Source organism: Python bivittatus, unplaced genomic scaffold (genome assembly GCF_059951505.1).
Source record: "Python bivittatus isolate LINGU-HERP-01145 unplaced genomic scaffold, Pbiv_v1 ctg000850_np1212, whole genome shotgun sequence".
In the NCBI taxonomy this organism is placed as follows: domain Eukaryota; kingdom Metazoa; phylum Chordata; class Lepidosauria; order Squamata; family Pythonidae; genus Python; species Python bivittatus.
This window is the reverse complement of record NW_028277112.1, coordinates 58,112,677-58,383,670: the sequence shown is the minus strand read 5'-3', so window position 1 is coordinate 58,383,670 and position 270,994 is coordinate 58,112,677. Positions and strand designations below refer to the sequence as shown.

At 40.5% G+C, this 270,994-nt stretch overlaps 5 protein-coding genes and 1 long non-coding RNA gene across 14 annotated transcripts; 3 read left to right on the top strand and 3 right to left on the bottom strand.

The window, feature by feature from the left end:
- Nucleotides 1-4,930: 4,930 nt before the first annotated feature.
- On the bottom strand, nt 4,931-33,170 carry RNF20 (ring finger protein 20). Of its 3 annotated transcripts, none has more exons than XM_025173095.1 (20): nt 33,022-33,170; nt 31,634-31,797; nt 30,784-30,951; nt 30,548-30,695; nt 30,231-30,413; nt 28,084-28,202; nt 25,587-25,733; nt 24,560-24,637; nt 24,316-24,435; nt 20,256-20,435; nt 17,254-17,389; nt 16,478-16,599; nt 15,316-15,707; nt 14,474-14,591; nt 13,601-13,750; nt 12,014-12,226; nt 10,680-10,805; nt 7,124-7,264; nt 6,505-6,606; nt 4,931-6,219 (listed from the first exon to the last, which is right to left on the bottom strand). In XM_025173095.1, the coding sequence occupies exons 2-20, from the start codon at nt 31,760-31,762 to the stop codon at nt 6,043-6,045; spliced, it is 2,949 nt and encodes a 982-aa protein (XP_025028863.1). In that variant the 5' UTR covers nt 31,763-31,797; nt 33,022-33,170; the 3' UTR covers nt 4,931-6,042. The 3 variants fall into 3 exon arrangements, with proteins under 3 accessions (XP_025028863.1, XP_007438138.1, XP_007438139.1); XM_007438076.4 differs by lacking the exon at nt 33,022-33,170 and adding an exon at nt 32,791-32,978; XM_007438077.4 differs by lacking the exon at nt 33,022-33,170 and adding an exon at nt 32,626-32,977.
- A 1,312-nt stretch (nt 33,171-34,482) lies between these two features.
- Nucleotides 34,483-49,375, top strand: PGAP4 (post-GPI attachment to proteins GalNAc transferase 4). 4 transcript variants are annotated; one of them, XM_088129979.1, is made up of 4 exons: nt 34,510-34,573; nt 37,928-37,999; nt 38,658-39,828; nt 46,357-49,375. In XM_088129979.1, exon 4 carries the CDS (start codon nt 46,480-46,482, stop codon nt 47,659-47,661), a length of 1,182 nt encoding a protein of 393 aa, XP_087986105.1. In that variant the 5' UTR covers nt 34,510-34,573; nt 37,928-37,999; nt 38,658-39,828; nt 46,357-46,479; the 3' UTR covers nt 47,662-49,375. The 4 variants fall into 4 exon arrangements, with proteins under 4 accessions (XP_007438137.1, XP_087986104.1, XP_087986105.1 ...); XM_088129978.1 differs by lacking the exon at nt 38,658-39,828 and having other exon boundaries at nt 34,508-34,573; XM_007438075.3 differs by lacking the exons at nt 37,928-37,999; nt 38,658-39,828 and having other exon boundaries at nt 34,483-34,573.
- A 5,677-nt stretch (nt 49,376-55,052) lies between these two features.
- On the top strand, nt 55,053-77,636 carry ALDOB (aldolase, fructose-bisphosphate B). 2 transcript variants are annotated; one of them, XM_088130487.1, is made up of 9 exons: nt 55,053-55,073; nt 71,246-71,362; nt 72,065-72,276; nt 72,612-72,666; nt 73,245-73,405; nt 73,565-73,648; nt 74,476-74,650; nt 75,875-76,074; nt 77,211-77,636. In XM_088130487.1, exons 2-9 carry the CDS (start codon nt 71,251-71,253, stop codon nt 77,304-77,306), a joined length of 1,095 nt encoding a protein of 364 aa, XP_087986613.1. In that variant the 5' UTR covers nt 55,053-55,073; nt 71,246-71,250; the 3' UTR covers nt 77,307-77,636. The 2 variants fall into 2 exon arrangements, with proteins under 2 accessions (XP_087986613.1, XP_015742940.2); XM_015887454.3 differs by lacking the exon at nt 55,053-55,073 and adding an exon at nt 60,458-60,615.
- Nucleotides 55,937-69,577, bottom strand: LOC112540233 (uncharacterized). The gene is made up of 4 exons (XR_003084292.2): nt 69,451-69,577; nt 66,310-66,382; nt 64,121-64,275; nt 55,937-56,172 (listed from the first exon to the last, which is right to left on the bottom strand). It is a non-coding gene; the product is annotated as an uncharacterized LOC112540233 (long non-coding RNA).
- A 2,233-nt stretch (nt 77,637-79,869) lies between the features above and the next one.
- On the top strand, nt 79,870-84,651 carry MRPL50 (mitochondrial ribosomal protein L50). The gene is made up of 2 exons (XM_007424597.4): nt 79,870-80,015; nt 83,882-84,651. Exons 1-2 carry the CDS (start codon nt 79,927-79,929, stop codon nt 84,267-84,269), a joined length of 477 nt encoding a protein of 158 aa, XP_007424659.1. The 5' UTR covers nt 79,870-79,926; the 3' UTR covers nt 84,270-84,651.
- A 10,483-nt stretch (nt 84,652-95,134) lies between these two features.
- On the bottom strand, nt 95,135-254,902 carry PLPPR1 (phospholipid phosphatase related 1). 3 transcript variants are annotated; one of them, XM_025164326.2, is made up of 9 exons: nt 254,427-254,902; nt 195,454-195,542; nt 162,065-162,171; nt 121,716-121,904; nt 116,247-116,379; nt 110,258-110,508; nt 100,126-100,302; nt 99,315-99,446; nt 95,135-97,638 (listed from the first exon to the last, which is right to left on the bottom strand). In XM_025164326.2, the coding sequence occupies exons 3-9, from the start codon at nt 162,125-162,127 to the stop codon at nt 97,606-97,608; spliced, it is 978 nt and encodes a 325-aa protein (XP_025020094.1). In that variant the 5' UTR covers nt 162,128-162,171; nt 195,454-195,542; nt 254,427-254,902; the 3' UTR covers nt 95,135-97,605. The 3 variants fall into 3 exon arrangements, with proteins under 3 accessions (XP_025020094.1, XP_007424658.1, XP_025020096.1); XM_007424596.3 differs by lacking the exon at nt 195,454-195,542; XM_025164328.2 differs by lacking the exons at nt 195,454-195,542; nt 254,427-254,902 and adding an exon at nt 254,039-254,189.
- Nucleotides 254,903-270,994: the final 16,092 nt, after the last annotated feature.

Genomic DNA, 270,994 nt, shown 5'->3' with positions numbered 1-270,994 from the left:
ATTGAAAAATGATACCACTCTTGGAGACAAATCCTCAAGATGGTTTACAAAAATTAGGGATTAAGGCAGGAGCATTTGGGACTCTGCCACTTCTGAAGGCAAACAAGGGAGTACGTGTTCTGAATGTTCATCCACATTAAAAACAAAGGAAAACTGTTTTCGGTTAAATCTTTTGCTCCAAGGCATTATGTAACTACATCTCAAACATTTTTTTATATGGAGAAGCATTCAAAATATGGCTTCCTGTTTCTAAGTTAATTAGTGAAGTCCAGCACACCAATCATTCTAACTATTCTTGATAATATGTGTAGATTGCTTCTCAGTAACAGGTACGATCTTATATTTCCTGCTGTTTCCCTTCTAAGAATTGCCAAAATAAGGTCCACCCAAATTTCTCTACTACATAAAATAACCCTACAGCCATCCTCAGCAGGTATCGTAGACTCACACTCCAATTTTGTTCAAAGGAAGTATTCACAATTCTTTCATTTTAGGTTCCAAACAGAGTGGGGCTGTATTTTTTAGGTGGCTCACTTAAAACAAAACAACCCCCCTCCCCAAAAAAGCCTAGAATTGTAAAACATTTTGCTTCAATGTGTTAAGTGCTTATAGGAAAATTTGTACTTGGCAAAGCATTCAAAATGGTTTCCTCTCTCCATCTTAATTTGTACCAGTCAAAACTCTATTAATCTTATTTTGGTTATTAGGTGTACATCAACATCAGTAGCCCAATGGAGCATTATAGGTAGACCTCACTTACCGACTGCCTCATTTAGCACCAATTCAAAGTTACAATGGAGTAAAAAAAAAAAAAAACAGCTTTGAGACCAACCCTCACATTTACAACTATTGCAGCATCCCGTGGTCACATAATTGCCATTTCTGTGCTTTGCAACTGGCTTGCGACAAGCAGAGTGAATGGAAAATGTGGAAGTAAAATCACAAGTCAGAGTCATGTGATGCTTTGCTTAAGGACCAAAGTGGAAGTGAGGTCATACATCTGTCATGGTCATATGATTTTCCACTTAGCAACTGTGGGGCTTAGCAACAGAGTTGCCAGTTCCAATGTGGACGCTAAGCAAGGACTACCTGTATATTTTTGGACAGAGTTCTGCTGTTTTCCCACTTTTTTCAGGCCAGACCCTGCCATTTTCCAGGTCCTTGCTTCAGCAAAATAATCTCCTAGCTGCCCTTAACAGGATAATTAATAATAATAATAATAATAATAATAATAATAATAATAAATGGCCTGCACTCATTTTTAAAATGTAAAAGGAGCAGTTTTAAAGCTACATGTTAAAATGGGTTTTTTAAAGGTGTTTTTCTGTTATCAAAGTCTTATTTATATATATAAATATTCCATGTCATGTTCTGGGAACCTGTCATTTTAGGCTGGTGATGGGGAAACTCTGATCCCTCATTAGCCCAAAGCTAACCCTAGTGGCTAAATGTTTTTTGAAGCTCAGTGGTATCCTTCAGTGAAGTGTGTTGTGTAAGTTGCCAGTAATGATGGCTTGCTCTCCAGTTGTTAAATGTCTGTACTTAATGCAGGTGCTATACAAGCAGTGGGTGCAACAATATATGGCGTACAACCAATTGACATATTCTGTCTCCCATTCCCCTAAATCACCCTGCCCACAGCCACACACACATCATTGTCAGTATGATCTAATTGACATGCTATTCTAAATGACATAGTCCTGGTCTCTAAAGCTGATCTCATATTATTCCAAGCAATATACTTCTCTTCTCTTCTCTTCTCTTCTCTTCTCTTCTCTTCTCTTCTCTTCTCTTCTCTTCTCTTCTCTTCTCTTCTCTTCTCTTCTCCTCTCTTCCCATCCCATCCCCACCCCGCCCCCATTTTTCTTCTCTCTTCTCTCATACACTGAGGCCTCATGCATATTTATATATCAAGCTGATGATGCTCACCCTGTACGGAGGGGGGTGCTAACAAGGAATATAATTATGAAATCCAACCTAACCAGAGATCCAGAGTACATATTGCATTATTTTGATTGGCACAGGAGTAGTGACAGAAGAGGCAAATCAAAATTAACATGCACATTAGGGCCTAGTACAATTTGACAACCAGCTCGCTATCTAGTTCTCCTGCCAATCAGAAACTGAGAAAACTCAACCTATAGATATGTCACATAGATTTAGCTTTCCAAGAATGTTTCTACATCCAAGGCAATTCCTATGTGAGAATATGAACACAGACCCATAATGGAGATTTGCCCCTGCAACTTTGCCAACAGTTTTTGCCTAGCATAAATGCAGTAATCCACCAACAAAGAGTGCCGATTCATGTCGAGAGAACCTCTCTACTCACTGAGTCACTAGGTGATTCTATCCAATTAAAAAGCCCCTCTCTTTCCTCCTTTAGCATTACACTGGCATTTTCAAATATCTAACAGAAAGCCAGCACTACATACATCTTATATCTTTGTTGTAAATTAGTGAAGTCTTTCCTTGACTTCTACAATTTGCCCCTGGCCATCACCTTTTCTGGATGAAAACTCTGGTTGGGGGATATGGTGGTTTTTTGTTTTCAATAAATTTTAATACTAATTGTTCAGGCTGGTTGATTTGCATTACAGTTTGGGGCTATCTGACAAGCTGGTACAGATGACAAAATACAAGCTATCTCTGTGGAGATGAAAACGGGTTACACTTTGTTTGCCCAATATGAAGACTTTTGTTTCACCAAATAATTACCTGTAAATGTTGGGGAAGGAGAGAATCTTCTTGCATTCACAGAGATAGAAACCACTGAAAACAAATTGGTGGAGGGAGACAATCCTGCTGCAAAGCCTTGATGCTTTTAAAAACTAGCCATAACTGGGAAGCGCTGCTTGCCTAGTGAATGTTAACCTTCAGGTAACCCAACCCTAACCAGGGCTTTTCCCTCTTCAGTTATCCTCATCCACTGTTATTCTTCCCTTTAGGATACAACTGCCCCTTCCCCTTCTTCCTTATTTTTTTTTTTTCTCATTGTTTCTGCTGGAAAGGAAAATGGGAATGTTTGTGTGTATGTAGGGTATTTCTATATGTGACTATAAGTTCGTGTGTGAAAGAGCATTGTGTTATATGCAAGAAGGGATTAAGTAATGTTATTAATCGGGTATCTTATTTTACAGGGAATTACCTTTAATCAGCACATATTAATTCTATGAATACTTTTTTTTGCCCTGGCCCTGCCCTTTTTGGAGTGTAGCTTCCAGCAAAGAGAAAGAGAGATACACCCACACATACCCATACTGCATGTGCTCATACAACTGTGTCACATTCACATATTTATTAGGCATGAGGAAAACTGTTGTATTGGTTTCAGCTAGAGTTAACCACCTAATAGGGGTAGTATGTTAAATTATTTTTCTGTTGACTCTTCTTTTTGGCACAGAATAATCTAAAATGCAGGGTCAACTTCCTTTCATATACATAGGCTGATGCAAACATACTGAGAAAAAGGGTAATCACATCTCATGTAATCTAGAAATGTTAAGATTAAAGCCCCACAATAAATTCAATACATTTAAACATTCAATATAAACATAAAGCCTTAATAGCCCTTAACTTCTTCCTTCTACAGCTCTGGTCACTCCAATCCTCCCTTGCTTTTCCTGATTCCATTCCTAAGCCTTCTTTCCTCTCTTCCCCAACCTAGGACTCCTTGGCTATTTCAAAGCAGACCTCCAGCCACCTTCATTCCATTAAATACTCCAGGGCTCCATGCTGACCCAGAGACAGGAAAAAAAGATTTCAGCTTGCCAGAGACCAATCCTTTACTATAAAATGCTCTTGTCTACTCAAATTTGCTTTCATTCCAACAGATCAAAGAAATCAGCAAGGTGCTTTCAGGTGTGGAGGCAGGTGCTCATGTAATTATGGAAAATAAAAACCCTTCAAATTCATCAGAAGCAAAAACATTTACACAGAGATGATTCTCTGTGGAGTGGGCACCTCATAGCCCGCAGGTATACCCCAGCACCCTAAGACTGTGTTGCTGAAATTCAGTGGGAAAATACTCATGTTCCAATGGCTTTTTTATTGTTATGCATGCATTTATTTGCTTCTCTATCTCTACCATTAACCCTCCCTGTCCCCAACCTGAAATCACCATGCTTTGCCTAAATTTGGTGGGGAGAGTTACAAATAGGAATAAGCAAACCACTCCCATCCCCACCTTTAGCATTCCTGGGAAAAGGCCCCAAAGCGTCGCTCAGAGTCTAGGGACTTTTAGAGTTAGGAGGTTAAGGGAAGGAATATAGTTATTTATGCATTTTACAGAACTTATTAACCCATCCCAATCCCAAAGGACATACCGCATCAATAAGAAGAAAACCAGGGACATAACAATAAATGAGTCAATTGGAACAATGTCAACCCTCCCCCCAAATAATTGCAAAAAGCTAAGATAAGCCCCAAAGAAAACACAAGAAATGTGCCCACTCTGGAATCAGCTGGAATCAAAAGTATGTTGAAATGAAACTGTTTAAATCTGTTTCCAGGACTGCAGCAGGTGGGGGCTGAATGTACCTGAATGCAGTGAATGTACTACCTTGCTCCTGCCTTGTGGACCACACGAGGGGAGGGAATTTTCAGAAGGCTCCCTCTCAGTAATTAGACTAGTTGGACAGATTCTGACATATCCCAGTGTATTCCAGAATGCATATGGGAATGGGTTGCCTCCCAAAGTCAGACATTCCTATTCCCATTTGTAACCACCACCAACCCACCCAAAGTGCAAAAACATACTGGGCTCTGTTCCTTTTGTAGATCTTAGATAATAGCTCTTGAGCCCTAATATATACTTGGATATACAAACACCAAAACCCCAATCTGTCCGTACATAAGATCAACCCATAGACTCTTTCTGTTGGCAAGGACAGTGGGGGCAAAAAAAAAAAAAATCCCACAAAGCAAAAACAAGAGAGAACCATGGCGATTTATTGAAGACAATGCCCTTTGAATCTCATTTTCATAGCAAAATTGTTTCTGGAAGAGAGAACAGAAGCATCCACTAAAGCCTGTGCCACTGTTTGCCAATTCTCTGGCCAGCCAAAAGGAGGTGGCCTCCATGAAACAGCGGTCTCTAGAACCTAGTTCTGGTCCAGAATTGCCTCCTTCACTGCACAGAAAACTTTCAAAGCGAATCAGACCTAGTACATTTGAGTGTGATCCAGCTCCCAGTTGTGCAGTAGATTGGCTGCACGAAAGCAATGGCCACATACTGCCAACAGGTCCCACTTGTGCTTGAGCCTATAGTTTAAAAAATCTCCAGGCAATATGTCAAAAAGTGGCCTTTTCTCAAAACTGCATCATGCTGTAATCAGAGCCAAAGGTATGGATAAGACCAAGTATGTGTTCCTGCATTATCAGAACAGATTACATACAATGAACAGATGAAATACAGTGAAGGCCACCATTTTCTCAGTGCCTCAACTTCCAAGATGTAGTTTGTTGGCAATTCCCCCCCCATTCAGAAAACCTGAGTTACAGTTCAGTTTGAAATAGGGTTGATGCACTGCTGTCCTTCTTCAGAAACATGAATCCCTTCTGCAGACTACCACAGTCCACACGTGCAAGCAGAGACAGACATTAAATTGGGAAATGCAGTAACCAGAAAGGTTTCCTCTTTTATTCAAAACAGAGGAACAATTAGCTTAAAATTCACGAGAAAGCCCACTGAGCTATCCCAAGTCAATTTCCCAGTTTAAATGTTGCTGCCTGGTTTAGCTCCAAGCCAAGTGATATCAACCACTGATGAGTCAGGCATCAACTGATTGTCCTTGCCCCACAAGAAGTGTATTTAAGAAAACAACAAGTGAGAACTGGCTTGGGGATTGGCAGTACTTTAAAAAAAAGTCAGGAGAAAAACAAAAGAACACATACACAAAAAGAATAACCCAGGATGTTCCTTTACAAAGAAGTCAAAATATAGGAAAAGCTAGCTGGCAATGAGGAGCAGTATCCAGCCTGCTGAGGAATGGCAAGTATGGGGGTGGAGAGAAGAGGCCCTCTGGCCTTATACATCCGGACTCAACCAATGTAGATCCGATGGAAGTCATTGGCTCCAAATGCAGCATTGCATTTGGGACATTTGCGCTGCCGAGTGTCATAGCGAGTTTTCACACACTCGAAGCAGAAAACGTGGAAGCATTTGGTGAGCACGGCATCCTTCTTCCGCATGTTGCAGCAGGGGCAGGTCAGGCGAGCCTTTGAGAAAGACAGAGTAGAGTTTAGGAGCAGAGGCCAACAGACAAGTTCTCCCCTTTTAGTTTATGAGGGAAAAAACGCTTATTCTTCATCCCGGAAGGGCCAGAAGGCTCTTTCCTTCCATGAGAAAAGCTCTGCCTACCCAATATATTTCCCAAATGTGCCAGCCCCAACTCCAGCCAGACTCCCAGGCATCACTAGTAGCAATTCTTGTCTTTCTCCAAACCTACAAAGACATGCTCAAACCCATCACGCTCAAGGGTACTTCGGCATCAAATTATCTACCTTATAGTCTTTGATCTCCTCCATGAGGATCTCATCACAATTGGGAACCATGTCTGGTTTCTTGGTTGTCTCCAGTTTTCTTCGTAGCCGTGAAATGTCTTCCTGTAGGGAAATCATTAGCCCAGTAGACCTGTTATCCTCTTGCCTTTCAGATGGCAAAGAAGAATGTCAGGGTCCTGAGATTATGGAAGTAAGCCAGGCAAAACATTCATAAACACCTTTTTTGGCTTTTACCTCCCCTGCACAGTTTCACATAGATTAGAAAAATTCATAGAAGAGGGATCTATTCCAAGCTATTAACAACATAAGAAACCTGTTGTTCTTGCATTATTACTAGACTCTTGTAGGACTCTGCTGGAACTCAAATACTGAATTAAAACTAGTGTGTGAACTGTAGGAGTTCCAGTTTAGTTATTCAAAGCCAGCATTTACCACTAACAAAAGCAAAAGTGGAAATAACTGAAAGTGAGCCATATAACAGAGAGCAAGCTATCAAACTAGAGAAGCGAAAACACTGGCAGAAAACAAGAGGAAGCCATATAATCTGAATCAATGAAACTGAAAATAAAGGCAGATTGCTTGAGGTAGCTAGCCAAGCAAGGGACTGCATGCCTGTTACCTGGGCTCGTTTGAAGTTGAACATGTCCTTCTCCTTTGTTACACTATTTTCCACAATCTCATCTTGGAAGTCATGCAATTTCTTCTGAGCCAGCTCCAGCTGGGCCCGAAGGTCATCAGCTAGCTGAGCAGCATCCATAGCCTGAAAAAACAAAACAATGACAATATTTCCCCACTCCATTTTCTGATATTTACAAAATGGATGGCAGCATCCCGAAGGTTAAATCAGAAGCTCCACCTTACTGGTTGGGGAATATCTGCAGGCCTTTTTCTAGAGTGCTGTTTCTAGCTTTGCAACAACAGTGATAGACAGAGAGATAGACAGATAGGGAGGGGGTGGGCAGGCGGGCAGGCAGGCAGGCTGGCTGGCTGGCTGGCTGGCTGAACAAAGTATTTGTTTCACCCACTACAGTAGTCACTATCCCCAGTCACCACACAATGATGAACAGGGCTTTCTTGGCCTAGAACAAAACATTGATTTTAGAGCCCATTCTACTTGGAAGTTAGAGCTACATGTGCAGCAACATCAGAAGAAAATGAGGTGACTGTGCCAGCTCAGACTGCGAAAAAAAGTTGATCTGTTTCTCAAACTTATCTCTGCAGAGAATAGGGGTGAGCCTGTTCCTTTGGTTTGATGGTACTCAGCCCATTCTACCACTTCAGTCTGCAGATAAACATGAAAATATTGCTGAAACTCTGGGGGGGAAATGGAATGGGATTAAATGAAGTATGTTAGGAAAGCTAAGGGAGAAGGGAATTGGGGAGAATGATGGAGGAGAAGAGTCAGCCACAAAATATATACCAGTGCAAATACATTCTAGGTCCCATCTCCCCAGCCTCTACCAAAGGCCAGTCAGGCAACCTTTGTGCAAAGCTCTAGCCAAGGAGAAAACCTGGCACCTACCTTGTTTTCAGTCAGTGCAAATGCTTTTTTCCAATTTCCCATAGACCTTTTTAAAAATCTGCACAATGTTTTGTTCCTTCTTTAATTATTATGATTACTTCTGACTCTTCCTTCTGCAAAATTCTTTTTTATACTGTGGTGTTTTATTCTTTTTTAAATTTGATACTGACTTTTGGCTTTTTACAGGCTGCCTTGGCATCCTGATTAAGGGGGGTGGGGGAGAGTGAGGAAATAAATTCCCTTAAGATCTACCATACACAAATGAAACTCTGACAGACAAAATTCTCTCCCCAGTGATTTATAGACCCTACATCCTTCCTAAAGTAGGCTGTTCTCTGCAGGCCTCAGAGATTCCAGACTCCCTTGCTTTTGAAAATTCAGTGCTGGAAGATCTAGACTGAAGGCCAGGAGAAGAGAAGATTGGAAGAAAAAAAAAACTCGAAAAAAGGGTTCCTTCGCAAAAAACTGCACCGGTTAAACAAGACTGATCAATGCTTCTGCCTCAGCAATTGCTATCTTTGTCAGAGGTGTTAACATGTTGTCCAGAAATGGCCAGAGAGAAGAGATTAAGAATTCCTGGGCTGCGGTTCACCCAAATCCTCAGCTAGTTGCTGATCTACAGCTTAGATCAGCCAATGGGAGCTGCAGTCCATTATTATCTAAGGATTTGAGACACAAACTTTGGTTGACACAAGATTAAATTTGCATCCATATTTTTGTCTGCATATGTACTAACAACCAGTGCTACTACTGCCACAGTAACTAAAATAGCAAACTCTCTCAAGACATTATTATCAACCTCTCTTCTTCTCATGACCTTCAACCCCCTCAGCTCATTCTGCTTTCCAGTTATCCTCACAACCTCTTTCTGCTGGAAAACTTCAAACATTCTAATTACTTACATCAGGCCACCCTATTAATTTTTTTTTTTGAAGTTCAATTTTTTTCACACCCTTGCTTCTTTTTGTCCATGAAATCACCTTGTAGCATTGCTTTTTCTCCTAATTACAGAATCATCTGTGATTTCTCAGTATTTACTTAGGAGGGAGATTTATCTCATCTACCAGTCTCTCCTTATGGAGAGAAACATTCAAAAGGACTCATGCAATTGGAGTGGCTGTTTTCATTTTTGGGGCCAACCTATGTCTCTCAGGTTTTCAATAAAATTTCCTCTAACTTCTAGGAAATCTATTTGCTGCTAACATAGAGAAGTTTGCAGCTGTGAGTCTCTCCCACCCTCCCTTGGCATATATTTCAGAAATAGATATACAGATAGTCCTAGCTTAACAATCATTTATTCAACAATCATTCAAAGTTACAACACACTGAACAAATCGTAGTTACGACTGGTCCTCGAGGTTACAGCCACTGCAGTGCCCCCATGGTCCAAATTTGGGTGCTTGGAAGCCCACCCGCATTTACAACTGCAGCACATGCTTCAACTCCCATCTGCCTATCTCCGCCTTTTTGCCACCCTGCACTCTGCCACCCCTGCTGCCCCTGCCTCCATGCACTGTGCTGCCCCCTGCTGGAGTTCTGTGACAGCCAAACACACCTCGGCAGCAATGGGAGGAAGAAGATGGCAAAAGTCAGCAGGTGGTGGCAGGGATAGGCAGTGGTAGAGTACATGGTAGCCAAAAGAGCAGAGATGGGAGGAGATAGGCAGGTGGGGGGAGCTGAAGTGGAAGCAAGCATAGCAGGGTGGTGGAGTGCCAAAAGAGAACGTGCGGGGCCCAACTGGGGAGGAGGCAGCAGGACAGAGCCGGCAGTTCATGCAGGGCAAGAGAAGTATGAGGCCTAATGACAAAACCGGGATTACCAGAATAGCCATCACTAAGCAGTGCAGTCATGTGATGTTTTGCCTAATGACTGCTGCGCTTAATGATGGAAATTCCGGTCCCAATTAGGGTTGTTAAGTGAGGATTACCTGTAACTGCTTATCATTCATGGGATCAATTATAACAGCCTTCAGCCTGAATATGTGAGAATCCAAGTTCACAGCTTATAGCTGTGGAGAATGGAACTTTTTCCAGAGTTTCACTGCCTTGGAATTAATTGCATGGTCTCTACCCTACACCAGCCTTTTAAGGACAAAGCACCCTTCACCCAACTGAAGGGTTTCTAAGGGAATGGGAGTAACTTCTAGAAGGGAAATTCGAAGTGACTGCTCATTTCTATAAATGACCTGATTAAATATCTTCCAGGTGATTCTTGTTTAGCATAAGGCTGACTGACAGAAGCCAGTACAGGATGGAGCTTCATGCAGATTTTGGTCAGGTTACATCTAGGTATATCCTTGCTTAGAGAACTGTTTAAGCACAAGGAAGAGGAAGGCTGGAAAATATTTGTCACAATGCCCCTGCTCTTAATTTAATTTGCTGCATTTGTGGATCTATTCCTGTTTTTATTCTACAGCTTAGTTTGAATCCCATTACCTTGTGTTATTTTTTTAAGTCACCTGCACACGTGTAAAAAGGAAAGAAATCCTTTCCATGTAATTTTAATTTCATTTATTTTCTGACTTTCCTTCAAGTTAGTCTTCCTCCCCTAGCTCTCATCTTATATTCTTTTAAGCAACAACCCTGCAATGTTAAGTTAAACCTGAAAGCTACATGATCCAGAACGAATGCAACTCGCTTTTGTAACCACTTACTTTCCGCTTGTTCATCTCCAGGGCCTGTGTTCGTAGGCCCAGCTCTTTTTCTCCAGTGCCAATGTTGCTTTGTAGCAGATGCTCTTTCTCCTCCAGCTTACGTACAACCTGCAATTGGGCATCCACCTTCAAGAGGCAAAAACAAGGAAAAGAAAAACAGTCAGTTTAGAATTCTGCATTTGGTCTTAATGTTCTGTCTCTTAGCAAAACAGGATTGGCAACTTTAAGTAAACTGTACAGTTCTGCTTACTTGATAATGGGGGTTATGCTTTTACATATTATGAAATGAGAAATTATGTACAACCAATGGAAGTCTTCCCTCTAATGAATTCTCTTCTTCCCCCTATGTCAAGCAGACATAGCTCACATACTTCTAAGCGTCTCCTTACAGCAGGGCTACAAATTAAAAGATGCTCCAGAAATCAATTTCTACACTTAACACCATGTTCTGCATTCCAGTGATGTCAAAACGTGTGCTTAGACAATTTATTCCAGATTTAGTCCACCAAATACATTGTGACAAAACAGTCAGGCAACTACTGAAATGATGCCTCCAAAACACAAGAACTTTTTCAAATGGCTAATTTAGACTTTCATACCTATGACCCAAACCATATAACTCAATATTCTTACCTTAAGAAAGCCTTACCTAAAAATGCCCCTGATATGACTTGCATGTTTGCACTTATCAAATTGTTGCCCCCAAATCCATCCTATTTCATGTTTCCCTGTAAATGATCAAGTTTCTTTCTTATTCTTCCCAGCATTCCTCTGCAAACACTATGTCTGGGTCAAAAATCTATTACTGCTTCACAATAGGGGCATGTCTTTTTATGAACAGAACCCCCCTTTAAAAAAAATGGCTTCTGGGGGCACAAGGGGCAAGTCATTAATACAGTGATATCATTGGATGAGCAGAGTTGAAATCTGTAGCCCTTTTTTGAGTAGTTACTCAGAATAGTTGCATTAAGTGTACTGGAGGCTTAATACATCTATTTGGAGAGGTCTTTTGTTTTGTTTAAAGAGAAAAACTGTGCCACTAAAAATTTGCCACAGAATGTTGGCAGCTTGGTCTTGGGGGCCTTAAAATGGTATTGAAGGTCACTCATGGCTTACAGGTTGTCTACTCCCATGTTAAAAAGGAGATGCTGGATTACCACCAAAGTGTTCGAATAGAAAATTACAGTAAAGATGTACACAAAACATGGCCTTAAGCATTATACATCAAGATGCAGTCTCTCATTGATCACAACCGCACTTTCAAGATATGTCTTGGTCAAAGAAGTTACAATTTGGGTTCCTATCTCCCTCCTCTTCTCACTTTTCCCACTTGCCTGTGTCTTCAGGGTAAGAACCTGATCTGCCAGCTCCTCCTTTTCTTCTTTTAACAGCTTATGGATCTGGTTGGATTTGATGCGTTCTGACATGAGCTTGAAGTTGGCATCATCCTTTTCCCTCAGCTGTTGCATCAGGCGGATGTTCTGCTCTTGCATGTCTTCAAAGGCTTGGCCCGTCACATCCATTTCAGATAACAGGGCTTCTTCCTCCTGCAATTGAGTGGGAGATGATTTCCACCAGTCCTTGATACTATGACACAAGTAGGTGCATGTGTGGGCATCTGCTAGGTGGATGTCAGGCTTCCCAAGTAGACCAGATAGGAAACGCGACCAGATGAGCTAATTCTACTTTATTGTAAGGCTACATTAACAGAATCTTCCAAATCTGAAAGTATAAATCTCTTGCCATCTCTTTTACAGCCTGATACATTAGGGAGGTTCCTTTCTGAGTTTCTTTCTCTTCCCGTTATACAGCTGTGGGCTATGCCCCCTCTTATCTGATTGTTCCCTAGGCAGCATCCCTTCCCCCATCTCCCAAGGACATTCCCATATACCATTACAATGGGGATCTAAATGATGAAATTTGAGTGACATCATCATGCAAATACAGATAGTCCTCATTTAGCAACCACAAATGGGACCGGCAACTTGGTCATTAAGCAAAGTGATCGCTAACTGAAACCATGACTGTGCTTACAATCTTATTTCAGCTTTCCTTTGTTTTACAGACATGTAAACGTTGTAAATGTAAGAATTGGTTGCAAAGTTACTTTTTCATCACCGTTGTAACTGTGAACAATTGTTGTATAAGGCAGTCACTAAGCAAGGACTATCTGTACTGCAATCTATATATTTGCTCCAGACATCAGGACTCAAATACATAATAGTGGCATTTGCACGATGACATCACCATAAGCATGCCATCATTATGGCATCATCAGTTTGTGGCAGATGCCACTGGCTCTACATGGGACATTCTTTCTAGTTTTCAAATGATTCAGTCAAGATATCTGGAAAGCGATAGAAAAGATTCCACTTAGGTAAGGAATGCCAACTGACAGCCCATGCTGTAGTCATCTAATTTTAGATTATTTTAATTTTCAGGCACAGGAACTAGACTTACTCTCTGGTTCTCTTACAGCAGCTTTTCTCAACCTGGTGCCCTCCAGAACTCCTGGGGATGGGAAGTTGTAATCTCAAGACATTTGAAAGGTACCAGACTGGGAAAGCTGCCCTACAGTATTTAAAAAAACAACAACTATTGGGGGCATCTAGATTTTTTTGGTTTATTGGCATATAATTTAACTAAACCAATTAATTAATTAATTTAACTGTCTAATTTGGTATATCCTGGATTCTATTTTTTCTGATAATTATACATATAATTTACCACAAATATACATTTCCCTAGCTAAGTAGATGACATGGACATCTGATGGGGTGGTAGTAAGAAGAAAAATACTAACATTCTAAAGTCCCATTACCTCTCATCTATTCATTTAGAAGAAATCAGAGATTTAGTATCCTTGAGGAATAAGACTACCTGCTCTGCTTGCCTCTCATCATCTCATCACTACTTCTCACCTGTTTTGCCATGGCTAGTTTCTTCTGTAAGTATTCTATCTGTTCTTCCACAGCCCGGATTTTTCGAAGAGCATCTTCGTCAGCCATCTTTTTGCTCTCTTTTTTCTCCTTATCTTCCAATTCCTTCACTCTTTGCCTTAGCTCTTCCAACTGTACAAGCAGAATTGTCCAAGGATAAAAAAAAAAAAGAAATAGAAAATATATATGCAAACAGTAGAGGAGGATAGTTCAAATGATCCTAAGCTTTATTCATAATTTCTTGGAGGAAGTTCTACAAAACAGATGTTTTTCACAAAAAGATTGACAGATTTGCTAATGAGCACTAGGCAGAATGCCATCTTACAACATTTCACAGAAAAGAGGACTCTGCATCACTCCACTGAGCTGTAGTAATTGGAGCGATAGGAAGAGGAGCCACATTGCTGCTTTAATTGAAAGACCAAAAATTTGAACTGATTCCACTCCAGTCTGTGACACAAAAAGATGACGACTTGTGGCTTCTTTAGAACATTGCATCTACTTTATGTTCATTATAAGATCAGTATATTACTAAAATCCAATAACCAAATACTGTATTCTTGTTTTCCTGTTCTCTTCCCTTCTGTTTGTTCTGTGCCTTTTTAGACTGCAAGTGGAAGGCAAGTATTCTTTTTTATGGATCTGTAAGCCAAACTAGGAGCCTTTCCAACTGACAAGAAGAATATAAATGCTTGAAATACAGAATATCAAAGGATGGACTTTAAACATTCAATGGAGATTGCTTCTAAATTGACTCCAAGTTCCCCGATTGCTTTATGATGCTTTGAAAACCAGAGTCCAATGTGGGAGAGATTAGAACAGAAAAATACTTTAGACAATATCAAACATCATTACCTCAGCTTTAGCCTTCTTCTCAGCAGCCATCAGTTGAACTTTGTCTCTCTGCTCTTTGGGAGCAGAGCGGTACATATCTAACAACAACTTCATTTCTTTCTGGCTCTCTTGTGCCTTCCTGAGCACATTGGAAAATAAAACAGAATTTGGTAAGGGCAAAACTGTATAGCACTGTCTAGTTCAAAACAACAATTCAGCTCACTCTTCCCACCAGGTTAGGGCTCATTGTCCCCATGAGTGATGCTGGGGACAAAATAGAAAAAAAGTCTATTCATTTTGTTCTCTAATTGTGATGGAACAAATAAATAAATGATCTTGGCCCTAGATGGAGTCACAACTGGAAGCTGCAAGCCCATTTCTTGCTAAGTGAAAGTTCCAAGAAACTCAGTGTCTCAGAGGAGAAAAGTTGTATGGCCCACCCAAAAAAATGCTGGCTGTGAAATGGGATGGTATGGCTTACCACAACCCCTTTGCAAATGGCCTAGAAACTACAGCTTATAAAGCTGAAAGGTTATTAATTGATACTGAATGCTAGGAGCATCTCACAATGCTTCATTACTTCACTGGATTAATGTAGGCAGCCTAGAAGCAATCCCAGTTGACTTCCAGCAAATCCATCGATGCCCTCTGGCATGTAACTATCCCAACTAAATTGATATTGGCAAAGTTTAACCCACCATTAAAAATAAAACACTTTTCAAGATCTAAGAGCCAACTTTAATCCCTCTCTATTTCTTTCCTCTTTGTTTTGACACAGTAATGTGACATTGGGACCACAAAATAAAAACCACCTGCAGATTTCATAGTACAACTCCCCAAGAAAAGTATGCAGATCGACTTACTTAAGATCAGCTTTCAATTGCTTGACCAACTCAGCTTCTCTCTTCCTTCCATCATCATGTTTCCCTTTGTCCTTCTCTTTGGCAGATTCCCTCTCCTTCTCTGACTCCTTTTGTTTCTGCTTCTCCCTTTCCCTTTCTTTCTCCTTTTCCCTTTCCCTTTCTTTTTCTTTTTCCTTTTCTTTCTCCCGTTCCCGCTCCTTTTCTCGTCTTTCCCGCTCCCGTTCTTCTTCATCTCGTTTTGCTTTAGTTTCCAAGGCATCCTCAGAGGGTCCCTTGGAGGTTGCAGCATGAGAAGGATCCTCAGCTTCCTGTTTGATCTCTGGTGGTTCCTCTTTGGTGTCCTCAGTACTGGATTGGGAGTGCAGGACAGCACTGCCACTGCGGGAACGAGTCTGGAGTAGAAGAGCAATATATCAGGGATACTTCTGATATGGATCTTTAGAAAACACTTCTTGTTCTTTCCCTTCATTTTACAATGGTAGACAATACACACCAAAGCAGAGTTTTGAACATGGGGAAGGGTGGGACACTCTTTTATTCACCCAAATGTGAACATACAGAAATCACTGTATATTAGCTTTCATGCCCTGGGGAGTTGGTACACGCAAATGTTCTGTTCTGAAGATGGAATATTATGCGGAATTCTGAAATCTTATGATCCAGGCATTCTGGGGGTGGTCCAACAGTCTTCTGGAAACAACATTTTCTGAAACAGGAAGTGTTTTGTGGTGTTCTGAATATGGTCACTGTCTGACCATTCCTGGAACATTCAGAGTCACATGGTCTGAACAGTAGCAGAACCTCTCAAAGTTCCCCAGAATGTTCTTATCTCCAGAATGCAATGTTTTATGCATACCAGCTATCTAGAGCTAGTTGCTTTTCTTCCGCATTTCACTTCTATAAAAATAGCCAGAGTGGATCAATTAAATCCTTTTAAACAACTAAAACTATTTGGGCAGTAGTTTAAGAAACATTTCTAACAGGAATACAGGGATACTTATAAAATGATAAATATCAAGCACTGTCAAAAAAAAAAAAAAAACACCACAGATGCTCTCACTCATACAAACACCATCCCATATGCTCTTCAAACCTAAACTAATGCACACACATTTTTGCTTCTAGTTTTCTCTGACAATCTTTAGTTTTCTACCTCTCTTACCTTGCTCAAGTCAGACTGAGCCTCCCTCAGCTTCCGCTTATATCTCAACACCTCCCCTTTTAGCTGGTGATTGTGGTTTTGGAGACTGCTGATGAGGTGGCGCATCTCTCGATTGATGGGGCCTACACACACACACACACAAAATCATATGACAACAGATGTGTTATATTTTCTCCTCAATTTTTTCCTTAATAATCCTTCCTCACATAGACTAATTCCTAGACTATTTGTAACCAATGAAGATTTGTACTGGGGAGGAATAATACAAGCCTCCAAAACAAATGAAATGTCACCTCTCAACAACCAAAAGATCCTCTTGGACCTCTGATTTCCAGATATTGAAATGAAAGATAGTTTCAGAGTTTCATAATAATCACAAGAACGTTTCTTTAAAAGTACATTATCCAGTAGCAGGCATCCTTCAAAATGGTGCCTAGGCAGGGCTTTAGCTTCTGTGATTCTAGCAGTCCAATTACAAAAGGATCAATCCTGGAATAAAAAAAAAAACACTGCAAGAGCACACAGAAAGTGCCCCTAAAAAGCACCAGGCTAAAAGATCAGAAGTATTGTAATAAAAAAAGGGGAATCTGAATGACTCACATGCTTGGGGCTTACTTAAAAGGTCATCTAAGTTTTAAGACCAAAGGCCCTCTAATGTTAAACTACAGAGAGCTGTGTCATTGGTAAAGCTGCACAGTGCTAAAGAGATTATCTGTGCAGATCGTTTAGCAAAGTAAACAAAGCAGGATCTCTATGAAAGACCTGGTGTGAAGTACCTGCTTGTTCATTAGCTGCAAGAGTCTGTTCAAATTCAATCCGCAACATCTCGTATTCCTTGCGAACCTGAGCAAGAGTGTCTTCCAGCTGAATAACCTCTGTTCGTAATTTCTTGTGCAAGCTGACTTCATCCCGCTGGCAAGACAAAACAATGGTTACAGGTTTAATGCTGACATGATGAAGAAGGAAGTACTTTTTTTATAACCATAATGGGTATTCCCATAACAGGAATAATGCAGTTTAGTTAAAACGTAACTATAATGTGGTATTAGCTACTTTTCCATGCCCTTTTTTTTCCTAAATCCTTTCTGAGGGGTTTGGCCAGAATAGCTACTTGCTATTTATCTACTGATAGATTTTGTCTTTGCAACCTCTGTCTCATTATCCTGATGTTGACACATAGGCTTTACAGTCTGAGTTGCAAAACTTTTTTCACCATGAAGTGTCCCAGGCTAACAAGAGACACATATCACAGGAGTCTAATATTATGTTTGCTAAGCTAATAAAAGAGGTTATAGATGTGTTTCACTCAATAACAGAAGTAGAAGAGTCCAAGTATACATGACACTTTCTCTGGCAGAGAGAAAGAAGTCAATATATAAATGCTGCTCTCTACAGATGTGCTGGAACTTGGTAAGACTTACAAACCAGAAGGGGCTGCCTTGTCCATCACACCAAGTTGTGTTTATCTTTTTTTAAATAGTAATTTTATTAAAAATTAATACAAACTAAAAAAAAGAAAAGAATAAAAAGAAAAAATAGAGGGTTCAGAAAAGAAAAAAATAGAAGGAAAAAAATAAGAATATAGTAAAGAAAAAGAAAAGAAATATATAATGAAGTGACTTCCCCCTTCATCACAAGTATAAACAATTTCAGTAACTTATCGCCTTCTCTTAAAATACAAGAAATGATCTCTTCTTCCCATATCCCATCTCTTATCTATAAACAAATCCTTAAAGCCTTGTCATTTCAGTCCTGATCAGCAAAAGTCCACTAAGGGTTACTAGAGATAACAACCTTGAACAAATAAGCCAACTTTATATTCCTTCCTTTTACTTTTAACAATCTTGATCTTCAGTCCCTTCAGATAATGTCCTAGAACTTGATTTCATTTTTTCTTTGTCCCTTCTCACAAAATTCTTCAAAGCTTTAACAAGCCTCTTTTGTAAATCCAATATAGGAAAATTATCCAGATCACTCTCTTGGTTTGTTACTTGTATATCCCTTTTAATTAATAAGATATCAGCCAGTTTCTTTTGTATGTCCAATGTAGCATCTTTTTCCATATCATTCTTGTAGCCTGTCATTTTTAAATCCACTTTCAGATCAGTCTCAATCTCATCAGGTAAAACTTGTTCCTCTTCCATAACATTGTTTAAACACAGTCTACCTATAGAGGCAGACACTCTTAAAATTAACTTCTCAGTCCATTGTTCAGAAATATCCTTCAATACGTCCAGTGTTAACATACTTTTGTTTCATTCTGTGCTAGTAAGTCAAATTTAAGTGTTCTTCTCTTTTAATTGTAATTTTTAGTTCTTTCTAGTTCCCTCTAGTGTCCAATCTTCAAAGTCCCATCCTATCAAGTCTTTTTAAAAGAATTCAAAACAAAAGCATTTTCCCACAGGAAGGATTCTTAGAATTAATTCCAAAACCTTATTTCAAATCCATCTGGACCCTTAGTCAATTTGTAACTTTCCAAAATCAAAGTTCTAATTCCCTTTTTGCTGTTCATTTAAAAAAAAAATAGGTCCTTAAACTTGTATTAAAAATTTCTTTCACTAAGGATTGAAGGAAACTCACCTGGTGTTTTCAGACTTGTTGATCCAAAGGTTCTTAATAGCTGAAAAGCAGTTAACAAGTGATTTCCGAAAGTGATTAGAAAAGGAAGGATGTGAACCCAGTGTCCTTTTAAAGGCACCAACTGTGGTTTGAGCAAGATGGCTATTCCCTCATCTCCCAGAGCTGTAAACCTGTTGGAGACCGCTGTCTTGCAGTCTCCTGAGGAGCAACTGTCTGGAGCACTTGTGGGCGATCTCAAGTCCTCTCCTTGTTCGGAGAGGAATTACAAAGAGCCAGCCTACTCGCCAGCTCTTCACTCCACCGCAGTTGTCTTCAGTTCACCATTTCTTTCCTGGAAGTCCCAAGTTGATATATATTCTGACTGATCAAGACTGTTCACTGGAGATCCCAGGGACTGACACTGGAATCTTCTGATCAAATAATATGCTGCATTGCAGAGTTAAGATTCATCCCCTTAAAGTTTATGAATCATTTTAGTTCTCCGTGCTAGAACTGAAAAATTCACAATCAATTTGAACTGGCTGCTGCCAAAGACAGAATGCCTGCTGATCTATCCTCAGGCTTCAACAGCTTTTATCTTTAGCTAACTGCTTGATTAGCAATTGAGCTAATTGAGGTTGAAAACATTTCATACTCATATGTGTGATAATCACACTCATACTCAACATAGGAAATCTCAGTTAACCTGGGCCCATTTCAGGGACTACATCATCAATCACACTCACTTCTCTTACATCGGTTGCAAGCTTTCCACATGGGAAAAATGTGTCTTTTGCTCTTAGAAGAACACTCCAAAACACAGAAGACAATAAAATAAAATCTCCCTCTACTTCTGGTGATTCCATAGACATGCCCATTTTCTTGGCACAAGTAGTTCATCATCGCTTTCTTCAGGGATGTTTTTTCAGCTTCATAGTCTAGCCTACAGCCCTGGCATTTCCTGGTGCTCCCTCATCCAAGCACCATCCAGGTCTGACTATGCTTAGCTTTCTGAAATTGCTTTTAAACCAGCTTCCCCATAAACTGGGTCCCTAGATGTTCTGGGGTACAACTTTCATTATTCCTGATCAAGGATAGCCAGGACTAATGGGAGTTACTGTCCAAAACATCTGGAATAAGCGAAGTTGAGAAAAATATAACACTCACATTCTTATCTTTTCAGGTCAAAGTAAGAGACCCAAAGGGAGAAAGCCATTACCTCAATGAGTTCCACCTGGCGTTGATGAGTACTTCGGGTACCATGCAGCAGAGTGCGGGCTTCATCCAGCTGTGATTTTAACTGGAGGCTTTCATTATATAACACAGAAAATTGGGACTGCATGCAACGGTATTCTGGAGTTTCCTTCACTACCTCTTCCACTGCCCGCCTTAGATCCACCTGGTTGGGCCCATGAAAGAGAAGGGAAGTGATTCATTTATACTTGATAGAAGTAAAGACAACAAAAATTGCAGACAACACAAAGAAAGCAATTGTCCCCAGTCTGAAAGCTAGGCTTAGGTATTGCCATTTTATTCATAACAACAAAGACAATCTTTGGAACAAAACTTAGCTTTCCTAGGAATCCATTCCAATGCTGTTATTGAAATAAAATAGAGATCAAGCTTTTACATAAAATCCCAAATGAAGATACAAAAAAAGAGAACAATAAACCATGAAACTTGGCAATATAATCTGAAGCTACATAGAGTTGTTGGATTAAAGTATATGTTTGTAACTTTGGTTCACAGTAACTACTGTCTACAGTGCATTCAGAAAGTATTCAGACCCCCTTCACTTTTTTCAATTTTGTTATGTTGCAGCTTGATACTACAATCATTCAAATACATTTTTTTCTCATTAATCTACACTCAGTACCCCATAATGACAAAGTGAAAACAGAATTTTAGAAATGTCTGTAAATTTATTAAAAAGAAAAAACTGAAATATCACCTTGGCATAAGTATTCAGACCCTTTGCAACAACACTTGAAATTTAGCTCAGGTGCCTCCCATTTCTCTTGATTGTTGCTGAGCTGTTTCTACATCTTGTGTCCATGTGTGGTAAATTAAATTGATTGGACATGATTTGGAAAGGCACACAGCTCTCTATAGAAGGCCTCACAACTGATAATGCATACTGTATCAGAACAAAAGCCATGAGATCAAAAGAACTGCCTGCAGAGCTCAGAATTATTGCAAGGCACAGATCTGGGGAAGGCTACAAAAAAAATTCTGCTGCACTGAAGGTTCCCAAGAGCACAGTGGCCTCCATAATTCTCAAATGGAAGAAGTCTGGCACAACCAGGACTCTTCCAAGAGCTGGTAGCCTGGCCAAACTGAGCAATTGGGGGAGAAGAGCCTCAGTAAGAGAAGTGACCAAGAACCCGATGGTCACTCTGACTGAGCTCCAGAGATTCTGTGTGGAGATGGGACAAAGTTCCAGAAGGACAACCATCACTGCAGCCCTCCACCGATCTGGGCTTCATGGCACAGTGGCTAGACAGAAGCCTCTCCTCAGTGCAAAACACATGAAAGCCTGTTTGAAGTTTGCAAAAAAGCACCTGAAGGACTCTCAAACTGTGAGGAACAAGATTCTCTGGTCTGATGAAACCAAGATTGAACTGTTTGGCCTCAATTCTAAATGTTATGTCTGGAGGAAATCAGGCACCACTCATCACCTGCCCAATACCACCCCAACCACCAATTCCACCATGGTGATGGCAGCATCATGCTGTGGGGGTGTTTTTCAGCAGCAGAGACTGGTCAGGGTTGAGGGAAAGCTGAATGGAGCAAAGGACAGAGATATCCTCAATAAAAACCTGTTCCACAGCACTCAGGACCTCAGACTGGGCCGAAGGTTCACTTTCCAACATGACAATGATCCTAAGCACACAGCCAAGACAACACAGGAATGGCTTAGGGACAACCCTGTCAATGTCCTAGAGTGGCCCAGCCAGAGCCCTGACTTGAACCCTATTGAACATCTCTGGAGAGAGCTGAAAATGGCTGTCCACCAATGGTCCCCATCCAACCTGATTGAGCTTGAGAGGATTTGCAAGGAACAATGGCAGAAAATCCCCCAATCCAGGTGTGCAAAGCTTGTCACATCATACTGACAAAGACTCAAGGCTGTAATTGCTGCCAAAGGTGCTTCAACAAAGTACTGAGTAAAGGGTCTGAATACTTATGCCAATGTGATATTTCAGTTTTTTCTTTTTAATAAATTCATAGACATTTCTAAAATTCTGTTTTCACTTTGTCATTATGGGGTACTGAGTGTAGATTAATGAGAAAAAAAATGAATTTGAACGATTGTAGTATCAGGCTGCAACATAACAACATTGAAAAAAGTGAAGGGGGTCTGAATACTTTTCGAATGCACTGTATATCAGTGTTTCCCAACCGTGGCAACGTGAAAATGTGTGGACTTCAACTCCCCATGGTGGCTGAGGAATTCTGGGAGTTGAAGTCCATGCAACTTCAACTGCCAAGGTTGAGAAACACTGATCAATACGAAGAAAGCCAGCTGTAGGCTTGTTTCTTCAACTGATCATTGCCCATAGAACAAAATGTGCTGGGACCCACAGTTATTTGTCAGTTTGATGGCACTGCTGAAATTATGGCACCTCAAAGACACACCAATGTACTTACCCCAAGAACAACAAGTTTTCAACACTGCCATTCCCCCAAAGTTGCTCTGAATGCCTGATATTTACAGAGAGCTGACATTATTTTACATCATTTGAGTGATGTCACCTATTGAATGCTGCGGGTATAACACTGAAACAAGGCTAAAGTTTCAAGAAGCTTTCAACTGATCAACTGGATAATCAGTTTGTTGTTCCAACTGTATATTCCATGCAATAAAATATATATTAGGACATGTCCCCAACTTCAAGGGACATTTATTAAGCTGTTGTAGAAATCATCTAAAGCAGCTGAATGATGCTAATATCTTAGATTTTGTCTTTTTATTTTCCCAAGTAAAATCAAACATGCACCATCCCTAGGATATCCATATATACAACTCTGTTCATGTGTATTTTGGGCATCCTTTAAGAAGAACTATTCAGATGGACCCTATGAGAAGATACATGATTCAACAGCCACCTAGCTAAAGATAAGCAAATCTGGGGGATTTTCAGTGACTAGATGGAAGGGTACTTTGAAACCTTAACTATCCTGCTTTCAGCTAAGTGAAGAAAATATATATTAAATAATGCATGCATTAATCTTGTCATTAGGAATCTGTTTTTATTTTGGGATAATGTATCACAGTAATATTCAGAATAATAAAAGGCAAACTATGTTGCTAATATCTCCAGTTTGCTTTATTAGCCCAGAGGGGGGCAGCACCGCATCATACAAACCTGCTACATAACTACAATACTTACAATGAAGCTAATATACTAAAATTGACACAAAATGTGGAGAATGTAGAGATGGATACAACTGCAGCACTTAAAAAAAAAAAAAGGCTGGGATGTAATGATGAGTTAGGACAATAAATCAAAGCAAGTTATGTCTGCTGAATTCCATCCACACCCTAACCAGCTCAAAGGCTATACCAGGTTTTGTATGTCATGTTGAGGGCTGTGCTCCAAAAGAGAAGGGCTTCAGGATTAAATGGGTGCCTTAACCATCTGCTAGGCTTAAGGCTCTACAAAACCTACCAAAGTTTCCCAAAATGTGAAAAAAAGGTCCCACTTAGATGTGGGAGGGTTGCAGGGACCACAAAAGTGATGCTGGCAGGCTGCATGTGGCCCCTGGATACAAGTTTTGCATCTCTCCCCTGTATTTAGGGCATGTCCATTTTGACAAAAAACACTGAGCTCCAGCCTAGGCAGGAAACTGCTTGCTATAAGTTTATTCTGACCTTGGGTTCTTCTAGTAAAATACAAAGCTAATCTTTCTGATCCTTTTGTTATACTTGGAACAATTCATCATTCCCAGCCTTCCCCTTGAGATCCGGTAGGCCCCTACCCTACTCTTTCTGACAAAGGGCCAATGGTCTTCCTGACTTGAACCTCTGGTAGTCTCCAACAATGACTGCAGAGATTACACCTCTGCATGAATTCTTTCATCCATTCAGAAGACACACCTGGACCAGAAAACTGGTCCATTCAATAACACAGAGACAGGATCTACTCAGAGGCCTGCTAATTCTGACTCTTAGATGGACTCCAGAATTAAAGCCTTGAAGATGCGAGAGTGAACTGTACTTTCAAATTTAACCCGGTTACCAGACTTTTGGGAAACAAATGCCCATTAATACATACCTTTAGCTTATCATTCTGAGTTGTCACTTCCTCAAGATCCTGGCGCAATTTCTCCAGTTCACTCAAGCGGTTTTGGGCAAGCTCCTTGTTTTCCTCAAGTTCCGCATTCATCTCCTCAAACTGTAAAATGGAAGAATACCAGGACCACAGATTTATAACTTTCTTTGTTTTGCACTCTCATTCTCTAACCTCCACCCCCACTACCTCTATTTTTTATAATTTGCCATAGAACCTTAAAAGTTACCTTTCGAGAGTTGATTGTGATTGTACCTCCATAGAGACTACTGCCTGCTCCATATACCTTGTATCCTTTTGAGTTTACCTGCAAGGATTACAATTTTAAGAAACAAATATTAAGATGATCTGTTTTCAAACATTTTACAGCTGTTAATAGGGCACTGTTCACAAAACTGCACACTGCTCAAGAGGAAAAATTATCCAATTAGTGTTAAGAGCTGATCCTCACTGCCATCATTTAAATAGACAATCTATATGATAATGTCTTTGGTCTCCCCAACTCCTTTGAAAATGTTGTTTTTTCAAGATTTCCCTCTGCAACTCTGAAGATTAGAAAGCTTTTTGCTTGCTCCTCCGTGTGCGCATTTTAACTTTTTAAAAGAAATCAACAATAGCCAGTAATTTCTGCCCCTCACAGAGATGTGCATAAACAATGTTAAAAAAGATAGGATTAGAGAAACATGTAGCCATGCTTCATGAAAAAAGTTCACTGATTTAAAGAGTTTATTCTGACTCAGAAAAATTTCAGATGAGGCAAGCCAAGTTCCACCGTTCATTCAAAACTGAGCAACTGAACACATTGTTTTTAGAATAGCATATTTATTATTATAAAAATACAATTTTGCTTGTTTCAGGGAATGGTAGGAAGCTATTTCAAAGTACTACCACAAACCACTGGAAACCTTTTCATAATAACTCAACAATCCTCTTTAAATGTCCAAAAGGAGTTTCCGCTGAGTTTCAAGAACAATTTCCCAATAGGAAATTAAAAGGGAGGGAGCCTTTCTTTTCTGAAAGCCAGTATATTAACATTTTATATTTTACCTCCTGTAATCTCATCCATTTAGTTTCCAGTTCTCATTTTTAAAAATCTGCTGCACTTTACAACTACTGTGCAACTTCAGAAACCCTCACTGAAATACAAAATGCCTATCTAAATAGGAAAGAAAGTCCAAATTGGAGATCACATTTTCACATTCCCCCAGACAGATATGTTTCTGTTTTTGAAACTGGGACTGCTAGAGAGAACTTACTCTTTCTAGAACGTCTGCCAGGTGTCTGTTCAGCCGCTGTTCTCGCTTGCGGATTTTGTCTGTATCCCACTGCAAGTCATCAATTGTAGTCTCCAGCACGGATACACGAGACTCTGCAGTCTCTACTTTCCCTTGTAATTTGGAAAACTGAGGCAAAGAAATTGGAAGGGACAGAAGTTAAATAAGATTCCTGTGTTTATTTTCAGAGTAATTACTTAATTTTGACATTCTGCTCATTAAATAAAAATCTTGGTTAATTTTTTTTACTTACATACCTTCACCAAGGATGCCACATACTTGCAAACAAAGGAATTTTCAGGGGCTACTAATGAAACTTCCCTCCTTGCTCCTCCTTTCTACTGCACCCACAGCCTACCCCATTCAGGATTTTCAATGCAAATTCCACAACCCATATACGCATCCTATGAATGGCTTGATTGTTCCTGTGCCAGAGTGCTGAACACAACTCTAAAGACACCTTCACAACATGAGAGACAATCATTAGAGTTTTAAAATGCCACAGTTACAGAATGCCTTTTCTGTAACAAATTATCATGCTGACTAATAATTCTGGGAGTTGTCCTAATGCAACAGGAGAACACTGAATTATATTACAAGCAGATTTACAACAGAATAAGCAAGTTTTTCATTTATTAATCTCCTATTTAAGAAATGTATGTCATGCTTTTCCCTACAAAAGAAGGCATCGCTTTGACAGGCTTACAATTTTTTAAACTGAATATTAAAAAAAGAACCACCAATATTTAAAACACATTTATAGCAACCTGAAAGCAACACACAAAGAAAAAACTATAAGTGACTGAAGATAATTGTTAGTGAATAGGATTAAACAAAACCAGAATAAAATCTTCATTAAAAGAATGTGATAAATCCTGGTCCCAAGAATCGACACCTTGAACATTACTGAGAAACAAACAGGAAGCCAGTGTAATTCACAGAGGACAAATCCCATACAAGGGACACAGCACATCCCAGAGAGCAATATTACATTTTGACCTTGATGTCATTTCCAAATACTTTCCAGAAGCTGCCCCATATAGTCCATGCGGCAGTATTCAATGCAGGAAGAGAAAGGGCCGTAAATGTGACCAGAATCTCTTTCTCCAGAAAGATGAACAGGTGATACAGATGAAGGGAAACACATGAGTTCCTGGCCAGAGGAGCTGCAGCCCCTGTCCTCCAAGAGCAGTGCAAGGTATAGAACTACCCAAAGCTGCAATCTTTTAGAGGGAATGCAACTCCATCCACAATATGCTGTATCTCAGTCCAAACCTAGCTTGGTAGCCCACATTTAAATCACCTCTGTGTATTATTGCACCTGTATTCTCTGTCTAGGACACATGAAATGCAACAAAGCCTACAGCAGCCACAATGGACTGAAGTTGACAACAGTAATGGGAAGATTATATTAAGTAGTTTTTGCCTCAAGAAGAGCTAATTGTGGAGCAATACGTATGAAACCTTAGCACCTAAGAGGGTAGCTGGGATTGCCAAATATTTGAGAACAGGCTGAGGACATCAAGTGCCAAAGAGGATGGTGAAACTATAACTTAGTGGAGATGAGAAGAAGCCGGGATCTTATGGTTCATGCTCTTGGCAGAAAAAATATGAGGATCCTGATGCTGTTTTCCCAATAAAATCTGAATAAACAGAATGGAAGCACTCTCTGAGGGCAGCCATCTGCACCCACATCTAGTAACATCAAGAAGCCTGTTCCTACCTCTAATCAACATAAGCAGCTCCAAATAGCAGTGTATTTATTTATTTCATTTAACTTGCTATACTGGTGACTTCTAAAGTATCTCAGAGTTTTAGAATAAAAATAAATTTAAAATCAAGGACAAATATTTTCTTTGCTCTTCTTATGAGAGCTGATGAATGAGAAATTATTTATTAATTGAACATCGGTTTATTGTATTTCAATCAGTATTTTAACCAGTATTTATTTTTGTTTTTATTGTAAACCGCCCAGAGTCATGCAATGAGTAAGGTGGGCAGTGATTAAATTTGAAATATAAATAAATAAATAAATAAATAAATAAAAGACCAGTTGCGCCCACAGCATTGGTAGCAATGAACTGCACTTGGTATTGGTTCAGCTTTACCCACTGCTGTGATTTCAAACACAAACGTATACCATTCCACCTAATAATTGACCGGCACGATGAGAGCTCTGCTTCCTGTTTTTCCTGTTTCTTTCTTCACAGTCTGTTTTTAGGTTCAACAGCTTATAGTTGCTCCCTTCGCCTAGCATGTGAACATCACTAAGCTATTCTTCTCCTAAAGGCCTGAAACTTTGGACTGTGCATGTTACAAGACCAAAAAATAATATACATGCAGATCCAGCAGCATCTTAGTTCAATTAACATCCTTCTCCTTTATGTGTTTCCCCTGCCCCCCCCCCCCAAAAATCAGGCCACAATTTTCCTGGCCCCATCACTTTTGCCACACGGCTTCATGCATCTTTTTCTTGTACCTCCTGAGACATAGAGCGGTGTTTCTCCTGAAGCAGATCAGCCAATTCCTGTAGCCTCCTGTTCTCATTTGCTAGGTAGGAATTCAGCTCTTGGACAGCCTCTTCCATCAGAGATACATCTGAAGGAGAGAATAAAAAAGACAGAACATTATCATATTCAAGCTACCAGACCTCTAAATATTATGTAAAAAATAGAAATAAATAAGATGTGGTAATTGTTATATTTTTCATAGGAAATATTTTTATTTTTTAAAGCAAGTTTCTAGTCTTGCAGGCTTTAAGAACAGACTTCAGAAGGGCGGGAACAATTCTAAGTAATCTTGCATAATTTCAGAGTATTATTTCAAAAGACTAGGTAACTAAAAAAAAGTAAAACAAATAAAATGGCAGCATCCTGCATAGTTTTTATTATTGACATTTAGAAGTAATCTTTTGTTCAAAACTAGAACTAATGAAGGGATCTATATTTTGATTTTGAGTGTCCAATCTATATTAGATCAGAAGATTTTAGGATTTCTCTTTTCTATATCATTTTATTGCTTTACCTTTTGTTTTTGTTTGTTTCTTTTCACACTTTCAGGAATATTTCTAAATATATTTATAATGGTCTAAATAATATTATAGAGAATTCCCCACTGTTGCACAGAACTGAAGTACAATAAATAAATCAAACATAAAATAAGTATTTACAAATTATAAAATATATAAATAACCATTGTAGATTCAAACCTCAAGCAGCAAAAAGTTTACTATGAATAAGTTGAAATATTAATGGTGTCTGGTACTATCCATATAAAGCAAATACTTTATGGAGTTCAACTAAACCAGAAAATACAACATGTAATTCAGCAATAGGAAGATCGATCAAATTAAAAAAGCAACTGAACCAAATAGCACCACTTGCACGATAGGAAGGTTACAATAAAACAACAGTGCCTTTTGATGAACTACAGTACAGAATAGACTATACAGCAGACCATTCTGGAAGTAGTTTGGGACTAAACCATATGAGGATAGACAAATTACTTAGCTTGGAAGGCATCTGCCAATCAGAAATCTCATCATAAAGTAACATGGGATCCCAAGGAATCATCACATATTACTCATGCTCCTGCATTCTAGGTTAGCTAGTATTTCCAGACAATATTAAAGGACTTTTGCACAAAATGCACATTGCAACTGTTCAGCCTCAAGGTGACTGAAGCCATGCCTCTTTCCTCCAGATAGGGGTGTACCTTCTTTATCAGTCAAAGCTGATCAGACAAAGCAATTTCTACTGCACAGCATCCATGCTGGATCCAGGAAGACCCCAGATTGCAAAGTTGTTCCTTAAGGGACAGCGTAACTCTATTCAGAATAGGTGTAATTTCCAAACTCTGAAATCCATCTCTCAGAATCAGTTAACAAACTTGCCTGAATTCAGCTAGCCTCTTCTCCCATATTTATTCCTCTACAGCCTGGAGACCCATGGAAGCATTAGATATTCTATCTCAGAACTTTTCTGATGACACTTAGCTCCAAACTTGCTTATGATCCTTCCAAGGGACTTCATACAGATATTAAACAGTATGGAAGAAAATATGGAAATTTGCAGGTTCCCCAGGACAGTTCCTAAGAAGTTGAGCTGAAATCTCCCAATATCACTTTTTGACTGTGCCCAGAGAAAGAGAACTGGAATCACCAGAGCCTGGTGCTTTCAGTTCCCAATTCCAACAAGATACTATACTTAATGGTATCAAAATATGTTGCTGGACTTGAAATCCGATCAACTTCAGACAAAAGGGGCAATAGTCGGGGGTAAACAGGAATTGGAAATTCAGTAATATGAAAAGAGTCAAAAAGTGTCCTTAGTATCATTTATCAACTATGCCAAAATTCATTTTATCTGATAACTCCAGTTCACTATAAGGCACAGCCTGCCCTATTCTGGCAACTCTCCCGATGTGAAGTTGCAATTCCCAGCCAAATGTCTATTTTGGCATAATTTCAAAAGGAACAAGTATTATAAATCATTATTTATTTGCCAAATTGGCAACAAAGTCAATGGATTAGCAACAGATTAGCCTATATTTCCTGAAAGGTTCCGTAAGCATGAATGTTTTGAAAATGCAATGTAGTATATCCAAAAGTTCTGGAAAATGCCATACCTCCGCTGTTCAGCTTCTGGGACAGCACATCCACTCTCTCCTGCAGTTTATCATACATCGTCACAATCTGTGTGACTGCACGGCGGGAAGCCTCAAAACGTTCCTGCAGTTGGGATTCCATTTCTTCACTGGTGCTGCTAGCCAGAATAGCCAGAAAGGAGAATGCAGGCTCAAATATTTCTCCTAAATTATAGCAGTGCAAGAAAGCAGTTATAACTAGATGCAATTTGGATCCAAAAGATAAATCATTCCATACCACCATGAGCTCACAAGAATCTGTTTGTAAAACATCCACCAACCTGTATCTGATACCTTACCTCGCTCCCTCTCATCTTTCCGCTCTTGGTTGCTGTCCGAATCTGGTTCTGGTTCTGGTACTACCAGCGCTTTTCGCTCTGAGAGGAGATCCCCAAGGCCTTGATCCAAGTCATAGCGCTTCAAAATGATGCGAATGTTCTCATCAAACTGAAAGAAGGGAATGTTTTATTTTTAAGAACGTTTGGGCAAGCAAAATTAAAGGGATGGGAACCTTAGGAGAAAAAATGCAGCAGACCTGACTCCAGTAGCGGTTGATGATCAGCAGCGAAGCATCATCTGTGGCCTGACGCCTTTCCAGCTTCTCTATATGCTCTCGCAACTCATCTTCAATAGCTTGTCGTTGGTCCAACATCTCTGCCAGCTTTCGGTTCTTAGTCTGGAGTGTACGAATGTCCAGTTCTTCCTGAAAGAGAGCCAACATAGTACAGTGATTAGAATGTTGATCTAGGGCTGGGAAGAACCAGGTTCAACAAAGTCCATCATTTTGTGCCATCATTCTCTCTCCCAGGTGAATCTATCTCACACAGTTGTTTCAAGAATGAAAGTGGGGATGGGACTGGAAACATGTATGTACCTGCAGCACAAGAAGCAAATGCAAGATACAAATAAATCACATGAACATCAGTTATTAAAACAACCATTCATTTCAATGTATGTTTGAAGTAGTAAGCTAGCAGTAGGCAACCTGATGGCCTCCACATTTTTTTGGACCGAAGTACCTACAATCCTTTGCTACTGAAGTCCAAACTATCTGGAGAACACTAGGTACCTACCAACTAAAACCTGATTCATAACATTTCACATTATAGGAAAGAGGTTATCACAGAATGTTCCTCAAAATATCCCCCTCCCTATAAAAATCCATAAAAAAAATTAATATGAAAGGGAGAAGGAATGAACAATCACTTACATTAATCACCCACCTCCTATCCTAGGAACAAATTTGTCACTTCCATGAGAGCTAGACTCAAGTCCACCCAGCTTTGTGACAGAACTCACAGTGGCTGTGGGAGTCCAGGAGAGCATTAACAGCAAAATATTATTGCATTCCACAGAAAGAATAAAACCTAACATAAGATACAAACCGTTGAGGAAACGCCACCAAGCTTAATAGTCTCCACAGTGGTCTCTGAGTCCTCAACTCCTGCCTTTTTCTCCGGAGGAGCTGATGGACTAGTCTCTGCAGCCACTCGCTTGTTCCCAATCCCAGACATAGTTATAAACTGGGGGTTCCCACTTCAATTTTTTCCTGAAAGAGAAGGAATATTGTAAATGTCTGATTTTTAAACTTGCTCATTTATCTTGTTAAGAAGCATTTCCAATTATCAGGAAAAACTAAACAAAACAACAAATTATATTTGAAACAAAATTCTTGCAAATCCCCTCTCCTGTATTGTAATTTTTACATCTGAGACCAAGTTGGTTTTAAACCAACAAAGGGGGGGGGGGGGACCCAAACCATTCTCTTTCCATTTTGAAATCTACAAAACGATCCCACAGATGCTTGTTCTTTTAATTCACTAATTACTGCTGTTTTGCCCATTTGAGATCTGCTGACTACTCCCTGGGATCAGTGCTGAGAATGTTTACATTTGATTTAGTTATTTTAAAGCACGCAGGCATTTGAACTGTCGCCTAGTTGTGGAGTCCTTGATGCTCTCCGAGCTTGATTGTTTGCTTGCAGACATTTCATTACCCAATGAGAACCCCACCAAAAACTGGCAAGGCAAGCTATTGTATATAAACAGTCAGCAAACCCCACACTTGCTTGCACTAAAGGTGTTACCTAGTCGGGTAAGGAAAGGTCTGCAAGCAAACCACCAAGCTCAGAGAGCACCCGGAGCTGCACAGTTCCGCCCTGAGCTACAGAGGTTCTCTTTTGCTGTCATCTAGTTTTCAGTAAGCAGAGCAGCAGAAATACGAAGGCAGCAAGAGGCTGAAACAGAGTTAACGAACAAAACATATGGTAGACTAAGGAATTAAGTTTATCCCATCCCTGGATAAAAGGGATCCCCCGACAAGCAGGTGCGTGGCCCTGGGGAGCAAGAAACCGAAAACAAGAACCGATGAAACATACTGAGAAAATAGCAGGTGCTCCGCTCTCTTCTAAGTGCCTCTTGAGCAGCGGAGGACGGAGGCCGCTTGCTCAAAGAAGAGGCGGAAAAGCACTTTGCTCGTGCTCAGAGGCACTCTAACGAGGGACGCCTAGAGGGCCCAGAGCCGCCCAGGGCACACCGCTCACCGCCCGCTGGGTCTGCAGTCCGACGGCCTCGGGTCTCCCTGCCCCACACGCTCCTCCACGTCCCCCGGCACCCCAAGCCGGAAAGAGGCCACCCCATTCACGCCAGCCCTGAACCCCGCCTTGTCAGCCACCCCCGCGCGCCGCCCCGGGACAGGGCGAGGGCGACACCCCAAGAGCGAGGCCCCACCCCGCCGATACACACACTCTCTATCTTTCCCCCCACTTGCCCACCGGCCCCACAGAGCCTCCGGCCTACGACAGTTGACACCGGAAACAATACGCCGACGACCAACGCGAAGCAACCAATCCGGCCTCGCTTCTTTTCCTCCTTCGAACGGCCTATTTGCCCTGACTCAAAATGGCCGCCGCCTCCGCACCACAGCTTCATAATCCGCAGAGTGAGCGAAGGTGCTCAGCTTCCGGGGGAAGTTGGCACATCTGCCGCCTTGTCGACGACTGCGGCGTCCGAAGGGCGGCAGTAGGAACGTATTTAGCTCCCTGGCTTCCCGCTGTGGTCGGAGGTACGCTTTCTGAGCGGATTTCTCTCTTTTTTTTAAGTTAATTTTTGTTAAGTGAGTTTTTTGCAAAGTAAAAAATAACACAAATTTAAAGAAAAAGGAACGCAAAGAGAAGTAAAAGAAAAGTGATAAGTAAATAGAAAAGGGAAGGAAGGAAGTAGAAGTAGAAGTAGAAGTAGAAGTAGAAGTAGAAAGACGTGGCTTCTGATCTTCTTTATAGCAGTTATAAATGCATTTATATTTTATGCTCTCTTCTTAAGGTTACATCATGGCTCCCTTTTTTTCACGTTCTATTCTTTCTAATCCTCAAACCCATAAATCACAAGTTCATGTTTTTCCGTTTTCAGAAAAAAAAAGTCATTTTCTGTGCGGATTTCGAACAAATTGAGGGCTGAATAATTTCCAAGGAAGCATTTTGATGCGTTTTCGAACTTCACCGAGGGACAAACTTCAGAAACGTAGACCAAACTTTCGGAACATGGTCCCCTCCGAACCCAATTCCCATCCTCCCGGATTGCTGAGTGGGACTGATGGGATTTGTCGTCCCTGGGAAAGATAATTGTACGGTCCTGAACTTACTGGACTTGCGAACCCATCTCTCTCTCTCTCTCTCTCTCTCTCTCTCTCTCTCTCTCTCTCTCTTTTTAGATAGCCAAATGTGAGCGCTCTCCCGATGCGAAGAGCACAATTAATCTCCACCGCTTCAGCCCTGCGGATGAATTATTTCTATTTTTATTTTAAAATCAACCATTCCATGCTTTAAAGGCACTCCTACTTTCTGGATATGTTAGAGCTCTTCCCCTCTCTGTGTTTAGAAAAAGCGGGGCGTCGTGTGTGTGTGTGCATGCATGTAAAACATACACACACATACACATACAGTCATATGTGTGTGTATGTGTCTCCGTGGGTGTCTTTTTAAATTGAAAAAGAAGAAAGGCGAGGACCTGGCGAGCCCGGCTTGCCGATGCTGGCCAAGGTGCTGAAGCTGGTGGCCCATCCCCTCCGGCGCGCTTGAAACTACAGTTCCCAGCATTCCTTGATGCCTTGAATTCTATACGGAAGCCGCTTAGGCCACGGCGAATTTGGCTCCGCCGCCCAATCGGGCTCTTTCACGCCCTTTCGTTCACTGTGGCTGAACCGCGGCTCGTGAGCGGCCGATGAGCGACTTCCGTTTCCTGCCTCTTCGCCTTCTGCTTCCTGCTCGGCGGGTCGGTGGGGGAGGAGGAGGAGGAGGAGGAGGCGCGTGCCTCGCTCTTTACGCCGAGGTAAACGCCACAGGGATAGGCAGGAGGCGCCCTCGGGGACCTTGAAGACGAAGCTTGGGGTGGGGGTCCTCAGGGGGCCGCAGACCAAGTTCCTTTTCGACCGTGTCTGGATATTTATAATTGCTTAATGGGTGTGTGTATGGGATATACCCGTCCTCCCAAACGTAATGCTTCAGCTGTTCGGGTGGCTGGCGAGGGTTGCAGCCTTGAGGGAGGAGTGTGCAGTTCTCACCTTTTCCAAGTGTGTAAATCTGCAAGGAGGAGCATCCTTCCCTTCCCAGCTCATGGCTTCCTTCCCCTTTCCTCCCCTCTTTCACTTCTCTTTCCGTTTCCCTCTTCCCAAGAAATGCAAAATAGAGTTGAAGGACAGTTGTTTCCGGTTTCTCCCAGTGAAATAAATTTTATGGAGGGACACAGGTTGAAGGAGAATCCATTCCAGCCAAACATCTGTTTAATTCAAATTTGTGCAATGTATGTACGTTTTATATAATATATGTAATTTTTATGTACAGGTAGTCCTCGCTTGGCAATCACAATTGGGACCTACAACTTGGTTGCTAAGCAGCGTGGTCACTAAGCGGAAAATCATGTGACCATTGCTTACAGTTTTACTTCCGCCTTCTCTATTAACTCTGCTTGTCGCAAGCCAGTTGTGAAGTGCCCAAATGGGGACCACATGACCACGGGATGCTGTGACAGTTGTAAATGTGAGGATTGGTCGCAAAATTGTTTTTTCATTGTTGTAACTTCAAACGGTCACTGCACGAAGCAGTCGGTAAGCAAGGACAACTTGTAATGTATTAACATTAACTGGACTGATTTGCTGCTTGTTGCGTCTGGAATCATAAGCAGTATGTGAGGAGTTGCTAGGGAGACGCAATGAAAGAGTGCTTTCCATCTAGCTTGTGAGCTCCCTGAGTTCATCACTGTGGGACACATGGTGGGTTAGGTGGGACTTTGGCCTGATCCAACAAGGTGGTTCTTATGGCCCATGATGGAATAGTAATTTTCAAAAAGTTCCATATTAAAAGAATGATCATCAATGAATTTGGTATGAGTGATTAATTATGCTGTTGAGTTTGGACTTTTGTTACAGAGTGCTTCTTCCTAAACATATGTGATAGATTTACCCCCAGAACATTTACATGTGGCAGAAGGCATAGTGTCCCTGTGTTAGTGGAAAACATCTGCAGCTCAGGTTTGTCATATTGTGGTGTTAGAATTCTCCGAACTAGGTTTGGGGGTTGCAAATATTTCATTCTATTGCAATTAAGGGGCAGGTTGGGAGGTTTTAATATCCATTCTGGTTCAGTTTTTTCGGAGGGTTGACAATGATAATTTTGATACTTTCAGTTTTTTGCTTTCTTTTTGACTTGTAATATCAATAGCTGTTATCGCAGTTTTGTGCCTAGAATTAGTTCTAGTGTGGTATGCACTATTCATGATGTGTTGGTATTTGCGTAGTCTAAGGAATGCATCTGGTTTCATCCATGTATTTTCCATCCACTTCCACAATTTATAGGTGGTCTATAATTCACACTGGTTGGTAGGATATATTGTCATTGGTATTCATACAAGAAGAATTGTTCTTCTCTAGTGGAAATATGTCTACCTACAAAGCTTTCCCATTTCTGAGCAGGGTGAAGTGTTTCACCTTCATACATCAGTGCAACAGTTGAGCTCAAAGTTGTGTAGCTCAAAGTTAACATGTAGTTTTGTTAGAATGTTCTGCTAGATTTTTGGGTTGCACAGATTTCATTAACATACTAGGTAACATCATCAATGCAGGAGATGCAGGGAAATGACGTTTGTTAGTTGGCACCAGTTTTATGTATCTATTATGTCAGATATGTACATGCTTTGGTGGGAGAGTTTTGTGGAGTTTTGCATGAATGAAATCTTTGGGTTTTGTTTTTGTTTTTATTTTTTCTTTTGATATAGAAAGAAGTTGCACATCCAAGATAAAAATGACCTATCTCTTGCTTTCCCAAATACAAGGATGAAAATAGGGGCAAATTTATTCACAATGATGGCTTATGAGCATTATTACTCATATCAGCAGAGCATTTTTTAAAGGCTTAACAACTGGAACACTAGTTGGAAAGAGCATTTTTTTCTTTTCTTTGGGAGGCCAGATGTCCTGCTGCAAAGCAAAAGTAGATTTGTGCCTGCTGCTTTGGGCAGATTGGGATCAGGAAGAATTAATTTCCTATCCAGAAAACATTGGTTTGATATTCTTTATTTTTTCCTTTTTAAGTATATATTCTTTCCTCAAACAGCCTCACCTTTCTAGTCTACACATTTTCAATCCTTTTGGCCACCTAACTGATTAATTTTTATAGGCCTGAAGTTATCATGACAGTATATCTTCCAGTCCCACATTTGTCCTGAACAGTTTTGTGCTTATCAGCCGCACAGTTTGCCTACCTTGGAGAGAATAGAAAGGCAATGTACTTTTTTCCTTAAACTGAAGAGCTTAAAGAAAGAATGTAAAACATGAGATAAGTGTGCATGAGTAGGACTCCATTCTTTTTTGAACACAGTTTTTAAGTTTCAAAATAAATATTTAGAAAGTAAGTTCAGTATGCTATTAAATGAGAAACGTATGCTTTTCTCAACTCAATATTCTGCGTTCAGGCAGTACCCAGAAAAATAAGTTAAACAGGCGGGTTGGGTTCACACAGTATAGAAGGAGAAGATATAGTTGGTTAATTTGTGATTCAGTGTGCTGTGAGTTCTAATGCTATGTTGTTATGTCAGAGAAAAAACTAATCCCGTAAAGGAAACCATAATTTTATTACCATGAAGAGTCTAGATAGTGTTTGAACTATTGTTAGAATAAGAATATAGTATGATACTTTAACCATCATTATAGGGAGGTTAGAGGGAAATGAAATCAGAAAACTACAGTTACAACTGCATTGTTAACAGTGGCCATTCTCAAAAATAGTTGTGGGTGATCACACATGTACCTGAGGGACTGTCTCATCCCCATGACATCAACCTGTCCCACCCAGTCAGGCAGAGAAGGCATGTTGCAGACCCGTCACTGAGAGAATGTCAGCTGGCAGGGCCCAGGAGGAGAGCCTTCTCTGCAGTTGCCCCCGCCCTTTGGAATATTCTCCCCCCAGAACAGCGGGTCCCTACCCCCGGCTTTCTGGAAAGGATTAAAGACCTGGCTCTGCCAGCTTGCATGGGGCGATAAGAGCTCTAATCGTCCCCGGAGGTGGTTAGTGCCCTGATGACATTCCCTGAGCTATTTGCCAATTTCCATCATTCTTGGAATTTATTTATTATTAAGATTGCTTTTCTATTGTATTTTAATTGATTTTATCTTTTCTATAAACCACGCAGAGTTGCTTTTTAACAAAAGATGGGCGGTGACAACTTTGATAAACAAACAAAAACACAGACTGTCTGACATAGGTAAGCTAATTGTCTCAGAGTGATCAGAAACTTTTATCCTTAGTTTTCTCCAGTAGAGTTTGTATCAAATGTATTTGGATTGTTATTCCTGGATTTCCCAGCCAACATAAAATGATGAAAATACATTTAGTTGTTTTAGGATTCAGTAACTTGCTGCTGGTAAGATAATTGAGAAATATTGCTGTGGAATTTAACAGTCTTAGAACAAAATTTCAGCAGCTCAAGCTAAGCCCACACTATTCCTGTTCTAACAGAAGAGAATATGTGTCGCTCAGGGTTGGACTGTGGAGTCCTTGGGGTTCTCTGAGCTTGGTTGTTTTCTTGCAAATGTTTCATTACCCGGCTAGGTAACATCTTCAGTGCTAGAATGGAGTGGGGTTTGTTCTCTGTTTATACAGTGCCTTCAGAAAGTATTCAGACCCCCTTCACTTTTTTCAGTTTTGCTATGTTGCAGCCTGATACTACAATCGTTCAAATTCATTTTTTTCTCATTTATCTACACTCAGTATCCCATAATGACAAAGTGAAAACAGTATTTTAGAAATGTCTGTAAATTTATTAAAAAGGAAGAACTAAACTATCACATTGGCATAAGTATTCAGACCCTTTGCAACAACACTTGAAATTTAGCTCAGGTGCCTCCCATTTCTCTTGATAGTTGCTGAGCTGCTCCTACACCTTGATTGGAGTCCACCTGTGGTAAATTAAATGGATTGGACATGATTTGGAAAGGCTCACACCTCTCTACAGAAGGCCTCACAGCTGACAGTGCATACTGTATCAGAGCAAAAGCCATGAGGTCAAAGGAACTGCCTGCAGAGCTCAGAGTCAGGATTATTACAAGGCACAGATCTGGGGAAGGCTACAAAAAATTTTTTGCTGCACTGAAGGTTCCCAAGAGCACAGTGGCCTCCATAATTCTCAAATGGAAGAAGTCTGGCACAACCAGGACTCTTCCAAGAGCTGGTCGCCTGGCCAAACTGAGCAATCGGGGGAGAAGAGCCTCAGTAAGAGAGGTGACCAAGAACCCGATGGTCACTCTGACTGAGCTCCAGAGATCCTTTGGAGATGGGACAAAGTTCCAGAAGGACAACCATCACTGCAGCCCTCCACCAATTGGGGCTGTATGGCAGAGTGACTAGACAGAAACCTCTCCTCAGTACAAAACACATGAAAGCCTGCTTGGAGTTTGCAAAAAAGCACCTGAAGGACTCTCAGACTGTGAGAAACAAGATTCTCTGGTCTGATGAAACCAAAATTGAACTGTTTGGCCTCAATTCTAAATGTTATGTCTGGAGGAAATTAGGCACCGCTCATCACCTGCCCAATACCATCCCAACAGTGAAGCATGGTGGTGGCAGCTTCATGCTGTGGGGGTGTTTTTCAGCAGCAGGGACTGGGAGACTGGTCAGGGTTGAGGGAAAGCTGAATGGAGCAAAGGACAGAGATATCCTCAGTGAAAACCTGTTCCACAGCGCTCAGGACCTCAGACTGGGCCAAAGGTTCACCTTCCAACATGACAACAATCCTAAGCACACAGCCAAGACAACACAGGAATGGCTTAGGGACAACTCTGTGAATGTCCTAGAGTGGCCCAGCCAGAGCCCTGACTTGAACCCTATTGAACATCTCTGGAGAGACCTGGAAATGGCTGTCCGCCGATGGTCCCCATCCAACCTGATTGAGCTTGAGAGGATTTGCAAAGAAGAATGGCAGAAAATCCCCCAGTCCAGGTGTGCAAAGCTTGTCATGTCATACCGAAAAAGACTCGAGGTTGTAATTGCTGCCAAGGGTGCTTCAAGTACTGAGTAAAAGGTCTGAATGCTTAGGTACGTGTGATATTTCAGTTCTTTCTTTTTAATAAATTTACAGACATTTCTAAAATTCTGTTTTCACTCTGTCATTATGGGGTACTGAGTGTAGATTAATGAGGGGAAAAAAATGACTGATTGCAGTATCAGGCTGCAACATAACAAAATTGAAAAAAGTGAAGGGGGTCTGAATACTTTCCAAATGCACTATATACTGTGGTATACCCTGCCAGTGTTGGGGGGCGGGGGGGCTTTGTTTTATTTTTTCCTTCTGGTAGTTCCTTGATTGGGGTATTGTTTACTGCTTGATTGTATGCCTGGTGGTAATCTCTGCTTATCTGGGTGATGATTGCTGGTGAGGAGATGTTCTGGTCTTTTGTTTTCTTTTCTATTGTCTCTTGAATAGTGTGTAGATGTTGTTTATGTGCCTGTTGATGGCTGCCTTGTCTGAATACCAAACTTCCATAAATTCCCATGTATTTTGCTGACTGTTTCCCAGTTGAAACTATGGTTAAGTCTGCCCATGTGTTGTGAGATTAAGGAGTTTTCATTGAGCCTTCTAACTGCTAGCTGGTGTTCATAGATGCACTCTGCTAGCCTTCTGCCGGTCTGTCCTACATAGTAGTTGTTACAGTCCTTACACTATATGTTGTAGATGACTCCTGTTTTTTGTTCTTGGGATACTGGGTCTTTTGGTTTGCTTAAGATGTTTTGGAGGGCTTTAGTTGGTTTGTGTGCTGTGGAGATACCATGTGGTTATAGTAGTCTGTTGCTAGTTTCTGAGACATTTCTGATGTATGGCAGTGTTATCCTTTCCATAGCTTGTGTTGTAGTGGGTTGAGCGGTCAGGCACTTTTTGATAAAGTTGCGTGGTTATCCATTTTGTTGGAAGATGATGTATAGGTGGTCTGTTTCCTTTTTCTGCTGTTCTGGGTTGCTGCAGTGCGTGTGTGCTCATTTGAATAATGTTCTTACACAGTTCCTCTTGTGGGAGGTTGGGTTGTTACTTTGATAATGGAGTACTTGATTAGTGTGGGTTGTCTTCCAATAGACTTGGGTTTTTAATTTGCTGTTGTTTCCTCTGCTGATGAGGATATCCAGGAAGGGTAGCGTGTTGTTTTCTTCCTCTCTGGTGAATTTTATTCCTTTGAAGATGTTGTTGATTGTTTCATGTGTCTTCTCTAGTAGTTCCTTTTTTATTATAACAAACGTGTCATCTGCATACCGGACCCATACTTTAGATTGTATGTGTGGAAGTGCTATAATTTCTAGGCGTTGCATTACAGTCTCTGCTATGAGTCCTGAGAGTGGTGATCCCATGGGTGTGCCTCTGATTTGTGGGTATATTTGTCCATCACACTGAAAATAGGTAGTGAAGCAGAGGTTGATGAGGTCCATGATTCTGTGTATTTCGATCTGGGTGTATTTGTTTAGGTCAGGTGTGTTCCTGTTCTGTGATCCACTTGAAAAGCTATTAAAGCCATGTGTCTTGCCTGCCATTGGAATAATATAACTGAACCAAAATTTAAAATAAAATTGACTTTCTTTAACAAGATACATACAATGAAATCAAATTAAGAAATAAGTAATGGTTATAAATGCTTAGATTTAATATGGTGAAAACATAGACCCAAAATACAAACAAGAATCCTGTCAGGAAGATACTTTTCTGTTCTGGTTTATTAGCTTCTGCCAGCTTTTAATTCTCAGAAGCCAAAAGGCAACTTGTCTTTTCATCCTTCCTTGTACTTTGCAAACTGTAGTATTAGAGATTAGATGACATGTGTTTTTCATGGTAAGTCATTCTCTAATCATTCACATCTCCTTGAAAACATGTTTTTCCACAGACCTTTCCTCCTGTTCCTTTCCCTCCAGAGTTATTTTACACCCCATTAGTTTCCCTTTTTTTATATTGCTTTGTACAAATAGCTCATTTATGTAGACAGTGGGCTCTCTGCCCCAGGCTATTTGACTTATGCTAAGTTAGACAAACTTCTGAGATGGGCTTTTAACTGAGTCTAATAGCTTCTGACATTGGGTGAAATAGAGCTTGCAACTGTCAAAAACTCAAGAAGGGCTATAAAACAAAGGTAAAACAAAGTTAATGTTTAAGCAAGCTTGCATCCCTCTCCCTCCACCCATCCACCCCTTACTTCCCCATCCTGAGTGACCCGCCCCTCCTGCCTTGTTCCACATTCATTGTTAGTCCTAATGTTTTTCTGTTTTTTCTAATGCTTGCTTCCTGTTTAGAATTACTCTGTATATATTTACATATGTTCATATATTTGTAAGTACTTCCTTTGTTTTCCATAATTAACACTTGGATTGAGTATTATCTGAAGAAAATTAAAGCATGTATACTTTAAGAAATATAGCACATGGCACATATTTCTATACTACACTAGTCATCCTATATATCATGTAAAGTTCTTTACAACAGAATCTTGTACTTAAAAATAAGTCCCTTTCAATTCATTAGGGCTTAGACCCTGATGAGGGAGCATAAACAAACAGCTTAAAGTAGTACAAGAAATATGGCAAATAATTTTAAAAAATATATAGCTTCCAAGCAATTTTCAGCCCATTTTTACTGAACATTTCTAAGAAAGTTTCATCTTCATTACTGAATTCTGTTTAGAATTCACACTGAAAGGAAGTGAGGATTTTAATTTTAAAAAAAACTTGTTTGTAACTGTCTTTAGTGCTAGATGGCAGAAGTGATACTTCTGATGGAGCAAATTTAGAAATACAAATGACTTTTGGTTCACTATTTAACATGCATGGTTAATTATTAAAAATAATAAGATTTGTAATAGAAGAAACTGGATATGTCACTAGGCTAACAAGTAGGAACACCAGCATTGGTCAGCATTGACCCATTGGTCAATTTTAACACAAGTTTTCTTCTACTTTGGGAAATTAATGTCATTGCAAGATTTTTTTTAAAAAAGGGAAGTCCTATAATCAGCCTTTCCTACAAATAAAACATCATAGACAAACAATATGAATAGTATAATATAATCTCAAGGTAACAATATGATAATAAAAAGGGAAAAGCAAAAAGGAAAGGAAAGGGCTGATAGAAAAAATGTTAATTCAAATACTGACTAACAACACATTAGCAATCCCTTGTTGCAAATCAGGATTAGATATTTCTTTCCAATATTGTATGATAATTATTCCAGCCCCCACGCTTGAATCCACACTTCTTGATGTTTTGATAGATTCCAAATATTAGGGATATAGGCAAGAATAATATATGCATCTTTGCACACAGTGATTGGTCCAGCAATCCTCATAATTTCAGCCAAAATGTGGCTATAACAGGACACGTCTAAGTCATATGAGTTAATGTTCCACCTTGTAGGTTGCCTCCCCAACAGCAAGGTGGTGACCCAGGCTTGTTAACCATTCTTGGAGGTGGAAAATGTACACAAAGCATTTTTGTTGTCATATTAACCTTCTTTTAAGATCATAGGACATTTATATCATGTTATTTAAAGTAACCATCCTCTGGTTTACCAGAGCAGGACCTTCAAACTCATTTGCAGGAATAACTAATATCAATTTTATTAACTTAACTGTAAAAGGAAATGTATTATTGGCTTAGGAGCACAGCTAATTCTCCTTAACCTCCAACCACTGCTACAACTTCAGAAGCAGCAGTAGTATCTGGATCAAATACACCAAATAATAAAAGCTTAAGCTGAATCAAGAGTGAATGTCAAGAAGTACTTTGAGGTAAAGCAAACTTGTTTGTTTGTTTTTTTAATTCTGCAGAAGTTTTAAAAAGAGCTTCCTTATAATTGAATTGATCCAAAGTACTGTATTTTTCCGACAATAAGATGCCCCCATGTACAAGATGACCCCCACTTTTCCAACCCAAAATTAAGAAATCAATATTTTAAAGATAGTGCAGAACACATTTTTATTTAGTAATTAGTTAACATTGACCTGATACACTCGGTGGGAGGAGGTCCAAACCGTCTCTCTGCAGCTCTATTTCCAGGCTCTTTTGCATAACTGATTACATTCAAGCACGAGTGAAACTGCTGATCTCTGCAAACAGCCTTCCTCTAATTGGTTTGTTCAGCATCAGCTGACGTCAGTTACATCAGGCTCATGATTGGAGGAAGTCTGTTTGGGAGACAAGCTATTTCACTCGTGATTGGAGGCTAGCAATAGGAGGAAGCCTCTCTGCAGAAACAAAGTATGGGCAGTTTTGCAACCGCCCGATTCTCGGCTGACTTCCTTGAATAAGATGCCCTTCAGTTTTTAGGGTAAGGATTTTAGAAAAAAGTATCGTCTTATAGTCGGAAAAATACGGTAATAATGTTATGAGAGGCCCAGTTTCTCTATAAAATAGAATTACCCACTATTTTAAAACTGGGATTTCTCATAATTTGAGCTTTTTATGTGTAAAAGGATCAAGATTATATCTGTGACCCAATATTTTCAGTATGTACATTAAATACAAATATTGAACTCGATCCTGGTACAAACAGGGATCCTCATACTTGACAGGATTTCAATTGGGTCTAATAATAAATCTCACATTGAGCCAAAAAGGAGCATGATACTAAAGTTTCTGACTCTAAATGGTGACAGATCCAGGATAAATGCCTATTGATAAACCTGAAAGTGGGGAAATTAAATTCCCAGCAGGTAATTGTAATTTATACAATGAAAATCTCACAGGATGACCTTGTTATAGTAATTTATTCAAAGTCCTGTAAAAATAATATAGAAAAGAAGCTTTGAATGGCCTCTCAAACTATAAATCAGCCTCAGAATTATTTCATCTTAATCACATTTATCTTACTCCTAATATTCAAAGGAATTCTAGTCCATATGTCTGCAACTTCTTTGATTGCATGAAAACAATGGATTTAGTTCACATTTGCTAGCTGAGGTAAACAAAGGAGTCAAATACAATGTAAGAACTCCATTCTGTGTATGTACCAAAATTACTGTTATGACCTAGTGGCATCTATTATATTTTATCCAATTAATAGAGTAACCAGACAGGAAAACCAAACTCATGTAGTGAGTTTAGGAATAGAATGCCTGTTCTATGCATGAAATATGTCATCTACTTATAGCAGGGTCTTGTACACTGTGGTCTCCTACTGCAATTCTATTAAAGTTTTTAGTATTTCTACTTAACACAAGAGGTTCTAAAGCCAAATTAAAAGGGGAGGAAGGAACAATATGTACCTTGATATAAATTTAACTAAGAAGAGGACACAGCATTAATTATCATCCATGATTTAATGGTTCAGTAAGCTGTGTCAATTCAAAATATAACATTTGAGAAAATCAAAATAAGTCAAAACCGGCCTCAAAAGCTTCCGAGGAACCATATCAAAGGCTTTCTTAAGCATCTAACGAAATCAAAACTGCTAGATCTTGTTATTTTGAGTGAAGGCAAGAACATCAATTAAAAACCTGGTATTATTAGAAGCTGATTTTTTAAATTGTTAAAAAAGTGAACAGGCAAGCAAAAGGAGGAAAAGGAAAAAAGAAAAATAACTTACAAAGAAATATAGTATCTATAAGTGGACAAAGGAATTAGTAAGATTAGCTCAGTATATCATTGATGAGAAATTAACCATAAAAAAACAAAATGCAGTAAATTATTTTAACAGCGTAAGGATTTGAATTTCTGAGCTAAGTGCCAAAATCTCCACTAGCTGTTGTTTAAAAATACAAGAAGAAAAAGAAGAGGAGGAGGGGGAAGAGAAGGAAAAACTACTAAAAAAATTAGAGAAATATCAGTTTCTAAGTTCCCCTTTGTACTCTGGCTAATGCACAAAATTTATAGTCATTTTAAAACGTTGTGTGTTTCTCATTTCAGTTCTTCAGTCAGCTTTTTTTCCATCCTCTAAATACTTATATTTGCCTTGGTGCCTAATATGTAAATATAATGGAAGCCTTGCCTTTCCTCCCTACCCTGCCTCCTCTGAACACTGTGTACCCCACCAAGGAACTCCCTCAGACTTCACAGAAGGAAACTGTGCTTTAAAAGGGTGTGCTTTTTAGCAGGGATCCAGAACAGTCACACTTCATATTTCATGTTGCACTTGTTTATTAAGATTAACCAATTCCTCAGAACTGCTAAAGGCAGATTTGATTTCTCATTGATTCATTGATAGTATCAGCCAAAAAATAATAATTCAATAGAGTTTAAATATTGGTAAAATTAATGCATTGCCTAAATGTGCTTATATTTACACATATCATAAGAATTGCAAATCTGAAGTGGAAAGTTATCCATTTCAGTTTATTACATGATACATATTGCTGTATATCTGCCTTAAAAATTAAAATTGGCATGCGAATGTGCCTATTAAATCTGCAACAGGTCAACTGGATAAAAACCAGTCAGGTGGTACTCATTGCTTAAAGTGAACTTCTAAGAGGGAATAGCAGTCATGGAAAATGTTTGTTGTTCAAATGAAAGCTTTTAGTACAGCTACTTGTTCCATCAGGCATGAGATACCCTTAAAAATCTCCATAATAGTTTTTTTTCTTTTTTCTTTGCAGAATTGAATCTGATCATGAGTTCTCTGGAAGCCCCTCTGCACAGTCTGCTGCATGAAACAACAGGCTGACCAAATGGCATGCAGCAAATGACCAAAGGACTGTCGAACTGCAAATGCAGCAGTCATGTTCTCACGCGGACTGCTGCCGTGGGGCCGGCTGTGCCGCTGGTCCAGCCCATTCCTGCAGTTCCTTGCCTTGAGTGTGGTGACGTTTGGTGTGATAGCTCCATTGACTTGCCGGCAGCTCCTTCATTCTTATTTCTACCTGCGTGGTCGGTACCTGAACTCAATGAGCCAACGTTTTCTAAAGCAGAGCCAAGAGGAGGGTTTGAGTGCTCTCCGTTACTTTGAGCGACTGCAGAATGGGTCAGAGAAGTTGTCCAATGAGGCCTTGCAGCCATGGTTGCTGATTACCATCATTACAGTGCAGAGGCGCCCAGAGTTCCACTATGTCCTCCAAGTAGCAGCCCGCTTCCACCGCCTGCTCCAGGAATGTGGCCCTTCTTGCCAGCACCACCGGCTCTTACTCTGTAATGTGGAAACAGATCCCAGCAACCACTGGGATGCTAAGCTGCTTGCCACTTTCTTTGCTGTGGTGAACCGCTACAGCGGTCAGCAGAAGTTGGATCTCTTGCCAAACCGTTTTGAGAAGGAGAAGCAAGATTACACCTACTGCCTTGAGAAGTCACTCCAGCTATACAGACCAAAATATGTCCTGTTGGTGGAAGATGATACCATCCCAGAGGAGGGGTTCTTTCCAGTCCTGCATCACTTGTTGCAGATACGATTCTCAAAACCCCACCTCCGAGATGCCCTTTATATCAAACTGTACCATCCAGAGAGACTTCAACATTACATCAATCCAGAACCCATGAGGATCCTGGAATGGCTTGGATTAGGCATGTTTTCAGGATCCTTCTTGGGCATTGTCTATTCCTGGGCATCTAGCCGCTCCAGCCTTAGTTGGTCCATTGTGTTGTTTTTTGCCCTGTACACCATGCTGCTAGTAGAACTGGTTGGGCGCCACTATGTTTTGGAGCTTCGACGCCTGGCACCATCCTTCTACAATATTGTGCCCGTGACCGAATGCTGCACTCCTGCCATGCTGTTCTCTGCCCCTTCAGCACACCGTGTATTGGGTTACATGAAAGAAGTGCACTGTTACCCAGGCTTTGCCAAAGATACTGCCCTTTATTCACTGTTGCGTACCAAGGGCGAGCAAGCATTTGTGGTTGAGCCCAATCTGGTGAGACATGTGGGGATGTTTTCGACTCTCAGGTTGAATGAAAACCCAAAGCTGCTTTGACTTTTCAGTGCTTCCTCATCTTCCTAACAGATGAGCAAAAGCTCCAGCGTGAGATGTTCACTGCTGAGCTAAGTCATCTCCAGTTGCAAGCTGGGGATTGGATGAGATTAATTGATTACAATCGCTGATGAGAAATAAACTTGTGGTTCAGTTTTCCAACATTTAGTGTAAAAAACAATTGTCTAACTCAGTCTAAATCAGCCTTTCGCACATGGTGCCCTCTCATTGTGAGGTAGCAATTCCAAGAATCCCAGCCAGTGTGGCTGGTAGTAGTGCTGGCTAAGAATTCTAGGTTGTGAAAGTTGGCTCTGATTGATATCTTGCAGATAATGAACAAGAGTTCTTGGTAGAAATAACAGAGATGGTGCTTTAAATTTTCTGTTAAATAGCAATTATGAAACTATTTTAAATGGTTCTTTCCCGTAATTGTGAAGCATTAATTGTCTTTCTGAAAAGAGAAACTATGTTTTAATTGCCTTAATCTATCTTCCCTGAGCTGATGCCTTTGAGATGTGTTGGCTGCAACATCGTCAACATGGCCTCTGGGACTTCTGGAGGCTTGCAGACCTAACACATTGAAATAATGCCAGCTTGGGAAAGGCTGGCCTGTACTCAAAGACAGATAATCATTTTCAGTGAAGCTGTTAGGGCTGTGATTATCTTAATGTTTACTTTTTTCTTGTTCCAAATCTTTCATCTATGTCACTTTCACACTTCAGCATTAAGAGTACTTTTGCACATACCTCCTGAATGTATCTAAAAGAGCCCTTGCAAATGGCAAACTCTCTCTGCATGCAGAACCTTTAAAGTTAGCAGCAAGGTAGGTCACTCAATTTGATGTGACCAAAATGGCTAAAGACTAGCTAAGTTATGTGGCATCCTAATCTTAGTAATGTCAGGGTTGGCATGGCTAAGGGAGAGAATATTAGAAAGCCCATTAGATTAAATGAACAGTCTAAATATGCTAATATTGTGGACATAACTTTAACTTCAGAAGGTTTGATTGTGCTGAAGTGGGCTCTTCCCTTTCCCTTTTTCTTCTTGTCCCCTATTTTAGTTACCCTGCTGGTATATCTTAGCCAAATGCTCAGATCTCTCCATTAACAGATTTCTGAAATCAGCCTATAACCAGAAAAATCTAATCCTAAAACCCTCCATCTGTAAATTAGGATTGCCCTATCAATTAGCAGCTCTGGTTCTGAGAGGCCAGCTGGTTCCTGTCTGACCATTTTACCCATTTCTCTTCAATATTTTGTCATAAAGTGTTTGTTTTCCCCAAGACAGGAAGCCCTGGGAGCATTTTCTTTAGCTGCCCAACCCAATCTCTTGCTTGCTTTTGAAATGTACTGACAGTAATTTTTAAAAATCAAATGAGCGCCGTTCAAAACCATTCTACAAGGAAATGGAAGCTTTCTCATTTTTCTTCATTTCTTCTGCATTTGCTATCTCCTATGTCATATACTACTCATACTGTTCCTTGGTAATGGGCTTCTCAAGAAGTACAAGTGCCTTATCCAGATGATACATAGACACATTTATAGGGAAGCATTTTCTTCCTTTTCTTCTCTTCCTCCAACTCCAACTTTGGGAATCTGTGAGAAGGGCAAGGCTTTTTCCATCCTCCTTTCTCAGAGAAAAAAAAAAGTTGAACCTAGAAATGTATATTTCCTTCAGTGGGAATTCAGCTGTAATGAATTAAAATAAATACACTGTCCTCTGTATATGGGTCTAGGTTTTGTTCTGGTGCTCTTGCTATTACAGTGCCTTTGTTTTAGAAAATTAAGAGAAAATGATAGTAGATGGGTTTCTGGGGGCATCTATCTAAAACAAAAACAGCTCATGCTCCAGAACATCTTTGAGTGATCCAATCAGAAGTATTACCCAGTGATTCAGCGTTACCCATCATGGAGGAATGGTTGGTGAAATTGACAGAACTTGCTGAGGTGGACAAACTGACTTCTTTGATTAGAGAAAGGACAATACAGTGGAACCTCGGTTTACGAACTTAATTCATTCCGTGACTCTGGCCGCAACCCGAATTGGTCACACCCCAAAGCAAATTTCCCCATAAGTTTCAATGTAATTACCGTTAATCCGTTCTGGTGTGGAGGACAGGGAGGCGGCTATTGCTTGGAGGGAGAGTCCCCCTCCCTACGACCACGTGTCAGGGGCGGAAAAATGGCCGCAGACCACGTGTCGGGCGGAAAAATGGCCGCGGACCATGTGTCGGGGCGGAAAAATGGCTGCGGACCATGTGTCAGGCGGAAAATGGCCGCGGACTACATGTCGGGCAGAAAAATGGCCGCGGACCACATGTCGGGCGGAAAAATGGCCGCGGACCGTGTCACAGGAGGGAAAATGACTGCGTATCTTGGTCGTACCCCAAGGCGGAGTTCGCAAACCGAGGTAAATTTTTGCGGCTGGAGCTGGTTGTAACCCGAAAAGTTCGTAACCCGAGGTACCACTGTATCTACATTGATATGTGACTAGAAACCCCTTATGGACTTTTTGTGTAAAACTGGGGGGGGGGGAATGAACTTGTGATTTATGGTTTTGATGATCAGACAGGGTAGATTATAGAAAGAAGAGTAATATGATGTAACTTTAGAGAGGTTAAAATATAATTGTACTTATAATTGCTGTGAAGAATATTGGAAGCCACTTCTTTATACCTTTCTATCTTTCTATCTTTCTATCTTTCTCTTTTTTTCTACTTTCTACTTTTTTTCTTACTGCATTTTTAGCTTTTTCTGTTATTTCTTTCTTTTTCATTCTCTTTGTTCTATTTTAGTTTGTATTAGTTCTTATTATTGCTGTTAAAAGTTTCAATAAAAAGGATAGAAAGATAGACAGACAGACAGACAGAAAGTATTACCAAGTGTCCCTGGGCAGAATCATCATTTGATGACAGGGATGCTGCTGATTGCTTGGGCCCTAATGAGCTTTTGCCAGACCTCCTCATAAGCTTTGCTCCCGAGCACCCTGCCTGTCAATCACTATGCATGCAAAAGGTGAAGTTGACAGGCAAGGCACTGGGCCCTTTGGAGAGCAAAAGGGTACAACCTATCAAGTCAGTCCTACACACCCCATGACCCAGAAAGTGGGCAGGGATTGACCAGCAGGACATTTAGCATGTCAGCCTCTACCCATGCCATCTCCCTTGGCATAGGTAGAGCCTGACAGCATGTTTGGCAGGGCATCTTTGCTGCTGATAGTTTATGCCACTCCAGGCAGTGCAGACTGCCTATATCATCCTTGCAGTGTAATCTGCACAAAGCAGCCAATAGAAGCTGGGAAGATCCCAGCCTCTACTGTATTATCAGCTCAGTTAGCACCAAAGTACCACATCTTATGCAAATAGCAAGGGGTTAGTTGGGAGAAGATAAAATACACCACTTCAGTTTTGTGCTTTGGGTTGGGGATGAGTGGAGATTGTATCATGTGGTGGTGGTATTCTTCAGGAATGATGGGCAGTATCCTTGAGTCAAAATTAGAGGGATATGTAGATGCGCCCTTAGCCTAAAGGCAGGGCAGTTGCAAAGCTGACTAGATAACACATGAGCTGCTCTGATTACTTCACAGAATCAAGTCTTACAGTGGGGCAAAAAAGTATTTAGTCAGCCACCAATTGTGCAAGTTCTCCCACTCAGAAAGATGAGAGAGGCCTGTAATTTTCATCATAGGTATACCTCAACTATGAGAGACAAAATGGGGGAAAAAATCCAGAAAATCACATTGTCTGATTTTTAAAGAATTTATTTGCAAATCATGGTGGAAAATAAGTATTTGGTCACCTACAAACAAGCAAGATGTCTGGCTCTCACAGACCTGTAACTACTTCTTTAAGAGGCTCCTCTGTCCTCCACTTGTTACCTGTAGTAATGGCACCTGTTTGACCTTGTTATCAGTATACAAGACACCTGTCCACAACCTCAAACAGTCACACTCCAAACTCCACTATGGCCAAGACCAAAGAGCTGTCAAAGGACACCAGAAACAAAATTGTAGACCTGCATCAGGCTGGGAAGACTGAATCTGCAATAGGCAAGCAGCCTGGTGTGAAGAAATCAACTGTAGGAGCAATCATTAGAAAATGGAAGACATACAAGACCACTGATAATCTCCCTCGATCTGAGGCTCCATGCAAGATCTCACCCCGTGGGGTCAAAATGATCACAAGAATGGTGAGCAAAAATCCCAGAACCACATGGGGGGACCTAGTGAATGACCTGCAGAGAGCTGGGACCAAAGTAACAAAGTGTATCAGTAACACACTACGCCGCCAGGGACTCAAATCCTGCAGTGCCAGACGTGTCCCCCTGCTTAAGTCAGTACATGTCCGGGCCCATCTGAAGTTTGCTAGAGAGCATTTGGATGATCCAGAAGAGGATTGGGAGAATGTCATATGGTCAGATGAAACCAAAGTAGAACGTTTTGGTCTAAACTCAACTCGTCGTGTTTGGAGGAGAGAGAATGCTGAGTTGCATCCAAAGAACACCATACCTACTGTGAAGCATGGGGGTGGAAACATCATGCTTTGGGGCTGTTTTTCTGCAAAGGGACCAGGAAGACTGATCCGTATAAAGGAAAGAATGAATGGGGCCATGTATCGTGAGATTTTGAGTGAACACCTCCTTCCATCAGCAAGGGTATTGAAGATGAAACGTGGCTGGGTCTTTCAGCATGACAATGATCCCAAACACACCGCCCGGGCAACGAAGGAGAGGCTTTGTAAGAAGCATTTCAAGGTCCTGGAGTGGCCTAGCCAGTCTCCAGATCTCAACCCCATGGAAAACCTTTGGAGGGAGTTGAAAGTCCGTGTTGCCCAGCGACAGCCCCAAAACATCCCTGCTCTAGAGGAGATCTGCATGGAGGAATGGGCCAAAATACCAGCAACAGTGTGTGAAAACCTCGTGAAGACTTACAGAAAACCTTTGACCTCTGTCATTGCCAACAAAGGATATATAACAAAGTATTGAGATGAACTTTTGATATTGACCAAATACTTATTTTCCACCATGATTTGCAAATAAATTCTTTAAAAATCAGACAATGTGATTTTCTGGATTTTTTCCCCCATTTTTTCCCTCATAGTTGAGGTATACCTATGATGAAAATTACAGGCCTCTCTCATCTTTTTAAGTGGGAGAACTTGCAGAATTGGTGGGTAACTAAATACTTTTTTGCCCCACTGTACCTGTGCTAGGAGGCTTCTGCAACATGCATTCCTCTCCCACACAAGCACTGCCGTTGTAGTGTGGATTTGCGCAACATACCTGCAGGACCTGTAACTATGCCAGGCTGTAACCAACAGAATTCATTTTTATCTAGGACACCAATAAGCATTAAGGGGGGATGCGCAAAGTACTTGTCATCTGAACAGCCATCAAAATGAAATAGGCATATCAACTGCAGTCTTCTTTTTTCTGTCCTATAAAAATGTAGAGAAACTCTCAAGTCAATCTCAGCTCCTGGTGACTATGTCTGCTGTAGTATTACTGAAGCTGTTTGTCACTGGATTCTTCTGGAAAGGGTCTCTTTGTATTCTTTTCTTTTTAGTCTGGCTATCAGATGGTATTCCCATGGCTGACCTTGTTTAGCTTCCAGGGTTGAACAAGTTTTGGCCAGGCACTACCATCCACTGTGGCTTTCCTTTGTCTTCTGCTAACCCATTCTCATCTGAGAAGGACACTACTGGCCACACAGGGTTGCTTTAGTTCATGTTCAGATGTTAAACTCTAAATTTATTTCAAATGATGTTGATTGTCAAGAGAAGTCAGAGCACACTTGTTTGGAATTTCAGAGAATCTCAAAAGATAATGTTTCAGGATAATACCAGAGCTTGATCATCTCAAATGTCCCATAGGGCATTTAGTTCAGTATGGGAATTACTGCTTGCATGGCCCACTGGCCCACAAACAGACTGTATTTTAGTCTATTGTGAAAGCAGCCCATGTGGGTTCTTTTGGCGGGGGGGGGGGGTTAGTGTGCTATGCATACCAAGAAACTGAGTTAATTGAGCAAACTATCATTACATTAATCATTGGTACAAAATAGACTGAGATTGCTGGCCAACTGCAAGTGCCCCACAGACAATGGGGCAAAGAAGCTCAATTTCTGCATTATTCTTCAAGGGAATGTATTTTTTATTATTATATTCCATTCTTCCTTCTGATAGTTTTGTCTCTGTCACATCTCTGAGCTAGAGTAAGGACAGAAGACCATAACTGCTACTTAACTGGGCTGGAGGCTAATGAGCTTTGATGAAACTTTGCAAGAGCAGCAGAATTCAGCAAGGTGGCAGGAAATGACAACATACAGCACATCAAGGAGAAAACAAAAATGAAAGGTCCATGTCAGTAGTAAACTAGAACAAGGTATCATTTAACTCAAGATACCACCTTCATTTGGTTCTCGAGTTAGCACTCTACTTTCTCACAGCAAAAGAAAAGGGGGGTATACAATTCTCATCACTTTTTCTACCCTGATAGTGAGCATCCTCTGAAGCAGATACCATGTGGGTGTGATAAATTCAAGCAGTCCTAGTTCTTCCTTCTCAAAATAAGCCTGTATCTAAAATCAAGACCAAACTGACTTCAGGCCACAGATCATCTGGGTTTGTTAAAGGCTGTGGCAGGAGGAGCTAAGCAGAAGAGAATCAAGCAGGCTACATCAGCATGTTAGATGAGGACTAGATTCAGGTTTATGCTATGTGAACACAGCCAGTTAGAAGCAGCTTCTCATGAAGCTTAATCTCTCCTATGCCCTCTGGGGTTTGTGGTGGGAGAGAAAGCAGGAATAGTACTATATATCTAATAATGTGCTGGCTACCCCAGCATGGGATCAAAAAGCATTACATTAGTTTTCCTTGGATATTTCTGGTAGAATACTTGCCTTGGAAAGATTGTTGGGCAGCAAATTTATCTCTCGATCCAGTGCAACTTCCTTATGCTGACATTGAAGTCAGATCAAGAAGGGGTGTGTGTATTCATTCTTAAATGAACAGTAAGGACAGATCCTATTACTGCTCTGAAAGGAAAACAATTTTTCCTTTTGTAGATAATGAAATCGTAGAAGAAAAATTCCATATACCGATTAGATTCAGACATCACAAAAAGCCAAGTTTTACTTATTAGTTGGATTTACATAAGACTTAGCCATGAATTATAGTTTACTGATCACCATGCACTGTTCATACATCATCCTAGGCCAAACCAATCCATACTTATGATGGATGAACCAGACACTGATTCAGAGAGTTTCTTCAGGCTCTGCTTGTAGATACTAGGGACTTATTCTGCGGTTATTTATATCCTCAGTATGTTCCCTGCCGTTGAACTACAGCCATGCCCACAAGCAGCTCTGGATCCCTGAAGTACAAGATCCAATGCAACAGCTCAAAAAACACAGCTGTAAGTCATTTTTTTAACGAGTGTATCTGTTCTTTACAACTATTTGATTCAAACTCATTTTTAGACATAGGTATTGGGGGGTGCAAATGATGAAAAGTGCCTTGCAACACAAGTACAAAAGAATGGGGCTTGTATGGTGCTGTCACTACAAAAATGTTAGCATCATCATGGTTGGAAACAGATGATAATGTTTTCAAAATTATTGTGATTGCAAAAATGGTGCAAAACTCTAAGGGAGAAGGATACTTTACTAAACTAAATACACCAAATTAAGAATATTTTGGGTATGCCATGTTCTACCACTTAGAGTAGCATATCACCCTCCCCACACATAGAGCCTTACCTATTGTTACCTGAGTTGTGCTACATAATGGACCCTTTGTCCTAGCAGACTGCTCTCCCTTATGATCATAAGTTTTCATAAGCATTTATACTGAACAGATGAGGGCACTTTATTTATTTAGTAAATTTATAGGCTCCCCATCTCATATACATGATTCTGGGCAGCTTACAGTTAAAACAGAAAAAAGTAATAAAAGCAACCAGAACTAAAAAAAAAAAAAAAAAAAAACTAACAGAAATGACATAAAAATGACAAAAAACTTCCATGCACTACTCTTTTTACTCAATTCCCCCAAAGTTGTTTGAAACTTTGAGCCATTTAGTCTGTCTGTTTATCTATCCCAGAATCCCCGGTCAACAGCCAAACCTCTAGTGATAGAGTATTGGCTGTGCTTGGATGATTTTCCCCCCTTAGTCTCTCATAGAACCCCATCAAGTTCTCACAAAACCTAGGATTCCACAGAACACAGTTTGGAGGGAAAAAACTGTTTTAATAATAAACTGTGAATAAAAAATGTGAATAAAAACTGAATAGTAGCATATTGGCCAGACAGTCTTGGGCTGAATCTGTATGGATAGGAGGGAAGAGGATGAGTTGAGTCCAGGAGCTGAGAGGTGATCTTATGTAAAAGTTTCCATCAATGAGAAATTGTCTGTCTCACCAGCAATCCAGAATATCGATGTTCCAAAGAGCAATACGGTAGCTCAAACCACTGCTTGAGATGCACGCAGCTGAGAGAGCCTGCGTGAGAGAGACCTGAAAGAAAACGTTTTTTTCTTTTCTCTGTACAAATTCTCACTATGATTTCTCATCTTTCCTGGATTGTAGTAGATCAGTTCTCAAGAATGAAAAAAGTCCCATTTCCTAGTGCACCAACTCTGGAAAACTTAGAATGCTAAGAGACCCTTTATGAAATACATATGCCATCTGCCCTAGATTCTCAATAAAGAAAAAATATTTCCATTTTTTCCAGATCCTTTTTGACCTTAAATCAAACTAAGGACAAGAATGGGAATAGCACTTTCTAGATTCCTGGTCCTAGGAAATCATAATCGTGCATAGGCAGGACAGACAGTCTAGACCAGTGGTTCTCAGCATGGGCCATATGTTCCCCCAGGGGGCCATGCTACATTTCTATGTGGCCACTGTCTCTATATGATGCAGTTTAAATTAATAAACAGTGCAGAAGATCCAGCCATCAGCAACTAAGGGGTCATAGAGGTAAATGAGGCTCAGAAGGGGGCCGTGAGCAAAAAAAAAGTTGAGAATCCCTGGTCTAGTCTATAGAAGACACAACAGCAGGCCTTTGGACACATAAAACAGACAAATGCCAAATTGAACTAAAACTGGAATCTTAACATATAAAATAGAGGGGGTGTGGATCAAATCAAGAGGGGAATGTTCTATATTGTGCACCTTGTAGTAGAGAGAGGGAAATCTTGTGGCAACAGCTAGGTTTAATGAAGGCATCTTACTGACAAAAACTGCAGATTCTCTTAATGTGTCTGGTGGCTAAAGTTCCTGCTTGTTTGCCTTTTGAACTGTGTGGAGAGAGAATGTCAGTGGCTTAGCAAACATTGCGTCTCTCAGAAAAAGATCAGTCTAATGATCAAGGCCACCAAGAGATTGCAGTATAACTGAGATGAGACAATGCTGGTTTAACAAAATTCTTGGGCTTTCAACTTTCAGGGTAACTAATCAGGTGGACCCCAGGGAAGGTTTGCAGAACCAACCGCCAGCTATCCTTCCTGCAGTGAATGTAGTGGATTCATTCAAAAAAACTTCTCTGTACTGCATGGGAATTGCATTTTCCCCAGGACACAGTGTAGCCTCCCTTTGTTAGTCTGCGATCAGATATGCACATGGGATCATCCAAAGCCACAACAGGGTTGGCAATATTTTAAATGACTCTTAGCATGAGCAGAGTGTCATTGAGATAAGCCGATCTGAAGGAAAAACGGGCAATCATTATGGAGACTATGTGGAATGAACAATGTTATGTCTTAAGGCTGTATATCTGAAGTCTGCTCTAGGAATAACACTCTTTAACACAGCCTTAACTGCATAAACAAACATACTTTCCTGAATGAGGGAAACCCTCCAAATTCTTCCACTCAAACTACACAAATTAGCAAAACATAGCTTATAAAACCACATCTGAATTTCCTACTGACTTCCTAGAATGCTCATTTTTCTCACAAATGAGGCCAGATAGCAAACACTAAGCGGGTTCACACTCAACCACTGCTTATCAAATAAACTACCATTGGCTAGCAGCACTCTGCTCATAGCATGGTAAACCATGGCTTGCAACCAGAATGGGTGAGAGCACTTTCTTATAGTCAAAGTGCTATCACTGAGTTCCTAACTAACAGAAAAGCATGCTGGCATAAACTCTGTTGTCCCCATTGTCAATTCCAGCTCTACCACAGTAATGAAAATGCCAACTGGTGTTTACGTACTTATTATGGGCCCAATTAAGGAAAGGGAGTGGTGGATTTCCCTGGCTTGGTTCCCCCTCCTACCCAGCTCTCCTCCAAGGGGATTAACAACCACCAATCCTTAGCATAGGGTGGGGTGAGTTCAGATGGATTATTAGAATGGCAGGTTTAGTCACCTATCAAATTGCCTAACTAATGGGAAGAAGCGGGGAGGTGCTCTCCACGTGTTCCGTACAAGCAGTCACCATACCTGTTACTTGTCAGTCAGGCTCACCTGACAGATAACAGATATGAAGGAGGGTTACAGAGTAAAATGAGAGTGAGGTCTACCAATATTCCTACTCCATGCAGCCACTCCTCTTCTGTAACCTGTCAGTTGGGCTATTCCTGAACATGGGCCTAACACTTTTACAAAATAGTGACAAACTCACATTAGAACCCAGCAGACAGGTGAAAGACACAGAGGGGTGTGTCTGGCAAGTGAGCTCCATCTGTGCTGATAGCAAGTGACTTAGGAGCCCTGCTGGGACTTCATTACCTGCACTACCTAGAAGTAGCCGGTAGGCCACCATGGAAAACATGCACGTTAGAGCAAACTTGTAGAATCACGCTACTGTGATTGGCCTGCCCATAACAACAACCGTCATCCCCATGGGGCCTATTGCTGCCAAAGCTGGAAAGGAAGAGGTGAAATGGTGTTCCCCCTCACCTAAGGCAACATGTTAGCATGGTGCATTGCACAAACAGCTACACCAACTTCACCTACAGGCCAGGAGAGTGGACTAGTCGGGGAGACAGTTATAGTGCTGCTCATCACTCCTCAGAAATGGTAAAGTAGTAAAAACAGCAAAAAAGATGGTTCTGCAAACTGTAATGCACCTTCTGTGCAAGCACAGTGCTCGTGCTCTTTCAAAGGGGCACTAAACCCACGATTATCTGGGACCTGCGTGAGATCTGACAAACATTATGGAAAGTGCCAGCCAAGCATTATCCAGGCAGAGCCCCTGCACAAACTAGCTGTCCGTCCGCTTTCTCCTACAGCCCAAGCCAAAATGGTCGTGGAGCAGAGAGGGCAGGCCTGCAGTGGCCTAAAGTGACCAAGAGGAGCTAGAGAGATCACTTGAAGCTCCTGGGGCATGGGCTGGGAGTGAGGGGAAGGCAATGTTAGGAAGTCATGGCAGAAAAACAAATGGTGGTTGAGGCCTGTTTGTGCTGCAGTTTCTGCAAGGGAAGAAGAGCTCTGATTTCTCACATCTCCCCAACCATTGTAGAGCAGGATATGAATTCAGGTATTGTGAAGAAGCTTGGGGTTATTGGGATTATCTTACACACTAGTTTATTGAACAACATTATGATTCAGGTGATGTGTGAACCCAGCCATTAACAATAAACCAGTGTGTAAAATAATCCCAAAGAACCCCAAGTTTTTTCACAGTACCTGAATTCATGTCCTGCTCTACAATGGAAGGTGCATGGCATCTGAGCCCAGTAAAAGAATTTTGTTGCAAGTGTTGCTGCCTTTATTTCTAAAGGCTTTTCATCATTAAATGAATCCTCAAGCCTCTATATCCTCTGATACTGATTCCCAACCTGGTGAGTTAAACTGAGTTTGAGCTGTCGAAGTTGCAACTTCACAGGCCAGTCTACAGAGTCTACCTATGAATTCTTGTCACAGATTTTAAGGAGGTGATCCTCAGGGACTAGGAGAGCCAGTTTAGCATAGTGGTTAAGGCACCAGGAGAAACCAGGAGACTTTTAGTCCCGCCTTAGGCATGAAGCCAGCTGGGTGACCTTGGGCCAGTCCCTCCCTCAGCCCTGGGAAGAAGGCGGCAAGGGCAAGCCACTTCTGAAATCTTGCCAAGAAAAGTGCAGGGCCTTGTCCAGGCAGTTGCCAGGAGTCAACACTGACCCGAAGGCGCACACATACACACTCCGGGATTGCAATCCTCCCTGGGAGTAAACTCCTACTGAATTCAGTGGGGTCTCCTTTTGAGTGGTCACTTCCACTTGGTGCTGAGGGTGGCCACTTCTGCGTTGCCATTCGTGAGGAATTTTCCAAGCCCAAATGACCACAACCCTTGGCATTGCATTTGCATAACCTTTACACTTTTACAACATTTACACGCGCTGCTTTCTATGCATAGATGCGCATTGAGAACAAATGAATATCACTCAGATAAGCACCGAACGCAGCTTAGCACAGCGGCGGGGAAAATCGTGATCGGGTAACATCCGCGCCTGTTCGCCACTCTGGCCACGTACAGTAGTAGCTTTGGCGGGACCTTTCAAGCCCCTGCCTACCAGACAGTACGCTGAAGTTGGCAGGGGCAGCCTTTCATATGGAAGGCACGTTCACGGGGAGAACTTTCTGGCTATCCTCCTTTTGCAAAACCTTGATTCTTTCGTCACAGGCAGGCGTTGCAAAATGTATTACACTTGAGTACACAGGAAAGTTGTTTGCGCACCTAAATACTATTGGGAGAGAGGGGGAAGCAGACAGGCGAGCAAACACACACATCCCCTTCTTATTGGACAAACCCTCTCACCCTTCGCAGCCAATCAGAGCTGCTGAGGCGCTCCATCTGCCAATCAGCTTGAAGCGGAGGAAGAGGGAAAGGAAATAGGTGAAGTGTTAACTAGTAGCATTGCGTGAAAGATATAAGAGGTCTCCGCGTGGCAGAGGGCGACCCGGTTGGCTGTAGCCCCCTCATCCGTCCTTGGGAGCTTCTGGGAGAGGCGGAGACGACCCACTGAAACGGTACGTGCAAATGTGTATGGGAAGGTTCTTCGGAGGGTAGGGAAGAGAGGAAGGGCGTGAGAAAATAAACCCTCCTCGACTTGAAACAGAGCCTCTAGTCCTTCCTGAAGGACTGCTCCTTATAGCTTCGCCCATTGACCGGGAAAGCTGGGAGTCAGTTCAACGACCGCTCAGCCCCTTTCCAAATCGTGTATCGGTCCCTCAGAAAGCGGCGTCCGTGACAAGAGAGCAGGGCTTCAAATGCAAGCGTTTTCACTCGTTACACAAATGCAGAGGATTTTCTTCTCCCTACTCAAGTTACGGATTCGCCCTTTAGAATCCGTCTCATCTGCTTGCGGCTGACCTGTTTTTCTCTGAGCATCTTCGTCTCCGATGTAGAGGCACCTTTCTCAAAGAGGTTCACTGGTCTAAAGCAATTAATGAAATGTCTCCCTGCCCAAAATAAGGATGCAGCCCCGGATCCCCCAATATCATTAACGAGATTCGAGTGTCCACTTCAATTATGCAAGAAGTTAGTCCTACTAGAAGCAGCCTAGATCTTCGGGTCCCCGGGTAAAAATGAACAGGATGGGAGATGGGCGATCACATTTCCAAGCAGCTCCTTTGGAGTTGGGGGGGCAGAGTGCTAGGGTGTACTTAATAACTCACTATTATTAAATTGGAGGGACCAACCTGTGGCTCTCCAGATATTGCTGAATTACAATTCCCAGCATCTGTACTATTAGCTATAGAGCAACAGGAGTGGGAGTGACTGGTCCTGTATTGTAATGATAAGCAAGCTTCATGAGATGATGACACACTTGGAATTTTGAGAAATTATTTATTTATTTGATTTATAGCATGTTGTGAGCACTCTTCCAAAATGGATACCATGAGGGAGGTTGGATACAGTATTGGCAAAGTGGTTGCTATAAGTAATGATAGCCAGTCCCAAAAAAGCCATTTACCCAAAGGCAAACTGATGGAATTGTTCATATTCCCAGTAAGTATACATTTAATCCAAAAGTGAGTGCTATGTTGCCCTTCAGGTATTGTTGGACTACAATTCCCATTAATCTTTCCTACGACCATACTGTCTTCGACTTATGAGAATTGGAGTTTGACAATATTTGGAGGACCACATATTACCCATCTGTGCTCCAAGCAAGGTGGTGGTAGGATAGGTTTCAAGAACATGTAAGATATAGCCTAAAACGTTTGCAATGTTCACCAAGATTCCAGACAAACATTCACTGAGGCAACAAAACCTGCCCTGTTAAGTCAAGGACTGCAAAAATCTATTGGGAAATCTGATTTTGTTATCAGATAAGAAAATCCTATTATCTTCTTTTGTACATATATAAAGTTCTTAGGTCTTACTGTCTGCCAGACCCAGTGTTTTGAAATGCCAGGAAGGCAATAAAAAGGAGGTCAAATAGTCATCTTTAGCTGGATAAGGATCACATATAGGCCTCCCATGGCTGTATCAGGACCACTTTGCTCCCAAAGGTGTTCAACAGGGATGTGGTCTTTCAAAGGTTTTAGGAGATGAGGAGGAGAATGCTTCTTCATCTCAGCTTTTTTTCCCTCATTGCTCATATGATGCCATCTTTTTCTCCACTACTACTTATCCATTACACAAATACTGAGTAACTTTAATAGCTGGGAAGGAAATATTGATCCATTTGATATGTGCAAATACCAAAGCACACTTTGGAGGGGGCCTGGCAGTTATTCTTCCATGAAGAACCTGAGGAGACTTCTAAGATAAGCCACCTTTCCTATCTATTAAAACAGCCCTCTGTCTAAGCCATGATTGAACATGATTAAACTGCACAACTCATCAAATTTTAAAGCAGTTGACATCTTCTATTATTTCCTTTACGTTCATTATTCCAACTGAGATTGCTCTCACTGAGGAAGGATGACTGTTGACAGAAGGGCCATTCAGAAAGGGCATATTTTCTTATTATGACTCACACTTTTAAATGGCATGATGTTTCTGTATGTGAATTGACTTTTTAAAAAGTCTATGTACTAACTATGAATAGTGAATGCACAAATCTCTTTGCTTATTTTGTTAAAGTAGTCTTGATAACTTGATAATACAGCTGGTGTTACGGGTACCTTTGAAAAAGCTCATAGCAGGACAGGAGAGGCATCAACCTTAACTTCAGAGGGGATGCGGTTCAGAGTTAGATAACAATCTGTTTTTCTTAAGTATTCAAATTATGTTTGGTGAGGATGGCTTATTCTATTTCTAGGTGTCATCAATTTTAATTTTTTTTTTCACAGCTAGTGGGCCTCAACTGCAAGAAATGGCATGTTTCTCTGATTTTTTTTTTAAGAGGTCCTGACAACAAGGGATCTTAAAATAGATATCGTTTGGGATCCGCTGCTGTTGAATATCCCAAAATAAGACTCTAGAAGTTTCTGAGACTCTTTCTCCATTTTAAACATTCTGAAGTCATTCCCTTGCTGTTTCATTTTATACACATGTGGGTTTTTTCCCCCATGGAAAATATAATTCTAAACTTTTAGGAGCCCCCCTAAGTCAAAATTGTGATAGCATTAGAAGGACAAAACATCTGGGCCAGATTGTACCTTTCATAACAAAGGGCAGATCGTCATTTCTCCTGCTGCACAGATTCCTTATGAGTGCACATATGGAGTTTACAAAAAAATCTTTTTATAGTACTGTTCTGAATCTCCTGGTTGCTGCATTTATGCAAGTGGCTGAAGGAAAAAACTAAGGTCTATTTGTTGCTGAGCTGCATGGAAGTTGGGGTTCAAAGGATAAATAGTACAGATGAATGCAGAACTGGAATGTTGGGTTTCAATTGCATTGATTCTTTCATTCATTTATAGTCTGGGAAAGTCTTTTGGAAAGTGCTGGCGATACTTGTACCAAAGAGCCTCTGGAACCCTAGAATTGACTACTGTTAAGTGGAAAGAGCTCCTTAGGCACCTTATACTATAGGGCTTTTTTTTGTAAAAGATCCATAACCATGCAGACATATCATGGCTAGTTTTTTTTTTCTCCCTCAAAGCAGTGTTGGCCAGTTCTCCTACACAAACACACAGAGAGACAGAGACTTCTGTTCTGCATGTTCTTTTCCACTATGCAGTCAAACACTTATTATAATTCTTTTCTTTCAGATAAACTTTAGTATTTGGAATTCCCCCCCCCCCCCGATAAATAAATAAATAACATTTTGAGAGCTCCTAGTGCTACCGATCGGAAGACTGTGGAACTATTCAGTCATTTATTTCCAAATACTGTGTATATTACTGTTCCTGTATTATAAGAAAAAGATGCATAAATTGGTGGGATAACCCAAGAGAGTTATAGCTGTAGTGTGACATTTGGACACTCATACACACCCATCCCCCATTACATTCCATGATTCACTTTCTGGGGAGCTGTGAACTGATGGAGTCTCCTTTTAGCGGACTGAATCCAGATGTCTGCATGCTTGAAATAATGAACCCACTAAAATCAACAGAGCAAGTTATGATAACCAACCTTTTGAAGTTGCCTTACTTCTGAAGAAATGTATGTCTCTTGACCACAGCTTTCTGTTCTTTCCCTTTCCCCCCATCTCTTCTTGATGTTTTTGAGCTTTCTGCTTGCTTGAAGGCTGTGCAAGAGGCAACTTTCATCTTTTCACTCTTGCAGGTCTGCAAAAATACACAAATGCACCTATGACTATTTTAATGCTTGGCTGCACTTTGTGTGTGCGTGTACCTTGGAGTCAGTTTTGTACTCCTGGCGACTGCCTGGACTAGTCCCTGCCGTTTTCTTGGCAAGGGTTTTCAGAAGTGGTTTGCCATTGCCTCCTTCCTAGGGCTGAGAGAGAGGGACTGGCCCAAGGTCACCCAGCTGGCTTTGTGTCTAAGGCGGGACTAGAACTTATGGCCTCCTGGTTTCTAGACTGGTGCCTTAACCACTACACCAAACTGGCTCTCATTTAACTGCACTATAGACGATTGTTTTATTTATTAAATTTGTATTCTGCCTTTCATTCAGGACCTCAGTGAGCCATCATAAATAGCACTCCTTTTTCCTGTCTTTCACCATCACAATAATCCTGTAAGGTATAATTAAAGAAGTTTTATATAAAAGCACTATAGAAAAATTCTAATCCAAAATTCTTTTTAACCAGTGTAGCAAATCTTTACCGTTAGTCTGGGTAGCACTATATTATTAAACCTACTTAGACTGCTACTAAAGTCCATACCTTTGGTGTCTAGCAAGTGAAAAGGGCAATGATTCTAATCTATGTAATGGCTGTATGCATTAAATCAGTGGTTAATTATTCTTCTCCATGCAACCATGCTTTAGACTTAGCAAAACTAAACATTAATTGTCTTAGGAACAGAAATACTTTTATCAGTAGGACACATGCCCTAAAAGATTCATAGGAGGCTTTGCAAATTGCACATCTACCCCCCTTCCCCCAAAATACACACACTGCAGTCCAGGTCAGAAACCATGGCTGGAAAGCACAACGTGCCAACCCTCTTATGACCTCAGTTCTTGCCCTTTAGTCTACCCTCTGTTGTAACATTAACAGAAGGCAACCTTTGTGCTGTTACTACTGGGCATTTTCTTTTTTCCTCTCTCTTCTTCTGTAGCTCTAAGGAAAGATAGAAAAAAGGCTTATGTTCTAGCACTGTTGACAATTCCTGCCCAGGTCCTGTTGTCTCACTGCCAAGAACTTGATTAGGCAAACGGCCTTGTTTACTTTCAATGCCCCTGATGTATCTTAAATGCCACCATACTTTCTGTGGCACTGCAACACCCTTTTCCTATTTTGAAACTTTTAGGCTTAGGAAATACAATTTATTTTTTACAAAATGGGCTTAATTGGCACCTAGTTACTCCCTCCCTTATTGCTACCCTTAAAAGCTTGGGGGGATGGACAACTTTTCCTAGAAACCAAAGCCTCTTATTTTATTATGACCTGTACTTTTAGAAACGATAGAAACTTTTCTTTATTGTTGCTTTCTGCAATGTGGTATCACCCAGATGTGCTAGAGTAAGTCATGCAATATAACTCTGAACTCCCTTTTTTAATTGTTTCCAGTACTATCCAATTTCATGCTGCCAAAAACTACTGATGGGTGGTGAGAAACAAAGGGAGATAGGTAGGGTAAGTCTCCAATGGGCTTCACATACCTTTGCAAGTGGAAACACGTATTTTCTTTTTCACACTTATTTATTTATTCATTTAGTTATTCAATTTATATAGCTGCCAATCTCTCACATGTGAGTTATTGCAGCATTTATATCCTGCCAATTTCAAATGGCTCCAGGCGGTTACTTATTCTATTGCCAGCTATAAAGATCTCTCAGCAGTTTGCAATAAAACCCCAAACCAAAGCCAAGCCCACTAATATTAAAAACAATTAAGCTTAATGGTTAAAATAGTTTAAAGATTATTTTAAAAGATGCATTTTAGTGTATTTTTCATATCAAAGATGTTCAGAGATAAACCTTCCTTATTTAGGCAGGCATACATTTTTGTGAGATGGACAAACTTTGTACAATTTTGTTTACACACCTTTTTAGAATTGTATTTTGTGGTTTCCAGTGGTTTTGCATGCTCTGTCACTCCAGGAATTAACATTCAATAAAAAGTGCTAGTGTTTTACACACACACACACACACAGAGTAGAGCCATAATCCAAGAGAAAGAAAAAAATAATTACTACAGTCTTGAATATCATTCCCAGTGGCCAGTGCCAGATAATGTAACCATCTTAGCTCTTCTCTTAGCAGATTCTGGAACAGAAGGAAAATTCACAGCCTGCTTTAATGATTAGCTAACAGCATGCCTGCTTTCTTTACCACATGAGCCATAGAAATTATTCCTACATTTACATGCCTGAAAATCTCTGAGGTGCATATGAACACCAAGGAAAGAATTAAAAGCTATCTTCCAGAAAGGCAAAAATTCAGGAGGAGTCTGGTAGGACCTTTTCCAACCTACTGTACAGGTAGTCCTTGACTTACAACGACAATTGGAACCGGAATTTCTGTCACCAAGTGATCCGGTCATAAAGCACGATCACATCACTTAACGACACCAATCCCTGCAATCCTGATTGTCGTTGTTAACTGAATCCCATGGTCATTAGGTGAAGCAACTTCCTGCTGGCTTCCCATAACCAAAGTCAGTAGTAAGCCAGCAGGAAGTTGCAAATGCCAGGCCAGCAGGCAGGTAAGTACTGCTGCCAGGTGGGGGAGGGAGTGAGGGGGTGCGGGGAGGGTGCAAGGCGTGCATGAGAGGCATTGCTTGGTCGGGAAGAGTGCATGGGGGTGCAGCGTGGATCAGGAAGGGTGTGTAGGGATGCGCAAGAGGTGCTGAACAGGTCAGGGAAGGCGCATAGGGGTATGTGAGAGGTGCCGCACAGGTTGGGGAGGGCGCACGGGTGCACAAGAGGCACTTTGTGGGTTGGGAAGGGCATGCAGGGGTGCAGCATGGGTTGGGAAGTGTGCGCAGGGGTGTGCAAGTGGATGGTGGAGCATGAGCACAGAGGACTAGAGAGGGTGCGACAGGTGGGGGAGACTTACCCCAGCGACTTACAACCTTCTCTGCCGGCTTCCCCATTGACTTTCTGAGGAAGCCACAGAGAAGGTTACAAATGGCGATCACATAATAACGGGGTGCTTGGCAACCAGTTGTAAGTGCAAACAGGTTGCCAAGCACCCAGATCACAATCACATGACCACAGAGGGTGCTGCAATGGCTGTAACTTCAGAGACTGGTTGTAAGTCCCTTTGTTCAGCACTGTTGTAACTTTGAAGGGTTGCTGAACAAATGGTCATAAGTCAAGGGCTACCTGTATACATTTTATGAATCCAGACTCTTCCTGTTTTTTTTGAGTACCATAGACTAACATGGCTTTCCTTCTACAACAATCCCTGATATGCACGCTAGCAAACACTGAGGAAGCAGAGCAATGAGGTTGATTAGGCTAAGGGCTTGTTAACAATGAACACGGAGTGTGCTGATAGAAGATCGCATTGTTATTTGGAAACCAGCAATCTGATTCTCTGTGGTAGAAGAGAACCTTACTGGACATAGCTTGATAGAGTTTTGATGGCCAGTGTCTGAACAACAAAGTACATATTCCCTGCCGTTTTTCCTGTGTCTTGCATTTCTACAGAAAGCAGCTTCTACAACGGCAAACTTCAGTCAAGGAAAGTGGGAGAGCCACTCTGCTATCTGCTTCTGGCAATCTGCCTGCCTGCACCTATATTGCTTTTCTCGTCACAAGGATAATTCGTTTCCTTAATGAAATATTTTTAGGCTGCTTTTAAGACCTTCTCAAGGCAGCTTCCAGGGGTGTCCTCAACCCTCAAATAAGTCAAGATGGGGTCCATGACCATACAAGAAAGGGACAGGGCTTTGATCACACAGTAGTGGCCACCACCCTGACTTTTTTGACCCCCTGTGGATGTTCCCAGCAACTTCCAAGATAAAATGCACAAAGACATTAATTGAAAGCGGTGATGAAAATAATCAAATGTTCCTTCAAAAAGAATACATTTTACCCCTGAAGTGACAGGCAGAAGGAAATAGAGGAGAAAGGGTCAGCCTTCCTCTTCCTTACCACCATTCTTCTGCCTGCAAGTTCAGAAGCTGCTTTTAGGCTGGCTTGTTTGTTTTAAAGCCAACATTGCAATAGAAATAGCGAGAAAAACAGCATTATCCAGATTCCAATCCGACTTAAGTTTGGATTCCAATCCAAATTAAGTTTCTGATTCCAGGCAGGAGACCAAACGCATGTGCACATGCGCGCACAAGCACAGACATCTAACTTTAGAGGAAAAAGAAAGAATAGATTGAATACACCAATTGTTTTTTGATTATGAAAAGCACCTTTGCTAACATTAAAAGAAACAACATCCAATAAATTGCCTATGGAATTGCACATGATTTTATAACAGAAAGGCTCCAAAAGATTTTGTCTTGAGTGTGCCAATTAACCTGTTTCTTTGTTTTTGATAATATGCTTCTCTAACAATTACAATTAACACTGCAAAAAAGCAGTGTCTTGGAACCAAAGAAGTACGTATTAGCCTTGCAACAGTGGAACTTGGGTCTTGTGAGACATTTGGAAACTCCAGAAAGACATCATCAGATCTTGCCTGGCACCCTCCTATAATATGTTGTGCTACAGCTCTAATTACCCCAGGCCAGCTATTGGCAAGAGGGGAGCCTAATCCAACACTTGGGACATCTACACTGAGGATTTGCTTGCCTTTTTAAAAATTATACTGCTCCCAGAGGTAGAGGCATACAGGGAGTACTGCTGTTTACATGACTACTCAGTCTCTCTTACGTTGACCTTGGCTGGATTTACTTGTCTTGCCTGTAATTTTATTTGTCTTGCCTATAATTTTAGTTTTGCTTTGACTTTGGCATCCATTGACAAAAGTGCAATTATTGCTATATACACCATATTGGCAAGAACCAGATATGGTTGTTCATTAAAATATGGCATCTGCATGATACTTAGAGCATAGTATCATTTTTTTTTCAAGCCAGATGTTAATTTGATCTGAATTACAGAAATGGTCCTTGTCATTTGCTCTAAAAGCAAATGTCTTAATCACTAATCTTAGCAGACACAGAAAACAGTTGCCCCATTTGTTGTTCTTGTTGCCCAGGGTCTAAAAAAAGTTGAAAATGTGGGTTCTCTGATAAATACCTTTCTTTTTCTTTTTTCTTTTTTTTAAAAGGAATGTATTTATTTTATGTAGGCATTTTATTAGAAGAAAATAATCCTATAAGCTCCCCACCCCCCACTCTTAAAATTAACAGGGAGCCACATATTACTTACATTAGAGATGGTTGGAAGGAAGGCTATAGTGTTGGCCAATTTCTGCACACATCAATGCCTCTTGCCTCAAGAATGTAGGACTATGTAGATATTGATCCAGATTCCGAAGGTCTTGTGTGTGTTAAGCAATAATACACACTGAGGGCACGTCCACATGAGGATGCCAAGCCACTTGTTAAGCAGCTGTTTTTCCATGATGTCAGCAGTGTTGGAAAATTAAGCTGCTTTATCTCCAGCTCAGCTGTGGCTTAGTTGAGAGTGCTGCTGATTATTCTTCCCTTTTTGGGTTGAGATGTTGCAGTTCCCTTTCTCCTTTGGTGGGAACTCTTGCCTCATTCCTTCACCTGGTTTTTGGGCTGTAGGTGCCACTAAGGGAAAGGGCTGGAGTGCCACTGCCTCTCAGCCATAGGAAACAGGGATAAAACAGACAGTGTTTTTGTTAGTTTCCTCTTCTCTTCACAGCTCTCCAGCTCCAAGGGAAGTTTTTCTATCCTTTTTGGGTGGGGAGGTTTGGGAGTTTGCTTTTGCTACAGCAGTTTTATGTCAGGCAGTGATTTTCTGCTCCTGGTTCTCAGGGCTTTGACTAGACTGAAGACAGTCCCAGCTTGCTGTCAAGCTACTCCTGGGAGTTTAGGGCAGCAGCAGCATCCAGGGCGGAGGGTCAAAAAGGTGAAGTTGGTGGTCCCAACCACACCAAGACTCACCCTTTTTGTATGTGCTCAGTGTTGCATGTATATACTAAGGGGCAGGGCTTAAATTGCATAGTCGCAGATATCCTCTTGAGTTTTTTTTTACCACTTCTCCCCATGGGTCATTAACCACTTATTTGCCCTGAACCTCTATCCATAGCTACCCAGTTTGTTCTAAGTGTACATATTACCACATGTGTAGTGTTAAAATAAGATTGAATTGCTTGGCCTTCTTGGCCAAAACTGTCACCTGCCTCTTGAGCAGGAGCTGTGAGCCCAGGAAAACTCCCAAGTTCTGCGCCAGTCCTGAATAGGGGAATGAAACCGCATTCAGGACTAAAAATGGGAAGTCTCCAGTTTCAGTTGGTCCAACTACCTACAGCCACTTGGGCAGGGTGCTAGGGTTGAGTCTGAGTCTTTTCCTCACTATCCAGACCCCCACAGCCTCCAAACCCTGAGACAAGACCTTGACCACATCACGTGGTCAGCCTGGGCTTAGATATATCATCAGCTTAGCGGTGATTCCTGACCTCAGAATGACAGGTCACCTCACCCAGATATTAAACAGGAGAGGGAGAGTGTCAAGCCCTGTGGCACCCCACATATCAGGGGGCTCAGGTTCAAACTCTTCCCCCACCAACACTGACTGGGACCAGTTACAAAGAAGGAGAAAAATCACCACAATACAGTGCCCTCTACTCTTCATTCCCAAAAGTGGTCCAGAAGGACACCATGGCCAATAATATTGAAAACTGCTGCACCAGATGACCAATGACATCTTTGTACCAGGTTCCAGTCTGAATCCCAACTGAAACGGGTCCTGGGCCCTCTGACGCTGTAGTTCATTTTTTTAATCCACTATTTGTTGAGACATATATTTGTTTGCATGTGTGTGTGTGTGTGTGTGCGCGCGCTATTACTGATATAGAATGGTTGAAAACCACAGCGTGGGTTAGAATGTGTCCTCTTCCTGTTACATTTAAATCCACAAATGTCTTACGCCATTATAATGATGCTACTGTTGCTATAATACAAAATAAATCATAAGATGATTTAAACATCCAAATAAATTTATCTTAAAGTTTGAAATGGTCTTTTACTTCCAGCCACCATGACCCACCAGTTTCCAACGCTCTCTCCAGAGCAGAAAAAGGCACTCTCTGACACAGCTCAGCGGATTGTAGCTACCGGCAAAGGGATCCTAGCTGCAGATGAATCTGTAGGTAAGTTTTATCAAACAATCATTTTCGTCCTTTTCTCTGGAGACTTCCAGGTTGGAAAAGGTTTAACAGATTTATTTCAGCACTGAATGATTAAACAATAAGGTGCTCCGATGACAAGATAAATGAGGCTCATTTTCAGAGGTGCCTTGGAGCAGGGTTCTTCAACCTCAGCAACTTTAAGCATGGCTGGCTGGAGAATTCTGGGAGTTGAAGTCCACCCATCTTAAGGTTGCTGAGGTTGAGGAGCCTTGCCTTAGAGAAGCCAAGGGAAGACATTCAGAAATGAATTTTACATTCTGTTCCAGTCCCACGATACAGCTTTTCCTAGTCTGCACACCTTCAGACTGCAGACAAAGGACAGGAAATGTGAATTTTCCAATCAAAGACTGCTAGTATAAACCCAACTTTACCTAACCCTATACAAGAGAGAAGATTAGCCAATTTTTTATAAGCAGCAAGGATATTTTCACATGAGGTAGAATTTGAAGATTAAATTCTATACCTGTCATCTGAAGGAGTATAACCCACTACTTGGCATGCTTTAGGTGATGGAATTTTATGAATCGTTGAGTGTTATTCATGAATGCACACCCTACAATCTTCTTTTGTTGAGCTTTTAAAACTCAATATAAATAAAAGGACAGATTATAGGCAAACTTCACCAACAGAGTTCCTGACTTTGAGTGGTTCCTCTCTCCATAGGAACAATGGGTAACAGGCTGCAACGCATCAAAGTGGAGAATACGGAAGAAAATCGCCGTCAGTTCCGTGATATTCTCTTCTCTTCCGACCGCTCCATCAACCAACAGATTGGGGGGATTATTTTCTTCCATGAGACTCTCTATCAGAAGGACAACACTGGAAAACTCTTCCCAGCTGTCATTAAGGACAAGGGCATAGTGGTTGGAATCAAGGTAAATAGTTTCAACATCCTTCCCCAGAGCTAGTTGCTGCAGAAAAGTAGAAGTGCCCAGCTTTTATCTGTGCTTCTATTGTAGGACTGATTGCAGGACGCACAAACGCTCTGAAAGCAAGGATGGTGCAAAGTAAAGCCGGGGGTGGTGGTGGTGGTGCTGTTTGTGCCTTTTGGTTGAGTTACACAGAGAACATAGTTTATATATAGTAAATCTGCTGGGTGAAGGCAATTTCATAACTCCAACATATATTGATACTGCCCACATTCAAATGATCCAGGCTTTACTACATTTTGTGATATAACTGCATTTAATGCTGTGTTAATTATCCACAGCTGGATAAAGGTGTGGCTCCATTGGCAGGAACTAACAATGAAACCAGCATTCAAGGTAAGCTTTCTTTTACATCTTAGAATTTTCAGAAACATTCTAGCGCCTAAGATAAAAAGGTAGAAGAACAAGAAAAAAAGAATGCAACTCTTTTGAGTTGAAGGGAAACACTTCTACAAGGATTGAAAGCAAGAACAAATTAATATTGGGAGGAATGGAACCCTGGCTTTGGAAGGCAGGATTGCATTTTAGTCCTGAAAACTCAAGAAATGAGGAATCCAAAAAAAATAGAATTTATGTTCAAATAGGAACACAGTTACCTACTTACGGTAGCAAAAGCAATCATTGTCACATGCCCCAAAGGGCAGTACTTATAAAGATTTATGTAAAAAATCAAAATTCTTGTCTGAAGCTTCCTCAAGACTACAAAACAATTCAACTTTTCTACCTGGTATCCTAAGCTTCTAGAAGTTTGTTTACATGGCACTCTTATCCATGGTTGACTCAACCAAGAATTTTTCAATGAAACCAACATACTGGATTTTCATGACACGCTGAGCCATAAACTAACCTCACAGACTGAGTTTGCTGCATTGGGAAAATCCAGCTGCTAAGATAATTTCTGCATTTCCCTTCAGGTCTGGATGGGCTCGCTGAGCGCTGTGCCCAGTATAAGAAAGATGGAGCAGATTTTGGCAAGTGGCGTGCTGTGCTGAAAATTACAGACACAACTCCCTCTACTCTCGCCATCCAGGAGAACGCTAACACATTGGCACGCTATGCTAGTATCTGCCAACAGGTATAATAAAGTCTCCACAAGTATTTGCATGCTTGGGACAGCTTGTCTAGGGGCGCTAATGAGCATGCCCGTGAGTGTCTTTTACTAGTTTTAAGCTAGCTAAGCATAAGTGCAGCCTATCTAAATTTCAATTAAATTCTCTCTCTGTTTAAACACCAGCATGGCTTAGTTCCTATTGTGGAACCTGAGATCCTAACCGATGGGGACCATGACCTCCAGCAATGTCAGTATGTGACTGAAAAGGTAAGGGGGTGTTGTTATAATTACAAAGAGTCTGGCCCACTTTTCGGTCTAAAATTAAATCCCCAAGAGTACAATGGTCTTATCCCCTGGTGAGCAGCGCTCACTCTCTTCAAATATATGTCTAATCTTCAGGGTTTGGTTTTTTTAAGTCCAAACTGTTTTGTCTTTCTCATAATATTCACTCTACTCCTAAGTTATACCATCGTTAAAAAAAATTAGGAACGCCATCTCAGTTACATGGGATACCATTAGAGGTTTTTGCAGACTTGTAGTTTTATTAGAAATAATTAGGCAAGAATGCACATCACACATGACAATATATGCCGGTTTTGAAATGCTGGGCTAATGATTTTTGAAGTGAAATGAGTAAATATAAACAGGTTTTCTCCATTTGTTTAAAATATAAAACAAGTATGGGGAATATTACTGAACCACACCTCCCCATATTTCTTGCCCTGGGCCATAATGGCTGAGGCTAAAGGGAGTTACAGGTTAACATCTAGAGGACCTGATTATGTCAGTATATAAGCGAAGTATAATCAACAACAATGTGTTGCCCTACAACTCCTATCATTGCAGCCAGTGTGAGCATTAATGAATGATAGGAACTGTAGTCCAACACAGAAGGAAAGTACCAGACTGAGGAAGGACAGCCATATTGGGTAGCCGTGGAGACACTGAAGGAAGCTAAGCCTCTACGTGTTGCCAGACCATCTTGTTTGAGGGTGAAGCCTTAAGCACACTTATCTGGGAGCCGCCACACTAAAAGAAGTGGGGTTGTAAGCATGTTATAAAGATTTTCCCCACCCCTTTTCCTTGTATCCCAGGTGCTGGCTGCTGTTTATAAGGCCTTGAATGACCACCATGTCTATTTGGAGGGAACGCTGCTGAAGCCCAACATGGTGACCGCTGGACAGGCTTGTCCCAAGAAATACACCCCACAGGACGTGGCCATGGCAACAGTTACAGCTCTCCTTCGGACAGTCCCCGCAGCTGTTCCAGGTAATTCTTCAGACCCTGTTATTTCAGCACCTGAAGTCCCCTCAGTCATTATTTCATTTCTGGTTTTTCTATCTAAATTAAGGACATTTTAAAGCTGAATTTGGGCATTCTGATCCAACCTTTCTTGCTGCCAAGCAGCAGATTTGTGAAGGGAAAAATGTGATGCTTTCATGCGAATATTCTATCCGTGGTGAGAACTGATTTAGGCACACCTGGCCTTTTTGCACTCACACTTGCCAGTCGTGTGCTTATCTAGAAGGAAGAGGCTGTAGCAGCCTGCTAAGCCTGTAAGGTGGAAGGCTGCAGTCTCCAACTTGCTGTTCTAGAAGCCTTCTGCTTTTGGGGAGTGACTAGATTGTTTCTGCTGCCATCTCCTGTCTTCCATGGGGTAGCTCACCCGGAATTCACCCCCTACTCTTGGTGTATGAGAGAGACAGTCCAGATTCATTTTAAATTAATTTTTAAAGAGCTACATGGCTTGGGATCAGGTTATTTGAAGGACTGCCTGCAATTGTACAAAACTGGCCTACTGGGGCGACAAAGACCCTTCTTGGGTCACCTAGGTCGGTCTAGGTGCGGTCTTTCTTGTGGCAGCCACATCTTTATTAAATCTCTTTGGTAGAAGGTGTTCCTGTCTTCCTTCATAATTACTTTTGAGTAAACCTGAAAGTTTCAGTCCACTTTTAAATGACTGCAAGATGTAGGTCCAAAATTTACCATCCCTAGTTTTAAATCTTGCTGAGTTTTGTTTTGTTTAAATTTGGCCTCTACTGAAATGGAATGTTTACAGCATAGTTTGTAGTTTGAATTGGCTGTATTTTTATTTTTTTTATTTTTTTTGTACAAATTCTTATTTATAAGCTTCCTTGAGAAACTTCTATCTTGAAAGGGGAATAAACATATTTTTGATAAGAAATCACTTTTCCTTGCTACTCCTATGTGTCAGCGAGTCAGACAATTAAGCTCAGGGGCGGCTCCAGTTTCAGTGGTGCTTATGCTTTGAGGCACATTTAAAAAAAAAGGTGAAGATGCCCTTGAGTGAAGTCTAATTCCATGTATTTTTCATGGCAAGGATATGGAAGCAGCTGGCAGTCACCTTCTTCAGGATGTGTTTTGAATTCTTAGTTTAGCCAACATATACAGCATCATGATTAATCCAGCACGGTTACTTTAGCACTTAGGAATTTGAGCCATCAGTATCTTGCACTCTGATTCGAACTGCAGGAATCTGCTTCCTTTCTGGGGGCCAAAGTGAAGAGGAGGCATCCATTAACCTCAATGCTATCAATCAGTGCCCACTGCCTAAGCCCTGGAAGCTGACCTTCTCCTATGGACGAGCTCTGCAAGCATCGGCTCTAGCGGCCTGGTCTGGCAAACCGGAGAATAAGAAGGCTGCCCAAGAGGCCTTCATCAAACGGGCAAAGGTAAGCCCAGCGTCCTCCAGAATCTCAAAGGTACCAAAGCAAAAGGAAGAGCAAAAGAATCGGTATATGTTTCAAACTGAAATATCCTTACTGTCAACCAAGCCATTTCTAGCATTTTGTTTTCACACAGTGCATCTTCCCTCAGTTGTTTTTTTTTTTTTTTTAATGATCCAGCTTACCTGCTAATATCACCATACCACCTGATAAACCCTTTGGAGGGCCTAATGATAAAGCATGCCCATAATTATAATAGTTTGAAAAGTGTGCCCAAGGCTGAAAAAGGTCATCTGTCCTAGTTTATCATGCACATATTTAAATGAGCAGTTAAGTGAGTAAACCCCACTTAAATGAGGTAAACCTGAGTTAAACCTAGCTCAGGGTGATATCTAAGCCCACCATGTCAACTTTAGTGAACAAGTCATAGTAGCTGCATTATAAAAGAGCCAGTTTGATTAAGGTGCTGGCTTAGAAACCAGGAGACCATGAGTTCTAGTCCCACCTTAGGCATGAAAGCTGGCTGGATGACCTTGGGCCAGTCCCTCTCTGTCAGCCCAACCCACCTCACAGGGTTGTTGTTGTGGGGAAAATAGTATTAGGTATGTTTGCCACCTTGAGTTATGTATAAAAAAGGTGGGAGTAATAATAATACTTCTATGAAAGCAGCATTAGAGTGGGATTTACACAGATGTGAGGATTTGCTCCCATTCTCTTGTAGTATATCTCATTCACAATTCACCTTGACTGACTCTATAGCTAACACTTGCATTTCTGCTCTTACCCAGCAATGATTCACTACTGTATTGCAGCAACCTATTATATATAATATACAAATATTTCAAATTTAATATATATGTTACTTTTCATTTGTAATATATACATTATATAAAATTATATTGTATAAATATATAATTACATATTATAGCATAGTTGACAAATATAGCCTGTGTACAGGTGTATTTTTCAATCAGTCAAATTGGCAGCTTAATTTCTTGTAGAAATTATTCAGTATAATTAAATACTGTAACAAGTAAGACCATACTTGGAAACATAAAGTGTTGCTTGGATTCACTGATTTTTCTCTGTTCTTAATTTTTTTTTAACACTAACCAGCTGTACCTTTTCCTTTTCTTTTTCAGATTAATGGCTTAGCTTGCAAAGGCCAGTATGTCACATCCGAAAAGAGCAGCGGAGCAGCCACCCAGTCACTCTTTAGTCCCAGTTACACATACTAGTTCATAAAGCACTGCAGTCAAGTCACCCTTTGTTACAGTTGGCAGAAGGCTGAAAGAGAAAACATCATTTAACCACATGCATACATTCATAAAGAACTGGACAGGTTTTAAGAATTTCATCTGTTGCTCTTTTTACGACCACTGTCTTTTTATAGTTACCTGCAGCCCCTGTCCTGTTACTGTTATTATCAGGGGGGGAAAGGGTGAATAAAATGGCCGTGTTGCAGAAAACAACAGTCAGGAAAGAGGAAACGGAGTGCCTTTTTCAGTCTATAAACTCTGAACAAATGTTTTATCACTCTGAAAAGATTAAACACCTGTGAAACTTTGGCCAAGTGTATATCTGTTGTTCATTCCTGGTCTCATTGCATTTTTGCCTTTCTGCGTGGCAGTCCACTGACCATATATGATGGCTTAACATAATCAGTGCTTGATGAATGTGATTAAAAAAAACAGGAAAAAACGCTGATAAAATAAAGGGTTGATTAAAAAAAAACAGGGCTCTTCAAAATACAGGGCCCTTCAAAATACCAGTAAGCTCTTCACATCTCAGGGGGAACTTCACTCCAGACGACAGGCGCTGCCACAAAGGTGTGCTTCTGGGGTCCCAATAGGTGGCTTTGTTTAATCAATGGAACCCGGAGCACGCCAACCCTGCCAGACTGAACCAGCCGGGCAGATACTACTATGGCAGGCATAGTAGTGTTACGGCTGGTTTATGGAATCGGGGAGCCCGGTGCAATGCCAGGTTTGGAGGTCTCCCTCAGAACCCTAGATTAACATTTCATATGGGTTCCTGCAAAAAAAGATCTTACGTTTTTAAAACAGAATACGCCCAGAACCTGAACAATTTTTTAAAGTACTTAGAAGACACTCATTGCATAGAAAAGCATCACACAGGGAAATCCTGCTTAGATGAATGATCCATTGGCTCAAACTACCTGTTGACTAAACCAGATTGTATAAGTTTATAGGTGGACCTGCCTGCTCAAAAACCCTATTGGCCCAAGGCAACATGAGATCCTTTGGGGGAGGAGCCAGACATAGTCTTAATTTTCATGCCCTTGCTTAACCACAGCCTTCTTCAGCTTCTGCTCTTAGGGAGCTTCCATTTTTCTGTGATCCAATACAGCTGTATACACTCTCCCCTGCCTCCCCCTTAAACTGGACCTGCATGGCGTAAGCTAATAAAAGCCGAGTGAGCTATTCCTATTGAATCGATTCTATGGATGCACACAGGAGTTTCACCACTGCACGTTAATAGATTGTACATATGAACACTACATATCTAATTTTGCCCTGTATCTATTTTACAGATGGCTTGATAGCACAGCTTTCCAATTTCAGAAATGCTAAGCGTGGCAGGACCTGGTTAATACTTGGGAAGGAAATCCCAGGGCTGAAGGGTAGACTGGGAAGGGAAAAGGAGAAAGGGAAAAAAAATAATAAAACATCCTAGAAGAAAGTAATAGCACCCCACTATTGTACTCTTTTCAAGCAAACTGCATGGATGTGTCTAGGAAGCAATCTGGAGTCACACTCACTTGGAAAGAGATTTTGTTTCTGTACTAGAGCATAATAATTTATTTGGTTTGGAACAAATCTGTTTTTCTCTCCATGCGCAGCCAAGGGAGCAATGTTTCGGTGTCCAGTTCTTTGATGTTTAATATCAGCAGAAGTTAGCGGACAGTTCATTTCTGTTTTGGCATAAATCCACCCGTTTGTGGGAATAGCGTTTGAAGATCATTGCTAAAAATGCACACGTGTACCAACGTTTAAGAACGTGCTACCAACATAAAGCGGCAATGCTTAAATAGATGCTCTTACGGGTGGTTTTGCACATACGCTGGAGTAGAAATAAAACAGCCTGACTTAAAATCTTGGCGAGGAGCGAGCCTCGCGGTCAACCGCGCTAACGGGACGGGCTGGACGATCTTCGCGGCTTGGAAGAAAGCAAAGCGTGGCAACCACGTCTCAGTCAGCCACCAGCCGCCTCCCGTCTGCAGCGCTCGCCCCACCAGCGCTGCCCGTTCTCCCGTGCCGACCTTTCGAGGGGCAGGACAAAAAGCCGCCGGAATGAGCGCATTTCACGGCGAAGTCTGAATCTCCGCCGGAGAGAGTGGAAGTCCGCCTCGCCGCGGCCAGGCAGCGCGATCTTCGCTTCTCTGCGGTGGAGAGAGGCAAGAAAGTCGCGCTGCAATGGAAACCCGTTCGATTTCGACAGTTGGACGGGCTCGGATGGCACCTGATGCTGACCACTTGCCAATAAAGGCTGCGACAGATGGTTCCTTTCGCTCTCTATTTTTTCCCGCTAACTTTTCCAGGGTCGGGAGGAAAAGAAAAAGAAAAAAGAAAGAGCACGCTCCGATTGCTGCGGTCACAGGGCTAGACAGCCAGTCGTAGGAAAGCCCCGCCCTTTGCTTTCCGATCAACGGCGGCGTCGCATTAAGGCAGTCCCGATCGTGCCCTGCTACTTCTACAGCATCCTGTCGCTACGGAGAGGAGCAAACTACAAATCCCACAATGCCAAGGGCTGCGGGAGGGCCTTCGTGCGCCCTTTCCCCCCGCGGCGCGGTCTGCGTGCCCTGCGAGGGGCGGTGCTTTCTTTGCGTCGGCGAAGATGGCGGCTTCCGTCGGGCTGCTGAGGGTGTGGAGGCGCCGGCTGAGTTTGGGGGTGCCTGCGCGCGGGAGTTTCTGGGGAAGACAGAGGTAAGTCAGATGTCTGTAGCCATCATGGGAAGAAAGAGGCGCGTTGTATGGGGACGGGAGCGAAGCGGAGGGGCAAATTCGGAAATGGGGCACGGTTGGCAGAGCTGAGTTGCAACAATTCGGGTGCCGCTAGGTGGCAGCAGAGAAAACGCGGAGATTCCTCTTCTCTGCTGCCGCCTTGCGCTCGCCCGGATGTTTGCAGACCAGCTACAGCCAAAGCTTCGCGGGAGAGTCCTTGGAAGTAAAATCTTAGTTTTTTTATTTCGTAGCTTTTACCCGGAGAGCCTCCAGCTGTGTGTTGAATGCCAGGCACGTTTAAGCCTAGTCCTTCACACTGCATCGTCCTATCTCTGCAGTTCTGCTTCTGGTATTCTGCTCTCTCCGGGGGATTTGTGTATTTTAAAAATCTTTTTTTAGCTTTTTTTTTTTTAATTTGTGATCATGTTTTTATTCTGATAATAACTTTCTGTCTTTTTGTAATGCCCGTTTTTATTTGCTTGTTATTTTAATTGTACACTGCCCAGAGTCGCTTTGTGAGATGGGCAGCTATATAAATGTGATAAAGAAATAAAGTTGCAATGGTTACAGCATTCTTCCCGGGCTGTTATTTTTCAGAACCTTTGATGTACAGTTCCACATTTCCTGCCCAGATGGTTGGTTAAATTCTTTAGCACTGACAACCTTTAGCTGTTTGGAAATGAAGGGGGAAAATTCCCCATGACCCCATTTACAAGTGGAGACCACACAATCTGTTGAGCCAAGTTTATTTGAAGAGCCCGGGACAGACCACAAGGCTCTGCCCACTGAAGGAGGGTACAAACAACCCTTATATGGTTGTATAATAAATGCTGACTAATAATGATGTCAAATGCCAGTCATAACACGGGTTAGATTTTCTGCTTACAGTCACTCATGCCCCTAGTCACTTCTAGAATGGACTACTGCAATGTGTTGTACATGAGGCTGCCCTTGAAGAGTATCTGGAAACTTCAGCTGGTACAGAATGCAACAGCGTGGGCAGTTATGTGCTCTCTGAGAACAGTACATATTACACCTCTGCTTCACAAGCTGCCAGTTTGCTTCTGGGTCTAATTCAAGGTGCTGGTTTTAACCTTTAAAGCACTTCATGGCATGGGACCAGGCTATCTAAGGGACTGCCTCTTCCCGGTTACATCAGCCTGCCTCATCAGACCTTGCAGAACAGACATGTTGTGGATACCATTGGCCAGGGACCTGCATTTGGTGGGTCCCAGGAGAGATGCCTTCTCTCCTGTGGCACCCATCTTATGGAATTTCCCTGAGATTAGATTAGTGCCATCCCTTTTGCTGCTACAGCAAAGACCTGGTTATGTGATCAGGCCTGGGGCTCCCAGGGAACCAGAGACTTGCTTAGATGGCTCCATTGCTGAGGGGGCCATTTTTATTCTCCCTCCCCTATAGTTTGTATCTTGATTTTTATGATATTTATTAATGTGGTTTTTATATTTTTATGTTTGTTTTTATCTGATTGTTGTATGCTGCCCAGAGTCACATTTGGTAATATGAGTGGCTATATAAATTTGCGGAAAGAAGGAAGGAAGTTAGTTAGTTGGCTGGCACTAGTCAGTTTTTGTGGCTAGTTACTTCCTAGTTCCCATTTAAAAATAAATTGCTGATTTAAGATAACTCATGAGCTAGCATCTGCAAATGCCTGAGCAAGCTATTAAGGAGGCTTACATGAGTTCAGGGGCCTTGGTAGATTGGAGGTTTGGGTTCAAGTATCTGTTTTACTCATTCAGAAATCTATGAGCAAGGAAACAGTTGGGCAGACTGGTATTAATAAATATAAGGTTTGTCTCTGAAGTTTTTGAGGGAAAGGATTCTGGGTTTAGATTTCTATCTACGTATGCAGTGATTTTAGCAATAATCTTAATAAGATTAGGCTGTGTCAAGGCTTTTTTGACCAACTGGCCTGCAGGAAAGTCTCTGAACCAGGAAGACAGCCAACAAAATTCAGCGCAGCTTATTTTTTTATCTCTGTCCCCATAGGGCCATTACCACCAGTGACTTTATGAGAAGGATTTGAGATACAGTGGGGCAAAAAAGTATTTAGTCAGCCACCAACTGTGCAAGTTCTCCCACTTAAAAAGATGAGAGAGACCTGTAATTTTCATCATAGGTATACCTCAACTATGAGAGACAAAATGGGGGAAAAAATCCAGAAAATCACATTGTCTGATTTTTAAAGAATTTATTTGCAAATCATGGTGGAAAATAAGTATTTGGTCAATATCAAAAGTTCATCTCAATACTTTGTTATATATCCTTTGTTGGCAATGACAGAGGTCAAACGTTTTCTGTAAGTCTTCACAAGGTTTTCACACACTGTTGCTGGTATTTTGGCCCATTCCTCCATGCAGATCTCCTCTAGAGCAGTGATGTTTTGGGGCTGTCGCTGGGCAACACAGACTTTCAACTCCCTCCAAAGGTTTTCCATGGGGTTGAGATCTGGAGACTGGCTAGGCCACTCCAGGACCTTGAAATGCTTCTTACGAAGCCACTCCTTCGTTGCCCGGGTGGTGTGTTTAGATCATTGTCATGCTGAAAGACCCAGCCACGTTTCATCTTCAATACCCTTGCTGATGGGATGTGTTCACTCAAAATCTCACGATACATGGCCCCATTCATTCTTTCCTTTACACGGATCAGTCGTCCTGGTCCCTTCGCAGAAAAATAGCCCCAAAGTATGATGTTTCCACCCCCATGCTTCACAGTAGGTATGGTGTTCTTTGGATGCAACTCAGCATTCTCTCTCCTCCAAACACGACAAGTTGAGTTTAGACCAAAACATTCTACTTTGGTTTCATCTGACCATATGACATTCTCCCAATCCTCTTCTGGATCATCCAGATGCTCTCTAGCAAACTTCAGATGGGCCCAGACATGTACTGGCTTAAGCAGGGGGACACATCTGGCACTGCAGGATTTGAGTCCCTGGTGGCGTAGTGTGTTACTGATGGTAGCCTTTGTTACTTTGGTCCCAGCTCTCTGCAGGTCATTCACTAGGTCCCCCCTGTGTGGTTCTGGGATTTTTGCTCACCATTCTTGTGATCATTTTGACCCCACGGGGTGAGATCTTGCATGGAGCCCCAGATCAAGGGAGATTATCAGTGGTCTTGTATGTCTTCCATTTTCTAATTATTGCTCCCACAGTTGATTTCTTCACACCAAGCTGCTTGCCTATTGCAGATTCAGTCTTCCCAGCCTGGTGCAGGTCTACAATTTTGTTTCTGGTGTCCTTCAACAGCTCTTTGGTCTTGGCCATAGTGGACTTTGGAGTGTGACTGTTTGAGGTTGTGGACAGGTGTCTTTTATACTGATAACAAGGTCAAACAGGTGCCATTACTACAGGTAACGAGTGGAGGACAGAGGAGCCTCTTAAAGAAGTAGTTACAGGTCTGTGAGAGCCAGACATCTTGCTTGTTCGTAGGTGACCAAATACTTATTTTCTACCATGATTTGCAAATAAATTCTTTAAAAATCAGACAATGTGATTTTCTGGATTTTTTTCCCCATTTTGTCTCTCATAGTTGAGGTATACCTATGATGAAAATTACAGGCCTCTCTCATCTTTTTAAGTGGGAGAACTTGCACAATTGGTGGCTGACTAAATACTTTTTTGCCCCACTGTATGCCTTCATTAGTTTGGATTTAAGTAATATTTATTATGTTTTTATTTACAAATGTTTATATAGCTTGTAAACCATTTTGGGAGAATTGTTGTCTTGGAATGCGGGATATAAATTAGAATAAATAAATAATAAGCCTTTGAATATGAAGGAGATGACACCAAGTTGGCTTAAAAATCCTCTTATTAATTTCAACAGGAAAAAAGATCAGCCAGCAATAGTAGAACCAAGTATTCCTGTGAAAGATGTTTGCCCTCCACCACGAAGTAAGAAATACCTTCCTCCTGAAGATCTCCAGAGTCGTCTAGAGTCTCACGTCAGAGAGATTTGGGGCTCCTCAGTTTCCAGTGACTGGCAAAGGGCATCACTAGCAGATTTCAGTTTCAAGTATCGACTCTTGGCACAAATAGCAGCAGATCTGGGACACACGGTCCCTAATAACCAGCTCCATCAAATGAAGAGTGTCAAAGATGTCCTGGCTTTCTATAACACACCCGTAAAAGACATCTCAAAGTTAGATGAGTTGGGCATGAAGGAGCTGCCGTCGAATCTGAAGATCAGTTGGGAGTATGAAGTGAAACAATGAAAGTATTGATGTGAATTGTCATCAGAAAAATAGCATCAATATAAGTGCAGATAAAACTTGTATTTTCCAGATTTCCAAAGAGTGTTTATTACCTCCCTGCAAATAATAATGATACTGTTATCCACCCAGGGGAATAATTCATGCATGATTTTTTTGTTTTTGTTTTGCTTTGTTTGGATTTTTTTTCAGGCTGTTCTTCCTTGGAGGAAATTATGGATACCGAAATGAGTGACCAGAAAATATTTGAGACTTAATTTTCCCATTCTTCTTTCTACCTTTGTTTATCCTGCATTTGTTGATTAAGGGAAGTTCTTATATTGATCATAAATAAAGTGGTGTTGAGGCAGCAATTACTTTAAGTCTATTAAACATTGGACTCCTTTCAAGTAGCAAGCTTCTGTTAATGGAATGGGAGGGAGAGAAATATGCACCATCTTAACCATTTAAGGCAGCTGTGAATAAAGGGTTCTTTCATCATTTTATTTGCTGTATTCAGTATCAAAGTAACATGATAATAAAAAAGGGCAGATTTTCTTTTATGACATCAGAAAAATAGAATCTTATGTAGGAAAATAAAATTATCTAATAGAAGAGAATATATATATCTCAGGGTCCTTGATGCTGGGGTTTGGTCCCTGTTTATATACAGTAGCTTGCCGTTCCAGTTTTCGTGTGGGTGTGGTTTCTCCTTGGCAGTTTCTTCATTAGGGTATTGTTTTCTGCCTGATAGTTTGTCTGGTGTTAATCCCTATTTATCTGAGTGTTGGCAGCCGGAGAGGATGTGTTCTGATCTTTTGGTTTCCTTCTTACCTTTTGAATGGTGTGTAAATGTGATTTATCTTTATGCATCTGTTGATGGCTGATTTCTCTGAATGCTAAGCTTCCAGGCATTCCCTAGCATTTTTGGATTTGGCTTGGTCTAAGATGCTAACAGTTTCCCAGTTGAAACTATGGTTAGGTCTGTCTATGTGTTGTGAGATTAAGGGAGTTTTCATCATGACTTCTGACTGCTAGTTGGTGTTCCTGGATGTGCTCTGCTAGTCTTCTGCCTGCCTGTCCTACATAGGAGCTGTTACAGTCCTTACACAATATGTTGTAGATGACTCCTTTTTTCTTCTTCTTTTTGGGCTACTGAGTTTTTGCTTTGCTTAAGATGTTCTGGAGGACTTTAGTTGGTTTGTGTGATGCAGTGTGGTTATAATAGTCTGTTGGTTGTTTCTGAAATGTTTTTGATATATGGTAGTGTTTTCTTTTTCATAGCTTGTGCTGGTTGTGGTGTAGTTGGTTGTGTGGTCAGGCACTTTTTGATAAAGTTGCATGGGTGTCCATTTTGTTGGAAGATGTTGTATAGGCAGTCTGTTTCCTTTTTCTGGTGTTCTGGGTTGCTGCGGTGCATTTGGGTTTGTCTGAATAATATTCTTACCCAAGTCCTCTTGTGGGAGGTTGGGCAATTACTTTGGTAATAGACCACTGGTTAGCATGGGTTGTTTTTCAATAGACTTGTGTTTTTAATTTGCCATCGTTTCCTCTGCTGAGGAGGATATCCAGGAAAGGTAGTTTGTTGTTGTTTTCTTCTTTCCTTGTGAATGTTATTCCTTTGAAGATGTTGATTGTCTCGTGTGTCTTCTGTAGATCCTTTTTTATTATGACGAAGGTGTTGTCTATGTACTGAATCCATACTTTTGGTTGTATGTGTAGGATGCTATAGTTTCCAAACACTGCATTACAGTCATGTGGCACTCCCTGTTTGTGGCAGGGGATTTCAACATCAGGGCCACGGAGGCAGATTGTCTGCTGCTGATATTGACAGAAGAAGCCGTCCCAGGTCCCTCTTCCTCCTCATCTTTGCCACATTGAACAATGTGCCCCCATGTTGCTGAGAGTCAAAGAACATCATGTGGAACATGAGGATGTGGAACTGGTGGTTCGGAACATCCTCAAGCTTTTCCCAGGCCCTCCTTGGGACTTCCAATGACCAAGATCCCTGACAAAGAGGTAGATGACTGATTGCTTAGTAAGTTCACCTATTACCATCCCCGCTGTGCCAGCCAGGTGGATTGGATCAGGGTCCCTGAGGAGGATCACCGCACGTCATCACCTCTGGATTACACCATGATCTGACTACCTACTCATATGGGTGGCCATCCACATGAAGCTGTCCTTCATTTCTCCCCGGCCCCCCGGCTCTTATCTTTCCATACCCTTGGACGATGATGAGGCTTTATGTGCTCTTCTGGCTGAATACCTTCAAGAGTTTATCTGTCAGCAACCTCTATCTGGACAAGGAAGGTGAGTGGTGGGAACACTGCAAGATGATTCACTTCTCGTGCCAGCACCAGAGCCACCACCTTTGTGACCAGGAGCTTCCACATGGCAATCTGCACCTTCATCTTTTGTCGTCGCCTATTGAATGAAGGTCACCCCATATCTGTCCAAGACCATGATCAGTGTAAGATCATGGTGTTTCAGTCTTGGCAGCAAGAGCAACACCTCTGGTTGCACCACTACAGAATGAGTGGGGCCCCCATGGGTCCCAACTGCTGGGAGGATGTAGCAGAGGCCCAACAACAACACATTGGGATGGCTTCAGACCCTGTCTCCACAGGGCACCTGGTCTACCATGTGCACAAAGCTATGGCAGGATTCCAATGGACCCCAACCATCTTGCCACTAGCCTCAAGGGGATGCTAGCTATGGTGAGGGACTATTTCAAGGCTGCCTTCACCCAACATGATGACCTTTTGCCAAAAGATTGTGCAGCCTTTAATCTTGTTGTGCCTCTTGACCCCACCAGCAAGCCTACAACCAATGAGTTAGAAGGCCTCCTGTCTGTCATCATCACGCTGGAGGAAGTAGCCCAAGTCATCCATGATGGGATTCAGTCTGTTCTGGGTCCTGACAGGTTCAGCTTTCGATCAAGCTTATGCAGATCTTTTGGCTTCTCTGCTAGAAGCCCTCTTCAATGCATTGTTTGTTGAGGTAGATCACAACACCACACAGGCAGCTATGTTGCCAAAGATCATGAGACAAGGACTATGCTTGTTTCCCAAGAAGGCTGCCAGAGATACCATGTTGCCTCATGGTTAGAGACTGGTAATCCTGATCGTGGATTATCATCTCCTAGTGAAAATCCTGAACACGTGTCTGGCAAAGGTAATCAAAAGAGCTGTCGCTACCACCCAGAGACTCCTTGTGCCTGGTCAGGGAGCTGTTTTACGTTGTAAGCTGGGACCAGTTCTGAAGTTTCCTCCTACAATTGGACCAGCCCAAAGCCTTCAACTGGGTGGACCATCATATCTATTGGATGCACTGGCCTGGCACAGAGTGCCCAAGCGCTTCAGCAACTATGTGTTGTGAGATTAAGGGAGTTTTCATCATGACTTCTGACTGCTAGTTGGTGTTCCCACATGGCCCCACACATTGCCTTCTTTCATGACTCTCCCCTGTCATTACTGTATTCCTGTCAACCACTTCCCTGGGTTGTCCGGATGATGAGGAGAGTCTGGGGAAAGGGATGGGATTCTCATGTGCAACTTGAGGAAGGACATCTACAAGGAAGCACTCCATTTGGTCCTTCCTCAGCTCTGGCTAGAGTCCCTTAAGAGAAGGGCATGCTCTGGAGTCCTGCATTCAGGGGATCCATTCCCTGAATATCTTGCCAAATACCCTGAAGCTGCTTGGGTCACTTTCAGGAACAGGAGGGTGCTGTAGTCCCTGTGGGATGTGTGCTGGCAGCACTTCCATCAAGTACCTGATGTCACAGTGATCCACCCCTGTCTGGAATGGAGCACTCGAGTCTCCTTCCAGCCACTGTGCCCTTGATCACATTGCCTTTACTTAAAAGCAATTGCAAACTATCCAATTTGTGATGAATGGGTGCCTGATGGTGGGAGAGGAGAATCTCACAGGGAGATTCAGGTGGCCAGACCTCTTACACATATCCTGGCAGATCATTGCTTCAGGTCTGGAGCTAAGTGACCTTGATCCATCTTTCAGCAACCCCTTATGGGTCACAGAGGGTCAGCTGCTAACTGATACTTGATCCCTGCAGCCAGATCAGTGGGGACAACAGTGGAGGCAGGGTTTTCTTCTGCAGCAGCAACAAAGACAGCAGATCCATTAACTGACTGATCAAGGTCCCTACTGACTGCCACAGCACCAACACCACCGTAACATTTACTAGCCAAAATCAACAACAGGCAACTAGCAGCTGAGTGATCAACAGCATCCCAGAGAAGAGAGAGAGTGCAACGGCAGCAGCGACAGTAGCAGCACTGGTCCATTCCAGTGTCTCCTCCTACTCTCAGTGCTCCAAGCAGTGTTGGAGGTGCAGCATAACTATCACATCCTTCATCAGATTTCCCTCCCAATGAGAGAAGGCACTCAGGAAGAACAAGCTTTGTCTTCCACAACAGCTTCAAAGATAGGGCAATGTTACAGACTGCAGGGCAGACAAATAATGTCGTATTTGTGGTGTCACCATCTTTGGCCTTGGGGAGACTAAGGAGTGGACACTCCAATGATGTCATGGTTCTCCATATAGGAGCACCAAAAACTTTAAAGTTGGGGCTTTACAGATGTTTAGAAAAGCTCATTTTCATTTGGATCATTACTGGGGCTCAGACTCAGGAATAAGGAAGAGGAGGAATAAGGGGTGGCTTACGTTACATTTTATTTTTTGTGTGTTTCCATTAACTTGCTCATCAACAATTTTTAGGGACAAGTTGGTGCACATGTACAAGGCTTTTCCATTTCAATTAAAAAAAAAATATTCCTTAGGCAAAAATATTTCACTCCCTAATCCTAGATCCAATTTTCACTCAGAATAGGATTTTCCCATCCACTTTACCCACAACTCATATTAACTCAGAAAGGACACATGTCACCCTCAATTTCCTTAAAGAGCCTCTGTGAATCCAACTGTCACATTGGGTTAGGGCCCGGGCTTCAAGGAAGCCTAACTATAATGTTACATCAAACCCTAACCTTAGCTCCAGTTTTAACTCGAAAAATGATTTCCCCATGAATTTTGCCCAGCACCCAAATTAATTCAGAAAGAAAGGCATCACCGTCACTTTCCTTAAAGAGTCTTGGCAAATACAATTATGTTAGTTTTTGGCCCTGACTTCAAGGAACCCAAACCCTTAAACTAACCCTAGCTAAAAATTTCAATACGAATAGGATTTTCCATGAATTTTCCTCAGCACCCAAATTAAATCAAAAAGGACAATGATCAACGTCCCTTTGTTTAAGTAGCCACTGCAAACCTGACCATCATGTTAGTCTTGGGAACAGACTTCAAAAAAGCCTAAACCCTTAGCTATGATTTTAAATCCGAATAAAATATTCCCATGTATTTTGTCCAAGATCCAAATCTGATCAGAGAGGAATGGTATCATTCTCACTTTCATTAAAGAGTCTCTACAAATCTGACCGTCACATCATTACAGGGCACAGACTTTGAGGAAACCCATGCAAAACCTAACTGTAATACAAACTTTATATATTATATAACCATATATTTTGACCAGGACTCAAATGAGGGTTCGGGTTAGGGTTAGGCCCAAAACCACCATGATGCTCAGATTCGCATTGGTTCGTTAACCAAAGGGAGATTTACAGCTACACTTTCTGAATTAATTTGGGTGCTGGGCACAATGCATGGGAAAACCCTATTCGGAGGAAGATTTTTCCAAAATTAGGGTTAGGGTTACGGTTCGGCTTCCTTGAAGTCCGGGCCCAAATCCAACAGTATGCTTACAACTGCACGCGCTTTTTATGCAAAGGAACCGCAAAACCTGAACTTTCTGACTTAATTTGGAAACTGGGCACAATGCATGGGAAAACCCTGCTCTGAGGCAGATTTTTCCTAAATTAGGGTTAGGGTTAGGGTTCGGCTTCCTTGAAGTCCAGGCCCAAATCCAACCAGATGGTTATAATTGCACCCCCAGTTGATGCAAAGGAAGAGCAAAAGCTAAACTTTCTGACTTAATTTGGAAGCTGGGTACAATGCATGGGAAAACCCTATTCGGAGGCAGATTTTTCCTAAATTAGGGTTAGGGTTAGGGTTCGGCTTCCTTGAAGTACGGGCTCAAATCCAACTGGATGGTCATAATTGAACCCCCAGCTGATGCAAAGGAAGAGCAAAAGCTAAACTTTCTGACTTAATTTGGAAGCTGGGCACAATGCATGGGAAAACCCTATTCGGAGGCAGATTTTTCCTAAATTAGGGTTAGGGTTAGGGTTCGGCTTCCTTGAAGTACGGGCTCAAATCCAACTGGATGGTCATAATTGAACCCCCAGCTGATGCAAAGGAAGAGCAAAAGCTAAACTTTCTGACTTAATTTGGAAGCTGGGCACAATGCATGGGAAAACCCTATTCGGAGGCAGATTTTTCCTAAATTAGAGTTAGGGTTAGGGTTTGGTTTCTTTAAGTCCGGGCCCAAATCCAACTGGATGGTGATAATTGCACCCCTAGCTGTTGCAAAGGAACAGCAAAAGCTAAACTTTCTGACTTAATTTGGATGCTGGGCACAATGCATTGGAAAACCCTATTCGGAGGCAGATTTTCCTAAATTAGGGTTAGGGTTCGGCTTCCTTGAAGTCCAGGCCCAAATCAAACTGGATGGTTATAATTGCACCCCAGTTGATGCAAAGGAACAGCAAAAGCTAAACTTTCTGACTTAATTTGGAAGCTGGGCACAATGCATGGGAAAACCCTATTCAGAGGCAGATTTTTCCTAAATTAGGGTTAGGGTTAGGGTTTGGTTTCTTTAAGTCCGGGCCCAAATCCAACTGGATGGTGATAATTGCACCCCTAACTGTTGCAAAGGAACAGCAAAAGCTAAAGTTTCTGACTTAATTTGGAAGCTGGGCACAATGCATGGGAAAACCCTATTCTGAGGCAGATTTTTCCTAAATTAGGGTTAGGGTTAGTGTTTGGCTTCCTTGAAGTCCGGGCCCAAATGCAACCGTATGCTCATAATTGCACCCGCTTAATATGCAGAGGAACAGCAAAAGCTAAACTTTCTGACTTAATTTGGAAGCTGTGTATAATGCATGGGAAAACCCTATTTTGAGGCGATTTTTCCTAAATTAGGGATGGGCTTAGGGTTTGGGTTCCTTGAAGTGAGGGCCCAAAATCCACATGATGATTAGATTTTCAGAGCTTGTTTAATCAAAGGGAGTGTGACAGCCAAACTTTATGTCTTTATTTGAATTCTTGTCCAGGTATTTTCCCAGATATCCAAATTTAGTCAGTAAGGAAAGGAAGTCAGCGTGAAATGTTTTGAGAAATTATTTGCGATTTTAAAGAAGTCTTGCTCTCTCTTTATATTTTTTTCCTTTCCAAATAGAAGTTTCTTTTGCATTTTACACTAAGCTTGAACTAAAAGAAAGTGGAAATCAAAGAGGCACCTATATTTAACCAATGTTATATTGATATCAAAATGTTAATCAGAGGGAAATGTTTATTTTTGTTTAGAGTGAAGCTTCATTGAATTGTGGGGATGCCTCATGTCTGAGTTGATTTGGAGTAGCTTTTTTTTCATGTTTCTTCTCCCCACCCGCCCCCGCGAAGTTTCCTATTTGGGAAAGTAAATTTGAAAATGGAATTGAAATGGATTTTTGTTTTTTGCTATTTAAATCATGATTCTCTGGGAAGTGTTAAAGGATGAAACATCTACAAAGAATTGTCTGTGATTCCTGAGGTAATACCTCCCAATATTGAGAACCACATTATCAGCAGAACTTGCCTAATGTGTTCTAAATGCTTTGGCAAACAGCCAGAGTATTCGGATTGTTTGAAGAGGCTTAGGGCCACCTCGATCTCCAGAGGCAGTTTCTGCCGAGAAATCATGAATCCTGGGTCCAACATAACAAGTGTTTGATAGAGGGGAACTGATAGATCTGTGATGAATCCAGTGGGGTGACCCAAAACAATGGGAGAGAGGTGGAAGCACAAATAACCTGGCCCTATGTCTTGTAGGGCTTTACAGGTGATAACCACCACCTTGAATTGCACCTGGAAGCCTACTGGGAGCAGAGCAGTGCTCATGTGACCATATGAGAAATGCCAAAAAATGCCTGTGCTGCTGCATTCTGGACCAGCTGCATTTTCCAAATGCTCTTCAAGGGCAGCCCCATGTAGAGTGCATTACAGTAATCCAAAGGGAGGTGACTAAAACATGGTTCTGTGTTAGCAAGGCCTTCTGGTCCAGGAAAGGCTGCAATTGATGCACAAGATGAACCTTTGCAAAGGCGCCCCAGCCATGGCTGCCACTTGTCTGTTGAGCAGAAGCTGAGACCAGGAGGAACAGGGATCTAAGATAGGCACCCAAACAACATTGAGAACCCTGTCCACTTCATTAGGTCTGACAGGTTCCAACTCTTCCCAGATAACTGGGCCAGACTGTCCTTGAGGAACTCCAGTGGACCTGTACAACCTAATTCCAACTTTATGTCATGGATGCCTAGCAACAACAGTCTTGCAAGTATTATCATGGCCCCTCCTTAGACAGGAGTGACTGGGTTACCCTGAATAGGGCCATCAGTTAGCACTCTGAGGTCACAATAATGGTTGAGAAATAACAATGTTTTGCTACCCTTATTGCCAAGAGATAATCCTTAGAAAGACTCTTAACTGTGTTTGGTTGGGCTCACTCTTCATTTTCCTCCAGTGGCATTCTAGGTATCCCTCATGATGTTTCATCACCCAGGACTCCTCTGAAAACAAGGGGCCCCTCCAGGATCCATATGCATAGACAGTCTGCATAGGTGCAATCTGATTGAAGGCCAAAGTCACCCCCTCATTCCAAGTGGGAACCAAGGCCTCAGTTGAACCACATACCAGAGCCCAGGAACAATCCCAGGCTTACTCTGGAACCAAATAGGGTCTATCAGGTGTCTGGAGTAGATCCTGCCTCCCTGCAGGTGGTGTAGCACCAGAGAACCCCAAAGGCAACAGGGAGTGATTTGGCCATGGCAAGGGATTAATGGTAACATCCCCAACTCCAAATCATGTCATATTGCTCCAAAATAAAAGCCAGGACAAAGGTGTGGCCTCTGCAGGGAGCTGGGCCAGAGATAACTTGGGTCAGGTCCATGGTTGCCATGGCAGTCATGAACTCCCAAGGCATCTCCAAGTCCATGCCAGATTGAAGGGACGGCATACTGAAGTCCTCCAGGAGTGTAAGTCTGGGGAACCCCACTGCCAACCTAGCCATAGATTCAAGCAATTCTGATAGGAGGTTAGTATCCAATTGGGAGGGTAGTACACAAGCAACAGTCCCTTCTGATGCTACAATTCAACTTCACAAACAAGGCCTGACACTCAGCAAATGTCAATACTAAACATCAAGGCCTCTGTTCAATGGCGTTATTTGCACCATTTATATAATGACATTCCAGAGTAACAAACATACACTCACCTTGTATGGCCTGTTAAATTAAGGGTTCATTATACTAGACTCGGTTGGGTAGGTTTACACAACCCATTAGACTAGACTGAAATGGGATGGGGAGGTTTGTGGTGCCACACATAGAAATCCAGCTATTGTGTTACCATATTAGGTGAATCAGGCCATTACATAAAGCCATAACATGCTTTGTGTGGGAGCGCAGCATGGTACATGAACTTTGCTTTGTTAATCCAGGTCTAGAGTTTAGCATGTTACGTGCATCCAGCTAGTCAACTCCGTAGAAAAGAGTTTCTTTTTTCATGTTGAATCAGTGGATACTGTTAAAAAAAATATCCAGGTTTGGCTTCTGACCACTTGCTTCATTCATGCACCCTGTTGAGGCATGTGGATTCTGTGACACCCCCCCCCCCCCGCTTTTTCCCCACAAGCTAGGTGGCCCAGAGAGGTGTGGCTAGAATGTATGGAACGCATAGCCCTGGTTGGCAGGGGGGAAAGACAATGGGGAAAGACTTGGAAGCACAAATTGCTTTCAACCAAATGCTGAGACGCTGAAGTCCTGCCAAATTTAAAACTACAGCTTTACTGATTTTAAGTACTATATGTCATTGTTCTTACACTCATTCACTCTTCTACGCACCCCAAATCCTACTCATCTAGGTTGGCTGAGCACTGGCTAGAGGAACGGAAGCCGCCAAGTCCAAACCCAAAATGACTCAGACAGCTGGTGTGTTCAAGATCCCTTTTACCAGCCAAAGTCCTTGTGTCATTGATCTGTAAAATTCAGCAACTGTTGATGGGATCTGGGTTTCCTTGCACTCCATGCCCAGCCTCCTTTTTCTGTTTTCTGATGACATTTCTGTTACATATCCGTTGGCTCTTAATCCTTTGGCTCTTTCTTAGGGTTATGAAAGTGTCTTTTTGACAAGATTCTTGTTTTTGTCCCCTCTGCATACATGTTTAGTCCAATTTTAGGTTAGGGCCGCAATGGTCAATTTCAGCCTAGCCACATTCTCACAACACTCTGCTGGTATTTTAATGTCTTTCCCCAATCAGATGAGCAAATGAATGACTCCAGTTGACTCAGATGTGTTGGGGGTTCAACAGAGTAGCCTTGTAAGGAACTTTGGGACTAATGATGCTTTTGTATCACATGCAAAGTGAAAACAGAATCATCATAGCCACAAATAATCCCAGCCCTCTTCAACCTACACCTTCCAAGTTAGCTTACTTGACAGGATTCTGAATTATCTGAAGAATCTGTAGGGCATCAACAGGACGCCTATTTTAAGGGAAATCTAAGATTGGAGGTTTATTCCTGAAAAGCTGAGGCAACTAATTATGAAACAAGACAGCGCTTATATATCCCTTCCAATTCCTAGAAAAACGACAAAGCCCTGATGCAAATAGTTTTGTGATAATTTTTTTTTTTTATCTCTTTTGGAAAAAATTACATACAAAAACCCAGGAATCAACATGGTAGGCATTCCAGCAAAAATACAGAGAGAAGCTCCATTTCTCAAAGGAAACACTACTGATTATGATCATGCTAGAAAAACGGTATGCAGCAGAAAAGTTCTAGGACCGGGGGTGGGGGTGGGGGAGGGAGAGAATGAGACTAGTAAGCCGGTCCTTTCATTCCTTCGATTTGTTAACCATACCGTGCAAAATGAACATCAGTCTTGGATACAAATGCATTACATTTTGATTCACAAATTATAGAAACTGCCTACTCACGTGATAGTTAGGCAGGCGCTTACTAGGAGAAAGGAATACCATCTTTGGGGGGGATTCAAGAGCTGGTGAATTTCATTTTAACAGATGCTAAGTTCTCTCTCTTCAGAACAGTCCCTCCCTGAAAACAAGGAAAACTGCTGAAGCTCAAAGTCCTTGATGGCTGCCTTTTTTCTTGCTGGTATTTCCATTTAACTCCCTGACAGCTTGTCTTTCCAGGAAAAGCAGAGAGCAAAAGCTGCAAGAGGTACCAAGAGAAGGTCAAAGTTTGGCCAGTCTTCCTCCTTGAGCCTATGTTCTAAAGTCCTTTTGCATTTCCTTATTAATGGGGAGGGACATTTCTGAGGAGGCACAGCAAAGATGCTTTTCACATGGTTCCCATGTGACACACAGTCTGGATCTAATTTCCTATTTGTGTCAAAATGAAAGATATTACAATATATTCGCACCAGTGGAACTGAATCACAAATTTATTGCCCTATGGCTTCTTTCTGAATTGTGAAATGATGCTCAAATGTAGCAATGAAACATTTACACTCTTTCTATTACAAAACACTAGTTGGTACCACAGTGATGGTTTCAAATTTTCAAGATCAGTTTGGAGCCTTCTGTGAAGCACTGTATGACATAAGGATTTTGTGTGGATCTAAAGGGATAAATATATTTGTTCCAAGGTTAAGTGCTACTTCCAAAGCTATCCATGTCTTTAAAATGCATGCATATGCCACAAGAAAGCGATACATATATGTCTATTTTACAGCAAAAAATGTTCATTTGGTAGAATTCTGGTAAATGATTCAATGATCATGGCTACAAATTTTCCTACATGATTTTCATGCTTCTTAGGAAGAGGCAGGTCTTAAGAAATTTAAAAGCACCACTCTGGGGTGGCCTCCAGCTTACTATAGACCATTGTTCTTTAGCCCGGGACTGCAATAACACTTTATTCTCCTAAGTTTCCCAACTTGTTCTTCTGTTCCCCAGATCTACTAAAAGGCTCATGATGTTGTCTTTTGACCAACCCAATGACTCTCTTGATCCAGTCTGCTAAACTATTAGTGCTAAACTGGAGTTTGACATTAACAATAAGCTGCAGTCATTTGTTCTTGCAGTTCAAGGCAATCATCTTAAAGACAGTGCACAAGATGTGTGCATTCACACATAGGCTTTCTCTGTAATCTCCATCATGCCCACAACAAGGATGTCTTTTTGTGTGCATTTTAAAGAGCTTTGTTGGTGGCTTTATATGAAGAAGCTTTGCTTAAGGCAGACTCGACAAGACAACAAAAAGAAAGCTGCAAAGAAAGCTGTGTGGATTATGCACATTTTTCGAAGACCTTGGACCTAAGGAAGCTAGTCTTGAGTCAACAACCCAAAGATTAAACATCATGAGCACAACTCCTTTTGGGGCAATTTCCTGAGCAAGCTCTATAGAAGAGAGCTTTCTTCTAGGGGTCTATATAAGACCCCTAGAAGAAAGTTCAGGTATTTCCTGCCCTAGTCACAGTCCCAATTATGGGGCTTGTCTAAGAGGAATCAAAGTTTGCAACCAGAGTAGTTCTTAGTCTTGCTATGCTGAATCAGCACTCAAAATATACATTTCTCATTATCGATAACCTAAAGGGCCAGATAGCAGTCATGCTGAGACAATTCTACAGTAACTTCTAGAAAATGAATATGAATTCTGCAGAATTGCACTAGCAGTACTGGATCTGAACTCTCCACCTACTGGAAGCACCATCTCTGGTAATAAAAAGGTAAAAATGAATTAGTATTATAATTATCATTTAATTTATTGTATATAAAACAAAACAAAACAAAAAAAATTGTGTGTACAAATATCACAGAACATCAACAATTCCCAAAGGTGTAGTGCCTCAGAACACAATTCAATCAAAAAAGAGCTCTCATTTTTTTCTTGTTTCTTTTTGTTGTTGTTGTTGTTTTCATTTGTCTTAAATTCTGGCATAAATATATTAAAGCTGACGATAAGAAGAAAAAAAAGTGGGTAGGAATTCCAGGGCAAGCTACATCATTTCCTCATACAAAAATGTACAAAACATTAGTTTCTAACTAGACATAACATAATACTGGTCATCACAGTTTGACAATTAGTATAACTGTGTATTGTTGTGGGAGTATTGTAGCAGAGGGCAATAAAAAAGTTTCTCTTCAAGCTGTTCGGATCAGGTTACTTCAGTCATAGAGGCAGAATGATTCTGCAGAAAGAGAAGACACGAAGCACATAACATGTTTTAGCATGCAGTGATGTAGTCACCACTGTTGACCTTAGGGCAGATAAGAAACAAAGTAGGGAAAGCATGCAGAGCCTGGTGTCCGGAATTCTTTTCAACCCTTCCATAATACTTCTACCCTGGGCCACATGACCAGGAAGGAAGAGGGAGGAGGACTTAATGGAGGATCCATCAACATTTTGAGACACTGCCTAACTGCCTGTTCCATAATCATTCACTGGGGGATTTTTTTTGGGGGGGGGGAGAGTTTTTCTCTTTTTTCAAACTATTTCTTTTGCTGGCTTTTTCCCCAATACCAAACTTAATTCCATTTTGTTCAATTCTGGAAAATTATCCTGCTGATGGACAGATGAAGACATTGTTCTGATTCTCTTTACATAATTAATTTCCAACATTCTGTTAGGCTGGAAAGAATTAGGCTGAAAAAAATCCAAGGATATGGAATTAGACTATTAAGAATTGCAAACTTGCCTTCGGTGACATGTTGAATCCCTGTGACTCATCCAAAGTTGCTCTTTCTTGGAAGCAGAAGAATTTATAGTTTTTAATGGCCCTATTTCTATATCTGTGCTAGCAATTAATCTTTAGAGAGCAATAAACAAAACCTGCAGAAATTATGAACTTAGATTTGGATTTTTAAATGATCCAGTAGCAAAGTTCTCTGGGAATGCACAGACAAACTGACAAATGAGACTCTAAGGCCATCCTGATATTGCTATACTACAACTCCTGGCCATTGCTGATCCTGAATGTCCAATCCCTTAATAATACAGGCGGCTCTCGTTTAACAACCACTTGTTCAGCAACAGGTTGAATTATGACACTACTGAACAAGTGGTACTTATGATTGGTCCTCGAAGTTACAGTCATTGCAGCTGTCACATGATTGTGTTTCAGGTGCTTGGCAACTGGCCTGCACTTCTGACCGTTGCAGCATCCTATGGTCACATGATCCCGATTTCCAACCTTCTCTGCCAGCTTCTGACAAGCAAAGTCAATGAAAAAGTCACCAGGAAGTTGCAAGTTGTGGTCACATGAGGTCCTTGCTTAACAAAGGCAACTGGGACTGCCAGAGCTACCATTGCTAAGTGGTGCAGTCATGTGGTTTTTCAACTTATAATCATCATGGATGGATGATTTTAAGTTTCCGATGGAGTTTCTGGTCCCAATTAGCATTGTTAAATGAGGATTACCTGTAGTACTATCTTGTTAGTTGGAGTTGATGGGAACTAGATTACACCACAGTTCCCCATCCTGCTTTAAAGATACTTGCACAGGACATATCTGAAATAGTTCAGAGGCTCAAATATAATTGTCAAGGGAGGATACTTGGGACGATATTTGTTACTGAGCAGATTGTCCCAGATAAATGAATTACCTTTAATCAAATGGAAGAAACAGGTAATGATGGAATATAAAAATATAGGATGGAAGGACTGCTCTAATTAAATAATGGTGCTAGTAAACTGTTGTCCTCTTTTCATGCTGTTATTTATCATGCCAAAAATGCTAAAAACATAGCAGAAAACTGCCTGCCATGCTTATTTGGAATATACAGAACTAAACTACTAAAAACGAGTTAGTCAAAAATAGAAATTGGATAAAAGCTCAAAACAGAAGTTTAGACGGTTAGATGGTACCTGGGCACTCAATGTCTCCAAAGGACTTTCCACTCTTGGAAACGCCATCAGGGGGACACCTCGTTGTTCATCCAGTTTTGATTTTGAAGGTGTTCCATGTGCTCCCTTGAAATTATGAACCACACAGATGCCCTGGGCGATGGGAAAGAGAAAAGAAGATTCCTGGAGCAATCACCAACACCCAGAAGACATTTGCAGACATTCTGTGGAATTGACTTAGTTTCTATCACTGAATGAAATTCTTCTAGATTGACATAAGTTACCAGTTTTATCTTGCTTGTACTCAGCAACGAATTAAAAAAATGTCCTCTCATTTGTTCTCAAAACATTCCAAGTCTGCTGTATAATTCTGGCTCATGGTGAGCAACATCTAGCAAAGGCATTTATTGATCCTCAGGATCAGTAACACTCTGCTTAAACCTTTGAAAGTAGATTTATATTACAGCAATCCATGATCGTACCACACAGTTCCTAGTCAGTGCCTTAGATAACAGTGCACAAGCTTATAGAAAGCAACAGCTATCTCATGGGACAGATGCTGTGGTAAGAAGCAAACTGCAGAAACTGGAAGGCAGTTTGCCATAAGTACAGCTGAGGACAGACCACTGCTGTCATTAAAGTCTGATCAATTTCTGTAAAAGTAATGGAAGCAGGTGATATCATGTCCTTTGCTCTCCAGATATAAATTGAGTTTGAAAATGACTTTTCTGCTTCCTTCAGCCTTGCATGAACAGATGGCTGGTCCAGACTAGTTTGGACACTGGCAGGGGAATTTTCCACGTGAAAAGGAAAGTAAAAGTCATTCACCTACCAGAAAGAGTGCTACTGCGCTTCCCAAGATGAAGCCTGCAATGACATCTGAACAGTGGTTTCGATACTCAGAAACTCGATTGAGCCCTGTAAGGAAGGCAGCACAAAGTGTCCCCAGGCACAACACTGGCTTGGCAAGCCGACTGCTCTTTGTCTTGATTGTGCTAGTGATGTACATCTGAAATATTCAAATATATTAACTTTAGTCACTCAAGAGATAACCTAGTCTCCTACAATCCATCTCTCATCAGCACCAATCATCCTCTTATGGTATTCATCTAAATACAGAGTTTGAACTGGTGTTCCATTCAGCTTTATGGGAAACTGACCTTGGAAGCAATCTGAACACTTTCATTAAATCATTAAACAAGAGAGTTATTGAAAGACCTCCTTTGAAATACATTTCCTACTATATGACCTTGAAACAGGATGATACTTCCTTTGCCAAATACTTCCACTTTCATAGACAGAATTTACTGGAGGCGCTGAATTGATATATTCTATGGAATATAATTCCATATCATTTCACATATCATTTCTATAATAAAAATGGGCTTTACTCCAGCCATACTGCAAAGAACTCAAGATATGAATTGGTTTATTTGGAGAACTAATCAGATAGCCTGAAAACAATCTAAGTAGTAGGGTTCAAAGATTACAATAAGTGAAGATGTGCTCTGTTTGTTCCTGTTGTGCTGTTATTATTAAAAGTTAGAGGCTTCCTGACTGTAGAATGGCTCTGGGTGGCATATACTTAAAAACAGAAAACAATTAAAAGAAGAATCTATGTTTCAGAATAAGCCACATACTATATACAAGCAATGTGTTTTTAGCTTGCACAGCATGTTGAGTAAATTCAGTCACTATGGTTTGAGAACTACAAATTAAAGCAGATTGGACAATCTTTATGCGGCTGGAGAATGTAGTAAAAAAAGGGGGGGGGTTCTAAGGGCTGTCTGCTTGTCTTGGTGCTGTCACTGGAGGGTGTAAGCTTGGATTTTTTTTTTAAAGATAAAATAGATATGGCTCAAAAATGATTCAGAAAATGTGCTTTGAATCTTGCACAGTATGAGCACAACATCTCACTGCTATTCCTTAAAGCCTGTGTGTTATTTTTGCAGGTTTCTCTAAGAGTCTGAAAAAATATATCAATGCCTTGAAGAGTTGACTCATTAAAGTTAATATGACTCTTAAAGCAGCCACAACCTTTTTGCAGGCTTGTGTGGAAGCCGGAAATAAGGCATGGCTGCTTTTATTATTGGAACAAAAGGGACTACGCTCCTGCAAAATCCAAAGTGCTTCTTCTGAATCATGTTTGAAATATTCACAATCCCTAAAATTAGATCTAGCAGAGGTCTAACATTTCTATTTTGCTGATTGTTGAATATATATATATATATATATATAGGGTTAGCTATAGATTGCCAATCCATGGCTTATGGCTTAGTAAGATGTGTGAACCCTGTTACGACCTATTCATCAAACTGTGGCTTGTTATGAAATGTGAACAGAGTCAGCATCTAAAAGTCATCAATGTAACCATAGATATTGTTCCTGCATTTCTGAGGATGATGTAGCAAATGGTCTTAAACCTTGAAATGTGTCTTTTATCTGATCATCATTCTAAAATAAAATGTGGCACAGAAGGGCATAAACAAATAACAGCTCAGTTTTCCACCTAATGGATGGATACTCTCTCCTATTTTAGCCCATTTCCATCTTTTAAAAACTACCATTGTAATTTTTAGTGTAATTAATAAATGACAGAAAATGAATAATGTATGAAGTTTTTTTTAAAAAAAGGCAAACTACCATGAAAGACAATGGAAGTGTAATTATACGATGCAAGATTTCTTTGTGTACACAACTATTCCTTCAGTAAAACAGCAAAGCCACGATAAAAAAAAAAAAATCAGCAGCATTGAGGACAAAGTTACACTAATTTTTGAGACTATAATTACAAGGGTGACATGAGTAGGAAGATACTATAGCACTAAAATAAAAGTGATGGGCTAAATCAGCAAATACAATAGAAACTTCTCCAGTGATTTATGCTTCCAAAACACAGCCTGGCTTCATTAAGACCTCACTTCCCAAAATAGCATCATCTTTAACAGATGCTTTCCAAGTGTCATAGGAGGCATAATAAGACAAACTAAAGTTAGGCCAAGTTAGGTTAGATCAGTTTTATGGGGATACAAACTGAGAAAAATAAAACTGAAAAAATGGAGAGATATAATTAATTGCTCTATTGTAACTGTAGTTTGTTGAACAAATAACAGTGGCCTGGTTCCCGTAAAACACTAAGCTATAAACCATGGTTTCCAAGCGTCAATAGTTGAGATCACAGAAATCCCACTGAGAGTGTAATGTCTGAAAACTGAGTTGCACTGAATTCATCATAGTTGGATGCTATGGTATCATAGTTCTGTTCAAATATCTGGAGAACAATGAGCAAAAGAGTGTCTCAACTGAGCTATATAAACAAACAAACAAACCATTGATGAGGGGAAAAAAGGCTCTGTACAAATTCTGCATAGGAAAATTTGTTCTGCATCTTTACCACTGTGTAGAAATTAGAGTTTCTTCAAAATGGAATAGCAGAAACCTTTATACATGGAAATCATTACTTTGCTTTGCTTACTACAGCCAATCCATGAATACCCAAGGCACATTTAAACTAGGTATATATTTTAAAATAAAATTCATACTGATTTCAGAAAATGAACTAGTTTATAGTGCATACATTTAGCAGTTTAAAAATATAGACTTTCACCATCTGCTAGGTGACAACTCTGTGAGCAAAGTGATTTTATTGGGCGTGTACATTGCTCTGGAGGGGATACTAACAGTAATTACTTCTCAAATGCCCCCCCCCATTAATTATACATCTCCACATTTCAAGACTGAGTAAGCACAGCAGTCAGTCTCTCTCTCACATGCACGCACGCATTTTTTTAATATATATATATATAAAAATACAAAATATAATCATGGATGGCATGTAGCTCTTAGTAAAAGATAGTCAACAGCTTTGGTGAGCTATGTATCAATAGTTTCTTTACCATGAATGGTTTGAAATATTTAAAGATAATGGGCCTTTCCAAGTAATCTCTTTCCATTACTTTAAAAATGAGATTGGAAAGGGTTAGAAAGGCATACTTGTATTTATATTAGTTTTTCTCACTCCCCTCTCCTGTCCCCTAATATTCTTGTCTTTCCTCTGAGAAACAAACAACAGGGGAGTCAGAATGTAAAGTGAGATAAGAATGTTTTACTCTCCTACTCTGCTGGAGCAGTTTTATGTTCCCAACAGTCTCATGAAAACCACCAGTTTGCACACACAGCACTGTTGTTCCTGCTCTTTCTGCATCATGGGATTTGATTTTTTTCCTTGGGAAGATGATCAAGTACTGGGCTACTGGGTCTGGGCTGCAACAATCCAGACGACTACTAGATGACAGAAAAGAAATTCCAAAATACTATAACTTTATACTGCCCTCCAGTGGGTTTTGAGATTTTTGCAACATGGATCAAAAAGGAGGTAGGAAAAAGGAGAGAGGAAAAAACTGCTCCTTGGGAAGTCTATATATGAAAGTGAAGGAAAGACAGTGAGGTTTGTGAACTCAGAGGTCCTCTACTAAGAACTGAATTAAACTCAAGAAACACAGAAATGAATTCTTCACAATTGAGCAGCAAAATCAATTTAACTATTAGGTGGAATTGGCAATTTGTGGGAGGAACCAGCAATGCACACCGGGTACAAAAGTGTGAGTTAACAGCTTATAATCTACAGTTCAGTTCGCCATAGAATTGTCGCTAGTGTTATCACTAACAATGCCCAGTGGCAGACAAACTAAGCAATGCAGCTGAAATAATAGTTAAACAGCCAAATAAATTTATAGTACTACAAGACACATATGCAGCAACAACCAATAGCTCAGACATCTTTTGTTTGCCCAGAGAATCAAATTTATATAGCACAGATTTATCAATAGCATTTCGCAATGACAGCCAGATAACAATACCACAAGACAGTATGCCACTGAATCTCAGATGTTTCTACACCAATGCACAGAATATGGGAATCAAACAGAGGGAACTTGATACAGGGGGATAAGTATGATGTAATAGGCATTACTGACATATGGTGGGGTGACATGCATGACTGGAACATAGCCCTGGAAGACTGCACTTTATGCAAAAGGAACAGACTCAACAGGAAGGAAGTGGGTGTTGCATTTTATGTAAAGAAAGCACATGCCTGCACAGAAATTCACAAATAGGAGCACAGAAATCCTGCTGAAAGCAATTGGGTAAGAATAAAAGAGAAGAGAAACAAAAGAGATATCACTGTGGGACTTCAGTATAAAGTCTTGTGTATAGACAGGCAGAAGATATGGATGAGGTCTTCTGTGTCAGAAAAGACAACTTTCAAAGAGACAGAGGATAGTAACAATGGGAGATTCTGGCTACCCTGACATTTGGTGGAAATCTAACTCTGCATTTGTCAGAAGATGGATAAAAGGAAGGAATTTAGCAAGGAAGTATGCTATCCTGGACCTACAGTAATTCTTACTAACAGGGAGGGATTGTTTGAAGAATGTGAAAGTGATTGGAACTTTGGGAGAAAGTGACCATGTTATCCTTCCATCTGGGATGTTAAGGGGAAGAGGAATAGAAAAGCTTCAGACTTGTACAGTAGATTTCAGAAGAGCGGACTGATGAATTCAGGTAGGTCAGATCAAATGGCTTGGAATCCTGAAGAAGAGTGTCTGATAAGATTGGGAAATCCTGCAAAAAGAGATACTGTAGGCACAGTTGCAAACAATTCCTACTAGAAAAAAAAAGAGGAGACATTTAAAGAGACTAGTACAGATACACACAGAGTTTTCTAAAATGCTGAAAAGAAAATGAGACATGTATAAGAAATGGAAGAGGGGCTGTATAATTAAAGAAGGATACAAGGTAGTAACCAAAACTATAAGAAAAGGATAACACTCAGAATTACCTGGCTTTTGTAAAAAAAAAAGCCTAGAACAACTATTACTATTACTACTACTACTACTACTACTACTACTTTTCAGCTGTGTCAGAAAGAAACAAAGTGGCTGTAGGTCAGCTGTGAAGAGAAAGGGGTAAATTAGTAATGGCTGATGGTGAGAAGGCCGAATGTCTTCGCTCATATTTTACATTTACCCTCCCCCAGGTGGGAAATGAAGCCCTAGATGGCTATCATTGTGCCATTAGTGGAATAACAGGAGCTGCAGTTTAGGATAGACAAGAACCAGATAAAAGAAGACTTGGCTAATTTAAATGACTTCAAATCTCCAGGGCCAGATAAATTGTACCCATCCCAGGTACTGATGGAACTCGCAGAATGCAAAATCACTAATGGGAATGTTTGAGAATTCCTGGAGTTCTGGTGAGTCTCAGAAGACTAGAGGAAAACAAATGCTGTCCCTTTCTTGAAAAGAGAGAAATTACAGACCTATAAGCCTGAGAATTTTAAAAAGCAGTTTCTTTCTTTCTTTCTTTCTTTCTTTCTTTCTTTCTTTCTTTCTTTCTTTCTTTCTTTCTTTCTTTCTTTCTTTCTTTCTTTCTTTCTTTCCTTCTTTCTTTCTTTCTTTCCTTCTTTCTTTCTTTCTTTCTCTCTTTCTCTCTCTCTTTCTTTCTTTCTTTCTTTCTTCTGGGCTTACAACCTGCTCCAACTGCGAATAAGACTATGAACACTTGATTAACAATGCAACAATTAACAAGAGCCAGTATGCATTTGTCCCAAACAAGTGATGCAAAATTACCCTTATCTCCTTTTTTGAAATAGTTACTTGTTTAATAGACTGGGAAGTGCCATGGACAAGAGCGTACCTTGACCTCAGCAAAGCATTTGATAGAGTCATTTGTGTAATGAAACCCTAACTGGCTAAATGACTGCACCCAGAGAGTACTCATAAATGACTTCACATCAGTTTGGAGAACAGTATTGTATGAACTGCCATAGAGCTGTATCCTGGGCCCTGTGCTATTCAGCATTTTTATTAATGACCTAGATCAACAGGTTGAGGGGATAATTACTAAATTTTCAGATGACACATAACTAGAAGGAGTGACCAACACTTTATTATTTTTTAAATATAATTTTATTAAAAAATTAAAAAACAAGAGTAAACATTAATATAAACTAAAATAGAGTAAGAAGGTAAAAAATAAAAGGAAAAAATAAAAGAGAAAGCTAAAGTGCAAAAAAGAAAAGAAAAGAAAAAAGGTAGAAGAAAAATAAAAAAGGAAGAAAAATGATGTAAAGAAGAAGTGGCTTTTGATCGTCTTTACAGCAGTTATAAGTACAATTGTAGATTTACCTCTTTCTCTAAACTTACATCGTGACTCTCTTCTTTTTATAATCTATTCTATCTGATTGTCAAAACCATAGGTCATAAACTCATTTTTTTCTGTTTCACACAAAAAGTCCATAAGGGGTTTCCAATCAGCAGTGAGGAGCGGCTAACACTTTAGAAGGTAAAGAAAGGATTCAAAAAGATGGGCCTCTAGATAGATGTGAACAGCAAGCCAAAATGAATAGGATGAACTTGAGCAGGGGAAAATGTAAAGTTCTGTATCTGAGAGGAAAAAATTAAAGGCACAAATATAAGGTGGAGAAGACCTGGCTTGGCAGTAGTACATGTAGAAGGGATCTGTGTGATCACAAGCTGAAAATGAACAAATGGTGTTATGCAGCTGCTAACAAGGTAAATGCTATTTTAAGATGCATTAAGAGGAGCAAGGAGTACAGACCACAGGAAGTAATTGTCCCATTCTATTTTGTCTTGGGCTGACCCTTCTTGGAATACAGGTAGTCCTTGCTTAACAACCATTCGTTCAATGACTGTTTGAATTTACAACAGTGCTGAATGAAGGGACTTTTAACCCATGCCCAAAGTTACGGTTATTGCAGCACCCACGTGGTCACATGATCGTGATCTGGGCCATTGGCAATCGGTTTGCACTTATGACTGGTTGCCAAGTGCCCTGTGATCATGTGGCCCTGTGATCATGTGATTGCCATTTGCAATCTACCCCACTGGCTTCCCCAGAAAGTCAATGGGGAAGCTGGCATGGAAGGTGGCAAGCCACTGCCATCTGCCGAAGGGACTCCCTCTCGAATCTGGGGGCTGGCTGAAAAAGTTCCATGCTGAAATCTGCTTGGATTTCAGCACAGAGCTTTTTTAGCCAGCCCCCAGAGATGAAAGAGAGTCCTCTTGACTCTGGGCACTGGCTGCAAACACCCCGTGCCAAAATCCAAGCAGGATTTTCAGCCACAGAGGATTTTCAGCTCCAGAGTAGAGAGGCTTCAGAAGCCTCTCCACTCTGGGGCTGAAAATCCAAGCAGTTCTGAGGTCCTTGGGCACCCGATCTGCACCACATACCCCAACCCTCCCATGTACCCCCTCGCTCCCTCCCCCACTGGCAGTGCCTGGGGCTTGCAAGTTCCTGCCTGCTTCCCCACTTACTTGATTGTGGGAAGCCAACAGGAAGTTGCCTTTCCTAATGACCTGCAATTCTTGCTTAAAGATGGCAGCCGGGAGTGTCAGGACTGTGGTCGCCAAGTGAAGTGGTCACATGATGGCTCACTTAACAACCGCATGGCTTAGCGACCTAAATTCTGGTCCTAGTTGTGGTTGTTAAGTGAAGACTATCTATATTGTATCCAGTTCGGGGCTCCACAGTCTAGATAGGAGAGCAAGATCAGAGGAGGGGTGGCTACTAAGATGGTAAGGGGACTGGAAACCAAGTCCTGCGGAAAAAGGTTCAAGGGACAGAGTACATTTAGCTTGTAGAAGATAAGTTGTTTAGTCGTTAAGTCATGTCCGACTCTTCGTGACCCCATGAACCATATTGCACCAGGCCTTCCTGTCCTTCACTGCCTCCCTGAGTTTGCTCAGTTTCATGCTCATTGCTTCAGTGATGCCATCTAACCATCTCATCCTCTGCCGTCCTCTTCTCCTTTTGCCTTCAATCTTTCCCAGCATCAGGGTCTTCTCCAAAGAGATCTCTCTTCGCATTAGGTGACCAAAGTATCTGAGCTTGAGCTTCATTATCGATCCTTCCAATGAGCAATCAGGGTTGATTTCCTTTAAGATTGACTGGTTTGACCTCCTAGCAGTCCAGGGGACTCTCAAGAGTCTTCTCCAGCACCACAGTTCAAAGGCATCAATTCTTCGGCGCTCCGCCTTCTTTATGGTCCAGCTCTCACAGCCATACATTACTACTGGAAAAACCATAGCTTTGACTATTCGGATCTTTGTCGGCAAGGTGACATCTCTGCTTTTTAATATGCTATCTAGGCTTGCCATGGCTTTCCTCCCAAGGAGCAAGCGTCTTTTAATTTCATGGCTGCAGTCTCCGTCTGCGGTGATCTTGGAGCCCAAATAAATGAAGTCTGTTACTGCTTCCATTTCTACCCCTTCTATTTGCCAGGAATTGATGGGTCCAGATGCCATGATCTTAGTTTTTTTAATGTTGAGTTTCAAGCCAGCTTTTGCACTCTCCTCTTTCACCCTCATCAAGAGGCTCTTTAGTTCTTCTTCACTTTCTGCCATTAGGGTGGTATCGTCTGCATATCTGAGGTTGTTGATGATTCTCCCTGCAATCTTAATTCCGGCTTGTGATTCTTCCAGCCTGGCATTTCTCATGATGTACTCTGCATATAGGTTAAATAAGCAGGGTGACAGTATACAGCCTTGTCGTACACCTTTCCCTATTTTGAACCAATCGGTTGTTCCATGACCGGTTCTAACTGTTGCTTCTTGGCCCGCATACAGATTTCTCAGGAGACAGGTAAGGTGATCTGGTACTCCCATCTCTTTAAGAATTTGCCACAGTTTGTTGTGATCCACACAATCAAAGGCTTTTGCATAGTCAATGAAGCAGAAGTAGATATTTTTCTGGAACTCTCATGCTTTCTCCATGATCCAGCGAATGTTGGTGATTTGATCTCTAGTTCCTCTGCCTCTTCGAAACCCAGCTTGTACATCCGGTAGTTCTCGGTTCATGTATTGCTGAAGCCTAGCTTGTAGGATTTTGAGCATAACCTTGCTAGCATGTGAAATGAGTGCAATTGTGCGACAGTTTGAGCATTCTTTGGCATTGCCCTTCTTTGGAATTGGAACATAAACTGACCTTTTCCAATCCCGTGGCCACTGTTGCGTTTTCCAAACTTGCTGGCATATTGAGTGCAGCACTTGAACACCATCATCTTTTAGTATTTTAAATAACTCAGCTGGAATACTGTCATCTCCACTAGCTTTGTTGACTGAGGGGTATATGATAGCAGCTTTCAGATTTTTAAAAGGTTAACATATAGACAAGGGAGTGGATGCATTCTGTGACGCCTCAGAGGGCAGGACCAGAACTGCTGGGTTACTACTGGGAGTAGGTTTAGATTAGATATGAAGAGAAATTTCCAGATTTAACCACTGTCAACCAGTGGAATTGATTGCCTCATGAAATACCATTTCATGAGGCAATCTATTCCACTGGTTGACAGCTATTAAATACAATGGTATTGTCACCTTCACAGGAGATTTTCAAACAGAATCTGATCTATCCAATATGCTTTAACAAACCCTACATTAAGCATGGGGTTGGACTAGATGTCCTGTAAGGTTTTTTTTCCAAGTGTTTGATTTTTGTGAATACCAGAAGCTATGGGTCAGCAATAAAGGGGAGCTGCTGCTTTCCTGCTTGCTCTGGAGGTCCTGAAAATCTTTTTGAAAATAAGATGACGGAGCATATAAACCATTATAGTCTAGGAGTGACTTTGCCTATATTTTACAACCAGCAAAATCAGTTTTTTGTTTTGTTTTTTTGTTTTACCGGACTCTGTCACTTCTAGCCTCCATCTGTGGATTGCGTGTTAGAATATTCCCCAAGCACTCTCTAGAAATAAACATGAGCACAATGAGGAGAAGACAATGGTCATTTGATTGTGATATGGTACAGCTCGGCAAGAGTGTCATGGCAGACCTCTGTGATTCTGCATTTAAGTCCTAAGAGAAATGAGAGGGCCTTGAAGCAGTCAGAAGTGATAAATGAAGAACAGGACAGGTAAAAGTAGAACCTCTTTATGTACTTACTGTAGCATATAAGGCTGAATAAATGCTTAAAGCAGCTTGTTTGGATGGGAAAGATCTCCTTGCCTTCTCAATCACATCTTGGTCGCCAGTGCAGATATTTCCATTGTTAACAAACTGGTGGTGAGCTCGGCAGTCACTCCCAGTGTAGTTGGGTTTACAGACAGTCAAGAAATAGGGTGCCAAGTTTCCCGTCACTACCTGGCCAGCATTTACAAATATGTTGGTGGCAAAAAGACCAAATGCAAATACTCCTGGGAGAAAAAAAAGGTAAAAGAACAAGAAAAATGGAATTACTATTATGAACTGAAAAATGATAGACATAGAAGAAATAACAACAACAGCTTCTTTTCCCCCACCTGAAAAAAAGAGGAAAGGAACATTTGCAACAGGACTAGGAAGAAAGAGAAGAAGAAGAAGAAGAAGAAGAAGAAGAAGGAGGAGGAGGAGGAGGAGGAGGAGGAGGAGGAGGAGGAGAAGAAGCAGCAGCAGCAGCAGCAGCAGCAGCAGCAGCAGCAGCAGCAGCTCAAGTCCAAACTACATACGATGAAGATCTGCAATGAAATCTCTAAAAATAAGGATAAATGTAATTAAAACAGGTGTAGAGGCTGCAAATTTAGAAAGGCGTATAAGATATGGGGACATTCAAATGTACTTGAGCCCTTCAAAGTTGCCCATTGATATTTTATGCTAGCATTGGCCATGTTCATGCTATGGCTTTGGTGCAAGTTAAGTGTACCAACTGTCTAGCACATATGAAGAATGAGAACCCAGCTTTTATTAATGTTCTGAAACATAATATGGGAATGTATGTAGGGGGAAATGAACAGAGAGATCGAGCGAGTCTTCTGCAAGTAATCAATTCAGAATTGTACTAATGAGAGCAGGGGAGTGGTTAGGATCTAATGCAAATACAGAACATTAGGTTATCTGAATAAGCTATGATGAAATGAAGCATGGATAAGTGTGTTGGGATGGAAAGTTTATACAATCTCCATTTCTCTATTGGTAAATCAGAAAACACTTTCACTGTTTTCTCAGTGAAACCTTTTTGTCAGTATTAGCAACAATCCCAGTTTAATAGGTACTTTGCCACAATTGAGAGATTGCAGAAATATCCCATCTAGTCAAGGAATACTAAGAGAAAGAGGGAGGGAGGGAGGGAGGAAGGTAAACTAAGGTAAGGACTCCCTTGAATCCTGTTTGACCCTCTGATGTGGACATGTCCATCCAGTTCTATTGATGGCAGTATGGAAATAGTTCATCATGCCTTTTGTTCAGCAAGTTTTTCAACTTCCCAGTTTAGTCTACAGCCATGGTATTTCCTGATAGTTTTTCATTCATGTTCCCTGCTTAGACAAGCTGATCAGGTACTGCCACATGCTGTATCCATACTTACATGGAGATTTCCATCTACACTCCTCCAAGTATTAACTATGACCAATCTTGCTAAACTTTCCATATCAGATAAGTGCTGCTATCCAATAGGGCATATCCAGCATAAATGTACAGGTAGTTCTTGTTTAGCAACTGCCTCAGACAGGGACTGTTCGCAGTTATGATGGTGATGAAAAAGTAACTTTGGGATCAATGCCCACATTGCACAGTCTCTCAGTCATGTGTTCCTCGTTACAGTCAGTTAATACCTGTTGTCCTGTACCTGTCTTGTTTCTCCCCCCACCCCCCTGCAGAATGGAGAGATTGCCTAAACAAGCTATCTCCTCCTGAACTGCTTTTCTCTGCAGCACAGCACTTCCCTAAAATGTGCTAACTGCAAGTCAACAAGCTCAGCTCTGTGACCTTAATTAGTTGATTAGAACCCTCAGGGGCTGGCAACTGCTGCCTGAAATTGACAAGACTAATCAGTTTCACACTAAAGGCTTTTGTTTGCCTCCTAAGTGACTCACTTTACTAGGCAACAGCCAGTGCTAGTGCATTCCTTTCAATGTGTATTCCCCATTGTGTGCCTGTTTACTCTCTTGTAATCCCTTCGTCTCCAATGAATGTAGATACAAACATCAATTCTCTTCTTACTAATTATCCCAGCACCAGTGTGAGCATTCCAAAGGGCAGGGAGTTGGGAAAAAGGGCTATAAGATTCACCCTTTTATCTGGCTTTCTAGTGCATCGAGTTCTGGAAACCTTCCCTGCCATTTGGGGTTGTATTCTTTTGGTGCTGTAAAAGTGAAGTAAAATTGTAAGCACAGTCATGGTCAAGTGATTTTTCACTTAGTGACCACTTCACTTAATGACCAAGTTGCTGGTCCCAATTGTGGTTGTTAAATGAGGACTACCTGTATTTGAAATGCTAGGATTTCAATATTGCTATTAATGGTAGCTAATTATCTAAATCTTAGACCATATAAAGTTGCCAAAATGTGAACCAAGCTCGATATAGTCAAAACTTGTGGCTTTCCAGAATTTCAGACATCAATTTTTCAAATGTTAATGCACATCATTCCTAACTATAAGCCATACTAGCTGTTGCTGATGAGAACTATATCTGGAGGCCTAGAGGTTTCCAAGTCCATTGCTGATTTAAATTATAATATGAATTATATTGTACTAATTTCTAATAGTACAGTAATGACTCCATGGTGTCAAGCTGGGCTCCTGGGGACTGCCTGGATATAACCATGTAGTTTTCTTTGGCAACAATATGGAAGTGGTTTCTTTTGATTTCTTCTCCCAGCCTTCATGGTTTCTCATCCAACTTCTAAGCAGGTGCAAGATCACATTTCAAGATCACCCAGCTGAGCTTCTTCAAATTTTGTTTTGTATTCTTTTATTATCAGAGTAATAACGGATAGACCTCAACTGAGAAACAACCAATCTTGTTTAGTCACATCAGATGTTGTTATGCTTAAATCTGCATTACCAGGAAGTCCTGCCTATAAAAACTGATCCACATAAAGAAAGTGTTTTCCATCTAAGAATTACAGTATTTCAGAAGCTTATACAGGTAGTCCTTGATTTAGAATGGCAATTAGGACCAGAATTTCCATCACTAAGCAATGTGGTCATAAAGTGAGACATCATGTGACCAAATCGCTTAGGAACCACAATCTCAGCACTCCCGGTTGCTGTTGTTAACTGAGAATCATGGGTCATTAACCAGAGAGAGCCCCAGGTAAGGAACATGGGGGTGCCACAAGGGGGTGGGGGAGGACTTGGGAGGCCTGGTACAGGCTGCATGTGAGTTGGGGAAGTGCTGTAGTGCAGTGCAAAGTCACAGCTGCCCCTGGAAGCATTAGCCACCCCAGCCCAGCAGCACTTACCAACTGCAGGGGTGCTGCAACTTCCCCCACCCACCTATCTCCCTGCGATCTACGTCTTTTTGCCTTGCACAGTGGCACTTGGCAGTGGCAGCAATGGTGCTGGAGCTGAAATAGAGGTCCAGGGCCTTCAGCAGTCTCAGCCAGCTGCCACCACCCCGAGGCCTCTACTTCAGCCCCAGCACCATCGCTGCCATTGAGAAATGCCGCCTCAAGCCCCACACTGCAGCCGGCCAGCCCAGCACCACTGCACAAAGTCCCAGTTGCCCCTGACACTCTGCACTCCACAGGCTCTGCTGCACCCAGCTGACCTTCATTGTTTTTTTCCCGCTACTGGCGAGATGCACCCAGCCTGATCCTACTGTATGTGAGGGAGCTGCTGGCTGTGCCAGACCTTCTTCCTGAGGCTGCTCACACTGTTCTCCAAGCCGCATGCCCCATTCCTTCTCCAAATCTTGTGCCCCCTTCTCACAATCCTTTGGAAACCTGGTCTTCTCCAGGTCTTGTAAGAATGGGCATGCTATTTGGAGAAGGAACAGAGTGTGCGATTTGGACAATGAGGTCTTCTGAAGCTCTGTGAGAACGGGGCTCCTGCCATTCCTCAAATAGTGCACTTGTTCTCACAAGACCTAGGGAAGATCAGAAGGTTTCCAAAGGATTGCAAAAATGGGGTGCGTGATTTGGAGAAGGAATGGCACAAGTGGCTTGGACAATGTCACAAGCAGCCTTGAGAAGAAGGCCTGGCATGGCCAGCAACTGCCTTGCATACAGAAGGGTCAGGCTGGGTGCACCTCATCAGTAGTGGAGGAAAATGGCAAAGGTCAGCTGGGTGCGGCAGAGCCTGTGGAACACAGGGCAGTGGGGGCAACTGGGGCTTTGCACAATGGTGCTGGGGTGGATGGCTGCAGTGTGGGGCTTGAGACAGCATTTCTCAGTGGGAGCAGTGGTGCTAGGGCTGAAGTAGAGGCCTGGGAGCAGTGGCAGCTGGCTGAGACTGTGGCAGTGGCAGCTGACTGAGACTGGCTGAGACCCTGGGCCTCTACCTCAGCCCCAGCTCTAGCACTGCCGCCACCGATCACCACACTGCAGAGCAGCCAAAAGGGCATATAGATTGGGGGGAAATAGGCAGGTGGGGCTAGTTGCAATAGCTGTAACTTTGGACACTGGTTGTAAGTCCATTTTTTCAGCACTGTGATAATTTCAAACAGTCGCTGAATGAATGGTCGTTAAGTCGAGGACCACCTGTACACAGACATAAATCATTTAAACTGATGCAACTTTCACATTTAGCCCAGCCTATCTAATCTTCTAACTAGAAGAAAATAAAGAAGGCAGACAGAAAGAGAAAAACCTTGGAACCAACACTAAGTGAAGCAGAAGCTGCTGAAAAGCATGTCAGCCAATAATAAATATTTAGCCACACAGGCACTGCAGAAGTGCTTTTAGCAGAAGTCCTGCAGGTAAGATTATCTGATTAGTTTGGACTTCAGCAGCACAGTGAAAACATTTCCTGGTCTCTTTACCTCTCATCAATGCAACAGAGGTTGCTTAAAATACATATTTTTAAAGAATATCTGTTTTTTATTTCTCCTAAGCAGTGTCTTAGCTTTCCCTTTGATTACCTTATTCAGGAAAGAAGTAACAGCTACACTATGAGCCAGGAAGTCTCATGTTCTATTTTCGTTTAAAATGGATACACCCAAGAAAGCCTTACATAAGACACTAATTCTTCAACTCAGTTCCCTCCTGAAAGATGGGGATAACACTAGTAGGCTGCTGGTATAATTAAGATAAAGCCCGTGAAACACTGAATGGTTGAAATGTGCTAAGCCTGATTCCTTGGACATAGATCAGTTGGAGGGGAAAGTGCATAATTATTTTGTTTTGCTCATAAGAGCACAGGAATAATCACAATGGATCGATAGCAGTCAGAGTTCCATTGAAATATTAAAAGAACTTGATTGCTGCCTAGATCCAAATTTCTCCAAATTCTACCACAGAATTAGTGCTTCAGCTGGATCAGAATATATTTTCACTGGAAGAACATGGAAGCAGGACCCCCTGACTCCTCCACCTCTTCCTCCTCTCCTCCAGAGCCCTACCTCTGTTCCCTAGCAAGAGCAGAGCATGCAGCTGTGCCAACTGCTCTTACATTGGATCTGTTTATGCTATTGCTGGGATAAAACCACCATTTTATTTTTGTACCCCATTTTTAGAGGCTGCCTCTAGCTGGGATTTCTCCCTCAAAAGCCACTGAAAATCATGACTGCTACAGGATACTAATGGAAAATAAAAGTGATGGTTGTTGGCCAAAAGGAGGCATCAGAATGGCAGGTTAGTAGTTGGCCCTTCCACAATGAACTTTGTTTCTTCCTGCTGAAAGGGAAAAGAGGAAAGCAGTTTTGCCCTTCTTTTGTCACTGAAGTCTCCCCTTTGAGAGAATCTGTCTCTGCCTATCAGTCAAATTGTACAAAGCCTTCTGTATCACTAAGCTCTATGAAGTGTGATTTGTTAGATGTGAAACATCGTCCCAGAAAAATGCCCCAAAATCTTCCTCTCTAAAGAAAAAGACTTACAAGACATTGGAGCTAGTAAATTCTCCCTCTCACACACACCCTGCCCCCACCCCCCAGGATACTTATGTGGGAGATTTGTGCATACAAACATATGAGAACATTTTGCTTATTTTATTTTGCAATGTGTTAATTATAGCTTACCTATAAATCGAATAATTCTCCGAAGTAATGGATTCAGGTAACAGCATTCTCCTGTCAAAATGGTTTTTTCTTGGATAATTAAACTTTCTCTGGTGGACTTGATGAAATACATAGATATCTCTCCAATAAAAATCTGCAAAAGGGAAGGTGAAGGGGGAATGCTGAGAATCACAAAGACAAATGTATTGATCACTGCTGAATTCTTCTTGGTGACTGGAATCTGCTCTCTGGAAAGGGATGTTAATTCACTCTACTCCTCCATTTCTTGACCTAACTTGGCTATGGGAGCAGAGCACTGATAGGGGACAACTGGTGGCAGCAGTACGGAGGTCATTACAACTGAATTTTCACTCAATTCTAGATGATCATCTCTGGATGAAGAGATTAATCAACTACTGTATTTACTGGCGTATAACACGCACAGGCGTATAACACACACCTTAATTTTAAGAAGGAAGTTTGAGTAAAAAAAACTTTAAATTTAAAATAAATGACTTGGAAGCAAAATAGAGGGAGCTCTGAACTTTTTGTTTATTAATGTTTATACCACTTATAGGTTCATTCTACGTAATACGAAAGGAAAAGCACCTCTTTGAACGAAGAGAGCCGGCTCTCCCCATCGCTCACGTGAGCATCTGAGCGCCGCAGAGCAGGAGGTGAACAGTGGGCGAGTGAGCTCAGGTGCTCGCACTGCTCTGCAGAGCTGCTCCGGTTACAGCCCTGGCTCAGATGAAGGCTCCACTCTCCCAGCCCTGCCGCTTGAGTATCGGCGTATAACACACAGCTAGGATTTCAGCCCCAAATTTTAAGGAAAAAAGTGCATGTTATACACTGATAAATATGGTACCTAACAGTTACTACAATTCACTGGTTTACATTAGAAGTAACAGACTGAGTCTTTAATTCTCCAAAGGTTATTAAATGTCTAAAAGCAGAAATTTAAAAATAAGTAAGTAAAGAAATGCAACCAAAACAAATGTGAGTTCTCCAAACCCCACTTGCTGAAGTAAGGGGAGGTATATGCCTGATGATTCTCCACTCACAGCAACTAAATCTATCTTATATTTTACTAATCACCTCCAGTTGGGAGTAACACAACTTGATTCTTTAAAAGATTTTTTGTTGTTGTTGTTAATACAATCAGTATATCAACAGAGCCCAAGAACAAAGTGGTAGGGGGAAAATGAATGCTATAATTTTCAATTTTTTTCATAATTAATCCACTAGACTATTTCCTTTTTTAATTTGTGTGGTGCTGGATCTCAGTTGGATTCCAGGAAGAACTACAGAATAGGATTGGCAGGATAGGGAACACAGAGCATCTGTACGAGGAGTAAAAATGACAATAAATAAGCCTTGTGAAACTTATAGAGGCTATCAAATTTATTATGGAATAAACATACATTGTGGACAAGAAATTAAGGTACTTTCTTTTGAAGACTTTGTATTTCTGTTTTTATTGCTACTTGTCCCTCTTGGCTACATTTCTATCAGTAGGGCTTTTTGTATCAATGCCTCTCTTTGTCTTCCCAGGTTTCTCTCTCTCTCTCTCTCTTTTTAAAAAAGCTCTGTCCCCTCCTCCCCTAATGTTTCCCATTCTTTTCAGGATCTTTACCATTATTATTATCCATCTGAGTGCACATCAGTGGAGTAATGGTGCAGACACAGAGCAGGACTTGGTTTTTCATAATGATCACTGATTTTTTTCCATCTGGGAAGGGACATTCCACAACTAGAGTACCCTCAAGGCAGACACAGAAATACACTTTTCCCATTTGTGCTGCCTGCAGTTGGAGGCCTCAGAAAGATACCACCCAGCTGACTTTTGTGTGATTTCCAGACGTAGTGATGCTGCTGGGTGGTCTGTTGCTAAAGTTCCCAACAGATGCGCAAGAGGAAGTCTCAAAGAAACCGACCACCAAATAAACATATATAGGAATGATTACGTTTCACTAGATTCTGACTTTAATGAATTGTCCATTTCTCTACCTTGTCTGTGCCTTATCGTCTCTTCTAGTAACCTCTCCCCCTTCTAATCAGATGTACCATCAATTCCTAACTGTTGCTCTCTCAGAATCTATAGGCTACTATTTATTTAGACTGATACCTTGTCTTTCATTCATGAGATTCACGTGGTATACACATCTCTCTCTCTCTGCCAATTTTTCCCTACAACAACCTGCTAGAGAGAACTAGCAAAGTCACCCAGTGAGGTTCCATGGCCAAGGGTAGACTAGTCCCACTTCCTAGTCCAACATTTTAACCACTAAACCACATTAGCTTTCATAATGATATACAAAGTATTAGCTGGCAAGCAGGACATATCCCTCACCTGATCCTTTCTTCATCCCTTGAATCTCTGCAGCTCAACCAGTTTGGCCACATATTATTTTCAAGAAGCACAACTACTGCTGGTATTGATGGAAATATAATAATCTACCAGTTAGATCGTAGCAGTGGCATTAAGAATTTCTATTTATAAGTAAGGTTATCCAGGAGAGCTAGTGTGGTGTAACCATAAGGCGTAGTACTGGCATCAGGGAGACCCAGATTCTAATTCACCCCCAGCCTCAGAAACGCACTGGGTAACTCTAGGCCAGTCAGTCTCTCACAGCTCAACCTACCACAAAGTGGGGAACAGGAGGAAGGAGTGCTGTGTGCACTGCCTTGAGCTTCTGTGGGTGGGATATATATCTAACAAACCAACAAACAAACCTCCGTGATCTGCCCTTACTTTGGAACAGAAGAGAAACTGACATATCTCTTTCTGCTGCTAGTCTAGCAAAATGCCTGCCCAGGAAAAAAAAAATGGTATCTCCCTCTCTGCTATTAAAGTTTCTATCAACACTGGAGCCCTCCTTTTGTGATCTTGAGATCTGCAGACATGCATTCACAGACAAAGGCTTGGGTACACTCCAAGATACACATATCTACATGAATTGCCCCATGCATGTATATGGACAGAGCAGATCACTTTGTATAAGGAAACTTAAAAATGGTTCTAACTCCTCCAATGGAAGTTCAAGGAAGGTGTTGTGGGCATATGTAGTACAACAAATAACACACTGCCCTGAACTTTAAGGGATCAGGCACTGCTGTGTTAAAGTAAAGCAAATTCTGCCCTCTGTGGCTAGACAGAGGACTAACATGCCATTGGGTGGTGGCACCCTTGCCTTCCAGGTAGAACATCATGGCAAGGGAAGACTAACATGGCCCATCCCTCAGCCAGAGAAGTAAAAGGTGTGCATAACCTGCTTTGACTGTGCTTGCCATATTCAATAACAAGTTCCTACTATCAGTTGCCTGGACTACAGAGCAGTAGAGACACACACTTTGGCTTTCACCATCAACCGTGTGACTATCAGCTCCTGTTCTACCATTAACTTGGCTTCAACCACTGGACAGAAAATTAGCAGGTAAAGGAAGCATGTTTCTATTGGACCAAAGAACTACAAATAAATATTCCAAGTGAGGGGGTGAATGAATTAACATGCAATGCATTAATTACCTTCCATATGTGGTGATCTAAGCTACTCTGAAGAAATGTGGACTGCAAATAACAAATCCCTGAAATGGGGATTTTGATCATTTTGTATCTACTGTACAGTGATTCCATACTACTGTACATGGAAATTCCTTCATTGTTACACTTTAGGTGCATGAGGTGTAGCTTGGCAAAGGAGGATTCAGCTGAATAATTCCATGCACTGCATTTATGCACAAAAATGTTAAGAGAATTGAACCTCCCACTGTTATTTCCCCAAGCACAGACTAGTCATATCCCCTGGGGCTGTGTGTTTAGCATTAGTGTCAAGGGAACCTACATATATCTCAATACATTTACATAGGATGGGGAACCTTAATTAGCTAGGGTTTTACTGCATGTGGAAGAATTCTAGAGATGTACAATAATATGCATTTACTCTTTTTCTGTAGCTGTTAGGGCCTGCCCAACATGAACTGGCATAGAGGGAGTATGGCTGGTCATCCCTGTTAAACATACAATGGGTGAATGCGGATGGCAGATGAACACCGCTCAAATATCTTTCCATATTTTTTCCTTTAAAAAGGCCTCTCTTTCTAGCAGCATGTACACTTGTGTCTGTAAATGCATCTTTAAAAACTCACAATACCTTTTCCCCTCTAGCCTTCAATCCCTTTTGCAATACATTCAACAGATATACCCATCTGAGCCATTCCGTTTAACCTTTTAAAAAGTGCAGCCTGAATATTTGACCTGTAGATTAGTTCAGTACTTTTTAAAAATTTTATTTTGAATCATTTCTTTGAAAAAAAGAGACGCCATTAAAAAACTTTTCTGGAAACGTGGGTGGCATAAAGTATGTTTGTGACACTGCTACTATTAGCCATTCATACTGTGCACAGCTGTGTACATCCTGTAAGGATGCTGTTTTAAGACTTGTGAATTTGAGTAAGAAGCTAAAAAATATGCACCCTGACTCTACCCTATATGGGCATAGTTCATCCAGTTGGATGTGCTTAATATAGGTTGTTCATTATCCTTCAGTGGAATCTCATTTGCAATGAACTTAAGAAATTGAAAACAGGTGTAAACATATTCTGGTGGGAAGGAAAAACAAGCCAGGTTGCACAAAAGAAAACTAGACAAACAAGTCTCAGAAGCTCATTTGAAGCAGCATTTTAAATTAAACTGGTGGCTGAATCTATTTGCTTTGTAGCACAAAGAAGTCAATGTCTACCATGAAAAGAAAGCAATCAGGACATGTTTGGCGTTTATCTCCTAATCAATGGCTTTCTTGGACTTATGGCAGTCTTATGCATTATTTTGCATGGGAATTATGCAGGAAAGGGTAGGGAAAACTGACATTGGATTTGCGAAGGGAACGTTTTTCTATCCCTTCACAAGCACTGCTCAGCTGAGATAAATTCCTCTTAGAGCAGTCGGTTTTAGCTTCAGCATGTGAAATCTCATACACCCTGCAAGATTCTCAATTTGCTTTTATTGAAAGCATGGTTTATTTAGTCAACTCCCAGAGAAGTCGTGGTGATAAATTCTAGCACCAATCATTTATATCGAAGTATTGTGTTTGATCCAAATGTGTCAAACTGCTTGTCCAGGGAGAAACATTTAGCCGTTGCACTTCATTTGAGAAATACGTAACGCGGTGTTTTGTCTTCCTGTGAAATCACATGCATTAATTAATTAATTAATTGATTAGAGGGATAATTAATACCCAAAAGGATTTTGATAATGTGCCAATGTCTGGCGAAAGCCTGTCCGTTAAAAAAAACAAAAGATGCCTTGAAGTTTGCTGGACTCCTGGTGACTATATTGACATTTACAGAGTTAGAGTTAGATAAAAATGATGGGGGTGGAAAGGGAAATCAAATTTCTTCTCTGGCAAGTCAGCAATCAACAATCAAATAGTCAAAGAATTTTTAAAATATATATACATATACATATATATATATATTTAATCTACTTACAATTGCTGTTGGGGTTGCAGCCAGTACACAGTAGAGGACAAGAGGGGAAATGAAGCTTTCATCCTCTGTTCCTGGATACGGTTTCATCAAATTGCTGTCTTGGCAGAAGAAGCCTTGAATATGCACCTGGAAAGTGTCTGTGCACTCAAAGTAGTAGGCGAGCAAGACCGTCCCAGCCATAATGACAAGCTGAAAATACAGCATGGTGACACCGAGACATTAGCAGCTGCTCAGCACTTACGCCTCTGACAAATGCCACCCTCCATTATCGCTGCCACTATTCCAACAGCAATGCCCAGTGCGGGAATGTGCTCAGAGGAAGGTCTGCCCTCTGGAACAATTCTGACATAAATCTCAAGGTAACTCCCCCTTCTTCTCCCAGGGAAAGTTTTCAAACAAACTGGGACTACAGGGTGCCTCACAAAAGGACAGGAGGTACAGCCCTGACTTAGCCCAAAGGCATGTAGTTGTCACTGGCAGCGTGGATCAATGCTAATGGAATGGCGCAGACCTGAACAGGGCATACACCCTACCAGTGAAGAAAGCTGGTCTGAAATAAACACTCCCCACCCCCAAAGGCCAAGGAAAGCAACATATGATGGAAAAGAAGCCTTAGAAAAAATCAAGTGAGATTTACTCTGGAGGATGCATAGTAACGTAGCCAAGGAGTTTCACTAAGAAGGGATGCAAAACAGTGACATCGACAATCCGCTGCTGTTCTCTCTCCACCTACTTCCTATTTTTAGCTCTCTAGCTTCCATCAGAATACTCCACATTCCATATTTCAGTGTTTGTATTCTTTTTTGGGTGATGCATCCTACTGTTGTATTCAGTATTCCGTACCTTTATAATTCTGATTGAAACAGGCCTAAGAAGGACATTTGAGATATTCCAGCAAATTTGGTTTGGAAATAAGCCAAGCTATTCCCTCCCCCCCCCCCCCGCAAAAATGGAACGTATTATGCCTTATTTCTGGATAATTTTTTTTTTGTTTGATTGTTTAATGTATTTGATTTTTGTCCTCCCTTTCCATCCAGGTAGGATGATAAAATTAACAATATAGTAAATAAATTAAAAGTGGCACAAATCATTAACATGCATACATAATTAGTGAAATAATCCTTAAAAGAGTTCAAAGTATCAGGTTGAAAGTGGTGAATTTAATCCCACTTGGAATCCCAGAATTTCCTTTCTCCCTATCCAATCTCTAGAAAGCTGCTGGCAGGCAATATTAGTAATGCAAGGCTCACTCAAAGTCAATCTGATTCAGAAAAAAAATTCAGGAATTAGTTCCACTGACAAATACTCCTTGCCTATGCGTGCAGGGATAAACGATACTGCAAAGAACAACTGCATCATCACACTCTGAAAACGTAAAAAGGAAGCTCAAGATTTTGGGTGCTCCGATGGAATTTCCATCCGTTCTCCCAATCCGTGAAAGAAGACCAGAAAGGGAAAAGAATGCTGAAAGTCAACAACTGTTGACTTGAGAGTTTTGTTTCTAGGACAGCAGTCCGAGCTGCTAAATCAGGCCTGCACAAATTATAAAAGGGAAAGGGTCACATTGATAAATTAAAAGTAACTGTGGGCTGCAAAGGAATACCTGGTGTGCTGATCAGCTGTTCGATGACTGTGGCAGTGCTGGAGCTGACAGCATCGACAGCATTTGATGGCTCCAGTAGTGGCAGTGCTGGAGCTGACGGCATTGGTGAGCCCTGGAGGCAGTGGAGGTGCTCAGCAGCTTGTCTTTTGGGGTGGCAGTGGCAAATGTATTGAATTTTTAAAAGTGGTAGCGGGCCGCACAAGGCTGCTTGGCGGGCCGCACATGGCCTGCGGACCATATGTTGCGCAGGCTGATCTAGATGATGGACTGCTGGCATGACATGTGTTGCAACTCACAAGGACAGATAAAAATGTGGTTAGCCAAAGTACAGTGAAGTCAGGAAAGCTTTAAACCAAATTCTGCAGGGAATGGAAAATTAAACTTTGATGTAAAGATTTTTGCAATGTAGAAAATGGGTATATTGCTGAAACGGGACTTCCTGAACTACCAAAAAGAAACGAAAGAATTCTGGCTCATAAAGTTCATGGGCTTCAGTGCCTATACTAATGCTCAGAATGGGGTGGGGGGGGTGGACAATGTGGTGTAGTAAATAAGGCACTGGGCTGACACTGGGAAGACCCAGATTCAAGGCCATCTGACCGTCAGTTAGGGAAACCCACTTTGGCTTTGGGTTTCATACCCTCTTTCAGCCCAACCTACGTTACAGGATTGTTACTGGGTGGGAAATCAGGGAATGAGTATGTATGCTGCCTTGAGCTCTTAGAGAAAAGGTGAAACATACATTTAATAAATAATCAACATGAAGTTAACCTCTTAGTATAGAAAACAAGGTTTAACAGGTGTAATGGAGATCTGGTGCCTTGACTGGAATATAGCAGTCAATATAGCAATGGAAGAAGGGAAGCAACAGGAAGGGAGGAGTTGCTCAGAAATCCAAATGAATGAACTTGGCAGTGCCATGGAGAGGCTCAGGGTTAACGTAATGAAGACACAAATGACAGAGTATACTGCTGATGTCTATTATTGTCTTCCCAACCGAAGAGAAGATATGGATAGCCTTCCAAAAGCAAAATGCAGATTTCTCAGAGGTGTGAAGCCATACTGATGGGAAATGTTACATCTGACATCTGTTTGGAGACAACTCTGCCAAGCATAATCATTCCAGGAAATTCCTAACTTGTTGTTGTTGTTGTTCAGTCGTTAAGTCGTGTCCGACTCTTCGTGACCCCATGAACCATATCGCGCCAGGCCTTCCTGTCCTTCACTGCCTCCCTGACTTTGCTCACTTTCATGCTCATTGCTTCAGTGATGCTATCTAACCATCTCATCCTCTGCCATCCCCTTCTCCTCTTGCCTTCAATCTTTCCCAGCATTAGGGTCCCAAAGAGTCCTCTCTTTGCATTAGGTGACCAGAGTATCTGAGCTTGAGCTTCATTATCGATCCTTCCAATGAGCAATCAGGGTTGATTTCCTTTAAGATTTACTGGTTTGACCTCCTAGCAGTCCAGGGGACTCTTAAGAGTCTTCTCCAGCACCACAGCTCAAAGGCATCAATTCTTCGGCACTCGGCCTTCTTTATGGTCCAGCTCTCACAGCCATATTTGACTTACTGACAACTTTCTCCTTCAGACAGCAGAAGAAAGTACAAGAGGAGCAGCTTTCTTTGACTTGACATACTAACCAATGTGGAAGACTTAGTTGAGAAGTAGAAGACCGAACACTGGGGGGAAATGACCATGAAAAAGGACAGAATATTTTAGTGTTGCCAAACATGAACTAATAGTGGAACAAACCTTGGGCTCTCTAGACAAATACGATATACTGGACTTGCCTAATGAGAATTTTGTGAAATCTTCTACCTCCCACCATGAGGAACTTGTCAGCCCCTCTAGGTAGACCAGACCAGAAAATCAACTCCACAGTAAGGCTATAACTACTTTAATTGAGATTGGCTATAATAACAGAATCCTGCAAGTCTGATTTTGCTGTATTTCCTCCTTCTTCTTATGCTCCAGTAAATTAGGGAGGCATCTGCCTGAGATGTTTCAAAATGTTATCTGGACATTGTGGACTTAGGCAATGTTTTACCCCTTGTTGCCTTGGCAACTGAGCTTGCATATCTCTGTTAAGGTCACCTTCCTCACTCTGCACAGAACTAGAGTCCAAACCAGAGCCCTTCGCATTCTATTCTGTATTAATCAACTTCCACTTTGAGTGCTGGGTTCAGCTCTTGGCAGTACATTTTAAAATGGATTCAGAGAAGCTGGTGTAAGTTCAGGGAAGGGTAGTGAGGATGATCAGAAGACTAGAAAGTCCCATGAAGCTGGGTATGATTGAGAAAAGACAGATGAGGGGGAGAGGATAACAGCTTTAAACATCTGAAAGTGAAAGGATCTCACTTAGGTCAATGTGTATCTTCTCTCACCAGAGTGCAGGACATGAAGTAATGGATATATATTACAAGAAGGCAGATTCCAACTGAATTTTAGAAAAACCTTCCTAATAGTAAAATAAGTTTGACAGTGAAACGCAGTACGCAGAGTGGTGGTGGGCTCTCCTTCATTAGATGTGTTCAGGAAGAAGCTAGAAAGCCATCTGTCTAGGATGCTTCAACTGAATTTGTGCATTGAGCAGAGAGTTGGGACCCAACATCTAAATGACTTCTTCCAATATTCTAATTCTAAGAGGCTATAAACTAGGCCTCTTCGCTAGGGTTACTAGATTTGGTCTGCAAAAATCCAGATAACCACTTGATGGCAGCAAAAAGATGCAGAATTTTTCTTTTTCTTGCTGCCCTCCAGTGATCATTGAGACTTTTGTAACCCTGGCTCCAACTGTGTGAGATGGCCATACAACACACCAGGACTTTGTTCAGATAACACAATGATTGTCTATTGAGCGCTTGGGAATAAAGTCACCAGAATGTATTAGGCCCTAGTTCTGTCCCAAATGCCTTCATCGTCTAATACCTAAAATTCTGGCATGGCACTCCTATGCTAAATAGTTTATGCCCTAATCGTCGTTAGAGATTTGTCTCTTTTCATATCCCAAATAAGACTTAGTTCTGCTATCTAATTCTTTTTGTATTGCAATAATGTTATTGTTTTGAGAGTCAATAGACTGTTCCACACTATATTATTTTGGCTTACAGTAATTCTACTTCTAAAATTTACAATTACATAAATATATATATGATGGAAAAAGACCCATCTTCCATCCATATAACCACAGATCCTGAAGAACGCCCATGCTGTTCCAATACATTTGGAGTATCTCATCCTGATCCTAAATATTCTGCACTTTAAGCTAAGCATATTCATATTTGTTTATAATTTAAAGTACAATAAATATGGAATGCATATTTCAGAGATAAATAATAATCCATTTGCATAAAAAAGCTAGTTTCAATGCAATTATTTTCAACTGAGGAAGTTCACACCTTTGAAGCAATAAGAACTGTTTTACCTATGGATATCTTTCAGATTTAAAGCTAATACATGGAGCAGAAAAGGAGGCTGAAATTTCTGGCTTCCCACAATGTCAAGTTCTCTGAGACATCAACCACAGAGATCTGCAAAAGGACGTCTATGCATGAACATTCCTGAAGATGATCAACATGCTGACAAAGGTATAATAACAAGTCACAACATCTGTGTATGTGTCTGTAGGCAAAAGTGTGTATCCTGAGTTTCTAATTAAAATATGCCATAGACCAAAACAATCAAATAAAACAACTTTATAGCAATCTGTGCCCTTTCATCCTTCACATTACCCAAATTCCTTCAGATTCCCCAAAAGTTCATAACAGGAGGTAATGGATGGGAACCACAATCATCCATTCAATATGAAGTAATGAATGGTGGTCAACTGGGTGTTCATTTCAGTTCAAGAGGAGACAACCTAAAATCAGAGGTTTCCCACTCCTTTCATTATCTCAAAGCAATATTACTTTGCTATCACATTTTTATAACGTTATATGCCATGAAAAATACAAACAGACAAAATATATCTTTGCTCCCTCACAATGGGACCGTTATGCATTGAGAATGCCTACATTAAATGGAAATGATACAGATTCCCACCTCCTGCCACTATAAAGGCAGTGTCACGTAAAAACAAAAACACAACACGGTAGAGCAGCACTTCTCAGGAATACTGTAAAACAGAAATGATGAAAAGAGCCACACTGCCTCCTTGTGAAAAAAAAGCTTGAAGAACGTTTTTTCACTTGAATGCCTATTGTAACCTCACCTTCCTCTCCCTTCTTTGCTAGGCCAGATTGGGAGCAGTTCCAAACCAGACAGTTGGCTGTCTGATCTTACCATCTCCAGGAATATGCAGTTTAGCCAGAGAAGGCGGTGTTACAACTAGAAAGAGAGAGAGGTATGGTCCTGATCCTTAGGGAAGAAAAACTGAAGGCAACTGCATGAAGACAGAAAATCTGGGTTTATGCAGCCTTTGCTTAACCATGTTTTAATTGAACAACACACTAAGTCCAAATGTGGTGAAGCATATTGTGTGAGCTCAGCCATCAGAAAGAGTAGCAGTAGTTGCCCCTAAGTATTTAGATGCTGAGTGGGGAGAAGATTCCAGGTGGGTTGTCCAGGAAACCCATTCTAGACCACACACCAAGTGTCAGCCCAAGACCTGTCCAAAGGATTAAGAAAAGCCAAAGACAGCCCTGCCTTAAGGGAAAGGATGATCAGCTGTCATGTGAAAGTGGTAACCCAATGAAAGTGAGCTGAATTTTCAATAAGCATCAAGGGTCAGAGATGAATCCAAGAGCGTAGTCCCATCCAGCACAATGGAATCATTATTTCCTCATATGTTTATCAACTTATCAAAAGCAATTTGCTTGTGTGAACTAAGCTCCAATTTATTTGGCTTCCTTCAATCTAATATAGACATCAAGCTCCAATTTAGAACTTCCTTGGATTTTGATGAAAAGAGAAAAACTGAAATATAGCATTAGCACATTATTCTGAAGGTATATACCAAGCTCCTGTGAATTAGATGTTTGTCAAATGACACAATCACATGAGAACTCAATCTGCATTTGGCCAAACTTCACTTACATAATCCTTTTCAGGCTTTTGTGAAACTAGGAAGGGAGAAAGTCTGGATGAGGCAGGGCTTACCTACTTCATCTCCCCATTTTAACTGTCCATGCGCACAGACAAATGCTCACACAGAGCTTTAGCTGCAACCGTTTTAGACTTATTAGCGGTTTCACTACCCTGTGCAACTGATCTTGATTAAAAAAATATGCTTATTCTTATAGAAGCTGAACTGAACCAGCTGATCATATGTGCTGATCTGGTTATTTAACCTTCATAGGCCTGAACTGAAAAAGAAGCAGAATGACTTTGGCTATAGCTGAACCTGAGCCAAAAGGGATGGTATGCTTCTGTGGGACCGTCTATTTTGTCACCCACAGACAAACTTGTGTATAAACATCACCCTAAACTGAAATTGTTTAACCCTCTGCTGAATAGGTTGTCGCTGGCTAGTTCCATACATGACACTAAACCATAGCTATATAGTTTTATTAAGCTAATTCAAGGTTTACAAAACAATTTGCAAGAATGTTTCATCAGAGAAAAGTACTTGTGTATACATATTCAAATTGGGTCCAGTCCACTGCAGAGATGGGATTTAGTTCCAGCAAGGATTCTCCCAAAATTCGCTGAGGAGTAGAAACAAGCAATGATTGGTTCTTCAGAATTTAGCAAGCATAAAATCAAAATATCAAATTGATTTTTTTTTTCCTTAAGCAAGGCTCTGGATTTCCTGTAATAATTCCCTTAAAACGTATCCTTTAAATCTCACTGCAGAGTACTTTTCCCCTCAGTTTAATTAAAAGGAAAAAGAAAAGAAGCCCTAGAGTTTAAGAGCTGAATATTAGCTAGTCCTTGAGCTTCACTGATCCATGTTTCTATTTAAACCTGCATAAGCTTCTGCAGAACTTCAGAAGCTTATGCAGCAGGGGGCATTAATGCTTTGTCAGATTTTTTGCAGACAATGCTGTTTGAAGAATGTGGTGCATTTTTCCTCCATCAAAATAATTTAATATCCTAAAGAAGGGCTAGACTTTCATTTAATTTTCTCACGGTGGTTAATCTGACTCTTGTGCATGGCATCTGGGGGATTCCTAGTCCTTTGCTGATGAAAATGGAAGATTAAAAGTGACATTTGGAACTAGAAGCAAAGAGAGCCTAATTGCACAATCTTATGTACGTCAACTTAAAACTAAGTTTCATGGGGTTATTTCTTATTTCTAGGGAGTGTTTATAGGGTTATCATTCAAACCAGTGCATGCTATGAATAAAGTTCAGAGCTACTGAGGTTTACCAGACATGAGGAATACTTTGCCCCTACACCTGATATATACACCCTGTTGACTGAACACCTGTGACAACAAACCAGAGATGACTTGGAGGAGATATGGTGGTGGTGATGATTTCTTTCTCCTCCTCTTTCTGTAATCATAGCCCACTACTTTTGTAGGAACATGCACTCATGTTCCCACCCTCTGCTAATTTGGAAGCTGATTCCCCATCATGCCCCCCACCCTCCAACCCATAATTCAACCCATAGATTACAACCTCCTGAAAGTGAGAGTGACAAATAATAGATAATTTTTTGTAGCTTCTGGCAATAAACTGCCAAATAGCCATTTTGTAGAAAATGAATTTATAAAAGAAAAACCTGACAAGAACTGTCTCCCCCAGCTACTATCTCAAAGATGACGAGATATGTACTAGATTGGTGTGGCATCTGCCCTTTGCATGAAATGGCAGAACCTCAAATGAAAATAAAAATAAACTTGCAGTATTAAACAAATCTCCCACATAGGCTGATTTAAAGCATAATGTTACATAACAGGAACTGCTTATGGTTTCTCATGAAGCAACACTTGCTGATTATTTGAAACCAAAGCTTAGAGTGGTAAATAGACACAAAGTCAGGGACAAATTTCCTTTGCATCCTATAACCCAAACAAGACTTCTAAGAAGCAGAGCTCAGGAGCAAAACCCTTTTTTGCATGCTATACAGTATCTTTTATACTACATGTGATATTCTTTAAGACTAAGGCTTGATAAACCTTACCTTATTATTCATTACCTGACTATATCGCCATATTTCCAGGAAAACCACCAGTTAACCCTATATACAGATGTTCTTACCTAACTTTTAAACTTTAAAAACTCCTACTTTTAAGGCCTTTGTATTTGCTATGGAATAAAGATCAATTTGATTTATAATTTAAATATGAACCACGGTACACAGATTATCGGAAGGGTCTCCAAGTGTGTTTTGCATTACTGCTGCCAAGCGAGCCTTTTCCTAAATGTAAAAAGGTTTTAATGTAGCTTCATAAGAAAGGCAGTGCTCTGTGATAGGTTAGATTTGGTTAGTCATCTCTTCTTTACCTATATACAGTCAGGCAGGTAGGCAAGCAGATAGGCATAGGAAAACACTGACTTAAATTCAAGTGAATATTGAATTTAAAAATCTACAGTGTTTATAAGACTATCCAATAAGAGACAGCTCAAATTTATAGAAAGGCCTTCTGAAAGGCATGGTTAGAGAAATATCTGGTTCACATTTCTTTTATATACCAGTCTAGTTCCATTATCATAAAATAACTCAATGATACACTTTCCCAAATTTTGTGATGCAGCTCTACGACAATAAATTGCATACAATTTTTCAAAGTTTTAAAGGTATAAATTCCCATGTCTGGATTACTGCATGCATTTTTAGTGAGAAGCCTGCCCCAAAGTATGCATGCAGTTCTTCCATTGTGTGGATTTGTTTAAGCAGTAAACAATAGTTTGCCAACCATTATGGCTAGGCTCATACAACATGTTAAGCCAAACCAAAGAAGTACATTAAGACTTAGCATGATGTATGAAGAATTATTTATGGGAAAGGCTCTAATGCCTTTTCCATAAATAATAAGAGGTGGAAGGAAAGAGAAGAAGAGGACAACCAGAAGCAAGGTGGCTGGGGTGCACCATTGGAATATCTGAAGGACCAGGTTAGGGACAGATTGTCATGGAGAAAATCTATCTATGTCGTTGCTAAGAGTTGACACTGGCTTGATGGCACATAATCAGTCAATCATGAAGACCAGCATGCAAGAAGACCAGCCTGTGTGGTGTGCAGGATTCTCCCAGATTTTTCATTTGTCTGTTGGATAATGCACTTGAAATCCTGAAGATGGAGATAAATGTTTGTGGGAGGAGAAGAAACAAGAAAGAACATGCAGCTGCTTAATCTCCTAAGTAGCAGATTTAATAATGGCCATTAATCTTGATTGTGACCTAGCAACCACACTTGGAATGTCAATTAAGCAAGTTCTGTGTTCAGAAAAATGCATCAGCTGAGAGCCTTGTGACGGAATGGTTATGAAGACTCTACCTGACAGCTTGCTGTTATATTTGCTACCACAAAATTGCTCAGCCCTATTTTTCTTATCTTAGCAAAATAAATGGCAGGAAACCTATCAGCAGGGGGCATTCTACTCAAATCCAACAGTGACACAGAAATTGTCTACAACAAGCAGTAAAGCTGTTTTTTTTAAAAAAATATTTTTTTTGCCTTAATAAATTTGAATTGCTTTAAAATGAAAATAAGAGGTGAGGATATGTGTTATCTACTGTAGATTAAAATTAAACTAATAATGGGTTCATTCCTATTTATTGTTTTATGGTCAAGGTTGTATGTACAGAACAACATTCTCAGTTTTACTATCATGTTTCTCATTCTCTCCCATAAAAACTAGGCTCACACATTAAACTAAGCTGCAGATTGTTTTAAATATGGGTTTAAGCATGTTTTATTAGTTGACTGACTGATAAAGCAGTCAATCTTAATAGCAGATTTTCACAACATAATCCAATCCCAAATACATCAAATTATGGCTTAATGCAACTTGGAAATCAAAGTGTGGTAAGAATGATAAGAATTTTCTGTTAGCGATTCCCATCTCCTAATTTCAAAATGCAGTTCCCAAGAATTTCTAAAAAGAGTATTAAATCAGTTAAAGTCTGCCTATACATCAGCTGTTGAAATTTTTCAGGGATAATTTCCATTTTTTCAAAATGCCCCAATTTTATTCCTATGGTTTACCATGGGCATTAAGGAATGCCCACATGTGAACTATCTCTTGATAAACACTATAAGACTTTCCCCACCCCATCCCCACTTTTCCTTGTTTATGATCCTGCAGTGAGTTGTTCATGCAATTCAGTGCTGTTCTGTTTTATACTTCGAAAAAGCCCAAATATACTGATGGATGCATCAGAAAGTGACACTTTTGGACACATACTCTGTGTAATTCATTATTTCTATCCTTACCTCTTGTCTCTCCTTATTTATGCCACTCACTAGTTCTTGTGAACATCTGTACAGAACACCTGTGCATTTCTTTTAAAAAATACTATAGTTCTGGAATGACATACTAATGGAATTCCTCACTCACTCACCTCTTATTTTCCTTCTGAGTTTCCCATCCCTTGAGTTTTATTAGTTCCCCTCTCTCTTTCCTCCATTTTCCTACTGTCTCCAGTTTTGCCCCATTTGGTTCCCCATCCCCTTCTCTTCCTCTGCACCACCACTACTGCATTTCTCCTGATCCTCCCTTTTGCATTTCTCTCTTACTGGCAGTAATCACTGATAGAAATGCTGGTAATTTAACTTTCAGAAATTACCAATATACTCCTCCTCAATTATTTTAATTGGTTTTGTCTTCTGAGTTAGAGGGTACATAATCTCTGCTATGAACAAGTTTCTTTTCCCATTCTCAGGCCCAGCAAGCCATCTTTCCACCCAGCAATAAATAACATAAAGTAATTAAAGAAAATTTAAAGCGGTCATTTTTGAAAATTAATTGTGTGATAATGCCTATAACAACCATCAATAAGAAGCAAACTAGATGATACGGCGATTTCGTATTGCGCTTGTTTTATTCCCAAATTTATTTTAATTACAAACACATGGTTGCTTCTTCCAGGTTGGGACCGCACATGGGATGAGGGAAACCTAATCTTCCCCACCCTACCCCCAACTTTTAATTTTTAAAAATATAGCCCCGGTCCATCTCTTGGTGAGATTTAATGCTCTAGTAACACTTATGGAAGGTTTTGGGGGGCAAAGTCTATGCAAATGCGGAGAACTTTAAAAAATCCAATTAAAGGGACAAGAGGTGAGGGTTAAACTTTATCCCCTTCTGATCGGCATCAGTCAATCCTGCCCTTGCAATTATGTAAAGAAAAACTGTAAATAAGTATGGACGAAATATCGTGATATTCTGCACCATCTTTTTAAAAGGTGCCTCACTACACTTACTCAATAAAACCCAAAAAGAATGACACTCCGTATATTTTTTGCAAAATGGTGAGCTAAACAGAAACAGTGAATGCACAGCCGCAGTTTTAAACATTTAAAATTGAAATTCATGAATGGTGGCCTAAAGGCAGGGAAGAAGAAATAAAAACAGCATGTAGATATGTGAGGTAGCTGCATACATGCCCTTATCAACTAACTAACATCCACAAGAGAATTAATGTGGAAGAAGAAGAAGGGATGATAACAATATCCCCTTTCTAAAGAGAATCTCTGGAACTGAAACTCTGTAGAATATGCACAATGTCAAGACATAAGCTTTTTTTCCTAGATGGATTATTTCTATTACAAAACAAAAAGGGCAAAAGGAGTGTAAATCCTGGGATGATTATAATGATGAAAGTGTGATGATCCAATGGGGATACTTTCAAAATTGCTACAGTGGCCCAAGCACATTTAAAGGCCATATGACTACGGCCTTAGAAGTCACAATATTGATGCCTCTATAAGGATGTCATCGCATGAACTGATTATATAATCAGTGCAAGTCACACAAGTGATGCCAATTACATAATTCACAACATTTGTGTGATGAAAATATCCATGGCCCTAGATTCTACACAAACCAGTTGTGTTCTAGCAAAACTGATAGCATAGATTGAACATTGGCTCCCGTGCAGAGAACCATCTTGAATTCATAGAGTAGGTGGCAGGACCTTGACTGCGTATATGTATAGGTAATATTCTTTGGGCAACTTTACAAGATTTTCATATTATCTCTATCTAGAAACGAAAGAGTGCATTCCTTAATTTCTCAGTGTTTTCCCTGACTAGTTTTCTCCCTTGTTCACTCAAGAATATATCAGCTTCTTGTGCCCTAAATTGTTTTAAAGTTTCACTTTAACCCACAGTTAACTTTGATACATTATCACGCTTTCACATTTATTTTAAAATTTGCATAATAGAACAACTCTGTGAGAATGATTCTAAACGTTCTCTAAAATATATATAGCACTGGGCAGTGTTTGGCCTCAGGGTTTAGTGACCATTTGGCCTGAAAAATAATCAGTAGCTGAACATGCTCTGTGGCACAATGATCATAAAGTTCAATTCAAGGACAACAAGTGTTGTCAGTGTGATGGCATGTATCTACAAAGAGGAGGGTGATGGGAGAGATCAAGGCTATCAGGAACGAGGGAGTGCATTCCAGGAAGGGAAAAGAAACAAAAGAAAACACAGTCCACAGGAGAAGCATGGGAAATGAAAGAGGTTCAGGATAGCCACTCCCTAGAATTTCCCAGGATATATCCACTTGTTGTAGTAGTATAGATTTCATCTGGCAAGATTCTATCTATAAGGTGTAAGCAAATAAGGAACTTTAAATGGACTGTTTCACCATTGTTCTTGGGCTGGGCCTGACAGTGAACTACATCAAACTACTACGTACACCTGCACATTGAGGCTACTGAGATCCACACCCATCCCAGAAGCTTCCACAAGAAAAAAGAAAATCTGAATGTTAACAAAGCCTGGTTATCTGCACTACACCAAGATCCTGCCCAAAAGCAGGACCAACCAGGAATCAGCTCCCCAAAATGGGCAAATCAGAAACTTGCCCAGACAAGGACCCAATCAGGACTCAGCTGCTCAGGCTAACCAACCAGAACCCAGCACAAACCAAAAACCAATCAGGAGTCAGCACTCCCAAAATGACCAATCAGAACCTGGCATGAACAAAGGACCAAGCAGGAACCAACACTACCAAAACAACCAATCAGGAACCAATCACCAAACAACTGGCACCAATCAGAAACCAGCTCGGCTAAAGGCCAATCTGAAGTCAGGACACCTGGCTATAAAGACAGGCGCCCAGTCAGTCCCTGCTTAGTTGCCTATGGTCTGCATAGCAGACCACTTTGCCTCTGAAGATGCCAGCCACAGTTGCTGGTGAAATGTTAGGAAATCTGTTCTCTAGACCATGGTCACTAAACCCTGAAGCCCAACCCTGCCCAACAAATACCACTTGTGAAAGCTTATACCAGTATATACAGTATTACTACCCAAATAAGCCATTTGGACTACAACCCTCTTTATCTTATCAAATTGATTGGTTATATGCTATCAGCTTGGTGTTGATTCTTAGTGGCTTCATAGGTAGATTTTTATCAAATTAGATCTTAACAAATTAGCAGTCCCCAAATATCATTTGAATCCAAAATTATTGCACAAATTGTAAATATTATTTGCTAGAGATGCTTCCAGCAAGCGAACATACTTCATTTGGAAATCTTACTGCTACCATGGAGCTGCCTTACTTTTCTTTCTTTTGCTTGAAGGGGATTCTGAAATGAAGCAAGAGTTAGGGTCTTAGTTTCACCAACCTACACACAGTAATAATGATTCAGTTTAAAATCCCATGGCCTTACAGTATTTGAAAAAAAGCGAACTGCCTGTTATATTTATAATGTAACATTTAGTTTTGCCCTCAGCAACCTACCTCTTTCTAGAATGTTGTATCCTTCCCCACCCCCCCCCATAAGATATTAAGAACAGAATAATTCCCTTGTTCAGTAAGAAGAAAGTTACAAGCCCAAGGGCATTATATCTGAGCAAAAGTCTCAATCTGGCTGTCAACATTCAGCCAGTATAATATTACATTTTCATGTGATGGGGGACCTAGTTTTACAGCAATGATGTTGCACTTAGAATATTTAAATTGTCCACAGAAAATGGCATTAATGTGCTTTTGGTTTCTTATAATAGCTGATTTGCAGAAATTAATAGGAGTCACTTTTCATAGCATAGACATGTAAATATTGACTGAGTTCTGAAATCACACTAAGCCATATTGTGCTTATTCGTAGCTTAGAAAAAGATGTGATCTCAGCAACTGTGCTTCAATAACCACAGTTTACAGCTTAGTATAAAAGTGTGGGCTGATCAATTATGATTTATACAGCAAACCATGGCTTTGAAATTTGTCACCTGCTAAGGTCTGTGCCATTAAGCTATTCTCAAAGCGCACCTGCTCTGGCCAGCTGAGAAACTGGAAACAATTTCAAAGTACTCATATCAGAACTGTTTGGCAGGGAGGGAGGACACCATTATACATGGCTGATGAGAGCTTAAGCCTTGTCTTAATCACACACACGTGAGTTCTTTTTTAAAAAGCTACTACTAGATACACATGGGTGTAATTTTAAAAAGAAGCTGGACAGAAATGCTTGAGCAGAGGGCAGGGATTGGACTAAATGACTTCTGAGGTCCCTTCCAACTCTATGGGTTCCTTATTTGGCAATTGATTAATTCCCTGATTCCAGAAATATTATAAAAAGCAGCCAAAACCTATTTCAGTTACCAATAATTTGAAAACGGTGCCCTTCACGGGCTCTGATTCAGATTATGAAAAAGAACTGTCATTCATTCATTTGAACTGGCCACCTGTCATGTTCTATAGAATCTTGTGGCAGTTCGCAATCCACAAAACCAAAATAAAATGAAAATACCAACTAAATAAATCCCACATGCAAGAGTACAAAGCCAGATTTTCACCTGGCACCAAAAGACAAGTAATATCACAGCCTGCCTGACCTTCAGGGAAGGGGCATTCCAAAGCCGGGCAGCCCTAAGAGAGAAGACTCCCTCCTTACCTCCCTTGCAGATCTCAACATCTGGGGAAATACCTCGAGACTGCTAACAACTTTAGAAAAGATCGTTCAAATGTGAAGTCCAGCTGGTAATCTATATGCTGCCCATGCAGTTCTTTGAGAATCAATGACAAGTCATTTCTGAAAAGTGTCCCAGGTAGTAACCTCACTGCCCTACTCAGCACTGGCAGACTTCACTACAGTAGTCCAAATGGGAGCTGTCAATGCTAATAATTGAGGTGATGGGGGAAAATGAAAACTAACAGAAGCGAATACGTGTAGCTCAGGGTTGAACTGTGGAGTCCTTGGGGTTCTCTAAGCTTGGTTGTTTTCTTGCAAACGTTTCATTACCCGGCTAGGTAACATCTTCAGTGCTGGTAATCAGGTAATGAAACATTTGCAAGAAAACAACCAAGCTCAGAGAACCCCAAGGATTCCACAAAATGAAAATGAAACTTTCAACACAGTGCTGACCTTTCCGTTACCTGTTGGGTGGGAGGATAGCATCTTCAACCTGGTATGAATGGCAGAGACACTTTCTGGAGTGGGGCACATTCTGGACGTTTCCTAGAGACTTTTGTTTTTAGACTAGCTTTCAAGATCCTACTAACAGAAATCTATACTCGGGAGCATTCCCAGTGGCACTGTTCTCAGCTGCAGGGATTGCTGTCAAATATCAAAGGTATCCTTTTGACCCAGAAGACTTTTGACAGAAGGGAGGTGGAGGAAGTCTCCTTGCAACAAGGACAATGCAGCTTCTTGATGTTTCTCTTTTCCTACATCCAATGCCTTTGGGAACTGATTCTGCCAGAAAAGAGGAAGGGGAAAAAGAAGAAAAACCAACAAAATAAAAACTTTTGGGGGCAAAAGGAACAACGAAGGATTCCCTCCAAATTTTCCACAACAGGATTTTTCCCATGGTCCTTCATATTCTTCATAGAGACCCAGCTGGTGTAATGGTTAAGGTGCTGGCCTAGAAACCAGGAGCCTGTGAGTTCTAGTCCTGCCTTAGGCATGAAAGCCGGCTGGATGACTTTGGACCAGTCACTCTCTCTCAGCCTAACCCACCTCACAGGGTTGTTGTTATGGGGAAAATAGGAGGAGGAAGGAGTATTAGGGATGTTTGCTGCCTTGAGTTGATTAAATATATTTTTGAAAGGCAGGGTAATGTACTAATACTAATACTAACAATATCTCCAAGCTTGTTTCCAATATTTCACAACTTAGCAACAAGTTAGCCCCACCTCTATTCCATCCCCAGAAGCTAAATGAAATAGCAATCCAACCTGATATAACAAAGGCATCAGGATAAGGTTGTCCATCCCACATAAAAAGAGAAAACTGATTTATAGGGTACAACAGAGTAAGCTGGGTTAACTACACAGATTCACCATCACACTGCCCTTCCTTACTTCCACTCCTCAACATCTGCCACCTGAAGCAGCTGTCACACTGTAAAAAATTATAATGTTGTCCTTGATAGATTAAGCGATAGGCTGCATTAATTGATTTGTATAGTTTAGTTTTGCAAATTTTCATTTGCACAATTCAGCACAGCTCAGCTCCTTTTCCTGATATATATTTAGGAAAACACATTTCAAATTCTTAGAAGTGTTATTTATATAGCTTTCATTTAGTGTAGCAGAATAACCACTGGATCTTTGACACAATAGTAAAAATTAAAACTTCTTGAAAAAATAAAATAAAAAAGGATTATGCCCCTGAGAGTTATAGTGAGCTGACAGATGGCATTTTACTGTATAAATGGCTCACACGCACACACAAACCCATTAAATCTGTTTTCTGCTCTCAAGGCATCTTGTACAATGAAAATGGCTGTTTTCATTTTACATGGAACTGTTGGGGGATAATCTCTTTCTCACATGAAGTTGCTTGTCAGAAAGAAGTGCCTGTTTTCGTAAGATAATATATCTTAAGATATTTTGATAGCATTTCAAATGCCTGTTGCCAAGTTTGGCAAAACCGGCTTCATGCTATTTAGAGAATGCCATGTTTTTCCTGCGATTTTCTACTCTACTTTAAGAGCTGATTTTACATACTGCAGAAGTAAATATTCCCCTAAAAACAATGACAAATAGCAGGCCAGATTATTTAAAAATAATTGCAGGCCACAAAGAAATAGCTGGTGTGCTGATCAGCTGTTTGGAGACTAGCAGTGCGGCGGGAGCAATGTAGGTGGCAGCGTCTATGAGGCGCTGGAGGGGCTTGGAAGCATGTCTTTTGGGGCGGAAGTGGCTGTGAAAACCTAGGCAGTGGTGGATCCTTCCTGGTGGGCTGCAGTGTTTCGTGGCAGTGGACTGGTCATTTTTCAAAAAATGCCAGCGGGCCACACTGCATGTTGTACAGGTCTGAGAAATGGTCTACTTCCAAATTACAAACACAGCCTGATTAGAAATAGAGGGAGAGAGCCCTCCTTTCCTTCTCCCTCTCTTATAAAAGTTTTTAATGATATTACCAATTGCTATGAAAGCTGCTTTCATACTTCCATCATCACCACTGAGTTCTTCAGCAACTCTCATGTTCTCCCCCTTTTTAATAGCCTGCTGGGTGAAGAAATTGAAGGTAGAATATGAAAAAAAATATGTTCATATTCCAAGATGTTTAGTTTTCATCTGTTTTAGATATATATGTGAATATTTTGGTCATTTTTTAATGGCCAACCGTCAAGGCTTTCTATTTCACTACATGCTGAGGAAAATACTATATCAATAAGTAAGCTTTCAAGGCAGGCTATTTCATAAGTTTAATTAGTTCCTTAGCATAAACTGGTTTTTAACATTGCAAATAATTCTCCATTTTTCCGGACACAAATATTGAGGATGTCAGCCCTACCTCTAGGGCAGAAGTAGGTCATTTCTGGGTGGCTGGAGATTTTTTGTGAGGGTGGGTGGGAGTAATGCTTGCAGTATATACAGAGATGATACAAAATGGCTGAGGCCATGCCACATATCTTGGTGTTTTCTGTAGGAGCAGAAACTGGAGAAACCCATTTGAGTCTACTTTCATCCTGGGAAATTCACAGGGTGACTTTTGCCTACTTTGGAGGATAGTTTAGCAGGTAAACTGAACTTGACAGCTGCCCTAAGTGTACTTGTGCTGACAGGGTGAAATAAGAAAAACAAAACCCCAAAATAAAACTTTAAATAATAAAATAAATTCCTCTGAGCACACTCAAGGGATCAAGTTTACATAAAGTAGTGTTTTGGATCCTGGTCTACAAATTTGTTTAATCCCTTTGAGGTAGTAACATCCTTAAAACGTATGTGCTCTTCACCAAAAGTGCTTTTGCAAAGGAAGTGGTGCTGATTTCCAGGGTCAGCTGATTAACATCTGTAAAATGAAATTATTCCATTATCAGAATCTGCCTGTAGGTGCTCAGGGGATGCACTGTGTGAGACTCAGTATTACAGGCTTTTCCATAGATTTATATTCATGCTGATGGCCCGATCACCAGGATGCATTTCTTCTGACTTCCAGTGTTAACTGGCACTGAATCAAAGTGAGTTACATCGCTACAATAATAAAAACATAATCCTTTATCCAATCTATTTGAAAAACTATTCTACTCTGTTATAATTGAATTTATAAATTAGCTAGAGACTAGCAAAATCTACATTCCATTTCCAGAGTACCATTATATTATACTGTTGTTAATATGATTCTATTAAGAATGCAGCATCAGCAGAGGGTAATGTAAATCAAAAACAAATAAAAAGAAATAAGTGGCTCCTTTTGTGGTTAATTAGTCATATGTTGGAAGGCCCTGGTCCTTTATTCATTTTTTTCCCCTAGACTTAAATGACAGAAATGTTCACCTGTTTAAACAGGGAGCATTACGTGAATCCATTCCTGGGATGGCAAATCTAAAGTCAGAAGACTGTGGGTGTCATTAGCACTGTGAGAATGCCAGTCTCATATGGCAACTTCAAAAAAAATAAAAAATAAAAACACAGCGGAGAACAAAAACAGAAAGGAAAGAAAAACAAAAAATATAGAAAAGAGATTTACAAGAGTAAAAACTATAAGAGTAAATAAAATTTCAAAGTAACATTAGATTAGTGCTGCCATCAAAGTATCTTCTATCAAGCAAAGCCTTTGGAACATTATTAAAATCAAGTCAGTCAATAATAATTAACTCTAATAACCAGTATAATATTAATTATGAGTCAAAATGAAGAATTACAAATATTTCTGTTGGATCTAAGAATTCTACCATTATTTAAGCAAACTAAACAAAAGTTTAGATATTAAAACTTTATGTTAAGAGAGACCCAAACTTCAGATGTGGTAGAAGCCCATATGCAGAATTATAATTCATAGTTTCCAATCTGACTGAATTCAGTATCAGGAACAAAACAAAAACCTGTAACTTTTTTAACCATCATAAGAGCAAAATTCAAGCTGGGAACCTGCCAAAACAGTAAGAAAACTCTTCACTTTCATACAGGTTTTCCTGTGCTTATGTTATTTTAAGACTGACTGAGATTAGAATGCAATATATTTTTGAGGACAAGGCTACAACATCTACGGAGGCCTGGGGATGAGTTCAGCCTTTTCTCTACCCTCTTAGAATGGGGCTTGGCTATATTTTATTTCCCTGGATGCCACCTGATGATAGCCCAGTCACCTCTCCCCAAATTCACACCAAATCTCACAAAACGTAAATCTTATGAAATTTTAGCAATCCTACCCCAGAATCCAACATGAAAATGGCAGAAATCTCACAAGATTTCCATATCATCCCAGAATACAATTAAAATCCAGTAAGATGCACCAGTCTCAGGAGCCCTGGATTCCTGCATATTCAGGCAAAAGTTATTAATCATGCAACTGGTGGTGGCAATATTATTGAAATAATGGGCACCTTGAAGTCCAACCTATCATGGAAGATTGACAGGCAGTCTGGCACTAGCTTCAATACACATCAAGTTGAATCCCTATGATCTCCAGTTCATGCTTCTCACAATGACTGGAAATGATTTCTGACACAGAGCCACAGCAGCAATTGAAAAAAAAGTAATGTAAATTTGATTTGAATTCTATTTGAGAAGGTGGCCACTTTAAGAGCGTGTTGACATGGCTATGGACAGAACAAGAGAAAGAAACTATAGATTTTCCCTCTAAATGAGAATCCATTTATCACTTTTTCATAACAGAAACATAAGCGAAAGAGAAATATTTTTCTGCTTATGTTCTTAAAATTAAAGCTATATATTTTTGCAAGAATTTCCAAAGAAACCCACATGCATTCTTTTGCTTTGTATGTTTTAATTGCAATTGATGAACTAAAAGACCTTTAAAAAAAAACCCCATGAGAGCCAGGTTGCTACAATGGTTAAAGCACCAGGCTAGAAACTGGGAGACTGTGAGTTCCAGTCCCACCTTAGGCATGAACCCATCTGGGTGACTGGCCCAAGCAAGAAGGCCATGGCAAGCCACTTACGAAATCTTGCCCAGAAAACTGCAGGGACTAGTACAGGCAGTTGCCAGGAGTCAAGACTGACTCAAAGGCGCATGTGCACCCCCCCACACACACACACCATTAGCCCATAACCTAAATGGAAAAATATATACAGTTAAATATGAGAAGGAAATTCAAAACAAAACATATTTTGGTTTGTTTTGTTTTTAAAAAGGAATAATGTCTTTAGCATGTAACAATCCAAAAAAGAGAAATGATCAAGGAGTTGAACATGAAGAAAACTCTTTGACAACCAGTTGTCAACGAAAGTGTTTTGGAGATTTCAATTTACAAAAAAGATGACAAAGGGATGCCTTTAAGTCTCCAAATATTACATAACTGATGATGCCTTCCTTTTTTAATATCAGGACATACAGTACAGGTAGTCCTTGTTTAGTGACCACAATTGGGACCGGCAACTCAGTCAATAAGCAAAGCAGTCACTAAGTGAAACCATGATTGTGCTACATATTACACTGCAGTTTCATGTTCAGTCATAATCAACTATTATTCCAAGATCTTTTTTGCACATACTATTACCAAGCCACATATATCCCACCCTATACTTGTGATCTGAATATTTTTCCTACATGAAGAACTTTGTTGACTGTTAAATTTCAGTACTCCATGCAGCCCATTTCTCTAATCTATCAAGATTGTTTTGAGTTTTATATTTGTTTTCTATGTTATTAGCTCTTCCACCTAATTTTGTATCACATACAGATTTGACAAGCTTTCCCTCCATCTCTTCATTCACATCATTAAAATAAAAATACTATGAGTGGAGGACCAAGGGTTAATCCTTAAGGCACCCAAATATAGCTCTCTCCAATTTGATGAACAAATATTATCAAGCTGTCTTTAAGCAATCCATCCCATTCTTATCTAGTTTGCTAATCAACATGCCATGGAGCATTTTTGACAAATGCTTTGCTGAAATGAAGATATACTTCCCTCCATTTTCTTCCCACATTCTTTTGATGTAGACAAAGCTGAGAGACAGATTAATTGGCTCCAATGAACTTTATGACTTAATTGCAAAATTAATGCATGTATAGTTTTATCTCACAAATTCTCCCCTAAAATAGATTATCAGCACACTCCAATCTATATGCAGGCTTTCATGCAATTGAGCATAAAAAGGAAATAGACATGCAATTGCAATACTAAATTGGGATCTACTTCACTCATTTTTTTGCAAGACATATTAAACTACTTCAAATCCCACCAGGACTGTAATCTTAACAAGATTCCTCTTTGTATTCTATTTGCTACTAATTAGCATTGTCGAGAGCACTGCACTACAGCTCCTATCATTCCCCACTATGGATGTTCCAAAGGGGATGGTGGGAATTATTATCTTGAAGGGCATTGTTTTAGTACATGGTTTTGTACTATGTGTGTGTGTTTCACATAATGTATAACATCCATTTAATAGTGCATTCTACCTTACATTATGTTTAAAACTTTAACTTGCTTTTTGCCTTTTAAAGAGCACAGCATTCCCCCACCCCATTTTCCTTTAGAAACAGCCAGCCGTTAGATACCTGACTGTCTTTGAATAAACAAGCTGTAAATTAGCTTGGTACCAGGTAGAGAAGTTGCCAAGAGAGAGACCTTGAATTTCAAAGAGGAACAAAGGATAGGTACCTACATGGGGTGTTTCCTTGGTAACCAGAAGAAAAAAGTTAAACTTAGATTCACCTCTTTAGGACCCACCTTTACCCTTCCCCTAGACCATACCAAAAATCCCTTGTATGGGTATGAGAGGATGCACTATCTGATTTGAATTTTTTTACACCTGTACCTTTGTATAAAACCTCTGATGTTTGCTTTGCAAGGTGTGGTTTCTTTCAACATTTCTTGCCACGATGTTGATTGAGCCAACCAGATGCATATTGATCAATAAATATCTGTAACTTTTTATAGAAGTCTCGTCTCAAGTTTTTGTTTGGCTCTCTGAAACTTGGGTAACATAGAGTCCCTTACAATCTGATCATCCCAGAAAAGGCTGCTGTAAAGAAAGCCAAAAGTCTAAAAAATAACCACTGGTCTGAAAAAATTTAAAACAGAAAAATGAAGCATTTTTAATCTATCAGTGCCACTGCAGGAGGAAAAAAATCAGGTAATCTGTGATTCCACAGTCTGGAGAGAAACGTGGAATATTTCCTAAATATCCAGCATGTTTTTCCACCAACTGCGATGGAGAACATGTTCCTATTTACAGACCACAATGAGTAGATTCAGGAATCTCCTCAGACTGTCATAATGGCCTGGAAGCTCTGCAAAACAAGAGCCATGGGAAAACGTTGCTGTGGTCTCTGCTTGGTGTTCCAGCTAACTTTTCTGTGGGAAAAGATAAGCACTTTGTTGCTGACCTTTAAAGAAATTCTTCCCCACTCCTGTGAAATCTCACTATGCCTGTCGTGAGTCACCAGAAGACATCAGAGAATTTATTCCTCTCTTGTGGCAGCCATAAAATGCTGAAAGCGTTGAAACGCAATTCTAATTCTGCTTCCTCTCACTGCTGCTAATGCTGTGCAAAGTCTGGAGTGCTGGCAGCTCTAGAGACACAGAGAAGTGCCAAGAAACAAAAGGGAGAGATCAGTATGCTCAATAGGATCCCATGGTTGGCACACATACAAAGGAAAATCTTGGAAACTTATTTCCTACCAAATTCCCCAAAACAGCCAGTGAAGACTCTGCGTGCTCAAAAGCTGAGAGAGAAAATTAGATGTACAAAGGCTACATGTGGCCAACTCCCCCATCTCTCTGGGATGAGACTTGCCCATCTCATTAAGTCATAAATTAGTTGGTTTGATTTTGGCTTAGTATATTACGTGAGCCAGCCAATTGTGGTTTATTCAATAAACTCTGGTTACACCATGGCTTAGCATATGTAAACCAGCCCCTTCCCTTTCTCCATTAGCCTTTCTCCAGTCTTCCTCTCTAGCCTCCTTTGAAATTACGCAAAAGGGCAGAAGTGGTACAGACATAAAAAGGATAAAGGAAACCCTCACACTGCCTGGGTAGTTCATTTTCTACTTCACACCGAGATACTTTATATGTTCCCAGGGATGAAATGAGAGTATAGCCAACTAAAATCAGTGAAGAATGCCTACCCAACGCTCCACCCTGCAAAATACCAAAAGATAGCAAACAAAACAAAACAAAACCTAAAATGAAACTGTTGCTGGTCTTTTTTCCCCCCCAGTTTAATGCAAAACATTTTAAAGAAGAGCTGTGCTAATTACAAGTGCCCACAGGATCTGATGCCTTTGTCAAAATGATGAAACCAGTGTTATGCCATAAATGCCATTCCCTTTTGTTGATGTCTGCACGTTACATGTACAAAAAAGCAGAGCTTGCAGTCCAATGGTGTGAACCATCCTAACTCCCCTGCAGAGCCTCTGCTGCTAATGCAAATTCTATAGTAAATAGAATTAATTGTGTCGTAGCAGGGTGAAATATCTGTTGGACACAAATGTTGCAAACTAGTCTCACAGTCAAGATTTTCAGTGATTTGCTAATTCACCTTAAGGTTTCCTACCTAATTAAGATACTTGTGAGCAAGTAGGCCTGCCTTTTGATGAAGATATAAAAGAGGCAGATCTGTGAGGCAATGGAGAAAGATATTTGAGATTGTGTTTGAGCGTGGGTTGTATTTGTGCTGGGTGGACCTAAGGTCTGTGTGTATCAAGGAAGGAGCTTACATGGAGGTCAGCAATGCCAAACACATTTTAATGTTTGTGGCATGCATTGTGTCACCCAAAAAGGGACAAGGCTTGATTCACCCAGTCAAGCCTGCCATTTTGACATTGTTGACCTCAACTTAGTGGATCCATTGTATGTTTGTTGGAGAGACAATCCTTGGAGGAAGAAGGAATTTGCAACTGAGCACCCAGCCAGGACCTAGTAGGATCAGAAAAGGGAGATTTACAGAGTGGCTGGTGGCAAAGAACCAAGGCTGCACTTGGAAGAGACAGATTAGGAGTCAACATGAAAAGATTGACCAAGATGCTGGAATGCAGGCAAAAGTGACTCAAGGGCACCCAAAAAAGAAAAAAGAGTGAGCAGATCAAAGTGTGGTTAAAGAATACCTGTGTGACAGTTTTTTAAAAAAAGGTTAAAAGCTTTATATAAAATATATCTGGAAAGTTCCTGTCCCTTTTGTCACTCTCCAAGATGTGCTCATCTTGCTGACTGGAAAGAGCTGTGCATGAGAAGTCTTTATGGGAGGCCTTAGTACCGTTACCTTTGAATGGTTTATAATAATCCTGCAGGGTTATCCAGAGACAGGTGGTTCCCTAGTGGGGAGAAAGGAAAGACAGCCTCTAGGTACCTATTACTTAGTGCTATTATCTCCACATTTCTGTGCATAGCTGAGAAAGAAATAAGCCCCAGCTCTGTAGTGTAGGTCCACATTCTACTGTAGGTAAGGGTGGTGGTTCTCAGAAAAAGTGGTTTTGAGTAGCTTAGCAATGCCATCTCTTATTAACACAAAAGAGCAGAGGTGAGGGGGAAGACAAGACCTCCAAGGTTATCTACTCACTTTGCCCCCTCATGCCACCTCCTGAGATAGATTCCGGACTCACTTGCATGAAGCAGCTGGTCCACTGACTGGATCGAAAACCTTTCCCCCAAAATGGTAGATCCTCAAATTAGAACAGGCAGCCCTGAGACTCCCTCAATCTTCAGTCTCCTCAGGTTTAGGTAATACATGCATACTAGGGGTGAGTTCAGAAAAACTTTGTCCAACAAACCATTCTGTTTTCTCCAAGGCTGCAGTCAACACCTCCGTGTTTACAGCTGAAATGAAATTAAGGTGGAATATGCCCCCTTCTGGTTTGAGTGCACTATTAGATCAGCCAATTTAAGTCTTAATTCCTTTACTGAACTTGGTAATGAATCCTGTGGTCAGAGTTCTATGACAGCTGCCTTCTTGAAATCTTGTAAATAAAACAAATGGGGTATTAATTCGCTTTGTCGGCTTTAGACGCAGAAAATGAACTGAGGCTATAGGGGATCTGAGATGGGAAATCTCTAGTTCAAAATTTCAGCTCAACCCTCATTTTACAAAGCAGCCTTAGGGAAGCCACTACCAGAATGCCTTAGTTTTCAAAGGCTATTATAAGCAATATTTAAATAACCATACCGATTTCCAGAAGATTAATGCAAATGTTTTGAATACTTGGAATACTCATTAGTATTTTTTAGAACAGATTTTGTTATTACTGTTGTTGCTTTTAGCCATGGGAGGGAGGGGGAAGGAAGGAAGGAAGGAAGGTTGGTTTCCAGATTTTATCTCTTCAAATTACAGGGGAATTTCACAACTGTACCATTGCCCATAGGAAAATAACAAAAAGGAACTTCCACTGCTAACTTGCATATCAATGAGAAGGTTAGGCTGGAATCCATCTTTCAGAACAGTTTTCTTTACAAATTGACTTGTTCATTTCATACAGTCCTCTCAGCAAATATTCTACAAATTAACTGCCTAGGGAGGCCTTCTTGATTTAGAGGATGTAGAAAGCCATCATTTAGTCTGACCAGAAAAACCCATCCAAGCTGTTCAGACAGGTTTCTTTTGGTGAAATCCTCTGCTGGATTAATTCATAGACTATCCTGTGTGACCGCTTCAGACATTCTGCTCGACAACATCATAATACTTCAATGCACTTTCTGGTATGCCACTCTAGTTTTAATTATCCTTCCAAATTGCCTGGTTTTTCTCAAGTGTGCTATAAATCGAGCTGTCAAGAACTGTTTCTTTCCCGCTTGCAGAACACTTCTTCAGGAAATATATATGCATGTCAAAAGGAGCTAGCTAGCATGATGAGGTAAGGTCTTTTGAACTGCAGAGTTGCAACATGGGTGAGCTTTTAAGCTTTGACACTGCCCCCCCATTTCTCTCTTGCTTTTACGTCATCAATGACAACGCACATTATCTTGAATAATGTGTGGTCCCATTAGTGTATTTATGAGGAGGAGGAGGCAGGGATTTACAAGCAAGTGTAGGGAAAGCCTCTCTTTAAAAACTTCAGCAGTCCACACCTCTCAAGGGAGTCTGTTCCACTCTGTTAGGAAATGTCTGTGTCTAACTGAAATCTACTACTTTGTCATTTAAACCCCTTCTTTATTGCCCTGTCTGCTGGAACAACTCTAAACAATTCTCCCCCATCTGCTACATGTCAGCATTTTAGATACTTGAAGAATACCATGTCACCCTGCAGTTTTCTTTTCTCCAAGTTAAACATCCTTGAGAGCCACTTTGTTCTAGTGGTGAAGGCACCAGGCTAGAAACCAGGAGACCATGAGTTCTAATCCTGCCTTAGGCACAAAGCCAGCTGGGTGACCTTGGGCCAGTCTCTCTCTCTCAGCCCTAGGAAGGAGGCAATGGCAAAGTACTTGTGAAATCTTGCCAAGAAAACTGCAGGAAGTTGTCCAGGCAGTCACCAGGAGTCTACACGGACTTGAAGACACACATACATGCACACACAAAAATCCCCAGTGCCTTCTACCATTCCTCACACAGTTGTTCTTCAATCCTTTTATCATACTGGTTGCTCTCCTCTGAACATGCTCCGGTTTGTCCATGTCCTTCCTTAACATGAGGTGTCCAGAACTGGAAGGAACATCCTAGGTGTGGTCTAACCAATACAGAACATTGAGAGGAACAATGACTTCTCTTGTTTTCTGCTTAACATTTCGCCTGCCTGTTTCTCTAATCAGGCAAGGGTAAGAAATGCTGTACTTCAATGCATTCCATGACCAAAAAATTAAAAAAGATCAAGTTAATGATTATTCTAGCATTCTACATACATTAGAGCTTAGGTTGCTAAAAAATTAAAGGCTAGGCTGATTACTAGTAAACTACTGTGAAACAAAAAGGACATATTATGTGATATATAATTACTACATTGCCTCAAAATCTAATGAAATAGCCACCATTGGTGCTTTCTTTATTCAAATATCATCTATATCACCTATAGATATTAACCAGTTTACATTTGTGATAACTATAAGATTTACCAGTACCGTTGAACTACAAAATTTAAAATGCAATCTCTATGTTTAAATGCAGTGTATCACTGATTAATAGTTCCTGAGTATAGGAAATAGTGGTTACTCTCAGATTGTGTTTACAGGTAGTCCCCAGTTTAAGAACGAGTTCTGTTCCCAAGATCTGTCCATAAAATGAATTTGTATGTAAGCCGGAACAGTATTATTGTATAATACTGTATAAGTAGTATTGTGTAATGAATTCAAACCATTGTGTATTTAACTCAAATCATTGTGTACTGAACTCGAATTTTGCTACAATAGGCTCCATTCTTAACTAAGGGTTGTCTGTAACCCAGGCATTCTTAACCCAGGGACTACTTGTAATTTACTCTGGTTATGTAAGAAAGTGAATGTTTGAGTAGATAGACCTTTAGCCTGATTGCAGGAGGGAATTTGCAGTTAAATAATATTTTATCCCAGATTTCTGAAACAACTCCAGTTTCTGAGCTTTTCAGCAATCAGTTTGATCAATGCCTGGGTACTGTTTTAATTAGACCTCTGCTTCACCTCTTTGTTCCATGTTAATAGGAAGCACCTATTCTAATTAAGGATTAAAATGTTGAAATAACCTTTCTGCTGTTATAGATTAGATATCTCATGTTTCTTCTCTATTACTAGAAATCTAAAATTCCAACTAGTATGTTCCAAATTCTTACAGTGAATTGGCTAATATTCAGGTTGTGATAACAGGAAATCTTGAGCTGAAACTGACATACAAGTGATCATGTAAAATTTTACAGATTAAATATAGACTGAGACAGTTGACATGTTTCTTAATTTTAATTATAAAGTCATATTTAATCAGGCATGTGAACATACATATATGTTTGAATAAAATCATTTTCATTGTTGAAAGGGATGTCTTTTATAACCAAGTTCTAGATTACTAAAATTAATTGTGTGGCTCAGTTCACACACAGTCCCAAACCTCAATGTGGTTTGTTTCTTTTTGACTTAGCATAAAGAGTGATTGGGACTACTGTGGTTTTTTCCACACCACTAAATTTTACACCACTAAAATCGGTAGCAAATCATGCAAAATCCATGATTCATTTTCTCACTAGCTTTTCAAAGAAAGAAGACCAGTTTGATTTAGTGGTTAAGGCATCAGGCTAGAAATCAGGTGTTTGTGAGATCTAGTCCCACCTTAGCTGCAAAGCCTGCTGCATGATCTTGGGCCAGACTCTCTTTTTCAGACCTAGGAAGAAGGAAATGGCAAACCACTTTTGAAAATCTTGCCTAGAAAACTATGGGGACTTGTCCATGTAGTCATCAGTAATCAAGATTGACTTGAAGGCACAATTTTTCCTTAAAGAAACAACTATGGTATCTAAGTCCTTAGATAGCCTCAGCATCTTGTAACAAGACAATTTGCCAGAAACTAACTAAAAACAAAAAACAAAAACCCAAATTTGTTATAATTTATTTCTTCTTTATTTCTTAGATTCATTTACCATCAAAGAAATACACCTCTCCTCAATTTATCCCCATAACAATGCTCCGAGGTGAGTTCAGCTAAGAGTGCGTGACTGGCCCAAAATTCTCCAGTGAGTTTTGAAGGTGGAGAGTGAACTTGAACCCCAGTCCCTTATCCACTACATCACATAGCTTCTCCAATGTTACTGCCCTGGCTCTGTACAGCCTTAGCCAACAAAAATAACGTAGATAATTGTGTACTCTTGGGTGCAAAAGGATTTTCTACCCCTAACTTAAAGGGTGATATTAACCACAAAAGTTGTATTCATATATTGCCCTAAGGCAAAAAATACATTATATTATTGTTTAGTGCAATGTGTGGATTCAGCTAGTGAGTCACACCATCTCCTTTTGAGCTGGCATAAAGTAGATAGAGTGGAAAAGATAACTGTGTTGGGAAAAACTATTGTCTTTCACCTGGGGGGGAAACTATAAATGCTGTTTCTGTTTAGGTATATCCGTGAAGGAAAAGATTAATGTAATGCAACTTAAAGTATTATTTAACAGTTTCACTTGAGACACCACAGGCCAGACGGCAGAAGATTCATGGGTTGGATCAATCTGTGGGCCAAAAGTTCTTCATCAGGCCAACTAATCGCTTTTTTCCTCTCTTCCTCTCTGCAGATGCTAAATTGACCATAAACAAGATGGCAAAGGAAGCAAAATGCCCACAAATATGGAAAAAGTAATAAAATACAGAGAAGGGAAACTGCAGATGGTACTCAAAAACAATTTCCTCTTCAAGACTTTCTTACCATTTGGTGGGCAACCTTCCAGTGTGACATATTTTCTTAAATCAAGTCCCTGTTACTTTTAATAGTATCTCATAAATTAACATCCCAAACCTCATAAAAAAGGAAACATTGGCTCTCCATCTGCAGCTGTGAAATTGATAATTAATGTGGTCATTTATACAATTAGTAACTAGTAAGGGAGGCTGCATTCCCCCGATGGATTACAACCACCAAATGGGGCTGCCCTTAAAGAACACTTGGAAGCTGCAGATAGTGCAGAATGCAGCGGCATGGGCAGTTAGGGGCATGCCACAACATATGTAAACTGGATGGGTTACCAGTTGGATTCTGGATGAAATTCAAGGTGTTGGCTATCACCTATAACTCCCTTCATGGCATAGAGCTGGGCTATCTGAGAGAGTGTCTGTCTCCAATAAATAAATAACACACTTGAGTCTACTTTGCTTCTGTCTTCTAGTGCAATCACTAAAAAGAAAAGAAGATTTACACATTTAGCATGTAGACCAAACTAGGGAAGCTAGTTTCTTGTTTTACCCAGTACTAACAAACTAGGAGTTCTGCTTTGATTGATATGCTAAACAAATATAGCTTGTCCAGGATAAACCAGCATCCTGAAACAGCTAGCTCAGTACTTCCCAAACTTTTTCCTTCATTACCCAAAATGCATGGGGGGGGAGGAAGGCACCATGTGAGCAAGCAAAGGAGGGTGCAGTGCTTATGAGCGAGCAAGCAAAGGGAGAAAGGAGGCTGCTGTGCATGTGAGTTAGTGAAGAAAGGCTGGGGGGGGAGACTTGCGCCGAGCAACTTGCGACCTCCCCTGCCAGCTTCCCCATTGACTTTGCTTGTGGGAAGCTGGCAGGGAACATTTGAAATGGTGATCACATGACCGCAGGATGCTGCAACCGGTTGTAAGCGCCTGAATTTTGTTAACGTGACCACAGGGGTGCTGCAACGGCTGGAACTTTGAGGACAGGTCATAAGTCCCTTCTTTCAGCACCTTCAAATGGTCGCTGAACAAATGGAACATGAGGACTACCTGTACTATAAAAACAGTATCACTGAATGATCTTTATGTCATTTCAACAAATTACAGTTGGTAATTTCATCCATTTTCGTCTTAAAATGAATGCTTTGGGAGATTTTTGCATATATTTTAGTACACGTGGCAATCTTTAAGTCAATTTAAATGTCCCTGTTGTAAATGTGGTTGTGTGTCATTACCCAAAGAAAAAGCACTTTTACCCAATTTTGGGTAATTTACCCAGGTTTGGGAAGCACTGAACTAGCTTAATGCATCATGCAAATGCAGCCAAAGTCGAAAGGCTTCACCAAAACTCAAAGGTTTCAGATGCATCTCCAAAAGGCTGTGGTTGGTTGGGGCAGAGAGTTCAGTCGGTTTACTCAATGAGAAACAGGGCTTTGTAGAAAGCCCTGGCAACACAGCACAAAATCAGGGGACAGAACAACCAGAATCAATGAGCATTATGGTAGTCACTGGATACAATTTTCATAAATGTATATAAAACTGTTGTGGCACCCACCCTCTGAAATATTATCCCTCCAGAGATCTGATTAGTGGCGCCCCTGTTGGCCTTTCACAAGGCCCCCAAAACCCGGTTCTGTGCTTGAGCCTGGGGCCTTGGATGCACGAGGGAGCCCATCTCCTGGTTATGTGATTGTCATGTGTTGTCTGTATGTCTCAGCTGCTATGGTTTTGTGTTTTTATAAATTGTTATTATTTTAATGTTGTAAGCTGCCCAGACTCACATAATTGAGATGAATGATAAATCTATGAAATGAACGAATGAATAAAAAACAGATCTGTGTGATTTTCTCTGTATTTTTTTTTATGTTAAAAAATACTAGTTGACATCCCTGTTCTAGTTTTTACAACATGCACATTCATTCTGCTTTCTAAATCATCCCTGAATGCTGGCATTCATCAGGGCAGGCATCATGCAATAGAGATAGATAGACAGACAGGACAGCAAGCAATCTGGGCATGGTTCCTAAGAATATTGATTTATTTTTATGTCCACATCAGCCTTGACTACATAAAGGTCAAGTTATAGCTCTCACCTGCACTTTCAGGCAGTTTTATCATTCACACATTAGAGATTTCATTCACACATTTAAAAAAAAAAAAAGCACTCACAGATGGTTGTATCTGGTTATAAATGAAAATATATTTCTTCTGAAGATTTGTACTGTTTTTTTTAAAAAAAAAAAAATTCTACATTGACTTGCTTCCTGGACTTCCTTTAAAAAGCCAGGGGGTGAGAAAGTACAGGTAGTCCTCGGGTTTTGACCACTTGATCAGCAACTGTTCAAAGTTATGATGGTGCTGAACGAGGGGGACTTACAACCGGTCCTCAAAGTTGTGGCTGTCATAGTGTCCCTGCAGTCATGTGATCACAATTCCAGTGCTTGGCAACCAGCTCGCAATTACGATGGTTGCAAGCTCCTGAAGTCATGCAATTGCCATTTGCAACCTTCCCTGCTGGCTTCCCACAAACAAAATCAATGGGGAAGCTGGCAAGAGGTCACCAGTTGCTCCTGCTGATTTTTTGTTTGCCCACCTGTACTCCATAGTGCCCATCTGCGGCACCCACCCATGCTCCATAGCGCCCACCTGTGGTGCCTGCTCTGTAGTACCTGCTTGCCAGCCCGTAGCTCTCATCTGCCTGGGACTCCTGCTTCTTCCCACGTCTCGATCACATGAGGTCCTCACTTAACAACCCGCATGGTCCTGGGATTGCGAAAGCAACCAGGACTGCTGGGATTGCCATCGCTAAGCAATGCAACCGTATCATTTAAACGATGGAAATTCTGGTCCCAATTGCCACTGTAACCTGAGGGCTACCTGCATTGTTTCGATTGTCTTAGAGACTAAAGCACAACAGCAGACTGAAGATGACATGGTTAAATACTACTTTCTAAACAAAAGATCTGTGTTTGCAGAAAGCCTGTTTATGGCTGTGTTGAGATAACATTCTTAACCTACCAGTTAAAAATCTAGTGGTTGCATTCACATAGCAAGCTAAGCTGACTAGCTTTCTATGTGATGCTATTCTTGGGGAGGTGGGGATGGAGAATATAAGAACATTCAATCATATGAGTCCCCTATTAGCAGCCTGAAGTGGGAGAATCCAGTCATAGGATTGTTATCTCATCTGCTATCTGTATGAAGGGGCATGACTCATTCCAAAAATATCAGGGCCTAAAGATTCACATTTTATTCCTAGCACATCTAAAGTCAGTGAAACAGGTAAATCAGTAATTATTTGTGTTGGATTGTGCATTTCATCTCCTTACTATAAATGAGTTTCTTCTGAACTGGCAGTATTGAAGGAAAATTACTCAGAAGATATACATGGAAGTCCCTTCCTAAAGATACCTTCCACACCTTACAGGAATAGTGGATGAAGAAGCAGGATAATTGTTTTTGTTTCCCCATTTATTTGTACTGATTGTTTCACTTGAACACCCTTAAGATAAAGCAATTTTCCTCCCCACATCTGGTACCTTCCAGATGGGTTGGAACCACTGATCATACTTGCTGAGATTTTGTTATCCTCACACAACTAGAGTTCATATGTTGAAGAAGACTAATGTAAAGTTTGAACAAGGAACACAACTAGATATTTCTTCCAGTTCATAAAAGATCAAGACAAATGTGTTATCCCCTGACACATCTCCATGCACATTTGGACTTCCTGGGGTGCATCTTCTGAGCAGATTCATACAATTCATAGAAGAGTAAGTATATAAGAACATAAACAGTGCCCTACTAGATTGGACCCCTGGCCCATCTAGTCCACTGGTCTGTTTTTACAGTGGCCAACCAACTGCACTAGGAAGCCAACTAGTCTCCCAGCAGATGGCCTTCAGTCACACTGCCATCAAGACTAATAGCCACTGATTCCCATGACTACCCCATGAAGCTGCTCCAGACCCTTGATCGTTTTAGCTGCCCTCCTCTGAACCTCCTCTAGCTTCACTGTATCTTTTTTGAGGTGTGGCACTAAAAAATGCACACAATATTCTGGATATGGTCACACCATTGATGTACACTTTGTCAACACCTTCATTGAACTGTTTATTATTATCCCAAGATCTCTTTCCTCATCAGTCACTGCTAGCTGTGATCCCGTTTGTATGAGTAGTTAGGTTTTTAGGCACCAATGTGCATCTCTTTACACTTGCTCAAGTTGAAAGACATCTGTCATTTTGATGCCTACTCCTCTAATGTATAGAGATCCCTTTGGAGCTCTTCACAATCCCTTGTTGTTTTTATCACTCTGAACAATTTAGTGCCATCAACAAACTTGATTATTCTACTAGTCATGCCTGATTCCAGATCATTTATAAATATGTTAAGAAGCACTGGTCCTAGGACAGAACCCTGGGAGACCTCATTAGTTAGATTCCTCTAATGTGAGAAATATGCATTTTTTCTAACTCTTTGTTTTCTATTCTTTAGCCACTTGCTTATCCACAAGAGGGTTTGGCCTTTTATTCCACAGCTGTTAAGTTTATTGAGAAGTCTTTGATATGGGACTTTATCAAAGTTTTTTTTGAAAACCTAAATAGATTATGTCTACTGACTCACCCATATCCACATGTTTATTAACATCCTGAAAAAACTAGAGGATTAGTTAAACAGGATCTTCTCTTAGTGAAGCCATATAGGTATCCTTGATCAAGGCCTGTGTCTCCAGATGTTTGGTAATTTTATCTTTAACAGTAGTTTCCATTATCTTGCTGGAAATAGATGTTAATAATTTCCTAGATTTCCTATGAGCCCTTCTTAAACACTGGAATTATGTTAGTCACCTCTCAGCTACAGAGGCTGAGTACAGAGACATGTTGCATATTTTAATTTGATTTGATTATGTGCCATCAAATCGTTTTGACTCCTAGCAACTGCATAGATAGATTTTCTCCAAGACAATCTATCCCTAACCTGTTCTTTCACGTCTCCCAACGGTGCACGCATCACCTCTGTAACTGAGTCCATCCACCTTGCTGCTGGTCATTTTCTTCTTCTTTTTCCTTCTACCTTTCCCAGCATTAGAGCCTTTTCCAGAGAGCTGAGTGTTTGCATAATGTGTCCAAAGTACGACAATTTGAGCCTGGTCATTTGTGCCTCAAGTGAGAACTCTGAGTTGATTTGTTCAATGATCCATCGGCTTGTTTTCTTGGCTGTCCACAATATTCTCAGGAGTCTTCTCCTACACCGAAGTTCAAAAGCATCGATACTCTTCCTATCCTGCATCTTTAAAGTCCAACTGTCACTTCCATACAGTATTACAGGAAATATCATGTTTTGCACGATTCTGATCTTTGTAGGTATAGATGGATCATGGCATTTGAATATCTTTTCCAAGGCTTTCATGGCTGCTCTACTGAGTGCTAGTCTGCAGCATATTTCGTGACTGCTTGTTCCTTTACTGTTGATGATTGATCCTAAAAGACAGAAGCTATCCACTACTTTGATATCCTCACTGTCAATTCTAAGGCTGGTTGTTCTACCTGATGTCATTAATTTGGTCTTTATATTTAATTTTAGTCCCATTTTTTTCATTGTGCCGTTTGACTTTTAGTACTAGGGCTTGCAGATTCTTTGCATTTTTGGCTATCAGGTCAGTGTCATCAGCACAGAAACATCAGAGGATGTTTCTTCCTCCAGTTTTAAAACCATGCTCATCTTCTTCCAATCCAGCTTCCCTTAATATATATTTCACATATAGGTTGAATAAATAAGGGGAGAGTATGCAGCCCTGTCTCACTCCTTTGTCAACTTAGAGCCAGTCTGTTTCACCACATTCTGTCCAGACTGTGGCTTCCTGACCTGTATATAAATTTCTCATGAGGACAATGAGATGTTCTGAGATTCCCATTCCACAGCTTGACATGATCGACACAATCAAAGGCTTTTCTATAACTGATGAAGCACATACTGACTCCTTGGGTGGATGCCATCAGAGCCTGATGATTTGTTGATGCCCAATTTGTCAATAACACCAAGCACTTCTTCTCTTGTCACCAAGAGAACTCAGTTCATCTGATTCCCTTCCTGAAAACAGGAGCTGAGGCTCTGGGATCTCCCCAAATTCTTCTCCTGTGAAGACGGAAGCAAAGGATTTGTTCAGCTTTTCTGCAATTTCCCTTTCTCCTCTTAGCACAACTTTGACTCCTTTTTCATCCAAGGAACCAAATGATCTCCCTGGCTGGCTTCCTCCTCCTAATCTTTTATTACCTGTCTTCACAGTTTTAGCAACATGCTCCTCAAATTTTCTTTTCGCCTTCCTCACTGTCACTTTGTATTTCTTTTGCCAGAATTTATATTCTTTTTTCATGCAAAACCATGGAAAGCTTCCTATTCATGAAGGAGGAACAAAACTGTGAGATCACATTGGAACATTTCACACAGTCCTCATCCTTCTCAAAAGGGTAGAGAACAGATTGCCCAGGCCACACCATTGGACATAATGGGATCTGCTTGAAGTTTGTACATCAGCATTCTTTGATGTCAGGGTTAGGATTAGCCCTCAGATCACATTTTAGTGGCTCTCAGAACTTCTAGCCATGATGTCTAAAAACTGATGGAACAATTCCTTGCCATTTCAATATGGGGAACAAATTAAAACTATAGTGTAAATCCTAAAACGTTCATATTGCAATTAAAAAATAATTTCTCAATTCCCCCTACCATATTCATTCTTCCACAGTTAGCAGCCCTCAACTGTTGTGAAGTCCTTGGTTGCCAAAAGATTGCCCACTCCTGCTCTAAATGCAGAAGAAAGTGTTCCCCAAAGGAAAAAAGAAAAGGGTGAAATTGGGCCTTCTCCTCCTCTCACCATGGTTGTATCTAGCCATTCATGTGCCTCCTTCTGGACACAACACACACTCAACTTTAGAGAGGGTAAGAGGACAAACATGCAAAAATTACTGTTCTTCTCTCTGCTCTATCACTGCTTTTTCAGAAGGGGCAAATGAGCAGGCAGAAAAGGGAAGGAGGAAGAGAAAGTGATACACGATGACGAATATCCAAGATAGTCTGTCCAGATACATTGCCTTACTATGTGAAAGCCATGATATTTGCCTGGATCTGGCAGTGTCTTATTGACTCTTAGTATAAAATGTTGTGTATCTTGAGCTTTGGACCTGACTATGACTAGGACTTTGCCTATATTGTACTTTGAGTGCCTCTTTCAGCACTGACCTGAGACTGTGAGACTACTCTGAATTCTTTAGGGGGAACAAAGTCATGGAAGAAAGCAGCAGGCAAAATCCCATTTAGAACGGAAACAAATGATCAAGCTTGTCATATAATGCAAGTTATAAGCCATACAATTTTAGGCTCCTAGTTGGAGAAATGCAGTATTTAAATGCCCTTACACAGTGCAAAATCACGGAACATGCCTTTGGTATACAGATAGTCCTTGACTTATGACCGTTCATTAAGTGACTGTTCGAAGTTACAAAAAATGTGCTGAAAAAAGTGACTTACGACCGGTGCCTGAAGTTATGGCCGTTGCAGCACCCCCGCAGTCATGTGATCAAAATTCAGGTGGTTGGCAGCCCACCCACACTTACAACTGCAGAGGCGCTTCAACTCCCCCCACCCGCCTATCTCCCCCCATCTATGCCCTCTTAGCCCCCTGCCACCTGGTCTCTGCAACACCTAAGCAGCAGCATGCCAAAACGCCCCTTTGCAAAAAGCTCCTGGGTGGGGCTGGGATGAACTTTTGCTTTTTTTTTTTTTTTTTTGCAGCATGAAGCAAAAGCCCAGCCCCACCCAGGAGCTTTCTGCAAAGGGGCGTTTTGTTGCACTGCACTCCAGGAACTTTTTGCAAAGGGCTTTTTTGGAGCAAGAAGATGGAAAAGGTCAGCTGCGGTGGCAGAGCACAGGGCGGCAGGGGTCTTGGAGTGCCAGGTGGTAAAGGCCACTGTAGCTGGGACTGGCCTGAGGTGGTTGTGGCTTCCTGGGGCATGGCAAAGAGCTTCAAAGCTGCATGGTTCCGGGGCTGCTTGCCGCCCTGCAAGGCAGGGTCCAGGGTGGCCAAAAGGGCAGAGATGGGGGGGAGATAGGCAGGTGCGGGGAGTTAGAGGCAGTCCCTTACCTTACGTAGGCTTGCGGCTGCGCAGGTACTTGCTTAACGACCCATGATTCTCGATTAACAATGGCAACTGGGACTCCTGGGATTGTGGTCACTAAGTGATCTGGTCATGTGACATCTCGCTTTATAACTGCATTGCTTAGTGATAGAAATTCTGGTTCCAATTGTGGTCGTAAGTCGAAGACTACCTCTATGCTAGATTTATTTAATATGGTGGCAAAAACAGAGACATTAGGATCCCTGCTTGCAGTCTGAAAGGAAGAGCCCAACCACAGATTTTGATAACTGGTTATTTATTTTGTAATACTAGTTCTAGAATCAACAGAAGGTTAAAGGGAGGAAAAGAAACCTTAAGGGACAAAAGGAGATAACAGCTGTTTCACCAGAAATGAAACCAACCAGCAGCTGAGTAGGCTTCCTCTGGGAACAACAGTAGCAGGAGCCTTCTTCTGCCAGAAAGAGAACTGGGAACTGCTCTGACTTGAACAAACAACCTTAATTTCATATTCAAAGTTGCTGTTTACTTGGAGCATTATAGAAAACTTGGGTGAAGCTGAAATTATTAAATCTAACTGGGAGAGGCTTTGGGCCAGCAAGAACTGGATTCCTACTTATATACTTGCTTGAAGTGAAAAAGATAGATATACAGTAATATTTATAGGTGGCTTCACCACCTTCATATCAGAAAGCCACTGATTTACTAGTGCCTAACAGGTCACATATACCTCTAGAGTGTTTTTTATAATTTATTTAAATTGCTTACACTTATCACAGCCATGTAACATGAAGACAAATGAATGGATACTTTTAAATGTCAATTTAAGCATTTTTAAATACTTGCAGGACTTAAAAAGAAAAAAAAGACTTGCTTGATGAATGAGTGAAGGAGCAAAGCTATTGACTGAACCAACACTGTGTGGGTTGGGACAGATGTTCATAATACTGCAAAAGTGGGGATATGGTAAGGTGGGATCATATCAGAGGACAAAGAACTCAGCGTAACCCCTATCTTCTTACTTCGTCTTCACTCATAAGGTTTTGCAAGTTGAGCTTGTATCCCCCAGGAAGAATGTGTATGCTGCATAGACCTTTATGAGGATGAGTGAAAATGTGAAATCCCAGCTATGGCTGTTCAAAAGAAGCATGAGTGAAGGAACCATAATCTGCTTATGCAACAAAGGCTTCTCAGTATTTTTTAACACCAAGCATGAAATCAGAGGTATGCCCTCTTGCAGACATTTCTGCAGCCCCAACAGATTTCCCCTTCCAAAAAGAAAATGAAAAAAGAATCAGCCATCTTCTGGATGTCATGCAATCTTATCAATTTTAGTCATTTCAGACAAATACTGCAGAACTTTATATTGTGAATCTAATTTTCTGACAACCGCTACCTTACTGAGTGGCTCATATCAGAGTAGTTATATACTCAATAAATACATAAGTAAATAAATATTTTAAAAGTGTATGGGTTCCAATGCCAGGAAGACAAGACACACATAAAGAGAATGTTTGAGCCAATCACGTTGCTTTCCTTCTCTTTCTTTTTTTCCCCTTTTTAATAATGTTCACATAAGGCTATTTTGTGAAATTTATAGGCCACCTCAATCTGTTATGGCTCTAGGTGGCTTACAAAATTTAATAATAGCATATTACAAAGTGCAGAAATTTTCAAAATCCAGAAAAAACAATAATTGAAAACCAAAGCACCATACAAGTTCACATGTTTAGCATTGTAGCCCTGGTGAAATTTTCTCTTCAGAACCAAGCCATCATGATGAAATTTATCTCAGTTTCCCATATCAGTAGTAAATAAATAAATAAATCTGTACACCTGTTGACTACTGAGTTTTAGTTTCCTATACAAGTTGTCAAAAAGCTCACCTCAACAAAGATGAAACACGGGATGATAGAGTAACTTCGTTGTGTATTGTTTCCCAAAGCCATTTCTCATCACACCCCTCAAGGTTAATGTCCAAAGTTGTTCAAGGCTGATAAAAAGAAAGGGAAAAAAAACACTACTTCACTAAAGTGATAAGACATTGGAACCTAATATCAAAAAGGGGGAAAGCGAGAGAGAGAGAGAGAGAGAAAGTAAACTTCCTTGAAAAACGATAATCTTATATTACATTTTGGTTAAACTGTCTTAACATCAAATATACAATCATTTGTTTTCCCAGTGCTCTAGTTTTTGTTTTTCCCTGAGCAAACCATGGCTGAGCACAGTATGTAAAAGCTGGCCCACTTTTGTGTCCCACATCTAGACACCTGCACTGGTTTACTGTAGTCGGCCTTACAAAGATCATGGTATCTTTGCACTAAGAGACGAACAGCATGATTTTAGTGATGAGGTGCTTTGGGTCTTTAACTAAGCCAGTGTAGACAGAAAATTCATCATGAATTCATTAGCCAAGCTCCCATCTTGCCTAATTTACTCTGGGTGCACCTCCAGCAAGTTCATGAAGTACAGAGAAAATGGCGGAGGCTACGTTTAATACCCTCCTGGGGGGGAAAGACCAGCGGAATTCCTACAATGTGAATTGGAAATTAGGACAGTCAGGAAAGGCAGGAAGGCCAACTTCTCAGTCTGAAAAGATTTCATTTCCTCAGGGAGGGGGAGCAGGAGCACAAAAGGTTACAAGGAAGGAAGGAAGGAAGGAAGGAAGGAAGGAAGGAAGGAAGGAAGGAAGGAAGGAAGGAAGGAAGGAAGGAAGGAAGGAAGGAAGGAAGGAAGGAAGGAAGGAAGGAAGGAAGGAAGGAAGGAAGGAAGGAAGGAAGGAAGGAAGGAAGGAAGGAAGGAATGGAATGGAAGGAAGGAAGGAATGGAATGGAATGGAATGGAATGGAATGGAATGGAATGGAATGGAATGGAATGGAATGGAATGGAATGGAATGGAATGGAATGGAATGGAATGGAATGGAATGGAATGGAATGGAATGGAATGGAATGGAATGGAATGGAATGGAATGGAATGGAATGGAATGGAATGGAATGGAATGGAATGGAATGGAATGGAATGGAATGGAATGGAATGGAAGGAAGGAAGGAAGGAAGGAAGGAAGGAAGGAAGGAAGGAAGGAAGGAAGGAAGGAAGGAAGGAAGGAAGGAAGGAAGGAAGGAAGGAAGGAAGGAAGGAAGGAAGGAAGGAAGGAAGGAAGGAAGGAAGGAAGGAAGGAAGGAAGGAAGGAAGGAAGGAAGGAAGGAAAAATTCTAATAAGCTGAGAAAGGTGGAAGGTTAACATCCAGCAAATTTCTTTCTGCCATGGGTAGAATGAAGCATCAGGGAAATGCGGTCTGGTGGCTGTGGCAAAAACCAACACTTCATTCATATCACCTCCATCCAAAAGCACATAATAGTAAATGTGTGGCTCCAGTTTTTCCACCCTCTTTTCCCCTGCACTCACAAAACAGCAACCAGCAAAGAGGACAAGAAAGAAGGAAGAACATAAACATGCATATCTGATCCTGAAAAAAACAATGCTTCTTCCCCAAGACCAGTCTCAGCTACCCCTGGGATGTGTTGGGACTGCAAGTCCCAGAATTCCTTAACAGATACCTCTAGACAATGCCAAATTGGAAGAAATATTTCCAGATAGGGTTCTGATTTTACTAATAGAATAATGATTTATCTTTATCTAATTCTATCCTTAAATTTTTCTTGTTCTTTAAAGGGGGGGGGGAGAGATTCACACACATGCATCACATTCTAAGTTACAGGATTTTACAGGACTGATTTTTAAGAGACAATTACTGATTTATTATATATTCTTTCTATCACAGTGTATAAATTAATAGCTAAGTCATAATCCTTTATTGGGTGAAATCTTTACTGTATAAATTTAATTACTGCAACAAGTTCCTTTAAAGATCATGACAAATTATGTATATAAAAGAAATACTTTCCTATTCCTTAGCTTATGTAAATCACACATTTTGCATTTGTTGTGGGTTCTTTTCTTAGGGCTAAATCCCACTTATTTAATGAAGCTTATTCCAGATAACTGCCTATAGAATTACATCCTATTACAATCCTAAACTCACTGGGATCTATTCTTGAACAATTACTCTTAGGGCCACACCACAACAGGGCGGTATAGCAGATTTGCTCCAAATGGATTTGGCAATAACTCCTGTCATTCAGATGGCGGGAGATGACAAGTTTCATCAATCCAGTGCCCATCAAGGGTATTCATTTTGGGAAAGTTAATGTAATGCAGGGACGGATCCAAATGCTTTCAACACTCCTGATGGACAGGATGATATCAAGGGGTGGTCCCCAACACTGTCTTTCACAGGGCACAGAGAAGGCAGGCATTGTTTCCTGTCCCCCTTGAAAATGTAAAGGCAGTGCTCAGTAAAGGAATGCTCATTAATGTTTCACCACTTACTTCAAATAAGCAGCTGATTAGACATATACAGTCTTGTACTCAGAAAGCTTTTAATTTTAGCCTAGATGGGAGAAAATGCCTTCAATTTGAGGGGGTGTAGTGTGAAAAGACGAGCCAAGGGCTAATGCTACCTTCCTAACCTGGCTACCTTCCTAATGTGTAGTCCAATTCCCAGAATTCTTAGCAATGAGCATCATGGCTTGAAATCACATATCATGAAAGCCCCTAAGTTGGAAAAGGTAGGCTAATGGGTCTGACAGTCACTTTTCCAGATCCAATACCTAAAACTCTTCTAGATTTTAAGAGCGGAGCCCCCATGCTAAGGATCATTGTGGAACTTTTCAAATAATATATCTATTTAATAAATTTATTTTTAAAAACGATTTATTTATTGGTCTTACATACAACTGTATTCCAAAAATGACTCCTGGTGGTTAATACACAATACAAATACATGTTCATTATTATTCTTTAGTAGTAATCATATTTTACAGTTTTTATGAATTGCCCCCAATCAACCAATACTCTGGGAGACCTACAGTTAAAAAAAAAAAAAAACTAAAATGAAAATCAGTAGCATAATAACAATGATAATTATTCCTGAATTCAAGACTCACCCACTATAAATCAGGGCCAAAAGGCATATTGGTAGCCCTTCACAGTCTTGTGAACCAAAAAGATGCATGGGGCCACCATACTTCATAGTGTGCTGGCAACTGCTAAAAAGGATTGCTGCGCAAGCCAGATTCCATGTATTCTCATGGGAAAAAGCTAGAGAACAGGTCCTCTCTAGCTTTTAAAAGCAGGTGGGCAGATTAAATTTTGGCAATATAGTTCCTGATATATCCCAGGGCTACATTGTGTTTTGGCTTTAAACACAATAACCAGCTCTTTGAACTGGACAGGAAAGCCTAATGGTAGTCAGTGCAGCGACTTGAAATCAGTGTTATCCTGCAGAATCAGTTTTGACTATAAGCAGGCTGGCTACCACATTCTGCAACAGTTGCAGCTTCTGAGTCATCTCCAAAGATAGCCTTCCAAATCTTTTCCAAAAAGTGTGTTACAGTAGTCCAGCTACGTGGTGATCAAGATGTCTTTGCCCAGATAGGGCTGAGAGTGGCACAGCCCTTGGAAATGGGTAAAGGCTCCTCTGGCCACATCAACCATCTGTGGTTTAAGCAGGCGCTGTGAGTCCAGGAAAACCTCTAAGGCATGGAGCATCTCTTTTGGGGGAATGTAATTCGATCAAGAGTAACGATAAGAACCGGTGTCACTGAATTGCCTAGCCGTTTATTGATCAACAACAAGTAAATGTATGTCCTTTATTTCCCTGAATGGCTAACAGCATATTTAGAAAGTAAAACAAAGGGTTTATAATAATAAAATCAGCAGTCAGGAAAGAGGTATGACAAATGAGGAGAAAATCCATCAATTCAGCCTTTTTAAAAAGGCCCTTAAGGTAGTTCATAAAAAATTACAATAAATGGGTTGTTTATTGTACCATCAGCAAGACAAGCCAATTAACATTAAGAATGATTAAAACAACGATAGCACAATTAACAAAAGAGCTAACAGCAGCAAGCATGTTATTTAGTTGGTCTCAACAGAACAAAAGTTAAGAACGGAACCAGGAAAGGATCTGTGAATTTTCCCTAAACAAAGAATCCCATTTCATACGGAAGATGCCATTACTGGAAAAGTCCTGCTCCTTTACAGCCTTTACATTTCTAGAACCCCAGCACAAATATCAAGCCATGGCCTCTTTATTATTAAAGTGCTTTGGTTACCAATGGGACCTACCTCCAATTAGTCTTACATATAATTATGTAACCCTAATTATTTTAAGGTATTTCCTAATACAAGCACTTGCTCTTGTATGAAATAAACTGCCCTTGGCGTCTCTCCATACCTACAGTGAGAATATCACTGTTAATGATATTTTGTGTGTGTGTGATTTGATGTGTGTGTGTGTGTATTACAATATATTATTATATACATATTATAATATTCATACTCACTGTTAATACAAATTAGCAATGCCCACAAGTTTCCTTCAAACAAAAGCAAAATGAAAATTGGATTAGCCAAAGGGATATTCTGGCATCAAAAGCAATTTGTAATCCTGGAGTGACAGCACTGTGTATCAATAAATGATTAATTTATAAGGGGAACAGTTAAAAACAGTTAAAAACACCACAAATAGCAGGGTGGATCTGAAAATAAAAATACAGGGGAAAGAATGTATGTATATATGTATTACAGCATTTATAGCCTGCTAAATTCAAATAATTTCTCCACCAGTTCTTTCAGTTACACATATTAAAATTTCTCCAGGTTAGCCCACTGTTCAAAGGATCAAGGCTGAGCTGTTAAACTAGAGTGACAATTCTGGTTGCTATAAATTCCAGAAACATGTTAGGGAAACCCCAACAATTTTCCTGCGAGAATGAACCCCATAAAAGTTAAAAAAAAAAAAAAAGTCCCTGAACCCTTCTTTACAATGGTCTTTCCTACTTCAAACCAGTCTTTTCCAGCCACCAGATTGCATGTAGGATCTTCTGCATGCAAAATGTGTGCATCCTGTGTTGACCTGTGCCCCAAACTAGAGGTATCATAAACCAACTTAATCAAACACAATAAGCAAAGATGTTTTCTTCATGTATCTAACACATATCCTCTGGAGTTCAGATTTTTTAAAAATGGTGCTCAGCTTCATAATAGCCCAGCCCTTAAGATCTAGGCCCATAGTAAGGAAGCCAAATCCCTACAGCAAAGCTCTTTTCCATTGCTTCACCATTGAACAGCAAGAGGAGAGATTTCTACATATATGTACTTCCATGTCAGTAATGCAGACTACAAAATTATGGATGTTGTCAGCCCCACTAGGTAGACCAAACCAAGAATCAACTCCACAGGAAGGCAAAGACTACTTTTATTGAGAATGGCTGATTGCGCTGTGCCTTTTCCCCTTCTTATACCCATGTGAATTAGGGAGATGTCTGTCTGACCTGTTTACAGATACTTTCTGCTAGTTTTGGACTTAAACTATATTTTTCTCATCACTTTGGTAATATATCTGACCTATCTTTGTCTTCCTAATACTAACCAGGACTGACTCTGATCATTTCTGATACCAAGCAAGGTCAGGAAGACTTAAATAGGTAAAAAAAAAAGGCCAAGGCAGTACTACAATTAGCAAGGCAGAGCTGGTAAACATTACTGACTGAACCCTTCAGCACTTTTAGCTTTGGATAAGTTATTCTGACCCTAGTGTAATACTTTTAAGTTTGTGTCTGGAACAAATCTCACAGCTGAAAGACTTTCCTTTTCCATTTATGCATCAGATTAAACAAAGGTTATTGTGTCACACAAAGTTCAGCCTGCTATTCTATTTCCTAGTTGATTTTCCTTTGGAAGAGTTTGAATTGAAGCTGGAAAGTTAGTTGCAAGACCTGCTAGAAAGGAATGAGCAGGGTTTTGGCATGCTGGGCAACCAGAGGCCACACACCAATTCCTAATTTATTTATCTGTTAGATTTCTATCCTATATTTCCTCCAGGAGCATAAGGCACTGTACAGAGCACTTTCTCCTCCAATTTCCCCCCACAACAGCAACCCTGCAAGTACTCTGGCCTGAGAGACAGATTTACAGGTCCAAAGTCATCTAATGAACTTCCATGGCATTGGATGACTTGGATTCTCTGATCCAAACACCTTAGCCACTACAAGACATAGACAACAATTGTGCCACTGGAGCATCACAAGTAAGTTAGTAATTCCTTAGTTAAAGCAATATATAAGTACAATATATACAAGGTAGTAGATGTTCTTAATATGCCAAATCTCCTTGCTGGGAAATTGAAACTGAACTCCTTACAAAACTCTTTACATTAACTTCATTACTTCAAATTCAACTTGAGCCCCATCCAACAAGACCTGACCCTGCTTAACTTCCCAGCCCACAAAAGGCCAGCACTACCATCTCCTTATGAAAGCCATCCCCCAACAGTTTACTACATTTTGCTGCATCTTCTTTTTTTTTGTATATAGTTTTTATTAAGGATTTTGATTACAGTAGTAAAAACTAATAAAAATAAATACTAATAGTAAAAACAAATAAAAAATAGTAAGAAAGAATAAAAAGTGCAAGAAAAAAGAAAAAGAAAGAGAAAGAGAAAAGAATATGATAAAGAAAAAAAATATATCAAGAAGTGACTTCCAACATTCATTACAAGTATAGACAAATTTAGTAACTCTTCACCCCCTATAAGGTTGCAAACAGATATCTCTTCATCCCATATCCCATCCCTTAGCTATAAGTAAATCCATAAAACATCAACTTTTCAATCCTGGTGTCAGCAAAAAGTCCATAAAAGGTTGCCAGAAAGAAGTTTTTCTGACACCTGAATATTCCAAACAGGAGCACGTTAATTTATTTCAACTATAAAACTGGGCTCCTGATGTTCTTTCAATATGCTCCGCTGCAAATTGCAGCAGAATTCGGTTTTATATAATTCAACAAACTGTTGATCCAAATCACTTTTTATTATGATAAATTTGCTCTACTAGTTTTCCCAGATGAAAAGTCCTTGATGAGTAATAAGTTTTAACAAAACTGTAATTCATTGTTCCATGGAATCAAGACTCTGGCTCTTGCGCATCCAGAGTTACTTCATTCCATATACGAAAGCTGCTTTTTCACCCCAACACAGCATGCCTTCTTTCGGTTTGGAAAAGCCTGAGAGGAGAAAGTAAAACAAAGAGTTTTCCTCCCTGGTTAGCGGATGGTGAGCCTGACTGTAAAGAAGAAGAAGAAGAAGAACAAAAAAGACATATACGGAAAAGGTGTTCTCCCTTGTGTCAGACCCAGTACATTTTAGACTGAGTTTGTGGTTCCTGTTACTTTATAGAAGAGACCCTGGGCATCTCCTCTGCTTTGCCCTCTGCTATCCTTGCCTCTCCTCTAAACCACAAGATAGGGAAAGCAAGCAGCTCCCCAATCTTTCTCCCTTTGCTTTCAAGCCATGGAAACGAAGGCACTTTATTTCCTTCCATTGCTATGAGATGGGCCTCACTGATGCATAATTCCCAGGCCAAACTCTTAGCAACAGGTCTCTGGCTTTAAAGCTAAACTGATAAGACTGAACCATAGAACACAAAAACCTCTCCGCACACTCAGGAAAAAACCATCATCAAAGAGATACTTGCAGATTCATTATCCAAACCAAATATTCGGCAATGTTTTCTCTGGAACAGAAGGGGCTGCCTTGGGGAAAAGGTGATTCTCCAGGATGCCAAGAATAATCTTTCTTGTAACAGGTCAGTGGCATGGAGCACCAGCTAAATTGTTTTTTCGGTCTAGTAATTCAAAGGGAAGGGCCTAAGGGGGAAAAGAGCATAGACAACCTGACCTCTACCGCCACTGCGCAAAAGGTACCAACAGATGATAAGCTACAGGTTAATTGTTTTCCACTCAATCGGCTGTAATATCAACAAGCATTTCCACTTGTATGGGCAGGTTTTTTATATTTCTACAGCACAAAGAATGCACAGTCATTTGCAGAATTTCAGAAGATAATATACTCTAAAACAGCTGTTCCCCTGTCGGGCACTCTGGATCTGGGGCCTCACATCCCTAAGCAGCCTGGTGATGCTGCCAGAGCATTTTGGGAACTGAATCCAGTACTTTTGAAGACCACCAAGTTAGGGAAAGTCATGTTAGAGGTTCTACACTTCCATACTTTGAGGTCATCTTTGAAGGCCTTCCTCAGGATGCTCTTCCATGCTAAGAGGCAGCCAATAGTTAGCCAGGATTTAGTCTTCTGAGTGATAGTCGGTTCTCTGCAATACCTTTTCCAGTATGGTGTGCCTGAAGCCAACTTTATTTGAGTCAGGAAAATACATTTTTATTCTCACAGGCATTTATAGTAATTAGTAGATAGATTTTAACACATTACTATTTAGATTTTTTTTTCTTTCAATGGCTGCTTTTATTCTTTTCTGGTCTTTATAAAACACAAAACTATACTTTATTCTGTATGTTTAACTATTGTGTATTAGTTACTGTGTTTTATTCTATGTCTTAATCACTTTAGAGTATTGTGTGATTTTAATATGCTGGGAAACCCTGGTTTTGAAGGGCAGCATACAACTTTAAAAAATTAGATTACTATTATTCAAGATGGTGGCGAGAGTGGCAGATGTGTGTTGCGAGCTCTGTTTGTATTAGAGAGATTGGCATGTTTTCTGAGGGTGTTTTGTACGTAGCAGAAGGTTTGAGAGTGAGAGAGTGGACTATGTGACTAGTGTGTGAATTTCCACACTCACTTGTCCCTCTTTGACCTGTTTTTGACCCATTTTTCAATTGGTGAATCCAGACTGGCTCTCAGGCTGGATCAGCTGGAGTGCACATCTCATACTCTTTCTTGGGCTGTATACTGTGGAGGAGCAGAGGTGGACACGTATGCTCCTCCCACAGACTTATTTAGGCAATGGGGGATTTTTTGGAGCTATTCTAATGGATGAGGAGGCTTGCCAGACTGGGACAGGGAGGTTGCTATGCAGCAAGGAGGCTGGCATAGTAGCAACAATCCCAACTAATCCCTAGAGCCCAACTTCAGGAATAGGGATGATTTCTGGTGGGAGCAGGACATGGTTTGTGCATCTGTCCTTGCTCTTCTTGACCTCTCAGTGGCTTTTGATACCACTGACTATGGTATCCTTCTGGATCGGCTCCGCGGGTTGGGAGTGGGTGGCACAGTATTGTACTGGTTCGCTTCCTTTCTGCAGGGCCAGTACCAGTTGGTTTTGCTTGGGAGCGATAGATCCCACCCTTGGCCCTTACTTTGTGGGGTTCCACAGGGTTCAGTACTCTTTCCACTCCTATTTAACATCTACATGAAGCCGTAGGGTGAGATCATCCATTGCCATGGGGTGAGGTATCATCAGTATGCTGATGGTACCCAGTTATATATCTCCAACCCAGGTGAGTTAAGTGATGCTGCTGACATTCTGTCCTGATGCCTGGAGGCTGTAGGTGTCTGGATGAGAAAAACAGGCTTCAGCTGAACCCTGGCAGGACTGTGGGTTTGGGGCCTTCTGGAGCTGGGATTTTACCATCTTTGGTGCTGGATGAGGTGGCACTGCCTCAGACAGATCCAGTATGCAATCTGGGAGTCCTTCTAGACTTGTGACTCCTGCTTGAGGAGCAGGTGGCTACTGTGGCTACAAAAGCCTTTGCACAACTTCATGTTGTGTGCTAGTTGTGCCCTTTCCTGGACTGTGAGGCTCTACTCAGTTGCTCATGCCCTGGTCACCTCTAAATGAATTATTGTAATGTGCTCTACATGGGGATGCTCTTGAAGAGTATCCAGAAGCTTCAGCTGGTGCAGAATGCAGCTGTGTGGAGAGTTATGTGCACCCCCTAGGATGGCAAACATTACATCTCTGTTCCTCAAGCTGCACTGGTTGCCAGTTTGCTTCTGGGTATAATTCAAGGTGCTGTTTTTGACCTTTAAAGCCCTACATGGCATGGGACCAAGTTATTTGAGGGACTGCCTCTTCCTGCTTCTATCTATCAGTCCCATTAGGTCAAGCAGGAGGGGTATGCTGCGGGTCCAGTCTGCTAAGGTGTTACATCTAGCAGGACCCAGGTGGTGTGCCTCTTCTTCTGTGGCTCCCGCCCTATGGAACATCATTCCCCCTGAGGTGACATTGGTCCCTTCCCTCCTTGCCTTCCAGAAAGCCCTCAAGATGTGGTTTTTCCATCAACCTTGGGGATCCCATGGTGAGCTGGCAAGATGGTTGTTTGATGTTAAGTGATGGTTGTCTCTCCCTTGAGTTTTTGTCTTTGTTTTTCTGTTTTTACTTAGTGTTTTATGTTTATTTTTATGTATTGTAGGCTGACCAGAGTCACATTTAGTGAGACGGGCAGCTGTACAAATTTGTTAAATAAATAAATAAACAAATAAATAAACAAATAAATAAATAAATAAATAAATTCCTCCCTCTCATCTAAAACAATCCAGAGTCATGAAGAGAATGATTTTCACCATAAAGCATTTAGTTATCCATGAAAATTGCATTTCCAATATGAAGGATCCACTAGCATCAAAGGCAGCCACCAGGCTTACACAAATTTTAATGCTGGGGATCGGGGGGAGAAGAGCAGTAATCAAGTACTGAAAAGATAGAATCACTAGTTGCCCATCTTAACTGGAGCTGTGACAACACCCTCTTTGTTATTAAACAGTGCATTTCCACCAAGGAAAGTGGTTGGAAAAGTAGAGCTTTGGGAAAAGATCACAAGAAGACTTGCACAGGAGGCTGGTATTTCAGTAATTTGTGACAGAGAATATAGTTACTCATACTTTTGCTGCATAAAATGCTTTTAGCCTTATTTTTCAGGATTGGGAAAGTGCCCTGAAATGGTCAGGTAGGGTGGGTGAAGATAAATGCCTCAAACTCTGGAAAGCCCTGCCACTACAGGTAGTCCTCATTTAGCGACTGCCTCATTTAACAACTGTTTGCAATTACCACAGTGATGAAAAAGTAACTTTAGGACCAATCCTCACATTTACAACCTTGCAGGTCTGCAAAGCAAAGGAAAGCACAGTCACGGCTTCACTTAGGGACTGTTCTGCTTAATGACTGAGTTGTTGGTCTCAATTGTGGTCATTAAACAAGGACTACTTCTAAGTGTATGTGCTGGAGGTGGGTAGATGCACAGTGACTCCATAATGAAACCTGGAATCTTACATACAGGTGTTTAAAATTGGGATGCAAGTACAAGAGGCTGGAGTTTGCATCATGACATCACAGCGCATTTCATTTTTTTACCACTGCAGTTTGTAGTAGACATCTATGCAAATGTGAGGATTTCCATTGCCAGACTTCTCAGCAGTATGGATATCTCTTGAAATATAGCTGGAAGGTGCCAAAATTAGGAAAAGCTGGTATAAGCAATAAGAAGTCGATGGTTTGGTCTGTCATAAGGCAGCATTCTATGTTCCTAAATTCTTTTTCAGTATTATTCTGAAGAATATAAAAGAGGAAACATAATTGCTCTGTGAGTGAAATGTTTACTCCAAACACTTATTCATACTTACCTCCTGTTAGAACTTCAAAAGGTTCAGCAAAATGTATGCAGGGTGCCATCAGATGTATAAAAGTACACAAATTATCTCATATGAAATAGATTTATGTAATTCAATTGTCACATTTGACTGAAGAATAGGAATGGGTGAATTTGTTCTGTTTCAGACCCCTTTTCCTGATTGAGAAGCTCATTTCAGGTCCTTGAAATAATATGTACATTTTAAAAAATCTGCAACAAAATTCACATGTCTTTTTATGAACACTTCTCCTAAGTGTACACATTTTTACATATTCTTTCTTTAGTGCTTACATTTTATCAAGTAATTTTCCCTAAAACTTTATGCTTTGATCATGCTTTTCCCTAATATTAACATTTTGTACCGTTTTGGAGTACATTCTGCATCTCCAGAATCTGAAAAGTGTAGATTTCAGTATACAGATGCATTCTGGTTTGTACACAAATTTAGGAAGTGAAAAGGAAAGTTCATAACAAAAACTACAAATTAATGATCTAAATTATTATTATTTAATTAATTTTTCTTCCATCTTGTTAAAAATTGCAGAATGCAGACTTCCACGGAACAAGAATATGGGCATATACATACGTCCATGTCTTACTTGGCAACATACTATAATAAAGCTTTCCCAATATGTTTTTTCCAGATTTGTTCCGACCACAACTACCATAATCCACAGCCAACAGCTATGAGAAACTTGAGAAACTATAACCCCAGTACCTCTGGTGGGCACCAGGTTCAAAAAGGCTACTGTTGTATCTAAAATCTACTTTAATTACATTTATTAGGGATGGGGAAGAAATTCACATTTCAATGCAAACTTCATATTTCCCTAAACCAATACAGTTATATGTTAGTGTTCTGAATTTTGCAATGCATTCTTTAAAAAAAAAAAAAAAAGCATACAAATATTGAAAATCTTAATGGGAAAACACCCATAAAAATGTGTACTCTTGAAAACTACACAGACATGCATTATCATAGGGAAATCTGCTTGCAAAAAATAATGTGTATATTGAAAGAAATGCCAGATATGTATGCACATTTTTATGGAGATTTGTTTTAAAAAACCTTTCCACAAAAATCTACATCCTGTTGCTAGGATGAGCAACCTGTAGTCCTTGGCCTACTTTCAAAAGTCTTTTACAAATGTTCATATCTGAATATCATATTTTTTTCCCCCTTTTGGGAGAGTGTGGACGTAAAGAGATAGAAGGTATCAGAAAAAGGGAGAATAAAAGGTGTGTCAGGAAAAAAAAGGGGGGAGGTGAGAAAACACAGCTGCTCCTTCGCAGATTCTGCTTTCTCAACATTGGGATTGAGCCTGGAAGAGAACATTCCATGAGAAATAGAGGCTTCAACTGAAAAAAGTCTGTGCCCCCCTGATTTTAGGATTTCCCCGTAAATATGAAAGAGCACTTATCCAAATTTGTGACATCCCCTCCCACTCACCTCCACAATGAAACGTGCTTTTAAGTGCAGAAATCCACAACGGGGTGATAATATCACCCAGCGTAAGTGATTCTACATGTTAGGAGATGGGGGAAGCAGGGAGACTTTTCACTGGGGAGACTTTCCAGCAGCAGCCTTATGCACAGAATATAGCTGTACCATAAGGGATTGAGAACAATCAGGAACATTTGTGAATACAATCCTGGTTGCTGTCTTAGAAGTGCCTTGCTAAGCAACATTGTGCACACTGAAGCCAAATTATGCATTTTTTAACAAGCATGCTTTAGGGACATTCTTCATTTCTTCAAAGCCATCCAAGTTAGGAGAATATATAATAAATGATAAAAAGCTGCACTAGGATATGAAAAATAAGTAAGAGGGAACAAAGTAAAGTAAAAAAGCAAACAAACAAATGAAACCACGCAATCAGATAGCAGCCTGTCTGCAGTTTGGAACCAGTTTGTAGCATGAATTAAAAAAAAAAAAAAATCAGGTTAAAAAAGAGGGGGCAGTTGTGAATTAACTGAAGCTTTGATCAGATGTAGCACCTTCACCTGGGATCTGACACAGGTTTAGCAGATATTCCATCCACTGAAGCAATATTTGCCTCCACTAAGTGTTGTCAATTGGTACATAAAACAACTACCAATTAAAAAAAAGACTTCAAGTTGTTAATGCTCTCTCACATCTAGAAGAAGCTAAACCACCAAGATTCTCCTACACCTCTCATTACTCAGGAAAGTAGTTAAGTATTAGTAATCCTTTCTAGGTCTGCGTGAACCAGCCACAATCCAGTCTGAACTGGTGATCTGAACAGGCATGATTTGACTCACATCTGGAATTCAAGATCTGAGGGCAGATTTAACTTGAGAGTTAATTTTTAAAAAAGGTTCACCCATAAGCAGTAATGGGGAAATACCAAAATGCTTGAAGCTGCTGGATTTTCTGGCAGGTTGGAATAAAAATAGTGGAGCTGGAAGACCCTTTTGGAGACACTAATCATGCCATGTTTTAGCTGGATACCTTTCAAGGGTTTTACCACTATTTTTTAAAAAGTATTTTCCCTGCATGTAGTAGTTTTTAGTTTCTATTACTATGGTCAGTGATCAGAATTCCCTATGTGTCTTTTATGGTAGAGAAAGCAGGGCTGAGAGAAGAATAACAGCCTTTAAATTGTCTAATAAATCCCCTATAGAGAAGTTGGCTGAACTAATGCGGAAAATGTCCTTCTCCAACTTAAGAATACAAATGTTCAGAATCACTTTAAAAAGTAAGCTCTTACTTTTCCACTTATTTGGCCAACCTTTAAGGATGACCATTTATTTGCCCTTGCTTTGCTCCTCTGGGTACTAGATTTTGGGAGATGACAGAAAGATTAGTCCCTCCCTTTTCAACACTGATAGGAGGCAAGTTGTAGGTTCTATCAGTATCGTGTGTGCTCACAATCCTCCATGTTACTTAGACAGCAGATGGAGCAGAAACACAAACATAGTGAAAAACAATGCCACAGAGAGACAGATAAATATTTTAAGAATACCGGGGGTCGGTCGGTCGGTCGGTCTGTCTGTCTATCTATCCATCATCCCTTTGGAGGTAAGACTAGCCCCTACCTTGATACTCTTCTGAAAGGCCCTGAAGACATGGTTTTGTCAGCAATCCTGGGGATCCCAGGTTGATACAGAGCCTATCACGTGAATTGTTTGAATGTGTTGTTGTCACCAGGGGAATTGGGGTGTAGTGGGTTTTGCATTTGGGGCTTTATTTCTGTGAGCCACCTGGAGTCACCCTGAGTGAGTTGGATGGCCATATAAATTGCTTTAATATCTATCTATCTATCTATCTATCTATCTATCTATCTATCTATCTATCTATCTATCTATCTTTTAAATTAATTATTTAACCATTCTTTTAAAATTCTCTCTTAATTTTAATTATTTAATCATTCTTTTTAAAAATTAATTAATGTGAATTAATTATTTAATTCTTAAAAGCAGTAAATGTTTGGACCAACCCATCAGTGTAAATTTGGCGTCCATTCACTCATTGTGGAGAGACTGAACTGATCGGAATGTAAAATAAGGTTTGATCAAGATTGCATACTGGACGAGAGAACTAAATGGAGTTCCCAGGGGCACTGGCAGGAGCAGGAGAAGAAACATAATGTTCCATTCACAAAAGAGAGAGCAATTATGGCAGGCCACATGAAAGACGAGCGTTGAGAAAGTGGATGAAGCCTGAAGCCACGGTAGCCTTGCTGACTTGCAAATAGAGAGGGAACAAGACTGCTAATCAATAAAACAATTAACAAACAGCAGTGATCTCCTCTGGAAACAGCTATTTATTCACATACCTGATTCCTAGCCACACTATGTACTTTGGGAAAGCCTACCATTAGGAACGTGTTCCTGCACATCCAGTCAATACTGACTTGAGTTTTAAACCTGTCCTGGGCCAAAGTAACAAGACCTGGTACAAAATTATTTGTACGAGGAGACAAAAAGTTTAGCATGACTCCTTAGGAAGATACCCTCCTCAGGGCTTCTAAAACCAAGATTTTAAAGCTAATATAACACCACCTTTCATATTCTAACCACTTGCATTTTGTGTTGCCAGACTACACATGCCTTTTTTAAAGTTTGGCAGGCATAGCTTGACCCAGAAAGAAGTCCAATTATAAATCTCAGTATACTGTAAACACAGCGCAGCATAAAGGTTGTGATTTGCTGCCAATGTTCTTTGTTAGTGATTTCAAGAGGAGTTTGTCCCCTAGTAACCTTATGCCAGATCTATGACAGGTCTTCTCATAGGCTAGCAGACTTTGGCAAGGCGCCTGGCACAGAGAGTGAAGGTGTCAGTCTATCGGAGTTGGGAGTATGTGCCAAAACGGAACAGATTTTGGCAAGCAGAGGTGGACAAGTTGGCAGAAGCGAAGGCAGTGACAGATCCTCCCTGATCCCAGAAGCAATCAACCAAACCTTGAGGGGCTGACCTAATGTTAGCGTTAGTCCTCTATTCCTGAAACGGTCTTCTTAAAAGCTGTGCACACTTGCCAAGATCTGTTATGACATCCCTGCTCTAAAGTTAGCACGTTTAGAGACCCAAGCAACTCTGCCTTCTCTCTAATGAAAAAAGATGCAAAGTATTAACACTAGAAAGTAAGGCCATTCACACATTGTACTCTGACCTTCTAATCAGCAACAATACACATTTGGGATCAACCCATTTGATTAGTGTTGAGATTTAATTTTACCTGTCCCAGACAAACCAAAGAAAATTGTAATGTTGGTTACCAGCCTGTTATTTCCAGAAAGAGTAAAGCAAAATCGTGAAACCACAGTCCACCTTTAAAGCCCATCCACTGTCCCTTATACCCCTATTCCCTACAAGAACTTTGGAAAATGAAAAGAAACTACAAATCTCTTCTGAAGTCTAAAAGTATATCGCACAAAGGCTGTCTGGCAGGAAGTAACAGAATTGTTTAGGGAGAAGAGCTTGGCTTCCAGGTTTGACTGCTCTGTGGTGGGTCTGCTATATTCCTGCTGCAATGTGGGTGTGCCACTTTTAATCACCTTGTTTTATATATTTTATATTCTGTATTCTGGTATGGCCTAATGGCTAATCAATAATAATAAACTGGACTAATCACCTTGAAATACCATGGATAAGCCCACAATACTCAAGGAAACAGATGTCTGCTTCTGTTCATCTATACATTAAATGAAAATACAAGACAGAAGGATGTTATATGCAGTTGAGTATTGCCTTCCCCCACCACTTAATTATTAGTTTTCTAGTCCAGCATATACTGTATATGGTCTGAAAATATCAGAATAGCAGGGATGAGGGAAGGACATCTCCAAATGGTCCAGCAAAGGTGATGCTAACGTGACCCATCTTCCCCAATCTACGTTCCTGGAAAGAGAACGTTTTGGGTGTCAAGCCTAAGTGTATCCCTGAGCCCCCAAATTAATACATTTGAAATGTGGGAAAATGTTTGATGAAGCCTAAATTAAGCCTTATGGGCTGGAAATAATAATCGTAAGAGTTGTGAGAACGATGCCTGCTTCTAACTAATGCATATCCTGCACAGGTTTGCTGAGTTTTAAGACTCGTGCTGAACAGATGCAAAGCAAGACAAATAATCTCATGCCTGCTAACACACATGACATCTTCTACTATTGTAGCCACTTTCCAATCCTATCCTTCAGCCACCTTAACTGCCCAGATGAGGTCAGTGGATTCTCTGGTCCTGGAATGGTTGGTATAATGAAGCCTTTGGAGAGACTCTCAAGGGAACAGAACCAGTTGAGGACAGTAATGCCAGACTTGAGGTTGGAAATTTCAGGAAACAGTTTGAAGGCCATTATGACCTGAGAAATGTTCCTATCCCTGTTGGTTGAGTTACACCAACCTCCCTGGGTTGCAGACTACCTACTGTTGCTCAACTAGCCATTTGAACAGTGCTGCAACACGTGCAGCAGCGTGATGCCTTTCACGTTGTAGTGAAATGGTCTGTAATTTTACAGCACAACTTTACAAACAGCCTCTAGGGCTGGATAGGTTAGTTCTATTTCTTCCTCAGAGTCTCGTAGATAATCAGGAGGAATGTATAAACACAGCAGAGGAGCCTATGAAGAGGGCACCCCACACTTGCTTCACTGTGTTGATGCCAGTGTTAGTCACCATGAAACCGCAGATAAGGTGTCTGTTCTGTAAGCCACCCCTTATAGAGGGCAGAAGGGATGGCCTTGTGCAATAGGAGGAAGAGACACTACCAAGGCAACCTTCAAATAAATGGGGCCTGAGCCCAGGCCAAGAATGTAACATGAGTAAACGTCTCAGACAAGCTCCTTTCTAGTTCACGTGAAGATAAAGTGAGGGAGGGGGAAGCACATTCAGACTTGCAAGATTCTGTTACTAAAGCTTTACTATAAAAATAGTACTGACCTACATGGCATTGGCTTCCTAGTCTGGTCCATCTTGAAGTGCTAACACCCCTGCACTATGTGGTCCATGGCATGCCTTAGCTCATGTGATATGGTACCCGTCTATCACTTCCAAGTACAGAAATATCTGTTGATGGCCTGTCTTCTGGATCCCAATATTTTCTCCCCAAGGCACATGAAGGAAAGGTATGCAAGGCACTACAGAAGTTATAGTGGGTTTACATTGTGGAGATTTAAAAGCATGTATAAAAGGGAGGATGGCTTAGGCATAAATTAACCCACATTAGAAACAAAGACAGGTGGCCAGAACTACGACTCTGGGGAGGAGACAGATAATGAAAACCAGACTATTGCCTTTCCTAATGGTGTGAAAGGAGGCAGTATATGGGGACAATAAATGGCATTCTTTATAGTACATAATGATGGTATGTACAAACAAGAATAGTATCCTGTATAGAGAAATGCAGGGGGCACCATATTAAGGTTATCCCTGATAGTATTATCAGAGGCATTCCAGTTGTAGAGGTCATAACATGATTTACAGTATTTCTTAATCTTCTCTAGGAAACAAATCAAACATATATAACCTGTTATCTTGCTTTGTTCGGGGCTCTTCTGCTGTACTTTTGGCAAGGAGCCCAGTGATCACTGTAGTTGTGCATGCTAATAAAAATACTTTGTTTCATATATCCTCAATCACTTTAGTTCCTGATTTAAGTGGGCATTTTCCCCATAACTAACTTACTTAATTTATTTATTAAATTTATACACATGAATTACTCTGGACAGCTCACAGTTAAAATAGTATAAAAAAAACAATAAAAACAACCAGAGTTAAAAACAACAACAATAACATAAAAATAGCAGCCAAGAAAACTCACAACCACTTGAATGAACCATGATATGGGCTCAACCATACTATCAGGGCCCCAAGCTCAGTGGCAAAGCCAGGTTTTTAGTGCCTTGCAAAAGGCCAGAGGGTCGTAGCAAATCTAATTTCTGGGCGGGGGGTGGGCGGGGGGTGGGCGGGGGGTGATATCCAGAAGGCAAGTGCCATGGCAGAAATGGCTCTCTTCCTGGGTCCCAACAGATTACACTCTCTTGCAAACAGGACCCAGAGCATGCCTCTCCTGCCAGATCTAATAAGATGGGTAGACAACACTGGGGAGAGATGGTCCCATAGATAGCCCGTCCCCAAGCCACGAAGGGATTTAAAGGTAACCACCAGCACCTTGAATTGCACCCAGAAGCATAGTAGTAGCCAATGCTGCTCACAGAACAGAGGTATCCAAATGTGCCGAACAACTGGCACCCATAAATGTTCATGCCGCCTCATTTTGCACCAGCTGAAGTTTCATATACTGTCTTCTGGAAACAATTCTATGAAGCATTGACTGCCCACTTCTTAGATAAGGATACCGATCCTGATTCTATCTCTACAAACTCCAGTGTTCCTGCAAACTTCAGGGTAAGTGGGAGAAGGAATGTTGTTGCCCATCAAGGCAAAAGGAAGGGGGAATGGATGAAGATGATGGCCAAGACCTCCATCTCTGCGATAAGCCTCTCGCTAACAGAACTTTCTCTGCCTTCCTTTATGCCAGGGTTTTACAAAGGGTGTTCTGAAGAACCCTGGGGTTCTTTGAGAACTTGATGGGGTTTCATGAGACTACGGAGCCCCCCCCCCCAAAAAGCTCACTCAAATGCAGCCGATTTTCTATCACTAGAGTTCTTCTGGCTCTAGATTATGTGTCCTGGGATTTTTTTTTGTTTTAACTGTGGCCTGAAAAGTTTAGAAGCCTCTGCTCTATACCACAGGACTAGTGGCCCCTGCTGCCACTGGCATAGAAGAAACTGCCCTGTTGCTGCCTTTGCATCTCTTCTTTGTTACAGGTGGGACAGAACCTGCCTCTACACTGTCAGCAAATGCACGAGTAGAGAAGAGAAAGCAGACCATTGGGCTGGTGTCCAGTGCTCATCTCTGTTTCAACTCTCTTGCGTCAGTTTTCTCCCTGATCACTGCCACAGTTCATCTTTATTCATATATAGTTGACTTAGTAAAATAGTTTGCTAAACTAATGCAATTAAATTTATTCATACATGTAACTGCTACTTTGCACAGACTATCATATATGGATATCATGACATTAAATACAGGTTGCATTCAAGCACGCTAGCATGCCTTCAGATTTCAAACATGTTTTGAGATCCACTCATTCAAGACAAGTAGTAGACAACAGAGGAATTTTAAAATTGGGGGGTGGGAGTGGGGGAGTGTTAAGGGAGAGGGCAATGAAAAGAGGGACTGAAAAAAATGGAATTTGAAAGACAGAGACTTCCAGGGAATTAGGTCACACAAACCGAAGCATTTTAACAGAATGTGGATTTGGGAAAATGTAAGACTGTGTACCACAACAAACAAGCAACAAGTCAGAGCAAAAGCAGCCGAACAAAATGATCAGATTCCTCTCTTCTCCCTTATATGAAATAAGCTGCAAAGCAAACAAATCCTGCATAAAGAGAAAAACTGGAATGAGCAGAAACAGAACAGCATGCCTAAATACTTCCACCCTCGAAGAGCTCTGATAGTAGAGTTTAATAGGGTGATAAAACTCTTTTTACTTTTTACTCCCATCAGGTCTGGCAGAGGAGGCATGCTGCAGGTCCCATCTGCCGGGGAATTACGTTTGGCGGGCCCCAGGAGTGGTGCCCGCCTTGTGGAATCTTCTCCCCCAGAAGTGAAATTAGCCCCATCCCTCTTAACATTCTGCAAGTCCCTCAAGACCTGGCTATGGGGTCAGGCCTGGGGCTCCCAGGGGACCAGAGAGATTTTGTGATGGATAACATTAATATTATCCCCTCCTGTTTTGTGTGCTTTTTATAGTTTTTTACTTTAATTGTTTTTATGTATTTATTCTTTTTAATTGTCATGCACTGCCCAGAGTCACTTTATGCGAGATGGATGGCTGTATAAATGCGATAAATAAATAATAATAAATAAAATAAAGCTCATTGGCCAGCTACTCATATCACTGTCAGAGAGTCTACCGTAGCACTCACCCCACCACTGAGTTTTCCATATATGGAAGGGAAACGTCTGCTAGAATCCAGAAGCTGTTGAATTTGCAAAGCACTTCAAAAGGCTATAAAGCAACTCAAGGCCTCCTGATTCCACCTGGAGTTCTGAAGAGCATCCTTCAGCAATTCACAAATATGCTTTTGATGAGGTGGTTCAAGGGAAATTTCGCTGAATCAAGCAGCCCCCTAGCCCTTTCCAAGCATAAGCATTTCAGCAAAATCATTTTTATAATACACTGCTCAGAAGGTAATGAACAGGATGGTAGCTAAATAAAAACTGCTAGATGAAACCAGGTAATTTTCTCTGGTCATTTAGTTTTATCACTTGTACAAGGGAGAGCTGTTCAAAATTTAATCCAAAGAAACGTTAAGCCAATTCTAACCCAACTAACCTATAATTTAATGTCTTCTTCTGGGTGGTCTGACTGATGTTGAGGTCCCATTTGTGGTATTGGATATGTTTAGACAAGGTGGAGGAGTAGCCAACCTTTGTATACAGCAGGTCATCTCTGCCCTTTTGGCTATTCCAAACAGCCATGCATGCAACAGTCTGTGCTGTGTACTTTCCGTTACGAATCAAAACACACTTTTCCGTGAAAAAAATCTGGTATATTTATCATGGCAAATAAAATAAAAGCTTTATGGGCAACATTTCTTACCTTAACCTGCACTATTCTCTATGGTTTATGCTTATGTTTAAATTAGCCATCTCTATTTCTGTGCCTTCCAGAGGTTTGGATTACAACTTCTATTTTCCTCAGCCAGCAGAGCTCCTATGGCACTAGAGATCTGCCCATAGATTTAGATGTTCATGCATGTGATTATCTGATGAATCTGCTATACTGTACAGGTAGTTCTTGCTTAACAACCACAATAGGGACCAGAAAATTGGTCATTAAGTGTGGTGATTGTTAAGTGAGCCACCATGTGACCGGACCCAATTTTATGACAATTTTTACAACAGTTGTTAAGCGAATTACTGTGGTTGTTAAGCAAATCATGTGGTTGTTAAGTGAATCACATTGTTGTTAAGCAAATCCAGCTTCTCCAATAGACATTTTTTGCCAGAATTCACTTAACAACCACATGAATTGCTTAATGATCATGTGTTTTGCTTAATGACCATGGTGATTCATTTAACAACCATTGTAAAAAAAGGTCACAAATTGTAATCACATGATCGCAAGGGGTGGTGCAAAAGTTGTAAGTGTGAGTACAGGTTGTAAAGCACTTCTTCCAAGGCCATCATAACTTTGAACCATTGTTAAATGAATGGTTGTTAAGCAAGGACTACCTGTATTTTTTTGTTTTAGTTCATAAAAGTGAAAAAAAAAAACATAAAGAAAATAAATTAATATATCATTATAACAGTGAACAATTACAATTCTCTATATCCTTATCTAATGCAAATAGTATTCAAATACATATATATATTTCTAATAGAGTTATAGGACTATCCTGTTTTTTTTCCTTTTAACCCAGTGTATTTTATATAAACAAGTCCCATATTTCATTATACTTGTCCATACAAAGTCTACATCTATAGGCAGTCCACTCATAAATAGCAAGTGCAATGAGGTCTTCAATTCATTAAATAAATGGGGCCATACATTTATCTTTCCAATGCTGCAATATCAGCCTTTTAGCCATAGTAAGGGCACGGAGGATCCAATTACGTTGTCCAGTTGTCAAATTACATGTACTAGGCATGCAATTCAAAAGACGGTTATCCTCTGAAAATTTTAGCTTTTGTCGCATAATCATATTTATATAGTCCACTACTTTCTCCCAAAACTTAATTAATACAGGACATTGTAAAAACATATGCTTTAAAGAGGCATTGTCCTTATTACATTTCCAAAAAATGCTGTTTTTGACAATCCTTTTCTATACAGATGTAGTGGAGTCAGCAAAGATTACCTGTATAGCAAATGTAGTTCATCTGTTTATGCCATAAAGGACTATAATCCTTATTCCTGATCCTTGCCAGCTAGGGATAGCAGATATTTCAACACATCTGAAGAGAAGCAAACTGAGGAAGATTACAAAGTTTTCAAAGATTTCCAAGAATATTGAGCAGTTCACCTCTTCTCCTAAACTATTTCAGCAGCAATTGCTCTTCAGGAGAAGAATATTTAGAAACCAGATAGGAAGGAGTGGTGGTAGAACTTCCCTCCTGGGGAAAAAATAGCCCCTCCAACCAGTGATTACTGTAGTAAGAAAAAAGGCTTTCTTCCCCTCTGAGTGAAGGATCATGTAGTTATAGGCTCATTTCTGCTTCTACCTTTGCCCTGTTAGAAAAATGCACTAGGAAGAAAAAGGGAAGACCAAGGAGCTGGTATGTGCTTTTTGTCCAGGGAATAACCAGTCATGGGTAACAGCTTTTCTAATTTATTTTCAAAAGAGAATCTGATTAGCTTCTTCTGAGATACAACTACCTTAACTTGTCATACTGGCACAATGCCAGTGACAAACGAGAGCAAAAGGAAGGGAACCCAGTGATTAGTGGCTCCCTGGTTCTTTCTGTAAGAAATTCCTGTTGAGCGTAGGATATTTAGCTTACCTTCTAGTGGAACCAAACAGGTTGTAAGTAAGAGTCTTTAGGCCCAGGGTAAATTTCTCTGATGCCCGCCCCTCCCACCATGGTAAGAGAACTCAAGCACTGAGCCCTTCCAGTCTGCAGCAACTGAAGGCAGGCAGGAAGGACTGTCATATACTGTCAGCTCTTCAAGATAGGTAAGGTCAGAAAATAGGAGTTGCTAGGAGTCTCAGAATGCAGTATTGTAACAGGATCTTGAAAGCCAATCAAAGCCCCTCTCTACTTCAACTCAAAGTAACAAACATAAACAAGGCAGAGTTGCGTTGAACTTCGTTCTTATGCTTTCACTTTCCCAGGACTCAAATATCTTTTCTGTAATGGCTCCGCATTCTTTCCCTTTCTCTAAGTCAGATCAACATCCCATCACACCTACCAGCTTTTTTCTTCATCTCTGCCACAACACCAGACCTCTGTGAGAAGCTCAAGAGAAGAAAGGGGCCAAGCCTGAGTTGTGGGGAAGCTGCCAGGACCCCCAAGAATTCTACTTCCTTGCCCTGATTCCAGGTGACCCAACTCATTAGAGAAAGCTGGCAGGGGCTGTTTACTCAGGAGCATCAGTGGGAAGTGGTGGATCAGCAGTGCTGGCTCTCCCCTTACTCTGTCCTTCCTTCCTTCCTTCCTTCTGCCTTGCCCTGCTTCTTTGCTACTACTATTGGGGCCCCATTTGCATGACCAGATTCTGTGAAGAGGTAGGGGAAGAGGGAGCCCAGCAACCCCGTGCTTGTGGACTCCAAGGTAATTGCCTCCCAGCCTTTAGTACTGATATATTCCTGGACCCAGAGGTGCCATTCCAGGGTCGAAGGAGCCTTCAATTACCCCCACCCCCACCCCAAAAGATGAAGATCTGTCATTGGAGAGGGAGAACACACTTCACAAACTTACTCTGATGCTAGAGAACAACAACAAAAAAAAGGAGATGTACTAAAGGTGATCGATTATGACAAACTTCCCTCTGGCATTCTACTGGAGTTCACTGCTACGCTAAGGGAAACTTTGGGAGGGGGGCATATAATGGGGGAGAAAAGGGCCACTTTTACTGCCTTTCTGTCCTACCAATGTCCAGAATATAGCAGCTTTTCTCCAAATCTCTCTTCCCTACCAGCTGGTACACTTAATCTACCTAGGAGTATTTCTAATGAACTCCATTGTTCTTATTTCTAGGAAGACAATAAGATGGGTACTGGAAAAGAGATGAAAGAAATAGCTTCTTAATTTGCAGCATAATCCTACAGATGTCTACTTAAAAGAAAGTGCCATTCAAGGTGAAGCAGATAGCTATCAGAGAAAGGATTTCTCAAAGGCTGTCTCTCTACTGCCTCTTGATACAGCTTTAAATCTCTGCCCTTCCCAGAGCTTCCTTTTAAAAATACTGAAAAATGTTCAGAAATTACAAATGGCCTACGCTGTAGCACCCTGAAAATATTACTCCAATATTACATTAGGTCCTAATAGTTTTATGGACTAAATTCAAAGAACTAATTTTAGGACCTTAATTAGTTCAAAATAATCTTAGGCTTACAAATCTGCCTACCCTTCCGATACAAATCTGTTGACTCATTTAGATCTTCTGGGTTTCTGCTCTGAATTCTGTCCCCTTCTGGGGGAGTGTTATATAACTCCCCCGTGAGTATGATTTAATTCAGGCAGAAACTTGACAAAACTTCAGGAAACAATACTTAACCAGTTAACTCTCTACCCCATGGTAGAGGTGTGCGTGTGTGTTCTAGTCTCACATTATTATTGTTGCTAAGTCCTGTTGATCATACTGATAGATGAAAAGGCAGGGTGTAAATATTTCAACAGAACAATCAAGTAAAATAGAGATTGTCTGACTTTAAATCAGGCACTGTTTTTAAGTTTAGCTTACATCCAGGGGTAGCTATAGGTCAGAATAAAAATGAGACAAGCAATAGTAATTTTAAAATTATTTCTCATCTTTATGCACGTAAGGTTTTAAAGTTGCTGATCACTGGCAGACTGGCAGATCCCAGTATGCTTGTTGTCCACTCCTGGCCTAGAAAATCTGATAAACCAGATTTTAAAGGGCAGAATTACCAATAAACAAACATAGATGGCAACTACAGAGTTGATGGTGTTTACTGACCCCTGAGACTTCAACAACCAAAATGTGTAGGTTGACCTGTAAAACCGAGGTTATTTGGTGATAGAGGCACTGATATATTGAACTATTTGCTTTCCCCAGCACTGTACACAGAAAGGATTCACCCATAAATCCAGTATTTACCCATTTGTCTGTCACACTTCCAGGCACAAGTCAGATATTCATTAGCTCCTCATGATTCCATGCTGTCTTCATAAACTCACCATTGCTTGTCTGATGATCTATGTTTGAAGAGCCTGTGACATCTGCTCTACTATCTGGAAAACTGCAGATTTAACTCCCAGGGTGGAATGTCACATAAATGTGACTGTGGAGGCGTTTCCACTCAAGACACCAGAGTTAGTTTAAACACTGTCTTAATCCTATAACCACTCCAAATACTTTTTCCTTTTCAGACACACTCCAAACCTCAGGGAATATAAAACCTGCTCTATTTTCATCTTCCCATTTAGACCACGTAAGAAGTATTAAAAACCAAGAATACTGAGTTAATTCTTTCTTAAAATCCTCTTACATAAGCCAGCTGCTCAGAACTATTGAAAACACTTACTTATACCTATACAAAAGAGCAAGCCAGAGAAAGTGGAGTTAGTCTGGATTTACATTAATGTCAACAGGAAAGAAAGTTTTGCTTGTCTACTTCCATTACCATATTTTCAGCTGACTTTGCATGTTAAATGTAAACTATTTGGAGAATCTTTCCTTCAGGTAGTACAGTGTTAACAGGGATAAAATAGGGCCATATATTCCCTACAATTTATTGAGGAACTGAAATTCAAAACTTCTGAACTGCTCTGATCACAGGGCTGCCACCTCATGGCATTAGGGAACTGCACTGATAGAAATACAAAGTCATATTAAACAGTATAAATTGATGAATTGTCATCAATTCATTTCTCCCAAGAATGTAACCAAGACGATATTGCTGATGCATGCTGGATAATTGAGAAAGCCAAAGAATACCAAAAAGAAAACAGTATGTGCTTCATTGATTCCTTGGATTGTGTTCATCATGTCAAGCTGCAGAAAAATGGGGATCCCAGAATATCTCAGTGTCTTCATGAGAAATCTATATGGGGCAGGAAGCCAAAGTATTGAGAGAACATGGCAAAATAGACTTGCTCTAAGTAGGCAAAGAAGTGAGACAAGGCTCTATAATCTCCCCTTATTTATTGAAACCATCTGCTGAATATACAGTACAGGTAGTCCTCATTTAAGAATGCTAATTGGGACTGGAAACTCTGTCATTAAGGGATGCAGTTGTAAGTCAAAAAGCCATGTGATTGCACTGCTTAGCGATGGCAGTTCTGGAAGTCCTGGTTGCCATGGTTAAGCGAGAACCTCATGTGATCATGACTTCCAACTTTCTGCCAGCTTCCCCATTGACTTTGCTTGTGGGAACCCAGCAGGGAAGATCACAAATCACAATTACATGACTGTGGGGAAGCTGCAACAGCAATAAGTATGAGGTCTGATCATAACTTTCTCTCCTTCAGTGCCATTGTAAGTTTGAATGGTCGCTGAATAAGTGCTCATTAAACAAGGACCACCTGTATATTAAGGGAAGCTGGATTGGAAGAAGATGAGCATGGTTTTAAAGCTGGAGGAAAAAAATAACCTGTGCTATGCTGATGACACTGCTCTGATAGCCAAAAATGCAAAGGATCTGCAACCTCCAATAATAAAAATGAAGGAGCACAACAAAAAAATGGGACTAAGATTAAATATAAAAAAGACCAAATTAATGACAACAGATACAACAACCAGCCTTAGAAATTACAATAATGATACTGAAATGGTAGATAACTTCTGCCTTTTAGGATCAATCATCAACAGTAAAGGAACAAGCATTCAAGAAATACACCACACACCAGTACTTGGTAGAGTAGTCATGAAGGCCTTAGAAAATATATTTAGATACTGTGATGCGTCTATACCTACAAATATCAGAATTGTGCGGGCAGTGGTATTCCCTTTGACATTTATGAAGCAAAAGCTGGATTTTGAAGAAGCAGGATAGAAAGAGTATTGCCACTTTTCAGCTCTGGTGCTAGAGAAAACTCCTGAGAACATCATGCACAGCCAAGGAAACAAATAAATGAATCATTGAACAAATCAACCCAGAGTTCTCACTTGAGGCACAAATGACCAGGCTCAGATTGTCCTACTACAGGGATATTATGTGAAAACCTAGCTGGAGAAGGCTATAATGCCAGGAAAAGTAGAAAGAAAGAAAAGAAGAGGATGTCCAGCAGCAAGTTGGACAGACTCAATTACAATGGTGATGGATGCACTGTTGAAAGACTTTAAGGCCAAGAGGAGGACACATCATCCTGGATATGGTCTATCTATGTGGTCACTAAAAGTCAACACTGACTTAATGGTACATAATCAATCAATCAATCCATCAATCAAGAATGTAACATGCTGCAACACAAGGATCACATTATAGATTTCTGAGAGGAAAGGTACAATTTTCATGGCTCTCAATCTGCAATAAATGCGTATATTCCAATCTTGAGCAAACCTTGCCTCAGAACCAGTCCATGGATATGACTGATTGTATCCAAATTCAGAGTAGTAAATACATCCACAAATTAACTTGTGATGCCTGTAGTCATCTCTGTTGAACAAGCAAGAAACTAAGACTTGCTGGTACTAAGACTTACTTAACTGAACCACAGATTTGAAGGTTCATAACCTCCTTCTTAAGGATCTTCCAGGTTTTATAACCCACTTTGTCAGATAAAGGTAAATAAATGGCACAGCAAAAAAGACTTGTCCTCAGGAATGTTCCCAAATGCTTTACTTGCAGAAGATTCTTAAAAGAATTGCTGCTTACCCTTGATAATAAATCCCGTTTTTAAGACAAACTCTTTTCCTCCCTATACAGTGGTGCTTAAAAGTTTATGAACCCTTTTGAAGTTTCAAAATATGACCTAAAATGTGATCTGTTCTCCACACAAGTCCTAAAACTAGATAAAGAGGACCCAATTAAACAAATGTTCAAAAACATTATACTTGTTCATTGATTTATTGAGGAAAATGATCTAAAGCTACATATTTGTGTATTTTAGGACTTGTGTGGAGAACAGATCATGTTTTGGGTCATATTTATGCAGAAATATTGAAACTTCAAGAGGGTTCACAAACTTTTAAGCACCACTGTTTTCCTCAATATAATTTCCAGTACATCCCTCAATGAGCAGTTTGAAGAGTACATTTCAATACGCTGAGAGATAATCTTGTTCTCTTTTTAGGATCCCAGTTCAACCCTTTTCTCTCAAATAATCTAGAGAGTAATGTACTTTACCAGCTGCAAATGAACTGAAAAAATACTTCAGGCTAAGAGGTATAGTGGAAAGCTTAAGAAGAGAACTAGAGAATAAGATGAGCTGTGTAGGGAATGAAAATAATTGCCCTCAACAACAGGAATGTAAAAAATGAAAAACAAAACTTCTCTGCGTGCCAAAATATTATTGTTAAATCAAATGAGGCACAAAGTAGTGCTAGGAAGATAAAACCAAAGCCACTAACCTCAGTTACACAGAACTAACAGACTTTGGTATAAATTCTGAATCCGGCAATGGCCATAGAAGTATTGCACTCATTACACAGCGGCAGAGCCCTCTCTTCTAACTCACCAGGGACTCGGGCAGTACATATATTTGCAAATGCAAGGAGAGCTGCTGGCAGCCTCATTGGCTCCTCCACACCACCTTCTTGTCTGGGCTGTATTTCTGAGGCTGAAATTAAACTTAGCAAGTTGCACATTCCCAGGACATCTATAAAACAAAGCAATGACTGCCTTAATCCCCTGCTATTCTGAATGCCAGAAGAAGCTGGGCACAATATGTCTGGGTTTCTAGCTTGATTCACACATCACATATACCATAAAACATGGTTTGTACGCCACAATACCTGGGTTTTTATACATTTAGCCAAAACCACATTATAGCTTGATGTGAAGTTGTGAACCCAGCACCAAACCCAGAAAACATTCTAAAAATTCTATGGATGCCATCCAATCTAAATCCTAACTGTTCCTTGTAGCCTAGCAACTGTGAGCCAGATCTACAATGAACATTGTAGTGATGATTGTTTATGAATAAACATGAACTGAGTAATCTCCATAATAAGTTCATATGATTGCAGGGCTGCTTCTCTGCTATTATTAGGGGGCTTAGGTTATAAGACTCCTCGGGAAATTAAACATTCAATTGAAACTCAATGGCTGAAAAAATGAATTATCTTTATTTAGTCAATATTATCATTTTCTTTCAAAATGATAAATGCAATAGGAAGATTACCATCTCTACTTAAAATGCAGCTATTGTTTAAATTTGGCATGCCACTGGGAAGATCTGATCGTGATGGAATCAAAAGTAGAGAAGATCAAATGATTGAATTTGCTTTTCTCATCCCTGAAGACTTTTTAAATGTTTTCTGTGCTCTTTTGCAAATTTGATTAGCTACGCACCAAGAGCCAGTAATGTTGAGAAAGGAAAGCTACTATCTTGAATTCTTGCTCAGTTACAACCTTAGAAAATAGCATTCTGATGGAGATCTGTGGTAGATGAAGTAAAGCAAGTGAATTACTGGCTTCTTGGGTCACCCAGCTGATCTGAGAACCCAGCAGGAAGGCAGGCTCCTCAGTCACAGAGTTAAATAGCTTGATAGATTTGCAGTAGTATTATTAATAATGTGGGCTATGCATACACATACATACGCAATATTAACATAATGTGTACAGGCCTTTTTCAAAACACAGTAAATGTTAATTACACAAGATGATTTTTTTTTAATTTAGAAGCCCAACATTGGCTGTAATGGCAGCCACTTTGGTATAATTATCAGCATTCCCGCCAGACCACCATGTCAACATTTCATTAAATGTCACTGATCTACTTTAACACAGACAAGCTTTTCCCAATCTGGTGCTCTCTAGATGGCTATTCTGGAAGAAGGCAATAATAAAGCAATTCTATTTCACTGCCAAGAAAACTACAGTACATGGACCATGAAGCCACCAGGAACTGAGCATGATTCAGCAGAGACTTATTTTTCATAAAATAAACAGATATTTAAATTGATAATCATATGGAATTATCCATAAGAAAAGAAAAGATGAAGTAATTATTTTCACACATCTCTCTCTTCCTTGAATGTGCATTAGAAAACCATGATAAATCTAGCGCATCAGAATTATGGGTGTTGGTCAATTACCATAGTACATTTTCCATCAACAGAAACTACCACAGTCTCAACAGGACTGTGTGCTCCAAATAGGAAGTAGACTAGATCCATTTAGTGAGAAGATTGGGATTGATAAAACTGCTGAAGTGGAAGTCAGAGAAAGGAGCATTGTGTTGGATATGAGATCTCGGGGAAGTATTTTTCCTTAGAGATCAATTGTATTTTCATTCTCCAAGCATATTTAAATCTCAGGTGCGATAGGGACATATTCTTTTTAGTGTTCAGTCTTGTCTTGGGGACAGAAGGGGGAGATTCTCTTTCTTCCTCCCTCTCTATATAAATGATTACCTACTGAATGCTGAGAGAACAGACCATCTGTACATACTCATACTAGACTATACGCTCATGCTTTGTTGTGACTATTGCTTACTCTCCCTTCCGCTTCACTTGTGTGACGGTTTGTCTATCTCAAGGGAATTGATATCCATTACCTTCCTTCCTTACCTGCCTATGTAAGTAATTAATCTTACTTACTTCACAAGGGTCTCTTCCATAAGCAGAACCTACTTTACCAATTGAGCAAAGGAAAGCAGCTGCTTGAAAACATCAACAAAATGGCTACACAAATTCATATAAGTAAATGCATTTTGGGTTTACATTGAACACAAACTAGCTATCCACACTTACATTTACATTGAACTCCAAACTAGCTATCCACATTTTTTGCAGCAGGTTGAATGAACCAAATCCATGAGATCACTTTATAACACAGCAAACTGGGTGAACCCAAGCAATTGGGACAACTCGAGTAAATCAAGATCAGGAAATCAGAGTTTTAATAACACTATGAACATTAAGAATACAAAGCTCTGTCCACAGAGGGAATTGCTGCATATGAGGTGTAAACGTGCTTAGAAAAAATAGGGATAACATTTATCTCCAAGAAAGAACACTATTCAAGACAATGCTCCTTTCTCTGATTTCCATGTCAGCAGTTTTATTAATCCCAGTCTTGTACCAAAAAGGATTTACTCTACTGCCTATTTAGAGCATGTATTCTGAGATGGTGGTGATTTCTGTTGATGGGAAACATCCATATTGTATCTAGGCTATACAAGCTGCATTCTGAAATGTAGAATGCATACCTCTTCTTGGGCAGACTGCAGACATTCTCAATACATAAATTCATGAGGGAGAGAGACAGGTTCATGATCATATAAAGTCAGATTATCTCAACTCCTTCTGCTGGGTACAGTTAAATACTTATCTTTTTAAGACCAAGCAGAAGTTGCTAGACTGAGGCTGGAACTCAAGTGGGGTGTACCATCCCTAAACCATCTCTGATAAGCAGTTGGCATCTCTAAGAAACTGAGAAGCCCAGGTGAATTGGAACAAAAGGAACATCTGTTTAAAGAGTCTTCTATCTCTACTGTGCTAGGAAAAAATCTAGCCAAGAAGTTGTGTTAGAAATTTTTCTATGTTTTGTAAATCTTAATATTCTGCATTTCTCTGTTCAAGCTTAGTAACTGTGCAACCTTCAGATTTTTATGAATATATCAGCTTGTGCATGAGGACATTCTCTTCCTTTTAAATCTCCTGTAGTTTAGAATATTAAATTGAAATATTTAATTAAAAATTAAATTAAATTAAATTAAATTAAATTAAATTAAATTAAATTAAACATCCTCTTTATTCTTATGGAGATATTGGGGCAGTAAAAGAGCAAACTGTAGCTGACCAGAACTGACCTGTGCACTACCTGGACACTGCATCTTATTTTAGATATTGTTCTTTTTAACTTATTCAGAAGCAACTGTTTTGTTGAGGTAGCTCTGTTTTTCTCTCCTTCATTAGGGAATGGTTGCATTATAATGTTTAAAAACAGGTCTTATATTTGACCTTTCCTCCTTTTACTAATCTCTGATTTTGTTTATCTTGTGGGATTCATCTGTTTCCCAAGAAAAGCCTGAACCTCCTAGCAATATATCTCTATGGTATAAGGCCAGAAAATGGCACTAATGAAATTATTTCACTTTTTTACTTTTTAAAGACTTTTAATCACCATGAAGTTAGCCCAGGCTGTGAGCTCCATTATGGTTAGGGGGAGAGTCACCAGCTAGAAATTATATGAAAGCATGTGGGAAGTACCAAGCTGCTAACTCAAGGCAGGAGGTGAAGCCAGAGTGTGAAGACTCAGAGAGCTTCTAGAACAGGGGATTTGAGACTCTAGCCTTTCCCCCTACAGGATTAGCCATTCTACTACAGACCATAGTTTTTAGATTTGCCATGATTCTTAAATGTACATTCACACCACCATGGCCCATTCTAGCAGCACTCTTTGTTAGTATGTGGTACTTATTCAACAATACAAAACAGGCTTACCTGGAACACAAGGTTTTGAGGAATAGTGAACAGCGCAGCAATAGAACACATGCTCTGTATGCAAGTGGTTCCAGGTTCAGTCCCTGGGACTGTCAATTAAAAAGAAATATAGCAACTTAGACCAAAAACCCTAATCTGGAAAAAACCTAGTCTGCAAATTTGGAGCTGTACCACTGGTGATTCAATAATAAGCTAGCTTAGCCTTCTCCAATCTGATGCCATCCAGATGTGTTAGAACTGCAAATCCCACAATTCCCCATCCATCATATATGACCTAGTAATAAAACAAATGTATATGTTCCATTTTTTAAAAGATGCAGGGAGTTGTACTTCAACAATATCTACAAGGCCACAGGTTCCCAACCACTAACCTAAAACAAAGATGAGTGAACTCTCAGTTCCAGTTTTTCCACATCAGTTTCCCACTAAACTCGAAGTTTCCTTTCTTAAAAGGATAGTTTCAAAAACTTAAGCCTGCCTCAAAACTATGCCTTTCATTTGAAAGCTTCACTCTTAAGGCTGATTTACACATGTATGTACATGGACTGATATGATGAATGGGGATTCACTACAGCATTACCAACCACATTTTAGCCTAGTGGGAACCCAGACTATGTGGTTAGTATAAACTTAGAAAGTTTATACAACTGACTAAATTATGGTTCTGTTAGTCATGGGTAAATGTGTCATGAGAACTCAGCAGATATACTCTTATGTAAATATATGTAAAACTGAAGATTTAGGCTGCAAAATAAGACATTAATCCTCTTCTACTACTTGTTTTCTCCTCATGCAGTCTTGCTTTTCTGTTGATTCAAACTATATGAAAAAATCAAACCAAGTGTCTGGCTTCGCAAAGAACTGGAAAACAATATAGCTTTCCTTCATATCAAATAAAGAATAACAACTGCAATGACTTAACATTGCAATTAAGTCATGTATCCAATCAAGGATATTCCTCATCAGTATTCCTTATTTAATCAGATAAAATAGCTTAGTTCAACGTCATGAATTAGTTGCTGTATTTAAGCAAGATAACCTTGGTTAAAATAGAATGCATCTAGATTATGTTGTTTTTAGATTAACTTTTAATGAGAATAAATACTTTGCACTTAATTACAAAGAGATATCATTAAAAGGACTTAATGAAGAATGTACTTAAGAACACTGCAATATCACAGATCACAGGCTCACTGTTGCATACCATCAAGCTATCTATAACTCAATTCACTGTATATAAAATGAGACAAAGTAACCCCGTATCCTCCATGCAAGTTGGGACTACAACTCCAAAATGCTGCTTCGGAATTCTACGTCCCAACACATAGGATACACGACAGAGAAGGCTTCCTGATTGCTTTATCAGAAGACTGTAAAAATGGGCAGATCATATGCTGAGCTGAAAACCACTCACTTGATAGTGCAAACCAATGCCTTTTGGAAACATGTGAATATAACAGAATGCACAGCAGTAATAATGTAATTGACTTGCAAAGGTACACTTTAGTAATCTGCCCTGAACCTTTAAAATCCCCCCAAAGAACTCAGAAATGAGAAAGGCATGGCTTCCTTTCCTCTCCCTTCTTCATTTCTCTCCTTGGCCCTGGAGTCCTCCTTCCTTTTCAGCTGGCCCCACAGGAACGCATTTAAGGCCAATTTGATCAACAATCATTTGTATGTGCTAATGCTTCTCTGCATGCCATAAAAGGCTTTGCCTGATGATTTCTGCAGCTTTAAGCACTGCTAAGGGCACAAAAAAGAGCTGAGCCCCTATTTCTTAATTGGTTATAGCAGCATCAGTGCTGTCAAGCACAAATGCAGCCCTGCTTGTTTCAGCATGCAGGAAAGGCAGAGTGGGGAGACAGAAGCATAAGGGAATAAAGTTGGCAATAAGATGCTTCCAACAAAGATTGTACAGTAATGTCACTGATAGGTCCAAGGAAGCAGGTGTTCTCTGCTGTGGCACCTGCCCTATGGGACAGCCTCCCAATGGAGATGTGTATGGCCCCAACTCTACTAGCCTTTTGGAAAGCCAGACAGGCACTGGGGCTAAGATTCACTGGTGCTCTGGTGTGCTTGGATATCTGGTATGGGGGAATTGAACTTTTTGAAAGGACCTCAACCCAGTTTTTTTCTCAGTTTTTAATAGATTGGATATGTTTTATCTTGTTTGCCACCCAGAGTTTCTTTGGATAGATGGGCAGCCATATAAATGTGATTAATAAATAAGTAAAGAAATAAATAATACCCAGAGCTATTAAAGGAACTCAGTTGACCACATATATAGCAGAAGAAGAAGGGGGAAAAGATCCTCACCTATTCTTGGATCTTTCAGTACAGAATTAGGGGGTGAAGCTTTTCAGAGCACCCAGGTAATTATTGCAGATCATGATTCTCTCAAAGGCCCAGGGGTAAGGGATGTTGAAGAGAGAGAAAGAAACAGTAATGAACTGTCTCTTTTGCATGAATAGAATGTCTTTATATTTGTTTTGTTCTTCCAATAATGCAGACAGAAATAGATTGGGGAGGGGAAAGGACTGAATATGAACATAAGATTCTGAATTTAACCAGAAGGTTTTTATTTTTCTGCTTAGCAGAAATGAAACTATTATTTCACAGTAGAACTTCAGCATCTCCAAAGGCAATGATGTATTTTCATTCAAAGCACAGGTGGTAGCTGCAAGTGAATTTCAGAAATACTGTGCTAGTTTATAAATGTGTTGCTTCCAACTTGTCATATGTCAGATTTAGTTCAATTTTCCTTGCCATTTATGGTTTTTCCAACAAACTATCCTGAAAACCAAAATACAAAATGAGCTACAGACAAGTATTAGCTTCAGTTTTCTACCTGTCTTGGATACGTGAACATCCACACCAAGGTATAGTAATACCTCGGTTCATGAACGCTTCTGTTCATGAACAATTTGGTTCACGAACAGCACTGTTCACAAAATTTTGCTTCCGTTTGCGAACTCCCCATCGGGTCATGAACACGACCCGCGGCCATCTTCCCTGCTGTGACACGTGGTCGTGGCTTCCTGTAGGCCAGGGGGACTCTCCCTCCAAACAATAACCGCCTCCCCACCCGCCTTCCTGTCCTCCACGTCAGAAGTCACTTCAAGCAAGGTTAGTGTTCTCTCTCTTCATACTGCACTGTGCTGTACTTTGTTTCATATTTTTGTGGTTTAAAAAAAAATATATGGTTCAGAATGGATTAACCGTATTTACATTGAACCTTATGGGAAAATTTGATTCGGTTCGCGACCAATTCGGTTCGCGACCAGAATCGTGGAACGAATTAAGTTCGTGAACCGAGGTACCACTGTACAATGATAAAAGAATGAGGTCAGGTGTGTGGCAAATTTGTGATGTAAACTCCAGCCTTTTGTACTGGCATTCCAATGCTGGATGTATGCACATAATCAAGGTATTTGCCCGGTGGTATCATGACCCATTTTGTCACTTGCCCTCCTGACCCCCCTGAAAACACTTATGTTTTAGACAAATAGATAAGGCAAGATATAATTTTCAAAATAAATTAGGATTCTTGAAAAAATGATCACAGATCAGAAATCACTACCATGAGGCCTTCTCTTCTGCTCATTTAACTTAACATGTCAATGTAACATTTTCATTTCAAGAACAAAAATATAAGCAAAAGCTTAGTAGGAAGGGAGAGAAAGTGATCCCAACTCTAAAGGCATGGGAACACAACATTATTTAAATATGATATGCTGTCTAAATTTCTAAATATAACAGGATAAAAAAATGGACTTAAAAGAAATGCTAATTTCTGTTGATTAGATACTGAGAAAAGAAATATCAACTTGACATCTTTCTTGTATTTAGCTCATTGGAAATGATTCTTTGTTGTAGCTAAACCATTTATTTTGGGTGAAAGCATATTTTTATTTTGTACATGTATATTCCACTTCAATGAACTCAAAAGAGCTTTTTAAAAGATGAATAAATGTCATCATGGAGGTTAATAAACCAAGAAATTAATAGTAAAAGTAATGGAAGTCTCTTTCAAGTCAAGCTTAATCAACTGCTGCTCATTTTATCCATGTACTTTTCTTCAGAACAATAAGATGGAAATGATTTGTTACCTTCTTTTTTCAGGATTCTTCCCCCCAAGTTACTGATCTACTCCAAAGCCCTGGGATTTTCTAATGGTGTCTTATTGAAACACTAACTAGACCTGATACTGCTTAGCTTTTTGAGATCTACCAGATATCAACTAGATACTACCACCTAGCTAAGAGCAACAGCAAAACAAAACATTGAAACAATCAAAGACTGTCTTCAAAAAAAAAAAAAAAGTTACAGCCTATCTCCCCTCGTGACAACATTCCTTTATTTTAGATGGCCAACTATTCCATCCATACAGGCCATTGTACGTTCCTCATTTTTTACAACTAATGTTCCACATTCTGTGGCTTACGTGCTCCATCTTCTTTGGGCTGAACTGTTTGATTTTTGTTTGTTTTTTTACAAGAGTAGCATTGTCACCTTAGGTTTTCCATTATTTTGTTACTTCCTGCAAACCTGCTGCTTATTCCACATGCTTGCTTTTCAGTGTTATTTTTGTTTGGCTCCATTTATACTGACCCTCAACTATCTGCATTTGCAGTTGGTCAGGAACAGTTCTAGTTCAGCAGTAAACAATAAAATAGTCCCCCAGTGAAACAATGAAAAAGTAACAATGAAATCCCCTTTCAATAAATCTCTGAAATTCTCACTTTCGAAGGACACCTTGCTCCAGAAGCCTGAGCAAAACAAGACATTACCTTGAATAAATAAGCACACTGTAGAGGTGGCTGAAGACCATTTCTAGAAATAGGCAATGAAGCTAGAAGAGGATGGGGAAGAAGTGGGGTTTTCCAACAGGAGAGTCACTTGTCTTAGAAGGATGGAAACGATGCCAAAAGGAAAAACAAATATGCTTAACATTTCATAGGAATTGCAGATGCAAAAATAATGATTAAACAATTAAAATATTCAAATAAAAAGTCCCTTTTCTAGAAGCTAGAGCTAAGAGAAGTCACCAAATGGCTGTTTGGTCTCCAGTTTGTCACCTTTCCCCACATGGAAGAAGAGCTACCAAGAAAGACTGGAGGGGCAGGCACCAAATACAGTGATTATTCTGGCTTTCCGTTCTTTTGTCTGTCCCTGAGACAAGCAAGAAAGAAAGTGTAATTCTGTTCCCTTTTGTGCCATCTAACAAGGGCTTAAACTCAAAAAAGTTGGGGAGGTGAGTGCAGATCAGGAAAGCAGGCAGGGTCCAAAGTGCGCAGGATTAGAGTTGGTAGACAGGACCTTATCAAAAATTTCTCCCTTAAGCCTGAAAGTGGATGCACTGAATTTAAAGCATTAAAAGTTTGATGTTCTTGATACCATAAGTTTGGTGATCAATTGTGCTGCTGAAATTCAATACACGTAGACCTCACTTATCAGTTGCCTCATTCAGTGACCATTTGAAGTTATGATGGTGCTGAAAAAATAACTTTATGACCAATCCCCACATTTATGACCTTTGCAGTGTCCCTCAGTCATGTGATCACCATTACAGTCAGTATGTGTTTTCCTGTGCCTGATCTGTTGTTTCCCCCCGCTTGCAGAGTGAAGAGATTGGAGGGGAAGGGATTGCAAGAGAGTAAGCAGGGATACAATGGGGAATACACATAGAAAGGAATGCAGTGGCACTGGCAGCCCCAAGCATGTTACACAAACAACCAGCATATTCCTTACTGTGTGCCTGCTTCCTCTCTTGTAATCTCTTCCTCTCCAATGAATGTAAATACAAACACTAATTCCCTTCCTTCTAATTATCCCAGCACTGGGGTAAGTGTTCCAAAGGCCAGGGGAGTGGGGAAAAGGAATGCACAGTTGTGGTCACATGATTTACCACTTAGCGACCACTTTGCTTAATGACAGAGCTGCCAGTTCCAATTGTGGTTGCTAAACAAGGACTACCTATAGCAATTGCAACACAGACAGATGCTCATAAAAGCATCTGAAGAAATGCCGGTAACCAGTGGGCCTTCTGTGCTGAAGGCAGCCAAGGATCTTTCTTCCATATTTAATTCTAATACATTCAGCTATATATAATAGATAATATAACTTAAATTGAAGAGAGATTGACATTCACTGCCCAGACGCTCAACTCTGGCTCTTTTGAGGCACAAAGCTCTACTACCTCTTTGCTCAAGATTGCAGTCTTTGTTTATGATAGACTATCATAAATTATATAAATCTCTTTGCACTCTGAGGAAGCCAATCTGGCCTAGCTGTTGCTGAGACTGATTCTATTAACCAATTCATCAGTATAATAAATCAGTTAATATAGTGACTGCACATTTAAAATGTGGAATTTCAAATTTGGAAAGGTGTGGATGAAAAAACTTACTTTCTAATTCCTATCAATTCAGCTTCCAGGCACCAACAGTACTTTTTGTATCTGAGAGAAGAAGGCCAAGAGAAATATTTAGTTCTGTCTTCACACTTTTAAATGTAGTTATATTATTAAAAAATATTATTTATTTAATATGCAAAAAAGAGAAAGAAAAGAGAATTTTTTAAAGGCCCCATTTCAACTGAAAAAAAAATGAAAAGAAAAGAAAATGTATTATATTACATGTAAAAAGCATTCAGCCCAATGTTTAACATATCACTAGACAATCCTGTGACCCACTGAGTCATTCTTTGAGAGAAAGGTAGTACAGTCTGATATGACCAGAATGAACATTAAATTTTAGGCTGACCATATTTTTTTTACTCCAATGCTAGACAGTCCTGTGATCATCTAAGAAGAGTATATATCATAAATAGAAAAATAATTGTAGTGGCAAACAAACTTCAATAATAAGTCAATATTTACTTACCTAAACAGATAAACAGAATGACCATGGGCAGGCAAAAAAAGCAGTGGGAGTGGGAGCAACTTCTGACTTCCTGCCAGCTTCCCCATTGACTTTGCTTGTGGGAAGCTGGCAGGGAGCATTGGAAATCATGATCACATGACTACAGGGATGCTGCAACGGCCATAACTTTGCGAATAAAGCTGGCATGAACATCGTGGAAATTTCAATTTCACAGGAGTAATTTTTTATGCATTCTTTAAATTAGTAGATATTAGGTACCTTGATTCAAAAACTGATGTGGTAAAATGCACCGTTTGGGCTAACTTGAGGGTAAAAACAGATAAATACAATAAGAGTTTTAGTAGTATACCGATTAAATGGAATATGGAATCATTGAAGCATGGAATAATATTATCAGTCTTTCCATTATATCAGTAAATAGCCAGTTCATAAACAGAAAGTAAACAAATGTCCCCAATCTAAAACTGTGAATCTGAGGTCATACTGTCTTTCCAGCATTGAAAAATAATCTTTTTTTGCTCTTCCCCCATGCTCAGTAAGTTCATAACTCTTGATGTAATTATAAGTTCTGGGGGGGGGAGGGGGTTGTATATAATTCTTTAGAACATGGTACTGATAGCCCCAATCCAATTAGCATTTACACTGCATTTTCTCTTTCCTTTTATTTGCATGACTCATTGTGCCCTGCCCAGAGTCCTTGTAGATACAAGCAGGCTATAATATTGTAACTATATAAATGATTCAAAAGTACATTTACACCTTTAAAACATATTGATCTTAATAATACTATATCAACAAATTGAAGGATAATAAACCAAAATGGGACAGTGAAACAAGCCCAAAATCTATGAGAGAGACAAGTACATATCTTACAAATAAGCACCCTCTCATCCATATTTTCGACATAGTAAATTTGTCATCCAGCCCTTTATAAACATTGTCTGGGGTATCTAGAAAATCCTTTGTTGAATTAGTTTCATTTTAGGACTGCAAGAATCATATTTAAGACTTTAGTCATTGATTTGGGAAAATGAGATATAACAACTCTTAACTCCAGAGTTCTGGTAAATAATTAATATCAACTTTAATTATGCTCTTTATTTTAGCAAAATTTTGTGCATGTAGATTTATCCCAAAAACATTCAAGAACTGAAAATAATTTGGGAGTTTTAAATACTTCTAATGGACCAATAGTAAAATCAAGATGTTTTAATTGAATATGCTACTATTTTGCAATTTTAAGCAATCTAAAATCCTCTTGCAATGCCTCAAATGGTTTAAAAATTTGGCAATAAACTGATCTAAAGTATTAATACCCTACTTGCTCATAACATTAAAAAAGAAATCACCTGCAATTTTCAAATTAGGATTGTCCCAGATTATAGATTTGTCATGTGAATAAGAGTCAAAAGTACACTTTAAAGAATAATGGTTTTCAAATGTGTCTCACAGACTTTAATGCAGGAAATACATCAGATATATTGCTAACACTGGAGTTGAACCCATGCCTTGTCAAAAGAATCACACAGTAATTGTGCCCACGGTGATTTTTTGACTTGATTACTTGTGTTCCATAGAAAAACAGAAGTCAAAATATATGTCTAACGATAAAGCTGAGAGTCAGGAAAGTTAAAATCTCCAACATCATTATGATAACTGTAATAGAAATCTAGAGGTTTGTTTTTCCCATAGAAATACCTTAATAACCGGTCAATCTGCTTAAAATAACTTAAAGGTATACACATAAAAATACTTGTAAGTAAATATATCAATCCTGAAATAACATTCCTTTTTATAACATTCACCTTTTCCCATAAACACAACAGAATTTACTAACCATTTATCACTTTTTATGAAATAACAAAAAATGATATATTTACACCAAGAAATGAAGAAAGTCTCTTTGGAACAATTATTCCATAATTAAAAGAACTCAAGCAACATTTTTTAAACAATTCTCCATAGCAACATTATAACCTATGGGAAGCATATATGGCATATTCCAATCAACTGAATAACCTGTTAAATTACAAAACTGTTGTACGATATCAGTAAATTTTGATATCAAAAATTGATAATTATTAATAAGGCATAATATGCCATAGGCATATAATAACAATTTGTGTTCAATTCCAACTACTATTATACACAAAATATCTTCTTTTAGTTTAATACGGCAGGGCAACTGTTCCAATCTCAAATTAACAGAAGAGAGAAAGGACTTCTTTTCAAGCTACATGAGACATCTTAATATAATTCCATTTGTAGTAACCCTAGCAAAAAGAGTAGAGTACCACATTATTATATTTATGTCCTGACTTAATTTGTATAACTCAAAGGGATGTACTTAATGCTCCTATTTTCCCCACAAAAACAATCTTATGAGATGGACTATACTAAGAGAAAGTGACTGGCCCAAAGCCCCCAGCTGTTTTTTGTGTCTAAGGGAGGATTAGAATTTATGTTCTTCTAGTTTCTATTCTAGCACTCTTACCACTATACCAAACTGGCTGTTACATATCAATCCAGTCACAGGTAGTCCTCAGTTAACAACAGCAATTGGAACTGGGGTTGCTGCTGCTGCTAAGTGACCTAGTTGTAAAGCACAATGTCACATGACTATGCTGCTTAGCAACAATTCCGGCACTTCTGGTTGCCATCATTAAGCAGATCACCATGGGTCATTAAGTGAGGATGTCACATGGTCACCATTTGCTATCTCCTGTCAGTTTCCCCATTGACTTTGCTTGTTGAAGCTGGCAAAGAAGGTCGCAAATGGTAACCACATGACTGTAAGATGCTGTGACATCATAACTGTGAGCCACGCACTCAGCACCCAGATCACAATCACGTGACCATGGGGATGCCACAACAGCTGGAACACTGAGGACAGGTCGTAAGAACTACTCATTCAGCACCATCGTAAGTTTGAATGGTCACTGAATGAGTGGTTGTTAAGCAAGGACCACCTATAATAAAAAAAAAAAGTAGGAAATCTAGTATCCAAAATTTCCACTTACTATAACAAAAGCATGTTCAATATCCAGTGAGATGACTGCTGCAAGCTTCAATTTTTCTGAATTTACAATCAGAATGTTAATTATTAATTTTTTCAGACAGTTATAATATTTAAATTATTATAAAACTAGATTGTGCAGGATGGTGAATTGAAGTTAGTATCATTTGTATGTGTCAGGATTGTTGTCAATATTTTTGCATCAACATTTAACAAAGAAACTGAACAATGCCTGCATAGTCAGCAGGAACTTTATAAACTTCCAAAATCAGTTATTTAGACCACACCAAAGGAGGCTGGAAAAACTTGACTTAAAAAGCCATTGCTGTAAACTTTTAATAATATGGAGTACAGAACTTCATATAATTCTTACACCACCCAATGGGATACATTCCAGACCAGAAGCTTTTCCAATTGTCATAGAATTAATGATATCTGTATTTTCTTGGAGCGATAAAGATACATCTAAATAAGCAATCTGAACATGCATAATCTTAGGAAGAGCTATGTTATGTAAAAAAATGATTTATTTCTTTATTACATTTGACTCAATATTATATGACCCATTCATTGTCCCTTCATATATTTGTTTTGCAATCTGATTGTCATTCTTTCTATGTGTCCAAACCACTTCAACAAACTTATTTCATATTGGTCCCTCATGTTTGTTTGTTTTACAGGACAGTCTGTTCCAATCATACTGATCTTGAGCAGCATACAATTCTCCCTCCGTAATGCAAATTAAAACAAAATATTAACCAATAAGAAAATAAAATCACAGTAAGACCCCATTCTTCCCCCATCCCAGTTAAAACCTCTTCTGTTAGCAGAAGGAAAAACATGTCATTCAATCACCCAGGGCTTGTCCAAACAACAGCCAAACCCTTATAAACTTTCTAAATGCCTACATGAAAAGCTCCATCTGAATGGCTGGGGAAAATGCTGTTTCAAAGAAGGAGGGCAGTGATAGAGTAGACATGCTTCTGCAGCTTCTGTAGATGGCTAAAGAAAGTGTAGAGGATAGCGTGATGGAGAGAGGGAAGATCCATTACCAAGGCAACAAATAGATAAATGTGGTTTGAGCCCATATGAAGATATTTACAAAAATGCCAAAAACAAGCACCCCCCCCCCAATTCACATGAAGATAAAAGAGGAAGGAGAGAAGTACATTCAGACTTACAAGATTCTGTTACTACAGCTATTCTAATAAGAGTAGTTTTAGGCCTACGAGGCATCTGTTTCTAGATCTGGTTGACAATAGCATTCTCTGAGCAAGGGAATCCAAAGACCAGCCCTATTTAACCTTATTGGATGGGCAGAAGTTATTGGAAAAAGGCTGTCCCATCTCCTCCATGTTCATTCAGTATCCATGCATTCTGTGTCCTATTGCTTCTTGTTTTACCACACACAATTTTTAAATAACTCATTTCCACTTCATCCAATTTACTTTTGTAACAAACATAACGTTCGCCTCTGTAACAAAGCCATTTTTGCTTATTTTGACAAACATTCATGCCTCCCAACGAGCCAAATACTGCCCCCTACCTTTCTGTCAGCATCTGCACATTTTAAAATCTTTCCTTCCATTTCCCTATTATTACTAAATATTCTTCCAAGGTATACAAATATACCTACTTGCTTTACTTTTTAACTACTTATGTACCATTTGCAAATATTTACTCCATTTTCCTGACCAAACATAATTAGTTTGATCTTTGTCGCAATAATTTTCAGATCATATTTGATTGTACAATGTAGCTAATAATCACTGCAAATAATTTCGGTTCTCAACCAAGAGTATCTTCTGTGCACAAAAGTACACATACATTCATGTCCTCAACCAACGTATTTCTAACATCAGTACAAGTATTCCTTACAATACCCAAAAGTGAGGTCAGTGAGTCTTGCTGCCAAGCTAAACACACAGCAAGAATAAGTAACTGCTAGACCACTAATTCTCACAGTCCTTTACCATTGCCATTGCATGCACTGATGGGAATTATAATTCAAATTCCCTTCAAAATCTGGACTGGTGTTTTTCATGTTCTTCCTAAGGAGAAGGGTAGAAAACCCAGCATGGGAAAGTATAGGCAGCCTGTAGCCCACATATGGCCCCTGTCCCATTTCTTTTGCCCCCAGAACAACTCACAATTGAATTGCCAGAAGTCAACAGCAGAATGGTGATTTGGGGTGGTGCGATTTTTTTTCAGGTCCCTCCTCCCAACCTATTCAAAATGGACATTGCTGATTGTCTCAGCACACATTCTGAGTAAGAAAAAAGCCACCACACAGAACTGCTGTCATCAAAGAAAGAAGAACTAAAAACTTCAGCCCTGCTCCTTTTGGAGTGAACCCAACATCACTGACATGCCCTGTCCAGCCTTTTGAAGAAAAAAAAAAACAGCTGGGAGAATAAAATATGGTCCCCAGTCAGATGAAAGGTAACTACCTTTGATGTAAGGAATGTGAAAAATTAAATCCCCTCTCACCCCTATCGGTGAATGTGTCTTCCTCAATCTGGGGTCTTCTACCAGAGGCCTGGGAGTTTGAGGGTTCTGCACAGTATCTTAGCTGTTTCTAGTACTGCACTCTTCTGGACAGAGAGTTCTGAAGTTGCTCCTGAGATCTGTCGGAGCCACTCTCCCAGCTTAGGAGTCACAGCCCCAAGTGTTCCTACCACCACGGCACCACTTTGGCCTTGACTTTCCACATCCTGTCTAGTTCTTCCTTCAGGCCCTGGTACTTCTGCAGCTTCTCATACTCCTTCTTCCTGATGTTGCTATCACTACATCTGTCACCACCACTGTCTTCTGGACCTTGTCTACTACCACGATGTCTGGTTGATTGGCCAGTACCTGCCTGTCTGTCTAGATCTGGAAGTCCCACAGGATCTTAGCCCTGTGATTCTCCACAACCCTCTGTAGAATCTCCCATCTGGACTTGGGAGGGTCTAGCACATACACTGTGCAGATGTCCCTGTACACAATGCCAGCTACTTGGTTGTGCCGTTCAGTGTATGCTGTTCCTGCCTGCATCTTATACCCTGCCACTATGTGTTGGACTGTCTCTGAGGCCTCTCTACACAGTCTGCACATTGGGTCCTGTCTAGTGTGGTAGACCCCTGCTTCTATGGATCTGGTGCTTAGTGCCTGTTCTTGTGCTGCTATGATCAGTGCCTCAGTGCTGTCTTTTAGTGGAGCCCTTTCCAGCCACTGGTAGGATTTCCCAATGTCAGCCACCTCAGCTATCTGTCAATGGTACATCCCCTGCAGGGTCTTGCCTTGCCATGGCACTTCCTCTGCTTAACTTACTGCCATGCCTGCTGCTGTCTCAGCAGCTCATCTTTGGGTGCCATCTTACTGATGTACTCCTGGACGCTCTGGATTTCATCCAGGACAGTGACTCTGACACTCACCAGACCCCACCCTAATAATTTGGTGGCATCTTTATGGCAAGGTGAATAAATATACCAGCATAGAATTACAGATGCTTTGGATCTGTGGCCAGGGAAATAATGGTTAAAACTATAAATGTCTACTCAGAAATAAAGCCCACTGAGATTAATCAGATTTATTCCTAAATAGAAACAGGAATGCATCCTGAATCAAAAATTAAACAATTTAGATTCAAAACCCCCTAACTGTGGCTGCACAAAAAATATGTAGCTGCATCATATTAATATGCAATTCCATTTATATTCAGTCAGTGGGATCTGATCTGTTTCACAGGAAAAAGCAGAATTCTGTTTTGAAGAGATTATATTAGCACCTGCTGAAAAGAAATTGAAAGGAGCAAACTGCAAAATGAAAAAAAGGCTTATATCTATAAATCATTAACTGATTTTTATCATACCATTTTCACAGTTACACCTAGAATTTATTTCAGTCTCCTCAAAGTTTATTATATAGAGATAGATGTTCTTAACTGAAAGCCTTAACACAGAAATATAGCAAGAAGGATCCAGCTCCAACAGTCCACAAAGATAGAGATACAGTTTCTATTTCAAAGCTGAGTTAATAAAAATCTTAAGAAACATTGTGGAAACAGTTTTATCATGCTTTACAGAGCTGCAGTGTGAAATGAGACATTTAGATTTAATTCCTATAAAATATTCAAAATAGTTTATGTAGGATGTTGTAACCATTATGTATGTGAAAAAGGAGTTATTATTAGCTCAAATAAATATACAAATAAATAAATAGCACAATTTTGGCACTTCTGTAGGCAAAAAGAACACAGAAACCAAAACAAGAACATCAGACATAATAAACCTAACCTTTTGGAAGATGATCAGGTAAAGAGACAGCTCAAACAGGTACCCAGTACAGGTAATCCTTGTTTAATGATCACAGTTGGGACTGGCAACTCAATTGTTAAGCAAAGTGGTTGCTAAGTGAAACCGTGACTGTGCTTATGGTCTTACTTCAGCTTACCTTTGCTTTACAGATCCACAAAGGTCATAAATGCGTGAATTGTTCATAAGGTTACTTTTTCATCACCTGTCAACCTCCCCGGGTAGATCAGACAGGAAATACGACCAGATGAGCTAATTCTACTTTATTGTAAGGCTACATGAACAGAATCTTGCAAGTTTGATAGTACAAATCTCCCACCCTCTCTTTTATTGCCTGAGAAGTTGGGGGGGGGGTTCCTTTCTGAGTTTCTTTCTCTGTCCATTATGCAGCTATGGGCCATGCCCCCTCTTATCTGTTATCATTCTCTAGGCAGCATCTCTTCCCCCCGTCTCCCAAGGTCATTCCCACATAGCATTACACCACCATCATAACTGTGAACAGTTACTAAATGAGGCTTTTGCTAAACAAGGACTACCTGTATTTTGTAAGCAATGAGAACAATGTGACTGAATCCTCCAATCCCAACCTCCCCGTGTTTATCCAGAAAACCAGGTGTCCAAATATAATATATGTTAGGCTTCTCTCAGCAAGTTAGAATGGAAGCATGTAACAGACACTCAAGGATACAAGAAGCTTCTGATAAATAGATTTACTGTAGAAAAGCTAACAAAGGCATTATGAAAAAAATCCAGGAACTGCTATATCTTAAATGCAAGCCCTACTTATAAGTGAAATCTACTTTAAATTGTTGTACTTCTTTCTTCCACTTGGGCAGTGTTAACTGATTTGAAGCCACTTTCTTTTGGCAATGGGCTAGTTTAGTTTCAGGCTGTTTTCTTCTCACCTTGTTTGCATTAGTTCCCAAACTACATTCAGTGTATTTTGAGCACCTCCACACACTAAGCAGAACAGTTAGTACTTCCAGTCCAGCTTTTCTAGAAAAAAACATAGGGAAGTTGTGTATGAAAGCACCTCCACCACCTTCCAGCTTCACAATTTCTGAACATGTAAAGAAGGTTTTGTGCAATCTCTATTTTGCATTAACAATTCCACAGATGGAGTAGAAGGACACAAGGAAACAATGGTACTATAGTTTTCTTTGTGCATGAGGGTGGGGAGTAAATTGCACACAAAGGCCACAGATCAGTTTGGGGATTGGTTCAGGAATAAATGTTTAAAAGTTGCACTGACTATTTGTCATGTCAATGACTCTTAACAAAAATTACATGAAGTCTGAAACAAAGGAGGGAAGGGAATAAAACTAGGGGATGGTGAGATATTTGGGGGACAGGACACCTTGAAATGTGGGTGTGGGTGTAGCATCTTCCCCAGGATATTCTCACTCCTGGCAGCAATACTGCCTGCAAACCACATGCAAAGAATGTATATTTGCCTAATATTAGAAAATGATTAGTTAATTTGGGAAGTGGAACCAAAGAAATGAAAAAGAGACAGAAAACAAGGGTGAACCAATCAAGCAGCTGATACTATATTCAATAAAGGAGGATGCTCCAAAGCAGAAAAAAAAGATACTTCTGTTAGAAAAATCTAGCAACAAATGCAGCGAAGCACACTTGGCTCCTTGATATCTTATTTACAATGTGTAGGTGCCAGTGAGCAAGAGGGGAAAATGCAGTTCTTTGCCTCACTGAGTGCAATTCTCCTTGCAGAGAAAGGAAAGTATCTGTCAGCACAAAATAGCATTCGTAAGGCTAACCCTCATGAGACTTTTGAGGAAAGGAAGGTCAAAGAGCAAGAGATGCAGAGATAAAAGGAAATATATGACGTGAGAAGAGATGAAGAGGAATAAAAAAATGCTGAGATGTCCTTCCAACATATATCAGAACTGTGGAAACCCTGGAAGAAAAACATAATTTTAGAGGTCACCAGTTAATCTGTTTACTTGCAACATTTCTTGGTGCAGGAAAGCCAATGGACAACTCTGTTCTGTAGTAATGGAGAGGATGACATTTTTAAGCAAAATGGGTTTTTTCCCCCAGCATACAGTGGAGTCAAAATGTGGGCCCAAGAAAAACACACAGCCATGAGTTGTTAAAAATGGTAATGAAGGGCATTGTTTTGATACACAATTTTACACTCTGTCATAATGCGTGGGCATGCATGTGATAGTGCACTCTATCTTATTTACAAAGGATTAACTTGCTTTGTAAAGAGCACAGTGTTTCTTTCCCCCACCTTATCTCTTTGTTGAATGCCTGATTGCCTTCTAAGAGAGCACAGCAGTCCCCCGCCCCATTTCCTTAGAAGCAATTAGCAATTTGCCTGAAGCCATAAATTAGATCGGTACCAGGAAAAGAAGTTGCAAGGAGAGAGGCCCTAAATTCCAAAGAAGTTAGGTATTTCCTTGATAACCAGAAGAAAAAGTTAAACTTAGATTCACCTCTTTAGGCCCACCTTTACTTTTCCCTGGGTCATCCCAAAATTCCCTTGTATGGATAGGAGAGGATGTACTATCTGAAATATCTGAATATGCCTATAAAATCTTTGTTGCTTGCTTTGCAAGGGGTGGTTCTGGGCAACACTCCTTGAGCCATCCAGGTGGTTTCCTTGGCCAATAAAACCTCTGTTAATTAAAAGCCTCATCTCAAGTCTTCTTATTTGGCTTTGTTGAAACTTGGGAAATAAAAGGTGCCATACAGTAACAATGTGCACTAATTATACTGGTGCAAGGATCCCTTCAACCACCAGATTTTGACTGACACGTTAAGAGGATAATGGTTGAGTGGCAAAATTCTCAGGCTGGCCATGAGTTAAATAATGTAAGGCACACTCCTGCGTAGCAAGTATTACAGTCACCTTAACGTACTTGCGACAACATCCCAGTTTCCCTTAAGGATGTTTGCCGTAAGCAACTTTGGCATTCCAACTACTATTTCCAGCTGGAATGACCAAGCCTTAATGAACCTGAAGGGGTGGGACCACAAGGTAGGGTTTCATCCTTCTCCCTTCGGGTATTAAAAAAAAAAAAAAAAAAGTTTAAACCTGCATCGGAGTATCAAACCTCTAACACCCTCCTCACTTATTTTTGGGAACAAATCAGCAGAAAATGGCATTGCCATTATTTGGCAGTTTGCCACTGAATGTTAGCGACTAAGCCTCGGAGCCTCCTGGGGCTATGTGCAGATTGCTCACCCCTGCTGCTTGTGAAAGATTGTGAGGAGGCTAGGCAGAAATTAGAGGAATTCTACACATAAACAATCTACAGGTGACAGAGTTTATCAGGAGTTTACCTCATAAAGGTCAGCTGAGTCCAGCTTGTAAAAAGCCTGGGAAGAAAAAATTTAAAATGTTCAAAGTTCAACCTTAACGAACTCACTAATAAAAAGGGGTTGGAGATTACTACTGTTGCTAAGTTGCTAAGATTCTGAATCTTACCCCAAATTCTTGCTTCCTCAAGCAAGTAATGAGCCACTTTGGTGTAGTGGCTAAGGCATCAGGGGGCTGTGAGTTCCAGTCCTGCCTCAGGCACGAAGCCAGCTGGGTGACCTTGAGCCAGTCCCTCTCCCTCAGCCCTAGGAAGCAGGCAATGGCAAACCACTTCCAAAATCTTGCCAAGAAAACTGTAGGGACAAGTCCCGGCAGTCGCCAACAGTCAAAAACTGACTCAAAGGAACAAAGAAACAAAAGCAAATAATGGAAGATATGAACATACAAGCAGCCCATGAAATTAACCAAGGCTTTTGTCAGCATTTTCAGAGCTCATCTACTGAAATTTAACTCACCCAATAAGATTTGATGGAAGTATAGTATGAAGTCTATCACAGCACTGTGAATAATTTCAAAATTCCTCATAAATATCTCACACAGTGCCCCCCAGTCCTTCTTTGGGCAAGTTATAAGGAGATCCTCCCCATCTGGAAACCCCCTGAAAGAAAACACAGTGAATAACCAGATGGACGTGAAAAAGAAACTGAGGTAACATAAGACAGTGTTGTCCAAACTTGGCCACTTTAAGATGAGTGGACTTCAACTCCCAGAATTCCCCAGCCAGCATGGCTGGCTGGGCAATTCTGGGAGTTGAAGTCCACTCATCTTAAAATGGCCAAGTTTGACAACACTGACATAAGAAAATTGAGGTGGTCACGAGAATGGTGATTCTGTTAAGTCACCCATTTTAAGCTCAAGTGTGACCTACTTCTTTATTCCATCTGCACCACATGATTACTTAGATTTCCTAATTAATTATTCTATTTTCTGGCTTTGACAATTTATTGAATCATATAATAACCCAATAGGCTGGCTTTGCACATGCTTTAAAAAAATAACCATTAAAACTAACCAAGCAAAATAGGTTGCGTGAATGCTACTCCAGTGCTAGGTTTTAATTGACCCGATTAATCATGTTGTGTGACTGAAGCCACTGAAAAGCAGTGATGTAGCATAAGCAGCTAGAGTAAAATCATTTCTCTGAAGAAACTACAGTACACAAATACCGTCCTGGAGAGGGTTACCAGACATCTAGCAAAAGGAGGACATGTCCTCCTTTATGTCCTCATGTCCTCCGTCCACCAGGCATAGACTTAAAATCAAATATTGTCCAGCTTTTTGAGCGTCTTAGTTTTTTATTTTGGACTGTTTTCACAACAGTAGTCATTCAAATTTTCATGCAGAGTCCTTGGGGTTCTCTGAGCTTGGTTGTTTTCTTGCAAACGTTTCATTACCCGGCTAGGTAACAACTTCAGTGCTAGAAGGGAGCGGGGTTTGCTCTCTGTTTATATACTGTGGCATGCCCTGCCAGTGTTGTGGGGTGTGGGTTTTGTTTTGTTTTATTTTTTCCCTCTGATAGTTCCTTGATTAGGGTATTGTTTACTGCTTGATTGCATGTCTGGTGATAATCTTGGTATTAATCTCTGCTTATCTGGGTGATGACTGCTGGTGAGGAGATGTTCTGGTCTTTGTTTCTAACACAGGCAGGGTAAGCCACTGCATATAAACAGAGAACAAATTCCACTCCATTTTAGCACTGAAGATGTTACCTAGCCGGGTAATGAAACGTTTGCAAGAAAACAACCAAGCTCAGAGAACCCCAAGGACTCCACAGTCCAACCCTGAGCTACATGTATTCTCTTCTATTGAAATTTTTGTGTATTGTGACCTTGTAAATTATCTGCTTCTTTCTTTCCCTCATCTGTCAACAGACTCAATAGCCAAGATTTACATTATTTATTTCCTGATTCCAGCAATTGGCTTCAATCCAGCCCCTTCAAATCGATGATCACTATAGTCTGGAGATCCCATGACTCATCATAAGTTTCTACAGTTGTCAATTCTATATTATTGCTAGGATTTGTTCTTGAAAATAAAGGTTTGTTGGAAAAATCTTGCAATTGTAAAACCAGTCTTTCTGATGCTGGAAAAAGGAATGTCATATATACATAGGCCTAAGTACATTTTTTTGCTGTAATTTTTGACACAGATGCCAAGAATGTTAAACAGTTAGTGTATCCCCCTTTTCCCCCACTTGTCCTCCTTTCCAATTGTCTGTGTCCTCTTTTGCCTGTTCAGGTATCTGGTTACCTTAACTCTGAAAGACCAGCGGCACGCTGGAGGAAGATGCTATCTTGGCAATGAACTTGCTGGCAATGCTCTCTAGCATAGACAACAGGTTGAACGGGTATCTAACATGTCAAATCCTGTTTGTAGGCAGTCACTAGAAAATCTGCTCTCAACTAAGGCTATAGAGTCTCTTTCCTGGATTTGTGTTTCCTTTTTTAAAAGAAACCAGTGTTGTGGACAGTCACTGGAAGAAATTAAGCATGCCCTTAATCAACAAAAAAAAAAGGATCTGGGTTTAGGAGCCAAAGATAATTCACCAGGCCTCAAATTCTTCATTCTTAAACATCTGTCCAATTTGGAGCTGTTCCAGAAAACCTTATAATAAAAGAAATGCCATGCACATTCTGCTTGTACACATCATGACATTGTATGTAGATACAAAAGGGGAGGAGCTTGCAAGATTACACTGGTTTTGCATTTTGACGAAAGCATTGGTTCCTGTGGATGCCTCTGATTTAGAGTTTCATTTTTTTATAATATTTAATCATATTTTTATTGCATGAGATTTTTATGTCACCTGAGATTCCCTCTCTCAAAAATAGAAGACATTTTATGCTCTCTAGTATCCTTTGCCTCTAAGGTAAACTTGGTCCAGTGTAGAAAAATTACATGGACACTTTAAAAGATTATTTGAATGCCTAGGAGGAAAATGGAATGCCAGGGGCTGGTTCCTTTTCTAAGATAGGAGGATTTAAATCTCTTTCCTTGCTATCAACTTAATGTATTTCATAAGAATGGCAATTTACTAGGACACATTTGAACTTCAGCTTGCTCCAAAGTATATGTGTGTGTGTGTGTGTGTGTGTGTGTGTGAGAGAGAGAGAGAGAGAGAGAGAGAATCTCCAACAAAACAAGTCCTTAAGGATCATCTTTTTCAGCATCACAGATTGCGCAATGCACCAGTGTGTCTGAAAAAGCACTTATTATGTCCTTTCTTCACTTTTATTTTCTGCCATGAAGAATCTTTGTTTCCAGTGAAGAAGATCAGATAGGACATGAATAAGCTTTTAGAAAACCAGACAAATAGAGTGTGGGGGCTGGGCTAAACAGGCCATGAGATTTGAAGTTGACCTTGGAAACAGATTTTCCTTTCATTTTAAAAGATTCTATTTTTATCCGATCGATTCAGGAATGTTACAGCTGTTTTGCAACATGGACTCTAAGCACATGATATTCATTCATACAGAAGAAAGGCACTTGCCTCAATTCCAAAGTTACTATCTTGTTTCATGTGTTTAACACTTGCTTTTCTGACAGCAAATAGTGTGGCAAGCCAAGAACTGGTGTGAAGGTTCTACCAGCTATCTGCTCTTTCTTCCAAGAACTGTGAGAACTTAAAATAGAAGCAGAAATGAAAGTGGGAGCAGCTGTTTCTATGAATGAGTGCTATAAATGATACACCTTATTTTCTTATTCTTTGTGATCTTAGACTATGTAACTATAGGATCTAATCTGTCTGGGCCTCAGTCCAGAAGCATCAAGATCTCTCCCCTGAGGAGGACTTACATAACTTTGTATTACAGTGGTTACATTCACTACTGACCACTAGGAGACACCACAAAACCAGTTTCATTTTTGTTGGAACCCAAGAGGCACAGGTAACCCCCATATATTATTACATATTATACAAGGGAGGCCCTGCTCACTGTCACTCATGCCCTCGTGACTTCCTGTCTGGACTGCTGCAATACACTCTACATGGGGCTGCCCTTGAAGAGCATTTGGAAACTTCACCCGGCACAAAACGTGGCAGCACAGGTAGTAAATAGCACCAGTTATTTGGCACATGCAATACCACTACTCCGTGAGCTACACTGATTGCCAGTGTGCTTCTGGGTGCAATTCAAGATGGTGGTTGTCACTTTTAAAGCCCTTCATGGCTTGAGACCAGGTTACTTGAGGGATCGTCTCTTCCCGGTTGTTTCTACCTGTCCAATCTAGTCAGGCAGGATGGGCATGCTTTAGGTCCTATCGGCTAAGGAAGGTCGGTTGGTGTGGCCTAGAAGATGAATCTTTTCTGTTGTAGCATCCACCTTATGGAACTTTCTCCCCCTGGAGATCAGGATGGCCCTAATCCTGCTGGCCGTGCCCAGGCTTCGGGCCCCGAGTGTGTGCAGGGCCCCATTCCTTGGATATATTATATTTTCTTGGCTGCTATATATTTTAATTTTTGTATTGTTGCAATTGTTTTTATTTTAATTTTGTTCACTGCCCAGAATCACTTGGTGAGATTGTTGTTGTTGTTGTTGTTCAGTCGATAAGTTGTGTCCGACTCTTTGTGACCCCATGAACCATATTGCACCAGGCTTTCCTGTCCTTCACTGACTCCCTGAGTTGGCTCAGTTTCATGCTCATTGCTTCAGTGATGCTATCTAACCATCTCATCCTCTGCCGTCCTGTGATGGAATGGAATTATGAAGGCCAGGCTCAGGGAGATAAGCATTTTCTTAGCTCGCCGCAGGAGCGTGGGAACTACAAGAGGATGAGACTGGCACCTCCCTGAGGAATTCACACTGTTGTGGCTGGCTGACTTGGGACCTGGAGTTTCAGTCTGGGAAGATTCTTGCTAGAGGTTGTAGCTAATAAACATAGCTGAACTGATTTTGCATTGTCTCTTGGAGTTCCCTGGGCTTGGCCTGACACGTCCCCTTCTCCTTTTGCCTTCAATCTTTCCCAGCATCAGGGTCTTTTCCAAAGAGTCCTCTCTTCGCATTAGGTGACCAAAGTATCTGAGCTTGAGCTTCATTATCAATCCTTCCAATGAGCAATCAGGGTTGATTCCCTTTAAGATTGACTGGTTTGACCTCCTAGCAGTCCAGGGGACTCTTAAAGAGTCTTCTCCAGCACCACAGTTCAAAGGCATCAATTCTTCGGCGCTCAGCCTTCTTTATGGTCCAGCTCTCACAGCCATACATTACTACTGGAAAAACCATAGCTTTGACTATGCGGATCTTTGTCGGCACGGTGACATCTCTGCTTTTTAATATGCTATCTAGGTTTGCCATAGCTTTCCTCCCAAGGAGCAAGCGTCTTTTAATTTCATGGCTGCAGTCTCCATCTGCAGTGATCTTGGAGCCCAAATAAATGAAGTCTGTTACTGCTTCCATTTCTACCCCTTCTATTTGCCAGGAATAGAGATGGTGAGATGGGCACATACAAATTGAATGAATGAATGAATGAATGAATGAATGAATGAATGAATGAATAAATAAGTAAGTAAGTAAGTAAGTAAGTAAGTAAGTAAGTTCAACCCTTTACCAGAATTGGAACTTAATAGGCCTTGTACTTTGATGACTATAATGTAGTGCATTTAGCTTTTAGAGCTATCTTTGGACAGGGAGGCCTGTATATACTATGAATTATACACCTTTCTTTTTCATTTGTCCTCTTAAACTACAGAGCTATAGGAGTTAATCTGTCTGGGCCTCATATTAGAAGCTTCAAGACTTCCCCCCAAGGAGAGGGGTATAGAACTTTGTATAACACTACTGACCAGCACTGAAGTTCCAGCAAGTTTAATGTATAGTCCAATTTATATAACCCCGCAAACATTCAACTTAGTAACCAAGTAAAATGTTTGATGTATACCCAGCCACTGAGTCACAAATCAGCTGCTCACATTTTAGCTTGATGTGTGCTATGAACCCAACCAATATTAGCTAAATTAGCCTGCCAGTCTCTGTTGAGAGTTCTTACTTAACATCACATCACTTGAACAGATGGCTGATAGCTCTGAATTGCCAGCGGTCCTGGAGACCAGTCCCAACTACTTTTTAAAATTCACTTGATTTTGTAGAAAATAATTTGATGAATTAGTGTAAGCTATCACTTAAAAAGCAAGTGCCACTTATGAGGCAGGTTGGAGAAATGCCAGCAGATAATTACTCCTATGCTGTGCTCACTGTAAAAGGGGTTAATCACCCGTATAAGACTCTCTGGCTTCTACAGGGGAGGAGACATTGTTACCTAGCAACTAAAAAGAACAGGTTAAACAGTTATAGGATGTGCTGAAGGGATTTTACCTCTCTCCTCCCTTAAACTGAAATACCCTCTTTGCAAGAAACATATTTGCAAACATGTTTAAGCTCTAATTTATTTCAGTTGTTAATGCATGACATTTGATCATCTTTTTTTGTCAGAGCTCTTGTTAAGCATGTAGAGAGAAGAAAACTGGATCCACCTTTTTTCAAGGTTAAACATTCCCACATAGAGGGAGTAGCACACAGAATTGTCAATCATGGCCTGGGGCCTTAGGAACATAATATGTATTTTGACTAGTGAACTCTGGAGTAGAATTTAATGCCATAAACTTTTATTTACCAGCTTAGGTGGAGCTCTTGGTCAGTGACTAAGTGGGAAACTAGAAAATCTCCACAATGGATCCACAGAATGGCCAGCATCAAGCCAATTACTCTCAACCTCCCACCTGCAATATAGGGATAATAACAATGCCACTTGTATTTTTACATTAAGCTTATGTAGGGATAACAACAGGGACCTGCTTCACAGGTTCATTCAAAAGTTTACTAATATACATAGAACACTTTGAAAACACAAAAGGTATCATATTTGCATTCTCAAAGTGTTTTCCATACATGAGAAAACCTTAGAATAAACCTGTGAAGCAGGTCACTGTTGTTAATCCCTACATACAGTGCATTCGGAAAGTTTCAGACCCCCTTCACTTTTTTCAATTTTGTTATGTTGCAGCCTGATACTACAATCGTTCAAATTCTTTTTTTTTCTCATTGATCTACACTCATTAACCCATAATGACAAAGTGAAAACAGGATTTTAGAAATGTTTGCAAATGTATGAAAAAGGAAAAACTGAACCATCACATTGGCATAAGTATTCAGACCCTTTGCAACAACACTTGAAATTTAGCTCAGGTGCCTCCCATTTCTCTTGATAGTTGCTGAGCTGTTTCTACACATTGACTGGAGTCCACCTGTGGTAAATTAAATTGACTGGACATGATTTGGAAAGGCACACACCTCTCTACAGAAGGCCTCCCAGCTGACAATACATCCTGTATCAGAGCAAAAGCCATGAGGTCAAAGGAACTGCCTGCAGAGCTCAGAGACAGGATTATTGCAAGGAACAGATCTGGAGAAGGCTACAAAAATTTCTACTGCACTGAAGGTTCCCAAGAGCACAGTGGCCTCCATCATTCTCAAATGGAAGAAGTTTGGCATAACCAGGACCCTTCCAAGAGCTGGTTGCCCAGCCAAACTGAGCAACTGGGGGAGAAGAGCCATAGTAAGAGAGGTGACCAAGAACCTGATGGTCACTCCGACTGAGCTCCAGAGATCCTGTGTGGAGATGGGACAAAGTTCCAGAAGGACAACCATCACTGCACCCCTCCACCGATCTGGGCTGTATGGCAGAGTGGCTAGACGGAAGCCTCTCCTCAGGGCAAAACACATGAAAGCCCACTTGGAGTTTGTAAAAAAGCACCTGAAGGACTCTCAGACTGTGAGGAACAAGATTCTCTGGTCTGATGAAACCAAGATTGAACTGTTTGGCCTCAATTCTAAACATTGTCTGGAGGAAACCAGGCACTGCTCATCACCTGCCCAATACCATCCCAACAGTGAAGCATGGTGGTGGCAGCATCATGCTGTGGGGGTGTTTTTCAGCAGCAGGGACTGGGAGACTGGTCAGTGTTGAGGGAAAGCTGAATGGAGCAAAGGACAGAGACATCCTCAATGAAAACCTCTTCCACGGCGCTCAGGACTTCAGACTGGGCTGAATGTTCACCTTCCAACATGACAACAATCCTAAGCACACAGCCAACACCACACAGGAGTGGCTTAGGGACAACTCTGTGAATGTCCTAGAGTGGCCCAGCCAGAGCCCTGACTTGAACCCTATTGAACAACTCTGGAGAGACCTGAAAATGGCTGTCCACCGACGGTCCCCATCCAACCTGACTGAGCTTGAGAGGATTTGCAAAGAAGAATGGCCGACAATCCCCCAATCCAGGTGTGCAAAGCTTGTTGCGTCATACCAAAAAAGACTCGAGGCTGTAATTGCTGCCAAAGGTGCTTCAACAAAGTACCGAGTAAAGGGTCTGAATATTTATGCCAATGTGATATTTCAGTTTTTCCTTTTTAATTTACAAACATTTCTAAAATTCTGTTTTCACTTTGTCATTATGGGGTACTGAGTGTAGAGTAATGAGAAAAAAATGAAGTTGAACGATTGTAGTATCAGGTTGCAACATAACAAAATTGGAAAAAGTGAAGGGGGTCTGAATACTTTCTGAATGCACTGTAAGCTTAATATCAAAATATAAGTAAAACCTTGATACAACAGACTTTGCATGTGAAAGACCAAATCTGCATAGCAATATACCTCATTTGCATCATGCAAATAATGTAAACTTACACAAATTATTAATTTGTTTCCCCTGCAAGATGACATCATGCAAATAACAATCATTTACTCAAATGATGTAATTCTGCCCATTTCCATAATACCATCATTATTCAAATGATCTAACCTGCTGCAGTTATGTATTTATTGAACATTTGTAAATAAAGGATCCTTCTTCTCCCAACTAGGCCACTAAAACAAGGTCTCACAGATATGATATATATTTCACAACATTAACATATCTGTGACACAATTGGGACAGAAATAAACACCTTTAGTTGAACCCTAAAGTTCATGTGAAGTTAGATTTGAACCCATATATCAAATGAACATTGCAAATCAAATATAATAGTAATGGAGAAACGATTGCACGTGCATAAGATTTTGGAGGGTGAGCAGGGAATTTCCCTTACTGGGAATAGCAAACAAATCCCAGAATATTAAAACTGAATACAACACATAATTTCAAAAACTAACATATTTACTTTGCTCTGCGTAAAACCAGAAATTCTTGTTCATTTTGGGTTGAACAAATGTAATACCTTTAGTAGTAAATAATATATTCGAAGGTGGTTGAATACAAATGGTGAAACTGTAACTTCTGAGAATGCTTCCTCCCCAAAGGGTCATACGTATAGTGAATGAAAATCTTACTTTCAAACAGATAAAGGCTTTGTAAAGGATAGTATACAGGCTCTGTAAAACAGGTATCATTATTATTATTATTTTTAGAAAATTCACCCTGCTGTATTCATAGCCCAGAAAGGGTAATATCAAATGTGCTTTGCATTAGTAGATTTTCTCTCTTTCTCAAGTGCACACACATTTTGCAGTATAAGAAACTTGAGGCAATATACTAATTTTCTCTGGTTTCTATTATTCTGCCAATAACATATTTGTAAGGTGAATAATACTGAAATATATCTTCCCAGAATAAATCTACTGGCTACACTACACTGGCTCTTTCTGGGGGTCAGTATCATGCCAACAGTATTTTATAAGGCTATTAAAAAACTTAATGTCCCAGTGCATGCAGTATCTTCATGAGGGAAAGAGATATTGTTTAATGTGCTCACTGACCAACCAACATAAAATAGCAAAGCCCACAGGATAGACAAATAAACACGTGTATTCTGACATTAGCTCATTAGCCCTTGCCAAATTTTATATACCGTAAGACAAAATTTTGCAGTGATTAGAGAAAAGAAAGAAGAGTGTCCTAAGACTGTGGCAAAATGCCTCTGTAAAATTGACAAAATAAAACAACGTGGCCTGTGGTTTCAACGGCAAAGTATAGCCCCATAAGGAATTTTCTTAAATTTCTTCTCCTTAAAGACATATTAAAGCACTCTTTAAAGATAAGGACCTCTTCTAGAAAGTTATTAGGAGAGAAATAAAATCATACCAGTTTATTGCAAACATGAAAAAAGAAAATATCAGATGTTCAAGTTTCATATTAACACAACAGTGTCTTGTCCTTTGACATGCTTGTAGATTTAAGCTGCAATCGGACAAAGGCCTAAAATATAGGGGTTAAGTCACAATCTCAACGTGACTTGGTTCAGATTGTTCCTCTGCTAGAGAAAGGACTGTACATACTGGGTTTAAATGAGATTTCAGTTAGATAAAGTTGGGAGAGGAGAGAATTCACCATGAAATGGAATTAGATGCAATTGTGGAGTGCAAAAATTCATAGTTCAGCTTTCTGAACTATTTATTAAAAATATGAAGTTGTATTTCTACAGAGATAGCTACATCAACACCAATGTGGTTATGAGAACATCTACATCTAAAGATAAATTTAAGTTATTTTGTTCCTATTATTGTTTATTCAACATTTTAGAATCTTTGAAAAACAGCGATATTTCAAATAATAAGCTTTCCTCATATATGAAATATAAAATCAGATTTCTATTATACATTGTCTGTGTAGTGTAAAATATTGGAAAGGCAAGACAAAATGTCAGGGTTCGTGTATGTTAAATGTCTTTAAAATTATATTAATACTAAAGATTATAATTATGGCAATTATATTTCAATTGATGCATTACAAATACTACTTGAATTTAAAATCCCCTTTGCAATATACATCATGTATCTATTTTACAATACGGAGAACAAGATGATGTATGTAGGACTATTATACTCACAACTCTGTGAATGTCTTGACTGAGAACTCCAACCTAGATCGCCAACCAAAACTTTCCACTACATCAGTGATTCTCAACCTTTTTGAAGCTGCCGCCCCCCTAAGGAGTGGAAATTTTTTCAACGCCACCCTTTGTGAAAATCCTGTAATTTAGGGTATGGGGGGGGGAGTTACTGAATTATAAAAGGCAAAAATTTTAAGTAATTTTTTTCAGTAGACTTACACACCAAATTTGTTCGATTTAACTCGATACTTTTGCCCTGGAAGGTAATTGCATTCCTTTTATTAAAATTAAAATGACTAATGCAAAAAAAATGAAGCGAACGAAAAGCAACTCAAGAAACACGGGTCAAATCAAACATTCATACTGAAAGGACCCTCAACGCACGCACTGCAATTAATCGCGCCGGAAGACAGCAGACGCATGCGCTGTGCTGGTTGGGATCGGAGAAGAATCGTAGTGTCGAGTTCTTCAAGGTCAGCCTACCTAGAATACAAATTCGTCTCACCATTCTTAGAAGTGCGTGAGGGCAGCCGTCACGTAAGTTCGTTTTATTGCTGGTACAAATGGTGTAAACCGGATAATCGATTTAATAAATTTTGGGGGGAGTTTTAAAATTAAGTTCGAATGCCAAAACATGCTCATCGCCCCCCTACCGCCCAAAACAAGTTCACCGCCCCTCAGCATCCTCCCACCGCCCCCGTTGAGAACCAATGCACTACATCATTTGACTCATACTGAGTTATTTCTCTGCTTTTATTTTTTTAAATTTAAGTAGATTTATATTCTGCTATTCTCTAACAGTGACAAAACCTAGAGCAACTAGTCACAATGATTGAAAATGAGGGAAGGGGGTGCAGAAAAATCCATCCAGCAAGCCAAAGTTCTGCTTGAACAAAAAGGTGGCTAGGTGTCATAACAGCAAACCAAAGAGCACCAGTGTTTATTTCAAAGCAAGGACTTCCCTAATTTGGGAATCACCACAGAGCAATATTCCTCCTACGTCCAAGTTAGTCAAGCTTTCCCCGCCAATGGGAGGTAAAGAAAAATCTTCATTGTCAGCAAAAAACAGGCACTAATATCTTGAAAATGGAGATAATCTGAATGCTAATTGGGACTGAATGGTGGTAGAGGTTTTCCACACCCAGCTGCACCACTTCGACTGACTCTGCAGAAGTCTGTATCAAAAAGCAATCCAGAAGCAAAGCACAACTCATCATCAAAACGCTAGTGATAAGTAACAGGAAAATCCCAACTGTTTTGCCCTTAAATAAAATGGCACAAGTGCTATAACGAAGCTTTGGCAGAGAGATGCAAAATTTACCCTCTCTTTTTTTTCTTCCACCAGGGGAAAGAGGAGAAATGGAAATTTTGGAAAGGTTGTATGGAGACCAACATGCAAAACAATTTAAAGTTAATGAATTGGGCTCACGTCTTTTAGCTCGAAAAATCCTTATATCAGATTAAAGGCATCACTGGATTGGCGATTTTGCCACAGAATATCGTATTTCAGCAGGTGGTGGCAACGGCTGATCTTCTCTCATGTTCAGAAGTTAGACAGTTAATCAGAAGGTCTGATTAATACTCAGATGGGAGAATTCTAGGGAATACCAAAGTTTGCAATTGCACTGGAGTTGGGGTATGTTAAATGCTTGAAAAAAGCATCTTGGAAAAATGCAATGGCCAACCACTTCTCTTTGCTGTCAAGGAAACAACGTGGATGTGTTCATGAAGTCACAAGAAGCTGAGCTCAGCTTAAAGGAAGCTTGACTTTTTTTTACAAAAACCAGTCAGGCTCATATTAGTAATGCCTTAAAACGTTATGGTAATTGCCAAGAGTATGGCGTCTGGGGACTCCACTTTAAAAATGGGTTTCACAATGTTTTGTAATTATTATTTTTTTTAAAAAAGTATCCCCGTGGTGGGATAATTAGCACTAAGAACTGATGACCAAGATGGACGTACGTGGCTCAAAGATTAAAAAAAGAAAGGAGAAAAAGGTGGAACATATTCTCAGTGGTGGAAAATTCAAAACTTTAAATTTTGTTCCATTGGAACATGACACACTTAAATGTGTACTTTTCTGTAGTTTAAAAAAAAAAAATTATTATTATTATTATTATTATTTTCCAATTTATATACTGGTTCTCATGACAATCTTTTCCAGCACAGGTATGATTGCACAAGACTTGCAGAAAATACCAAAAATTGCTTAGAGAGCACAGGGAAGATAGATATATAAGAGCAGCAGATATGGGGTGATGACTAAATCTACAGGAAATCTGAATGAAATTTCACTTAACAATTGGGAAAGATAGGCTTAATTTCATTGGCATTTTCAAATGAACCAATCTAGTTACATTGTCTAGACCAGTGTTGTGCAAACTTGGCCACTTTAAGATGAGTGGACTTCAACTCCCAGAATTCATGCTGGCTGGGGAATTCTGGGAGTTGAAGTCCACTCATCTTAAAATGGCCAAGTTTGGACAACACTGGTCTAGACAAATCTGAGGTTCCACACACCATCTAACACACTTGGATGCAGTTGTTCTTCACAGTGCTCTTTAAATTTTGCAGTAAAGTTCTCAGCTTAAAGGTTGCATACGAAAATACGCAGATTAGTAAAAACTATTCCATGCAAATTTTCTGCAGGTTTTTTAAATTACATGCTAATGAGAAAAGCTGGATAGAACTGACAGGAATAAATATGAAACTGGTGAGAAACAGAAGCAGTCTAATTTGTCCATTACTGTATCAAAAACTCAGTGTTAAATGGTTCCTCTATGTATTTATAATAGATATACTGTATATTATTTACAGTACCAAAATGTCATAATAACTTGTCTTAAAAACAGAAATTAAAGCATAGCACAAGAAAAAAGGACCTTCTACTCCTAGCTTATTTCAACTTATTTCCACTGCTTTTAATTTTAACTTCTCTGCTGGAATCTAATTGCTGCCACATCACTTTTCTGTATTTTTATCAATTTCTCAGTAAATGAGAAAATACACAACCTCCAACTGTTTCCAAATTTTCTTTAAAGTCCCCACTGTAATTAGCCGCTTTTCATAAGGCACACATTCCTTCACATAATTTAACAAACACACCATAGATTCCAAAAATAAACAAGAAACATTGATAATGTAATTACACCTAGTGCAAGTTTTCCTTACTATGGGCAGTGTTGCATTGCAGTAAAACGTAGAACACGAAGGCTCCTGGACATACATAAAAAAGCAAAGCTGGGAATAACAATGGGTCTATTAATGAAAACAGAACAACCTGATGAGGGTCACCAACTGCATCTCATAAAGCTTATCCATAGATACCCCTAACTGTTGCTTAAAGATAACTAACTAACCATTTTTAAGGGTATGTCTTTATGGTGCAGCTTTTATCTTACCCCAGACCATAACTGAGGTTGCCTAAGTTCGTATTTACAGGTAGTCCTTGACTTACAACCATTTGTTTAATGACCATTCAAAGTTACGACAGCACTAAAAAGTGACTTACAACCAGTTGCAGCGTCCCCATGGTCACGAGATCAAAATTCAGGTGCTTGGCCACCAGCATGTATTTACAATGGTTGCAGCATCCCGGGGTCACATGATTGCCATTTGTGACCCTCCCAGGGGGTTTCTGACAAGCAAAGTCAATGGGGGAAGCCAGACTCGCCTAACAACTGTGTGATTCATTTAACGACCGCAGCAAAAAAGGTTGTAAAATTGGGCATGACTCACTTAATGACTGTATCACTTAGTGATGGGAATTCTGGTCCTAACTGTGGTCGTAAGTCAAGTACTACCTGTATCTGATCCAAAGTTAAATTGATGTTTTTCATTTTCTTCTAACATAAGCCTTGCTATGTGCACTTTAGCAGCAATGCTTGTGATGATGCATCAGGGGTTATGATCTGCCCAATGCCTATTGGCCACTTTGGCTCCTTCAGATGCATCCCCTCCCCTTTGATCATTACCAACTTCCCTATGTTTGGGCAGCAGTGATACAAAGCACTGGTCAGGCATTACACTGGCTCCTTATCTACACAGGTAGATAAATACCCCACCTGACTGGCAGCCTGCACAGTTGTGCACCCCAGGGTGAGCAGGAGAACCCACCCCCAACTCACCCAAGCAGCTGTTTTTAGATAGAGGGAGAAAGTGAGGGAGAAAGAATAAGCAGAGAAGGGTGAGCGAGAGAAAAATGATCAACAGATGTACAAAAGTGAGAGAAAGAGAAGCAAGAGAGAGCACAGGAGAGAAAACAATTGAGAGCAACAGCATGAGACAGTTGAACAAGAGAGAACAATGAACCAGGGCAGTAGAGTGAGAGCGACAGAGTCTGAAACAGAAAGCTGTACAGGCAGCAAGTGATAAAGCCAGTAATGGAGCCAGCAACTAAAGCGAGGGAGGGTGATGGAGCAGATGCAGACATGGATATTGGAGCAGGCAATAAATTGAAAGAGGGTGATGGAGCAGAAAATGGAGTGTGTGATAGAGCAAGCAATATAATGAGAGAGGACAATGAAGCAGGCAACAATTCAAGTGACAGAGCGACAGCAATGGAGTCAACGATTGAGCTAGTAACAAAGCCATGATAGAGCAAGAAAGACTATTGGAGCAGCTGATGAAGTGGGAAACAGAGCAAGCAATGGAGCAGATCATGGAGAGGATGACAGAACGGGTGATGGAGTGACCAACAGAGCGAGCACAGATGGTGGAGTAGGTAAGAGTGAGCAAGGCCAATAGAGTGAGCAATGGAATGGGCAAAAGAGAAAAACGAGTAAGAAAGAGTAGCAAGAAAGAAAGACTGAGCAAACGTGATGGGCAAGACAGAAACAGTAAGAAAGAGCAAGAGAATGAGTGAAGGAAATAACTCATAGATTATCTGCAGGCTGGTAGGAGCTGCAGCTTCTGATGTGCAGGGTGAGCGGGGCCTCCTGGCAAAGCAGATCCAAATGCTCTATGAATCAGATGCTGACAGAAGGCTGAACTTGGCAGTTCAACTTTCCCCCAGTCCCAGCCCTACTGAGAAGAAATGGTAGATCCCCCCCCCCCCACACACACACACTGGTAGGAAATCTAGTAACTGCTTTCCTTAACTTGTCCCACGTTGAAGTTGTCAGAACAGGACAGCATCACTGGCCAGCTCTGTTACTGATGCATGATAGAAATCATATGCTGGGACAAAGTAAATTATGTTGGCCAACTTTTGTGCTATCTCACAGACTAGAGGAATTTACATTAAACCAGCCATGTGGATGTTACATTTCAACCTGGTAGTTAAAGCAAAACCTCTGCTCCAATAGCAGATCTGCTCACATTACTGGGGAGAAAATACATGATACTGATTCTGGATGGGGCTCCATTCAGCATTTGACATATGTGAGTTTGAACGTCAGTGACCCCTCCATGCCAAGTATGCAGTGGATCACAGTAATGACCTTAGGAATGGTGGGCTACACTTTCAGTTGCTCTGATGCAAGTTCCCCCGTGAGTTAGTCACGCCGTCTCTACCACAGTACTACCCCAAGTACTGTCCAACTTTTTAGACAATAACTTTACTGTATTCCAGATTTGGGTTTGGGTTTTCTTTTCCCAGGAAAATGCAATACATAACATTGTAAGAAACAATGTGAGATGCTCAGATTTTCAGTACAATACCATGAATGCCAACTAAATGCCAGGATGATACTGAATGTGCTGAATTAGGTAACAAGAGCAGATTATACTTCAGTTGCTGACCCTTTTAAACTAACTTAGCCTAGTTTGGCCTTGGGTTCACCAGATATTACATCTATGCCAACAGATTCACTCCTAGGAATACTCCCAAATCTACGTCCTTCATTCAGTGGACTATATTTGCAAATGCATGCAGGCATGCTGGATAGATACAGAAACTTCATGGCATTTCTAGCCAAGCCACAAAAAGACTTCGATCTGTCTCAAGCCTGCATAACATGAGTGCAGCATATTAAATACATATCAAACCCTCTCAGGAATCACTAAAACGCCTAGTTTTGCTGTCTGCCTGGGACAGAACGGGCAGGGGCAACTGACAGTTACCTGGCAAACCACCATTAGTAGCAAGTGGTCTGCATCCAGACTGATGGACCATAAATTGTGTGTGTGCATGATATAATCCCCCTTCCCCATGGTGGGTGCTTTCTCATCAAAAATAACGATACCATAGAACAGTAGCCCTTAGATGAGATGAAGTCATCTCTGAGGACCTCAGTGGCAGTGATTACTTGACAGAAGACTCTATTATATCTAAGCAGGGAGAGTGAAGTATGAAGACAAATGAAACATCACTACTGAGTGGCAGAAAGCATTAATAATGCAAGCAAATATTAAGAAAGCATCCATTATCAAACATGAGGTTACCAAATCCACTAGCAGAAAATGCTAAACATGGGAATGTCTAAGAAGGAAAAAGCTGCTTACTTCGCAGCAGCCAGCAAACAAAAATCCACATTTGTCAACTGGAAGCATCAGACCAACCTATGCGTTTTAAACAGTCATTTCATGGCTGCAAATATATGTTTAATATCCTGCAAGGTAAAGCTTGGTTTGTTCAATAGTCTGTGAATCATCCTGAAGACGTTTTAAGAGCAGAGACATGATTCTTAGTGCTGAGATACTAAGAAAAAGATTAATCTTTTCAGTATGTACACAAAACATCCAATAAAAACCTGCAGCTTGTAAGCTTCTGTCTTCCACTTTTCCTAATTAGAGAGAATATCTGATATATCCCTTTGGTAACTTTTGGATGTAATCTAAAATCCAAAATCCAAGGTAAGGTCAGAAAATATGCCCCAAAAGACTTTGTCGAAAGATGTACGTACATGAGGCTTCCACTGTCTAACAGTAACTTGAAATAACTGATGAAAAATACAAAGAGCCAGTCATTTGACAGGTAACAAAAGAGGCAATTTAATTAATTTCCCTGAAAGTTGTTTAAATGCCTTCAGGACTTTTGGATAGAAAGCAATTACCGAGAGGGGTCTTGCAAGAAATTGATTAGGTAATCTTGTAAGAGCTCCGTTGCGTTCTTTCAAAGATACGGTATATACTCCTTCTGAAAAAAGATGTTATAGATTCAGATCAAGGAGGGAATCTGTGGTTCTTGAGATTTTGTTGAACCAGCACTTAAAGAGCAAACATGTGGGGGGGGGGGGCGTGTGCTGGGATTTGTGGCTCAGCAACATCTGGGGAGTCATATCTTCCCCAACCCAGATTTTGTGCATTTTGAGTCAACAGAAGAGACTCTCTCCCTCAGTATGATTCTGTAGCCTACCATAAATTACAATCAAGATCCCTCCCCATTCTCATGAGAGAGGGTCAGCATCAATGGAGGGCATGTACTGGAGCTGACCACCTAAATCAGATATAATTTGTTAGCTCTTGCCTGGAAATAGCCTGTATGTGTAACAATGTAAAGGAAGGGAGGGAAGGGGAGGGGAGACGGTCTAATTTACGGACAGAACCAACATGAGATATTCTCCTGTTTATTCCTTTAAGAATTAGATATTTTGTGAAAGTGATCATTTAGCATTACGGCATGTTTTTGCTTTAGAGAATCTGTGTTAAAAATCCAAAGTTAAGGCTACACCTCGTCATTCATCTTAGCAAGCACACTCTTGGGATAGTGGAATGTGTAGCCCACAGTGTGATGCAAGCTTGTGAAATTTCTGCAGGTTGAAATCTGATGGTTTACCCAAGGGTAGTCTGTATTCTCCAGAGTAAATGCATGCTAGAATCCCGCTATGGATACTGTCATCCTGCACATATGTATTTGAACAATTCATTTTTGGATGGGTGTGATTACAAACAGATATAGACTAATTAGTTTGATATTCACAACAGCCACAGTAAATGAGATTAGAGTGTCTGCTTTATATTGGCTCCTAGCCTAAGACAAGCTGCTAATGCATGTTAGTTGCATCTTCTAAGATTTAGATTTTGGCATACTGTACCACCATAGACAAGAGATGGCTATGACTGCTTGCCCACAGCGAGCAGATAGCTGCTTCACTGAAGCCTAGGAATGTACACAGGCAGTTTTTACTGTACGTGGAAACAACACTCAGGTCAAAATCCTATGAATCCCAAGTTTTATTTAAGAAAAAAAAATCCAAGTTTCTAGCCCTTGGATTACAAAAATACTGTATGCTTGAACCGCACAGGAAATAATAGCAAAACAGTATACAAAATATATTCCAGAATATGCAAGGCAAGAAACAGTGCGCATCTGATTAATTTACATAATTAATATCATTCTTAAGTTTGGGTTTCCCTTGGCACCGTTTTTTTCACTTGAGAAAACTAAGAAAAGCTAAGAAAACACAGATTGTTGGTCATGAGGAAGAATCATAATATGATTCATCACAGGGCATTTATGTCCTCTGTTTACTCATGCAGAACATCAAATAATTGTTAGAGTTAGAAAGTTATAAATGGAAACTGCAACAAAATGTTGTTGCATGCAGCACTTCAGCATTCCAGTCTGCTAGTCCTTTGTCAGGAAGGATATTCCATTTAATCTCTAGTTTTTCAGCTTTTTCTCCACCCACTCAACCACATTCTATGCATGCTCAATCCTTTTCAGTTAGTTTACTTTAAACATATACAGTGCATTCGAAAAGTATTCAGACCTCCTTCATTTTTTCAATGTTGTTATGTTGCAGCCTGATACTACAATTGTTCAAATTCATTTTTGTTCTCATTAATCTACAGTCAGTACCCCATAATGACAAAGTGAAAACAGAATTTTAGAAATGTCTGTAAATTTATTAAAAAGAAAAAATTGAAATATCACATTAGCATAAGTATTCAGACCCTTTACTCAGTACTTTGTTGAAGCACCTTTGGCAGCAATTACAGCCTCGAGTCTTTTTTGGTATGACACAACAAGCTTTGCACAGCTGGATTGGGGTATTTTCGGCCATTCTTCTTTGCAAATCCTCTCAAGCTCAATCAGGTTGGATGGGGACCGTCGGTGGACAGCCATTTTCAGGTCTCTCCAGAGATGTTCAATAGGGTTCAAGTCAGGGCTCTGGCTGGGCCACTCTAGGACATTCACAGAGTTGTCCCTAAGCCATTCCTGTGTGGTGTTGGCTGTGTGGTTAGGATCATTGTCATGTTGGAAGGTGAACCTTTGGCCCAGTCCAAGGTCCTGAACGCCGTGGAACAGGTTTTCATTGAGGAGATCTCTGTCCTCAACTTTCAGCTTTCCCTCAACCCTGACCAGTCTCCCAGTCTCTGCTGCTGAAAAACACCCCCACAGCATGATGCTGCTGCCACCACCATGTTTCACTCTTGGGATGGTATTGGGCGGGTGATGAGGGATGCCTGGTTTCCTGCAGACATGACATTTAGAATTGAGGCCAAACAGTTCAATCTTGGTTTCATCAGACCAGAGAATCTTGTTCCTCACAGTCTGAGAGTCCTTCAGGTGCTTTTTGCAAACTCCAAGCAGGCTTTCATGTGTTTTGTACTGAGGAGAGGCTTCAGTCTAGCCACTCTGCCATACAGCCCAGATCGGTGGAGGGGTGCAGTGACGGTTGTCCTTCTGGAACTTTGTCCCACCTCCACACAGGATCTCCGGAGCTCAGTCAGAGTGACTGTTGGGTTCTTGGTCACCTCTCTTACTATGGCTCTTCTCCCCCGATTGCTCAGTTTGGCTAGGCGACCAGCTCTTGGAAGAGTCCTGGTTGTGCTAAACATCTTCCATTTGAGAATGATGAAGGCCACTGTGCTCTTGGGAACCTTCAGTGCAGCAGAAATGTTTTTGTAGCCTTCCCCAGATCTGTGCCTTGCAATAATCCTGTCTCTGAGCAATGCAGGCAGTTCCTTTGACCTCATGGCTTTTGCTCTGATACAGGATGCACTGTCAGCTGGGAGGCCTTCTGTAGAGAGGTGTGTGCCTTTCCAAATCATGTCCAGTCAATTTAATTTACCACAGGTGGACTCCAGTCAATGTGTAGAAACAGCTCAGCAACTATCAAGAGAAATGGGAGGCACCTGAGCTAAATTTCAAGTGTTGTTGCAAAGGGTCTGAATACTTATGCCAATGTGATGGTTCAGTTTTTCCTTTTTCATACATTTGCAATCATTTCTAAAATCCTGTTTTCACTTTGTCATTATGGGGTACTGACTGTAGATTAATGAGAAAAAAAATGAGTTTGAACGATTGTAGTATCAGGCTGCAACATAACAAAATTGAAAAAAGTGAAGGGGGTCTGAATACTTTCCAAATGCACTGTATAAAATATTACCACATTTTCTCAAAGAGAATCTGGCTGAAACATTCTATGGCTTTTGCTTTTATACTTGATCTAACCAATTTGCATATGAAGGGATGCTAAAGAAATACAGTGAAACCTGGATTTAGTGGACCTTCAAAGAATGGGCTTTGGATGCAATGTATGTCATTTGCATAACTATCATTATACAACTAAGAAATGTACATCATTTGCATTTACATTGTCATGCAAATGATGTAGATTATGTAATTTTGCAGCAATTTATGTCACTACACTAATGATGCAGAAAATGTAATTTACCCTGTTTGCATAATGACGTCATCACAGAAATGATGTAAACTGTTTAATGGACGTTCATGTATAAAGGACACCCCCTCCTGCAAATTGATCTATAAAATGAGGTTTCACTGCATGCAGTATTATATTGCAGAGTGGATCTCCAGTAATACTGGAATATATTCACCAAGGAAATGGACCGTTCGAAGGTTTTATGGGTTCTTTAACTGAAACAAAAAGCTGGTCACTGATCCTTAAAGAAGCAGCTTGGTCATGCCATATGGTTGCCAACTAACTGTAATGAGCTACTTCATCACTTAGTATAATATAAATGATGCCAGCTCCCCTTCTGATAAACACTGGCTGGCACAGAAGCCTCTCATGCTTGAGAGAATATGGAAGTGGGGAAGGAAAAAAAAATCAGTTGTAATTTATCTAATATTCTTCATCCGTACATATTTTACAAGCATAGATGACCAAATATGCAGTGAAATCAAAAAGTCAGGTCAGATTTGGCACTCTGCCCTCCTGATTTTATGTATCTGCCAAACAACAGCCATGCACAGTTGCGCACACCCCCAGAGGATCCATTCTCTGGAGCAGAGTCTGTCAAGTTAGCAACCTTTGCAGGGGAAACAGAACACACCGTGCTATTTGTCCAGGACATCCAGCAGCAGCCCCACAGAGGTCAAAAAGTCAAGATGGTGGCTGCAACTGCCCACCTCTTCTTTGCAGGGTTTCAGTCACACGGTTCTGGCTGCCATCTTGACTTCTCTGATCCTTCCTGCAGACGCCCTCATGACCCAAGGATTTCAAACAGGGCATGGCTGGGTGAGGCAGCTGTCTCAGGCAGCAAATGCTGACATGTGAGAAGTACGAAGAGATGAGGTTGTGACATGACTGGCCCTGGATTCTCTAAGTTACCCTATTGTCCTATTTACACTGAAGAACACTGTCCTGTTTCCCTCTGGAAATGGGGTTCAATTACTTGGTTTCTGTACACAGATTTGGGGGGAGGAGTGTAAGCACCAACTTGTATTTATTGGTTGGTTAGATTTATATCCTGCTTTTCTCTCAGGAGCATATATCTTCTTCTGATTTTCCTCACAGTAACTACTATGTGAGATGGGCTGGGCTGAGAAAGAATGACTGGCCCAAAGTCACCCGGGGAGCTACCATTGCTGAAGGTGAACTTTCGCCTGGATCTCCCCGATGCCAGTCCAATACCCCAAACCATTTGATACAGGCATAAACTCTTTGGGCCAACTCTGCTTAAAATTACCACCCAGGTTTTTTGTTTTGTTTTCTTTTGTTTGTGCCTTTGAGTCAGTGTTGACTCCTGGTGACTCCCTTCCGGACTAATCCCTGCAGTTTTCTTGGCAAGTCTTTTTGGAAGTGGTTTGCCATTGCCTGCTTCCTAGGGCTGAGAGAGAGGGACTGGCCCAAGGTCACCCAGCTCACTCTGTGCCTAAGGCGGGACTAGAACTCCCGGTCTCCTGGTTTCTAGCCTGGTGCCCTAACCACTACACCAAACTGGCTCTCCCCACCCAGTTACAGGAGCTGATATCTCACCTCCATCTACTTTGAAAGCCCTGGGAGGTCTGAGCACCACACAAGCCACTGTGGCTTAACAGACTAGGTTCAGACTCACCATTTACTCCACACACAAAGGAAGCTAAAAGCATATCCAGGAGCACCATGGGGTACAAGGAGGAGATCTGCAGATATTTGAAGGCCATGCAAAAAAAAACTACTGTACCCTGTAAATTAACTTCTTGACATCCCATTTCCTTTACGCTCTGCTAATATTGACTTATTCCAACATCTACCTAATAAAGTTAACTTTCAGCAGCAGCTGCCTTGTATTAGAGGAAACTGTGCCAGAAACACATGGATGCTGATCAAAGAAAAAGCAAAATACATAAAATTTAACTAACCTGCTTGCATATTTCTCATCAGACAAAATTATGATAGTGCTTTCAAATTCTGCAGCGTTCATTTGACCACCAATTGCAGCAGGGAGGAAAAAGTGGAGGGGGAGGCTAAGAGTGACACCTGCCTAATTACAGAGTTTTCAAATCCATGAAGAACAATGATCTGTGCCAGAGGATCCCAAACTTCCTTGGTTCATGGCATTCTTAGTGTCTCGGTAATTTTTTCACAGTGCCCCTAAGCCCAAAGAAATACCTAACAGTTCCGTTTGTTAAGTAGTTAGGTCCAAATTTAAAATATCTCACAGCACCCCTATGATTTTACTGTAGCACCATGGGACACTGCAGCACACAGTCTGGGAAATGCAGATCTATACATTGCCCATTTTTAAAAAGGACAGATAGCTGATCAATTCTTGTGCATTCTTGAGCCTCTATTTTTCTTTCTACTCCCTGCTCTTGCTTCCTGGCCTTCAGCCATGCTCACTTCCAGATTAGATCTTTTAATGGCTGGATTTCAGCCAGATTACATAGGAGCCAGGAGGGGCAATTTAAAGCAAAGTCTCCCAGTCCCTCCTCAATATTTCAATAAGCCCTCTGGAAGGGTCTGTCCTATTTAAAAAGGTCGTTTCAAGAAACATTTTTTTAAAAAGCAGCCTGAAAATCAGCATTTTGCATTTTTGTTTCCATCACAGGGGAGAATTCTTTAAACTGATTACTACTGTATCACTTTCACCTATTAGTTTGATGATAAGAACAATGATGGAGCATTCTGCTTACAAGGGAACTGATTACACCTCCAACAGTCTATGTGTTATTCTCTTTCCAAAGTAATTATAGCTTCAATCTTTTCCTATGTACTGTTTTTAGCGTAACATGCTAGATCTCAGCTGCAGAGGGCAAATAAAAAACCGTAATAAGGTAGCACGCATCAGACTTTTCAATATAAATGTGCCAGCTCTCACCAGAAGCGCCACTGGAGCAAACAAAATTACCTTTTCTCTCCAGGGAGAAGCCGAGAAGACACTATAAATATATGGTGTGCATTTGTGAAAAGTCATATGCCTGCTTAAGACAATCACGTGGATCTGAATACTTTCTCTCCCTAGAGGAATCATGTTTGCAAGCTTCACTGTTATTGTTGACAAGAGGCACGGTGAGCAAGCCATTCATTATGAAGGCAGGGAAATCAAGTATATGCATGCTATTGTCTTTTCATTGTACACTGGCTGTGAAAAAACACACAGGAAGGAGTTATTTAGAATTATAAGACAAAGTACCATTCCTTGCATGACCATGATTAAAAGAAAATATTATTTCAGAACTTGAATGTTTATATAGGCATCGAAATGGTGAAATATCTGTTTCCATTTCCCTTTCTAAAATGTCCAGTACAATATACCTTTGTTCTCCTGACATCACCATATTACATTACTCCCCACTGCCATGTCATACCATTAGTTGCTGCTGGTATGCCTAAAGTTCTAAAAACATGATATAAACAAGTTACACTAGTTTTTCCTGATTTAGTGCATGCAGATGTAGCAGTCATAACTTTCAGAAAGCCTGGCTACCTGGGAATCCTGGGAACTGTGATCCAGCCTTATCAGGGACATTTGTTGTTATTTATTAATGTCTTTATCAAGGTGCAGTACAAATCAGATAGTTACAGTAATTACAATACTCCATTCCATTCATAGCTTAAATAGCCAAACCAGTAGACAAATATTAACAAGGCGGACAAACCAAACACAATATCCATACACAGTTAAATCAACTGCTCTGCAGTAGAACTGTAAAAAATGTAGAGATGACCTTGGGGAAGGAAGGAATAAACTGTTAAGGGAGGAGAAATGGCAACTCAGTGCTCAGAAAGTGGAGAGCATAAGAAACTCAAAATAATTCCACCTTGATTTTGTCAGTATAAGATGGAGCAGAGAGAAACTCTGACAGACTTTCAAGATTCTGTTATGATACCGTACAACTTCCTGGAATCCCTGTGGTGCCTGTTTATTGAACTATCCTACCTCAAAGGGTTGACATAAATCTTGAAAGCCCATGAGGCACGGCAGAGCTGAATAGAATAGTACGCACTGGAGGTCACACATTAGATCTGGTTTTTGTCTCAAGGCAAGTGTGACATGATCTCGGTGTGGAGGACATTACCATCAGTTTGTTGTTATGGACAGATCGCTCTCTGATTGCTTTTCGACTTACTTGTTCTGCCCTCTCCTTCAGGGAGGTAGGACCTATTCGATTGGACTGCCCTGGATGATTAATGGATCCTATTAGATTCCAACGTCAGCTTGGGGCTTTTCCTGTGGATTTGACGGGCAGTTCAGCTAAGGCCTTGGTCACTGCTTGGAATGGATATGTGACATAGGATTTGAACCAGATTGTTCCAACACAACCTCCCGCTGTGTGTTGATCCTAGTGTTCCCCTTGGTTGTCCAAGGAACTACAGTAGATGAAGCATCAGAAGAGATGGCTAGAGCACTACTGGAGGAAGACAAAGAATGAATCTGACCAAGCACAAGTTAAGAATTCACATTAGTGATTACACTGTAGTGCTAAGAGTGGCAAAACACAGATTTTTTTCACGCTTATCAGGCCTCCAGATAGCTGTCCAGTGGCTCTTTTTACACCGACTTGTACTCTACTTGGGAGAGACAAATCACAGGACCATCTGCAAGATTGTTGTGAGGAATATTCTAGGCATCTGTAAGAAGTTGCTTGAGTTCATCCAGAGTTCAACTCTGACTGGGCAAACCATACTGAGACAAAGGAAGCAAGATCTTGTGTGGCTAGCTGGGATGAATTTGAACCTATAATTCCTGTCAAGATGAACAAGATCCTTGGGTCTGCTAACCCAACCATCTGTTTATTAGATCCACATTCCTTCTGGTTGGTGAAGGCTGATCAGGAGGTAACATGTGGCTGGGTCCACAGTATCTGCTTCATTGAAGGAGCAGGTGATCCCCACAGGCACAGCAGTGCCTTCACTGGACCCAACTGTATTGGACAATTTCAATCCAGTGTCCAACTCTCCCTTTTTAGGGAAGGTTGTTGAGAAAGTGATTGGGTTGCAACTACGGAGAGCTGTGGAGGAAATTAATTATCTAGACCCCTTTCAGTACTAAGACAGCATTGGTCAGACTTGTTGATGACCTCTGGCAGAGCCAGGATTTCCTTGCTATCTCAGTAGCTTTCAATACCATCAACCATGATGTCTCTCTGGCCTGCCTGCAAGGATTAGGAGTGGTGGGCACAGGGTTGTGATGGTTCTCCTCCTTTCTCTGTGGTCAGGTCCAACTGGTGTTGACTGGAGAGAAGAGATCAAGTTCAAGGCCCCTAGCATATGAGTACTTCAGGACTAAACACTCTCAGCTCTTCTTTTTAACATCTAGAAGAGCCCACTGGGTGAGGTCATCCATTGGTTTGGTTTCAGGTATCATCAATATGTGGATGATACCCAATTGTACATTTCGACTGCTGGCTGACCTGGCAATGCTGCTAAGGTCTTGTCCCAATGTCTAGAGGTGGGCCTGGATGAAGAGGAACAGGCCCAAGGTTAACTGTGACAAGACCAAGTAGTTGTGGACTTGGACACTTTGGGATTGGGAATGTTTCATTTTCAGTCCTGAATGGGGTTGTGCTTCCCCTTTCAAGACTGGTACACAATGTAGGAATCTTCTTGAACTCACAGCTCCTGCTGGAGGAGCAGGTGGCAGCTATGGTGGCAGGTTGGCACAAATCTATCTTATCTACCAATTGTACCTCTACCTCGACTGTGGGGCCCTTCAGACAATCACACTTTGGAAACCTCACATGTGGACTACTGCAATGCACTCTACATAGAGCTACCCTTGAAAACCACTCAGAAGCTGCAGCTGGTTCAGGATCAGATGGCAGGGGCAAGTATGGGCATGCCATGTCATGCCCATGTGACACTTTTGCTCCATGAACTGTATTGGTTACCAACAGGCTTCCAGATGTAATTTAAGGTGCTGATAATCACCTATGAAGCCCTTCACAGCATAGGGCCTGGTTTTCTAAAGGACTATCTGCCTTCTGTAGTTTCTTCCTGAAATTGGGTAAATTGGGCAGAGACGTTCCAGGTCCCCTCCGTTAAGCAGCATTATCCGACAGAACTAGGCAGTGTGTCTTCTTGGCCACAGCACTTGCGCACTGGAATGCCATTCCCCCTGAGATTCATCTGACCCTATCCTGACCATGTTTAAAAGAACCCTGAAAATATGGCTCTTCCTCCAGGCCTTGGGTTAGACTGAGTGGTGGGTCCTGTATACCGTACCATTCAGAATGGCTATTTCTCCTTCTGGATTTTTTTTTTTATTTATTTTGTATTTTGTAATGATTTGATTGTATGCCACCCAGGGTCACTATGGAGTTGACAGGCCATATAAATTCAATAATATGAATAGTTGATGATGATGACAACGATGATGATAGTTCCAGAACCACTAACACATTCCCTGTACCAATTTATGTGTAAAGGAGAAAGACTCTGAAATTGAGCTTAGCATATAAGCAAGGTTATATGGCTGAAGGTGGTCCCAGAGGTATCCATGGGGTGGAGGATCAAAATTGGTAAGATGACAGATGGAGTGTTGCAATGCAAGCCCCCCTGCTTTTGCACATGTGTCCATAATGCACACACATTAAAAAGGCAGGACTTGCATCATGATTCTCTCTTTACCATCTTGCTGATTTTGACTCCTCCCTGGGGATGCTACTGGGTGGTCCCATGGAAAAGCAGCAAGGTGATATTCCCCTGACTGTATCTTACAACCGAATATTATAAGCAGCCTTGAAAGTAGACAAGTTCTGTTTTTACACCACTATGACAATAAAACTACAATTTGTAAAAATGTCTCTGAGCGTTAGATCTGTTCAAGAGGCGTTAGTACTGTAAGACCGTTCCTATTAGATCTGAGACAGGTGGTAATCCTTCCTTATAGGCTTACCTGTTACTATTTTTTTAAATAACTTACTTAGGAGTAAGGTAATGCAATGCTTCAGATTTGATTTCAAAATGATGCAGAGGGCAGCCATGCAACCCCAAGAAAAGCCATGGCTGCTTTAAAGAATTGCAGGCTGCTGCTACATTCAGAATCTGCTTTCTCCAAAGCACTTTTTCTGAACTAATTCCAAAGTGCTGCATAGCCCTACTTAGCAGTAAGTGCCATTTTACTAAATGGATTTTACTTTCACATAAAAGTGCATAAGATTAGTGGCTTTATATGCTGTTGCAAATGACTGTTTTACAACCTCATGTAGCATTTTGCTATTTTTAAAATTAATGATCTTTAATTGTGCTTTTAATTGTTGCACTGTTTTCAGTCCAAAATATTTATGAGGACTGTATCACTATTAAATAAGTCAACAGCCACAAATGATGTAAGGTTTTGAGATCCCCAGCTATAGTTCATTAGGCAACATGTTACTACTAAGGGAAGGAGGAGTCTGAAGTCATGAAATCTGCGCGATTAGTTGTTGTATCTGAGTCTGATCCCTTTTTAAAAAATGTGGAAAAGGAGAACCCCAAACTCTAAAATACATATATTAATTCTTCACTTTTAATTAATTTTAGACTGATGCCCTGTTTTTTATTCCAGAGCTTAAGGCAACACATATATCATTTCCTTCCTCTTATTTTTTCCCCAATAATAGCCCTGTGAGATAGATTGGGCTAAGTGAGTTACTGGCCCAAAGGCACTCAGTGTGTTTCCATGGTTGAAGGTGGACTAGAATCTAGTTTGCCCATTTCTAGTCCAATACCTGAACCACTACATCAAACTGCTTAAAAAAAACAAATGGATCTGATTAACCATCTTATCAGTACCTTTTATACAAAAATGTTCTCAAAGGACTGAATTCACCACACCAGTTTAAATTCAAATGACACACTGAGCCATGAACTAGCCAGTCACATTTTAACCTTATGTGTTGTGTGAATTGAGCACATCTACTTAGTTCAATGCCATGAAAATCTAGGGGAAAAAAATTAAAACCATTTAAAAATTCTAAAACTAAAAGTAAACGCTAAAAATTTCAAGACCCAAGTAAAATCGTAAGCTTTAAGCCTGCCATAAACTAATAAATAGTGGGACTGCCTAAACTTCAAAGCCAACTTGCTCCTCAGGATGGTCCCACCATATCTATATACAGAGAGGGGGGAGACTGTTACAGCAGGGCAGCCTTCTGGCATCTTGTAGAGATGCCACATGCCACCTGTCATGCCATATTTTGAATCAAGTACAATTTCTAGTACATCTTAAAGGTCAACCCCATACAGAAGTCATGGCAATAATCCAGTTTTGAAGTTCATCAGCACTTGTATCACTGAAACTCAGTCTCTCTACTCCAGACAGGGATGTTATATGGTTGCCCAGTGTCATATTGAATCCAGGCAGACCCTCGGATTGAGAACTTGTTCCTTGAGTGGAAAGCACTATCGTCAAATTCCTTAAGGGGAGAGCATGCTCAACCAGAACAGGCACATCACTCAAACTCTGAAATCACATCACTCACCCCGGAATCAGCCACAACTCCATCTTATCCAAATTCAACTTTGTGTCTAGTCTTTTATCATCTTGAGACACACAAAAGACTCTCTAAACCTCCAGAATTATGTTCATTCAAAAGCCAAATAGGTTTTCCCTCTTGTATATAGAGTTATCTGTGGCAGCTTTCTCCAGTTAGGTGCCCTCAGATATATTAGTCCAAATCCCCAAATCTATCTGGAAGCTGAAGAGCAATACACTTAGAAAACATCAGGTTGAGGATGGCTAAGTTGTATTTTTCTTTAATAGGCAGCAGTGCGAGACAGTCTTTTGTGTAGGGAGGAGAAAAGTTCTCTAAGAGAGGAATCCCTGAACATCACTTTCAGTTTTAGATGGCAATCTGTCAGCCATAGAATGACAAAGGGAATTGTGTAGGCTATCTATAATATCCTTTATGTAAGAATTCCAGAGCAAGAAAATTGCAAGATCCTACATAAAAATTGAAATTTAATTGCCTCTGCAGAATGTTCAGTGAACATGTTATATGGTAGTCCTTCAGGTTCGAAGAACTCACACTGTTGTGCAGTTCAACAGTGGGCAAAGAGGTGGCTCTGCAGTCCCAGTCTGGAAGTACAGAGTCTAACACAATGAGGGCACTGGGAGTCCATTGTTGTAGTAACTGTGGGTGTTATCCTGTGACACTGATCACAGTTTTCTATCAGTTTTTGATGGCACCTGTCTTCAAAGCTGATGGAGGCTTCATAGCACAGGGCTCACCAGCAGGTTCTGTTAGCAGCCACAGCTTCTAGTTCCCTTGGCTGGATGTCATAGCGACGTAGGGTTTCTTTCACAGGGTTTTTGTATGAACATTGGATCAAATGATCCAAACAATTTTACCTTAAGGAAGTTACTTTTAATTCTAAAAAGCCCCAGATCTATTTGGGGCTCAAGTAACTCCCCCAAGGCAGCTATGTCATCTGAATCGCAGGCCAGAGGAAAGAGCTGACTCCTCTGCCTTCTATGACAGAGATAAAAGCTCTAGAGAGGCCCTGAAAAAACAGGATCTCTCAAGGCATTCCTCTCTGTGACCATTCCAGTTTTCCATCCCCATTCCTCAGGGCTACACAAGGAAGTTGAAAAAAGGGCAGAAATGGGATCCTGTCAATGGTGATGCTGCCCTTGATCTTATCTTTGTGGATTTAAAAAAAAAATGCTCCAGTAAAAAAAAAAAATATAGAAAACTGGGAAGGAAGTGAAAGCCTCTTGGGCTACTTTGCACCAGCTGGGAGAAAGAAAAAAAGAAAAAGAAATAAAAATGGCAGACAGATGACTGATGAAGTCATCCCAGCTCTTGTGCTGCTGGTACATGTAGGTCACTTAATTGGCTGGTGGAAAGAATGCAAACTTGATTAATACGTGGATGAAATTTGTTTTGATATAATTTCCCCTTGTCAAGAGGAGGATCTTTTTTAAAAAAAATTATAAGATGTATTTTGAGCAATTGTTAAATAACTGTGGGCCTAATTTGTTTCATCTCTTTTCCAGCAGGGAGAAAAAAAGATAACATATTGCTTGTGAAAACAAGGGTCACGTCATCTAGTCACTTGCTGAATGATCATCTTAAAATGAAAGCATCAGAAATATTACAATTAGAATCCCAATCATGTTTCCAAAAGCAACATATGGAAGGGAATAGCTGGGGTTATTGTTGTGGGTAGTGGGACAATGCCAATGGGCCCCGTAGCCACAGTTTCCGGTCAATGTCAGCTAGGCTAAATATACAGAAACATGCAACTATATGCAATATAGGAAAAGTCATTTTCTTTATATATCAGAACTTCATCAAGGAAACAGAACATATAAAATCTACACATCTGGCAAATCAAGCTACATCCATAAAATGTATTTCACATACAAGCTTTCAAATGGATGGAATATAAATAATAGGTCAAATATATACGTTGCATGCAAACCCTGTCTCCTCTAAGTAAAAGAAACAGGTACTGTTGGGTTATGGAACTTGTGACCCTACCTTCCAAGTACTGAACTACTAGTTCCCATTGGCCGAGCCAGCATGGCTTGTGGTCCGAGATGATGGGAGTCTAGAAATAGTATTCAATACAAGCCATGACAATATCAAAATGACTACACGTCATGACATCACTTCACAAACAATGTGTTTACATAATTGTATCATCGTGATTCATGATTCTTCATTTGCCTTCCTTTGCCCCACTGCACACATCCACCAGCAACAGCTGAAGGACCAAAGCTCTCCATACCTGAAGCTGCCTAGTGATGCTAGACCACCACTAGAGTACCTAGACAAGCAGCCTGAGCCTCCTTAGCATCCACTTACGGAGAGTGATCTAATTCTGCTTTTTTATTTTCAGCTGGATATTGTGTGATCACATATATACTTGGAGTTGGGGACAGACATCCTTAGCATTCCTTAGCATCCTCTCTTCCTTAGATATACCCCATAAATTTAGGGTCCCACTTCATACTCTATCCCATTTAATCTTTTATGTGCATTACTCAAACTCCTATTAAAATTAGTGCCCAAACTGCTAATTCTCACCCATCTCCTGTTCAAGCTACGTACTAAATGTTTAGCACTGCATTTTCAGCATTCTGCATGCATCCTCACACCACATCTGCTTTAAAAAGGCCGAAAGAGCAAAGGCTGCTACCATTTCAACCTTACAGGTAAATATGGTGTTACTGTCACTACTTGTAGGTTTGTTTCAGGCCAATGTACATGATAATTTTAATTTCACAACAGCAAGTATCAGCTGATTGCTTCATTTTGTAAGACCATTATCCTAGATGCATTATCACGGATTGCTCTTTCTTATCACATCACAGCCTGCCTGCTTTTATTTGGTGGCAAGCTGACATGACAAAAGGAAATGATCTATAATAGCAGATCCACCAAGATAACCATCTGACACAATCAAGCAATAAAAAGATAGGTGCAGTTTATCATGCAGAAAAAGGGAAATGCCATCATATAAAACAACTTGAGTTAATGAGTGCTCCATTTCCCGCTAGTAAAGAAGAAATTCTCTCCCCAACTGCATCTTTCCAAGCATTGGCTACGATCTTTTTTTTGCTCTTCCAGCCTCATAACTGTGGAAATACTTCTACACGGTGAAAAAAAATTGGGATGATAACAGGTACTTCTCCTTCCCTGACTTGGAGAAATGGCAAAATGAAAACATACATATTAGCACATATTAAATTAACTCATGTTTTCTTTTTTCAGAACAAAATACAGGTAAACCTTACTTAATGACAATTGGGACTGGCAACTCTATCACTAAGCAACATGGTCGTTAAGCGAAACATCATACGATCACACCGGACTTATGTTGTCTGTTCTGCTGTGGTCATTAAGGGAATCACCTGGGATTGTTAAGCATGACATCATATGACCACAACTTGCAATTTTACTGCCAGCTTTTCCACTGACTCTGCTAGTCAGAAGCTGGCTGTGAAGCACACAAATGGCAATCATGTGACCATGGGACAATGCAATGGTCATAAATGTCTGCTGATTGCAAAGTGTCCAAATTTTTATCATGTGTCCACGGGGATGCTGCGATGGTTATAAATGTACACCGGTTGTGAAGTGCCCAAATCACAATCACATGACTGCAGGGATGCTGCAATAGTTGTAAGTGCGAGGATCAGCTGTAAAGTTACTTTTTCAGCACCATCATAATTTTGAACAGTTGCTAAGTAGAGAAGTTGTTAACTGAGGACTACCTGTAATTAAGCATATTGCCAAGATGATAGATGAAAAGAAACACTTGAGTTCAGGAGGACAGATGGCCACAAAGAGTGAGTTTGTTTAGGTATGCAAAATGTTTCACCACCACCTCCCCCAATGAGCACTTCCAACCCTGAAAACTTTCTGGATGTCCATTAAAGCAACTAGGAGGTTGATGATCACCCGAAATAGGGCCACTGGCTGGCCATCTGTGGACACAATAAGAGCAGAGAAGTAACCACGCTTCGCCGCTCTTACTGCCACAAGGTAAGTCCTAATAAAGGCTCACCCATCTTCCTCCACTGGTGCTCTAGGCATCTCTTGTGTCGCTTCATTTCCCTGAGCCCAGCTGCCAACCAAAGGGCCCTATGGGATCTGTGACCACAGAGAGTCCGCACAGGCGCAATCTGACTCAAGGTTGTTGTTGCATGCTCATTCCAGGCTGCAACTAAGCCCTCGGCCAAATCATGCACCAAAGCCTCAAGAATAGCCCCAAGCTTCCTCTGAAATCCTACTAGGTCCATCAGCTGCCTGGGGTAGACAGATCGAATAGCTCTATTATGATTCTCAGGTCAGTCACAGTAAGATAGGTGAGAGACCTGGAACTCAGCTTTCCAAGATAGTAGGCTTTTTCTGTCTCAATTAAAGAATAGTTAAAAAATGTGTGTATGTGTGTGTGGGGGGGGGAGAGAGAGAGAGAGGGTACAAACACTGTTTTCTGACTGAAATTCTCAAGCTGTAATATCAGGAAATCATTCATTCATTAATGACTAATTAATAGGGCTGTGCTGTGTTTTGAAAATAATTTGGAAAAGGTGCTTTGTGGCATGCATAGCACCTGTTTGCAGCTCTTCCAGGCAGAATGAAAATAAGGAAGAGAGGGAGGAAGAAGGGGGAATAAGCGTACATCAATCTAAGGAGATTGATTTTAATCATATTTTTGAATAAGCAGCAATTGGCTGGGTTCATATACAGTGCTAAATTATACACAGGAGTGCACAACTTTTGTGGATTGACAGCTTTTGAGTAGTGTACTGGTGAATTAGGAATAAAAATTAACTTTATTCTCATTTGCAGTTATATTTAATTAAATATTCTTAATACTGTAGGATTAGTTTGAACCATTTATTTAATTATATCCCCTCGTGTCACGTTAAACATTACAAGTAACAACTTTTAGAGATCTGTGGAGGAGCACTCACAAGGTTTCAGGAGTTTGCATGTGGTCCCTAAGGACTTGGGTTATACACAGTTTCCATAAACCAAAGTTTACAAATGGAGGGTTCATATAACATAATAAATCCAAATCAAAGAAGCCATAGTATGTTTTAACACCAAATAGCGGAATTATAAATTATATGCAAAGCAGCTTTGCTCTTTTTCAGCAAGTAATCTGCCTTCAGCAAGACCCATCTGCCTCAACTGACCCCTTCATCTCAAAGAGTACAGCTGCTGTTCATGCACAAAAGCCAATTTTGGCTTTCTGAACAAATGTCAGAGCAAAGAGGGGACTGTCGCTCTGCTCTGACATTTGGAAGTAGTGGCTATGGTGCTTCATCAAGGTGCTTTAAAAAGGTCCGTGATCAAGGCTTCACTGAGTTCAAAATCCTGTACCCCTTTAATAACCCCCAGCCCCTGTAGCTCACTATACTGTCTTTGTCAGAATTGTATCTATATTCTGAATAATAACCAATTAGGCAGCTTTTCAAGTTACATATTTGTCTTCAGTAAAACCACCAGATCTGGGTTGCGTAAATTTGAATGGCCACTAGATGTCAGCAAAGGGTTAGGCTTTTCTGTATTTCTTTACTGCCACCTAGTGAATATTAGTAGCCCAGATCTGGTAGGCCATCTACAGCATTTAACAAAGCTTATTGTAGCAATAATTAGCCAATTAGTCTGTCCAAAATGGGTAAAATACAATGAAATCTTTCTTCTATTATGCTAAATAACTGCCTTCCATAAGCAAGTAACCTTAGATATGATGCCATTCTGGCCAGGAAATTTGTCAAACCTCCTCTGGAGTTTCTGGGCTAGAGAAAGCTGCTATAATAATCTGTTCATTCTTTAAGCAAGGATCCTTTTGACAACTCAGATTCAATCTCTGGTCACAGGAAATTGTCAAGAGGCACTGCATGGCTTTAAAAGCTTTTACCAGACACTGCCCACACATTTCCAAGCCTATGTTTGCAATCATAACAGCCTGACATTTGCTAGAGATTTGTGCAGGATGAATGCATGAAGTGCCGTTACCAATCTCCCACAACACAGAGGTTATCCTGCTCTGTGCAATGCCTAGTGTATGTTTGTTTTCCTCCAGCTAAATTCATTGCCATGGCTCCAGTCTTTCAAAAGCAACATCATTTTCCAAAGGCAGGAAATGTTTTAGAAGCAAGCGAGCACGCTTGGTCTACTTTTGTACCAGGAAGCTCCAGATAACTATAAAATACTTAGAGTAGCATGAATTAATGTGTGCAAAATAGGTGTATCTCACAACATTGAGTTTAAGAGGGGCCTAAACAAAAATACTGCAGAAGAGAATGTTCGCATTTGGTTTGCCAGCCAGCCAGCCAGCCGTGTCCTATTTCAAAACATCCTACCCCATTCCCTCCTTAACAAAATGAGCTATATGGCTGTCAAAATTCACCACCTAAATCTGCTGTTGGTATAAAAGGTTTGCAACTGCTCAGTGAAGAAACAGTATCAATAATGGATTCTAATACTGGGGAGAAAAAACAAAATATAGACATTCTACTGGTATCTTCTTACCCAACAGTGACTAGTAACCACTGGTTACAATAACAGCAAGGGTAGATCCTAATTTTTTTTTTCCCAGTCCAAAGTAGCTTACAGCTGGAATGTAGATTCCATTATGTTATAAGATATGCATATTGCTCTATTGTGGGATGTTTTAAAACATGTGAGAGATGGTTTATACCTACAATGCCCCTATCTATGAACAGCACTTAATCTGACAAATTCATTAGTGCGCCATGCTCAATCAAAACATAATTTGTAAAATCTGGCACCTTCAAGAGAAAACTCTCTCTGCTACCGACTTAATTCACAAGACAGCTACATTCCTCACCCACACTTAGCCAACACCAAAAAAGAAAAAGAAAAAAATCTCACAGAGCAATTCTTATCAGTATGTGATTTGGGTGAGAGCTTTACTGAGAAATTAAGGTATGTAATTTCTAGCCTAGTATAAGGCCATTTTGTTTTCCCTCATGCTAATTTAGCATCTTGTCTGTTTTTTCTAAGGCTTCTGGAATCTGGGTAATGATTGGGTTGAGGGAAAAAGAAAATTTCTAAGGCAGACATGGAAGGAGGACTTTTCAAACAGACTGCCTTGTTCTGTCCCGGGATTTAGATTATACCTACCTATCTAGAAATTGATTTCCTACATTTCTCATGCTACCCCTCCAGTGGGGACAACTCGCAATTTAAAACCACACAATACATTATAAAAATTGATTGTTTTAAAATACAGTAAGAAAGACAAGCTCTTTAAATGAGACCAGTACTATGGGGGAGAAAGCGTACCACAATAGGTATGTCTTCACAAACAAAAGACCCTGAGAGATTGAGAGATTGAGAGAGAGAGAGAGAGAGAGAGAGAGAAAAGAAATATTTCAGAGAGAAAAGTATTCTATAATATAGGTGTAGCCATGAAGGAGGCCCTGTTCTGTCAAGTTAGTTCTTACCCTGTAGCTAAAGAAACTCCCAGGAGTTTTGGTGCTATCTTTTATCCTTTGAGGTAGACCTCACAGACTGTGCTACTTTTTCATTTTTATTTCCTATTCCTTTTTGCTGAGAGTAAAAAAAACACACAAAAGCATTTTTCCTCTTTACTGCCTCAAGGGTACGCTTGCTGCCAGTAAATAGATTATATTGATTCTCTGGATAGAGATTTTATTTCATTCAATTATTTTATATTACGGGTATCAGATCTGGACTGTAAAATCTGGATAGACCACTAGAAGACAAGAGAGTTCTCTGTAACTCCTTACTGCTATCTAGTGGTCATCCAAAATGTTGCACTCTAGATCTTATAGCCATAATTTACACACAATATATTCATCTGCAATGTGGTTGGTTTAGTTTGGCTTAATCTGTAGCGTGAATCCCATATCATGCATTATAAGGGGGCCCAACCGTGACTTTGTGGAGTCCTTGGGGTTCTCTGAGCTTGGTTGTTTTCTTGCAAATGTTTAATTACCCGGCTAGGTAACATCTTCAGTGCTAGAATGGAGTGGGGTTTGCTCTCTGTTTATATACAGTGTTGGTGTGGGTGTGGGTTTTGTCTTGTTTTATTTTTTCCCCCTCTGGTAGTTCCTTGATTAGAGTATTGTTTACTAATTGTATGTCTGGTGGAAATCTTGGTATTAATCTCTGCTTATCTGGGTGACGATTGCTGGTGAGGAGATGTTCTGGTCTTTTGTTTTCCTTTCTATTGTCTCTTTTGAATAGTGTGGAGATGTTGTTTACCTCCATGTGCCTGTGGATGGCTGCCTTGTCTGAATACCAAGCTTTCAAGAATTCCCTCACATTTTTGGATTTAGCCTGGTCTAAGATGCTGACAGTTTCCCAATTGAAACTATGGTTAAGCCTGTCCATGTGTTGTTACAGTCCTTACACTGTATGTTGTAGATGACTCCTGCTTTTTTCTTCTTGGGCTACTGGGTCTTTTGGTTTGCTTAAGATGTTTTGGAGGACTTTAGTTGGTTTGTGTGCTATGGAGATGCCATGTGGTTGTAATAGTCTGTTGGTTGTTTGTGAGACATTTGATATATGGCAGTGTTATTCTTTCCATAGCTTGTGTTGGTTGTGTTGTAGTGGGTTGAGTGGTCAGGCATTTTTTGATAAAGTTGTGTGGATATCCATTTTGTTGGAAGATGTTGTATAGGTGGTCTGTTTCCTTTTTCTGCTGTTCTGGGTTGCTGCAGTGCATTTGTGCTCGCTTGAATAATGTTCTTACACAGATCCTCTTGTGGGAGGTTGGGTTGTTACTTTGGTAATGGAGTACTTGATTAGTGTGGGTTGTCTTCCGATAGACTTGGGTTTCTAATTTGCTGTTGTTTCCTCTGCTGATGAGCATATCCAGAAAGGGTAGCGTGTTGTTGTTTTCTTCCTCTCTGGTGAATTTTATTCCTTTGAAGATGTTGTTGATGGTTTCATGTGTCTTCTCTAGTTGTTCCTTTTTTATTATAACAAAGGTGTCATCTACATACTGGATCCATACTTCTGGTTGTATGCGTGGAAGTGTTATAGTTTCTAGATGTTGCATTACAATCTCTGCTATGAGTCCTGAGTGGTGATCCCATGGGTGTGCCTCTGATTTGTTGGTATATTTGTCCATCAAACTGAAAATAGGTAGTGAAGCAGACTACCTCACTAAGTGAGGTAATCATTTTTCCTACTACAAATTTGCCAAAATCAAAGTGTTTTATAATTGTTTCCAAGAATACATTTCTAAAAAAAACCTAACTGTTCTTTTTGTGACAATTTAGGGTCAGTAAGGTAATGCTTGTAGTATCTTCAAAGTCTTGCTATTGCAGAAATATTCGTGTTTCATCTTCATTTGTCCTTCCCAATGTCTGTCTGTCTGATCGATCTATCAATCGATCGATCGATCTAAACAAAAGTAATTGCACAGTCTTTTGCAAATAGTAAAATAGAATAGAAACTATTACTACTAACTTATGTTAAAGTTTGCCATGCAGGAGTATTTATTTTAAGTTTATTCCTGAAGTCTGAAGATTTATTCATATATTACGTTTTTAAGTTATTAACATTTGTCACTTTATGAAGCAAAGTATTGTATGAAAAAAAAAGGGGGGACATAATTATGTTTGCAAACTTTTGTACCAAACACATGTACTGCATTCACACATAACTATGGTTTGTTGAACAGATCATGATAGCTTGGCTTCCTGCTAAGCCATACTGTGTGGGCTCACCTAAATGCTAAGCCAGGAAAAACCAAATCACGTATAGCTTGGTGAGATATATAAATCCAAATACCAATGCATGAAGAAGCCAGAACTGGCTTTCTGTCAAGTGTAGTTTTTTCAGTGGCAAACATGGATTTGCTGATGTATAATGTGAAAACAGGTTTTCTTCATCCCTCAGTGGTGAAGTGGAAATCAGAGTCTTCCAAAGACAGGAATCATGCACAAAATCTTTGTCAGGATTTAATCTGAATCGAGGGTTAGTCACCAAACCCAGCTTCAGTAAATATCAAGAGGTAGGGGAGTCTTTTCTTTCACTCCAAGGCATTAACCACAAACACCTCTGACTGATCTAAATCTCTAGGTCAGGAGGAACAACTTCCAGGTTGGTTTGCCCGTGAAATTTTTCATTACAGGAATGCCGATTTGGTGCTTGGGCAAACAGCTCTCTTTTCTGAAACGTGTTCTTCTCCATGGGAACAGTAGAGAGGAAATACTTAGCAACACAGTATTCCCACTGGCATGCACTGCAAAGGGGGAAAATCAGCAGGAAATACCCTTTAAAATTGATCAAGCCATCACACATCATCCACTATATTAAAGATAGGCAGCTTGATACTTTTTGACTAGAACTCCCATCAACTCCATCCACTATGGGTAACAGTCAGGGATTCTGGTAGTTGCAGTCCAAAATGGAGGACGCTAGACTGCCTTTCTTGGCATCCACACACACTGAGTACTTTTAAGTCAGCTCAAAACATCCCACATGTTTGCCATTAACTCATTTTCAATATCCATTAATGTCACAAGCATCGCCTTGTCTCCCTGAAACATGCATCTGGTTGTATCCAAACAGCAACAATAAATCACGGGTTTTGTTTTTTTTCCTGGCCTACGCACACATAAAATCACTTTTCATCTGCCAGTAGCACAGGTGGAGTCTCTTCAACTGCAGCAGATCAACAGTAACAAATATGGGGGGGGGGGAAGAGAGAGACTCTTATTGCAGTTGCCTCTGAGCCTCCCAGCAGAATAGGGCTAAACGCCGCTGAAAAAGAGAGCAACACACCCCCTTAGAAGAACAGAGAGGCCAAGCTTTGCTTAGCGGCAGACAGCTCCGCGCAAACCCAACTCCAGGAACCAAGACGTGCCGCGAAACTTTGCTGATATAGATCTCTCTAGTCCAAACCCTTCTATGGAAAAGAGGCTTTTGGACGCTGCTTGCTCTCACATGCAAGTTTCGGGTGCATTTTCCCCCTTGGCGTGATTATGGATGGGAAACCCAATCGTGCATACAAAGACGTCCTGAGCAACCCGCCGCCCGCCACCCCGAGCATCCAGAGAGGCAGCCTCGATTCTCCGCGCACCGGAAGACATAAAGTCACCTACGCAGCAGTCAGGTAGCCGGGCTGCACGACCCTCCCGTACAAAGAAAAACGCAGGCAGCTACGCGTTCTTTTGCGCGCGCGCGCACCCCCCCCCCGCACACGCACTTTTTGAAATGCACCCTGGAATCCAGACCCATCCTTTGCGCCAGGCAACGCGTAGCGAATATTGCGAGGCGTCCGAGGTGTTCCACACAGAGACCTGGACAATCCCAAGCTGTGCCCTGGCTCTCCTCGTAAAATTCCCGTCATTTCTCCGCAGACGCCAGCAAGCGCTCTTTGTGTCCCCTCACCGCCCCTTCCATGAACTCAGAAGCGGAGAGGGAAAGCAAAGTTTTCCGGTGAGATTAAAAAAAAAAAAAAAAAGCCCAGAAGCCCCAAAGCCCAGAGGACCGGCTCCAGCGACCTGCCTCCAGACCGCGCCCCCAGCCCCTTCCCTTCCCTTCCCATTTCAGAATCAACCCTCCGCGGTTCCGATCTCGGTCCCTCGCCTCACCTCCGGGCTATCCTCCGGCTCCCTTTTCCTCTGCCTTTCCTTCTCCAGCGCCGCCACTTTCCAAGCTAAGAGTAGCAATATCCACTCAGGAGGCTGCCGAGAGAGACCGTCTCCATCCAGCGCATGATAACGATCTCCGTGGGTTTCGAGGCACGTACGCGGGGGGCTGTGATGTGGGGCTTCGGTGGAGGACCCGCTCCTTCAGGCCCGGATCCTCTTCGCTGACAAGGTCCCGAGAGCGGAGCGGGGATCTCCTATTTGCTTAACAGAAGAAGCGGCCGGGAAGGGAAGGGGGTTGATGATGATGAAGATGATGATGATGCGGGGAGGTGGGAATTGGAGGGAGAACGCCAGCGAGCGAGAGCAGGCTTGCGCAGGCGCAGGACAGAGGACACTAAGCGTGCACGGTAGCCCCCTCGTGCTTCCCACCTCCTGCGTCCTGGAAGCAGGAACGAGTTGCCCTATAGGGGAAGGGGGCGTGGCGGCATGCGCGGCGGCCGGAGGGGCTTTTCTCTGGCCGCGCGCAGCCTCCGTTCCTCGCCTGCCTACCTTTAGCTTAGCTTGGCGACGTCTCGGGTGTAGGTGGCTCCCCGCCTCTCTCTTCGGGAAAGCCAAGTGCTGTTCCGCCTCCCCGACCTCCAGGGCTTGCCCTCCCTTGCCCCATCCCGCCTACAATATGGGCATCCTTTCCTTGCGTGCAGCCCGGGTTTTGCTTTGAGTGCTTGCCGATAGAGAGCCGGAGTGGGGGCGGGGGGGGGGCTGTGTGTACGTGGGGGAGAAGGGGGGGTTATAGGCGCATACTTAATTTCTTGCTATATAAGCTGTTCTTATAACACCAGCTCTTACATCGCTTTCAGTCCTTGCCATAGGAGGTCTTCCTAGGGGAGGACAAAAATACGGGAGGGAAATTGAAATGACCTGGGAATCCATGGAGGGGTGTGTGTGTGTGTGTGTGTGTGTGTGAGAGAGAGAGAGAGAGAGAGAGAGAGAGAGAGAAAAGAACTGGAAGGTTGCTTCTAGTTGCTCCTGGGGAACTTCCTTGACCGGTGTGCGTGAAAGGTGAAATCCGGTGCCCTTCTCTAAACATTCAGGTTGCAATTGCGGAAAGGCCACCATTTGCTTGGGGAGAAAGTACCCCTGCCAGTCTGGGGACTGCGCCAATCTCTCCAGGGAAAGTTGGTTAGAGTGGTTACAGAGTTATATGCAAATCAGCTTTGTAAATTGCAGGTGCACAGGTTATAATGTGGAAAACCTTTCCTCTCTCTAAAAAAGAGTGATAAAATAGAATTTGGTAACTTGTAGCAGTCCTGTCACCGTTTTTTGACAGGACTCTCTCTCACAAAGTGTTGCTTTCTTTTCTTCTTGCCAAGATGTAGCAAATGATTATTCACCCCTTCTTTCCACTCACGTCCCCAAGCAGAAACATCAGCTGAACTAAAACAAGGAGAATGTGTGATTTATTCCACCCTGAATTTCTCCCCATTTATGGAGAATTTTTTTGTTCCAAAATCCTTATCGATGCAGTAGTAACTTAGTTGTAGAACTTTTTCTGAATTTATTTAGGCGACTATGCACCTTTTCTTTACAGCACTTTAAGTCTACATCTTTTATTTTCTTAGCACCTAGTATGATATAGGAGCACATATACAGTGGTACCTCGGGATACGAACTTAATCCGTTCCGTGAATCTGGGCGTATCCCGAGTTGGTCGTAACCCGAAGGAAATTTCCCCATAGGGTTCAATGTAAATCCGGTTAATCCGTTCCGCCCTCTGAATTTGGTCGCACCCCGAGGCAAATTTCCCCATAGGGTTCAATGTAAATCCGGTTAATCCGTTCCGCCCTCCGCCCGAATTTGGTCGCAACCCGAGGCAATTCCCATAAGGTTCAATGTAATTACCATTAATCCGTTCTGGCGTCCATGGACCACATGGAAAGCGGCGTGGTGCGGCGCGAAAATGGCCGAATAGGTAGGGTTGAGTAAGAGTCTCGGTCTGAAAACCCAAAGTGTTGTTGTTTATTAGCAGGTCCTGCTCTGCTATTAGGCACAGTGAAGCAGCTGCTTTAGGCAATAGGTTTTAGGTGTCATGAAAGGGCAACTGTTTGTGAAGTCATTTACTGTTATTTTATTTTTACTTCTATTCTAGAAGGTCTAGGGACTGGGTTAGATTCTTAGAGAATCTTCACACTCATCCTAAAATAAAGTAGTATGTTCTGCCTTCTGTACTGAAGTAAGCCGACTGACTTTTAGATATGATGGGATTACTCTGGATGGAGCCTCATTTGTTGTTTTACTTTAAGCAACAAAATACCTCATTCCAGTCCAGTGCATTAGTGTTTAAATTTAAATAATAATGAAATAGATTAACTGATGGCCTGAGTTGGTATAGATCTTCCCAGGCTCCCAGTATCTCTATGAATCCTGTATTTTATCAATGTAACATTTTATTAATGCTTTTCTTTCAAAAATCCTTTCTTCTTGTAAGCTTCTGCCTCCAAATAGACAGATTTGCCTCATTGTTAATGAAGAAGTTTCCACATACCCAAAAAGGCCAGGATTTGGTTCTACATCAGCATTTCTCTCATAGTTTACATACAGCTTCAGAAAATACACAAGATAATTGCTGTGTGTATATGTATGTGTGCCTTTTTAATGCCAAACTTCTATTGGTCTACAACCCACAATAAATCTCACTATTCCATTGTGAGAGTCTTCAGGACAGCAAAATAAATGGCTAAATGATTTTGCCTGGAAATCCAAACTCTGGAACTAAACGGAGAAAACCAGAATATTCTCTGTGAACAATATTAGCCATTTATACCTTCACATCCATATATATGCTTATACCATTCCCCTAACTGGAGTAGCTTGGTTCCTGAAAGGGCCATGGGATATTTGTGAAAGAAATAGGCCTTTCCAGGCCCTCCTAGAATTTGGTCCCCCTAAAATTTGGTCAGAAAAGCCAGCATCATATACTGTAGACTCAACCAGGCTACGCTATCCAAGAGCAGTTTTGGTCCTAGATGTTTTATTGTCTGATGTAGAATCAGCCATGATTCACTCTCCTACTGTTCAGCTACCTGGGAATGTGAGGCGTGAAAACCCTCAGGTTCCTCAGTGTCCAACAGTATAAATATAATAATAATAAATTAGGGTACTAAAAATTAGCTGTTCTTTGTAGGTACCCAAAATCAGCCAAACGAGTTGGTCACCTCATTATACCTAACGATAGGAGACTGGCCTCTTTGAACCTATCAGATGGTGCTCCTGGACTACCCATTTCTGTCTTGGCAATCAGTTTCCACTTCTGCTCTAATTATCCTTACTTTGCCTCATGGCTTCCTTTATGGGATAATAAGGGTATTTTTCAAATTCAAGAACTGTCAGGCAACCCCTTTGATGCACTGTATCTGGGGACCTACTTTGGTTTGTTTCTTTCTCTAGCTTTCTTTTATACTTCTTTGCGTTGATCACCTTCTTTCAGGGCCATTTTCATCAAAGGAAAAGCATAGAATAAGTGAAACAAAAGAATAAAGAAGATGACATGTGATTCTCTGGGCTTGTGGGGATTGCTTGCTTGTTTGCTGTTTCAGATATGTCGAGCAATAAAGCAGATTTCTTGTGAGTGTAGGTGGTCTTAATGTTGCTTTTTAAGAAATAGTGCCAGAGAGGCTATTTTTAACTGAAGGTAACCAAGCAGTTCAAGAAATTTTAGGCAAGTAATATTCTTAAATGAGAAGGAAGAAACCTCATCCCCAAAGTGGGAAAATAAACAGGAGACAGAAGTGAAAAGTATTGCACATCTGTAAATATATAAATAAATGTAAAATGCTTAAAAGTAAAATTGCAAAACTACTCTCCTGTATGGGCATGAATATTCTGAAGGAATGCCTTACGTAGAGGTGTGTATATGTATAGAAGCAGTACCTACTCCCACAAGCTCTGATATGCAACATATTCATTCGAAATCATTATCTGGCAATATGTGACAAAGCTTTAGGACCACAAGCCTCAGGGGCAGTTGCTGCTTTTGTATTTTTGCCAATAAAAACAGAGATTGGGTTCAGTTACATCTCTATCTATTTGCATGCCTACTTAACTGTTTCTAATTCAAATGGTGCTTTTCCTCTTATAATTGCAATCATATGGCTGGTGGTGTTTAACACCGTAATCCCCTGTGCTGTCTTCTTTCAAGTTCTGTTGCATGAAAATGGCTGAGATGAACCAAGAATTCTGTTTTTCTCATTTCAGAAATAATTCAAGATGAGGGTTTAAATATAATTTAATGAAAAATAGGAAAGAGATACTGTTGTTAACTATTGATCATTAAATGGGCTACGATGATATTACTCAGAAATATGCAGTGAGATGCAAGTGGAGAGCTGCATACATATTACTCTGTCAATGCAGAGATTATGTCCTACATGTAGGAATAGCTTTATGCAGCAGAATATGCATGCAGAGAAAAACAAAAATAATAGAGAATTCACAAACAGATTTCTGGAAATTTATCTTTCAGAAAAGAAGAAAATATTATCAGCTTACATTTCCTAAATATCTGAACTAGCTGTCTTTTAAGTAAAAGAATGATAGGCCACGTAGCCTGCTAGACCACCTCAGCTTCTAGTTTAGTTTAGTTTAGTTTAGTTTAGTTTAGTTTAGTTTAGTTTAGTTTAGTTTAGTTTAGTTTAGTTTAGTTTTCCCCCTTGGTGCCTTTGAGTCAGTTTTTGATTCCTGGTACCTGCCTGAACAAGTCCCTGCAGTTTTCTTGGCAAGATTTCAGAAGTGATTTGCCATTGCTTGCTTCCTAGGGCTAAGAGAGAAGGACTGGCCCAAGGTCACCCAGCTGGCCTCACTCCCAAGGTGAGGCTAGAACTCACAGTCTCCTGGTTTCTAGCCCGATGCCTTAACCTAGGCCGTTACATGAGGGGAAAACAGGATGATTGTGGAGACTAGGAGCAGGAATTAGAAGTCATGACAGCCCTGAGAATATCTAACCAATCAGAGGCATGTGATGTAGTGTCAAAGAGGGAATGTAATGGAGAGGGGAATCTTTCTGGTTTCATCTCTTGTCCAGTGGGCAATAAGCTGAGAACGTGCTATGAGGCAATGCCTACAGAAGTGGTAGGTGGTGATAGCTGACTCTGCTATTAGATAGATTCCTCTTTCAGACAGCAAATGCTGATGGGTGGGAATGGCTGTGAAGTACTAAAGCTTATATATAATGTGAGCTGACACCCTTTATACAACCTGTGGACATTATCCCATTGCTTGTGGTTGTGTAAGTTTTGACTTCTCTTGTTAGCTACTGTATGTGAGAGGGGCAACATCTTCTATATCACCTCAGCTATTGGCAGCCAGGCTTAGATGACAAAATTATACAGTACTTGATGATCCTTCATTGAGCAGGAACCTGAAACATGGGTTGCCTTGCTCAAATCCAAGTTCATAAGTCCATTCCCCCTAAATTCTTAGCTGAAAGCATTGGACTTTATTCTAGCAGTCCTTACAGAGGCACAGTTTGCAGGCAGTTGGGTGGAGTGGGGAGGCAGAAATCTGAATAACAACAACATGTTTAAACCATATTTGTTAACAAAATATTGGTGTTCCTGTTTTTCTGGATAATGGCAATAGAAGTATTGATAAAAAAGCATATATTGTCACCTGAAAGTATATAGGATGGAATAAAAGTTAATTAAAGGTACAACCTGTCAATTTTGTCAAAGAAAACCAATATGGCCTTTTTTCCCCAGAGTTTATTAAAAATAATTTCCATATTGTTTTGTTGATTTAATATAGGTTGCTAATAGATGCTATTTTCAGTTTGGTATTGTACAATATGTCTATTATTTCTCTGGGAAAAGAACTTTGTAAAATTAAGTGTGGAACTCCAGGTTGTATGTAGGTACATATTTTATTTTATTAATGATGCAACATAAGAATTATATTGTCTGCTATTATGCCCACCAGAGTTAAGTATTCTACAGTACTATACATTTCCTCTTGAGAGGATTCCTTTTAGTCTTTTTTATTGCCTTCCTCAGTCTTGAACAGGCATTATCTATAATTTATTATGACTAGTACCCCCAATGTGAGAACAAGCTCTGGAGACTGGTTTTAGGAGAAATCCTTTTCTGTATATTGACAAGGACGTCAATCTTACTGCCATCTCAGTAGCTAGATGAAATGCTGTTGTAGCATTGACAACAACTGGATGCTTTAGGAATTTTCCAGATTTTGAGGCCTATTCCTACCAAATTATTAAACTTTTCAGCACTGCTTCCTGGGTGCCATTTTCAAAAGGACTATTAAGGGCACTCAAGAACAACAACATGCAATGGCACATCTTGCAAAACCACAACTCACAAGCAGTCCTCAACAGTGGCGTCAAATCAGTTTCATGACAAATTATTTGAAGCCCCAGTTTCCTGTTTACACCTTCTAATTAGTCTTAGCCCTTATCATGTTTATATCAGATAAGATAACCAATAAAGGGAATTCCATCAAGCCTATCTGTGGAAAACTCTTATTTATAGCAGACTGCCAATGTTGCTCACTTGACTAGACTGTGTCTGTGTAATAAAAAAGTTATGAAAGTTTGCTGGACATACTTCTCAAGGAAATTCCACAGGCAGCCAGAGATAAATTTATTTTCTTTCTAAATTACATACGCATGGATTATTCAATTAAATGTGGTATATTTAATGCAAGTAACAAGGTGAACAATCCCTAGATGTTTCAGTGGACTTACGCTCTGCTCCTACTTTCTGAGAATGACAGCTGGAAAAAGTCTCTCCAGATAATCTCAGCAAATGTCGGCACTTATGTATTAAATCAACACCCCCATGCCTAATGTATTAAATGATTTAACCTTTTTCCCACCTTAACAAAATCAGCTTCGGAAGACTGAATCAAAAAGGAGGGTGAAGGGAGGACATTTTCCAAACATTTCCTCTTAAGTCATTTTTCACATCTGATTCTTACCCCTTTCCAACAGAATGTTTACATTTAGGGTGAAAGAAAATTCAAGTTTCCCATGATCTTTGCTGGAATTTCCCAGCTACAGTTGAACTGGTTGTTCAAAGGAAGATGATTTCAAACTGAAAAACAGCTGGATGGAAAAAGGTCAAGCAGGCTTTCTCAACCCAACCTGATGAGGTTTTTATCATGCAATTGTCCTGCCTCTTTCACAGAGTTTTACTGTGAGTCCAGATGTTATCTTCCACGAGATCCTTCCCTATTTTTCATCATGTCTTCTCTTAATAGAAATATATTGGGGGTAGTGGGAGGTCAAAATAGCTCCACAATATTTTTTTTCATTGATAAATTCTAGAAGCCATTCATCTGAAAACATCCTTAGTATGTTGAAAGCTGCTCTCATGTTGTGAAGGGCATAAATGCGCTTTACAGTAAGGTAGCAGAAGAAACAGATTCTCACTGTTACTGGCCCTCTCACAAAATGGCTACCATGCTGAGTAGCCCAAATGCTTCATCACCTAGAAGGTAAACTGGTGAAGTCACATCTTTCCACTCACCCTAGCAATCCAATTTTTTATCTTTGGATGATGCACTGAACCATAAACTAATCATATGGGCTAGGTTTGTACAACATGCTAGTTGAAAAATGTGATTGGCTATGTTATATCTCAGTATGACATGAATACAGCACCATATAGACTATACCTGGTTGTCTATATGATGTGAATACAACCATATACCTATACCTGGTTGTCTATATGACTAAATGCTCTTTCATAGATACAAACTAAACAATCGCCAAGTTAATCCTAGATCAACTTAATTGTTCAGTTATATATGTTTGTGCTTATGATCTGATAGAGTATAGCCCAAGACATACTCCAGATTGGCAGGGGTGGAGACTTTTAACCATTCCCCCCTTCCTGTCAACAGGCATCAGTGGCAATAACAATCTGATTAATATTGAGCAACGCCCAGTGGGAAATTGGTGGGTACCAATGATATTTCGCCTCACTAACTTCAGTACAACATTGTGGATAATTAAAATGGTGGCTCTGTAAAACAATGCCCTTTAATTCATAACAGCAGCCAGAATAATGATACATTGAGACATTGTGGGAAATTAAAATGGGGTCCCATTATAAAAAAGAAATATAGAAGGGATATACTTTAGATTAGTTTGAATAAATAAAAAGAAAAAAATACTTTTCTTAAACTATTGGTCAGCAGCAGGTTATTTGAAATATTGTTGATAAGATTTCATTTTTATGGCATCCTGCTTTTTTAAGAGCCACGTAAACAGCTCACTTCTCTGTGTCTGATGTAAAACAACAACCCCCATTTTTCAGTGGCATCCATGAAGCACCTTTACTTAGGCATTATTCAGTGCCCTGCTGTCTTATTAGAGCTAGGAGTGAGCAATGCATCACACAAACTTAGATCAATGATGGGGGTCTCTGCAGCAATATGATAAAAAGCTCCGTATCTATAAAATCCTGGTTGGTTTTCCCCCTTTTTTTAATGCAGTCAGATGGAAAAGACCAGCTGCTGGAAGACATGTTAGAACAGGTGCATAAATATACACCTGGGAGCAAAATTAACCCACTCAGAGCATGAGAAAACGAAGCAGTAAAAAGGAAGTCCAGACTGAAGGGGAAAAAGGAGAGAAAGATGGCGAACATTTGCTTTTGTTGATGGAACGAACACAAAGGACCTGTCAAAGCACTAACACACACACAAGGTTAGTCCTAGGGACCAGTATTGGAAGGCAGGTCATTTGGTCAACCTTTCAGAAAAAAGATGAAAAGGGCAGCTGGCCATGGCTGACACACAAATGTTTCTTGGGGCTGGCACTCAGTGAGCTGTGACATTCAAATAATGGAGTTAAGGCTTTGTCTGGTTGTATGCACATGTCATCTCCCTGATGTATGTTTGTGCTCACCACAAATCTTATGGCTTCTACTGTTCTAGCTGCTCGGGTCCCGGGGTTTGCTATTGTTTTAGGAAGCATGTACATTCTAAGACTCCAATGCAGACTCGGAGATTTGCATTTTAATTTGGCTTTCCACGCTAGGGCTGATGCATTATTTGCATGTTTAGCACTCAGCCATATGCTTCAGGTTTATTTCGAACATGGCTAGATTCCTAGGTAGATTACTTTTCCATGTGGTAATAAATGTGTTACTGGATGTACAGTAGATTGCACACATTTTTCCCCGTTCCGTGATCGTTGGACAATAAATGTGACTATATTTTTTCATTACCTATGCATGTAATAAACCACCCCCCTCCCGATCTGGAGGTAGCTTTTAATTGTATTATTATGAGCAAATCATAAGCAATATGGTAGCTTTTATTCATATGTGTGCAGTCCTGATTTTAGTATCAGGGCAAAACTGTTAAGTGCCCTGATTTATTATCAAGGCAAGGTGCAGTTATAGAGTAGTGTTACATTTTATTGGGAAAATGTAACACTAATAGCAACAATAAAGCAGCTTTCCCTCCACTGTACAGTCTCAGTCCAGATCGTTTCCCAATCTTATAGTTATATTAATTAAAATTAAAGAGATTTATTAATACAAATCTCGTTTTTACCTAAGATATTAAATAAATTATATTCAGCATTAAAGAGCTTCATGGAAGAGAAGTATAGAAGTCAGTTTTGTTATAAGCTTGTTTAATGTTGCAATTTGCCAAAAGTAATTTTTGTTGAATCTATCATCATCATCATCGTCATCATCATCATCATCTAAAACGAATTAGAAAAGTTCTAAAATTCAAGCTGAATGGCAATAACACTTAGGTGTCCCTGGAATACGTTAGACAGCAGGTATTGTTGACTGGCACCAGACGAGCTAAATGCTTTAAATTGCAAGACCTGAAAATTCACGACAATACATCATGTGCTACACAAAAAGTGACATAGATCATTTGTATTTACCAAGGAAAATTGGTAAATACAACTGAAAATTGGCTTGTTACAGCTGAAGCAGACTGTGGAGAATGAAATCAGAGATCTAAATGGTTACATAAGCAAAGATAGGATGTTAATAAATGTGTGCAGTGTCTAATTTTGTATGTAACAGAATCAAAAGTGAACAATTACAACAGCAGATGAAAAATTGGAAAACTACATTTCTACATGGTCAATAGCTTACAGAAATTGATGGTATGGTAAGTAGTAATAATGCTTGGCAGTGGCTTCAGATTGGATCCATAGAGAAGGAAATAGGAGGATTACGATTTGTCACCTGTCTTGTGGAACAGCCTTCTCCCTGAGATATGGAGAGCCCCAAACCCTCTTGGCCTTCTGGAACACCGTGAAGGCCTGACTCTTTCCCCAGGCACTGGGGCTGGGATGTTGATGAAGCTCTGGCATAGGTATAGTTTTGTTTGATGTGCTGATCATGTGATTTTTAGGAGCCTTGACCCAGTTTCTTAATGGTTTCGTGTAGTTTTTATTTCTGTTCAATGGCCAGAATTCCTTGGGTAGATGGGCAGCTAGATAAATTTGTTAAATAAATTAAATCAATAAATATTTACAGTTAAGTACAAGTACTAGAAACAAATCATAAAAATTAAAATAAAAAAAAAAACCTGGAAACAACAGCAAATGTACAGTGTGCACAAAAAAAGAGGAGACCATTAACAACCTAATAAGTGGCTCTAACAAAATTGCCCAAACAAATTATAAGACAAGACATGATTGCATAGCAAAAATGGTACATTGGAATATATGTAAAAATATGGATTTGATATCCCAAAATATTGATATGAGCATAATGTTGAAAGAGTGCTCCAGAATTGACAAACCAAAAACTAGAACACAATACACTGGACATCAGTTGAAGAAAACCAAGCTCTCTCATAGATGTGGTGATAGCAGAGCAACTTAAAAGGAAGTGGAAAAGATTGTAAAATTTTGGGATTTAACAAATGAAATACATGAAATAAATATATATATATATATATATATATATATATATATATATATATATAGTGTTGTCCATGTATGGTTTGTTCCAGTAGCTCACTTATCATCAGATTGTCCTGATTCCCAAACATCTGACATGGACCTTGCTAATCTGGGCGATGTCTAAGTAAGCACGACTCTCTTAGTTCATGTCACTCTCATATCCAAGGTAGGCAGGTGAAGCGATAGGGGGTCTTTGCCCAAGGACCCCTACTGGTAAGGTAGGTACCAGCTGGAATTCGAACCCCAACCTCTTGCATCAAAGCGGGACACCCTAACCACTACACCATTCAGCCACTATGGGAAGTAAAGGCCGAAGTGGTCCCAGTGGTGGTTGGAGCAGTCGGGGCTATAACTCCTAAACTGGGAGTGTGGCTCCAACAGATCCCAGGAACAACATCAGAGCTCTCTGTCCAGAAGAGTGCAGTGCTAGGAACAGCTAAGATACTGTGCAGAACCCTCAAACTCCCAGGCCTCTGGTAGAGGACCCGAGATTGAGGAAGACACATACCACCCATAAGGGTGAGAGGGGAATATATATATCAATATAATATAATATAATTAATATAATATATATCAAAAACATATATATAAATCAGCAAAGGTTTCCCCCATCATTATTGGGACGTTAGAAGCAATAGCAATAGTATTTTTAAAACCACTGAAAAAATTAGCATTATTTGAATTCACAGCATTTGGTTTACAAAAAAAATCAGCTTTGCTTGGAATCATGTGTGTATAACAGAGGTATTTGGACAATTCTTAGCTTTGGAATAAAATTTGAATTGACTCTAAATGTATTACATTATTTGCTGTGCATCCTTCAGAAGGGATGATTATGATAAACATAGCGAATTGAAAAAAAACTATCCATTTATTTGGTTGCTCACTGTTCTTTCCTCCCCCTCCAATACATATGCTGCATCTCAAGCTCTAAAGGGATCTATTCAAATCTGAGTCTGAAGCACTAAACTGTAGTCAAGAAATACATCTAAATAATGAGTGAGAACTAATTGGGGCTGAGTCTGTGTGTGTCACAGAAGAAGCAGTCTTCCCCAAGCCCAAACCAAGAAAGATGTTGAAGCAATTAACGAGAGCTGACTACTCTAGACTGAGTCTTGAATAAGACAGACTTTTTCAGTGATCTTTGTAATATTTTCAGCATCTGTTTGGTTTACAGTGAGTGTATCCAGAAGGAATTCTAATTAATTATTGCAAATCTTCAAAGGTAAGAACTATTGGGAGGAACCTACCATCCTTCTCGGAAATGCCATCTGTGTTCATTGAAATTTACTTTCTCTTAAAGCACCAGAACTTAGTAATAATTGCTTTTGAACAGCACCTGGGCTCTCTTTTTCAATGCAGCTGCTAAGATGACTAGCTTCTGTGCAGTCATATGGATATTTCTGAGCTGTTTCACTGACTGGCAACATTCTGCCTCCTAGTTTACTGAAACTGTCATTCACATAAATGGCAAATTTGTGCCTCAGTGAAAAAAAAAAAGTCTGGAAGAACTGATTTACATTTACTGCTTTGTCATTTGGTTGTGTAGATTGGGCCGAGAGTTCATCAGTGCTTCGAAAGATTTTATTTTATTTTTAACATTTCCCATTTGTCCTATATTAGAAGTGTCCTTGATGAGTGGGGGGGGAGGGGGTTCAAAAAAATCAGGTTGATGGCCTTTACCTTACAACTGAAGTTCCACACCTTTTTACATGAATTGTGCACGCAATGCACATTTTAAAAGGGCAGGCCTTTGACAATATGGTCACAGCTACCATCTTGACTGCCCCCTCCCCAGTTTGACAATATGGTCAGATATGTGTCCCTTTATATAATGAACTTTATCATGTGATATTGACAAATCATAGGCCTATGTTTAACAAAAAAACACATGCTTCCTCTTCTGGGTGGCTTAAGTCCCTTGCTCTCTGCAGAATATGAAGAACTTAATGTAATTTCCCAATGTTTTTGCTTGAGTTTCTGTCTCAATGTGGTATGGTGGAACCAAGAGATTCTAAAAATAAAGCAGTGTTTTGAGAAAGACATTTCCTTAACTGGAAACTTAAGCTATTTGGGGGGATAAAATACTGTTCTAGATAAGAAAAAAGCTTAATTTCAGCTCTGAAGCAAATGAGAGTTAGATAATGAAGGCCCACTATAGGTGGCAAGCCTCTTACAGCAGCTCACGACCAAGAAAACAAGATTCTCACAGTTTCAGAATAGGTAGGTTTACTGAAAGGGGAAAAAAGGGTTATGTTATAGAAATCTTGAAAAGGCAGGCGGGTACTTTGATCCTTGTTTATCAATGATTAAGTTAAGGCAGGGCCTCCCTATTTCTTTCGATCTTCTTCCTGAGTCTCGGTCTACTGGGAAGGATGCTAATTACTTATTCGATACCACAAAAATGTTCATCTGTTCTTGTTCTGTAATATTTTGGAAACATTTTTGTTCCCAGGCTCAGAGAATTGTATCACAACAGGCATCTGATGCAAGCCATACTGACATTGTGTATGTCATCACATGAATAACATACATCACTCATGTTTTTTGTGTGATGATGTCATGATACAGGTTGCATCATTTGATCCCTCTTGCCCTCCCTGCAGATGATCATGACTCCCTTGCGTTTCCCTGACAATTCTGTCACAAAGCACAGCATGCCCAAGCAACTGAGGATTGCACATTCATTCACATGCATTGAATCAGATGTAGAGAGAAACTGTCATAAATAATATTGCAAATCCAGCTGATTTGTGGTTTGCTTATTCTTGCGGACACCACGTAATATAGATTTCAGTACCCTTTGTTAATCTCATATTCTTCCATCCCGCTCTTGTAAATACAAACTGATTCATGTTGGAGGTGAGGTTGGCCATGTCACTGTCTTTGTGTACTATAAAATGCAGAAAATGGCATGTCCCTGGGGCAGCCACTATTTCTTGAGAGTATAATTATTTTTGTCACAATACTAGGTTGGGTTGTCATAAGAAATGTTTTCATTCAGTTTTTGCTTCTTGTCAAGAATTCTCCTTGTGATAGATTATGATTATCCAATGCACCCACTAGATCTAGTGCACCCACAATACAATGAAGATATTGAACTGGTGGATAGCTTCTGCCTTTTAGGATCAACCATCAACAATAAAGGAACCAGCAGTCAAGAAATATGCCACAGACTTGCACTTGGTAGACTAGCCATGAACACCTTGGAAAAAATACTCAATTGCTGTGATCTGTCCATACCTACAAAGACCAGAATCATGCAAGCCATGGTATTCCCTGGAATACTCTATGGAAGCAAAAGTTGGACTTTGAAGAAGCAGAGTTGGAGGAGTATTGATGCCTTTCAACTTTGGCGTTGGAGAAGATTCCTGAGAATACTGCGGATGGCCAAGAAAACAAACAAATGGATCATCAAACATCAACCCAAAGTTCTCACCCGAAGCACAAATAACCATGCTCAAATTATCCTACTTCAGACACATTATGTAAGGACCCAGCTCCCTGGAAAAGGCTGTAATGTTGGAAAGGTGGAAGGAAAAGGAAGAAGAGGATGAAACATGCAAGGTGGATGGTCTCGGTTACGGTGGTGATGAGTGCACTATTGTAAGACTGAAAGACCAGGTTAGGGATAGATAATCATGGAGAAAATCTATGTGGTCGCTAGGAGTCAAAAACAACTTGATGGCACATAATCAATCAATCAATGCACCCCTAGAATAACTAGTCTTATGGAAATGTTGTCTTCATGCTTAATTGAAAGAAGTAAGGCTGTTACTTCTTTGGGATCCAAAACAGACTGTCATTAAATCGACCAAATGTAAAGCTACAATTTCAAAGCAGTGCTCATACCTGAGTGTTCAATAACTGGCAGTATAATAGATTGTGCAAAAGTAGTGGAGTGAGCAGGGGAATATAATACAAGAGCAGAGTTTGTTGAAATAATGAGGAAACAAAACGGCTATAAAGTACCATTGCCATGTTTCATTTAAAGGAGTTCTTTGTTGCACAACAATGCAGAAGAAGATTGACAGTTCTTATGGTTTAATAGCTAACAGTACTCATTTTTGGGTGGAAAACTAGGTAAGTGGTGCAAACAGATCTGGGCTGGAAAAGTCTGGACAAGCGCTTGATGGCAGCCAGATTTTTGTGGCCCAGATCTGGTAGTTGTGGATAACATTGATCTAACTTGGAAACACCATAATAATCAGATTCTCGGCATGTACAGTAATTAAGTTCAGGTTAGATGTTGTATCCTTTCATTCTTCTTCCCCCTTCTAACTGAAAATTATACAGGACTTTTTTTCCCCAGACAATACATAGAGTTCTACCATGTTTACTCTTCTCTAACAGAAATCTGAGTGCATCACGAACTATGCTTGACTTGAGTTTGTCCTGAGAAGCCTTGAATAGGAACAAAATTATCAACAGGAGAGCATTAGTATCTAACTGACCAGGAGTGATTTGACAAGAGCTAAGAAAGATGGACCTAGTTAGTACCCGGATTGGGAACCAGGAAATTCCACACCCATAGACTAGATTGGATAGTTAAAAAACAACAACAGCAACAACAACAACTGGAAGAAGGCAATGGCTAATCATAACATGGATGTGATAATGTAAGAAGACCAGCATGTCTTGAGATATAGCATAGCATGGAAGGAAATAGTAATGGGATTTTGACTGCCTCCCCTGGTCACTCCTCAGCCAAGTCACATTTTTCACTATGCAGCATTTTTATTACTTGCAGTATTCCACTCTGTATATATTATGCTGAATATGCACTTGAAGAAGAGGAAAGCTGCATAGGGAAGACAGCAGTCTCCCTTGACAAGCTGCATGGGGACTTAGCATATTCAAGTAAAATTATTATTGTTGATCACACAGTCAGCCAGATGTTTAGACTGGATTTGGCATTTTTATCCACCTATCAAGTCCTTCCCAAGGACCTGAGATAGGCAGATGCTGTTTGATGGTGTTAAAGGTACCATCGCAGGATATAATTTGTTCCAAGTAAAGCTGCCTTTTGCAATTGACTGATGGTGGTTTTGTCAATGCCGATGGTGTTCAAGTGGTGCTCCAGATGTTTTGGGATTGCACCCAAGGCACCTATTACTATCTTTGCTTTCTTTTGCCACCGTCATTCTACTTCTATTTGCAGGTCTTTGTATCTTGTGATTTTCTCCAGTACTTTCTCTTCTATTCTGCTGTCTCCAAGCTCCACAACCACGTCAAGGCAGTGCTTCACTGGGGGAAATTATCATCATCATCATCGTCATCTTCATCAATCTATTGGCCACCCAACTCCAGTCGACTCCTAATTTTCTCCCCTGTATCAGTGGGGGAATGTCACATAGCCTCTCTGTTGTGAGAACCTTTTTCTTACTGTTCTTTTTCTTCAAAATTAAGGCAAATCCCATTAACCCAGGGATATCTCTAAAGGATCTACTACTGTTGCTGCCGCTACCAAACCTTTTCCTGGTTTGGATTTTTTTTTGGTCCCAATTATGGCATATGTCTGATGTAACATGACTAGGTAAAATGTAGGGAAGGTATAAAACAACAGTCACTCTGTTAACATTTAAATGGGAAATCAAATTCACATTAAAAAACT

Bases quoted from the DNA above. Each gene is read 5' to 3' on its own strand.
- RNF20 (XM_025173095.1), bottom strand. From the start codon at position 31,762: ATGTCTGGGATTGGGAACAAGCGAGTGGCTGCAGAGACTAGTCCATCA. The intron at 30,952-31,633 runs GTTTGTATCTTA...GCTCTCTTTCAG, and splicing joins TTGGTGGCGTTTCCTCAACG to GAAGAACTGGACATTCGTAC. The intron at 24,638-25,586 runs GTAAGTTCTCTC...TAATCCTTGCAG, and splicing joins TGGCAGACGTTCTAGAAAGA to GTAAACTCAAAAGGATACAA.
- PGAP4 (XM_007438075.3), top strand. From the start codon at position 46,480: ATGTTCTCACGCGGACTGCTGCCGTGGGGCCGGCTGTGCCGCTGGTCC.
- ALDOB (XM_088130487.1), top strand. From the start codon at position 71,251: ATGACCCACCAGTTTCCAACGCTCTCTCCAGAGCAGAAAAAGGCACTC. The intron at 73,649-74,475 runs GTAAGGGGGTGT...CTTGTATCCCAG, and splicing joins GTCAGTATGTGACTGAAAAG to GTGCTGGCTGCTGTTTATAA. The intron at 74,651-75,874 runs GTAATTCTTCAG...TTCGAACTGCAG, and splicing joins AGTCCCCGCAGCTGTTCCAG to GAATCTGCTTCCTTTCTGGG.
- MRPL50 (XM_007424597.4), top strand. From the start codon at position 79,927: ATGGCGGCTTCCGTCGGGCTGCTGAGGGTGTGGAGGCGCCGGCTGAGT. The intron at 80,016-83,881 runs GTAAGTCAGATG...TAATTTCAACAG, and splicing joins AGTTTCTGGGGAAGACAGAG to GAAAAAAGATCAGCCAGCAA.
- PLPPR1 (XM_025164326.2), bottom strand. From the start codon at position 162,127: ATGGCTTTGGGAAACAATACACAACGAAGTTACTCTATCATCCCGTGT. The intron at 99,447-100,125 runs GTAGGTGAATGA...CCCATCGCCCAG, and splicing joins GCGCAGTAGCACTCTTTCTG to GGCATCTGTGTGGTTCATAA. The intron at 97,639-99,314 runs GTACCATCTAAC...CTCTTTCTGCAG, and splicing joins TGGAGACATTGAGTGCCCAG to AATCATTCTGCCTCTATGAC.